This window comes from Columba livia, chromosome 7 (genome assembly GCF_036013475.1).
Source record: "Columba livia isolate bColLiv1 breed racing homer chromosome 7, bColLiv1.pat.W.v2, whole genome shotgun sequence".
Taxonomy (NCBI): domain Eukaryota; kingdom Metazoa; phylum Chordata; class Aves; order Columbiformes; family Columbidae; genus Columba; species Columba livia.
Window position 1 is genome coordinate 21,712,415 of NC_088608.1, and position 229,761 is coordinate 21,942,175.

General features: G+C 40.3%; 6 protein-coding genes and 2 long non-coding RNA genes across 27 annotated transcripts; 5 read left to right on the forward strand and 3 right to left on the reverse strand.

Moving 5' to 3' along the window:
• The first annotated feature begins 444 nt into the window (after positions 1-444).
• Positions 445-30,332, forward strand: DYNC1I2 (dynein cytoplasmic 1 intermediate chain 2). Of its 11 annotated transcripts, none has more exons than XM_065068728.1 (17): positions 458-824; positions 2,436-2,553; positions 4,476-4,590; positions 6,919-7,009; positions 11,316-11,375; positions 12,580-12,695; positions 21,216-21,305; positions 21,566-21,728; positions 21,821-21,920; positions 22,449-22,574; positions 23,533-23,679; positions 24,007-24,120; positions 24,496-24,629; positions 25,650-25,794; positions 26,619-26,759; positions 27,765-27,890; positions 28,590-30,332. In XM_065068728.1, exons 2-17 carry the CDS (start codon positions 2,446-2,448, stop codon positions 28,701-28,703), a joined length of 1,890 nt encoding a protein of 629 aa, XP_064924800.1. In that variant the 5' UTR covers positions 458-824; positions 2,436-2,445; the 3' UTR covers positions 28,704-30,332. The 11 variants fall into 11 exon arrangements, with proteins under 11 accessions (XP_064924804.1, XP_064924800.1, XP_021147319.1 ...); XM_021291644.2 differs by having other exon boundaries at positions 487-824; positions 6,865-7,009; XM_021291655.2 differs by having other exon boundaries at positions 622-896; positions 6,865-7,009.
• Positions 30,333-32,088: 1,756 nt separating this feature from the next.
• On the reverse strand, positions 32,089-82,227 carry SLC25A12 (solute carrier family 25 member 12). Of its 2 annotated transcripts, none has more exons than XM_065068727.1 (18): positions 82,023-82,227; positions 81,214-81,267; positions 75,379-75,521; positions 70,072-70,187; positions 61,987-62,126; positions 59,041-59,187; positions 57,882-58,020; positions 56,460-56,553; positions 55,739-55,823; positions 50,642-50,726; positions 50,023-50,181; positions 46,687-46,739; positions 46,416-46,496; positions 38,060-38,200; positions 35,945-36,083; positions 33,487-33,645; positions 33,206-33,296; positions 32,089-32,690 (listed from the first exon to the last, which is right to left on the reverse strand). In XM_065068727.1, the coding sequence occupies exons 3-18, from the start codon at positions 75,486-75,488 to the stop codon at positions 32,480-32,482; spliced, it is 1,950 nt and encodes a 649-aa protein (XP_064924799.1). In that variant the 5' UTR covers positions 75,489-75,521; positions 81,214-81,267; positions 82,023-82,227; the 3' UTR covers positions 32,089-32,479. The 2 variants fall into 2 exon arrangements, with proteins under 2 accessions (XP_064924799.1, XP_064924798.1); XM_065068726.1 differs by lacking the exon at positions 82,023-82,227 and adding an exon at positions 81,789-81,890.
• A 1,198-nt stretch (positions 82,228-83,425) lies between these two features.
• Positions 83,426-104,350, forward strand: HAT1 (histone acetyltransferase 1). 3 transcript variants are annotated; one of them, XM_065068742.1, is made up of 12 exons: positions 83,447-83,634; positions 84,755-84,826; positions 86,485-86,560; positions 88,304-88,424; positions 94,498-94,677; positions 94,900-95,021; positions 95,522-95,626; positions 96,005-96,111; positions 98,595-98,746; positions 100,060-100,176; positions 100,293-100,447; positions 103,949-104,350. In XM_065068742.1, exons 1-12 carry the CDS (start codon positions 83,628-83,630, stop codon positions 103,974-103,976), a joined length of 1,242 nt encoding a protein of 413 aa, XP_064924814.1. In that variant the 5' UTR covers positions 83,447-83,627; the 3' UTR covers positions 103,977-104,350. The 3 variants fall into 3 exon arrangements, with proteins under 3 accessions (XP_064924815.1, XP_064924814.1, XP_064924813.1); XM_065068741.1 differs by having other exon boundaries at positions 100,388-100,447; XM_065068743.1 differs by lacking the exon at positions 100,293-100,447 and having other exon boundaries at positions 83,426-83,634.
• A 5,167-nt stretch (positions 104,351-109,517) lies between these two features.
• Positions 109,518-156,503, forward strand: METAP1D (methionyl aminopeptidase type 1D, mitochondrial). 6 transcript variants are annotated; one of them, XM_065068752.1, is made up of 12 exons: positions 109,760-109,819; positions 114,303-114,390; positions 123,662-123,726; positions 134,861-135,027; positions 137,734-137,883; positions 141,310-141,458; positions 142,152-142,194; positions 145,906-146,069; positions 154,370-154,467; positions 155,005-155,052; positions 155,972-156,050; positions 156,209-156,503. In XM_065068752.1, the coding sequence occupies exons 2-12, from the start codon at positions 114,386-114,388 to the stop codon at positions 156,285-156,287; spliced, it is 1,047 nt and encodes a 348-aa protein (XP_064924824.1). In that variant the 5' UTR covers positions 109,760-109,819; positions 114,303-114,385; the 3' UTR covers positions 156,288-156,503. The 6 variants fall into 6 exon arrangements, with proteins under 6 accessions (XP_064924828.1, XP_064924826.1, XP_064924827.1 ...); XM_065068755.1 differs by lacking the exon at positions 114,303-114,390 and having other exon boundaries at positions 109,749-109,819; XM_065068756.1 differs by lacking the exons at positions 114,303-114,390; positions 123,662-123,726 and having other exon boundaries at positions 109,518-109,819.
• Positions 116,022-119,880, forward strand: LOC135579856 (uncharacterized). The gene is made up of 2 exons (XR_010473678.1): positions 116,022-117,618; positions 118,450-119,880. It is a non-coding gene; the product is annotated as an uncharacterized LOC135579856 (long non-coding RNA).
• LOC135579857 (uncharacterized) lies at positions 154,969-155,574 on the reverse strand. Its single transcript, XR_010473679.1, has 2 exons — positions 155,322-155,574; positions 154,969-155,199 (listed from the first exon to the last, which is right to left on the reverse strand). It is a non-coding gene; the product is annotated as an uncharacterized LOC135579857 (long non-coding RNA).
• Positions 156,504-160,198: 3,695 nt separating the features above from the next.
• Positions 160,199-162,112, forward strand: DLX1 (distal-less homeobox 1). Its single transcript, XM_013367591.3, has 3 exons — positions 160,199-160,699; positions 161,206-161,405; positions 161,692-162,112. The coding sequence occupies exons 1-3, from the start codon at positions 160,387-160,389 to the stop codon at positions 161,944-161,946; spliced, it is 768 nt and encodes a 255-aa protein (XP_013223045.2). The 5' UTR covers positions 160,199-160,386; the 3' UTR covers positions 161,947-162,112.
• Positions 162,113-169,376: 7,264 nt separating this feature from the next.
• On the reverse strand, positions 169,377-171,668 carry DLX2 (distal-less homeobox 2). 2 transcript variants are annotated; one of them, XM_065068799.1, is made up of 3 exons: positions 171,164-171,668; positions 170,749-170,933; positions 169,377-170,489 (listed from the first exon to the last, which is right to left on the reverse strand). In XM_065068799.1, exons 1-3 carry the CDS (start codon positions 171,486-171,488, stop codon positions 170,184-170,186), a joined length of 816 nt encoding a protein of 271 aa, XP_064924871.1. In that variant the 5' UTR covers positions 171,489-171,668; the 3' UTR covers positions 169,377-170,183. The 2 variants fall into 2 exon arrangements, with proteins under 2 accessions (XP_064924871.1, XP_064924870.1); XM_065068798.1 differs by having other exon boundaries at positions 170,749-170,936; positions 171,164-171,667.
• Between the last annotated feature and the right edge of the window lie 58,093 nt (positions 171,669-229,761).

Genomic DNA, 229,761 nt, shown 5'->3' on the forward strand with positions numbered 1-229,761 from the left:
GGACCCTGTGTCACCCCAGCACGGCTGGTGAGCACCTTCCTCGGAAGGACCCGCACAGTGGCATCAGGATTGTATCGCACTTTATCAGCACTAAACCACTTGGACAGAGTGGAGAAAGGAAAAAAAGACACTCAGTCTGAGCCTCCTGCAGGTGTGATTTGTGCCGAGGACGCCAACAAGAGGCACACGGGTTTGCTGTGTTACGTAGCGACACCCTGCGCTCCCGCCGCGCGAGCCGCTCAACGGCCCCTTCCAGCTAATCACTGCGGAACGCGCATGCGCGCGGAGCCGCTGGAAGCCTGGCACGCGGCGGCGCTCGCTTCCCAGATCCCGCGGCCGCGGGTCGCCGCCGATGCGCCTCCTTCGAAAAGACTACAGCTCCCATCATGCAACGCGCGGCCGCGCCCCACTCACTCCGTTGGGCGCTGAGGACGAGGCCCACCTAGTGGGGCGCGTTGCATGCTGGGCGTCGTTGTTCTCAACGCTGATTCAGCGGCGCTGCACAGGCGGGGTTCGCTGTCAGGGCTCTGGAGGCATCCCATCCCCGCGCCGCTTCGCGCCCGTTCTCCGCGAGAATTCTCTTGAGACCGCTCCCCTTGACGGCGCGAGCGAGTGTCTGAGCTCACTGCGCTTCCTCACCGGCCTCCGTGTCCTTCCGCAGTTCCTGGAAGTTCCTGCGCATCCCGCAACGCCTTCAGAGCTGGTTTGAGCCTCAGCGCCCGCCGTAGTCGGCTGCCTGTCAGCTGCCGGCGCCTTTGTGAAGCGGCGGAAGCGGCGCGCGGTGGCCGAGGGGCGGTTGGAGCAGCAGGAGTTCCCGCTGACAGGTGCGCGGGGTCCCGCACCGGCAGAGCTGTCCCCGGGGCCGCTGCTTCGCCGGCTCCGCACCGCTGCCTTCGGTGGGGACCCTCCTTTCGGCCTCGCCCTGTCGGCTGAGGGGCGCGGCAGCAGGGTGGGACCGGGGGCGGCCCGCGCCGAGGCTCGGCCCTCAATAAGTGGGAGAGGGTACGGGCGGGCCCGGTGTTCGGTGGTGCCGCCTCCTCCCGGGCTGTAGGGTGCGGCAGGGTCTTGTCAGGGCGGGTGTGCGCTGCCCGGCTCCCGGCCCGGTAGGCCCGGGGGGATCGGGGTGGGGAGCGGGCTCCTGGCGGCAGCTGGTTCGTGTCGCGGTCACCTGCCGGCGGAGCGGGCGGGCTCGGGCTGCGCCGCCCTGCGCTCCCGGATCGGTCTCAGGAAAGCGGATGGGGTGCTGTGGTGACAACGCGGCTTCCCAGAGCTGTTACAAAGCGACACGGGAATGCCACTTGAAAATGCCGACAATAGGGGGTTTATTTATTTGTGAGCACTTAAATGTTTGCAGACAACATGGAGGAACACATACGTTTGTCCCAATTTACATACTACTGAGTATGCTGGGGAAGATGTATGAGGCTTGTGTCATTTTGCGTTCTTTTCTGTGCTTAGATGTGCTATGCAGACACTTGCAGGTATACTTAATTTAGGATTAGTTAATAGTTATATTACTAATGCTTAATTGGTATTTTTGTTATCAAGCTTAGCGTATTTATATATCTATTTTCTGTTGTAGAACCATTTCTGCACTTGCTTTACTGACTTGGATTTGCTTACAAACAGTAAAATTAAGCTTTTATTCACTCAGTCCATTCACAAAGTTTTTCATATCTGTGTTCTAAATATTTCTTAAGATCTGAAGTTATTTTTTCACCTTTTGTTTATTGTTGACCTTATTATCTGCATTTAATTAAGTTAATTAAGTAGCATAACTTTTTGTAGAATTTTTGTGTACAAAATGTTTTGGGGAAAATTGATAATGGACATATTTTACAGGGTTTTTTTTCTGGCCATTGCATTTGTACTTACTTTTCCTTGCAATTTATAGTAATCCTACTAAATATTTTAATAAATCTGTTTTTATGTCTATATTATTTAAATATATTATTTTAATACAACTGTATATAGAAGGATATATGCTTACCTACTGCTATTTAATTTGTTGAAGTGAAAAGTACAGGGTATTGTGTTGGTAATGTTGTTGCTTTCAGTTTCATAGTTGGCTCTGTAGCTGTATAGAATTATATGGCAAGATCAGATGGCCCCATCTTTGGGCCTTAATGTTTCTTTCAAAGCATTTCCTTCAAACAGTGTCAGAACTACCTTAGGAATGGATGCTGTCACCATATCATAGTTCTGTCTGTTAAAAATCAGTTGCTTTAGTATTGAGAATGCATTAAATGAAGGAAATGTGGAAATAGGAATGTGTTGGTTTTTTTTTTTTAATATTTTAAGACTTTTCAAAGTTTCGGTTGTAGTAAACTAGTATATTTCCTTTAATCATTGCGTATTTAAAGTAAAGCTCCTATCTTAAAAAGACCAAAACAAAACCCCGAACTAAAAACAGTGGTATGATTTGTGTTGGTCAGTGTTTCAGCCATGTCTGACAAAAGTGAACTGAAGGCGGAGTTGGAGCGCAAGAAGCAACGATTAGCTCAAATCAGAGAGGAGAAGAAAAGAAAGGAGGAAGAAAGAAAAAAAAAAGAAGTAAGAAATAATTTTCTCTTTGAAATTTGACAGTTTGCATATGTAACTTGCCCAAAATTTGAAGGTATGTTCACTTAGTCATTTGCTACATGTTTTTCAGGGAGTGTTTGTTTAATGGTCGGTTGTTTGTGCAAATATAGCATTTTTGTTTTCTCATAAAAACAAATATCTACTGTTTTCTCTAGATTTAACCATATGCTAAGTTAGATTTTGATTTAAAAAAAAACCCTACACATGCATAAAATTTGGATTTCTAAAGCTGCTTGTGTGCACAGGACATAATTAATCAACTGACTGTGACATATTGCACAAAGGATCTGCCTAATGCATTGTGGTGGTGTTATTTAAAGAACTAATTTCTGAAGTGCAGTTCCAAGGATGTCCATAAGAGTTTTGTCAGTATTATTATTGTACAATGTGATACATTTGTCTGCTCTTTGACTGATCTTTAGCCTGAATTTCAAAGTCAGAGCAACACTCAGGATGTATATGTTACTGTGTGTTAGACTTGGTTTGTTAACAGTCTTCTGGATTTCTCTCTGCTAAAGTATGTGACAATCAGTGACTTATTAATGTGTTTCTCCTGAATGCAGATTATACCTCATAGATTAAATTTTTCATGGAATGTTTTGGTTTTCTGTGGTGCTTTTTCAAGACTCCTCTGTATTTTGGTGATGATCTTATAGGTGTTATAAATTAGCATATGACTGAATACTGGGCAGCTGACAGCTACATGATTTGAACGAAGAGAAAGAAATATGTCAAATTGTGTTCTGATGATCTTGTAACGATGTGTGGCATGTATCTGAGATTCCACATGTGATGCATTATCTTCATCAGTTGAGAACCTGCTTTTTTAAATGGAAATGTGCAGTAGATTAGAAGCATGATGTGTAGTCATGTCAGGAGCAACTAGCCTTTAATAATGGCATAGAGGTAGAATAGCTTAGTCTAGATTTTGCTGCTTCCATTAAAGACTTATATAACCAATTTCAATTTACAAAAATATTCACTTGCCAATGACTGATTTGTGAACACCTTTAACTATGAATTGTATTTTTGTAACCGAATGAGTAGCTGAGTGAGTGTGGAAAGATACGGAGTGTTGAGCATCTTGCACAGCAGAGCTTGCATTATTTCTGAATGATGGGAATAGGGGTGTAATTTTTGTTTTGTTTTTTTTTCTTGAAATCTAGTGGGTAATAATACAACTTAAAGAAAACTACTTAAATGCCCTGTAAATTTGAAGGTACTGCTAAGTTTTTTAAGAACATTTTTTTGGTGAAACCTAAGGTCTAAAAGAAATCTGTCTCACTGAACAGCTTGTTAATCTTTTTGTTTTAAAAAGAGCTTAAAATGCACACATAGACAATCACCACTTTTACATCTTACACATTTTTTCTTAATTGCTACATACTTTAACATGTGCTCTGTCTAGCCAAGTGTCCTAATGCTTTTTTGACCAAAGAGGGGTGTCTCTTACTGTCATTCTAACCCTATAGCGTTTTCTTTGATATGATTATTAACTCTTCAAAATTGGAACAATATGACTGTGTCCTTAAAATATGTTTATTCACAGGTACGTAATACTTTTTTACCCTCCAGTCTTTCACTTTTACAGTGGTTAGCATTAGTAAAAAAAAGGTATTCTTGATCTTACGGTCAGTTACTTTGGCAAACAAGAAGACATTTTTTGAATGTTATGTGTGTCTTGTAAAGACAGTACCAAAACTACAAGATTTTGTGATTCCTTTCTGGTTTTTACTTTAGTATTTCTGATGGTCCTTTCTATAAAGTCAAATATCTAATCTATGTGATACTAGGTGTCAGTAGCTTAAAGGAATCTATGAGATCTCAAACTAAATGAAGGAGTTTTTAATACCTGTTGAATGCTATAACTTAATTATTGGATTATTTTTTAGACTGATCAGAAGAAAGAAGTTCTTCCTGTACAAGAAGAATCTGATCTTGAAAAGAAGAGAAGAGAAGCTGAAGCATTGCTTCAGAGCATGGGGCTGACACCTGAGTCACCTGTTGGTAGGGATGTTAATATTCATTTGAAATAAGTGTTTGGGGTTGGTTGGTTTGTGATGGTGTGGTTTTTTAGTTTGGTTGGGTTTTTTTGTTTGGCTTTTTTGTTTTGTTTTGTTTGGGGGTAGATCTTTTGGGGAGTTTTGTGGTGGTAGTGTTTTTTGTTTGTTTTTGTTAGAATTGTAGTGTTTATATAAATAACATGAAAATTCTCTGGCCACTATGTTTGGGGTATATATGTCTGTTTTTTTACTACTTTGTCCTGCATGATCTCTGTTATAAATGTCAAGTGATGTGCTTCATTACACATTATTAGTTCTATTTTGTAAAATTTGTTTTACACTTAGTGAATTATTTTGAGTATTTACTTAAAATAGACAAATATCATGTATTTGCTGTTCTTTCCCCCTATTTTCCCTGCTCATTATTCTTCTATATTTTTTTCTCTCTTTTTCATAAAGCCAAATTTTAATTCTGATTATTTTGTACAGAGTTGGCTTGTTTCTTTTCTGCATCTTTAACAACCTAATGGTGGATAGCTTGAGATTAGATTCCGTCATAGAAAAAGTGTATTAAAAATGCTTAAAGGAATTACTGTCCTGTTAACTGCCAGAGGGAGGTAGCTCTCTTACAGAAGTATGCTTTTGATATCTACCATACTTGTTATATAAGAAGCCAGAAGTTAGTGAACGAAGTAACTTTCAAGAAGGTATTATAGTTGAACCCCCTGTTGGTGGAATTTTGTTTCATCTTTTCATGGCCTTTAGGTTTCACTGCGCTAACAGGAGGACTTTATTGAAACTGGTGTCTGCCACACGAGGGCACTGTAGCATCAGACCTAAGCTGCTGGATTCTTTTGGCCATGCTTACTGCTAGATAGAGCTGACTGACTTGGGTACATGATAACAAGATATGCTTCTAATGTCACCTTTTTGATTAAGAAAGGGTGACATTAAAATGTCATAATTTCTGATAATGTACAACAATAATATAGGAATATTAAGGCCTACGAGCATTTCTGTCAGTGGAAATAATTCAGTAGATGGCAATGAGTTGAAGAATATATATTTATATATTCTTATTTATATAAGTATAGCCATATTTAGTAGAAAGTCTAAGTGTGTGTATGAGTTTATGAAGTATAACTGTAGACTTTTACCGAAGTCTCTCCTGTAGGAGGGATGAATTTTTAATAAATTGAAGTATTCACTCTGGTTTTGTAAATTTAGGGTAGAATTTTTGTCAGCCAGAGTCATGTGTCTCATTTGGGATGGGATGGGATAGAAGCATTCTTCACAATTCACGATATACTTGTGATTTCAGGAAATTCTTTAGAAATGGTGCAAACCTAAATTCAGAATTCTCGCTTGCCTGACCCCTGATGGAGTGGATACCAATTTACATACATTGATTAAAGGTCCTTTCTAAGGGTTGCTAAGGAGTGAATATGTTCTATGAATGTTTTGCATATTGCTGAAACATGATACATGTAAAGACCTTCAATACACACCTTGATTCTTAAGCATAAAGTTAAGTTTCGTTAAATAATGAGTTTCATTATTTAGAAGAAAAGTTGAAAGAAATATCAAAATAGCTTTGTGTTTGTATCAGATTGCATGATATCATTCACTATTATGTGTCAGTTCCAAAAACATGTTGCTTTTGAAATAGTAATTGCAGTCTTCATCTGAAAATTAACTGACTTGTAAGAAAAAGTTCCATTATAACGTTACTAGACTGTTTGTCAAATAAAAAGAAAGCATGAAAATCACCCAAAACCCAACACTAAAAACTGTTGTAGTGCGCGGGTTTTATGTTGATTTGATTCAAACTAGAATATGCTGTATGCCAAAGCCACTTTTTTTTGGTCCATGCTTCAGTGATTATATATTTTGAAACAAGACCACCAGATATATACATTCAAAGTCTAATTTTTAAGGAAAAACTGTTGTGAAAGCTATATTAACAGCTATTTTCCTTTTATGTTTAAGCAACGTAATTTAGTGGAAGTTACCCTTTGAAAATTGATGCCATCATTTGTCAGAAGTTCAGTTTAAAAATATATTTTCAATTCATTTTCTCTCAAATGTCTTTCCCTCCATGCCTTTTTGTATGCTCCAGATGCATAAATGCCAAACAGTTGCATGAAAGTCCAGCATGAATTTTTAACATTGTCTTTTCCCCTCTCTTTCTACTGTTCATTTTCATTCATGTATTTTTTGTTTGCCATCACTTTTTTTTTTAATACTTCATGTTAAATTAATTTGAAAACATCCTAAGCTGTGCAACCTCTGCGAGTAGTAACAGCGGATACCTGTCTGTTTCACTATTTAGTCCCTCCTCCTACCTCTCCGTCTTCCAAATCTGTGAGTACGCCAAGTGAGGCTGGGAGCCAGGACTCTGGTGATGGCGCTGTTGGATCTAGGTATGTCATATTCCTTTGATTAATACTCACGTTCTGAATAATTAAGCTTTAGAAGAAATAAAGGTTAATTACTGGATTATAACATAATAGTATGAGGCTACAGTGTTAGTGAAATTGTGAATAGTGACTGTTTTATACAGAAGTACTTTACTTTAAAATTTGAAATGCAACTACTCTTCCAGATTTGAAATTTCCAACGTTAACCTGGAGTTGTTTAAACGTGCAAGTTTAAAGTAAAATGAGTGTGAGTGTCTTGTGGTAATGTTCTTGTAAGCATGGTTGTCTCAGAACAATAGAAAACTGGCAAAGTCCAACTTCTGGGGTCTTCTCAGCTTTTTCTAAAGGAGGCTGTATATGGATAGTTGGCTATTTCCTTTTTTCCTCTATTCTGTCTAGTTTAGTTGGTCTAATAAAATATACTGTCTACAAACTTCACCTTTCTTCTGTTTTTTTTTTTTTTTTTTTCTTCTCTCTCCCTACTCAGAACAGTATTTCTCATTATTTCACTTTACAGCCATCCCTTTAGTACAACTGTGCCACTCACAATCTCTCTCATTTGGCCAAAACATAGCGAACAGCACCATCTTAGTACAGCCACAGCTTTTTTTTCTTTTTTTTTTCAGTTCCAGTACTTGCCACATCAATTTGACCTTTTTTTTGTGCATGACTGTTTGAGAAATGCTGCTCTAAAGAGAGTCAGATGAACATTTCTGTTAAACTAAGAATTTGAAGTGGCGATATATGCGTGATGAGGTTGGAAATACTACTTCCAAAGGTTATTGCTACTGTTTCCCATGCACAGTCTGCGAATAAGAGCACTATTTGCCTAATTAATTTTGGTAACTTATATTTTCTCAGCAAATTAAGTTCATGTACTTAATTTACTGAGTATGCATTGTGAATGAGGTTTAGTTTTAGTGCAGTAACTAAAGCAGTTATCATCAGTTACTCTTGTGCTCATATGAGTATTTGTGTTAGAGAGAGTGAGTACTTATACCACTTTGAAACATCTTTTTAAAAGACTGCAGTAACATCTTGTATGTGTCTGGATTATGGATGTATAACAATATACAATCTTAATCTGAACATAGTCAGATTTTAGTGACCTGAATAAAGGTTACAATATGCCTATTTCTAAATAGCAACCATTAAACTAAAGCAGAGAGAATACATCACGCAGTAGATATGAACCCAGGCTTTTTTTTAACAGTGCTGAGCTGTGATCTTGTGCATGTCTTATTCAGTATGCAACTGAAGTTCACTTGTCATATTAATAAAGAACCAATATAATTGCTCCTTAACTGAGTAACAAGCAAATTTTCAATTATTTGAAATCTGTGATTATTGCTTATTAAATTGTAATTTTATATTTAAATTCACTGTCTAGAAGAAAAAACAAGAATTATTTGTTGGTGGCATTTAAAAAAAATATTCCTAGGTAATTTAAATTCAGTATGAAACACTATCGGTAACTGAACACTGCGTTGTGTACTGAATTTATCTCCACCTGATAGGTGTACTGTACTCTCTGATTGTATGTTCTTTGGATGTAGTAACATACAGTTGTATGCATTGATTTTCTTATGAAGCTTGAGAACTCGTATCCTAAGCCTCTATAGCTTCACACATTTAAAACTAATTCTTTCTTGATGATTTCCCAGATATGAAAGCATAAAAAGATTGTGGTCTTGAAGGTGTAGAGGTATGAATGTATAGCTAAATTGAAAGTTGCATAGAATCGCATTTAGAGTCTTGTTGCTTATTCTCTGGCCAGCAGATAACATTCTTCCCCTCCCCTGGAGAACAGATGTCTGTGTCCTGGTCTATTAGCACAAGTTTGTACAACGTTCCTAATGTAACGTACACATGAACGTGAAAGTTAATGGGAAAAGCTGGACTGCGTGATAACCCTTAGCGTTATACCTGGCATTTCACAGGTGACTTTTGTATCAATAGGACGTGTGTTAGAAAGCCCAAGTTGTTCCACTATGCTCTATAATCTTAAACCCTTTCATATTAGTGTATTATTTCAGTTCCTATTTATTTTGGTCTGTTGCCATTTGTTCTCTAGTTGTGCTGCAACTATATTTTACAAAGATAATATCTTTTGTTAATTGGGTCTTTTCTATGATGCTGAACCTTGCCAGTGACTTGACTTTAGTAATTAGTAGAGCAGTGTTCAGACTGTGTTCCTGCTGTTACTTCCATCTGTTTTGCTTTATTTTCATCAGTAAAGAGTTTTGGTTCCCTGTTTGATACTGTTCTCTCTTTTCCTCAGTTAAGAGTACAAGCTCAAGACTGCAAATTAATACAGTTGCTTACTTTTAGGTTAGTTGGATACCTCATTGAATTAGTTCAAATGCAGAAAATATTTTGTAGAGGTATAGGAAGCATTAGGAATATGCCTGGATACAGAGAAGTTGTGGAAGAATAGAAGTATGTGGAAGAATTGGAACTTCAGTTCACTGAAGCTTTAGATAAACTCATTTAACTTAAGGCATGACACATATATGGAAAGCAAAAGGAACAGTATTTTACATCATTTTGATACACATTTAATAGGTGAACTTTATCTCAGAATGTTATCTTTATTTTAAAATAATATATATGAGATTTAACTGCATATCCTGTACTGCTTGTTGACGTGAACTACTTTAAAAGGCAGACTGTCCCTGGTACCACTAAGCAACTGTTGAAAGTCAAAAGAATGCTTTGAGAGCAGGAAAGTAACTTTAGGAAGGGCGAGGTCTTAAGCAGGCACAAAAATTAGAGACTTAAATTTGTAGCCTTTTCCCCAAGTTCCTCTCAAGTAGGATTGAAAAAGTTGAGAAAATGTTTGACAAGTATTGTGATAACGCAGCATTTGGATCTGTAGATAAGTCATCCTTTGCAGAGCCACATGAATGTTGGGGATGGTGGTTTGGTTTTGCCTTTTTTTTTTTTTTTTTTAATAAATGCATGACTGAAGAACACATGGACAATCTTCACCCTGAAGTCCCAGGCACGGTAAAATGATGTGTCTTCTGATGCACAAAAGATAGGGAAATGTCTTAGAGATTTCAGTGTTAAGCTATTGCTGTGGATGCAACAGCAGTTATGTAGAGAGATAGCCTGAATATGAAGCCTTTGTAGTTCTTAATTAAACTATAATTAATTATTATTCTAACGTCTGCTTGGTACAAGAACAAGTGCGTGACACGCCCATATTTAGGTGTTATGGGATTGTCTGTTCATTTTTGAGATCAAATTTACCTTTAAGAATTCTGCACCTGGTTTATAAGAACATTACCATGTATGGGATGGAAATGGAAAATTACCCTTTATTGACTTACCATAGTAAAACATTACATAGTTTTTAATTTTTTAATTTATCACAAAACATAATTTTAAAAATGTATATATAATAACATCTAAGAACTTCAGAAAAACCATGTGTGTTCATCTGTTAATCTCTCTTAAAAGCTTGTTTTAAAATTCTGCCTAAACCTGATAGCAGGCAGTAGGCTAAAAGAAAACTCATGGAGAGGGGATGAAGGCTAAAAATGAAGGGAGAGGGAAGATTTATTTCCCCCTTCATATTTCTTCTGATATAAAAGTGACTTGAAATGAATTTATTCTGTTCATTATTCCACGTGACTTTGAAATGCGCTATTAATATAAAGCCCACTATTTCTAATAGATTTACATATCTTAAATGGAGTTGGCTCCAAATCAGATGACACTTACAAGCCCAAGGCAGTGCTTAACCCATAATTACTGCAATGTCACATCTGGGAAACTCTAGCAGTTCTCTATCCCAGTGGAAATGTGTTTTTGCCCTGCTACCAAAAGGATTATGTGTTGACTCATTTCCTTTACCAGTATGACAGTTTCCTCCACGTATTTACTGCTCTGGGCAAGATTGCATTACGTTAACAAATCTGTCTTCATATGACATGAACAAATCCAAACAGATTTTAAAAGGGGTTTTTGATGGTTCTTGTCAGTATTTTAAATATTTTTATTTGCCTCTCATAAAGGCTACATTTGTTTGCAGATCTTTAACTTTCAACCTTTAAAGTAACTTAATTCTTTCTAATAGCTCTGAATTCTGTGTTTGCTTTTTAACTTTTGTATTTACTGCATGTATTATTGCACTGAATGTTTGCTGAATTTCCCTTACCTGATGTTACATTGCTTTGTTTCTTGTGAACAATGAAATAACTATAAGCTTACTGTAACTCTAGCATTTCATAGTGTGTATTTGCTTCACTAATCTCTGGCCTTTTTTGCTAATGCTGCATGATTGTTCAACCTGGGGTGTCAGGACGCTGCATTGGGATACTGATCCATCAGTTCTTCAGCTCCACTCTGATTCCGATCTGGGGTATTGCATAGATTTCTTATATTCCCTCTTTTGTGTGCTTATGCATAATAAGTATAAGAGCTTATTGTTTCTTTAAGACTTCAAGTTATTATTAGGAGACTGTTCTGAAACAGGAATTCACTGTCTCTAGACTTAGTGCAGTTTGCTTGCAGTGGAAAAATTTTATATTAATATATATAAGATGCTAATTTCTAATAGCAAAACTTATTCATGTTGTTCCTTGAGCTGTTGGCAAATGTAAACTTAAGTCAATTCTTTAAAATAAAGAGCTTAGAATAACTGTATTTAAAAACAGTGACTCCAATCTTTTCTTATAAATATGTTTATAAAAGCTGTAGGTCATTATAAGTATTAACTAAAGCCCATATTGTGTTAAAAGAATTATGATTCTGCCCACCCAAACCTTTCAAAAGGGATTACTCTTTCTTTTGCTTTTATCTTAAGAAAGGGGTAGATAAAAAACTAAATTTGATACAGGTAAATTTTTGTTGGATCATTGCAGTATTACTACAATACATACTGAAATTAGCTTTTATAGGAAGCTACAATGTTTTGTGGTCTTTGGAAGTATATTATGCATTGTAGTTTGATACTGGGTATATCTGCATTTATGGCATCTCCCATAAGCTCAAGTTAGAACGCTCAGAGATTTTCAGTATCATATTGTGGAGCAATGTATTACGGATAAATAATGTGTCAGTGTGTGAGTTTCAGATTAGACTTCCAATTCTGCATTCGAAATAGTATCTTAGAGGTAGACAAAAAAGGGCAGCAAAGTTAAAGGGACTAGAAAATGCTTTTTCCTTCAGAATCACTAAGCTGTTTTTTAAGCTTTAAATTCTTAGAACCATTGCTGTACAAACACGACTCGTGCGAGCAGATCTTTTCCACTGAAAACAGGGATGTCATCTATATAACAGTACCCAAGTCAACCACACAGAACAAAACTTTCAAATTGTATCCTATAATTCGTATATATATTTGCACGTATTTTCTGTTGCAGATATATAAATAGCTGCTGACTTTAAACGGTAATTATAATATTATGTTAGTCATAATCATGTGACTTCTTCACAGTTAAGTTTTTACTGGGTTTGACTAAGCAGTGCTGTGACATGATGGCTTGGGTATTATTCTAGGCAAAATGTGATGTAATTCATAAAGTTAAATATTTTTTTCTGATTTCTCTATTAATTTTATTTAGACGTGGACCTGTTAAACTTGGAATGGCCAAAATTACTCAAGTTGACTTTCCTCCTCGAGAAATTGTTACTTATACGAAGGAGACACAAACACCTGTTATGACTCAGCCAAAGGAAGGTGAATGGTTAACTTGTTACTACTGAAGTTATTTTTATTTTTTTCTTAATATAATAATGATAACTGACTGAATTAGAACCAGCACTTGTGATCTTGAAACTTAATAAGGTAGAATGAAGGTTGATCTGTGAGATAATTGATACAAATTTTATTATTAAATTCACATAGCTCTTGCTTAAGAGTGTTACTGTCATTTTGCATGTTGTTTAAAATTGCTCGTATTACTAACACGTAGTATTTTCCCACTCCTAGTAAATGCTCAGATTAGACACCAAGTTGCTTAATTAGCTGACAACTGATAAATAAAAGTGGGATATATCTTGCATTTATGATATTTAAGAATCCACACACAACTTACTTGAAGGCTGTGTATCCTTACAACAAACCTAGCAACTAAATCCCCCAGCTTTTAAAGAATTTGGATTTTATACCCAGAGCTTATACACTGAGTTTTAAAAGAAGCAGCTAATTTTTTTATTACCCCATGCAGTTTCTGTTCTCAGCAATTGAATGTATGCTTTCTTTCAGTCATGACTCGTTTCCTTTTCAGAAAAGGAGTTTTTCAGGAGAAAACATAGTTGGCTAAAAAATTCGCTTTTCAATGTTGAAGCGTTGAGTTTAGCTGCAAATGAAAATACTAATCTTGACCTAGTTTGTAGGTAGTTCCATAATGAAATATCTTTAGTTGTTTAATATGTGTAAAGGGTAATACAAGTGATGCAAAATTGTTGTTGCTCCAGTCTACATCAATGTGCTACTCTTGTCTGGAGTGTGTCACTTAGTCAAGTTTCACTAGGTGCACATGACACTGTGAATGAGTTAAAGTGTGGTGGGGAGAGGAGGAAAAGAAAGTAAATTGCAACAATAGTTCATGTTGAGAAGTTTCTTCCCTTATCTCTGCGTATCCAGTGTAAGGGATCAATGTTTCTTCAGAACACAAACCGGATCTTTCAAACTTCATTATTCAGTGAACTAGAATAATGCTCTTCTCTAATTGCATTTCTTTTCCATTCTTCATTTTTACCTGCATCCCTGGCACAGATAGGCGATTGGTGTTTTCCTGCTTTCATTTCTCCCATGCCCTTACCTTTTCCGTTCTCCAATCCCTCAGGTTCTTTTTCCTCCTTTGTGTCAAATTAATGGAATCTGAAGACTTAGCTCATAGTTTGTGCTTGAAGAGTTTTACTTCTGCTGCCTGCTGTCAGTGGAAAATGCCTGGGGTTGTATGATCTTAGTTTCACACTCAGTAGATAGAGTGTAGTTGAGGTTTAATGTAGTGGAGTTGGAAAGATGGGTCATCTGTATTTCTGCATTTACCAGAAAGCTCTCTCAATGCAGATGTTGTCTCCTGATCCATCCCACCTTAAAAACAGCACTGTTTTCTTGAAGGCTATCAGCATTATTTTATATATATGTACTTCACAAAAGTCACTTACAGATGCTTTTCATCATTTCAGTATTGAGGATCTTTTTAAGGTCTGTCTTAAGATTGCCTAAATACATTCATAATTGAGCTCTACATTCAGAATTTATGATGACATCTGAAATAGGACATAAGTTTGAAAACAATAAATCTTGTTGCCTCCAAAATAAAGGAGTCACTAGGTGAGAGATTTTTATTATGGGGAGAAAACTTTGAAGCCTTTAAAACAATTGTCAGAAGAAATATGCTGAATTTTTAGAGTGCAATTATATACATTAGAATTAGATAGAATGGATCTCATTGATTCTTATTTCTTCTCACAATCTCAGTTCCTGTGTTTTTAATTTATTTATTTTAGAGGTTATACTGTAAACTAAAGATAATCTTAAAGCACACTGGAAAGTTGAGCTTGCAACTGAATTTACACATACAAGTAATCCTCAGTAGCTCCCTTGTACAGCAACAAGTTCTATGTCTGGTTAGATTCAGTGTTCACATTTCCTTATAAAATAAAGTGAACTAGACCTTTCTTAGTTATCATATCTTGAGATTTTTACAATGCTGTTGGAGCTGTGCTTTTAAACAAAGGAAAATAGAGGGAATTTTATTAGATACGCTATGTAGTTCTTCTGCAGGTTTAGGTCCACTTGTGCTGTAGGCTGAATTGTGCTAACGCTGATATGGGTGGGGGAAACAAAAAAAACCCACACACCATACACCAAAAAACTAAAATGCAATCTTCTTTGTTCTACTTCTGTGTGCCACAATGGTTATGTAGTTATATTGTAAGCTGAATTAGGAAACATTTAAACTACAACCAATCTGTCTGGTGGGACAGGTAGAAAGTAGGAGTAAACTTGTTTTAAACTAAAACAGTTCCTAATTGTCATAGAAATATTTGTGGCAACACAAACAAAATTATAGTTACGTGCTGGAGATTTCATGTCCTCAACTTAAAGTTGGCCTTTGGAGATGCCTTGTTTTGATTCCGTGTTAACAAACAGTTACATTTAAATAATAAGTACCTTTCACCTGAATGGTTCTGGATTTAAAATGTGAAGGTCACTTATCTTAGAAATTGACAAAAAAGACTCCATTTGGAAGTTGAGAAATACAAAACTCTGTAGTCAGAGAAGGTAGACTAAGTTCACATGTTCATGATTCTGTATAGTTCAGATGTTGCACCATCCTAGACAATATTAAAATGTTAAGTAACTCCCTTCCGCGGTCTTGCAAATAAGAAGCTTCTCTGTTTTGAGCCAGTGGGTCTCCAATTGTAATGAAAGAAGGATCAGTTTGCATGGAGCCCTAGATGGCAGATCTAGAAGATAGCCTCAGTGCTTGTGGCACTATAGCCTCTTTATGCTAAGACAAAAAGTATGACTGCTGGAATGATGACTTTTCCACATTTCTTTACCCCCACCACTTTGAAGTGTTGTCTCCAAAGTAGTAGATAGCCTTGTCTTTCTCTTACACAATGCCCAGCTCTTAATTTTGAAATGTGACAGCTTCCTGAGGCAGGGGAGGCATTTAGTGTGCTAGCAGTTCTCATAACTTCCATTATTTTATTGCAGTACTAGTATGTTTATTTATTATGACCTCAAAGTATTTGAGAAACTGCCTGTCTTAGGAAGATTGATTCTTTTTATAATATTGTAAAACAATAAAATCAGGATCTCTCCTTGAAGTCAGTTTCACTCTGTGGTTAGAGATGGAGTCATCTTCAGAGCATGAAGTCGTTCACTGTATTCTGAACAGTATGGATTATTAAATTTTCCCATTAGTTGAAGTTAGTAAACATGTTTCACAGTTCTTATAGGAAGATGCCCACATCCAAAGTAGACTTAGAAGATAAATCTGCAATACTAGATTTATGGTCTTTTTGTATGATGGGTGCAACCCACAGCTGCTCTTTCCTCAAGGTCTCATGTATACTAGTGAGTGAATAAGGATATAGAAGAAGGAAAAAGGAAAAAATGGTGTCAGGGGTGGTGGTCTTGGTGCTCTCAAACTTCTTAACTTCTTGCTTTGATGAAAATACTGACACGTGTATGTCTTTAGCACTTTTTCCCCCCACACACACTCCCCAGCCCCCTGGGATTTTCAGTAGTCATAGTCTTATAACTTCTTTATTATGTAAAAGAAATTAAATCGAGAAATGGTTCATTTTTCTGAGGAATATATCAGAAAATACTTTTTTTTTTCTCTTGTTCTCTTGGCATGTCCTGTTGCTGTTTTGCGGGGGTTTATCCTTCTGTGATACAGTAAAGATGGCCATATTTTTGTTTAGGGACCAAACAGATTTATTTTGGCTTGATAAGTGTTGTGCATACTCAATGCTGTTCTTCCTTATTTCATAACTAGTAAGCCTAGGCATCTACACCTCTACACCACTACTACACTTCAATAACTTCTGTCACAATCACAACATGAACATCCTGCGTTCAGGCTGCTCCATTCCCCAGTGTCCTTATTCTGCTGTCCCCTTCTCTACTCTCTGAGTCCATTTCTCACCTCCCGTGATGCTGTGTATAACACTGCTGCCTGTTTCCCTCATTGTCCAATTTTGGTGACATGCTTTTTAGTTGGTGTGGTCAAGTGGTTATTAGGACTGTTATTTAGCTTCTATTTGGCATGCTGTATCAGGAAGCAGATTTTCAGATCTCCTCTCTGAAAATACATTTGAAATTGTGTTCCCTTCATACACTCATTTCTTTCTAGCAGGCAGTAGAACCAGTTTCAGCAAGAGATAAAATTCAGATGTAAACTCTGGTATATGCCTTAATGTTCTGCAGGCTCCATGTTGGCTACCACACACAGCACTGTAATCATTGGTGCTTAATTGTTTTTCTTATCTGTATTTCTTGCTACACTGCACTGTTTTATAATATTTCTTCCTTTGATTTGCTAACTCATTCTTCAAATTTGCGTAGAATGAAGTTAGTCATCAGTATACCCAATAAAGATGTTTTATGAGTCCTCACAGTAGTTAATCCACAGAAAGATAGACATATAGTGGGATATGATTCTGCTCAGCTGTCACAGTTACGGCTTTTCTGGGGCTAACGGGATACTTGTTATTTAGTGCTGCTGTACAGTATTGTGCATGTGCAATCACAACTAACTGCAGACAGCGTTACTGTATTAGCTCTGTTCTTTGGTGAAATATTGTCTGGTGAAATCTCAAAGACACAGAATGAAAATATTAAGCATTTTTGTCTTTTTAAATCTGACCTAAGCAAAATAATAACAATTTGGTGTATAGGATTGGCTTCTTGGATGCTGTTACAGTGAATGAAGCATTTCTACATTTTAAAATTTAAAAAAAGAAATAATGGACCCTTATATATTCATGTGTTATCCTGTACATGCCTTAAATGTACAGTGAAATATAGATGGGAAAACTTGATATGAAGACATTCAGCTTAACAAAAGCCACCCATTTCACAGATGATTTAACTTTGATTAACCTGCTCTGCAGCAACAGATTACTCAGACAACTGGAACTTCACTCAGTAGTGTTATTGCAGGGTGCAGCCTAATTTACAGCACTGCTTTTCTTTCTGTCTTGGCAAAATACATCACAGTTTCAGTGTTAACTCAAAATAAAAATTCAGTGGTTCATTAAACCTGTTTTTAGCGTTCATTAACGAGAAATTTGTCACTATTAAAGTAGCTGCTATTTTTGTGCAATCTTTACTGCTCAGTTTGTAAACTTAGATCCTCTGTTCTCCTGTCAGAAATAACATGGAGTTAATCACTTAGCATACTATAATAAATATTTATCAATATGTTGATGTGACAGAGTCCCATTTCTTGTCTTCGTGGCCCTATGGCTTTTCTAAGTCTTAGCAGGCTATTTTTAAATGCAAAATTGTGTTTGGTATACTGACAATTGAAGTGGCATAACATGCCGGTAGCTGCAGTCAATAGTGAGTAAGGAGGACAAAATTAGACAGTGCCTTTAAGGTTTCCAAATTTATGTAGCTGACTTGAAATAAATGCAGTACACCACTGTATCATAGGTTCTTCACTTACTAGATGTGGAACTTTTTCAGAAATAGGAAGTCCAATCTTTCAGTGTTTGCTGGGTATAATATATTATTGTTATGCCAGTCCCTTGCCAATACCAGCACCTGGCTTGTTATTAAATCAATTCAAGATAAAGGAGAGACAGGAGAAGTAACTAAAACAAAAAATTCTTCTATGTTTTGTTGTTCAACAGCTTCACGCTGCCTTTTTAGGTTGTAAACTTCTGTGAGAAAGCATCCTAGTTTCAGATAAGAAAGCATCCTAGTTTTGGATAATGAGGTTAAGAACTTGAGTATGTGGGGGTTTTTTTGGGTGGTGGTGGTAGGGTTTTTTTGTTTTTTTTTCTCCAGATCCCTTAATGAGAAAGTTTGTATATGACTTTTTTTTTTTTTTTTTAGAGAGAAGATTTTAGATTTATGTAGTTACAGATAAATCACAGTGAGATGACATGTTCAATTTCAACTCTGATATTTTGAGAATATTAAAATAAGTGCTGTATCCTGCATTTAAATGGAGTAATATCAGCTAGTTGTATGCACTGAAAGTACTATGAAGGAATTTAGATCTCTGTATAATATATGCCATTTATGTTTCAAACATTAAAAGGCAGGAGCAATCAACTATATGATCTTTTGAATAAAATATGTAGATTAGAAGGTCACTTAGCACTAAGGGGTTGACCATCTGCATTTGACAAGAATCTGACTCCTGTCACTGAAAATGGTACTTAGAATCAGTGTAGTATGACTAATGGGGGGGTTGGGCTGAAATTTCTAATTTGGAACTTTCAAAGCTGGAATAATGTATGGGAGGTGACCCAAAACCAAATTTCAAAATTTGAAGGCATCATTTAAATCTGCAAAATTGATTGGCAGAGCAAACAAGAGGGAGATGTTTGTCCAGGCGGCTCTAATGTGAATATTTGGTCCTGTATGTGGTGTTCTCAAAACCATGTGTGTTAACTCCTATTACATTTTTTAATTAATCGGTGTTCACGCCTATAGTGGTTTGACATTAAGAATACCATTCTTTAGAATTGCTGCAAGTTGCACAGTTTTCAGATTACTAGTCCGCTGTACGAGCGAATCCATCTAAAAAGGAGCAGTATCTCTCTGTTTCTCTGTGTGATTATTTTGCCCAAAAAAGCTTTCATTTTTTTTAAGTAGCACAAAAGCTGTAATTGGCATGCTTTGTAAGGAAGTGTCAATGTGCAAGAGAGTGGAGATCACTAAGAATTCTTTTACGCGTTCTTTCCCCTTTGCACCACCGCCTCCTCAGCAGGGTCACTGAGATCACTAGCTTTTCTTGAAATGGCCATTTTCACTGGCAGGTGCATTATACCCTGTATTTTCAGATTGTTTTTCCATTCTGAATGTTTGGCAGGTTGATTGCTCTGGCTGCATTGACGGAGAAAGGGCTGACAAATGCGGTTGGGCTGGCTGAAAAGACAGTGATTACTGTTTTCCTTTGTGGCTGATTGAGGCCCTTGAAAGGAAAGATTTTAACCTTCACCATTTGGTTCAAAAGTATGAGCATATATTGAAATCATTCATGCCATTTATCCCAGTTCTGTAAACTTGTCAGAACGTAAAAATCGCTCAATTTCAAGTAATGTACGATTGGCATACGTCATTATCATTTTGATTAAGTTGGAGTTTGTATTATTGTGTGCATTATATAGTGTCATTTAAAGCTTTCTTTCCTGCAGGTACAGTTATATTTTTATTGCCTATACTATGGAGTTAGAAAGATTCAGACCTCTTTAAACCTATCACTATGTGTGTGGTTTGGCAGCTGGTATGGCCTACAAGCTGTATTTTGTTTGCAGGGTAAAGGCTTGTCTGCAGACCTCCTGGAGTGCTGGTAATTGCACAGGCTTGCCATTGGGGAAAGACATGATTGGAAGCAGTCAGGCAGAAAAATGTTGTGCCATCCCATTGCCACCTCGCAGCAGCGAGACAATCCCAGCAGTGCCATCTGGTTGTTGCTATCTAGTCAGCTGGCCGGGCTGCTGGGACCATGGCTTGGCAGCTGGTTCCCATCCCTTGACCACCCTTTTTTTTTCTTCCTCCTTTTTTGTGTGCGTGCATGTGGCTCCTTCTTTTTTGTTTTGTTAGATAACTTTGCACTTGGGTCAGGGAGATGGCTGCAACAAACAAGCCTGGTTCCTGTTGAATACTGCCTCATTACTCGTGATGAGGCATGCGGCAGACGACGCCTGCTGCCGTTCCCCTATAAACAGATGACATAGCTGTTTAACCAATAAAAATAGTCTTTTCAGAAGCTGATTCTAGAAAGTGGGTGAAAAAAGCCAGGAAATGCATATTCTGCAAAACTAAGTAATTTAAAGTTATTTTCTGGTTTACAGTATTCAAAGAATAAAATGTAGAAATGCAGAAAGTGCTGTAAACCTTGTCAGTATTCCTGAACATTAGCATTTTATGTTATTCATTGCAATTAGGGAAAACACATTTTACTGTAAAGTTCTCATTGCCAAACATGATACAGATGATGAGACTTGCATTTAGAATGACAGAAAAAATGTAATCTCTCTGCTATTATCTTTAGCAAAATTTGCCTCTCAGAATAGCAACCTGAAAGCTAATGTAAGCCATCTTCATGCCACGCGAAGACCCATTAGACTCTGATGGTTTCAGATCACAAGTAAGCAGCTGCTCTGTAGACTATTTTAGACATTTGGTTTTTCTTTATGCTGCAGCATTAATGTGTCAGTATGTTACACAGAACACACATCCACCACATGGTTTTGTGCGGAATCATAAATGCTTGTAAGAGAGATTTCCACTTTGGATTCTTCACAATTTCATGTGTGTCTTATTTCAGTTTACACAACTACATAATTTAGTGCAACTAAAATCCAGGTGTAGACGGTGTTCTAATGATCTATTGGTTTGAGATAATGTTATCCTGGGGACTGCATTTTGCAACTACAACCATTTTAAGCTAAATGATACCATTTTAAATCAGCTTATTTGTGATTTATATTGAATGTTACTGTTCCTCTTTAAAAACATTGGCAGACTCACCATAATGTTTCTCCTTAGATGAGGAAGATGAAGATGATGTGGTTGCACCAAAACCATTAGTTGAACCTGAGGAAGAAAAAACGTTAAAAAAAGAGGAGGAGGAGGAAGGTACAGTTCACTTCAAGGCATTCTGAATGTGATGTAAAGGAAGGCATTGATAAATTTTAAACTTATTTTCTTTCCATTAACTTGAAATTATTTTGATTTACATTTTAACTATCAACTAGCAAAATAGAAAATGTAAAAATGTGTTTAAAATCTATGAATGTTGGGAGATTTTCAGCATCATGGTAAATACTCTTTTTCTTTCTTGGAAAGACCTGATGAAAGTATGCAGTCCAGAGAATGTACATATAGTTCTTTTCCAGCTGCCCCTCATGAACTTACAGAAGAGGAAAAACAACAAATTTTGCATTCCGAAGAATTTTTAAGTTTCTTTGACCACTCCACAAGGATTGTCGAACGAGCCCTTTCTGAGCAAATCAACATTTTCTTTGACTACAGTGGAAGAGACTTAGAAGACAAGGAAGGGTAATGTGAATGTTGAATACTTTACTGTGAATGTGCAATATTGGTAACTGAAAAAGTGATCCAAGGCTAATATCTTCTAATTGCCTTAATAGAGAGATTCAAGCAGGAGCAAAGCTCTCCTTGAACAGGCAGTTTTTTGATGAACGTTGGTCGAAGCATCGTGTCGTCAGTTGTTTGGACTGGTCATCTCAGGTAAAAAGCAGTGCTTACATGAAACAGTTATCTTTGTAAATTCTTTGACTTCTATCAACTTGACCCTTCTATAAGTACAATTGATAGGGGCTCTATTTCTAAATGTGTTCCTTGCATGTTCCATAGTTTGCAAAAAACAGAGCTGTTAATCTTTTGTGAAAAATAGCAAAGGGTTTGTATTATGAAGAAAGTCATTGACCTATTTGTTTCTGTTTATGGACTACTTTGTAAGAGGTTAACTGTAGCTTCACTAAAAAAAGCTCACTTAAAAATACCTTTTTTTACATTTAAAAGCAAGTTATGAAGAACAAGACTCTAATGTGTATGTTAATAATGTTTTATGAGCAAAATTTGAAACAGTTACAGTTTTAACTGACAATTTCTCATTTATATATAATGTCAAGTGGCTTCTGTTGTTTGGGGTTTTTTTTAACCCTGTTTTGGCAAAAGTCAACGAAGATTCTAGGATTACCTGGACCATTAACTAGTCATCTTGCTTACTTGGAGTCTATTTCACTTATTTTCCAGTACCCAGAATTACTTGTAGCCTCTTACAACAACAATGAGGATGCACCTCATGAGCCTGATGGGGTGGCCCTTGTATGGAATATGAAGTACAAGAAAACTACCCCAGAGTATGTCTTTCACTGTCAGGTATGACTCTGTCTCAGGAGGGTAAAGGCTTTTTGTTTATGAACTTGGACATGTACCTTCCTTGGCTTGTCAACATAATGATTTCACTGGGCTGGCATTCACTTTAACCCCATGTATTTGCAAATGGATGTTGATAGCTAGAGATTTCTGTTTAGAAACATTATTCTATTTCAGAATTTCTGACATATTTCAGAATTCAGTCTTGCTTGAGAACTGATTTTAGTCTTTTAATTTATTTAAAAAACACAACAACCTTCTTGTGTAATGGTTGAACCACAAAGGAGGTTTGTGTGTAAGGGGGTTGAGTGGGACTGTATACTACTAGATCTTACTTTACTGAATAAAATGAAGATGGCCTGAGGAGATGGAGCAAGGATGAAAACTGGAAACATACGCGTCAAGAAAAAGGCAGATGGAGGTGTACTAATAGTTTTCTGAAAGATAAAAACGTGCAAATCTCTTCCATTATGCCAAACCTGGGATAGCCACTTTATTTTCAAAATGCCATAATGCTGAAAAATTACATAGTTGGATCAAAATTTAATCTTGAGTTGTCAGATTACTGTCAAATCCCAGATTGCAAAAGTAACTATTGTATCAAAATGGATCTGTACGTTCTCTAACAAAATGACCACAGAATGTGGCAAAACTTTATTAAATATTGTGCATTCCTGGGCCTTCCCTTGCTAACAGACTATGCTAGGAGGGATACAAATGTGTACATATGAAAAAAAAAGAACTTCATTTTATGAATACAAACAGAAACTAAAAGACTGGGCATTCACAAAGGGTTTGTGAATCCTTAAGTAATTAGACAGTGAAATAGTGTATCAAATAAATCCAGGCAAACAACTTACTCTGATAATTGGTTCCCTTTTCTTTTTTTTTGTAGTTTTAGACATAGCATCATTGAATGGTCATTTTTGTGTAGTTTGTTTGTTTGTTTTCTTCCTTTCAGTCAGCAGTGATGTCAGCTACATTTGCAAAATTTCATCCCAATCTGGTGGTTGGTGGCACGTACTCAGGCCAAATCGTGCTCTGGGATAATCGCAGCAATAAGAGAACCCCAGTGCAGAGAACTCCACTTTCGGCTGCTGCTCACACGGTAGGGGGTGAAAAGTCTTCAAGGGCTGTTCCCTGTTGAGATGTATTTAACCTCTAGGAAGCTCTGTCCAGTGTGCTTGATTGATGATGTTTAAATGTTCATGTCCATATTTTTCCAATGCTGTCACTGAAGAATCGGGCTATTCATAAAAATCAGTGTCAGAAAAACAAGTATCAGTTCTGTAGGGGAGTATTCTTTGTACTTACTATGATCAATTTGTTATGCTTTGTTAAATGGTGGAGTTGTATATTTTACTGTATATTAATTATACCAGAATTGGTTGTTACTTGGAAATTCCTTTTTCTGATAGTATTTTACATTTCTTAGCACCCGGTGTACTGTGTGAATGTTGTTGGGACCCAGAATGCTCATAATTTGATTAGTATCTCAACTGATGGGAAAATATGCTCTTGGAGTCTGGACATGCTTTCCCAGCCCCAGGTAAGGTAACTTTGGATATGTATAGTAGCTATTTCAGACGAATCTTTTGTAAAAAACTTAATGAATCTAAAAAGTATTAATGAACATTTTCCCAACACACAGAATTATACTTAAAGTAGCTTGACACATATTGGATAAAATATTTTCCCGCTCATGGAATCAAATATTGTCTCTTGGTCATTTTGTGTATATTTGTTGCACTCGTGTTAGTGGTAAACACAATTTTAATAAAAATAACTTTCTTATTCCTGCCCAATTATGTAGAAGTAAAATACAAAAAAAACCGCCTACTACTGAGATGTATAAGTTACTTTGTAGGTGTTAGTGGTTCTGTTTGGTTGGTTCTATAGTAAGTTGCTGTTATTTTCATTATAGGATAGCATGGAGCTGGTTCACAAACAGTCCAAGGCTGTGGCTGTTACTTGCATGTCCTTCCCCGTTGGAGATGTCAACAACTTTGTTGTTGGCAGTGAAGAAGGCTCAGTGTACACTGCGTGCCGTCACGGCAGGTGAATACACACTTTCGTTATTCAAAGGAGACAAAAATAGTGAAAGGATAAGTCCCTGCATGCTTTACACTCCTAAAATTATATATAAGGCATGTTTGCTCCTTTGTCTTGAAGGAGTTCAAAATAGCTGTATATAAATTCCAGTGCATGTTTTTTCCTGAGTAAGATCTTCATTAAAAATGGAAGAAGTTGGAATATTGAATTGGTTCTCTTCTGCCTTGTGTGCCTAGGAGTCGTTTGTGTTGATGAGGACAGTGTAGGTCACTGCAGTTTTATTCATTTGAATTGTAGCAGAACATTCCAAACTTCGTATCGGTTCTGTAGATAATTGTACAGTAACATCACGCACAAATCTTAAATTGGCCAGCCTTTCTCCTGCTGTTCAATCTATTTTGAAATTGTCTGACTGTATCTTATCAATTGCTTTCTTAAATATAATTGAGTGTCCAGGTTTCATCTCAAATACACATCACCCTTGCTGCACAGCTTTTTGGTTCCAAAATACCCAAAATTGTATCACTTTTGTGTAACATCTTTCCCATCTGTTCTCCCCCTTCTTTTTCATTGCTTCTGATAGGAGGCTATTAGGGATATGCTGTTACGGGTTTGTGTCTGTACCTTGTGTCCCTAAGGTACTTGCAACTTCTGTTAAGTCAGTGGGAGTTTCATGCTCATTCCTGAGGACTGGATTTTGTTCTTTGTATGAATGGAAGTTTTAGCTATTGCTTGGAGAACAGTGTAGCCAAATGTGGGGGCTGGTACCTGCTGAATTAGTCTCTTCTTCCCGTGGCACATCATGGCACTTAAGGTTAGCAGGAAATACATGTTGAAGTCATGGTCCGTATTCAAGCCTGATCTTCTGTGATCCGTTGTGATAAAGCCTTTTGCAGCAGGGTAATGTCCATACAATGCAGCAAAAAATCTTCTTGTGGCTATATTTAAACTGCATTTCAGTGCTATCTCTGTCTGTAGATGTATGGTTTCCAGATAAATTAACCTTGGTTATATATTCTAAAACAGCAAAGCTGGAATCAGTGAGATGTTTGAAGGACACCAGGGACCAATCACAGGTATCAACTGCCATGCGGCAGTTGGACCTGTAGACTTCTCACATCTTTTTGTCACCTCTTCTTTTGACTGGACAGTAAAGCTTTGGACAACTAAGGTAACTTAAATAGATAGTTCAGTGGTTTTCTTCGTAGTCCTTGACACAAGGTGGTGCTATAATGTAAGCTACCTCAACTTAAGTCAACTGAAGTCAAATGTGTGATGCTCTCCAGGTTCCTAGCAGCAGTCCTGCAACGAGGAGACAGCTGATGAACAAAACTATAGTTAACAACATAAAGCTTTGCTTTCAGATTGTACATCATTTGTATACTTCTGGTCCATTCTGTTCATCCTTTTGCCCTCTGTTATCAACAACGATTACAATGTAAAATCATGTTGTAAAATAAGCTACTTCATATTATGCTTAAGGCAAATGTTTTGCTACAATTTTGTGGAGGACTAAGAGCACCAAAATTTATGTCAGGTAAACTCAATGAGGCTCACAATTGAAATATCTGTCATTCCCATTGCCAGAATTACCTCTTTTGCTGTTTGTTTGATGTCCTGAGGAATGCAAAGCAGATGAAGCGGAGTTAGAATCTCCCAGTAACAGCCTGAAGTGCTGTCACTGAATTATCATTGCCTTGATTTACAATATTATTAACGCATTAAATTTACAATCTCTTACAGTATTGGCTTGCTACTGATTGTTTTATAGTAGCAGCCAACAAAAAGGTTGCATGCTTTGCAAAGCATCCCTTTAATAATGGCATTTTTTGCTGGTTTTGCTGAGACGTTTTTTAAAGTAAGTAAAAATGTGAATCACTTTTTGGTTATTGCTGATAATGCTGTTCAGAAGGTCTGTATTTTGCTTTACCCCTTAGCTTTGTAACTTTGAAGTGCAGAGTTTGGGTATTACATTGTTATGTTTGCTTTTTTCAGAATAACAAACCTCTCTACTCGTTTGAAGACAACTCAGATTACGTTTATGATGTGATGTGGTCTCCAACTCACCCTGCCCTGTTTGCCTGTGTGGATGGGATGGGCAGGCTTGACCTGTGGAATCTCAACAACGATACTGAGGTGAGGCAGTCGGCTTAATAGTCATATGGAGCTGCAAAAATGTTTGTACACTTCAAAAAATTGTCAGGGGTTTACCATAGTGGTTTAGTTTGGGTGGTGTTGTTGTTGTTTTTAAACATTCTGTAGTTTTAGTAGTTTCTGCATAATAGGTATCAGTCTTTTATTACGGGGTTTTAACTGAAACAAATAAAACTTATAACAAATAGCAGTGGTAATTAAATTGTTTTACCTGTAACAAGAGTGCAATCATCTTTTGGTGTAACACTGATCCGTGTTGTGATAGTGATTACAGATGTCCCCCAGTATGGTCTTGGCAGCCTGTAACCTAACAGTGTGAACAAAACTGTTACCCACACACCACCATTGCTCCTATTGCCATATTTCTATTGCCATAGTAATACTGCAGTGAAATGGTAATTTGTTTCTAAACTTAGATAATTTTGGGTTTTCTGGTGTGAGTTATAAACTTAATTATATTATAAACCTTTTCAAAGACTTACTGGAGGTAGGCAAGAGAACAAAACAGACAAATATTCAGTACTTAAATTTAATCTTTTTTAAAACTGCATATAGAATAACATGCAATTCTGTAGGAGCCTGTGCCAGCCCATGGCTTCAAATTGGAATCACCTGGTTCTCACTTTTGGACAGGATTTGACCTGCTAAAGCAGCGGATTTGATCCATGCCCTCTGTTGTAATCTTCTGTGAGATCCCAGAGCCCCCCTCCTTGCTGTCTGGCTGAACACGCATCTGTGCCTCCTGTCCCATGACCAGAGTGCTGATGTGCCTTTGATAGAGCACGTTTGTACTTTGGCCAAGGGACAGAAGATGTGTTGGTTTGGTCGCGTCACTGGTGATAGTTTAAGGCCACGGAAAGTCTTTGAGATCTGCATACTCTGCCACAGGTGAAATGCTGGGCGCTTCTTAGGGAGTAGGTGCATTCTGTAATCGATAGCTTATAGAATCCTCCTGCATTTTTAACATTGTGTTTTAAATGGATACAGGTGCCAACAGCAAGCATTACTGTGGAGGGCAACCCTGCTCTGAACCGTGTGAGATGGACACATTCTGGGAGAGAGATTGCTGTTGGGGATTCGGAGGGACAAATAGTTATCTATGATGTGGGAGAGGTGTGTATACCATGTATTGTGCAAAGTATATTACAAAACACTCAAGTTTCTTTAACTTTTACTTAGCAATGTGCTTTTAACTTTTTTCCCCTGTAATTAGAGGAATAAGATTTAATTTATATATTCAAATTAATGTTTCCCTTTGTGTCTATTTTAGGTATTCTAGCATAACTTTTTAGTATACTATCTGGCAGCCAATCAAAAAGTAAAAGCATTATTGTAAAACTGATGAAATAAGATGAAATAATCAATGCTTTTCTTTGTAGGTATTTTATCTTCTTTGCAACTGTGGTACATGTGAATTCTGACCATAGCTTGAGAAGTACCAAACAAAGATTGAGCAGTGAAGCAGTCTAGACTTCGTTCCTGTAGGGAAGCTGCTGCTATTGAAAGCGTGTGTACTCCAGTAGTATGTAACTGGATGAGGATGTGGCATTAGTATTCCTCTTTGGAGAGAGTCTCTCAGATGGCGATGTACAATGCAGCTTGTAACAGGATCATTACATACTTAAACACTGGCTTCTTTTATTCTTAGTGAGAGCTTTTGGTATTCAGACTATTTTCATTAAAAAAATTTTACATTAACTAAAGGCAAGTTTTTCTATTGGAACCTCTTGTGAACATTACTTGAGCAGTCACTCAAAATGAGCTCATTTTTTATTTATCAGTAGGTTTAAATAACATTCTCTGTGTCAACAGCAAATTGCCGTTCCTCGCAGTGATGAGTGGACTCGATTTGGTCGAACACTGGCAGAGATAAACGCTAACAGAGCTGACGCCGAAGAGGAAGCTGCAACCCGCATACCCGCGTAGATCTGTAAAAACAGGCAGCAGCATTGACTTTTGAATGATTTGCAAATCTTAAACGTGTAAGCATGTCTCAGTTCAAATAATAGCTTAAGGACGGAATATATGCATTCAGCTATGGACTTCGAAAATGTATTAAGATCACTGAAAATCTGATCTTGCGTTGTCACTTTTTATATATATATTACAAGCACATTCTTGGATTTCTGTAACTTTTAATACAGTTAACTTTGACTTTGCAAGCAACTTCTTTTGCTGAAACACTAACCTGATGTAAATTTGCTATTGGGCTTCTGAAATTTCCACTTTGTAACGGTATCTACTTCTGAAAAGTAAAAGTCCTGTTTCTAAACCAACCTTTCTATATTACACTGACTAACCTTCATTAGGTAATAAATCTCTGCAGCATTCTTTAATTTTGAACTCTTTAAATTACCCATGGATATGCATGCGTATGTTCCAAGTACGTTTCATTGTTTATACATAGATAAGCCCCAGGCTCCTGTAGTAAGTAATATATGTGAATAAAAATTTGTCTGTAGTTACAAACTTCTTCGATAACTGGACCTGAATTAATTAAATACATATTTAAAACCATGTTTAGATTGGTGCATTAAAAGGTGAGACTGCTTAATAAATAAATATTACATGAGCACTTGTCAGCTGCCCTGTCCCCTAATCCGTGTCCCCTCAGTGGTTTCAGAGTAGAAAGTTCCTGGGAGCTGCTGCTTTCATTTTACTGCACACACCACAGAGTTTTCTGCCCCAACCTCCACTTGCTACCATGGCAGTCAACCAAAAGGGAAACAAGCTACTGTTGTGAAATTTTTCTTTTCCAAAGGATAAGGAATTAGACTTTGATTTAATTTCCAAAGCATGATGATTTGCATTCTGTCAACTACAGACTTGCTACTAATTTTCCATTTCAAGTTAAAGAAAGATGTTTTCATTACTTTTTAACATTTTTATTGAAACAAAACCCATTAATGGCTTGAAACAGAATGGTTCCAATTTCTGTGAAAGCTTACATTTTTTGAGTACATCTTTCTTAAGACATTACAAAGTTTTGCATCAACACTGGTTTGGGGGGAGGGAATTGTTTAGGATTGTTTTTTAGTAAGTATTCTGACTTGTACTAATTAGGCACTAAACTAGTATTGATGCTTTAACTTAGGACTCTAGATTTGTTTCTGGTATTCTTAATCCACTACAAGCTTATAGTTGTGCCAGAAGAGCTGTTTTATGTGCTTAAAAGTAGGAAATAGGTTTATATTCCTTAATCAGCTTTATGTTGAGAAGTATTCTTATTGTTTCTTCATTGTTTAAACTGGGGTTTTTTTGTGTTTCTCCTTATCTCAGTTCTGTTACAAGCAACTCAGAGGCACAGGCAGTTCTGTCTTCAGGAGTTTCTCTTTTCCAGTGGGTTTGGAAGTAAAATGTGTTTAGGTCTCCATTGTTGTTGGCTTGTCAAAAGTCCACCTGTCTTTTCAATGCAAAGTCTTGCTGTTCAGTTTGGCATTTACCTTGTATGTTTTTCTCAACCTCACAACAGCGGCTGGCTGTTCAGTTGAGAAACACGTGAACCAAATAAAGAACAGGCACATCGTGATGATTTTCACCTTTCAGGCACAAGAATTGTTAATGAGCAGAATGTTCTGTTATCTGGGTTGTGGGTTTGTTTTCGGGGGCAGAGGGGGTGGTGTTGTCTTGTTTTTGTTGGTTGATTTGGGGGTTTGTGTGTGTTTTTTCTTTAGTTGTTAGCTTTTTTCCTGAGAATTGTTAATTCTCATTTAATAATGTATTTCCTTCAGACTTATATTTTCAGCAATCCCGTAAATAAGACTTTCTTTCAATGGATTGTGGCATGAACACATAGGTCATATGACATTAGTTTTAGGTAATTTCAACCTTTCAATAATTTTCAACAAAACTATGCTGTAGTCACTCCTGCTTGTGTTCCTCCCTCTCAAAATAGTTGAGTACAGGTTAAAAATGGTGTAAAACCCATACCTGCAACATTAGGAGACCAACAGTGATGCTAGATACTGTAAATGACCATCCTGGGAGCCAGACTGTCCAGTTTTGGACCTGTAAGAAATACAAATGCTGTCTTGCATTGTAAAGTCTCCTGAGGCCTTGATCACGTCAGTCAACAAGCTGTGACTATGATTAAATGCCAGTGGGTCCCAACTATTTTTGTCACTATTTAGAAAAGCACAGAACAAAATACATGGATATGGGAGAGATCTCCTGGGAAGCCTGTCTCTAGAAAACTGCACCCAACAGCTGATTCTTTAAACTGGAAGAGGGAAAAAAATATACAGGAGGCCTTCTAATAGGGTTATATATACGCATGTTGCAGAACAGTGATCAAATTCCCAAATACAATGTACTGTAACCTCTAGCTCACTAAATATTATACAGCACCAAAAGATTTTTGCATCTTGCCAAGAGGCCAGAACCGAAGGAGGGCTTGTCTGCATTTGTAGTGTTCAGTTTTTAAGAAGCCATTTCTTTGTAAGCTGACCAAAACTCTTCATATTGGCCTGCTGTCACCTGAGCAAGAAAACAATTAATCTGTTTATACTGCTGTGCTGCTCTGTACTCCGGGGCGTTTAGCCCTGAAAGAAACATGTAAAACTAAATATAAGAGGTTCTTATACCCACTCATCTCCTCTCTGGCTGTAGGGGTAGGACTATTTTTCTTCTAGGACTGTAGAAATCCAGACTCTCCTATTTCCTCTGAGATTTTTGCATTTAAAAATCACATCCGATAAACTTTTGGCAGACACTAAGTCAGAAGTAGTTCAAGCTTTTCCTTTCTCCTCTTACTTAGCAGTCCACTCAACTGGAAGTCTAAACAATCAGTTTTGTATTTAAAAAGAATATAAAAGTCTTTCCCCCTGCAGAATGACCTGATCTTTCAATAATAAAACAATCTAAAAATAAAGAGAATGTCTTCTTTTTTTTTGATAAAATGGTTTTCCATTCTGGAAAAAAAAAACACTGAGTAATAAATCCCGTAAAATTTCTTGAGTCAACTAATAACTGGCAGATATTTCTCTGTTTTTTAAATATGCTACCATAGAGGTAAGATCTATTACAGGTTTAGTATTACCATGTATTTTGAGGAAATTCCTTGTTACAAAGTAGTGCTGCAAAAAATAAAATCTTGCATATGCTTATCTAATCACTGTCTTCTCTTACACTTACTTGCATTTTAAAACCTTTGCTGTACCTAGCAGAGAACTGCATCCTTCAGAAGCTATGTCCTGTACTGGATGTTCATTAAATGGGTGCATCTAATCTTAAATTTTAATCTGTGATCCATAATCTGTGGAGGGAAGAAAAAAATCACACAGGACTTCTTCCATAAACACAAAGAAGTAACTTATGTTTTTAAATATTTTATTGTCACGATTTTTAACAAAACACCTTCAAAACATTCTGTACATGTCAACCATTTTGAACTGCAATGCCCCTTATAGAAATGTACGTGTATAGATGCCATGATGTCTCTGTACAAAGATGTACAATATGTACAGTAACATTGAACACAAGCTGTGCAAGGCAAAGTCTAGGTACAGATTCATGCCGCTGGTTAGAACAAGGCATAGAACCACCGCTCCAGTCAGTTCCTTATGTGCAAATAAACAACTGCAGGTATGTATTAATATTAGAAAGGAGTAAATAGAGTTGCAAGCTCAGTTCAGCTAGAACATGCAGCTGACTGCAAAAAATACAGTACTACTCTCCTGAACTTTTCCCGCTGCGTTACTTTGTTAGGTCGAAACATCTTTTCCGGGTTCAGCTGCTACTTTTTGCTTGAGCTGAGTGATGCCAGATCGAAACTTCGGAAGATATAAACCGAACTTATTTTCTATACCAGCAAACGTAGCTGTAGCAAGTCTGTATCCACCTATGTGATCAGGGTTAGCAGGAGGAAGATCTGAAATTCGAGATTTTGGGGTAGGTTCTGATCCAGAAGGTTTGCTGTTTGAAAAAAGAAAAAGAAAAAAAGCCTTTCCTTTATTTGAAGTGTTTTCTTAAGTCTGAATAACTCTATGAAATCTAGACTAAATACTTTAGGCTTTTGTGTGAGTATGGGAGACTGTCAAAGCTGACCTTAATTAATTCACTGCTACGGTCAAGTTCAGACTGCTACTTAATGGGAAATCAAGGGCAAGACTGAAGTTACATTTTTACTGATAGCTTTGTAAATTAACTTCCAGTGACACAGGGAAAATGAACAAAATACCTTGCTACAATGGAAATACAAATCTTATGTGATGTATTAAAATAAACATGAGATGGCTCTTTATCTCTTCATCTTAGAAGTAGCATGCAAGTTTCAATTATATAAGGATGGGATTTTTTGCATACTGTGATTTTAAGTACAGGTGCTCTTAAGTCACCAAGTTTAAGTGGTCCCATGCATGAAAAAACATACTTAAATTTTTAACTTGGCTTTTTTTTTGTGCAAGCTAAAAAGCAAGTATTTGACTTACAGGCCTCCAAAATCGACGTAAAACCATCTCTGCAGAAGTTCGTAAGTGACCAGAGTAACACCAAACTGGGGTGAAGATCTGAACACACGAGCTGTTAAATATTACAAATCATAGTGTCAAAGGAAGAAAAGAATTTCTCAGGAGCGAAGCTGAACATTTTTAACAAGATGTTATGTTCAGAATCAGACCTTGTAAATACTGCTGAAATTTGAGTCCATAACAACGCAAGTGCTAATTTGCAGATTGGGGGTCTGCCTTAATATTCAGAATGTGTTTCTCACCTCCAGCTCCCTTCCAAAAAGCCGACGGGCCTTCTTCCCTTAGGATCTTGCCAAAGCAGTCAATAACTCCGCTGTATGTTGTCTGACCAGCGCGAGCTGCCACTTGCAGTCTTGTCTTGATGACATCAGCAGGGGTTACCAAAGACGCAGCAGGCACACCTTTTACAAGAAAACCACATTTAATCTGCACAAAGTGTCTTGTAAAAGATGGAACACTTCTAACTGAAAAATACGACTGCAAACTTGAAGATTTTTTGCAAGGATCAGACATGACTAAAAGTGCAAGTTCTTACATTTGATATATAATATAAGCTTGCGTGTGGTATGATAGTTTCGAGTTTCTTCTAAATTTAAAGGCTATAACTGATAGTAAATAAAATAATAGACTATCAACAGCAATTTTCTCAACGTCTTCTAGAAGTCTGTCATTAACAGTAGTTTCAAAAAGATAAGAGGCGTTTTTAAATTCACACAAACGCTATACATGTAATAAGCAATACCCATGACTAAAATTGCTTGTGCAGCCTCACTGTATTTGCTAATACTCTACAACATATTTTGTAAATTACATAGATTATTGATTTGGGAACTCAAATCCTACACACCCATTCATAAGAAAACTACTACTTAGGACACTTGCTCTACAGACATCTGTCTGTACTGCTGTCTGGACTGTTCTGTAGGAGAATAGATGCTGCTTACTTCAGTAGGCAAAGCCACAAACAGACTGAGGACAAGGAAGGTGTTTTACAAGTCTGCTTGGTACCAGCAGCGTGAGATTAGCCAACAGTGATGGCAGAACAAATCTCCACTTCCAAGGCACCACTCTCAGCTTTCTAGTCAAAGGAAAGGAGAAAGTTTTCAGAAACGTACTCCACAGTCTGTGGCTGTGTTTACCTGAGAGATTTCTGAATACTTCTGAATACTGTAAAAATTTCATCCTGTTACAAAAATTTCATCCTGTTACATCTTCTGACTTAGAATTTTGAATTGATTTTGATTTCTGTTGAACCTTTGCAATTGGTTACTACTGAATTAAAAATATTAACAAGTCGCTGATTTGCCTACCTAAGTGATCATAAACTCTAAAGCGCTGCTGGCCACTTCAGGAGGTTTTAAAAGAAAACAGAAGCAATGTAGTTACACCTACAAGCACACACTAATAGCAGCCATAGGCAGATTTTCCTTTACAGGCAGATGCATTCAGACCAGATTCTTCCCTCCACTGTGTGTGCATAACCAGAATAGAGCAAGCAATCAGGAATTTGAAACTTGCAATTCAGAAAGGCAGATTCATGTACACACTATGAAACTAGGCCCACAAGATTTACACACATTTCTAATAGGTTCATCATTTAGTATGAGTGACCCAGAAACACATGAAGAGAAGCTGTGAAGTTTACAATCTAAAAATAAAGAAAGTTAAGTCTTTATATGAGATACAAGTTAAATAAGATTTAGATGTGCTTCTATGAGTGCAGTAAGCTAAATAATTTGCCATTTCTGGCAGCTTTGCATTACTTGAGAATAAGCTGGGCTACAAATCTGTTACTGGTTTCTTAGCGGGTCTCTCCCTTCCCTCTGGCATGAGGAACACAGCAAGTGGCAAAGAGCAGGTGTGGCCAAGCTCGGCATCAAGTCCGGTACGGGAAACTGTTCTTTACACACAGCCGGCTCATGACTGATGTACAGATCGTGATTCCCTACAGCTGCAACAAGTCACTGAAGGTCTGCTCAGCCCAACAATGTTTGTAAACTGCACAGATTCCAACACTGAATCATTCACCATTGAGAGGCTGAAGATACCTGGTTGTCATCCCAGTGATCTAATCCTCAGCAGTGCAGCATCTCTGTCTGCATTTTTAAATATCCACCACTACAGTTCTTACATCTGGTATTTTTATACTGCTTGCCAGATAGTAAAAAAGACCTTTTTATCACAACTGCCTGTTTTCTTTCTACTTAACATTTTTGAGACGCCTTAAAATATTTAAAATTTCAGAGTATAATACCTTAACTTCACCTTCTTTACAAACGAATGCCCTATTTTTAGCAAATACATTTAAACAAAGTTTTTTCTCAGTAATTCAGGAATCCAAAACTAGATAAGTCATTTTCTTCTTAGCTCTTATGATCTCTCATTTAATGTTCATCAAAGATTCAAATTAGCCTTCAACTCTGAGAGCACAGTAACAAGTAAAACCCCATTGAGACAGACAGATCAAATTTGACTACAAGTTGCTGAGCTGCATTACGCTGTTTATCCACATTATGCAAATGTAATTAGCTCTCATCAAAATTACATCGCCTCCCACTAAGGATAACAGTGATCAAATTTAGATTAAATCAGATACAATGGTACAGTACCCTTCCTTCAGTTGGGGCTACTGAATGAATATTAAATATTGCTCACTAAAAGAAAAAGAAGTTACTTCTGGAAAACGTTCTGCAAAATTACCTGCAATGGCTCCAGCTGCAAGGAGATTAAGCCCTCCCACATGGCCATTTTCATCAGCAAGCATCAGTTTACTATGAGCATAAACAGGAAAGTAGATTGCAGAAAAGGGAATGTCTCTGAGGAAACATGCTTTGGCACCCTGTCACACAGAAAAGAGACATAATACAAATAAATTTTGTAAATAAGGTTAAAATTGATGTCCAGCAAGCAGCCTGATCCCAGGAAGTACCAACTCCTTTGATCTACCAGGTAAATAACACAGAAAATAAAATGTCTTGGAAAACAAGAGATGTAGGTTTGAACTTGAAAAAGAATAAAGCACATCTAAATTCAGTTTCTAGAATGAAGACGATGCAAGGTTCCTGTCTAATTCCAGTAACCAGTACATAACACCAGTACCTAGGATAAATGCCTTTTATACAGCGTATGTCCAAATGTGATGAAGAGAGTGAGAAAGGTCTGTCCTTACGCCTGCCTGACAATAACGCACAAGCACCAAGCAACAAGACAAGTCCTTGCATGCCGTTTTTCCACCAAACACAAAAGCACTACCAAAATAGCAGTGAGGACTCTAAGACCTCACACTGATCTCCACTGATTGTCACCTGGTTGACTGAAGAGGCTGCACTGGACAGTCAGCAAAAAGAGGGAAACCACCACAAAATGGGAGCCGTTTAGTAAGGGGAAAATACGGGGAGACAAAGCAATGGCCTATGGTAATATTGCAAGGAGTAGCTCCTGGCCACAAACTGGTACTAGAGAGCTCCTTAACAGAACTTTGCATGCTGTAAAAACAGTGGAATACTCATAATTAAACATATCTAATATTCTCCTTATAGTAACTTCAGTCATCAGTCTGTTAACCAACTAAAATAACTCCCTCTGCACAAAGCTTGAATAAGCCCTTACATATCCAAACACCTCACGTGCATGCCCTGAAAGCATGTATGTTACAGACACACGGCTCCTTGCCCAAATACCCACCTGCGATACTCCAACCCAGATGTCTCCATGCAAGGGACCCACCTGAGGCCAGTCACCCAGCAGTTACATTAACAGACAGCACACATTACAAACCCAATCTTGCTTAAGCAGAAGACCTGATAAAGTCATTCCTTTCATTATTTTCAGTCAGATAGTTTATGCTCTAGAGTGAGTTCTTACAGTTATTCACAAGTGATATGGCGAGTCTAAGGAACAGCAGAATTTTTAGTAAGCTCAGTTGTTTAATTACTGCAAACTGAAATGCTAATCTTGTCTCATGTACCAGAACGCCTGTGATCTTCACGAAATATAACGGTCATGAATTTCATCTACTGAATTCAAACCAAACGCTTCAGGTCTAGGAGTAAATTTGCACATTTTTATAGTATTATTGCAGGTCTATGGACAAACCATGTAAAACTATGTTTTGTAAATACACAGCTCATATAACTGCTGAATTTACGTATTACCCCTTGCACTGGCAGAAGATACAGGAAGAAATACTCTTCGTGGTTTAAGAAAACTAACAGCTTCTGCTCCATTACACCCGATATGTAATGATGGTAGTCAGTGTACCTGCGGGGAAGGAATCTGTTGACTGGCACTCTGCTGCAGTACAGTATAGTGTGGGCTTTTCTTGTCAAGGAATTTGTTATTGACAAATCCCAGCACTTAGACTCTTAAAAAATCTGAATCCTACTAAACTCCACTACTGTTTCACTCTCATCAAATTATTAAGACAAAGAGAATATCCTACTGCAAAGACAACAATAGGGATAAGAGAGATTCAAAACAAACATAAGAAAAACACACAGGGAAAGCCAAAGAAACTTTTCACAAACCCCACCAAATGAAATGATCAGTGCCAGAAGCCAGCAGGTCTGCAATACAGGACTCCCTGCAGCTTGGCATAAAAGCCCAAAGGACAGAATGGGGGAGTATTTTTTGTATCCCACTGCCATTTATATAGAAGTGGGTTTTCTTCAGTTTTCCACTGTGGAGTTGCCCTGCAGGAAGAGATTGGTTTTAAATTCAAAAGATGTCTTTGTTTTTAACAGTCTTTGGTTCAACGGTGTAAAAGTTTAGCATAAAATGTAAAACAATGAAGCCATTCAAAGCAGAACTACATACCTTATAAAGACCAAGAAGGCCTAAATCTTTTATAACAGAGAGGGCACTGACTCTGGGTCCTGTAGTAATTTCTCCTGCTACCTGCAACCGAATCTTTACAATCTCCAGAGGATTAGTGAAGATGACCTGGGAAGCTCCTGCCTGCAAGCCAAAAGAAAAAGAAAGTAAATGGCATTACTAGAGCATGTGGTGACATGTTGACTTTTGCAAGGTGCTGAGTGTCTTCTCACTGCACTGGCTGATGCTCTCATGGAAAAATACAGGAGACATCTTTTAATAAAGCACCTGTCTGGAAGTTAAAAGCCCCAAATCAGAAATCATGGGTTTGTACGAAATAAATTTTCACATTTGTATCTTCATAGGCCACAGAGGTGGATTAATTCTGTCTGACTCTGCTTTTCTCCTTGACACCACTTTCTAGAATTTGTGGCTGTGTTTAAAAGTCTATCAGGTATCACATGAAATACTAAACTAAACTAATTATTAGATATGTGCTACTAGAGCATCAAACACATATAAACAAGACCTCACATTATTTCAATAATAATTAATCATCAATGTGTAGACATGTTATTTGCATTTAGTGGTGATGCTGTCTAAAAGGCAAATTTGCATTTAATGGTGTAATTTAGTAGAAAAGGTGTTTGGAGTTTTGTTTAGCAGCCTTTAATTGTCTTAAGTGGAAACAAAATATAAAATTTAAATAGGAAGAGTAACATTTCACAATATGATACTAGACAGAAACAGGACTCATATCTTTCACTGAGCCGAGCATTACAGATTTTACATGCAGGAAATATTCCATTAGCAGTGCTGAAGGACTATCTTGCAAACTTCCCAGCAAGAGCTGCTTCACATTCTACACTTTAACCAAAGACTTTCAAATATGTTTCAGATTTCTCCCTGGTTTGCTGTAGGTACTACCATTCACTTCTGGAGAAGTGTGTGGTTCATCACAAAACAGCTACATTTTACGAAGCTTTCTTTCTCCCCCTCTTCCTAAGCCACCTTTTTTCATTTCAAAATTAAAACCACTTCCTTAAAATTTATGGCATATAACCACTTGAATACAGACAAACTTAAAAAGCATTTCTCCCATAATCTAAAAGCTCCTCTTAATCCTGATGGTATTCTCCAAGGCATCAAACTTTAGTGAAGGAAAAAATGCAGAATATCTGCAATTAAAGCCTTTTTCCACTTCTAAATTGCCCAGGAAATAAACTCTCTGCGATGCTGGGGGTGTATGTGTATGAAGTAAAATCAATATATGCTACAGCATCTCCTGGACAGCACGCATGGTGTTCTCTGCTAATTGATTCAGAACTAATGAACACCAATCCTTTCTGCCCATAGCACAATCTTCCTCTCTCCAGCAGCCCGCAGAATAAACTTGAGACTAGTCCTGAAGCAAGCCTTAGAAGTCAGTAGCTTAAATTATTCTAGACTTGAAACAAATGAGCATTGCAAACCTCAGCAGCTCCCACTGAGAATGACCAAGCACTCGGGTAGCACCTACAAGACGGGGGGCATGAAGTATCAAGAGTCTTCACTGATCAACCATTCAAAACTTCACTGAACCTTTACTGAGCACACTGCCATCCTCCTGTTGCAAGCCCTATTCATTACTGCATTCAATATCGACATTTAAAATCATCATTGTTATGGCTTTACTAACACACCTTGACCCAAACAGTGGGAGACCAACCCCTGCATTTGATTAATTATCCCCACTGTAGTAGTTACTGTCTTCAACATTTCCCACTCAAATAATCAGTCCAGGTTGTTAATCTTCGTTTTATTCCCTCACTTCTTCATCCCTCTGACCGAAAATCAAAGCCTACATTTCTGTGGACATTTATTGCAACCACCAGGAAGATCACTAGAACTCCCAGCCCCTCCAAACTGATCCCATCTTCTCTGTTCTTGGACTTACTGCACTGTGTTTACTCAGCCACCTGACACCCCTCATGTCCAAAGCCATTTTCAGGCTCCCTTTACTTCTCATCTTGCCTTTTCCTTCCCAGTTCATACACATCTTGCGTGCAAGATGAAAGGGCTGTCCTGCTACGCAAAATTCCAATCTCAAGAAAATTTATAAAATTCACATCTGGCAAGTTCTGTTAAAGGATAACAGTTGTTTTTGTTCATAATCTATTAAACAGAAAACCAATTTCAAATACTTATCATCACCCTACGTCATTTTAAAAAATAATTTTGGTAGATAAAACATTAAGCAAAATGCTCTTACTATGTAACACAATGCACTACACAAAAAATAACTTCAAATTTAAAAGCTAAGCTAGAAATTCACTAAGCTAGAAAATCACCAGCAACCTGCCTATTCAATATGCATTCTTTGTTTACATACGTATGTGAAATTCCATTTTTTATTTTGAATGTTATAAATTAGCGCGTCCCGCAGAGCAGCCAAAATAAGTCTTCCTATTTGCCTAACATCCACCATAGAAACACAAATAGGCCATTTTGTAAACATTTCTATTTTCTACCCTGAAGTCAATCTTACTGCAATTAACATTCTCCTCTCCTAGCTGCACAACTGCCTACCTTTCTGTCAAAATCAGCAACAGAAATGAAAAGAGAAGACTCTAAACACATTTTCATAATTTAGTAGCAAGACTAATTAAATTTATACTGTTACAAACGGTATATGGTTAATACAGAATTATATATTATGACAATATTAATACTAAAATATGGCTTGATGATCGGGTTATTGAGCAAAATAAAAGGAAAACCCTAACATATGCTTATATTATCAGGAGAAAACCATTTGAAAAGCCCTTTAATTACATTATCACATTGAGTATTTTCAGTGTTGAAAAACTTCTCAACAGGCAGCTTTCCCAAAGAGAGCCATAACTGTCAAGATGCCCAGTTAAATACCCCTATTAACAACATGTACTTCTGTCCAAGTCCTGACTTTTCACACAGTTATGCCTGGAGCTCAGCAAAGTTTTCTGCTCAGCAGTGATCTGATTCCTGTGAAGAGGAGCACTGAATTCAGTGGAGTTGCACGAATGAGTGAGATCCTTAGACGTATCACAAGTACAGATAAGGCAAGCATTGATTTTAATACAGGACATGTTAACACAACAAAACTCACTTTTTCATTGAGTAAAAATAACGTGAGGGTTGTTTTTTGTTTGCTTGTGTTTTCTTTTGAAGACTTGCCTCTCTACGTGATGAAGCATGTGTGAGGCAGGGGACAGTGCTGCCTGGGGAGCAGAGGAAGAGCTCCCCAGAAGAGGAGGCAGAGGAATATGGCACAAAGGATCTCCAAATAAAAGTGTACCGGCAGCATGCAGGGTTGCAATACAGATCTCCATGCTCCTGTGCAAATCACTGGCAATCATCATCATTCTCTTTCAAAGTATCTTACTTCAGCTGTCAGCTATGTATGTTAAATACACATGCCTATGTATATACACTCAGAGGTATAAATTGCAGTCCTTGAATTTCTTTTGGAGAAGGTGCACTAAATCTAGATTTCCCCCCTATAAAAACCCCTCTTCACACATAAATTACAACAGACACTTTTAAAAAGGTTGACAAATTTGTTTCTGAATGGAGGTTATTCATACACATCAAAAATACCAGTAATAAAAGCTTCTACTTAACCTTAATGTCATGTAAAATAACTCTACAAGGAGCAAATAAAGGAACTAAATCTGACAGCAAAGGTTATGAGAGAAAAGATGTAGTTTGAGATCCCACAGCAAACGCCCCATGACATGCCAAAGGCTGAAGGAAATACACAAATGACCCTGCAACATGAGACCTGTTGCCCTTTCCAATTCCACCCGAGAGGCAAATGCTACAACGGGGGAGAGGCCTATTTCGAGCCCTTCCTTCCTTCCTTTCTGAAACCGCCACATCCTGGACCACAACTATGTCCCATCCAAGCAGCTAAAATAAGATGTTACTTAAAACAGTCTGGTTTAAAAACATCAAAAGAGCTTGTGCTTCTTTCTCAAGGCAAAGCTGTCATTCATGCACCTACAATAAGTTTCCCATCTCTTTTACTAAACAATCATTTTTTCCCTCCCTTTAAATGTCCACCGCAGAGATATAGAGAAAGCAGTAAAGTTTAATTCTGCTTCTAACTTTATCTGTTTAAAGTACATTAAAAGTATTTTCAACATTCTGAAGGAGAAGCAGTCTGACAGCTATAATTCTAAATTTCTGTGTTTGTTAAACAAAACCAGTGACATTTAAAATCATTTTTTCAAAAGGAAATATTTGACACATTCCATTTGCCTGATAAGCCTATATATATGTTTGTAAGTATGTATGTACATATGTATAAATACGTATGAGAACTATTTTTACAAGTATACCAGAATATTTAGCCTAAATGTTAAATTTAATGTTCAAATATATGAAAGTTTTTAAATCAGTGGGAAATTTGGACCTCTCTGTGTATATATGTGCAAACACACACACAGAGGCACATATCCCAACCCCTAATCATCAACAGATGCACTGCCTACACCTCCCAGAAGGGTTCTTAGACCCCTTCTTTCTGCCTGGCACCCCACACCCTCTTCCTCCCTGCAGCACAAATCAAAAGCCTCTTTCTGATGAAACAGGATTCACCCATTCAAAATGCCAAGCAACGTGCACAGTGCATTGATGGGAAGAATCCATTTCTCCCTGTGTAACTCATCGGGATTACAGCTCAGAATCACAGAATCTTTGTCTACTGTTAACAGTGCTTACAAATCATTTACATTGCACTAGATGTCTGCTTCAGCACCACTCTCCAGCTGAGGATGAACTGTTGCCCTACAGCACCTTGTCATGCACGACGTACTCACCTGCCTCATGTGTGAGCTCCTCTGAGCAGCACTGTCCACACTGGGTGTGCGCTCTCTGCTCCCCTGGCCGCTGTCGGGATGCAAGAAAGCATTGCCCAAGCCTCACCCAGTCTCCCGGCAACTCAAAGCTAATGGCACCTGAGAACGCCAAAGGCAGGAATGCAGGCTAATCACTGAATTACAATGAAACGTAATTCAATTAATTACAGTAACAGTAGGGAAAGAAACTGTTTGCTCTGAACATGTCTAAGTGTGGATAGTGCTGTTGATGATTAACAAACCAGCACACTGTCGGGAAGCAGGAGGCTGGGATATCAGTTTCATCCATCAGGGACCAGAGCCCTTCCATTGACAGGTATGACCTGACCGCTGGAGCTGAGCTGCCCCACGGAGCTGCTCTGCAGTTCTCAAATGCAACTCCAGCCTGGGAGCAGCTGGGAGCACTTGGGCTGTGACAGCGCAGACCCCCCGCTCCCCAGTGACAGGTACACTGCCCAGCGGCTGGCAGGCAGGGCTCAGGAGCACAGGGGCTGCCTGCGGGGGGTCCCTGCCCTGCAGCGAGGAAGGAAAGACAACAGATGGGCAGCTACCCCTATCAACAGGCCACCACGCAGGCACATGTCTTTGTTAACAGCTGCCCGAATGAAGACATTTCCTCTTACTGGGAAGGAGAGTTTATTCCATAACCTTACAGGAGCTGAGAATAATTGTAGCCTGAGACATAAGATTTTAGCTAAAGAGATCCAGTCTCTTGGAGTTACTGTTTCTGGAGGGGGCACGTGCCTGTGAATGGTACAGCACTTTTTGCAGACACTCCAGAGCTGAGGATACCAAACAGCCTACGTGCGTTCTCTGGAATCACTACTGTCTTAATGCCAAAGGTTTCACCTGTCCTCATGTGTGGGTCTCAGAAGCCTGTAACACCACAGGTGGGCTTTGGCACAGCACTGCCAGCCAGGGAGGAGGATTTGCCAGCTCTGCTGGAGCCTTTCCCAAGCTGCCTCCACTTCCTCACAAGAATTTTTTGGGTTCCCGGTTGCAGACTGTGGCATGCACAATGTGCTGTTGTATGGCTTGCGGGAGGGTGGGCCTTCAAAGGGCAGGAAGGCCTCTGCTGTCAACTCTGTAAAATGGCTGAAAATATGGCTTGGCCATCTTGCTCATCCACTACCAGTTCCATACCAGAAATGATGAAAAAGTGCATTATTCATGTTAATCAGGAGAAAGTTCAACACTAAACACAGACAAGTTATGGTCATAGATACTACAGTAATAAATACATTTCTGAAAACTACATATGGGCATAATGCTGTTTCTTCTAATGTTATGACAACGTAAACAGCATGTTTTGAATTTAGCCTATATTTATAGTGTACTACTAGGAAAATATTTAAGTGTCAAACAATAAAGAAAAGCCAAAAAAAACCCAAAAACCAACCAAATTACTCATATCCAGATGCTGAAAATGATTTTGGCATATATAGAACCCAAACAATCCCAAAGCAACCCCTCAATTTGTACTAAAGGTGGCATCACTCAAACAGAAAGTCTTGCGTGCTTCTGCACAGAGAAATGGGCTAAGCTTACTTGTAGCACTTCCTTGGATGCAATTGTTGGTTATGTTCCATAATATTTTGTAGAAAAACAGTATTCAATGAACATAGGAAGTGCAAAGATCCATACCATTTCCAAGCAAGTCAACATAGAAAAGAGCTGTCACAATGATGATGAAAAGGACTGAGGATAAGAAAAATAAAGATTAACATGTCAACTTGCTATCGCCTTAGTCAACTTATACTTTCAGACTTTATAATAAACTTTATAGGCTTGCTAATAAAGATTTTGATATTAGGAAGAAGTGAAATTGCTAAAATGGAACTAAGCAGCAGTACAAACACTGAAAAATCATCATCTGGTAAGAAATCAGATAATCCAGAGAAGGCTACAAAGAAAAGAATAACCCTGAGGTTGCCAAACTGTGGCCAACTCCTCTCCCACATAAGCCAACTTTGTTTAAAATTCTCCCAGACTGAGTGATAAAAGTATTATCTTGAAAAACGAGATGAGAATATCAGCTAAGACAGTCAGCTAGAAGAAAGGCAGGAAAGATAACAGATGGGTTGTGTTTGGACAGATTGTAAATTTGCTCACCTTCACAGAAACATCCAAATTTCCAAAAGCTTATCTGAAACCCAAATTTCTCCCCCATTTTTTTGCATGTTCACTACAATATGACAATAAAGTTGTTTTGAAAAAGGAGTACCTACCAGGAAGTTGAAAAGGCTCTAATGTAAATTGAATTTAATATTATACATTTCAGTACAAGGACGTTTGATTTTAATAATGAATTTAAGCACAACACAAAGAAAAACACTAAGGAATTACATTCACTTCTGTTATAAATGACCTGTATGTGCTTTCTGTGTTATTGAGCTTTCCAGAAAAAAGGGTTAGTCTTTTGCTGGCTATACCTCACAGCTGCTTTCTCACATTCCTCAGAAAATAAACTTTGTACACTGACAGGTGAAGACTCAAGCATGTACCAGGCTGCCAAATTCAATCAGGCAGAACTATAAGCAGCCTCCCTTCAGGGCTGCTTCTTTGAATTAAAAGTTTGCAGAGGTCAACAACCTTTCTGCCCCAGGTTTTGTTGTAAGCTGAGGAGGTTTTATACCAGCCTGTCAGCCTACTCAACTGGAAGTTATTAGTGTTCTCCACTATAAAAGGAACCTGACTTAAGCCTTAAACATTTTATAGGGTTAACAACTGCCGGGGAATCCCACAAATGAAATTAGCCAATGTGCAAAACCAAGATAAATCTATCATCAATATAAATTCAAACCACTTACAGATTGCTAAAACATTCACTGAATTACAGCCCCAGTCTCAACAAGAACACAATTTGTCTTTGTACTGTATTTAGATGATGGATCTGTTTAGCATTTGGAGTAATGTATCTACATTTTCTACTAAGTCACTTAACCAGAACATTCACCCACTTCTGTTACCTGAAAGGTAAGACTACATCATTCAGCTTTCCCACATATAGCAAGCTGAAGACTCCATCTCTTTTCCTTCTTAAAATCTTCAGCAAGAAATTTTTTAACTGTCCTAGCTCTCCCCCACGCTGAAGAAAACTCAAACGTGATCTCTATAATCCATTCTCATGGAGTACCTGTATCTTTCCAGACTAACCATGAACACCAACCTAAGCAAAAGTATGGAAAGGGAGAAAAGGGACCTTCTCTTTAGCCTTTTGTGAATAAAACCACTGCTGAAACTGAAAGTTAGAAACTGGGCCAAATGCAGTCGTTCAAGCATGTAATCCCAAGGGAACTCAACTCAGAAGTATGCAAAGCTTTCCAAACAGGAAAAAGTACTTTTTAAAATTCTTGTGACGAGGAGAAAAAACAACAGTTCTGTTCAAGTCGACAAAGCACACCCATTAACTGTCATTCCAACTATACTGCACATGACCAAGAATCAGTTTTTTCTAAGAATACAGGACAGATACTTACACAGCCTCCAGCAAGAACTTCTGCGGGGAGTGGAATGGAACCATCTTTCTTGGTAAATTTGTCTCTGACAAAGTCATTAACCTAATAAAGATACAATACATTACACACAATTTTAAGTCATTTTTCCTTCTTATTAACATCTACCAAGTACAATTGTAACCACATATATTAGAGTGCTTGTAAGTGGTCATCTTTCACACATTTTAGGAAATAAATCCTGTGCATGTTAACAAACAAAAAGATGCCGGGGAAAAAAAATAAAGATACGTACAGTTAGCTTAATAGCCTTTTCTGGAGCAACACCTATCAGCTGTGGTAACAAGCCTATAGAAACAAAGACATCGTAAGGCAACATTATCTTCCTAATAGAGAAACTAGTATATTATACAAGCTCTACAGAAATGCCTTTCTGCACATGGGGTATCCTTTGAGGTGGATGGAATTTAAGTACGTGATGCTGCTAGAGCACTGCATAATTCTTACCAGTACAATCCTACACTAAGATTTCTGTTGAAAATGATCATGAAAGGGGTGACCAGATCTGTCAAGTAACACCTGATGCTGTTGCCGTACAGAAGGAAAAAAAGGGTAAAGACTGAACATAGAATGTCCTGTTACACTAACTGGAAGCAGAACATATAACACAAAGACTGAACATGCATCTTGGATATGTCTGCTACATAAGTTTGTTCGACTTTTTTAGCTCCTTAATATCACTTTCCCATAAATCTTGCAATTACATTTTAAAATAGAAGAGTAATTGTGAGATACACACATGACTATGATAAATCATCGACTCACTTCTACTTGACTCGCTAACCTGAAGGCTGCAATCAACTAAGGATATAAAAGATTTTCTCTTGTTCAGTCCAACATGGTAGCATGCACTTCTTTAAAGCCTATTACTATAATATCAAGCATTTTTTATCTCACCAAGAGGAAGCATTAGTGGACAGAAACCGATTTTGAAAAGGCCCATGCTCCTGGAAAATAGCTGCTATCAAAATGAAATGCCATTTGACAAAAGCACATACACTTCTAGGAACTAATAGGATTAGAAAAAAATCAGTAGATGGCAGTCTTAACTTCCTAATATACAAGAATATAACAGCATCTGTTATTTTTAAATCCACCTTCTCCACAGTCATTTTGGCATATGTATAAATTATAAAACTTAAAAGGCTTCTTTTTATTAGAAGTGGTCACTACCTAATGTTATTCCATGGTTATGGAATACCAGTTTGCCCAAAGGGTTTGCCAGTGAACTGACAAAAAATCCCACATCAATTATATCAAGTATCAGATAACAGCAAGAAAACTGTATCGATGCAGCTTCCCACTACGTATTAAGTGAAAAGAGTAACAGCTAAAAATTCATTTAAAATGTTCAAAAATCTCCAAAGTACTCAGCCTGCAGAATTTTTATACTACCTCCTTAAAAGGGAGCTCAGAGTAAACGCACCTAAGTAGAAAGAGCAGCAGTTAATATATGCAGTATAATGTTTCCTTCAAACATATTACCTTCTGTGCGATTTACAGACTTGCTATGCTGAGGAAAGGTAGTTATTAAATACAAAGAAAGGTTGGCAATAACAAAAAAGAATGCTGCCCTCCCAGCCTGAATCGCTGATCTACCATGAAAAGAAAACACAGCTCTGCAGTGCCTACATTTTAAAAGCCCCAAACTACCAGACAAAACACCACAAGGCGATCCTCCCGCTCCATTCTGTGCGGCTGAACTGATTGGGCACAGACACTGGCTGTGCCAGAGACCCTGGGACCACACGCCGGCTGGTGAGGGCCCTGAGAAGGTACTTCATCACTTCTGAAGTTGGATGCCAGGATTCAAAAGTGTCATAATTTTCTTGATGAAAAATCACTAAGTTTTCATTTAAAAATATGATCTTTCCAGTAGGCATTCAGTTCTATTTTTTAAACTGCAGTACACGACTACATTGTACCATTATATCACAGTACAATTGGGACAATCCAGCTCAGGAATGCAAGAAACCAGTAATACACCCACAGGCCACTCCTACATGTTTCTGTTGTTCAGTTTAACATATTTCCACAGATCACCTAACTCTGAGTCCAAGACCTTAGGAACATGCTGACCATTAACTATAACATTTTCAAAACAACTACATTAACTTTTTATGCTAAACAATCTTAAAGACAATTATTAAACAGACTACTAAAAAGTTTAATAAACTGGCATTCTTTCAAACAAGCACATTTTTTCTGAAGTGTAAAACATTGCTTTTAACTCATCAATGGAATAATCTTTGATTTCAGGGTGTTTGAGAAAGGTTAGGAAACAAAAATAAAAATAACCAATGATCAGTTTTAGAAGCTGCTGTGCAAAACCATGGGCGGAGGGGAGAGAAGAAAAAGAAAACAGTACTGTAAAACGGCACTGTAGAAACAGTCTCCTAAATGTAACTCAAGGAGTATTTGCCTCTGTGAAAGATTCAGCAACAAAAAGAAAACGCTTTACCAGCAAGACGTAATTTATGGTGATTACAGCTATTGCATTAACATTTTCACTGATATATTCCTCTCTCTACTCACTTGCATAGCAAAATCCTGCAAGATTACAAAAAACTCTTTAGCCAGGATCCACAGACTTCCACATTCAAAACCTTCCCAGATACTGTCCTTAAAAGGCACTGTCCAGTGTCCTCAGGGACAGAACACTTTGCAAAGCAGAAAACAAGCTGTGGCCATCACATAAGTGAGCGACTTTGCTCCGACTAAAAAAAAAATGTGTGCCAATTAATAAATACCTTACTGATCCTTATAAAACTTGCGCACTCCATTAGGTTATGTGAAATAGCAATTAAAAATAGAGAATTCAACTAAATATCAATTTCAGAGGACTGGCTAGCATATACTCTCTATGTAAGTCACATTATAGATGTGATAAAAACCCTTTCAGAACCTTCTCTTAAGCTAAAACAAGATATAAGATGGCTTTCAGTCTAACTAATGAAACTGATAAAAAGTTGAATTCTTAACCTGTATTTTAGAGGAGCTTTTTTTCTTTTTTTAAATTACAACTTTTAGGAGTTCCACTGTTGCTATTTTAAAGTATAAAAGAGCAACATATTATAACAGCAGGATGCAAGTTCTTGTTCACAGGATAAAATCATAAAACAAGTCCCACTACCAACAAAAGTATAAGGCGTAAGATCTGGCATCCAGTTTAACAGGTATATTTCAAAATTACTGTCTTTCATCTTTTAACAAAAAATATTTGCAGTAAAATGAATCTTTATAGCTCAGATGCTAATCTGCTCCTGATGCTAGCCCCCAGCCAAAAGTTTGTGAAATAACAATCATGTCCACGCACTCGCACCCCAGAAATTAGGACTTTGAACAGCCTAAGCAGCAAGGAGCAAATCAGTAACAACAAAAAATGCCCAGTTTTCCCAGCAATTGTATATGATGAACAGTGCTCAAGGGAAGATAAATATTGAGCTCTGTGAAACAGAAGCAAAATTGTACATGATAGGAAGTTCCCTTGTTTTCCCATAAGAAACTAGCTGCTGAGGTATTAAAAAAAGGGCAGAAAATCACTGACTTGATATATTTTTTATTCACTTACCTCTGTAAAGACCAAAAAAGCCTTCAAAACGCAAAACCTTTTTAAAGCAGTCGAAGCTGTTTTTATACATCAACTCTCCTACGACTGAACCAGTGGAGCGCTGATTCTGCATACGAGTTTTCACCAGGTCTATGGGATATACTGCAGTAGCACCAACAGCTGTAAGAAAGCATTTGGAGTATTATTTCTGCAACAACATTGTTAGTGTAGCATATAATTATTATGATGATTTTCTACAACGTTTATTTAAACACAAAGAGTATATAAGCTGTTAACATCTCTGATGTGCTGCAGTTAAGACAATACTGAAGGTCTAGAAAAAAGTCTCAAGGAGAATGGATTACACTATTACATAAAACAAGATGTGTAGAACAAAGAAAACCAATCAGAATTACCAGCAAGAAAACTGGTTACTGGAGTAGAGTTTCAGAGGATTGTGGAGGGACACTAGAGCAGAAGCGATAAGGGAAGAAAAGGAATGACACAACCAAAATTGGTTCCACCCTCCAATTTTTTACGTGTATAACCAAGAAATGCAACTTCAATGAGATCAAGTAGTCTGGCAAGACAGTGTTAAACTAACCCAAGCTTGAAAACAGAAACCAGAAATATTACTCACCTCCAGCAATTGAGCCCAAAGTGAACCTGTAAGCAGATTCAGCTACCTGGAGCCAGATCGGTCTGCCTAACTCTCCATAAGATTGCTTGGTGAAGAAAAAAAAAATTTAAAAAGGAAAAAAATAAATTAAAAAAAAGAAGAAGAAAAAGTGTGAAATCTGCATGGGAAAACAAAGATGGCTGTGAACTGGCCTTTATAACATTAAGGAAAGAATCTGATAAAAATTGCTAGCTTTACGGCTTTATGTTAAGGAGGAAAAAAAATACTACATAACTTCCATTATGCCTAATGAACGAAGCACATTTTTCAAATATTCCTCTCAGAAAATATTCTTCCTTTCATTTTCCTGGTATAACTGAAAAAAACTATGGTCACAAAAAGGCAGACAGAAACTTATATCAACTTTCCTACTTTCCACTCTGTTGCCTTTGAATTCGTAAAGCATGGAACCCCCTTTTGGCTCAATTAAAATTCAATAATTCAAAAGGAATTCAGTATCTCACACACAGCATCCATCAGCACAGGATATATTTTAAGATTCCATATACATTAATATATAGCATAAACATGACATTTCATTATTTCAAAACAAGCAAAAAGTCAATTATTCCCCACAGTATTCTCCACAAGACTTTTTCAGGCAGTTGATAATTTACAGACACAACTATGACCTCACTCACTTCAATCACATACACTACTATAAATGCAGCAGTGTTCTAAATAAACACGAGTCTGCACAGAAAATATTTGGAGAGACTCATAATCATATTATTATGTGGTTATTAGAAACAAAGTAACTGAAACAAGACATAAGTGTCCACAAACTTGCACTAAGAAGTATGCAAGATGGGCCAAATTTTCTTCTGAACATAAATAATGGGATTAGAGAAGAATTTATATTATGCACCATAACCTGTCTGGGTTATATAAGTGGCCAAGATATTAACTGTTGAATTCCACATTAAAGCGGATACTAAGGCCCATCTCCCAAACACAAACCTGTTTTTCTTAAAAGCCCCCTGTAACATTAGCAGATGTGCTCCCAACAGCACAGCTGGATGGGCGCAGACCTCAGACCGCCGCTGCAGGGGCTTTGTTCCAATGCACACGGTGAGCTCTCCACAAAAATCACCACATGCACATCTCACAGTTAATTCACCAAAGCTACTCAGCCAAGTTATATTTGGCTTATTGAAGCTCTGGAAAGTGGAATGTCCACAGAAAACACAGCATGTACCCTAGTGTAAGCTACTCTGTTTGGACTGGTACTACACTGGCTATACAAAAACCCGCCTTTTATTTTATAATGTTACGCTCTATGTAGACTATGTAGGACACAAGCCTAGGAGATTAAGATGGGATCATTACCTGTAAAAAAACATGAATTATATTTTATACATTTTTTCCACAGAAGAAAAAGATATAACTACCCCCATTTACTTCCACAATATAGCTTAACAGAGAAGAACGGAAAAATTTTAGGTAGGACAATTATAAGCTGCACATGTGGACGGGCATAAAAATGTACAGATGAAATGTACTGCCTTTACAAGCAGGTAGAAGCAATAATAAATCTGAAGAATATGCTCAATATTTTCAAAATGCTAAATTTTCCTATCTAAAAACAAAACCATCACCCAAACCACAAAAATAAATTCTAAAATACAGAGATATTTCCAGAGTTATTTCTTTTTATTCATGTAAATAAAAGACTTGTAATAATACCCCAAAAGGCTTAGAAGCAGGACTGGTTCTTCATTCCACAAAAAATTTCTCCTGTTAATGGTTTAGCACACCTGCTTCCTTTTAGCTGTTCTAAGGTTATTCTTTTTCTTCTAAGCTCTACACAGTTCTCATCAAAATCCAGCCGTTACATTCAGACATTAATCTTAATGAATACGTCACTGAATGTTAAAAATCAAATTCTTTCTGAAGGAAATGTCACTTGTATATTATTAAATAAGCGTTCACAAAGTTTGCAGTTTACTTGTGTGTTCAGATGGATATGTAAATGAAAGTAATTAATGCTATAGCTTTCAAATCATGAATATTTATAAAGAGAAAATTACTGTAGCTGTCATGCCCATAGGATATTCAGCTGCTAGGCTTTAAGAAAATCTTGCACAATGAAAAAATTGACAATAAAGTAAACATGGTTGAAAGCAAGCCAATTTCCATTTTCACCACGTCTACATACAGTGAGTTTATGTAAAAATGTAGATTTTCCTCTAAGAAGTAATTTTTTAAATCAGATAAATGTGACTACAGACTTGTTTTCATTCTCCAGGGACAGCTGGACCTCAGTGGGATGATATTCTCTCTTCCACTAAGGGCTATCTTTCATTTTGTCAATACAGTTAAATAAAGAATTATAGGGTTCACTTAGAATGAGGTCAAGTAAAAGATTGTTCCATATAAATCAAAGAAAATGAAATTACTTTGCTTTCTGCTGTCCTCCCTTAGCAGAGAATGTAGAATAGGATGAAAATAAAATGTATTAGTCCAAAAATGTGAAAACAGTATATTCTGTTCTACTGATGAGTTAAGCTTCTATCAGTGAATTCATTTTATAGCAGCACCAAGCTACAAAGGTAATTCTGGAGCATCAAATAAAGCAAGTTGGTATTTTGCCTACTCAGAAATGTGAGTGCCATGAAGACACTGATGAAAACCAAGGTTGGCAGTTAGGAATGTGATTACAAAACTCGAGAAAAAATATTTCTCATTAGTCTGGATAAACACTGTATACACATTTCTGCATCAATCCATTCCACCATTCCCGTCAAGAACACACAGGAAGACTGTGATCACTAAATAGGTTTTGGACACTTATTTCGTTGGCTCAGATATGTCAAATCACCTGAGGACAACAGAGTGGTAACACTGAGAACAGATCAGACACCCCATTTCACACCGGTTTGTTTCTAAGAGAACTGAATGATCCAGTCCACCTGTAATAACAGTAACCAAAATACACTCAAAGTCCCACACATGGGAGACTTGCTAAGTTCCGTATAGGACAATTTTTCAACGATAGCAGTTGAACTAATTCAAGATTTTTCTGTCACTGATACATACACCAGATTCCATAGTGGCTATAACTGCTTAAAGCAACCTCGCTGCAACATGCATAAAAAGTGAGTTGAAACACAGAAGGCTTTATAAATGCAAGTTTTCATTTTCACACAGACTTCTGGGACCCCTCAGCCACCGGCAAATACAGGACATTCACACAGTGAACAAGACACAGCTGATTTTGCACTGTGCTGCCACTTTATCTCAGACCACCCTGCAGCAGTTCTATCTGTCACGGGTATCACCAGGTAGAGAATCTGAAATTCACTTTACAGGAGCCAGCATAGCCTGGGATGGCTGACAAAGGTATTGCTGCCAGCTGCACGTCCTCCTGCCACACAGCCCAGACAGCTGAGCTACCTCGGAATCAGTTGCTGAATCACTGCAATTCAGGAGCGGTGTTCTAACACAACTCATCAGTAGTGTCAGATTGCCGTCAATACTGAGCTGGGAGATGTGGCCGTTCAGCAGCTGATTCCTGAACTCAGCGGCCTGCATTCCACACAAGGTGTGGGCAGCTGGGAGCAGAACCAGCCCCAGCCAGGCTTTGCTCACTCGGGAATCAGCCTTCCAAGGTCCTGATAGGCACTTTATAAGCTCTTAACGCAGACTGAAAGAGAGAGAATTGGAATTGTTTAGCCATTGTAAGAAAAAGAGAACCTTCAGGATGAGAAACTGTATTTACCTACCACGTACACAAAGATGTATTTAGTCAGAACTATGGGTTCGGTTCACACAAGATCTTAAGAATTAGACATCCTACTTCCCTTTGTATATTAGAGTGAAAGGAGATGTGGAGACGTACTTGGAGCAAAATGCACTGGTTCAGATGAACACTGTTGTATTTTCATGTGTGTAATTCATGTCTCCTGCTTTCTGAATCTGCTGTGTAACTGTTTCAAGGATTTTCTTGACCGCATTATTATATTCACATTAGAAACAGTTAATACCCCCTGAGTGACTCTCGTGAGAGCATTCACCTCCAAAATGCTCCAGAAAAAGAATTTCCCTAGAATACATCTAGAATATAATGGAATAGAATATAACATTTCTATCAGTGGTATTTCAGATTCAACCTTAGGTGAAGGTTAAGGTAAAAAATAATTCACAACTTAACTAGCATTACACAGACCTGTTTGCAATAGAAAACTTTTTGGATTATATGTTGAACCAAAAGTCTAGTGAATATAAACCTCCAAAATCTAGATTTATTTTTAACATAAACATGAAAGCTATACCCCAAAAGCGAGCAGTATGGTACCCAGTAATGGTGGTGGAAACTCTAAACATAAACTAAAGACCTGCATAATGTTTGGTCCTAAATCTTCAGTTTTTACAGTTGTAAAAAAACAAAAATCCAAGCAAGAACAATTCATATTCAGAATCCTGCTGCACAGCCTGGGGCTCTTTCGCTGAACTGTACCCATATATGTTTAATAAGGAAACTATGATAAATGTAAAGTTCACAAACATTAATGTAAATGTCTGGTGAAACAAAGGATTAACATTCTACTCCAATATTTGTTCATCTTCTAAGTGTACCCTTTCCATCAGTCCAAATAAATTTGAATTCCCCTTCTACTGTTTAGGTTAGATAGCCAACAAGTACAGTAAAATTGCATTACCATTTTAGTTAAATGGTTAAGCAAATAATTTCACCCAATTTTTTTTAAAATAACACACTTGCATTTAATACTATTTTTTTTTCTTGTCTAAAATATTTTTATAATTACAAAGTTAGATTACTTAATGAGGTGAAAGGCCTTTTCAAGAGTAAACAAATGTATTCCCAGCAAGGCATCCAAGTATCTATGCATGCTCATATTTAAACAGGCCATCCTTCAATATGACATTTAGTATCTTGCTTAGACACATCCTCAATAGTCTGCCCCACTTCTACCCTTACAATGATATATACAGCATGCTTCACTTGTTAGGAATCTGTTTTAAGTGTACTATTCTTATTTTTCATATGCAAGTATTTGTAAACATTCACTTCCACAATTCTGTTCTTCTCCCTACCTGCCTCTGGAGTTCTGCCAAGTGGTAAGGTAATGCACCTTCAGCCAGCGGGGCTATTCTCTCAATATCTGCCAAAGTCAAGCGCCTTTACACAAGGCAGAGAAAAGCAAATTACTGTTAGATTTTAAAACATCAAACATATTCAATCCAGTATTCCTGGCCACACCCCACGGAATACATCCTGAGTTTAAAAAAAATCATCTGTCACATTTGGACACGCATCTAAGAAATCTGCTACGCTGCCACAAAGAATGCTTGGAGATCAAAGGGCATTCTCTTCTCGTAGCTCGCAAGAGGAGATAAAGGGGGCTTGGATTATTCAGAAGCAGAATCTTTATTATTAGTAATGAGGAACATAATACAGAAGTTAAACTACTTCTAGGTGTTCCTACTTACAATTTCATATGTGTTAAAGACCCATGCAAAACACCATCAATACCTAAAGTTAATAATACCATTGTATTGTGGCCTTTTGCAACCACTGTAAGGTATTTTGCTATTTTATAAATATATCTATAATATGACAAATAATAATTGTGCTCAATACACACAATTCACTTACAAAACCTGTGCATACACCAAAGACAGTTTACATTGAATAAATTACTGTCATGAAATACAATGGAACACAAAACTTTAAAAAATTAAGGGGAAATTTAGTATTTTTCACACAGAAAGCAGCAAAACGATTGTAAAATGATAAAATTAATTATTATATTACCCAGTAACACTGTATAAGTCTGCAAGTTGGTAGAGAATATCTATTTCCAGTGGTGTAACTTGTCCAAATCGGATTGCAGAGTGGGTGAATTCCTCTGGATTTAAAAGGGAAAGAAAAATAAAGCAATTGTGTTACTTGTCAAAGTTCTTCTTTAAATCCTCACAAATAACTTTAATATTATAAAAACAAAATCTGTCATGAAGAAGAAAAATCCATGATGCAAAAGGAAAAGATATCGTTAGGAGAACAACTATCTTGCAACTGGCCTTTGCAACACAGAACAAGTCTGACTCCACAACTTTCATTTACAGTAAGAATTCATTAAAGTCAACATAAACCCTCAGATTAGTAAGCTTAATAAAACCACAATTTCTGATTCTTGTTTTCAAAGTTCTGCAAAGCAGAACAGAATAATGCTCCATTATTGACAGCTTTAAGGGAAACTGACTCATCCATTGCCATCATGTCCAGATGTCTTTCTCTGCTATTACAGCTCTGAATGGCCCGAAGCACGACGTGTTCATGGCACAACTGCCAAGCTACAGTAAACAAGCCTTAGCAGTGAAAATGCAGTAGCTTTTTTTCAAGACACAAATCCAAGCAAGACATATTTATACATCTGCATCAAAACATTGCTAAGCAATCTGTTAGCACAATTTGGAGGGTGAAGACAGGTATTTTATGCTTTCATTTAGGGACAAAGGTAGGCAGAGCATATGAACATAAGCCAAACAAAGAAGGAAAGTTTTTTTAAAACAGGAATTTGGCATGCTTTTTACCACACATAAGTTTAGGCTTGGCTGGTCCCATCCATGCAGATAATAAAACAGGTGATAAAATCTGTCATAAAATGACTACAAAAGCAATCCACCCATGCCTGCAGGAAGACTGAAATATGGCAACCTTTCATATGCACAGGGATTAGCTACATCCTAATAGAAGCAGACTATATATAAAACCACTCAGGCAAGTAAGCACTGAGAAGTTATAAATTATTACCATTTTTCTAAAAAAGTTTTATTGATGGATTAAGTAACCAGAGCGAAAACAACATGGAGATTACCGATTACGGATTTTCAAACTTAACCCATTCTACCACATTCCCTAGGAACTTTCTATCTCTAAGCAACCACACATTCCTTTCAAGAAGTGGCAAAATCTTCAATATTACACCAACTTGCAGCTCTCCATTCAAATTAAAACACCAACACAGCTCCTGCCAGAATCCAAATTCTTCTCCTTAATGAGGTAGCTGAAATCATTACTAACCTGTGAGAATGAAAATCACCCTTTAAATACTTTCACAGTAGCCCTAACCTTGCATACTCTCGCAATTACTGACTTGCCTTAACCCACATACAACACCAGGTTACAAACTGGGCAGAACTAAAAAATTAATAAAATGTAGTAAATGTACTTTACCTTTCGTGACTTCAACATCTTTTCTTGCACCTGCTATGTTACTGTATATCTTCCTAACAAGATCCATGTTATTCAAAAGGGCATTAAATGCATTGAAATAGGAGAAGCTGACCTGATGTGAAACAGTTCCACCAGCTACCTTTAAAAATTAAATTAATGTAGTTAAGTGCCTTACGCTCTTTTACAACATCTTATTACAATTTACAGAAACATCTGTTTGGACAAATAAGGAAATAATTACATATATCTTTATAATCCTGTAATTTAAAGATTTTTAATAGAAACATGAGGGAAGAATTATTAGACAGGATACTATTTTTTAGTAAAAATTGAACATTAGGAAACAATCAGGAAATAATCATATAAGTAGATTACTAATCAATTTATCTCATAAACACACCAAATGTGCCACTGAGTATTTTTCTAATACTCTCTAATAGAGATATGCATGTAAATGCTACTTTAGATAAGGGCATTAACTGATATCTTGCATCACATAGTGCAGTGACCATTTATTTCAAAATCTGAAGTTAGTAGATACTATAAATTTTAAGGAAGATAGTATGCCTTATTAGCCAGACAAGGCAAGATTTATAGGTAAAATAGTAAGCTATTACTTTATGTTTTATACAACTATTTCTTATATACTTTTTTATACTGTATACTTTTAGTTTATAATTTTAATGTCATTACTTTACCTATAGACCTTGCCAGACTATCAGAGCCATAACCACTCTACCTCTAGATTCCAATCTGAAAAAAAAGGTAAGAGTATATAAAACAACAAATCTGTAAACAGTCTCCATTTTTTGAGATCTGTCATATATTCAAATACAAAAATGAGATGCTTTTCTCCTAACTGAATATGTTTTCTGTGCCAAGTACTGTTTGCCCTGCTTTAGTAGAAAGCACAGTAGACTGCCTCAAAGCGTTTCCAATGGCACTTCAAGCATGTAAACCAGATTACCAAACTATTTGACTACTCCAGCCAAGGAATGCTGCCATGTTTCACCTGCCCACTCTGTTATGAAGGTGATAATCTCTAGCACAAAGGCAAGAGTAAACAGGTAGGAGAAGACAGAGTGGAAGAGAAACAGTGATATCTTAAAACATTACAGATATTAGACACTGAATTCAAGGCACTTTTCTTTACACTTACTGAAACTAGATTTTCTTCCACAAATGGAGTTAGCATATGTGAGCGAAGGGTAACCATGATGTCACTGAAGTCCAGGCCGGTTATCATACCACTTTTATTTTTGTCCTTCAATGAAAAGGCTTGTCTTGCGTGTTCTGACTGCAGCTCCTAGAAATAACATTCAGAAATAGCAGATTAGAAGCAAATTCTGTAATTCTGTTCACAAAACTCTCACTAATTTCTTATTCTTACTGCATGCCTCAATACATCTGTGCATGTAGATCACAGCGCAACTGCCGTTTAAACTTAAAAGCCAGCTCAACTAAAACAAAAATTCTCCATACTAATTGTATCCATAAAGCCCTTCCTCTGTTAAAGAAATGCTTCAACTGAACTGTAAGGAAATACGCACTTTCACTAAGTGATTTGAGGAAAAAACTTTCACATACCCATGTCCTGTCTGCTATCTATTCCTTTATTAAATACTTAACTGCTGGAGAAACTTCTGATATTGATCTTAAAGACTCAAAGTGAGCTGATCTCTTACACATCCGAGAGAAAATATGACTGGGCTATTATAAACTAACTCATTGAAAAGTACTCGAAAATAAACAGGAGGACAGTGAAAATTACATAATATAGATTTAGATTGCCCCCAACAGCTACCTCCCATAATGTTAGAAATGGTCACTCATTTCAGGCAATTTAAAACTCCTATACAATCTGTAAAAACCTTCATACAAAGCACACTGCAGTAACCTAACCTCAAGATAATAATGATGGCTGTAAATTCTACGTCCAGAAAAAGTTGTTTCCTTCTATTCAAGCAAACAATAAAGCACATTCAGCTGTCATTCAGATGTCTAGAAGCAACTAAAATAATAACCACGTTCTGACAGACAATAAGAGGGCAAACTATCTAGCTTATATCACCTTTACAGTAATTTCTCAACTCCTACAACCTCAAGATCAAGGATTTCTAGATCAGGGTGCAACAAGCCTGCTTTGAACCAAGCCCCAAACCCCACTGCATGCTGTTAGACCAAATAAGAAAAACAACCCGATCTAAAAGGAAGGATAACAATATCAACTTGTGTACATATTGAAATTACCGCAGGCCATACTACCCTTCCCTACCAAGCGCTTTTATTGTATGATGACAGTAAGTGGTTACTGTATCTTACATGACCGTATCCTGGAACAATATACATAAAACCAGATACTCATCACTTTGTTCTAGATTCCCAGCAAAAATATTCTTCTCAATAGCCATCTGGTTCTTGTTTTTGTTTTGTTGTTGTTTTGTTTTGTTCGGTTTTTTGCAGTAGTGTCCTCAATTTGTGCCTGGAAGCACTTGAAATACATAGTATCAAATGCAGGACACACTTTATTCCTATGAAGTGACATCAAGTTATACCGCAGCCTTGAAAGTGTGTGCCAAACTCCAGTGTCTCAGTCTACAACAGAGACTTCAGATCCCACCTAGACATGTTTTTCTAGAATCTGCTCTAGACCTAGACACAGCTCAGCACGGGAAAGACATGGACCTGTTGCAGAGGGTCCAGAGGAGGCCACAGAAATGATCAGAGGGCTGGAACAGCTCTGCTGTGAGGACAGGCTGAGAGAGTTGGGGTTGCTCAGCCTGGAGAAGGTTCCAGGGAGACCTTACTGTGGCCTTTCAGTACATAAAGGGAGCTTATACGAAAGATGGGGACATAATTTTTACTAGAACCTGTTGCAATAGAACAAGGGGTAATGGTTTTAAACTAAAAGAGGAGAGATGCAAAAAAAGATTATTTTTTTTTATTATGAGGGTGGTGAAACACTGGCACAGGTTGCCCGGAGATGTGGTGGCTGCCCCATCCCTGGAGACATTCAAGGCCAGGCGGGACAGGGCTCTGAGCAACCTGATCTGGTTGAAGATGTCCCTGCTCATTGCAGGGGGGTTGGACTAGATGACCTTTGAAGGTCCCCTCCAACCCAAACTACTCTATGATTCCATGATCTATTTTTATCCTGGGCAATGATTACAAATTATTCCATCTATCACTCCATACTTTCAGGACAGTATGTTCAAAACTATTTTGTATCAAAAGCCACCTCTGAAAGTGCATCATCTATTTTCTTCAGGTCTACTAAACAGAAAACTATAAGTTATGTCATTAGGTGATCACTGCATGTTAATTTATGGAATTCAGTGCAATTACCTACAATTCTACGAACTCCTTTCTCATTACTTATAACGTACACTTCTTCTGCTTTACTCTTCCTCCATGCTTCATAACTGATGTCTTCCTTTACTTCCTTCTAATATAATGTTAAATTCATAATATGTTTTTACTGTAAATTTTTGGCTTAGCACGAAGTCTAGTTCTATGAGTAAAAATCTTTAAAGTCCAATCCCTAAAGGGTATTTCAGCAACATCTCAGGAAAGCAGATGTGCCTCCTGCAAAGCTGGCTGTATTTAAGACCGAACTCCCAATATATATGCGGTAGCATGCATGCCAGTGTTTCTCTCACAAGGGTAAGTATATAAGATAACACCTATAAAACTCAAAGAAAAACTCAGAAGCTAAAACCTTTCTATGGGTGGTTATATGGTTAATAACAACTGGTTATATTAAGGATGGTATCTTTCTCTGGTAGAGGTTAGTTTTGCTATTAAATTCCTATGAGAGAAAAAGCAGACCCTCAATCCAGTTTAACAACAATCAGTAAATGGTTCATTTCATAAACAGTATATTTAGTTTCATTTTTTTATAGAATGGTATTTAAGTTAAAGCACCATGAATACACACCGCTTACAGAACTGGTATGGGAAATAACAGTTCATCATAGCTTTCAGGATTAGTATCAGATAATGATTACCACTACCAGAGTAAGCTTGAAATTTATAATGGTATTAGTGTATAATTAGAAGTGAAAATGAATTTCAGTTCTACTTTGGAAGAAGGTTAATAACTGACCTGAAGAAACTGAGTGAACTCTGAATAGTTAAGATGCTTCTTCCTGTTATGTCCGAAATGCAGGCGAATGAACTCACAGTCCCAGTTGAAAGGGATTTGAAGATGAATAAGACTTTGTTCAAATATTTCTTTGACATTTGCTTTGGGGGAGGGAAAAACAGCAAGTGAGCTTTGGGGTACAGTCAAATCTACAAACATTCCAGGAAGGGTACAAACAAAGGATGTTTTAAGTGGCTGTTTAAGAAGTGTTCTAGTTTGTTAAGAATAATTGCTAACCAAACCTATCCAGATCTGTATAAGAACACATTTGCAACACAACATGATACTTTTTGTATTACTGCATAAAACCTTGGAGTGAGTGTTTTATTTAGTTTTAATTAAGAAGCAATTTCCCTCATACATGACAAATAAGAGCTATTTTGCATTCTGATATAAAAATCAATAGTGGTTCTCTGTCTCTGCCAGGAGTCAAATTAAGCCCTTTATCAAGAGCACAAATACCTGCATTACAATCTCACGCAATATTTTTCATACTAAATATGGTTTGACTGAAACTTGATTATTACAATCACACTGTCTGAATATGTCTATTAAAGATAGGTATAAGAAATGCCATCTAAAACATATCATTAACTCAGCAGAAAGCACCTTATTAGAAGCTTTTGATAAGGCCTTAGTACAAAACTCAAATCCTATAAAACATAATTGGTAGTCTCAGTTATTAAAATGTTTTAAGATAAGTGAAGATAGAGATGTCCTCTTTTAAAAGAGGTAAAGAAAAAAACCTGTCATTTCAGAATATGGAATTCTCTGTATGTGTACTGTACAACTGAAACCTCAATGCCAAACATATTATCTGAATTCAGTCAAAAAAACTCATCTAAAAAAAAGCATACATTATTCATACACAGCATCGCCGTGCTGCAAAACAAGCCTTTGGTGCAGATGATCCAACCACACAGACAGCATCACTGGACATTTATCCGTACCATGGAAAGACTTTCCAAGATCTACACCAAAGTACCTGAATTGATTTGCTTTTATCAGCTAACCTAGAACCTGCTAACAACCAAAATAAAATACGGTATATAGCTTACATTTAAAATAAAGTACAAAATACTGGGTGTTTCAAAAGAATGGACCCAATTTAAAAAATATAGTGATTTCCAGTTGTGTCCATCTTTCTGAAACACCCTGTATTTTAGCTGAAAATACACCTCTTCTATATGTTTAAACAGTTCTGCTAAAAGACAAAATATAATTAGAAGAACTTTAATATCATTTGATAATTCCATCATGAGCTATTTACTTGGAGCAAATGTGTTGCTTTCTCTATGCTAAAGGACTGGTTCAATCATTCTTTCACTTCTATAGCCATTCTACTAGTTCTAGATCAAATTGAGGCAAATCACTGTACAGTTTTATGTTCCCAGTAAGGAAAGGAAGGGAAAAGTTCAGAATAAATGTGTCTCAGAATGGGGACATACAAAGTAGGATTCCTTGGCCAGACCACCTGCTTCACAGGTAGTTTGAGACTACATAATCAAACGGCAGATTATGGCTAGTAAGTGATTTAAGTGTAATTTAGCCCTTACTAAAAAGTCAAACAAAGACTGTAGTCAAAAAACTCCAATTTAAACCATAGTTTCCACTGCAAGGTAGGCTAGCAGAGTTATTCGGACAAACAAGAAACTTAACACTACCTTGACTACCTGTACCTATCCACTCATATCTATTCACTTCTATCAATATGAAAGGTGAGGGTTCAGAAAATGAGAGACAAAGCACCCAATACACAGTGCTACACTACTTTATTTTGCCATACTGCCTTCAAAAGTTTTGTCTCTAGTAGATTTATTCATCATTGCTAGATATGAAGGAACCGGGAGATGTAAATTTAAATTCCCCACCTACCACTGATTCACTGCAGCTTCTGACAAAGCTCCCCAGAGTCTCCACGTAGCACAAACATGAACAGCTGAGTGCAGGTCACCAGTGAGCATGCAGACTGCACTGAACCGTGAATGGCCCAGAGGACAGGTCTGCTTCGTGGGGTCTGTTGGCTACTAATGAACTAACAGGGTGCCAAGTAGTGACTACCCACACACCTCTAAAACTGACTTCTCATACACACTGAGTTCTCCTCATGAAAACTTAGGATAGAACATGCTGAAGCAGCTAGAAAGTCTAAATTGTGTTTTCAATTGTTTCCAATGATCGTTTTAGACTTAAGAGAAAGGTTAAAAAAAATCTTTTTGTTCATATGATAAATTATTCATACACGCTCATATAGACAGATGTTCCAATTATTTTTAATAATCCTTAAGCCCCTGGTCTTTTCATAACTCTAATTCAAGCATTTAATTGTATACTACTAAAACAACCAAGAATGGGTTTTCTACGCTATTGATTTTTCCTTCCAAAAACGTTTGCAACTAGTTGTCAACACATCACAAGTAAAGATTCTTCAGCACATAATACTGGTAAATTAATTAATAAATTTATATTCAATAGTTGAGTGTTCTGATACTTGAAGAAGCCCAGTAGTGGCTAACCAGCTTTAAGAAATGGTATGCAGATTATTTAGCCTGTTGCTCCTCTGAAAAGTGAGGTTCCATCCATTTTCCTTCCACAGTCAATCACTCACAATCAGTAACATATACCACATGTGTTACGGTAGTCTGGGTTTAAGGATATGTTATTGTATCAAATGCTTAACTGATTCCATGTTGGCTTTATTTATTAAACATTTGGGGTACAGGAGCAAAACCATGTACCTGTTGTAAATAACTAACGCAGTAAAACCATTGAAAGTCTAAGTGCAATTTTCCAAAGCCATTTGGGATTCTCAGACATCTCTAGACAAGCACTAAAATTTACTACTTCTACTCAAGATTAGCAATGCTTTCTTCACAATATATCAAGAATACCTTTTAAATCCAATTTTGTTGGCTAGTCTCTTAAATTAAAGGAAATAGCCACCACCACAGCTAACAATTCACGTGATGAGAAGCAGCAAATGGACAATCTCATTTCAGAAATTATACATAATGTGATCATCACCTACATTTCACCACTCTGAATTATGATCAAATGTCTTATTTTTAATTTATGTTATGTTTTTCACAGCAGAAGCAAAGCACTCACGACAAAGAAAACACATAACATTAAGGTACAGATACTGGGGGGTTTTACCTTTTTTTTATCTCGCTCAGTCAAAACCCAGTAATGCTTCTAAATTAAGATAAACTACAAGTACTTCAAATGCCCAACAGAGCTATTCTGTAGGGGGCAAACAGCAAATTATTTTTAAACCCTTTCATTTTAGTATGACATTTTACAGAATGCATTCATTGTCCCTGTAAACACATGTTGCTCATTTACTAATGTCTTCTCCTACTCTTTGCTCACCTTTCCGCAATGGAATTCTCTCCTACTGAGCTGATAACTTTCTCTCCAGGCTTATAGCAACGCATTTTGTTCTCAGATAGGCATACAAGTCAGCAGCCTGATGACATACTCAACTTACCACCAGCCCCAGGAACAATAAACCTACTACTCTAGTGCACTAGCACATTACCTGCAAGGCGGCACACATTCTTTCAAGATTGCTTCAGAATTTCCCCACCCAATCATTTTAAACAAATTACAGATGCCTGGAGGAGCTATCTGCAGGCAGCGTACACAACTGGCTCAACCGCCCTCAAACACCATTACCTATAGGGCTCAGAAAAACGATATAAGAAAGACAAAGTTTTTAGGCAATATTGAATTTCACAGGAGGAAGAATAGTTTAAGTCATAAACACTATGATGTCTTGTTGATGGCCCATGGTGGGGATGAGCTCAGTACCCCAAGGAAGCCTTGAGGTAGTACCTGTTATTGTGACTTATCAGCTCCCCAAGAAGCAGAGAGGAATTTTCACACGATTCCAGTGCCATCAAGAGTTTGCCATTCCCTCACACCAGTGACGAGACATCAATCGTGCTTGTCAGAGACATAAAAATATAAATGTGATAGTTTTAAGTACTAGCATAAGTATGCTAGAGGTTTGTTGTTCAATAGTGCAGATTTGGTTTTGTTTTGTTTTTTAATCTATTTATTCAGTCATATACAGTCCCATTTGTACTTATTTCAGCTTTCATGTACGTAATGTATTTTAATGTTTTCTCTGTTGCTATTTTTTCTCTAATTCTGCCAACAGCAAGTTTTACATATTCTCACTTTCAAGCATGAATTAAAAAATCACCGTTACAGGCAGAAAGACTTTTTTTGTAGCACCTGATGCAACAGAGGCATATGAAGAGTGATCCAAATGTAAATAACACAATTACTTTGGCAGGAGAGCAAAATGATAAGTGGCAAGAAAAGTGAGTACGCTAAACTAGAAATAATTGAACCATATTTCTGCTCTTATTTTAAAAGGATTAGTGATTCTGTTTAAGGTTAAGGTTAGTGACAGCCATAACAACAAATTGTCAATATATATATAATTTTAATGTGGAGTTCTCCATTTCCGTTTTCTCTTGTTGAATTATGGTTTTGAACTTAATACCATTACTACTATTATTGTAAAAAATAAGGAGGTGTTCTCATCCTGCACTGCTCACAAGTGTTAAGAACTGTGGTTTAGACCCGAAAGAATCGTAAAACAGGAAATAAACAAACAAAATACATGAGGACAAAAGAAAGTCATGACATACAGTGATGTTTCCTACACTATCTGCATGTGTTAAGCAAAACACATCTTGAAAACAGACAACTAATACAGGGCTACCAGGAAGCCAAGAAAAATAGCAGTTCTAGCTTACAGCACACTTTATAAAAACATGGCGTTTTTCTTATATCCTCAGATCTGTAGCCATGTGATGATGAGATTTTTCTCTTTACATTTTAAAAGGTTTCCAGCTTTTATGGTTGCAAATAATATTTTATAAAGCAGAATACATAAGATTAAATCCAAATGTTAGCATTTTCAATCCAACCGCTCTTTTGGAAATGGGAAAGGAGTGAGTACTAGGAGTGATCTGTATTTCCTGAAAAATACTGTTCAAAAGCAAAGAACTATAACAACATATTTTCAACTCCTTTCCCTTGTTCTTCTCACTCACCTTCTTGCAGTGTTCTCAAACTCTGTGCCCTGATTAAGGGAAATCTGAACTTTCTCTCCCAGATAAAAATAAATGCTTTTTTCTATTTCTTCATGATTAAAAAGTCATTTAAACTACACTGTCACTTGTATCAATGTCTTATTAAAACAGCTAGTTTATTATTTTTTAATCACCAAGCTGACAGCAAGCCCAGTGCAATTGAAACATGTGAAGAGTCCTGAGCATGCTGTACAGTTTGCTCATACAAAGTAGGTCCAATTTCATATTCTTCTAATGGACCTTCTATACAAATACTGCAGCACACCATCTGCACATTTATGGCAGTCATTCATACAGGATTTCTGCATGTCCAAAACTCCTTGAAAAATGTTCCAAAGCAATAAGAAATGAGATGACATTACAGCGACAGAAGGCTTCCTGTTTCAACAGTGCCCATTAACATATGATATTGCACAGACAAGGAAAAAGACAGTGAGCAGCAAAGCATAGCTGACAAGTATTTCTATGAAATGGTTTCTAAAGAATCACAAACTCTTTGTCCTCTTCTATTTCTCAACTCGAAAGACAATGGTTCTTCTGTAATACAATTTAATTAATAGTTTCCTCATTGGAGAGTTGGAAGCTAAACTTCTGAAGAGACAAGTGGCAGATTGAGGCTCAAGAGAACTGCAAGAAGCAAAAGTGCTCAGGTATGGCCCAAGTCCATGTCAGTAAATAAATCCTAAAAGAGGGATATGAACCCAAGTGGAGTAACATGCTTTCAAATACAGAGCCAGCTCTAAAAAATCAACAAGTATATTTAATTTTCTCCAAATAACTGAAAATTGGATTAAATCAGGATATTTTTTAAAAATACCACACAGTCATACCCAAATTATTTGAGATATTATCTCACATCCAGCAAGGCCAGTGTTGGGTCCAACTTACTGACCTAACAGACTGAAGTTGATTCCATCTTCCACCCCTTGTTCCAGATGCACAGTGCAGAAAAACCTCAGTAAATCCATGCCACTTCTGGCAAGACTTGGAATTAACGCAATCACATCCACATAGCACTGCATCTGAGCTAGAAAATCCTGACTCATGTTTGCTCACATAACCAACATGGTTCATCTGCAGATACTAGATACATTAGACACTCATGAAGAAGAGCTGACTTGTCTGACAGCAATTCTCACACCAATTGGCTAAAGCTACTCCATTTCAGTAGATTCCTAATAATTTATTAAAACTTTTAAGACTTAATTTTATATATTCTCCGGATTTTACATAAAAGTAAACTCTACATTTCTGCTTATGTAGTGTGAAAATGAAAGAGTGCAGGACTCATAAAACAGCCTCTACAGGCCACAAGACTGACTTGGAAATTGACTGCAGAGGTACCAAATACTGAACATGTCATATGTCATCATTCACATTTTTCCCACATGCATAATTTGTATGATATGCCTATGAAGTAAAAATAAGTAGTCCATGTTAAGAAGAAAAAAGCAGCATTAAATGTGGGAACTGTAGCACAAAAATATGTACCATTGACATGTTACAACATACTATTAAATACAGTAATAAATGCAATACAATTAATTTTGCAGAAGCAAGAAACCAATAGTAAATTTGAAATTCCCTAAAGAATTTCTTATTCAAGCCTTATTAAAAAAAACAATCAGCAAGAAAGTTATGTGAAAATTGTGCAATTTTTTGTTTTACAGTCTCTTGTTTGTGTTGTTCTTTTAGCCTTTAATATAACGTTGTGCTCATAAAAATAACAATCCTCAGTCTGACTGAGTAATCTGTGTAAAGTCCGAAATTACTTTTTGTTCATTTACAGAACCAGCTATTTCAAGTGTGTTCATGAGAGCTACAAAGTGCAGATCCCCGTTTTGTGAGATTATTAAATACACCATCATTAACATGGTCACACTGATTGTAGTAGTTTGTCTACTTCCTAATGACTGCATTTACTGACTTCACCTCTACTTAAGGTCTAAAAGATTTTATTTTCAAGATGTTGTGTATCCAAATTGCTTAGTATTTGACCCTTCAGTTAACAATGTAATTTAACAGACATGGTAAGACAACCAGTTTGTTTCCATAAAAAGACACTTGCATTTTTTTTTCAACAAGTTGCAATAATTTTCATAAGAATGAAATAGTACAAACAGCAAGTGGTTACAAATCCAAGCATAGTTTGTATTTTCTTTATTGAGAGCTTTATTTTTTGGATAGAAATGACACTTAATTCTCATTCCATTTTATTAAAATTCTTAGCATTGATTTATCTATTTTTCATAAACGTATGAAGTTTTAAAAATAAAACCTAGGCCTACTTAAACTGCAATGTTAATAACAGTCATTTAGCAACATCATAAAGCAGCAGAGTTAACCTAAAGAATTTTGTCCAATTACTAATTTATGTGATTAGGTAAAAAAACAGAATCAACAAAATTCAAAGGCCGTATTTTCTTCTTTATATTTCAAATATATGATCTAGTTGGAAGTTACTCTCATAAAATTAAAGCAAGATTTGCTCCTCAAGAAAAGGAACACTAAAATAGGAATTCAAAAGATTAGACCTCCTTCATTTCTATATTGAGCTGTTAATGTATCTAATGACAATTCTTCAAAGATCTGTGGAGATCCAGAACATATTTTAAAAATCCTTCATCACTGAAGGAGTTCAAAGTCCATGACATAGAATTTTAGTTAGGATGACACCATACAAAACAGCACTGTATTAACTACTTCAGGAACATGAAAAAACCTTGATAAAAGAAGACAGAGCAAAATATGTTTTGTTTCTGTGTATTTTGTATTACTTGAAAGAAAAAAAATGCTTTACTCCTGCAAACTCTTAGGAAATTGGTCCAGTACTGCACAATATGCATTTGTATGCACCAATGGTGATGAACCATTATTACAATTTATACTACTATAACCACTTTCTCAAAGTGCTCTTTTCTTTAGATATTCTTACCAAATGTTACTTCTCCATTGCCACTCTTGTCAAATAACTGAAAAGCAACAATGAATATTGCATCTGGAGTACACAAAACAGATTCAAACGCCAAAAATTCTTGATAGGAAATCAACCTACAAAGGAAAACACAGATGTTAGAAAGATTTCAAAAAATTATTCACAACACCAATGATATTTTGTGTTTGATGCTCTAGAAAACGTTATGACACAATTATTTAAATAAAATTATAATAAAAAAAGTTAAGACTACACTACAAACTGAAAAAAGTGTTTGTTACATTTAAGTAGTTACTTAACCTTTATGCAATTCCATTTCTTCCTCTATAAAAGGACTAAATTCTTCGTATCTATCAATAACAAAATATAATCAATTGTCAGAGAACACCTACAGTTTATTACCTTGTAACTATAAATGTAAGCACACAGCACTTAAGATATAAAAACCCCACAGAAATTCTACCACCACGAAATTTACATGGCTGTCATGATATTGCTAATTTATACATGTATTTCTACTGAGAAAGAAAAGATAATTTAATGCAAGTGTAGGAATATACAATATATGTATTTTCTTAAAGTATAACATTCATAAAAACAAACAGGTGCAGAAAAAGTTATACTTTACCATGTATATAGGAAAAATACTACATTTCAAATATAATATGAACTAGAAAGTCATGTACATGAGAACAACAAAGAAAGAAACCATACCAATATCTGGACAAAAGGACAGTTGGACATGACCCGGACAGGGAAGGGTTTGAGTGAAACAGCAGATCACAAGATTCTGAGCTGTGTATGCATGACAGCCACCATACAGAAAAATGCACCTCAGAATGCACGAGGAAAGCTGTTTCTGTGCGAGACCAGGAAGCAGTAGGATCCCCACACAGGGTTCCCACAACATCTCTGGAATGCTGCACAGAAATCCAAGTCCTTGTGTTCAACACGTATAAAGTAAGACTTGAATGTATGCACAGGTAACTTACTAGGATAATCATAAATAACTTTTCTAGAGGAACTCAGCTTATTCTGACTAACAGAAAAAACATTCAGAAGGGATCCTAATGCTATATCCAAGTACAGCTGCAGAAAGACAAGCCCTAAGCCAGGAAAAGATAAAGGATAACATTGGCATAAGAGCAAGATCACGTGTCCATATTTAGAGCAGCCATACACTGTGGCCTCTCCAGAATACTGCAAGCAAAAACCTTCAGTTTTAACAGCAAACTTGGTTTATTAAAACTATTGTGTGTTTTCATTCTTGTAAAAATAGGGGACTTAGCTCGATGACTTAGAATATTGCATCCAATTACAAGTTCCTGAGCTCACTTTATAGAAATAAATGAGGTGATATCTATTTTAGCATCAAATAAATTATCAGTGGGAATTTTAATTGCATTTTTTAATTAAACAAAAAATACTATTTCAGTAGATTCTGTTAAAACATAGAGTATTGCTGTAGATGGTACATTTTCCTAGAAAATGTACATAATTTATGTGAATTTAGTACTCCTCGTAGGAGATCATTAGCTCATTGTGATTATCTCACACATATACTGCTTAATGCTAAAGACATAAGTATAACTTCTCTTCTCTACAGAAAAAAAAAAAGAAAACCAAGCCACACTGTTCATTAGCTTATCTAGTCTTTCTCTGTCAAAGTGCACATAAAGCAAATCAAGATACTTTAAATAAGGTTACATATGTTAACATTCTCACACGTATGCATTATGCAGAAAAAAAAAATGTAGTGATTTTAAAAGGAATTTAGATATGGCAAATACAGAATTATTATATTCATTTGTCACACTTTACCCACAAAAATCAGAGGTGTGAAAATGGTTCTTCGGATGCAAAGTCAGTTTCATCCAAGGGATGGCCTTGATAAATAATGGCTTAGTATCAGTGAAACAGAATATCCTTTAAAATAATTCTAAATACTATCATTTCAAAATATACCTCATATGCAAGCGTAAACCTGAGATATAAATTAATTTCTAACCAGGAAGATTTATAACTGACAGAAGCAAGTGACAATCTCTGTAGAATGCATTTGTAGAAGACTGAACCCGAAAGAAGCTGTCTTCAGAGGTCTCATTTTAACAGTGCCTACAGCAAAAGGAGACAGACACACTCAATTTCCTTCCCAGACATCCAAGGTGCAATGTCCAAGCACAGGGATGTCCCCTGTGATCCTCCATCATCCATTAGGGCAGAGATAACAGGAGGTAGATTAAACAGAATGATGGAGCTTCCCACCCAGGCACTACTCAAGTACCATTCGCTGAACCTGCTGCATTACAGACTCCGCAACAATATCAAATCACTCACCTTTCATTTTATCTGTAACATTTTTTTAAAATTCCTTTCCTCTTATTTCCTCTGTACCATTACCCTTCAAAAGCACACAAAGTAAGCTGTGTGTTTATAGCTCTTCTTTATCTTTCCTTTTTTCCTGCTACAACTCCTTGCTATTTTTCCCCACATGACATAGCTTGTAGATGTTACGCATAGCTCTGTTGTGACTCTCCGTTATGTGAAACACCATCACTTTCTTCAGGACTTAGCTTAAGAACACAATTACAAATTTTAAGAATGGTATGCTGATGAAAACATACGCAGAAACAAGCAATTAAAATGAAGAATTTTGCATTACTACTGTGAAATTTGGAAGGTTTGAAGGAAGAAGAAAATATTTTTATTTTAAAACTGTAACACCTACTAATGTTAATTGACTTATGTAATTGTGTAGCTGGTTTTGGCACACATACATCAGTGCTTTATTCAGGGAGAATTTTTATACTAATTTCAAAACTAGCGCCTGCAGTCTGAAGATATAAGAATGCTTACAGCATCAGTGAAATCCCACTGTATTAAACAGCAGACAAGGTAGTTCAGGCCAAATTCTAATTTAGAGCTCATCACAATAATTTTTCAGAACATGCATTTGTAACAATGAGAAATAAACACTTTGAAAGGGAAGAGTCATCTGTTTTAAGAACTACCTTATACAGTTTCACTAAAGCAAACCAATCTTGTACTGTAGTAATGGGAGAAGGCAATAGTGCTCTGGAACAGTTAAGTAATGATCAAGTTACCATCAGAAAAAAGTAAAAAAAAGCACATTTTTTTAAACATATTCCTATAGACAGTGTATTCCAAAATGTGCTCTTTTTTCTAAAGTGCCGAACTTAAACCTAAATAAAATTTAAAAATACCAACAAAGAAAAGTTACCAAGAACACTTTGAGTATTTATTTGAAGGGCAAGCAAGGCTAAGAGAATATGATAGCAGGTACAGGAATGAAATTTCATAACAGAACCCAGAGCTTCTCAATGACTTGCTGAGTGACATTGGGCTGTCATTTAATTTACTAACATATGTATGGAATAGGACTACTGATACTTCCCTGGACTTCATAAAGAAACTTTACGTCCTTGGAAAGATGTAATGCATTCTAGAATTCAGCTGAAGATTACAATAATTATTCATGCTACAAATTAAACTCTCTGTGCAGATGATATAATTATTAGAGTCTGGATTTTTATATATTACAGCTCACTACAAATGGAAGAATGTGAATCGAAAAGTAAATAAATAAACAGAAGATTATGATGCGGGTATGACAAATTCTTCACATGAAGCACAGATTAGAGATAAATATAGATTAAAATATTTACGAAAATAAATTTCAGACAAGTATTCAGACAAACATCTTGCATTGTAGATCACACAGTAATAATTCCCATTCCCACTGTATCCATACAGAAGTAGATAAAGCATACTTACCTATATTTGGTTATCCCACTTCAAATAATACCCAGATTTAAAAGAAATATATATATATATTCATAGGGAAAGCAACAAAAAAGTGATGCTTCAACCACTGTAGTGATGCTACGAAGTTCTACTGTAGCAACAAATTTTTTATTTCTTACTGTAAGAAAGATCCTTTTATGAGACATTTTCTGAAGAAATGGACACCGTAAAAGACAACAAACAGCTTTCAGAAAAACAAGGTACTCAACATGTTAGTTTACCAGTCATCAATTAGACTGTTATTTCAGCAGATACATACAAAATAGTCTTTTCAATCCATACCAATGCAACAAATTGAAGCCATGTATTGCAAACAGAGAAAGAGGTTATCTGGACTTACTAAATATATGTATATATCAAATATATTATCAAAAGGCTGCAGCTTTATAAAAAAACCCCAATCACATAACACTAGATCAAACAGGAGATTCCACACTTATTGTTTAGCATAAAATGTCTACAGCATATACAATTTCATTTGTAAAGCACAGATACTGTGCAAACTACTCAGGACACTACATATCATAAAATATTCTAGAGCACAACACAGGAAAGCAAAAACATTTAAGTGATGTCAAAGGTCAGATTTAGACTCACAAATCCAAGGTATTTAAGGGGCTTTCAATTTAAAATAAATTACATCTATATATTCACAAATATATTGTATACTGTTTTAACGGTACCTTTCTCACCTCCACAAAATACCCACTCCCTTTTGCATCCTTGACCTGTTCTCAGATTGATCTTAACCTTCTCACTTTACCTTAACGATGTCCATGCTCCCTACTACAATCCACAGCCAAAGCTAGAAGCCTGCACACTGCAGGAGAATAGGCCCCTTTGACGACAAGTGAGTTAGAGGGTATTGCCTCTGTGGAGGGGGTATTTTGTAAATCAGCTTCAGAGAACTGTCTAAAAGCAAGTGATATCACTTGTAAGCAGAGCTGGCAAAGCTTTATATGCTGTGACTTTATCTTGATTAGGCAAACACCACCTTTCTTCATAGAGTCGTTAGTGTCTGTCTCTCTTTACTAATAACCAGCACTTTAAAAAAGGCCTCAATGGTTTGATCTGAACAGCACACTACAAAAATAAGAAAGCTTTTCCATATTTCCATGTTTAATTACAAGTACTAAAGATTCTACATAGTGGCTAATCATGGACGTGAGTATACAGAAAACAACTTTTCCAAGGCAATCATACTACGTTAAACTTATTTGCAGTTCAACTTCCTCTGCATTTGTAGTAATTGTTAAAACTTTATTAAAACAAATCTTAAATTAAAAAATGCATGTTAAACACCTTACATTTTCCCAATTTCTACAAATTTATACTCTACTGTACTTGAGAAAAAAACTTATCATCTAAGTAAGCTTAAAGTGTAATAAAATTAATAATGTATTTTAGAAGACGAAATTACCAAACTCATTCATTCACGCATTCACCAAAGCATTACAAGCTAATGGAAAGCAAAATTCTCACCCATCCTTTGTTTGATCTGCCACTCCAGCCAACAGCTGTACTGTTTTAGGATTGTAACGTGGATCTGTATGAAGTCCCAGGTATTTTTGCACAAAATCTTCTGGGGTCATGTAATGCTCACCATCTTTCTCAACACTGGCATACTGGAGTGAAAATAAAAAGCAAAACCACAGAAACAAAGAGGAATCCATTTAGAAGCCAATTATCAGTGATCACTAAACAAGTATCTTTACTGAATCTCTTAGAATGGTACATGACTGTCTGCATGTAACTGCTCTGAAATTAAAGGGCTTGATTAAACTAATAGTGTTACTAGACTAGTTGTGTACCAACAATAACAGATTATGCCTGTAGAATAGATGTGTTCACATAATGAACAATATCTTCTAATAAAAAACCAATTACATACTTTCAAAAACTGTCAGGTAATTGCATAAATTTATAAAAATTACAGCCCTGCTGTAGTTTTGCATTTGCAGCTACACTGTGAAAACACAAGCACATGAATTTTCTTACTGTTTCTAGTAGCAGGTATCTTCTGAATAATTGTTCCTGATCATTATTATAATTAGTTTGGAAAATATTATTTCTTTTCTCTTTTTGTGAGAAATAAATTTTCAGATCAATTTTTACCCTAAAACTAATGGTTTTGACATTCTTCATTTAAGTAAAAGTGCATGGAGACAAAAACTATTTGAGTCAACTGAAATGTTTTAGAGTTTTTATGTGATTAACAATAAATTTTAAAATAAAAATCACAGGCAAATTTTAGAATTATAGAATGTAAGTATTAATAAAACTAACTAAAAATAAAATAACAAAGTTTATCTCTACTACTTGTACACCAAGACAACTATCACATGTCTGTATCAGTACTCCTAATGTTTACTTTTCTGTTTCAAATCCTTAATCACTGGTTCATATCTATAGGTCATGTTTAAATTAAAAATTAACTTTTTAGCATAAAGTAAATTCCATGCCCTCAGCTGTCCAGTTATGGCACGCAATACCAATCTTGAACTAAGAACATGAGAAGCCAGGAGTAGAAAACATCACAAGTGATTAAAAGAGAAATGTGTTATAGAAGTTCATACCCTTCAGACCTTCTTTCAAGATGCCAGTATAGTTGCAGGAAAAAAAAAAAAAATAGTTTATTTATGATATTGCAGCAATCTTAGAAATAAAACCTAAGCTTGAAGATTGCAAAGTTAAAATATCTTTGCATCCTTGAACACAGGAAAGTAGCTCACAAAAGATTTCTAGTTCACCGAACTACTGCAACTCCATTCAGTTTGATGACTGAGTTTGTTCCTCAGCATTTGCTTACAAAACCTGTAAGCGACCTTATTTAATAGTTTAAATGTCTCTCTTCTGTTTGTTCTCTACTGTAGAGTCTACTTGTACAGTCTACTTAGATGCAGACCTTCAAACATATATAAAAAGAACTGTGGTCTGAAAAAGTGAATTTACAAGACTACACAGTCGTTTCATTAGACTTTTGATTTGTAATAGAAGTAATGATTTTTAATTCATTCGGAATTTGACTAAATAAGCATTTGTTGCAGAAAAGGAAACAGCAAAGCCCCCTATGTGCAACATCTATGCTAGTGAATTCAAGCTTTAGTTAACGGTCTTATGAGTGCTTTATAACTTTTCCACTAAGTACTGCTGTATCTTGATTCAGTTGACACAGCTTTAGGTGAAAGAATAACAAAACAGGCCCTTACTCTGCCAGGGACCCACAGGAATCAGAATATTAACATTAAGACCTCCACGCGATACCTGTGAAGGTATAACACTCCGTTGCGATAATGGAGGTCATTCACATGTCTCACGCTCGTTCAGCTGTGTGCAACCCAGCCAGTTCAGTCAGGACACTATTTCAGCGTAAAGGAGCTCGCGTCAGCATCAACGCCTGTTTACATATCTCCTGTATCTCTTCCACAACATGAGCCCCTCACATCAGCTCACCACCTCTCCCTCTTCCACCCTGTAGCTGTGTGACAGCCAAATGGCAAGACTGCACCATGAACCAGATTATTGAACTAATCCAGAACTAAAATATATGATTTCCAAAAAACGGGAACATGAAGCAGTGGACAGGAATCCTTTAACTCAGCACTGCTGCTGATGTGACAATATAATCAAACTGTGGCTCCACTGAATCAACTCAGAAAGACGCTCTTCTCAGTCATACACAGAAGTGAGTAAAAAATGCATTATGAAGCACAATTCTGCTGCAAGAGATGCAATCCAAAGGAAGTTTCATACACGAAGGGCCATCCAACATGCAGAATGTTGAGCATATATTCAAGAATAATGGAACGGAATTCAACTGTATGACAGTTGAGGGCATATCAACGACAGTCAAAATTTAAATGTAATCATCGTTTTTTCTTCAGACACCAATTTAACTGAGTTTATTACAAATAGTGAATTGTTTTACAAAAAGGTGTGGGGGAAGTTTTGTTAAAAAAATTTTAGACAAAAATAATTAACTGACAGATACATGGAGCTCCATATGAGAAGGTCATGGTATTTTGAAAGAGCTTGGCAGCAACCCAATGAATTAAGGTCTGACAAAGTAGTGAGGCTATTGCCTTCTGGCATGCATTTACATTTGTCCTCAAGTTACCTTTTCACCATACAACTGAAGTCAAGAATCTTTTAGCACAAAACAGGCAATTGTAAATTATATTTTAATTTGCATGTAAAACATAACACATCAATTAAATCTGTATTTTCCTCAGTCTTGAGTTATATTACTTTAAAATACAAAATTCTTACTATACATTTATAGGCTGTCTCAAGAAAGCACTTGATGAATTTGCATGAGATGTTTTTTTAAACAGGAACACACAAAAAAATCTATTTGTACAATACAGGGTTAGGTATCACTACACTTCCAGAAACAATGGTTTCTTGGAAAAATTGGTTAGCTTTCAATTTAAAGGGATCTTCCATCCCAATGATTTTATCTGGACAGAGAAAGAAGTTCCAAAACAAAAGATACTCATGGATACGCTTAACATTTGTTATTTAAATTAAGCTAAGTTATGAGCAAGAGATTCAGGACAATTTTAAGGGCAAGCGGAAGTGAAGATTCCTGTACTAAAACTGGAAATTTGGTTTTGTTTCTTTCTCTGCCTTGCTGGAACAGGTTCCACTTGCATTCAGCAGGCAGGGAATAATTCAACCGTATTCCCTGAGGGCTGACTGTGTCTTGCCTAAGAAAAAAGAATGAAAGATCACTAAAATCTGATAATTGTTGTTCTACATAACCCTTTTATCCTTTGGTGAATTTCTGTTTTGTTCTTTTATGGTTGCTACTGAAGTCAGTGCTTAGCGAACACTTGAAAGGTACCTTATTTGATGGTGTACAAACATGACATTTCAATGCCTGCATTTCACAGTTACAGGATTACACAGAAATAATAGCACATTTTAAAAATACAAGTCAAACTTAAGATTTTTAATGGTTTAAATAATTTTTTAAAATATATAGTAAGTTTCAGAAATTCTAAGAGAAATGTATACATCAAGCATCCATTAAGGTACAACATAAACTGGATGGAGGATACGTATTACATTAGAGGACACGCATGAACAGACAGAAATCTAAGTCCACTCTCTATGAATAAGGTGGATGCCAAAGAGGCCTGGAGTCCACATCTTCCCTTGTGCCCATTTCCAAGGGAAGCCAAATTTAGGAAGGAATGCACGCCCTTTAGCTGAAGCTCACAGAACAGGCCGGCACCCTCTGCAAAAAGCACAACGTATCTGATGCCTGCTGTGTGCAACGCTGGTGGCATTTCAGAACAAACCCCTCTATAACGTAGTCTTGGAAAGAGTGGGTTCTCTTTTCATTTTTCAAAGTTTACAACTAAGTGTGCTTGTTACTTATCCAAAAAACCACACAATTTCAAATTCAATCAGAAACAAATATAATCCAAAAGAAATATATCTCTTTCTTTGCCAGAGGAGTTTGTGTTGTTCATCTCTTTTTACTGCAAATCTCAGATACTCAAGAGGAGACAGGAAAGCACAAACCAACCCACAACTTAATTTGCATGTTTCTTTGAAGAGTGTAAGACAGACATGAAGAAGACCAAAAAGCTGGTTTAAAACCAATAGACTGTCTGCTTTTTTAGGTAAATAAAACATGTATTGTCAGAGAGACAATTTCAAGAACCAGTTGTACAGTGTTCTTCCTCTCTACTTTTCCCTGTATGACCAAAATCAAGGACTTCAAACAATTTACTTATTTCCAAAAGCAAGGACTTGTACTGACTGAAAATCAAGAATCATTAAAAGTCCGCATTTCCAAGTTGAATAGCATATTTTGACACCACATTTCACTTTTTTGCAATGAAACATGCAAAAGTGTCTTGCAAAACAGTTGGAACAGTTGTGTGTTCTAGAGCCACACATTTTCATATGTATTTTTAAAATAATATTTCCGTGTTCCTTATTTTATCAACATAGTCTACTGTATTCCTTATCTACAAAAGCTTAACGTCATGTCAACAACAAATGAACCTGTGATGGAAGATCTTTTACTAGAAACTAAATGCTGGGCTTTCAGAGTTTGATTCCAACATTCTAAGTTTTAGCACTCCAGCAATGTTACCAGTGTAATTCAGTATGCAAAAGCAAAAATTTGCCAAAATTATGGTTGAGATATAACTTCTCCCTCTCAGGCAAGAAGGTATCCCCATCTACTTATCATATATGGAAACTGTTAGATAATACGGTAAAATGGGGAATTGGCAGAATGAGGGAAGGGCAGAAAGATGTGCCAGGAGAGGTTTAGGTTGGACATTAGGAAAAGGTTCTTCAGCCAGAGGGTGGTGGAGCACTGGAACAGGCTCCTCAGAGAGGTGTCATGGCCCCAAGCCTGACAGTGTTCAAAAAGATTGGACAATGCCCTCAGACACATGGTCTGAACTGTAGGGTTGTCCTATTGTGGGGTTGACTTATGCAGGGACAGGAGCTGGACTTTATGATCCTTGTGGGTGCCTTCCAACTCAGGACATTCTATGATCAAAAGATACATGTCAAAAATTAAATAATAGATATTATTATTTACAGTATTAGCTCCAATACTTAGTTTTATATTTTTTCCTTTTTCATACAGTAAAGCTTCTGGAATATATTGTACAATATTCAACATAAAGGAAAAAAAAAAAAAAGATATTTTAGTGATTTTTGAGATATCAGCAGTCCAACTATGGACCTAAAACACATCTGTTCGTATTCCATCGTCCTGATTCAAAACATATTATCAAAGTTTTAGGATTTACTGGATTGTTGCCTCATATCATGCTTCGCTGTTATTAAGGGGAACAGAGAAAGCTTCACGCTGTCATTTATGTATGTTAATTCTAATGCCCTGCAAGAGATGGTATTGTGAAATAGGTCAACCTTAAGAAACCAGTTTTAACTTCTAAAAACATTGCCAGTTATCCATCCATTTGTAAGAGAAACACATAAAAACTCCATGAACAAAACATACAGCCGTGGAAAAATTTTTTAGACTCTTGCAAAAGTGTATTAAAAAAATACAGTACCTAGTTATGGTTATAATTACTTGCTTAATGGAAAAATGGAAAAGACCTCATGAAATTATTTAAGATTATCATTTGGAAACAAGTAATCACAATTTGTGTCTGGAGCAGTTTTCTCCTCAGCGCTTGAAGACCCTTTCAATACACTGTGCCTGCAAAGAAAACTTTTAAGCATCCCACAAGCATGACACGTGTATGATGCTGTAGCAAACTGCGGGCAGAGCAAGGAATGAAAACCTGTCACTCAACATTAAACAGATCTTTTTACCTGCAAAAAAATATTTCGTAGCTCGGCAGGATCCGCTCTTTTGGTTGACTGCACCTATAAACACAAGTAAGTTAACGCTTCACTATCCGTGCTACTGCCAGCGCATAGATAAAAACCGCCGTGTGCCCGGACGGGGCAGCCCCGCCAGGCCCCGCACCGACCGACCGGGCCCTTCTCCACCGCGAGCCCCCTGCGCTGCCCGCGGGGCTGTGCCGGACTCCGGGGCGGTGACAGCTGTCAAACCCTGGCTGCCTGCAAGAGCCGCGGCGCCCCGGCCCCAGCCGCCACCGCCCGCCGGGCCCTGCCCGCCCCGCACCCGCCGGGCCCTCGGACCGCAGCCCCGCAACCTCCCCGCCGCACTTCAGGAGGCGGAGGCAGGGCAGTCTGCGCTGCCCCTTCCCCCGGCGCTGCCCCGCCATCACCGCCCCCGCCGCGGCTGCCCCGGGCCCCCCGCGGAGCTCCCGCAGCAGCGGCTGCCTCCGCCCGCCGCCCGCCCCCCGCCCGGCCGCCTCGCGCGGGCAGGCAGCGGGTCCGCCCGTCTCCTCCTGCCACAATCCCCGAAGGAGGAGAGTCACCTTGACCGCCATGCTGCGCCCGGCGAGAAGGAGGAGGAGCCGCCCGCCGCCACCCGCCCGCCGCGCCGCCGCAACAGCCGCCGCCTCAGCGCAGCGCTGTGGTAACGAGCGCCCTGCCCTGCCACGCCTGGCGCGGCCGCTCCCCGCGGCGGGCTCCCCTCAGCGGCCGCAGCAGGTCTCAAGGGACGAGGGGGGTCCGGTACCGGAGCCCACCGGTACCAGCCGTGGCCCTACCTCCTGCTGCGCCAGCTCCTGGCCCGGGCCCCTTGGCGGGCGCCCCGGGCAGAAGCGGTGTCGCTGCCCCGTGACCCCGCCACACGGCCCCACCGCGGGGGATGCGCGTGACCGCGGGTCGCGCGGTTGGGGCGCGTGTCACCCGCCCCGCCAACGGCAGCAGGAGCGCGGCTGTGGGTCCCGCGCGCGGGCTGCTGGTGCCCGCCCGGAGTGCGAAACCGAACTGTCGGAAGCGCTGCCGGGACTCGTTCTGGCTTTGCCCCGAGGGTCAGCACAGCTGCCACCGTTAATGGCAAGTGGTGAAACTTCACAGACCGACATCCTGGCATCACGGTGGCAAAGTGGTGGTAGCCCCATGTTTCGGACAAGGAAACAGAGTCACAAAGTCATCAGTTCTGACTGGAACAGAGCGGCTTCTGACAGCCTCACAATACTTGAGCAGTAGAGCACACCTGCTTTGTACCTCAAAATGAGAAGCATGCAGGACACAGCCTCAGGAAAGGAGAAATTTATACTTTGGACAATTCAATCTCAGTAAATGCTTATAGAAGCTGACTTAAGTAATAATGAACGTTTTGTCTTGCTATATAAGGGCCCAACAAGATCTCTTATTGCGTGTAACTGAAAAACATAAAAACGATGGCCTCTCTTACACCTCAGGTAACACAGATCTACAAGTACAATATAGTAGCTGGGGGGTTATAATGGCAGTTACAAAACAATGACTTGCATCTCTAAATTCAAAAGAGCAGATTTTCTCTAGAAAGCAGAACTTTTTTTGGCTATAGGTCAACAAAAAACTTCCTCAAGATACCTGGGAGTTCACACACTACCTGTGTGCCAGCTGACAGCAGAAAAGCTTTTCTATAAGTCTGCCTATTGGGGAAGTATTCGACCACTAAACTACGTTGTTCAGCAAGTCCAGGTATACATTAGTTGTACACTAACTGTGTATCAGAAAAGGCCCTTAAAATTGCAGAAATCTCAGGGTCCTTCCAGCAGCAGCTGTGACAGGTGGTTCAGCACCTGCCTTCCTTTTGTTCTACTGATAAAGCTCCTCTTTTTTCTCAGCTTAGGCGGTAACAGTGGCACTGACCGTGGGGCCCGTATGTGCGGGAGGTGGAAGTGAAGAGGTCGCTGTGCCCCGTCCAGAGTGGAAAGGGAAGGTGTTGTGTTTTCGGACCCGGCGCGGCCCGCGGGCTCGTTGCTCCGCGGGGGCGCTCCGCCCTCCTGCAGCACAGGCCGCAGCGGGGGCACGGGGCACGCGCGTGCCCAGCCCGCCTTCCCCGCGCGCGGCGCCCCTCGCGGTTGGGCAGGCCCGCGCTGGAGCGGGGGGGGCACTGCGCACGTGCGCCGGCCAGGCCGGGCTGCTTGGGGGCGGGGCTACGCAAACGACCAATCGCGCGGATGCGCTTCTTAAAGGCTCCCGCCCGGAGCTGCGCCGGGCATGCGCGCGTGGTACGCGCTTCGCATAGCGCTGCTATTGGCTCCCTGCCGCGTTTCGGCGGCCGGAAGCGGAAGGTTGTCCGTATGCGTTCATTTCCGGCGAGTGGGTGCGCGGGTTGATTCGTTCTGCCCGGGTGACTCGGCCGCCGCTCTTCGGAAATGGCGGGTGAGTCCCTCGGCCTGTCCCGCCCCGAGCCGGCCGCCTGCGCTACGAGCGCTGCAGGGCCCGCTCTGCCGCCCTAGCCGCTTGGGGCAATAGGTCTGCGCGCTGCCGGCGACCTGTGAGGGGGAGCGGGGTCCCGGGGCGGCTGGCGCCGCTCTGCCAGGCTCATGCAGGCTCATGCAGGGCCCCGGTGCCGCCCGCGCTGGGAGCGCTGTGCCCAGGGCATGGGGCAGGGCAGCGGAGCGGGAGCTCGGGGCGGCCGTGCGGGTGGCCCGCGGAAGCAGAGGGCTGGGTGGGGATTGCCGCTGGCTTCGGGCCCCCCTGTTGCTGTGGACGTGCTGCTGCTGGGCAGGCGTCTGCGGGCTGGTGGTCCCCACGCTGAGTGGTGACCCAGACTGTAGCTCCGTGTCCACTGCTTTAGTGGGAGTGGAGAGGGAATCAAAAACCTGAGATTGTTTTTAGTTAGAGCTGACTATCTGAAGTTAGAGGAGGAACTTTCTGATGAGACTTCTGGAAAGAAGGTGGGGTTGGATTTGTAAAGCACTTGAAAAATGATAAGTGGCACGTCTTCTGCCCTGGATTATGCTTTGAAAAACAGACTAGATGCAATTAATTTGTTATTTCCTTCTGTGTATGCTCTAGAAGACAAGTGGCAACTAGATAATTGCTGGTGGTGTACGTGCCACTGTAGTTCATGAATGCCTGTTTATGAAAATGACTACATGCAAACACTCGAAATACCCTGAAATGTTAGTAGTTTTTTAAGAGAAGCGTCTGTTAAATGGAATTATTAATTTTTACTTGCATGTTTCAAATATGTTTTATTGGTAAAACTTGGAGCATTTAAATATTTTTATTGTTGTGCCCTTCATACTCAGAAACTAAGAGAGAGATACTTGTGGTCTGTTTTCCAGTTCCAGAGAAGTGCTTGATATTAATCTCTTTATTCCTTTTACACGTGGTAGCATATTGTAGCTTTTTTGACCTATTTGTTCAGTATTTTGGGTGATTTTGTGTTGTGTATGTTTTCTGCTTTTGAGAACCTTTTTCTAAATATGGTCCTTGAATAATAGTGACACAAACTTTTACACCTTTGAACTCTTTAAAAAATATTTTTCTTCAGGGCTTACTGCTATGGAGAAGAAACTGGCTGAATACAAGTGTAATACAAATGAAGCAATTCAGCTGAAACTAGGTAATGTTACTTTATTGTGCATTTGACACTATCATATTTTAGTACCTTCTTAAGAAACATCCTTATAATTAAATCCACACAGGTTTAAGTATGTACTCATTAACGTAAATATACAAAACACAAGAGTAGGAATACATAGTCTAGTTTTGCTGAGGCTACTACAATTAAAGTACAACTATAGAAAAATCAGTCCCCTCTCTGAATAATAGCATCATCAACCATTTATTAGCATGTTACCAGAGTACACTGGAGTTACTACTTGTCTTATTTTCTTGAAGTATTCATTGTGTTCTTTTAGTTTCTCTTTTCTTCTCCAGCCCCTATGCAACCCTTAGGTTCAGTCCTAAGTCTGTGTCATCTTTGTGGTGACCATAGCGACAGAACTTATTTCTGTAGGGTTACAAATATCTAATTATATATTTTGAACTTCTTTCCTTTTCTTCTTTCTTTGCAAGGGGTGGGGGGGGGGGAGCGGAAATAGAAGCAAGAAACACAGAAGACTGTAAAGTGCTGTTGGGTTGGCTTTTTGCTGCCTTTTCCCCCTCACAACATCTGGATTACACAAGACATTTTTAACAAAAATTGTGTGAAATATGAGTACAAAAATTGTCAGTCTTTTGATAACTGTTTATTGTTCTCTGTAACTAATTTGCTTACTAGGACATGCAGGACACTAACAGAATTACTGGAATCTTGGTGGGTTTGCTTATATCTCACATGCAGCAGTAATAACTTGAAGAATAAAGCATGCCTATCTAATTTTTAATCTTTCTAGCCCTTCAGCAATTTGTTCTTGTGAGCATTACAAATGCCTTATTTTATTAAGAAAGTCAAAGTGATGAAACTGTTAAGCACTTTCCAGAATTACTACTAGCGATCGGTTCCATATAGTTTAGTGGCATTTTTAATACACAATCACCTTAGGCTTGTGAGCCAAAATACACTTAAGTCTTTAAGCCACTGTAATTGTGAAGTATTTCTGTTCTTAAACATTGTTTCAAATAATTATTTTATTATGAGAGTGACTTTTTTTTTTGTCCTCCACCTTTCTAAGATCTAAGAAAGAATGAGAGATGATAACATGTGAGTGATTTTTGTCTAGAAATCCAAGGAGCTACTATATCAGGTTTCGGGGAGACTGCTAGAATATTTTTAATTAAGGTACCCATTGCCCATCTCAGCTAATATTTTTAGCTTCCTTTTTGCTTTCAGAGGGTGTAGGTGTTCTACATATGAATTATATTAAGAGAAAAGATGAGAAGCTAAGAAATTGTACCATAAAAAAAACCCCACATGTATTTCCCACATGCATATAAAAGCAGTCATACACTTTCTTCTTTAGGGTGCTCGGTGTTCAAGATGAAGTTTAAGGCAGTAACATTCAGGAGATTATATATGTGAAATACATACCTGTGTACATCTGTGTCAATTTCTCAGTTTTATTCTGCTTAATTATTTGATCTCCTCAGATCAGATAGCATGCATCTAAATTGCATTACATGTCTTTACTTCATTTGTATGCCAGCATAACATAAATAGGTTCATAATTGAAGTTGTCTGACTCTGTAGTGGAAGAATGTGTGAACATCTAGTATGGCATCTGTGGATAAACAAACTGAAGCTGATGACTTGGTCATGTTCTTTTTTTTTCTCCTCAGTTCGCTTTCCTGAGGATTTGGAGGATGACAACACAACGTTTAATCCAGAGTATAGCCATCAAGTGTTTGGAGACGAGTAAGTTAAAGTATCTGGAGTCAAAGAAATGTGTCTGGAAGAAGAAAGCCGCTTCCAAATTGTTAGAAAACAAGAAATCCTGCCATAACAAGCTATTGTAAATTACTTGGCAATACTTCAGTTTTATGACCATATAGTTTAACAGTGTCCTTGGTCCCTAGCTCATAGGGTTTGAGCCTTTAGTCATTTTATATGATGTTTCTAAGGTAGATTGGCAGACAATTGAATACCTGATTTTGCAGTCAGAATTTCCTATTTAAATACGTATTGTGTTCATGGCATTTTTTGAAGATTTGGAAAGTATTATCGATTCTAGCTAATAACTTTCACAGTAACATGTGCCAAACCCCACTATTTAGCAACAGTATATCAATTTATTTTTTACTACTACATGGGATTTTTAGTGAATAAAATGTAGAAGTACTAGCGGAAACTCGCATTGTTGGCTGTTCTAGATCATTGAATGTTAACTATTGAATTCAGGGGCTTATTTGCTCTAATATGTACACTTCTAACCAGTTAGACATGCAGGGAATACAGAAAAATATTGTTTCTTGCTGACTTTCACTGATATTGTATGGAAGTTAGCAATGACATCCTAGTGCTGAAGTGTCATTTAATATTTTCATAGAGTGAAATTCAGCAATTTGGCCATAGTTTAAAAAAAAAAAGGACACTAAGGGAAATCCACATGCATGTGTCTGTGGACTTTTTGATGTAGTTAAGTTTCTTAATTTCCATTTCCTTTAAAAACCATTCTAAGTACTCCAAGTAGGATGAACTACCTATATTAATTGCAGTAAAATTAGTTGCACTACAGAGTGTTTCAAAAAGATGGACCAAATTTGAAATCACTATGTATCTGTCCATCTAGTGCAGCTATCTTTGACAATAATTATACTTTTAGTAATGGGAGAACTCTTCAACCTGGCAGGATAACTAACAAGCAAATTCTTGTTCTGGTACTTTTGTGTCACATTTTAAATTATGAATATGCTACCATAGAAGAAAAATCTTATTAAAACATGAATTTAACTATGCATTAAAATAACAAAAAAGGAACCTGTTTCTTTGTGAATGTTACTGTTTTCTGCAGTTCATTTTTTTGCCTGAAAATAAATTCTCTACACTTCACAACAGTATGGTGTTTATGTTCAGGCAGCTCATCTTTTCAAAGTGTGAGGAAGGCTTTTGTATTATATACTTTTTTTTTGCATTTACTCAGTTGTAGTTAGATTGGATAAGCATATAGCAGCTATCCACCAAAAACACACCTATTGCTATGACTGGTTATCTGTCTGTATTTTATACAATATAAGTTGCAGTTGTGTATCCCAAATATACTACACTGCAAAGTAAGTTTTAATGAATGTTACTGATCAATTAACATAAACATTAATAAGTTTAAGATACTGAGGTACATAAATTCAGTATTAGCTGTTTCAGGTATACTTTCTTCAGCTGTCACAATAATTGTACAGACACTGCCTTACTGAGTTCAGGAAGATGTTCCATTTCTCCACTAGAGGAGAAAAATATCTAATAGAAATAGTGTAAGGCATGATCTCTTGTCAAGGTAGTGCACATCCAGTTTGATTCCCTTTTCTTCTTAGGAAGCTTAGTATACTTCACTAGGAAAGATGGTGTGAACTTCAGACCTTATTAAATGAAAGCTTTATGATGTGAGTGTTTTGCTGTGATACTTTATATAAAGTTCCTGATTCCTCTTTTCTCCTTCCTCAGTGAAATCGCCTTTGGCTACAAGGGATTGAAGATCCTCTTGTACTATATTGCTGGTAACCTGTCAACGCTGTTCCGCATTGAATATACATCTAAAGTTAATGAAAAGTTTGACTGTGTGGAGGTAAAGACAGAACCAGACCTGCACTTAAAACATTACTAAGAAAATGTAGAGATATGGACAAGAATTGTAGGTATAGTAGTTTGCCACCCAAACATTATTTGTGTTAAAAGCAGACAAACAAAACTTCATTTGTTGCTAGCTGAAAAAAGTTTCTATTGCCCATACATTTTCCCATTTTTCCTCCTTTGACTGCAGTACCATCAACATTCTGTCAAATTAGCACCTTGTGTTTGTGCTATACCAAGGTCAGTTCCACCAAAAAATCACAACTTGGCAAGTCTGCGTTCCCAAGTGAACCGTCTCCAGGAAGAGGACTAGCATTGGTGGTTTTTATATTGGAGAGAATTCAATAAGCAGGAAAAGGAGGTTTCTGTAAACACTGCTTGAGTTGGGATGCTTGACATTATCTCTTCAAATGGCAAATACGGAGAGCAAGTAAGGCTGAAATGAGATTTATATGGAGAGCAAATAAGGCTGAAATGAGATTAGAGACTTTTGGTTGGATATTGTGTGCTTTATCTCTTACTTAAAGGAATTACAATAATGTAGTTGCCTGCAGGATGTTTGGATTTGGATTTTTTATTTTTTTCTCTTTTTGCCTACAGGTTTTCCAAGCTTATAGAACATTTGTAGACATATTTTTTTATTCCTCCTGCATATATGCTCTCAGAATAATTTTGAGATAATCCCACAAAAGCTAAGCTAATCAGTCTTTCAGCCATCTGGAGAAAGGTATATGGGACTTAAATAGGAATAAAGTACCTTCCTAACAGTGTTTTTAACTGTTAAATACTTGTGGAAGTATCTGTAAAATTATTTAGAAACACTTTTTCAGAGAAAAAATTAATGTCATCTGAGTTTTACTTAGTTATAAGAAAAAATTGAGTTGATTTCTTTGTGAAAGAGCTATTTACATGGTTATTGATAAATCTTCATAATACTATTTAGTGTGAAATTACTATATGTTTGCACTGACTTCAAAATACTCTGCATGAGAAAAGCATATTTAAAAAAAATAGACTTTTATATGACTTCAGGCTGTATTTGAAGTTCCTAATTTCAAATTCATTGGAGTATATTTAAATATTTTAAAGGAAGGGCTTATTCTAAATGCAAAAATACTGGAACGACTTTGTTAAATTAAAGATTTTCCCTCCCTTGTTCTGAAGTTCTATTACAATATGCTTAGTTCAACAAGCTAAGTGCCTGGACATGTCTGAAATGCTTTTGAGGCTAGGATGACATATCTTAGGAGTGAAAGGGCAAGGCTGTTAGTCTTTAGAAGGTTTTTAAAAATAAGGGAAAAAGGGAAGCCTGTTGATAAAACAGTAATCATTAAAATAAAACAGTCCTAACTTTTACCAATATAGTTTTAAAATCATGTCACAACAGGAATTCACACCACAGCACCTTTTTACTCACGGTCTCTATTTTCTGCACAAATAACAAAGCCAGTTTACTTTCCTGGAGGAAGGAACAATGTAAACAAGGTCTTATCTTGCCCTAAGCATACTGCAACATTTTTGATTGCTCGGAGTCCTTGCTTCTTTCAAGCAGTTTCTTCTACTGAATTATTCCTCCAGTTGCATAAGTGTTTGATATGGGGACCAAAAAAAAAGAGGATCTTTTTGAGCAAGGCTTCTGTATGCTTGACAGAGCATCTCTGAGCTTTGATGGAATTGAAATATTGTGGTTAACTTACCTTGTGGTTCCCTTGGTATTGTTAACACTGTGCATTCAAATAGGCTACACCTATGGCTATATCTAAACCTTAGTAGGAAAAAAGATAGGGGGCTCATTAATCTTCTGCGTTTGTATTTGCTGTTAGTTTAACCACCTTAAGATACAAATGTGTTTTCAGAGATGAGAACAAGCTGTAATTACAGCAGGTTGTTAATTTAAATGCATATTAACATTTACTTTTCTAAATTACCTGGTTGCTGATCTCAGCTTATTCAGGATGATCATACTAAGACACAGACTATCTGCCATACATGACAGGTAATCTTTGCTGTGAATAGATGGTGCTTAGGAAAGGGCAGCAGCCTCTCCCTTTAACATAACTGGTGAGAAGTGAGTTTTAATGTTTGGCAAAGTTATTCACAACTTAGGATTTTGTATCTAAATATCCACACAAGCCCATTCAACAGCAGGTGGTTTTATTCTGTGATATTAAGGGTGTTTTTTTTTTTTTTTAATTGCTAAAGCATCTGCTACAGTCTCTGTTAGGGACTGGCAGAAATACCCAATACCTGACTCCCAATACCACTTTTTTTTTCACCAAGATCTTTTCAAACATGAGGAAAAATACAAGATCCTGAAATATCAGGAGCCAGTCATATTTATGCATCTTAATATTGTCTCCATAACGATGTATCTAAACCACATTGGGGGAAGGCTCAGCAAAGTATGGTCATGTTTTGAACTAGAAGTTGGTGCTTCATTTAGTGAAAATGGACAGAATTTATCCCTTGGGTGGAGTTGATTCTTTCAAATATCTGAAGACAGCCTGCTTTTTTTTTCTAGTCTAAATACTAATAGCATTGACCCCCAAATTGCTTGCTGCTTTGAGATTTGCAGCTGTTCAAGTATCTTCCTTTTCATCTGGATTTTACAATGTGGTGGGGGAAAGTATTTCACTAAACTCTGAAACAGTCTTTACTATAAATGTATTTTGCTTTGCAGCTGATCTAGTACATTTGCTTTACATAAAAGTTAATGAAAATGTAATGTTAATATTGGGTGTCCTTTTTTAAGTAATACTGCTAATCACTGTATTGCTCCTCACTGAAATTAATACATATAATTTATAGAGAAATTCAGCTTTCAAATATGCTTCTATAATTATTTGAAATTAAACCACTTTGAAACAGCATCTACATGGTATAAAAATATCATAACTATATGTTCAATAATAATCTCTCTATTAAAATTATCTGGAGTCAAAAGCAGTGTACAAAGAGACACTGCACACTTAAGCAGACCTACGAAAATGAAGCTTGTTTACAAGCCTGTACCAGATTCCCCATCATCACCTCACATGATTCTGATTGTGAAGGTAAAGAATTACAGGCAATGCTTCCATGAACCATAAGCTCATTGCTCTTGGCTGGCTTGGTTGAGGTTTTTGCACACTTCTTTCTAAGTGGCTTTGTCTGTCTTTAGCACCACTGCAATAGTCACCTGGGTTGTTTTTCTGAACAGAAACTTGTGTGACATCATGTGCATGCATGCCACTTGGTAAGATACGAGTGTCTTGCTCTGAGAAAAGAAACTCTCACCAATATCAAAGAAATACACAAGGGAAAGGCAGTAAACAAATGTTGGTAACTCCTTGGATTATGAACACCTCAGAGAGAAGTGTTTAGAAAGTGCCTACTGTGTAACGGATGTTTCCATTAACAAGTACAAGTATTAATGAAACAAGTTATTTGTATGGTGTTGATATTTGAAGATTTCAGTATTTCAGGACTTACTGACCGAAAATTGGACTTAAACTTAAACTTATGCTGCCACTCATACTGAAGATTCTGGGATTTCCTTTGTAAGAAAGGGAAATCTTGTTAATGCTGGAAGTAACTGATTAATATAGTTTCTTAAATTACGTCAGGCGTCACATCAAGGGGAGAGAACTTCAGGAGGTGTTAGATCAAAATATTCCATGGTCATATAGAACTAGGAAGGATTATTTGCTGCTTTATCTGATAAGTTTCTGTTCACATGGTTTAATTCTTTCTATTTTATGGAAAACAAGATTGTTTTATGGTGGGAACCAGTGATGTATGCATTATCTTGCATGGAATTCAGCAGGTGAAAGTTTGTCTTCCTTATCACTTTCAAATATGCTTCTATAATTATTTGAAATTAAACCACTTTGAGACAGCATCTACATGGTATAAAAATGTCATAACTATATGTTCAATAATAATCTCTCTATTAAAAATATCTGGAGTCAAAAGCAGTGTACAAAGAGACACTGCACACTTAAGCAGACCTACGAAAATGGAGCTTATTTACAAGCCTGTACCAGATTCCCCGTCATCACCTCACATGATGGGGTGATGCAACTTAAACGTGAAGAGAGCCATATTACTTTAAATTTACAAATTACTCATATCATACTTCATACTGCATATTCACTGGTTTTAGGTATCTTCCACATAGTGTGAGTTATTGAACTGATACTTGGAAGTTTTGTTTGAATTGTAGATTATTTTTACATGCCTTTTTCAGACATATAAAATGAAAGTCACTACAGGTTCTTAGTTGCGGTTTCTTACAGTTTTGTCAGCAGTACGGACTGAAGATCTATGTAAACAATGCACTTGCACAGTTGGAAAAAAATAAGCATTTCTAAAATGTGTTCCGTACAAATACTACTTCTTTACGTAATTCATTGATTCTGAAAAATGGCTCATTTTGTGTCATGCAGTTAAATCAGTAAATGTAAAGAAAATATATTTAACTAGTATTGCTTTAAGAAGAATAGGGAAGGTTCCAATGAATGCATCTCCTTTGTTTTGAGAATGAAATGGATGTACAGATTGTATGTTTTAACTGGGTTCTTACACCAAGTATTGTAGAGCTATATTTTAACTGCTTAATAGCTCTCTCTACAAATATAAATATAAATGTTGGTAGTACCAAACCATTAAGAATAAAACTTGTTTGTGCTGAACTACATCCATCTCTCTCTACAGTAAAAATGTAACTGAATGATAAAGTGCTATTCATTTGCAGGTGCATTGCTTCTACTTAAGGGACTGTGGTTGAAAGGACAGGAATTAGTAGCATGTTGTATTAGCCTTTTGTAGTGTATTTTGTTCTAAGCATCTTAATTTCCCTGTTTTGAATGCTAAGTAGCAAGGGTCTTGGTTTTGAACTAATACCCATCATGCATGTAAACGGTGTGAAAGAGCTGCTTAGTAAGTTAACACAAAGTGTTCTTGTGTCAGTCCTTGTGGAAATAGATACAATACAAACATTACAGCTGAACTCACGGCAAACTCCATTAAGTAAAAACCTGGATTCATTGTCCAGAGAAAAGTTTGAATTGAATGTAAGCTCATTTTGTTGAATGTAATGTCAGGCTTTTAGGGCTTGTATTGAGGAGTACGGTTTTGTTAAGTTGAGACCAATTCATTAAGTTTTATTGCCTGGTGAGAAGCAGTAATACGTTATTGTGAAACTTCATCAAATATTCATGGTTAAAAAGAAGTAGTAAATGTATTCAATCAAGTGGTCTTCTGGGCTCTGAAAAGGATTATGAAGTCTGCTCAGCTGATGGTCTCTAACTTTCACTTTGGTTGTCTGAGAAGAATAATTTTAGTCTCTGAATTTAATTTTGTTGTCAGAACATTTCTTCTTCTCCGGTGTGTTAGACTGCAGGTCAGACTTGCTGACAGCATCCTTAAATAATAAAAATATAATTTTATGTCAAACTTTGTTTTCAAAATGTTCTTTGATTTGAATGTGGGATGTTGTCTTCTGAGTTTGTAATGTGTTTTGCAGCTGACCCTATAGGTGGGCATTTCAAGCAGGGAGACCTAAGAATTTGAGAGTGTGCTAGCTGTCACTTTCCTGTTTGGGAGCTACCATTTTTGGTGTTTGTCCCTTTTCCTCCACTTAGTTCAGCACCACCCAATACCTCTTGTAAGTTGTTTGTTTGGGAAACTGAGTTCTTCAAGACTGTGTAGCAGAGTCTCAAAGAATTGCTGGCTGGAAAGTCTTAGCTTCTGAATATGCTGCACTTTCAGAATAGCCATCAACACTCTCAGGTTTTACTTGAACAAATGTAACAATCTCTAAACAAAAGATGTTTATGAGCGTGTGCTGTAACTATGAGCTTTTTGATGCTTATAGTAGCTAGGTTGTGACCTTTGGATCTTGTCAGTGCAGCTCTTTTACTTGCTGAGCAACAGGAGTAGTTTTTCTTGTGTTTTTTTCTCCAATTTTTCTAGTTACAGTTAGGCCATAGCAACTCTTTTATATTAATTTCTTATAGCACAGTAGTGACATCAGTGCTGTCTTTTTCTAATCTTCTACTGATCCTGCCCGTTTTTATCATCTCCAGGCAGATGATGTTGAAAGTAAAATTAGAGAAATCATTCCTCCTGGTTTTTGCACAAACACAGATGACTTTGTGTCTCTGCTGGAGAAGGAGGTCAACTTCAAGCCCTTTGGAATGCTGCTACACACATATTCTGTCCATAATGAGGAAGCTGGTGAAGATATAACATATCAGATATACAAGGTATGAAAAAAAAGTGAAATTTCTGCTTTTTAGCCACCAAATTAAAGTGATGCACTTTCAATGTTGTTTCAACTATAGTATATAAATACTATAATTCCGTCAGTTTATTAATAACTATAAACATGCTTTTTTGTGTTGGATAATTTAATTAGGTTTTGCATAATTTTTTTCCTCTTACATCTGTGATAGGTTTCACCTGACTTCTCCTGGCTTTTTCCCTAGGCTGACATGACATGTCCAGGCTTTCGAGAATATCATGAAAGGCTTCAGACGTTCTTGATGTGGTTTATTGAAACTGCTAGCTTTATTGATGTAGATGATGAAAGATGGAACTACTTTCTAGTGTAAGTACAGTTCTAAAGCAACAGTGGACCTTATTACCTCCACAAAGCCTGCATTTTAATTATGGCTGGCCAATTATTGGAGCAGTATAATGATATTTTTCCCAGGAAAGAAAAACCATTGTTTGTGAGGCTTGAGTTTTTCTCCATTATGCTTTGGGAAACCTTGAGAATAGAGCTGAATTAAATGCTGTTGTCCGTTAGAGCCCTGAATGTAGGCTTAAACAGTAAAATGAGCTTTGCCTGTGTTTTCTTTTACTTGCCACCTATTCATCTTTATAATAGGCAAGTGCACTGAAGTGCTGTAAAGAGGCCTGATTTATCCAAGTTGCTGCACACCAATTAAGTGAATTGTACATTCAGAACATAGCAGGTGTACCCATTGGGCCCTCACAGAGTAGCTTGCTGACACTGAAAATTCAGTTGGAGAATGGAAAAGAAAATGGACACTGCATGGGAGCGCGACTGTAATTGACCTGCTTGGCTTTCTGTTTTATCTGCAGATTTGAGAAGTATAATAAGGATGGAGCTACGCTCTTTGCGACCGTAGGCTACATGACAGTCTATAATTACTATGTGTACCCAGACAAAACCCGGCCACGTGTAAGGTAATTGGCGGCGTAACTCGTGCCTTGCCTTTTATTTCAGAAGAGGGAACTGCTGAAGTTCCCAATACTTGTTTATAATGGTGTTGATTTGTTTAAAAAATTCCCCATTATTAGCTGGCTATGCACTGATTTATTTCATTGTTCCCTTCTGGAAGCGGAGGGAATCTCAAACAAATTCTGAATATTTAGCAATTGTAAGACTGTAAAAAAAAAAAAAAAAAAAAAAAAATTAAAAAAAAAAAATATATATATATATATTTTAACATGAAGATTGTTGCATGTACTTTATAATGGAATACCATTTTGGTTTTAAGCCATTACTTTATGATGTTACCAAATGCATGCATTTGAACTGAAAAGACATTCTTTTGTCTGCAGCCAAATGCTGATCTTGCCACCATTCCAAGGAGAAGGCCATGGTGCTCAGCTTCTTGAAACTGTTCATAGATACTATATGTCTTCTCCAACAGTACTTGATATAACAGGTTTGTTAAATTTTTTTACTCTGTTCACCTGTTTAATAAGAAACTTCCAGGATTTGCAGGTTGTTAGCCTGCAAACTAACTTTCATGTTCATTTGTCAGAATGAAATGGCCTTTTGAAGATTTAGCCTCAGCTCAGTTCAGGATTAATAGTGCCCTGGTTTACAGAAGAACTGTATATAATGTAGCTCCTTAAAACCTTTACTTGGAGAACAGCACACCAGGAAAATTCAGTCCCTAGCATGAACGGATTACCAGCTAATTAGCCATTTTATTGTGAGATGCACAGCTGAGTTTGCCAAGAGATCAAGCTTTGTCAAATTCCTTGTTCAACTTACTCCTATTAGCCAAAACTCAAAATTGGGGGATGGTTCAGGGAAACAAACTAAAATAGCATATTTGTGTAGTATGCAAGACAAAATTTTTCAGTCAGTAAAAATCTGTAGAGAATTTTGCTCCAGGAGTATGTATTGCTGGTTGAAGGCACTCATGATACTAAAGATGTGTGCATAAATACCTAAAAATAAATATTATTGAGGAAATGGTAGAAGTGAACAAGGGTGTATGTGCATACAATTGTAACATAAAAATGGCCATAAACATGACATCTGTCTTGTGGTTTCAAGTCCAATGTAGGAAGAAATGCAGTTCAAACATGACTATTCAATTCTAGGTGCTGTCTCAGACCTCATCTTTGTTAGAAATAACCCCACCATTCTAATTAAAATACAACAGAACAGTTGCTTTCATAATACATTGCTGCAGGATAATCCTAATGTAAGTTAATCCAGCTCATAATATTAAACTTGTTCTTAGGAATGTAACTGTAGTTATACTTTCTTAAGCAACAGGATATAATGTGCATTGTGCATTTACTTATTTCCTTTTAATAGTGCAAAGCTTTACATAGCTTTTATAGCTGAGGAGAAATAAGGTCTTAACTTGGTACTGCATAAATCATGTGACATGTTCATGGCTCAGTGCCTTAAACTCAAGGTCGTAGCAAACAGTAAATGTGTGCTAAAATAGGCTTTAATTTCTTTATGGAATAAAGTAGGAGAAAACTTCAATGCCATATAGAATATTGCAAGCTATGGAAATTAAAGCTTTTACAAAATTATTGTCCTTTTTGAGAGGAAAACCAGGCTGGGCAACTTGATATGGCCAAGATATTTAGTTAAGTAGCACCCAAAATTGTGATGTAAAGCCTTTAACCTTTCTGAAAAGAGAAAATTAAGATCTACTTGTGAAAGAGCTAATGCTTTAAAAAATACTTTAGAGTTTCATATTTATAACATATATCTTGTTCTGCTTAAAGCTTGTCATCTTAACTGACACAAGGCAAAATGTATGCTGATCGAGCTTACTGGTGCTGCCACATCTTTATTTTAACTAATCTGAGTGCAAAGGAATGGGATCAATTAATTTTAGTACAGTTTCTCCAGCCTTTTTTTGCAGAATAAATGCTGTAAGACTTGCCGTGCAAGATTAGGCCACTTAAGCACAAAGCATTTTAGCTGATACAATCATCATAAGCATTCTCCAACCTGAAAAAAATAAATTGCCATTTGTGCAGTGCTGCATATAACACAGCAAAGACTTCTATCCCAGTCCTGCTTGGTAACTTACTAACTTTTGATCATCCTTAAACTGCAAATTTCAAGTATTTACAGTGGCCCTCAAAGCTAAAAAAACCCCACAGCTGGGAAATAAGCTGTTTAGCAGTAAGTTCTACAATGAAAGAAATATGTTCACAACATTGTAAACATTTTCTTTCTGCATAGTTTTAAATTGGGAACAAAGTTGCATATTGGACCGTGCATATGCACTGAGGTTCATGTAAGCTAGTTCTCAGTTTTGGTGGGGTTTTTTTAGAGCAAGAGATTTGATAGTTACTTCCATTTTGCTTAAAATGGTAGCATAATTTAACTGTGATCAGCTTTTACTTAGGTCCTTTCAGCCTTTTTCTTTTGCGTAAGCTTGTACTTTGGTTCCTTGTAGATTTCCTTGTCTTCCTTGCTAACAAAGACTAACTCATTGTCAATACCTGTCTTCAGTTACTTTAGTTGTATACAGTAGGATAGCTTCACCAGAGTTTTTCCACATTATAACATTTTCTGTGTTCTGGTAGTCTTACTACTCTGGCAAATACAGAATAGATGGAACATACAGAGGAAAAGATTTATGTATAAATTTTCCCAATGAATTAAATTTGATTAAAAGTGTGTTGTCAGCCTCTGAGAAATGTTTGTATAGTACTGTTCAGTGCTGCATACACAAAACACTAGAAGATTTTTTTCTGCAGTCTCTAGCATCTACTGTCAAACATCTAGAACTTTGATAGCAGTAGTTATGATTAAGCACAGTTGTTTATATACTGACAAACAGTGTATCTGCTTTTGTTTTCTGTAGCTCTTTGTAATTACCAGATATGAGAAAACAAATAATGCTGATATTAACCATGTATTTTTTAAAATTCTTTCTAGCTGAAGATCCGTCTGAAAACTATGTGAAGCTAAGAGACTTCGTTCTCGTAAAGCTTTGTCAAGATTTGCTTTGCTTTTCACCAGGAAAGTTAATGCAAGGTTTCAGTCAGGAAATGGTGACCGAAGCTCAACAAAAACTGAAAATAAACAAGGTATTAAATCAGAATGGTTGCAGTTGGGCATATTCTTATCAAACCAGTAGAAAAACAGTTAAACATGGAGGTAGACTCTTGTAGTTTACACACTCTGGCTTATTTCAGCAGATTTTTAGGATGTATCTGAAAGGGAGATACCTAACTCATGGTTTTAGATAAATGCTTTTTTTGAACCTAATAATTCTGTTCATGTAATAGAATTTGACATTGTTTCCATTCCTCTGAAGTATATCTATACAAATAGCAAGTGGTGTTTTGGGAATGCAGAGCACCAAAGTAGCAAGCAACTACTACTAAGGCAGCTCTAAAAACTTGGAGAACTGAACAGTTAAATTGAACAACTAAATTTGCTGGTAATCTCTTCAGTGAATGATTAAACTTACTAGTGAGTATGGTAGTGAAAAGGCAGAGTCGTTTAATGTATTTGAGTGTTGTTTTATTAATTTTTTAAGACTTGAGAGCTGAGGGATATGAGGCCACATTCCAATGTGTTCATTAAAATGGTACAGCTTGTATAAGGAAGCTACATCTGGAGCCTTCTGTGTCTGATATCTGAAACATGAAAGGATAAATAAGCTGGATTGGTTTTTATAACAGTGCCTAAACATGTGCTAGTGTAGCAAACAAACCATCTTATTTTTGTTCTCTTGCTCAGCAAAAGAATACTTGGCCTTAAGTTCTGTCTTCCTACAGATGCAACATTTAATAGTAATGTATAATAGTACCAGCATGATTTTTTTTTTTCTTCCCAGATGTGATACTAGCTGATCCTCCTTCCAAAAGCATGTCAGTTTTTCTGTGTACTAAGCCTTTCATTTTCTTCCCCAGTAAACAGAAAACTTTTAAAATATTGTTGTTTCATTCTCATATTTAGAACTTCCAGGGGGCCTTGTGAAGGGCAGTAAAGGAGGAGGTTATTAAAATTAGCAAAATAGCTACTGTTTAGTAAAATATAGCTTGATATCAGTGTAGTTTCAATCGTTCAGTTCTTTGAAGTACTTTTGGACTCTGGCTTCTGGACTTTCTGCTGCTCATTTACAGCAGGTCCTTGAAGCACCTCTACAGCTGGTGCAACACTTAGAGATCGGGCTCTGGCTGCACAGAAGAGAATGGTTTTGAAGGAAAAACAAGAATGTGTATTCATTTAACCCACCAGATGGGAGGACAAGTTTGACAGAGGCTTTGTCCAAGCCTCTGACTGTTTTCTGTTAAGCTGAGGAACTACTCTAATATTTCAGTAGTTCTTTACTCTGAGTTCTATTGAGTGATCTCTTTATTCAGACATGGTTTTCTTTCTTTCTATTCATTAGCAACACACGAGACGCGTTTATGAAATTCTCCGATTGCGTGCAACAGATATGGGTGATGCAGAACAGTCCAGAAGTTATCGGTTGGACATTAAAAGACGACTGATTGGTCCCTATAAGGTATATATTACTTAAGTATCATTTAATGTTTATTTCAAGGCTAATTATACTTGATTTTACTTTCATTTCCATAAATGTAGTTGATGCCAATTATGTTGCCAGTCAACTGCTATTAGTTATGCAGTGTTCAACAGACGCATATACAGATGCAGAGATTGTTCATACACAGCAGTGCTGAAGATCCTGTGTTTGGCTTCTGTTTGCTGCCCAGTTCCTGCAGAAAGTTACTACTAAGCTTATGTCGTCTAACTACAAGTGGCATGATACCCAGGTAGGCTTAAGGGGAAAAAAATGTCAATTTCTTGAAAAGGTTAAAAGTATCTTAAATAGACGAGCCAAAAATTTGAAGAGGGAGAAATGCTGTAGTAAGTTTACACTGCAGACTATGTATAGTTTAGATTCCTGTTCTACTTGTTAACTAGGTCTTTACAAAAGAGCTTGCTAGAAGTAACCTAGCCATATCAATATAGGATGTGATGCAGATGGAATATAAAAAAAATTTGGCAGTGAAGTTTAAGCGAGTACTAAACTTAGTGAAAAGTAATTTTCTTAGTTCCTGTTAAGCATGCTTCTCACGATCTTCAGTATGGTTGGTCTGTGTGACATAAACTGATCTTTTTGAGATACAGATTTTAAAAAAATCCTAGTTGCTAATGGCATCAGTCTTTGTATTATGAGTCAAAAGCCCACAAATAAATCTAGGTTTGTTTGCTGTAACTAGGATGTTAGCTACTTTCTTCAATCAAGTGCTCACTAAGCAAACTGAAGCCCTTCTGGAAAAGTTTTGGAAAGTATGAGAAGCACCATGATTAGGAAGGCTTGCAAGCCTTCCTAAAGCAGCGCTTACCATCTTACACCAAAACAGCAAAACTTTGATTGTACTCATGTTGGGCTTGCCTGATCCGGAGATAATAATACCATGTCATGCTGAGTGGCAGGACCTTAATCAAACACTTTCTATTCTCCTTCATGAGTGTCTTCTCTCATTTGCTAAATTTCACTCAGTGTCCACTACAAATAAGGCTGTGTTTGTTTGGTTTGTGGGTTGTTTGTTTTTTTGTTTTGGTTTGGTTTGGTTTGGGTTTTTTTTGTTTTTGTTTGTTTGTTTGTTTGTTTGTTTTTCAGCTAACAGGGCTGTTAAATGGTTTCAGTTCATTCACTCAGCGCTGAAGCCATATGGGGGAAATCCAGAGTGCCATAAGCAGCTTCAATTCTGGTGCTTCTAGCAATAGTTTCCACTTCAGTCTTTGCATGCAATGAATTCACTAATAATGAATGGATATTTGTATTGCTAAATATGCAGCATTGCTACTTCAGAATATTGCCCTTTTAATTTTTCAGTTATTTCAATGAGGATTCAAAAGAATCCTTAAAGCAACCAACACCTTTTCCTTGATTTTTTTAAGTTTCATGTTCTGAAATACAACCATCTTTCTGTGTAGAAAGCAGCTCACTCATGCACTCGTTTTAGACAATGTTTCCAATAAGTTTTAGTCATGGTGCTGTTTTCAAAAACTTCAGAACTGCAATTAAACTATCTTCTAATGTGTGTAGTAATTTGGAGGGGAGGGGAACAGATTCTAATAAAGAATCAGGAATATTACTGCGTACTCTAATGCTGCTATCATTTTTTTATGTAAAGCACTTTACAGCTTCATTTGAACAGTGCTGTACAGATGTAGAATAATTATCAATTGCCACTACCTTGATTTAGTAAAAATGATATTGCATCTTACAGCTATTCCCTGGCTAACAGTAGCAGAAATAAAACTGTATCACAGGTGTTTTCAGCTGGGGTTTCTGCATACATCTGTTCCCCTTGAAGACTTGACATTAGCAAGGAGGCTGTTGCTAAAAATACTGAGATTTTTCTGTATACAGCACCATGAGATTGGAATGACTGATACAGCCAACTATGTCACTCTCTGTATAAGTGTGACTGATACAGGAGATAAAAGATTTGGTATCATAGTGGCCAGGGCATCACTCTAGGGTATTTCAGAGGGCGAGCACCTTATGAAATTTCAGTTTCACTGTGGGTTCTCCATTTCTGAAGAACTGTTTCTTATGCTCTTCAGTGGCCTGTGTTGCTAGATGTCTCCTTGATCATGTCTGTCCTTCATGTCATCCCTTTTGGAAGTGAACACCACTGCTGTGCTGCTTTTATTAACCACAGTGCTTTGTTTGGGTTTGCTACTTGAGCAGAATATACTTTTCTGCCCAACTCAATAACTCACTCCCAATAAGTCCTCTTGAAACTGCTCAGGTAAAATGTCACTGATGTACCTGGATATGCTGGTAGTATGTTTGGAGGGAAGTGGGTATTGAAACAACTGGTTATATAAAACACACAGGGAGTTTGCTTTTTACCTAGAATCTGGAGATTAAAGATGGCCTAATGCTACAGTATCACATGTAATGGGTATTTAAAAGCTGACACCTTTTTTTCAAAGCTAATATTTATAATCTTAACAAATACTCCTGTTAATTGTGCAGGCTTTGATTTATTCTAGAATAAGGAGGTTTTAGATTTTCTAGAGACAGAAGCTTGCTTGGAAGATACTCATCTCTATTTTCATCTGTGCAGCTCATCACATTTTGAGTATTTTACTAATTTTGACTAGATAGAGCTAACATGAATCAAACTTAAACTTTTTGTGCTGCTTTTGCCTTCCTTTCTACAAAGAAGTGCTGCTTGAATATTGACTAGAAATGTACCTGGAGGCCTCACAAGGATTCTGATAAACAACCTCCCTTTCTGAACTGAACTTTGCCTGTTTGTGGGATCTATGGGAGATTATCAAAGTTTTTCTGATCTTATTTGACTGTGTTCTGCAGTGCCTCCTCCTGACTCTCAGCATGAATCAGAGAAAGCAAACAAATTTTCCTTTGAGAGATAGCTGTAAAATTAGAGAAGGACTTTTATTTTGAGACTGATGGTAGAAATGGAATTGTTTGGGAAAATTTTGTTGTTTTTAACAAACTCTGATTCCATAGGCATTGCAAATACTTACTGATAAGATGCCAGGCATACATAATGCATATATTTCATTTTTATTGAAATGTTGCATAACATTCCACTTTTTTAAAGTGAGAGAAGGCTGAAGAATGGAAGGTTACTAAGGAACTGAGCAGTTCAGAAATAGATATCAACTGTATAAATAAATCTGGGAAAGGAAAAACACCTCAATGCTCTTGTATTTAAGAAACAGATTAAAACATCCTATGTGACACAGTGAGGGAAACTTCTCATCTCCTCACTGTACAAATATGTATGTTTGTAAATAATATTATTGCGTTTCAGTGCTGTTACTGCTGATCCCTGGTAACTTGAATGATTTGTAACAATTTGTGAAATGTTTTCTGTGTACCGGAGGCTTGAAACTAATTTTTTTTTTTGTAGTCAATTACAGGGAAATTAGTTGGCTGAACAGCCATATTAATGGGACCCAAGTGTGATTAATGTCAGCGTAGAACTAAGTACCCTGGTCAATTTTCTGCAGTCTTGTTTTGCATACCATACGTCTTCAGCAGAAGTACCATGAGTTTGGTTAAGGAAAGACTTTTAAACCATTTTTTACTTCACTGGTTTATTGGTAATACAAAAACTATGAGACTTCAACAGAAAAGATGTCCTAATAAAAGACTGTTACTGTTTTTCTTAGGGTTAGGGACAACTTACAGAACTAGATACTGAAATTGAATAAATGAAATGAAATGCCATAATATTATTACTGGTTGTGTTCAAACTACTGTTTGTTTGATTACTTAGAAAAAACAGAGAGAACTTGCCAAGATGAGGAGGTGTTTAAGACCAGAGGAGCTGACGAATCAGTTGAACCAGATAGACCTGAACATGCAACATGAACAATTAGAAGAGAGCTTCCAACAGCTTGTTTCAGATTATCGAAGAGTCCTAGAACGAATTGCACAAGCATGAGGATCCTGCCTGGACAGAAAACTTGCAAATTTATATACAGTGTTATAAAGCACATCCTTAATTGCCACTTAACTGCAAAAAATCTCAAGTGACGTTTTAATCACATTAAAAGTGACTTGTGTTTCTGTGCATTTTGAATATTTTCTATTTTTTTTTTTGTTGTAGATTTTTAAATGTTGTACTTCAGGTTTGGGGGCACTTATTGCTGAAATAAACAATGTAGATTCTCAGATACACTATCACTTTAATTGTATTAATTTTCTTTTACCTTTCTGTTTTCCTTCAAGACTTAATAGATATCTGACTAGTAAGTTAATACATAAATCTAACCAATACAAGTGTTGCATTTCTCATAAGTTTCTCCTAACTTGATCTTCCTCAGGTTGTTCTGCTTGGATTTATTGTACTGTGTAGGGCCAGTGTGCTCTTCAGTTTAATGTGATATGGGCAGGTTACAGGACTGGTTCTGTGGTCTGGCTGGATGCTTTGTGGGTATGGGCTCTTTACTGTCTCTTAGAAGTGGTTCCTGCTCCCATAAGCTATCAGACCCATTCTGCTTAAGCTTCTGAAGGGGCTTGAGCATATTCTTTTTCAAACCCCTAACTTTGCAGGTTCATGATTTTGGGAAAACTCAGTTGGGGAAACAGCCAAGACACTGTAAAGACTCCAGAAGCACTTATGCTTTAGCTAGCACAAGAAACATCCAAATCTGTCGGAAGCAAGTGCCTTTATATAATTTCTTGACTCCATCCTGCTATGCATTACTTTTCAGAGTTGAGGTTAGTTCTTAAATATCTTGTCTCTGGTCCCTCAAAGGAATAAATTCTGCTATATAATTATTAACCATATTTCATGGTCCTAATGGAATTCAGGTCTAGCTTTCTAAAGTGGAGTTTATAGACTGATAGTTCTCTACTAACATCTGATAAGACGTGGAGAAAGTGTGATGTTTTCCAAATGTTTAATACCTCTTGTGATTTTTATTTTGTATTTTCTATTAAATTCTTTTTAGGAGTTTTGATTCTTTTGGCTAGGATATCTGGTCTGTATATGTCATTCATCTACTGCAGTGTCCAAAGCTATTATACTCAATAATAACTTCTTTTAAAAGACTTCTGATTGTAGTGGTAAGCCTGAAGGTAAGTTCTGGGATTTGGGGAATTGGGGTGAGTTGTTTTTTGTTTGGTTACTTTTGGTTTCTTATTACATGTGCTTGGGTGGTGGCAGTAATAAGGTAGAAGAGGGAAAGATGAACTGTGCTTTCATTTGATTTCTGTGTGGAGGTCCAGGGTACTTGGGTGTCTGGGAAGTCTACACTAACACTGCCTGAGCTCTTTGTGTTACTAAGGCTGAAACCACTCCTGAAGAAGCTTATGCCTTTTAAGAAGCTGTAGGGCTAACAAGAAAATAACGCTGCCTGGTGGGCTGTTTGCCCACTTAAGAGAGGTTGGACATTGCTTCCCTCTTCATAAGTTATTTTTCTTTGGCTAGGGGCAGCATAGAAAAGCAAAAGAGTCTGGCATATCTGTTGCTTTCATCACCCTCAGGTTATGTGGATGTCCCAAAAGGGCTGAGAAGCAATCATGAATTGTAGGTTTGATGCTCGAGGTAGTGAAGGTTGCTGTAGTCAATTGATGGTGTGGGATGGATGTGAAAGGATTACTGAGCCAAAAGGACAACATTGCTTTCCTTGGACAAATACTGAAACTTCTCTCACACAGTGGCTAGGGCAGATTAATCTTTTCATGACCTGTTGGAATATTTTTTTCCTTTTATGTTAGCACTATTAAAAGAGGTGAGCTAGCACCTCCGGTTCCCTTAGTGGTGAAGGTGCAATCTTTGGCTGAGCATGGGTTCTCATTCCAGGACGGGCTGGGAACATTCTAAGCTGTTGGGATGTGCCTGTGGACAGTAAAACTTATGACCCAGTTTACAGCAACTATCTTGTTACTGATTCTTGGTACCAAAGCTATGAATAAGCAGCCTCTTAGAGATGTAGAAACTCTGAGTCCTGCCATCCTGCAGCAGATCACAGCTTCTGCAGCACTGCTGCCTGGAAAGACCAGGCAAGTACTCCCTAATCCATTACAGTTAATTAAGCCAATTATCTGAAACAGCTTTCATCAGTAAATTAAACTAGCCCTGTTGACTTTGCCTGATGTGATCTAAGAAGTGTCTGGACTATCCTTGCCCTTGGTAGAGAGAAAGGCAATACTGTATCTGACAGCTAGAGACCAGTGATCCTTCCACTGACACCTCTGCTTGGAGAGCATATGGCAGCTTAGTTTGGGCCTTTGGGGTGAGTCTGTTTGAACTAACACTTTAGAGACCGAGCATTCATGGTAAAGTTGACTAAGCACTTGTGTTTCAGTGGATGCTGCTAGACAAACTGAGCTTTTTGTCCTGCCAGCCTGGATACTTTGTTCCATGGTTTTCAACAGCATAACACAATTCACCTACAAGGGAGATGCAGGATTCTTGTCTCTGAAGTGCACACTCCAGCTATTCAGTGAGTCATATTTATGAAATAAAGAAGTTTAATACTGTTAATAAAACTTTAAGTTTTGTGTAACTCTTATATTTCTGTATGAACATAATGATGAACAGGGACCTCTAAACAAATACTTGTTAGTGTAGCACACTAAATAGCATAGCTGTCACTAGTGTTGTCTGACTTTTGCATGCTGAGAGAGGACCTGTGCACTAATAACAGCTGTCTATATAGAATTGCAATTATGTACTGGGGGGATCCCATTTTGTGTGTTTGTGAGCTGATGAATGGTGAGGCTTAGTTGCAAGTTTTAATCTCTAGATGTTAAGCAGTGTTGGAACTGGATAGCTGAAACTGAATGTTTAGAGCCCTCTCCTATTCTGGACACAATACAACACTAAAGTAATCCTAGATACAAACTGGTTTTGTTCAAATTTACCATCTGTTACCCTAGGTTTCTTATCTTAATCTGCTGTTCTTTTGATTTGTTATATACTAGCAGGAATTTAGAGCAAAAAATATGTTTATGTGATTTAATTTATAACTTTTTTCTGCATTTTTGTTAAATTCAGATTCTTTAGTCAGTTCACTAAAACTTCAAGCAGAACTTTGTGCAACATACTGATATAGCATTTAAAAAGTTGTGCATTTTAATATTTTCGGAATGTACATATAATCTGTAAGTATATTTAAAGTTTTTCATTGTAGATGCTACAGGCATCAGGATGCTGGTTTGGCCTTCTGTCACTTACCAATCCAGTCACAGCAGCAGGGGATCTACTTTAAGAATATTCAGTCAAGTATCTAAAATGATGAATTTCATTCAGCTGGTAGAGACAAATTTTCTTTCTGTGCAAACCTATTGTCAATGGTACTAATCCAAGATTTTGTCCTAAGAGGTAAGCTCTGAAAAGTGTTTGTTTAGAAACAGAGGTCAAACTGTTCCCTTTAATGTATTTTGAAACACAAAAGTTACCTACTGCAGATACTAGAAAGCAACTTCTAGCTCAATAACTAATAACCTGAAGAAATAAACAGAATACCTGTAGTTTCAGAATGGAGAAAGCAAGCATCCTGAAGCTGCAGAATTTGAAGGACACTTTAGCTGATGCAGTAAGAGGAATATAGGTCTATGTAGCTGAAGCAGTATCTTGGGCAGCAAATGCCCGTGCCTCCTAACACCCCACAAAGCTGCTATGTGGCTGTATAGGCAATTCAAGACTGACCTATTGTCTCTTTTTGCAATCTCAGCAGGAGGGTAAGCAGCCCATAATGTCTATACGAAGGATTTATGTCTGCTTATATAGATCACTTTTTCAATCCCCTTTTGTCTCTCACTGAGACTTTGTTGCTCTTTATGCTTTTCCTTTATCATATTGTATGACTGTCAGACACTAGAAGGCTTGAAAATCTTATGCTGCATGTTTTGCCATTTTTACCTTTTCTACCACTGTCAGTTCTGACCTGATTTCATCAGTATCAAACTGTTAGAACTAGAAATACCTATTATATTCATAAGCCTATCACCTAAAAGTATGGGATCTCAGCTTTCAAGCAAAAATATTTTTCTTATGCTACTGCTTTGTGAAACATTGCTTGCTAGGGTAATTTGGACTTGCAGTTGATAAAAAGACAGCATGGTAAAATATTAAAATCTCTATCTCATAAGCAAGTATCTGTCACATATATTTGTTTTCTCAAAAAAAAAAACCCACAAACACACCCGATTTTTCAGGTTTGCTGTGTTAGGATGTGGTCTGTCTCTCCTTTTCTGAGATACTCATACTTCCTTTACTGATATAAAGCTCCTAACAAGCCTGTATCTGTTATTTATATTTCTTAATAGAAGGAGTAAACCTCCATCTAAGCATAGAGATGACTGAATAATGACTTTTCACCATTGTTATCTTTGAATGTCATGTATTGTAATTTGATTGATTTCCCCCCTTGGTTTCTGATATGCAAAAGGAATTGGTCCAGTCTAACTGATAGCATGTACCTACAAGTATTTGTGAAATAACCTGATGCTTAAGGTGGTAGCAGCATAACTAGTATTGTCTCCAACTTCTGCATTTTGTTATGCCCTCAACCAGTTTCCAGTTACAAAATGGAATTTTGGTGGATTCAGATGAAAGCCAAATGTTCACTTTATTTTCTCTAATGGTGCCTCTTGTTCCACTAAGTAGGAAATACTTACTGACTCTCATAAGAAAGGAGAGACTGGGCTAACTTAGAGCACTTTGTTTTTCTCCTTCACTGACAATTCAAGAAAATACAGTGAGTTACTCATCACAGATGTGAGTGTGCTATTCTCTCTGGCACACTCACTCCAGAACCGATGTGTCATTGCTTTATGCAGTACATTGTTGTCATAGAACCTTGAGTTGGGTGTCTGCAGTAAGTGAGGAAACAGCATTGCTAAGACACCCAGGTACATCTTGTGGGCACTGTTAGCCACTGCTTGCTTGTGAGAGCTATGTACACATTTCATCTGTGGGGCAGAAGTGTCTACATCTTCAAGTCATTCCTAGTTCTGCAACACTGTATGGTCTTCCAGAAGCTTGAATCTCATCAGGTGTCATTTTACCTTACTTTCCATCTTGGCACGGCCTGCAACGGTGCAGTCTCCAGCTGTGCTAGGGGTACAGAGAAGGGCAGTTCCGCAGTACCGTAGGGGCACAGCCTGAAGCTCGCTGGGCATCCCAGCGCCCGGCAGCGCGGACCGGCAGTGACAGCTGAGGGCCCGCGGCACAGCCCGCCCTGCCAGGCACAGCCCGCCCTGCCCCACGCTGCCGCCCCACCGCCCCGCTGAAAGCCATCGTGGAAGGGCGGGAAGGGGGCGCTCCGGCCACAGCCGAGGAGCAGCCGCGCTCCGTGCCCGCCGGCTGACGAGCTGCGCCCTGCGGGGGCTACAGGGCGGCGAGCACGGGTGCGCGGGGTGACGCCGCCCGGCTCCCTGAGGGGCCGCGCACCCGCCCGAGCCCCGCGGGGGAGGGGCGGCACGGCACGCGCCGGGACTCGCACGGCGCCCCCGCTGCCTCAACAACCGCCGCGCGCGAGGCGGCCGCGCGCCCGCCCCGTCCCGCTCGCGCCTGGCGCGAGGCTCCCAGAGCTCTCCCGCTGCCGCCCGCCGTGCCTCCCGCCGCCACGTGACCTGCCGCGCAGGGGCAAGATGGCGGCGCCCAGAGCTGTCAGCGCGCTGCGGAGCGGAGGTGAGCGCGCGCCGCCGCGGGCCTGGGGCGCGGGAGGGAGGCGCGGGGCGGAGCGGGGAGAGGCGCGCGCGAGCCGGCGGGGCCGCGGCTGCCGCCTGTGCGGTGTCACCGCTCCTGCCCTGGCTGGCGCCGGCCAGAGCGGCACAGCGCCCGCCGGCTGGCGGGGGTGAGCAGCCCGGGGCACCGCGCGGGTGAGACACGGGAGCGTTCCGCACCAGTTTTGCTGGGATAATTCTTGCTGCGATAATTTCAGTGCTTGGCAACAAGTAATCTGTCAGAAGCGCGTGTGTTTCCTCTGCCAACCCACTCAGCCGCAGAACTTACTGCACGCTGGTGCCTCGGTGTATGTGATGGCTTTTCAGGGCCCTGGCTCTCCCATGCCCTCCCAAAAGCAGCTTTTCTGCCACGTCACCGGTCACAAGTGATTCACTCCCGTGTGTCTTAGTGACTTGTTAACACGTGAGAACAATTGTACAAGATGCTCTACTCCACTGAGAAATGTGTTACGTTATGGACGTAATGTTATTTGTCTCTCATTCCTTTCCCTCAGCGTTTCAGTGTCTTGTGTTAAATAAGATTGGAAGCTCGTGGGGCACCATTCTGTGTTTCTTTTTAACACTTATTGTAAAATCTTAAATGTGTGAACAGAAGGAAATACCTCACAATGCTCTTGACGAGAGACTTATATGATTACTTTTTTTTGAGACTGTCATACATTTAGTGTTGTAATATGGGGCAGAGTGATCCCAGACTAATCTTAACTTAAATATTAAGCTGCGCTGTGTTTTCAGCTAAAGCATAATATTGCCATGCTTTTCAGCTGGCATAACAAAATATCAATTCCTTTTTCTCATGTTGTTGATCCTGATCTTATACTGTACTTTTACTTTTCATTCTATCCAGCAGTCTTGAAAAACATTGGAGAATGTAAAGACCTTTTCTTCATAGTTAATCCTGGATTTACCAGGGCAGAAGTGCCATGTAATTTTTTTTTCGGTGGCTCATGTTCCCATAAAGAAATTTCAGTTTGACTGGACTTTTGGAATCTGAGCCTCAGCTGGACTCTGGGAAGAGCCCCAACATTTGGCCTTCAGAGTCTCCTATTTGTCTTATTTCTAACAGCTGTCAAAACCTTCACTCTTTCACATGTGTGCAAGTGTGTGGAACAGAATCACATTTTTTAGTATATAATACCACACAAACAATAGTTTATTAGTTTTAGTCTTAAATGGATTAAAATTTGGTGTGCAGCTTCATACTGTTCTTCATTATTTGCCTCAGCAGTTCTGTATCTGCCGTGTTTTTGCTGTGGATATTGTTCTGGTCATGTGTCTGTGCGCTGCCGGCTCCTCTGGCCCCCTCCACACCTAGAAACCCAACGTCTGTCATCCAGTTAAAAGAGCCAAACCGTTTAAATTTGTTAAGCCTTCACACCGTCCCTTCAGGCATCAAACCTTGTTCAGCTCCCTCAGTGGATATGCATTTCCAGAAGTTGAAAAAGCAAAACTGTCATAGTTCAGACAAGACTGATTAAACTAAATCCAATTTTCTCTGAATTGGACAGTTCAGTATAATTTAATTTGCAAATACTGAAAGACAGAAGTAATTTAAATTAGATTTCTGCTCACCTAAGGGAATCTATTCTACCTAAATGGAATAAAAATTGCTTTTTATAGCCTCTTTTGTGGGTTTTTTTCTTTATTTCTGCTGTTATGTTTTTATAAATTATGAAAGGAAAGTTTTCTTTATTATGGAACTGTTTCTAGATAAGTGCATTTGAACAGCAGAGATCTTGGAAGTTTTTATACTGGTTAAACACTTCCTCCACATATCAGAATGACTTAGGCTAGCAAAAAAAAATCTTTATTATATTTGAAAAAAGAAAATAAGTTGGACAAAAGATCACAGGAAGTTAAAAGGACAGTCTGTGTCTTTTCAGTAGGTATATTGAGAGTTCATTGGAATATTCTTTGCAGAATGTGTCAGAATTGCAGCACTGTCAACCCAAGGAGAAGGTACCTGACTTGGTAAGAGTGTGAGCGGTTTGCACAAACCTTTGTGAAACTCTGCACGCTCTGACTTCAGAGTGGCCTTGCAGTGGTTGAACTGAGTTTTAGCTGTCACTCCTTCTTGAACAGTATTTGAAAAGAATTTTACAGGTGATTCACGAATGTGTGAATTGCATTTACCATTTTGTAAAAGAAAAACAAGAAACATCCAGAACGTGGACACATCAAATCGGTGTGTCTTGTCATGGCTTGTACTTACAAATAGTGTGGATTTTATGGTGATCCATTGACTTGTACATGGTCTAATTACATATCATGACAGTTTCAGGTATTCCAATAATTGTATCTGTGATACTTCATTGAGTAATAAAATAAAGTAGAAGACATCAAAGAACTGCATGTCTACAAATACAGCTTAAATGGTTTGTGGCATAACAATCTCCTATTGATTTATTAATTTTTAGGCAAATAAATTACTAGAGGAGAAGCCCCTAATTTCTTGTAATGAAGTTTCAGGACTTTCAGCCACTGGAAAATAATTGTTGATAAGACATCCCTTGTAAAATGAGTTACTTACTGTGTTAATTGCTGATAAAATGATTTCTTATCTTGCTTCTGTATCTCTAACAATGAATAAGTATTGTGTAATAATCTGTGTGACATATTATTGGCCAGACTTTTAAAGTTAATCTACAGTAGGATGATGGTGTGTGATACGTCTCTTACATATGTGATACATCTCTTAGACATGTAGTCTGCATGCACAGGCTGTCCATTTGCTCATACATGCCTTGTTAAGCCACGTGCAGAACTGGGGGTACACATGCAGGTTCCTAAATGGGTGCCAGTAAACCTGGAAACTCCACACTTGTGTAAAAGCTGTAGCTGTTTCCAGCACCACAGTATGTGAGATGTTGAGAGATACTTTTCTGCGGATGCAGAGCCTTAGAAATGTTTGTTGTCAAGATTTTTCTGAGAATGTTACTCTTTTCCCCTCCCTTAGTAAACTGGAGATATTAATACATAAATGTGTTTTTAAAACCTCTTTCAAAAAAAAAGAGGGGGGCATAGCTGGAGTTCGGTTTTGTTGCAGTACAGCTTCATATCCTTGCGCTTCTGAGTCTGTCTGAAGTGCCAGCTCTCATTAGAAATCCGTTTGTTTGGGGTTTTTTTAAATATTAAAGAACATTCTTATTTGGGCTATATAGATCACCAGTTTGGTTCATGGGTCTTGTCAGTAATGCATGGTTCAGTGTTGTCTGTACTTCATAGTCTAGGCAAAATGGAGTATTTCAAAGGAATAATAAACACTTCTCCAGCAAGGTATTTATATGGAAATTGTCAAACTATTCTGAAGCATTACAGAAGTTAGAAACATTAGTTCAGACCCTGCACAGGGTGGACTAATAGAAGAAGGTGTAGCAAGTGACTGAGGCAATATGAGGTGATTTGGTTTACATCCTGTAGGTAAAGTGCCTATATTTAATTTTACCTAGTGTTTTTCTTTGTCATTAGACATGGCTTTGCCATTGACGATGGTAAAACTGGTAGTCAGCTTTTACATTACCATTTTATATTGAACTCTGCATGTTAGTGTACAGAGCGTGCCATGGAGTCTCCAGCTGGGAAGTGGTTAAATAAATCAAGTGCCTGCCGTAAATCTCTTCAAATCTCCATTTCCTTGGCTTTTTGATTTCCAGAAACATGATCAAGATGAAATCATTTACCTTACTGAATCGTATCTATCCAAAACCATTGCAGTTTCCACCACCTGCAAGGGGAGAGAACTGTCTTCACTCTCTGGGAATCTTTTTTGCAGCAGTTTCTGATATCCCATTGCTGCCACTACCCCACTTCTTCCATAGGCGGGAACCAGGACTGGCCAGAGAGTCACCTCCTCACCCACACAGCCTTCTGCAGAGAATCTGGCACCTTTCTGAACTGTTAGCAGAAGCAGCATGTGAGCTGAGATGAGGCATCCTTTGCCCAGTGTGCTTAGTTTCCTTTCCTTTTATATTTATTTTACTTATTAAATATTTACTCATGATCCAGAATTTATTAAATACCTGTGGTCAGCTTTCTTCCATGAACACAGCTGAGGGTGCCTACTGGTCCTTGTGGAAGCAGGGGACACCCCTGTGAAAAATAAGGTACCAAGCTGTATTTTAGGGGAATGTAATTTCCATTACCTTAACCTTAATTTGAAGTTGATACATATCATTATTGATATTTAGCTGGTTTGTGCATTCTGTCCAAATGGGAACCTGTTTTTTTTTTCCTCCTGCTTTGGAATTGGAGTTGACATAAAATATTTAACCAAACTTAAGAAATTGAGTGAATTTGAGTTAGAAGATGGAGCAGTAATGACTGCCTCATAAAAGACTCTTGTCTCTTGAGTTTTCCGTAAAAACTTTGCAGAATCTTTACTAAGCAGTAATTCTGATACACACAGTCCATACTTTGCGTTTTGTTAGTTTGCAGCCCTTGAGAACGTTCACAGTCTCATGAAATGAAAACTGTTCAATATTTTTAAGAGGAAGTGAAGAAAGGACTCAAAATGAGGTAATTTTCTTTTTTTTTTTTTTCTGAAATCAAAGCATGTATGCCACATTTTTAACTGCCATATACTAATGTATCAATGTTTCCATCTTTTTGTTGATGCATTTTGAAATAGGAGTTACATTTATTTTTTAAAATTGTTGTAGCTTACCCTTTGATAGGTGTATTTAGCCATAAACTTCAACATATACAAGATTATTCTCTTGTTGAGAATAGATCATAAAAATCTCCTTAGCACTATCAATACTCAAATTCTAAAAGTATTTCTTCATCCATATCTTCATCACAGTTGAAAAGAAACTTAAAAATTTACAATTCAAAAAATTAATCAATTATGACTTTAAATACTGTTAAGCTAATGCTTTTCAAAAAAATAACCATAGCAGATACAGATAACCGTTTTGGGGAGACTTGACTAAATGTCTACTAGTACTCCAGAATGGTAATGAAATATGTCCTGTAATTCTGACATCTTTTGGCAGATGAGAAAAAGTGATTTAAAACTTTTGCTAGAGTTTTCAAGATCAAATGATGTTTGGCTACACTGTGCAATATATGAGATGGGCAATTAGCTGAAAGAAAATATTAATTCACATTTTCCATTAATTTGTAGACAGACTCATGTCTCCAGAATTTAACATTAGCATTATCAGCTGTAAATGATGCACGGTGCAAGTTCAAACCACTTGATTGTAGTACAGTTTTAGCATTTTTCAAATGATCCTAAGGCAGTTTCATCCCTGCCTTGAAAATAATCAAGCAGACAAGGAATTATTCCCATTTCAACAGTGCAGCAATGAGTAACTCTGGGGGAGACATGCACTTTCATGGTTTGAGGCATGAGAGAAAAAATATTCCCCTTTCAATAAAGTGTTTAATTGTTCTCTTCTTTCAGTTGAGAGGTAATGTATTGTTGGCAGCACACAGTCCCTTTGTTCTGACAAGATCTATCACTTCTGGCTGTGGGTGGATTTGTAGGGTGTGGTTTCTCAATCAGCATTAGCTAAGATTGCCTTTAAACGAAGGGAAGTCATTCGCAGATATCCAGCCATGGCTGAGAGGGGTCAGCTTGTGGATCTAGGTGAAAACCAGCCGCCGCGGTGGGAGCTGTGTCCGGGTTGGCAACTCCCTGCTCCTGTTTGATGCAGGAGGGAGGAGGGTGGCTTATAAAGCAGCAGCTTTGCTGGCCCATGCCTGCTCAGGTAGCCGTTCATCACCATACATAAAAGGTCTTTTCTTTTTTGTAGGAAGGTGCCCATTGACCTGGTGCTGGAGCGCCACCATTGCAGTTACAACTAAAACACACATAGAGACAAAATTCGTGACAGGTTCTGAAGAATACTTAGTTTCAGCCTTTTGTGAATAGTTCCTCTGCTCTGTGTGCCTTGCGTCTTGGGTGGCCAGAGCCCAGGTAGTGCCCTACATCTGCCAGTACTGAGCTTGTGACAAATATATTGCACAGGTGCAAGAAGTTAAGTGAGACAAGCCTAGCTGTAATCCTGCAGGCAATTGAACTGTTTTGCAAATATGTATTTACATGTGTAATTTTCAATTTTGCAACATTTTCCTTAAAGTTCACTTGGACCTTTCCCTAACCAGAAAGGAACTGCTTTCTCTTTCCATTCCCATCACAGAACTCTGAAACTTTGCCACTGTCTGCAGCAGCTCACCGCCCTGGTGCAGTGATTCTCCATAAGGGCTGTTGTCCATCTGGCTACCGGCCCTGAAAGAAAATACCAGAAAGCTCTGGAAAAGCCTCTACCAAGAAACTGGGATGCCCCATCATAGGGACTTGACTTGCTGACATGTATCCAAAACAGGTTTTACAGTGTTCTCTGTCCTCAGAGTTAGACGTGGGGATGTCGCTGAACAAGGAGGACTCCCTGTTTGCATGAACAACTTCTGTGTCACCTGCCAGAGGCTGTTGTCCTTGTCTGACTTTTCCTTACCTGGCTTCAGCTATAGAAGCCAAGGCTCAACATAATACCATGTAATAGGGTGAAAAGTCACGTCTGTGATTTGTATTCCAGATGCGCAGTTCCATGCTGGCTTTGGACAGCACAAAAGGAAAACTTTGTCTTTTACCAAAGGGGTAGGTCTCTTCAGGCTCACAAATGTGGCATTAACAAGCACACAACTCTTGGTGTGGCTCTGCAGGGAAGCGAATGACGGATTTAACTTCTCTGTACTTATACAGCAAATCAATGGAATAAAGGATACTGCTTTGCAATCTCTAGAGGTTAAATCAAAGAGAAGAAAGATACAGACTCTTAAATTCTACACCAGATGACCCTGCCGAGCCTACATACAGGATCAAACTGCAAGTGAAGTCTCTGGCTTCTTGGTTCTTCCATGTTCTATTACTTAAAACGTCAGGAATAGCAGCAGAGTGTATCACAGGTCTCTGCTGGTCTCTAAGCTTGTTTACTGTAATATGTAGCCTTCGAAGAGAAAGAACGAAGAACTGAATCATCCCTAAAGAAACTCTGGGCTTCAAATTGTGAATTATATTATATTTTAGAGCAGATAACTCCTCTAACCAAAATCACAGGATCAGATGCCCTGTGAGTATATAATATAACATTTTTTTGCCTCCGAGAGCTGGCAGCACAGGAAGCTATGGCAGACAAAAGGGACTGAAATTGTGAGCACTGGCTGATGGATGGAGAAACTGTAGTGCCGAGGGAGTAATTTGTGGAGGGTCTGGTGGCAGCGCAGCATTGACAGAATGAAATGGGGCCTGGGGGCCGCCCTGACGCCTGTGCTCCCAAGCTACAAGGCTAACCTGCAGTTTAACCATGGACGTATGTGAAGGAGCTTTCTACATTTAGACAACGCATTCCTTTTACTCAGGCTCTTGCACTGGATTACCCTACCTAGACCAGGAGCTGGATTAAAGGCATACACAAAATCAACATACCATGTGTCTGTGAAGTTTAGCAATTGTGTGTTGTGGGTGTCCTCTAGTTGTGTAGGGGATAGTGAACTGAGCTGGTCTGACATGCTTCCCTGCGTTTCTTGTGTGGTTTTCTATGTAGACTTGGAGTTGGAGTGTAAGGTTGAGGCTACCAAAAAAAAAAAACAACTGTTTCAGTAGTTGAATGGCCATACCATCATGTCATGATGTTTTTATTTCTTACGCTGGAGAGAACCTGGGTTTCTGCTGAAGTCACGCTGAAGACTGGCTGCTTCTCGTTTTGAATCTCTTCTGGTGCTAAAGCTGCAGTGGAGGTCTGTGTCGTGAAACCTAAGTTATTTTTCCTTCCCATGGTATTCAGTCATATTAGATATAATGTTCTGGTTGTAATGGTTGTGAATCCTGAGGAAATTTAAGCGGAAGCTTAGGAATTTTTGAGCAGTCTTCGGTGATAGATCTGCTGGTCCATTGAAAACTATGATTTCAAAGCAGTACTTGTTTGTGCATGCTGTCTGTAAAAGGCCTTTTCCATGCTGACACCACCTGTGGGACCCCTGGTTACAGTGATCTTCTCCATTTGGGGTTGTGTAATTTTCCCCCTTGTTTTTGTTCCTCCTTCCTTCTCCCCCACTCTCAAACAAGCACATTCCTACAGCACGTGGAAAGGCACCACTGTCAAGACAGACTTGCTGCCTCTTTTTCTCTGTGACAGTTTGACGTGGTGATGTGCCAACCCTGGATAGCTTGCATTGCTTCTAGACACCACATCCCACTGCTGTCAATCTAGCAATATTTATTAGCATTAAAATTTAATTTGAAAATATTTTGAAGTAATGCGATGGGAGGGGGAGTAGGTTACAGGGCAATTGCCTTTTTTTTTTTTTCCTTTTTCTTTTTTTTTCTTTTTGACATTGTGCCTGTTCAAGCTGTGTGCATTTATCACCGTGGTTTCTTTCCTAAGTATTTCTATGTAAAATCAGTGTTTGTTAAATTATACTTGTGTGCCCAGTCTTTCATATTACGTATATGAAAAGAGAAGGTATAGAAGGAGCAGCCTGTACATTGTGCACTCTCTGCCTTACAGTTATTGCATCCTGTAGGAAGAGGCTCTTTGGCTAGAGCAGTGTTTTAATTTCATTTTTTAGTTTTCAGTTACACATTTCTGGAGTCTCCCTGACCACGACTGTTACCTGATGGCGCCTATATTTCATCGAGTTTAGACAAGCAGTCTACCTGGACTTAGGCCCAGAGGAGCTGCTGTAGCTGATGAACATGATCCTCTCTGTGCCGGAATCCAAGACCTGTAGTACCACAGTTCCCAAGGGAATTGAAAGAAAACTGTGTTCAGGCCTCGCCTCCTGCATTTTTAATTTTTTGTTGTTGTTGTTGTGTAGTATTGCCTTGTACTGATGGGTAGCGTACCTCGCCATGAGTAAAATCTGGTTTTAGTTCATTGGTAATTAGGAGAAAAGATTCTTTTTAACCCAGACTGAAAACAGAAGCAGGGAAGAGCAAGAACAGAGGCAGCAACAGAAGATACTCTGACATCTCTTGATTTCTGCTTACAAATAAAGTGACAAGTTATTAAACAAAATAACAAAAAATGTTGCAGCATTAGTGTTAGCATGAAGTGAAGTTTTTTTACTGCGTTATCATTTTCATACTTCCAGATTTTAGTGGAGGCAATTGCATATTTTGATTCTGTTCTTGTATGTTTCCCTTTAATCTGTTTGATTCTGTTATAAAAGCTGCGTTACATAAACATTATATATTATTTTAGCTGCAGAATGCTATCCTGGTGGATTTTTTCATTTAGAAAATGTTTGTAGAATTTTTTTATGATTCAACAGTGAGCGTTAATGTTTAGTCTAATTAAATTTAATTGCATTTCCTGTATTGTTTTATTTTTAGTTTGCTCTTATGCCTTTATTTTCTTCAGGATTTGTAAATCTGACATCTTTTGTTTTTTTAAAGCATGGAGTTGGCAGTCAGATACGAGCCCACTTTAAAGCAAATGAAATAATTATCTTAAAATTCTTCTACATGTGGGTAACGTGGTTTCTGCTTAATGATCAAGACCTGTATCTTTATGTTGTTTTGGATTGTGTGACCTTGTTAGTTTGTTTTCTTTTGTAAATTTAAAAAATTAAGATGAAGAAGAGGGATTAAAAGCTGCTTCTTGTTCTAGCTTTGATTTCCAGGTCAACTGGAGAGGCAGACAGAACACGTTCATTACTCTTTCAGCTACATACATTTTTGCCATTGGTCATTTTATCTTTTACTGCTCATATTTACCTTACTAACATGTTATACCATTACTTTCTTCCCTTATGTACTAGGAAAAAGTGTGGGAAAATTTGCCTTCAACTATTTTGGGGTTTTCTGTTGTTGTAACAGTTTATCTGACTGTTTTTCTAAACGTGAGTTGTTTACCCTGGGAGTAACTACAGTGGCTGGAGAACTTGTAAAGCTCTGCATTCATGAATGTGAAGACTGAACAGATAAGGATTCTCAGATTTACTTATTTAAATCTAGTGAGTAACAAACATCTGAAATAAAGATATCATTACTAAAAATTCATTATTCTTTGTCTCTGGGTAGGGGAATAGAGGGTCTGCTGTAGCACAGTCCAGGTATTGTATTACAGTTCATATCTTCCAGGCTTCTTGTCTGCACCATTGACATTTCTGATGTTTAAAAAGAAAAAAAAAAAAAAAAGCATGAAAAAAAAATCGTATCAGATCTTTTTAAACTTCAAAAAGGTAAAAGTACAATTGTGGTATAATCACATTAAGAATATTTTTCCGGTCACCAGCAAGGGAACGAGTCACTGTTCTTGCTGGACAAAGTTCATTTTCTTTTTGTTAGTTAGCAAATGCCTAAGGAGTGAAGTTGTTTTCTTGCATCAGAGGCCGGTGGCCTCGGGTTTCTGTTGTCTGAACTGTAGGAGTCTCCTGTTCTGGAGCCTGTGCAGCAGTTTATGAAATAAGTAGGTGAGGGAGGCAGAGGCTTTTGGCAGCACAGGGGCTCTGTCAGCTCACTGCTCAGTGGCAGATCAGTTTGAGAACCTAGGTCACAAATCTCACCTTTGTGTCTCATGAACTTCCCACTTGCTGGGATCTCATGAACTTCCCACTTGCTCCTGGTGGGACCTGGGTTTTGGGGCTGATGGTTTGGGTGGCCTCAGGTAAACCATTGAACTTTCGTTGTCTTTCTACACCTACAATGCAGATATTTATCTACCTTCCAGGTGTGTTGGTTGAGATTAATGAGTTGTTTGTAAAGCACTTTGAAGATGAAAAGCACTATAAAAATGCTAAGTAGTATTATGTATGAGCTCTTGAGTGCATAATGGCTGTTTGCCTGCCAGTATTTAAAGCAATTTGTTGCACACTTAGTATGAAAGGCACTGTATGAAGTCGAGTTCTAGTTTCCATTTAAGAAAAGTCACTCATATTTTGTGTTCAGCGATTCAGGTCACACCATTGTTCTTCGGTATTATCTAGAGTGAAAACAGACTCTAGAAGATTTTTTTAAGAGGAACTGTTTCAAAAGTTTTAAAACCAGGTTATTATATAAAAGGAGTTTCTTCTCTTTCAATCATTTCTTACCCTCTCAATATGTCTTTGGTTTCGTTTGCCAAATTCCCAGATCTTCTACCTTACCCCATTTTACCAAATTATTTTTCTGTCCCTTCTTATGCTTCTGTCTGAACTGCTGTAACTTTTCTGTCCCTGACCTTTCCGTCCATCTCCAGAGTTGTCACCAAAGCTCCTGTTGTTTGCACCACCTCTGCTCAGCAGCTCTTGCCACGTTGCACAGGTTTCTCAGCCCTTCATCTACCTGTCCCTCACTTTGGGCATTCCTGCACCCAGGCTTCCCTGGCGCTCCTGCCCCAGGGACTCTTCCACCCTGGGCACTCGCTGCCAGCCAGTGCTGCGCGGTAAGATGCTCTTCTTCAGGCGCTTCTCCGATAAACACCAGAGTGAACTGCCTGCCAGACTGACAGAAACATCCACAGATGGGGCAACATTGCTCTGTGTCTGAGAGCAGATCTGCCTGCCTGTGACCTCTTGGTTCATTGATCTTCAAGCTTTTTGAGCATGGGTTTTGCTAAGCATCCTCCAGCAGTGATGTTGACTCCCATGTCAGGAGCTGGAACAAATTGACGTGAACTTGCTTTCTAAAAAAATGTCTTTTCACAGTCTTTGGATGTGGCTGTCAAATTTCAAGGTTTCCTTGAAAAACAAGTTGAAAACAACTGCATCTTGTTTATTATGTATCAGCACCACATAGTCTATCTGGCTTGTATAATAAAATACTCACTTTGGCCCCAATCCTGGTTTATGCATTGGGTTAGAGATGTGAAAGAAACAAGTGCCACGTCTTAAAAAAATTCACACTCATATATAATTCCATAAGAGCAGTCCCCTTCACTTTTTAATACATGTCACATAACCAGAATAGTACATGTTTTAATTGTAAAATGTGAGAGAGTGAGCATGAAAATTCATATACCACAGGGTGGGGTCTTGTAGTTTATTAGATGCAATTCAGGCAGGAAAATATAGTATGTGGCTATGTTTAGTATGATAAGAAGTGTCAGAATTCTCTATTTTGTCTTAGTTATTGCATTATCTTGCTATGTTTTTAAAAGGGTCTAGGAGAAATCATTTCAGGTAACATTTACAAGCTGCACTCTTCATTGGCAAACGGCATTATCTGTATGATCACTGGCTGTTCCTAGGAGGTAGTTTCTGCAGACCTTCCTGGACAAGAGAAGCTTGACTCTTTTTTTGTTTCTTTTTAATTCCTTTAAGATAGTTCATATTAAAAACATTATTTTAGTGGAAAACAATCTGGAAATGTTTTATGACATAGAAACAAAGTATGGAAAGTTTGTTTGTTTATTTTGTTAAATGACCAATTCTGTGGGGAATTCTGTTTTTAGAGCTGTTGTCCTTTCCAAATCAGTAGATAGATGTCTTTCTCTTTTTAATTTCTGAACAAAGAGGAAAATGTTGAAAACGAAGTGTTCAACAGACTGCTCCACTGCATGGAAGCTTTAGAAAAGGGGAATAAAGGGCTCTTCAGAGCTCCTCAGAGGTCTTTGGCAGACGCACTCTGTAGCGTGCAGCCTGAGAAAACTTTCATGAGTGTTTTTGAAAGTTGTACTGTTCTCTTTTGGCTTTAGATAACAAATAACCAGGCACTCTAACCAGCTGTATAAAGCCTCCAACTTTCACATTTTAAAGGTGTTTACTTAGGAATTTCAACCATAAATACCTCTGTTTAAAGCTTTGTTTCAATTTTAAATCAAGTTCATTTTGAACCACGAAGGCCTATTGCAGTAATTAACGTGATCTAAATTTATACATTAACACTTATGGCATGTCCAGTGTTCTCTAAAGGAATGTGTACATTTCTCAGGTCATCTATTTCATGTTAAGTTGTACATAAACTTAATTAAGGTCCTGCCTTGTGTATTTTTTAAATTATGAAAGTTAACAGACATGGCAAAACATTGAAAGAAAATGGCAAAGAATTTGTTTGTTTCTCACATAAATTCCAGTTGTTCAGTCTCAGATTTTCTGATAGATACAGGTGAAGATTGAGTTGGAAAATGGCAACAATGAGCTCCTAACTTCCTTCAGCAAGTCATGAAAATGAGGTACTTTATGTCATAGATGGTGCGGTCACTGTAGATCTGCTTGTGTGCGGCTTGAGTTTAAATGTGCTTGTAAAATCCTCTGGAGTTGTTGAGGTCCTTCTCCACTGGACAAACTGATGAGTCGTCTTGCAAAGACATCTTGGTTTGATGCTGAGATGAGGTGTTGCCCACAGTGGTTTGTGGAGGTCTGAGAATCAAGTCACACTGTTGCATTGTGGATAAAATGGGAGGTGGTGATAAGGCTTAATTTCATTGCCGTGTGCTTTCTGAACTAACACCTGTGAGGTGACAAGGCAGGTCTCACCTCAGAGCTATTTCTGGTTCTTCTGCATGGATTATTATTAACATACTTCTTATGACTCATAACAGAGACTTAAAGGAAATGGGTATTCTTTAAATAAATAAATAAATAAAGCAGTGGGACTTGTCACAGTTTATGAAGATTTGTTCATGCTCTGGTAGACCCTACTACTTCAGCAGAAGGTCAGCTCATGAGAAGAATTCTCTTCCAGGAAAGCTTACATTGGTTCCTCTGAAAGATCAAGTTGTACCAGCACGAATTATTTTGCTGGTATAGCTCTGTCCCAGGGTTTTTTTGAGTCCTATCATTACATTGTTGAGGAGGTTTGGGTTGTAGAGTACTCTCCTTAACTAATACATGTTTTCTGGTAAAACTTTAATTGCAGAGCAACCCAAGGTCTGCAGGAGAAGACAGAAGACTTAAAGACAGTCCTGCATTTGTTCATTCGAGGTCTGTTGTGTCCAAATAACTCTTCTGTCAAAACTGTTTCACAAAATCAGGTATAGAATAAGGTAGCTGCTAGACAAACTTCGGCAGCTTTTGCTGTGACAGTATCCCCAGCTGTAGAACCAGGCTGGAGCTTGCAAAAGGGTTGGTGGGAGGTTGCCAGCTGGATGTTCAGCCAGCTGAAAATAATCTGCTGGGGTGGATGGAATAAAGGCACCAATTCTGTCACCTCTGGTGTGAGAAGATGCCTGGACTACCAGGCATCACACGGTGAATGGGCACAGTGGAGGCACAGGCACATCTCTTCTGCTGACTGTGCAGCTGCAGCGGCAGCAGCCAAGTCAGAGTCAACTTTGGTGTAGCTGTTTGCTCAGTGAATGTGGGTCAGGAGCCCTGATGTGTATAAAGTTGTGGCCAGGGTCATAAAATTTGAATTCACAGTTACATCACTTTGCAGTAGGCTGTGCAGGAGCATTGAAATGGACTTTACATTTTCCATTATTAAAATATGCAGCAGGAGTCTTAGCGCATAATTGACTGAATTTGTTGATTTGAGAATGACTTGAGAGTGAAAAGGAGGTGAGACAACCTCCTGTGCATGTCTCAGCTATGATTTTGTCAATACACATGACTTCTATTTTCACATCTTTCTTATACTTTAACACCAAAGGCTATGCAGCCTTCTGTTCCAGTCATGTTAGATTTTGCTTAGAAGTAAAAAGGCACTTTCTTTTTTGTATCAAATTGAATGGGAAGCCTTTGCAAAACTTTTTATCCTATTAATATCTTTACAAATTTTGTCTCTTGTTTCATTTCTGCCTCCAGAGCTCTTTCTATCTAACCAAAGCTCCAAATAAATAAATACATAAGTGAGCTGTGTTCTGGTTGAAACTTTTCCTCACTTGCAAGCAACAGGCACCTGTCAGAGCAACTGGGAGATCCAGGTGTGGGCTCTGGTTGCTGCCCACACAGGTCTGTCTCTCCAGTGGGCAACAGGATTGCAAATCTGTATCTTTAAACTACAGACCTGTAACAACAACAAAAAAAAGAGAGTTGAGGTGGATATTTGACAAATCACGCAAGATAATGTAAAAGTTCTGAGTTGAGTTTGCAAATTAGTAACTGGTTAAGTGGGATGCCCCTGTGGAGAATTCCATGGATTGCTGCCCAGCTTTGCAGACAGGGTAGCTAAGCTTTCACTGAAGAAATGCCTGTCACATTTAGCTGGCAAGTTAGATAATCTTCACCTTGTGGAAAGCAGAACATTCATTGCTTCTTATAGATTTACTATCTGTGCAGTAAATCCTTTTCAGTCTAGAAAAAGGAGTTGGAGACTTAATATCTTGTGAAGACCCTTTGCTTACTCTATTGTAAAAAATCAGATGGTGGAGTAGTCCAATAAACTGTACATAGTGAGTGAATAGCTTGGTGCGGATAATTTAGAAATGAAGTATTGTATTTTTTTTTAAGTCTGCACGTGTGGGGAGTGTCTGTTGTGGGCCTTGCCATACCCATCCTTGGAGCACCGTATGTGACAGGGAGGTGTTAGGTGCGTGGCTGACAGCTGTGAAGTGTGCGCTGGCAGAAGTGATGAGTAGCCAGGTCAGGATTTGAAGGTGAGCAGTTCTGCCTGCAGTGCAACTGGGCTGCATGATCCCCTCTCCAGGGATTAAGCTGCTGCTGTAACTTGGGGTTTATTGTCTTTGTTTCAACAAGACAAGTGCTGCTTGCAGTTCCACCAGGAAATCTTTTGCAGCCATATTATTGGGTTTTGTATCTCAGAATCAGAAATTTGGGGTTGTGTTGGCAGGTAAGTGGCCAGTGTATCTTCTGGAGAATAGATGTTATGTGTGCTATGTCACTGACACCTATTCAGCAAATAGCAGCTACTTTCAGCGGTAGCCGAAGCCAAAGGTTCAAGGGGTTAAGTTTTTGTTACTAGAAAATAAACTGAAATATTGATAGCTGTGCTGATATCAGTTTGTCTAAAGAAGGATGGATGTAGACAGTGGTTTCTGGTAAAGCCACTGTCCCGCAGCGGTAGGGAGGAGGTTGAGAGTCCCATGGCCTGCAGCCTCACATCCCGCCTCTGAGGAGCTTGGACATCCTGCATGTTGTCCAGCAGGATTTGCTGCGTGGTCTGGACACAGTGGGCTTTCCCAGGCAAGCTCTGCCAGCCCTGCTACACTGTAATGTGATCAAACGTGTCATCTCTGCCTTTAGAGAGATTTTATGCCATGGCAGTACTTTGTATTTGAGGGAATCTTGACTGCTGGTGCTTTTTTTAACCCTAATTTTATATTCATTGAATAAATGAGTCTAAATGTGTGGCGCTGAGTCCTCCTTTTACTTTCTGCCTGTTTTGTACTTACGTTCTTCTCCTTTAGCACTTAATAGAGCAGCTCCCCTTTCCATGGGAGTGCTATATTATTTATAAACTACCATTTTATTTGCAATATGCCATGTATGAAATGGGCCGTAGATGATGGTTACATGGGTTGAGAATCGAGCCCTTAATTTTGATGTGGTTTATAAACAATTGGCAATAAATGGCCTGATCCTGTGTCCTTTGACTCTAGTGTGGATTCTTTGACAAGTGTATTTACGCAAGAAGAGCCCGGCTGCCAGCGCAGCGTCAGCGGGCAGCACGCCTTTGCATTCACCGCAGTTGCATGTCCTGGTGCCAAGAATGAATTTTGCCGATTCAGATTTGCTCCGTTTGTCAACACACAGTTCCCATTGAGCTCCACGGGACAAGAATCATTCTTGGCAGGGGGCCATGAGCAGCGGCTGCGGCCAGAGCTGAGCACCAGCCAGGGCAGCAGCGCCCGGCCCGGGCTCCCTGCTCCGAAAGGCTCCCGCTCCAGCATCTGGTTGCTGTTGTTCGACTACTGGGAAGAGTCAGAGATAAAAAGAGATTTCCTAGGTTACTTTTCAAGGCACTTTTTTTTTTTTTTGGTGGCTGTCTGGATGATTAATGTGAATAGGAAAATACTGTTGACCCATTTAAATCATGTTAGACAACATCCATTGCTCATCTGCATAATGAAATACACACTGAACATTACAACCTAAGTATAAGAGCCAGTGAACTACAAAAATAATATTTTACTCATTTAGATTATGAAGTAAAATATAGGACATGAGTACTAATCGCAGTATTAAATTTTAAGCCATACAAATTGTAATTCTCAGTGAAAAAGAACTGTAAGTTGAAAAGGCTATTAGCATTTCAGCTTTAACAGTTAATTTGAGTTTTGTTTTTGTCTTTTTTTTTTTGCTAGTGTGAAGCACTATGTGCAAAACATTTAATAGTAAGTGCAGGAGTATTTGTTTTATTTCATTTTTTATTTCAATCACTAGTGTTAGAAATACTAATTTGCAGTATTAAAATATAGTAACATTTTCTATTACTAAGAGTAAACTGTAATTTTAACTTGGATAAAAACAATTGGAAAAGGCAAATTATTAGCAATGAAGAGATGAAATAATTTTAAGCATTTATTTAAGTACTGAAGCAAAACCTGAGGCCTTTAAAAATATGGATTTCATCAAATAGAAACATCATTTTCAGCATTTTAAACTAAATACAAATTTTAAAGTACTGAACTTAGGCTTTCAGGTTTCTATGGTTACCTGCCTTTCCAGCAGTTTGGTGAGATGTGTAAATAGGCCTATGAGTCACTTGCAATTATTTGTTTTTTGTTTGTGATAGTTGTAATTCTGTGTTCAGTTTGCATCTAATATAGTTCACACCACATGCTTTGGTTTATGTATATTTTAGTGCTTATGATTGACAGTGATTGAGCATTTCTTATGGAGTGCTTGGGTCTTTTTGTCGCAAGTGATGCATGTTGGTACTTCTGAAAATGTAAACAACTTCTTCCTGCATCGCTGTTTGATAAACAGGGACTTTTATGGTAAGAAAGAAGTCTTTGTAAATGTTAAGCACGGAGATAAGTAAAAGGTATTTAAAAAAATAAAATTAAAACAGCTCCCAAACATTGTACCTTACTTTTCCAATTTGATCCATAATCCTATCATTAGAATTAATTTTGTGACCCAAATGTTTATGAATAAGCTTTCAAGTTATGCATTAATAGCACATACTAATAACTGACAGATTTAAAAATAAATATTTTCATAAGGATGCTACAAGTTATCTACAGCAAGCTCTTGGTTGGAACATCATCCTTGAGTAGAGCATCTTATTGAAAAAAAAATATAAGAGCTTGCTTTCACCACCACTGCAGTAGTTTAGTAGTTTAGACCTCATGTATTTTGAGGTCGAGGCTATAGGATGTAATTCTCCAACCTTACGTTCTTCACTCTAGCAAAAGGCATGTACGTGTTTTCTCAGTAAAGACTCACTGGCGTAATGTAACTTGTGTTTTCATGTAAAATCAAGACAATAAAAGTAGTTAACAACATTTAATACAAGGCAAGAAACACTGCTGGCTGTCGTTTTTACCAAACAAGTAGTAATGTAGTCTTATTTTGTTAAGGGATTAATCCCAAAATTGCTAGCAGTGTACACATTTCTTAAAATTTTGAGGTAAGACTGGCTCATGATTCAGGAGTCATCTTGTAACTTTAGAGATTTGGCTGCAGGTGTATTGAAAATAATTATTGCAATGGGTCTTATATTTTGTGCAGGAAAAAGACTCCTAACTGCCCATTCTCTTCCCGTGTGTCAGGCTACGTGGTGAATCCTGATCCAGTATTCAGGACCACTCCTAAATTTTCTGTGCAAAGACTGCTCTGATTTCAGCAGCCTTGCTCACCCACTGAAAGGGTTTCTGTGGGAAACGTTTTGGTTAGTTGGTTGGTTTTTTGGTGGTGATTCAGACATATTTTTTCCTTTTCAGCTGGAAATTTAAGAGGTTAAAGTAGGGTTTATTTTTAACATTTAATACCTTATCAGGTGTGTATATAGGACACAAACATGCCAGTTGAAAAACAGTTGTTTTACAGAGCACCTGAAAATATTTTATCCCTGTAGCATTCAATGGATGTTAAAGCTGTGGGTGGGTGTATATTAACAACAAGATTTGGTGTTGTGTGTGTGTGCGTAAGGACTATCTGAAAAGCTTATTATTTTAACCTGAAACAACTGCTATTTTTTAAACTGAGTAACTTGTTCTAACAGTTGCTACTTCCCTGTAAAGTCTAAATAACTAATACAATGACCAATCTTTCAAGCGAAAGTCATTTCTCTGATCTTTTAAAAAAACTAAAGATAGATAGAAAGTGACTGAAATATGTATTTAAATATGCAAACCTGAGCAGATATGTTTCTCATTCTAATTTATTCATTTTATGATAAATTAATGTACGCAATATAGGAATGCGGTAACATAAGAGGAATGTTTCTCCTGCTAGTCACAGAAATTGAAACTTGCCAGATGGTGTGATCTGGAGCCTAAATTCCCCTCATATTAACTGTGTGTGAAAGTCTTAATATTGCTTTGTCCAGCTTCTGTACCTAACTTGTTTATTTTGCTGTGACACTTAATTAGGCAACAGTTTCTTTTTATTTTCTACTCTGTTACTCTATGAGAGAGGGAAAATGTGGTAGAAAAAACACTAGGGTAGAAAGCTCTGTTGGAGAACTGCAATGCCCTGTTCCCAAAGTTAAGCCTGCACAGCCCAGTCCCGTTTTCTGTAACAATTAATTTCCTTTGGTATATGAATGAATATCATTCAGATATAGTTAGATTGTACTCTCTATTTTTTAAGTCCTATAATAAAATGAGAAAGTGCTGTTTAATGATACCAGAATTTTACTCAATCAGTGACTTTATTTTTTTATACTGGTTTGGTGTGACTCTGTGTGTGTGTATATATGTATATATACATGTACACATATGCATATACACAACTGCTCAGTTGGTTTAAGAGGTTTTTGAGGATATAAAATTAATTTTTCCTTTTCTACTTGTTGTTAAAGTTGCACTGTCGGTTGCTGCTGATAAAAGGTGGCACCGAGGCAGCTTCCTGCAGGAGCTATGGGGAGGGTCATGGCTTGTCATGACCTGGGCACCATTGCTTGAATGTTGTTATTATTGGGATGAAGTACCCTTAGGCTGTCATCCTTCCTGTAAATAGAAGAGGTTCTGATTTTCTGTGCTTTCCCAGTTTACCAACTTGTAGAACAGCTATTTTGTTGGCCCTAAGTTTTACCGAATAATTAATTAGAAGAATGGCATTATTGCAGAAGACACCGATTCATCATTTTAGTATGCTGGTCTAGACTGAGTCATAATAAGGAAAGCCACACAAGAATGTATTTCCATGTAGTATATAAATTTACACCCACTTTTAAAACTCCTTTGTATTAGCATACAGCAAACAAATTACTGGGTTCCACCCTCCATGAAGTAAGAGCAAAACTATCATAAGAAGGGAGCGTAGCTGGTCCTGAGGGCCAAACATGACTTTTTCCCATGTCATGGAGGAACCGCAGCGGTGCCGGCAGAGGGACTGACTCTGCTCCTCTGGAGTCGCTCAGCGTTTGGCCATTGCCTTGCTTTATTGGTTTTTACGAGCATAATGAGACCAGCAATTCTGTTAATGTCTTTATTAACTAAACTACTTCTGTTGTTAATTTCCAGTTAATTTCAATAATTAAAGAAAGCAATGCCAATTAGAATATAGTGTTTGCAAGAGACTGGTCTGCATTTTGGTTTATCAGGGTACAGTCATAAGCATGCTGTTGAGGAGGGTTTCACAAATGTGTTGCTGTTGTAACTGAAGTCATATCTATCCTGATGAATATTTCATTTCTCCAATCATGCTATTAAAACCAGAGTGTTTTTACCCTTTCATTTCTGTTTTCTCTTTTCCAGTACCATCATGACAGCTGTGGCTGCGTCCTGTTTACAAATTGCTGCTAGTCACATTTTCAGTAGTCCTTGTGGGTTTTGCTTTCCCTTAATATGGGCAATTAGGAGGAAATATTTCTCACGAGCATGGACTTGCTCTTCTTGTAATGACATAGTCCTGCAATCCAGGAAACAGTGCTGCATGGTGTCCATGTCCCTGATTTCCTGATGTGGGAAAAAAGTGTGGAAAGCATCTGGAGAGGAGGAGACCCCCTTTACCAGCTTGTTTCCTGTAAGCGAAATTGGAAGACCTTGTCTGTGCAAATAGATTTCAAAATAGAGTCTGCCCTTTGACTGTCTCCATAATTACACAGCGCGCTCTGTATTTTATTTGGCTGCCAGAGCAGTTAACCCCTGGAAGTAAGGGGCTGGTGATGGCGTGACCAGCACGGGTATGCAGACATGACCATGTGAATGCACTTTTGTTTGGAGAAGCCTGTCGTTAAGACCTCTTTACAATATACTTTTACCCAATTTGAAAATTATTACATGTTGGGTTATGTTGATTAAGATATGTTATATCCTTAATGTACAGAAAACGTGGAGATATTAGTTGCAAAAAAGGGGGGAAAAAAAGTTCTTTCTTAGCTTTGATGTAATCAACATCTGTCAACAGAATGAATTTGCTTTTGTTTAATTTCAAGGGCTCTTGTCCTCCTGCTTTGCCCAATCCGTTTCTACTCCTGCCTCAGGCATTTCCCTATGTTGTTCTTTTTTCCCCCCCTTATTTTTTTCATAGCAAATGCACAGGTTATTGCTTGTGAAATGTGAGCTGCTCCTCTGCTACACAGGTTACACAGTTGGAGAGATTCTTTAATCTTTCCTATCCTGTTCTTGAAGCTTGGATGTACCTTTGCAATATGGGGATTACAAAGTCAGTGTTTTATTAGACAGAATTACAATTACAAGTAAAGATCTTTAAAACCACAACCATTATTTCAGATTGAAAAATAGGAACATTTGTTAATTAACAGTAAAAAACTGTATGTTCTTACCTAGTTGCATTGGTTGGATTCCACATATTGTTACCCCTAGTGATTTTTAATACCTCACTTTAAACTTTATTCCTCTGAAGTTTCAGCAAAATGAACACTTGCACAAGAAGCAAAATGATGATATATTATAAAAATGACCTGACAAGCCAAATTAAAGATCTCTAGCGTTTTACACTCAAATGCATATATACCAAGAAAATCTCCACAGTCATTTTTTTTTCAGTTTAAAGAAAAATATTCACATATTTTGAAAAGAGTTATCAGAACAAGGCTTTTGATGTTGTTAATTGTTCATATATATTCAGTAAGATTTACTTTGTCAAGAGCAAGTTGTTTTTATTTCCTAAATTGGTTGGATATTAATTCTTGTAATCCTAAATAATTTTGGTACTGTGCTTCTGTTGATACTATGACAAAATTATTTTAAAATATGTTCATTTTATTTCTTGGCTCTTTCAAGATGTACCATTGTATTTATTGTAGCTTAGATCTGCCATGAAGATTACGCTTTGGTAACATTTTTGCCGATTGCTTGGAAATTTGAATTCTTTCAAAAAGAAATACTAGAAAAATGGTTGCTTACAATCACATTTGATGAATTATGTAGATGAGCAGTTTTTTGCATGGCTACTCCATACCTCATTAATTGAAAACATAGCAGATAAATTGCTGTAACTGTTAAACAAGAAGCATTAGAAAAGGGCTTACGTGAGAGTTCATTTCCAACATCTCCCTTTAAAAATACTTCTTGACCAGAGGGAAATCACATTTAAATGACTAAAATCAACTTAATTAAGGGTCATTAATAGAGATACACATAAAAAACTCTCTACTCTGTGAGTGAAATGGGAGCATTTCATTATATAGTATAGCATGCATGAACAGATAACAATTAAAATAGACCTAGAGTAAAAGGCTAATAAATATAGGGCACATTGTGCTGCAAAATCAGTCACTTAAAATGCTCCCACCCATCATCTCACTTGAATTCTGTATTCAGCCCCTTTGGCTGACTCATTTAAAAGAAAAAGAAAACGTAATCTCCGCACAAGATAAATTCATCTGGTAATTCACAAAAGCTCGCAGTGTGTATTTATATTATTAGTACAAATTAAGGTCTGGAAGGTATGCTGCGGAATCCAGCGGCTCCGGCAGGACACGCGTGTGGCACATGGCGCGGGGTGAGTCACTGCGAGTCAGGGGAGCAGTTCTCTGTAATCTGTGCTTGTACGTCGTGTCTGCTGATGTGATTTCAGTTACGCTGCTGATAATTCTTCTTATTGCAGCTGATAGTAAACATTCTGCTGTTTGTGGCAAGTGACATAGCCACGCTGTTGGGGGAGAGAAGAAATGCATGACTTTGCGTCCCGGCTGTGCTGGTGTGTTACCAACTGCCCAGCCTCAAACCCAGGGCTCGCTCCGACGGCTGCAGGTTCCACTGGGACCTGCACAAACCCCACACTTATAAACTCTCTTGCAGTAATTAATACACACAGAAGGCTTAACAAAAATTATGTGCCTGAGCGCCAATGTTGCAGAAGTAACTAAGGCACTGAGAAAAGCTTTGGTAGGTGTAAGGCATGGGGAGGAGGGGATATCTGAGCCAGACGTGGAGAATACAGCCAGTTGTTCCTGTCTCCAGTGATTGATGATGTTGCTATATCGAATTAGCTGTGAATATGGGAGCTTAAAAAATAAAAGGAGCTGTGGAGACATTAGGAAGGCCTTCTTAAGGAAGGAAGTGTGTGGATGTAGTCCAGATTTTCATTATAAAACAGTAACTTCATTATGTTTTAATGCCACTTTATTTCATTTTATTTTTACTTTCTAGGAGAATGTTTTCTGTTGCAATTTTTTGTATTCCAAATAAAGGTTTGGTTGTCCAGTGTTTATAATTCTTGCGTTGTATTTTAGGAGTCTTATTATACTGTGGTGATATTTATTTGGTTGTCGCATTTCACCTGTTCAAGTAGTAGATATTTTTGTATGCATCTGGTTTGTAATGAATAGTTAGTAGAATAACAACAGACCTTATTATCCTGTAATCTTGTGACAACACTTACAGTGTATCTTTGGGAAAATAGAGGTAAAAATTTTATTCCAAATAAAAAGGTATCCCTTCTGAATGTGGGATAGTCAATAGGTATGCACCCATGAGTATAAACTGGTTTAATGTATTTAATAATGTGTATTGGGGACATTTGGAGTTTTATTGTTGATAATTGACAAGCACACTTGTACCTTCCCCAGTTAAACTTCAATGTGGTAGACTAGGTACTTGGGCAGCACGCTGTGTGTCACGGAGAGCATTTGAAATACACGTTCACACATTGATATCCACGTGGACTTTAGCTGACCACGTCAGTGAGTGTGGGTTTTCAATTTACTTATAATGCCTTCAGCTGCGATAAGAGCAAGGTACTTGCACTGCGCTCGGTAGAAGAGCTAACTCAGCTTACACTGGTGGACTGATTACTACTTCTGATGGCCCAAAAGTTGCTGCCCCAGCAAATTCTGTGCTTTCAGCTTTCAGAAAGGAGTGCAAACTGGCCAGGGAGTTTGTAGGATGCTTTGGAGTCTTTGGATGCACTTTTACATTGTGCAGGTTAGATGGCTCAGATTTTTTATTTTTTAAATGGACAATTATTATTTTTCTCGTGAAGGAGACCCTAGGGGAGCAGTAGATTATGAGCTTGTTGGTTAAATGATAATTAAAACATCACCAAACCAATCCACCCTCAGTTAACTGAGCAGCCCCACTTCCATGGAGACACTTGAAGGAGGCAGCATCCATTGGGATACCGGTTCAGCAAAAATGCAGGTACCTGAAATCAATATTAAATCATTTTTTTCTCACCTCCTTTCTTGCATTGTCCCTTATTCACCATTTCCCATTGCCGTGAACAGTGCAGCTTCTAGCCGTGCAAATTGCGGCAAGCAGGGGCCAGTGGGAGCATCACTGCTGGCTGTGAGCTTTGGAGAATGTCTCCACGCTACTTTTTAATGCACTGAACCAAAATAGAACTGGTATTTTATAAAGCTTCGATGTGTTGTTTGGGGAGGTTTTTTGTTCTCATTGCTTCTCAATGTTAATGCTTTGTCTTTAACAGCACAAGATTGGAACAATTCGAACTGCCCTTGGCTGCTACATGAGTTCTGTGGTTTGTTGTACATGATGCCTTTCTTTTTGCCTACTTTCCATTTTGTGATGTGGTAGCAGAAAAAAAGGTTTACCATTTTTAATTTCTCTGTTAACAGGTTCTGTGACTGGCTGCCACATAATCTTTTCTTCGTGCGATCATGTCTACCTGCACAGGCAGTCAAGCAATCAACAGCGAAGATGCTTCTTTTTTCAGAGACAAAGAAATACTGCTTATAGTATAGTTTGGCCAGCCATGGTTTCTCCAGCTCACCCAGTTCCTAAGGTATTGCAATTTCTATTATCTAATCTGTTCTTCAGTCAATATAAAGTTTGACTGTAGGCATGATCAAGTGTATTTGCTGTCCAGCAGCTGGAGGTTTCAATCACCATCCTGTGGCTTGGTCTGGTATTTGAAGTAGAAGCATTGGCGAGAGGCGTTTTCAGCTGCCTGCCATGCCTACACAGTGGCATATCTCATTATTAGGGAGTTTAAACCCAGGGCTCATTCAGTTATGGTAGTATAAATGTGGAATATTATAATCATCTGTCAGCACTTAGCACTTCTGGGCCCAGACTCTCATTTTGGACAATTACAGTCGGTCCTACCAAAAGTCAGTAGGAATCATTCATGATGGTCTGAGTCCTTTTGTGTATAAATCTCTAGCAAGCTAATTATAAAACTATTTACATTCTACTGAAAGTTTTGCTAATTGGTTTTGTCAGATTTAGGAAGAGAACACAGAATACCTGCTGGTAGCTGCCACGCAACCCCACTGCACGTTCTAAACTCAAAAGGACCTTTTTCGTGCAATTTTAGCCTGTGTTTCATTCCTAGGTTCCTTTCCTTTCCTTTCCTTTCCTTTCCTTTCCTTTCCTTTCCTTTCCTTTCCTTTCCTTTCCTTTCCTTTCCTTTCCTTTCCTTTCCTTTCCTTTCCTTTCCTTTCCTTTCCTTTCCTTTCCTTTCCTTTCCTTTCCTTTCCTTTCCTTTCCTTCCCTTTCCTTCCCTTCCCTTCCCTTCCCTTCCCTTCCCTTCCCTTCCCTTCCCTTCCCTTCCCTTCCCTTCCCTTCCCTTCCCTTCCCTTCCCTTCCCTTCCCTTCCCTTCCCTTCCCTTCCCTTCCCTTCCTTTTTTTTTTTTGTTTATTTACAGCATACAGATTTAACTGCTTAGTATGTTTCCTTTACCCAAAAGAAAACCAGGGTACCCTTTCTAAACAGTGCTTTTCAGGATGTGTATTAGTACTTCTTTAAATTTTATTTTTCATTTGATTATAAATTTCTTATGCAAAATATGGGGTATTTCCATGGGCCAGAAATAGTAAAAAGTTGTTAGATAGGAAAGCAAATAAGGGTGCCGTATGTAGGGCTTCTACACCTAAAAGGCTGTGAAAACTCTGTGTGCAGGGAGAACAAAGGGTTACATGCTTTATGTATTTTCGAAGGTTTAAAAATTAAAGAACTTAAAAGGTTTGGGGTTTTTTTTCTCTGTATTTAGCTGCTTCTTTAGGATGAAGATGGAGAAATACGTTGTCACACTGAAAAGTTGTCTTCACAGATCTCAGGGTTCTCAGACTGTGTAAAAATCAGTCCAATTCTTCAACTCTGAAAACTTGAGGGCAAAGTGATTACTTTATAGAGAGTATGCCCAAAATCACATTGGAATAACGTGTCTTTTTTTCCCAAGATGTTGGTGTGAAGCTGCATACACAGACTTGCATGTCTGCTGCTTTGGGCTTCTCCCTTAACAGATCTGACAGGTCAGCACAGTCAGGTCTCAGCAGGTACTAGATCAGGGGAAAGCCAGAGTTGCTAATACAGCAAATGTAATTTTTTTTCTTCTAAATTAAGTCCCAAACTATGCAATAGGATGTTGCTAGGGTTGATATGCCATGAATTTGAATGAAATGTAAATCTGAAAATCTGTTGACCTGAATCCACTGAAGATAGTTTCACTTTTCATCAGAGTAGAAATGAAATACCTGTAGGAAGAAAAAAATCTTCCTTTTTAAAGTCCCACTAGAGCTAATTGGTTGCACTGCTCTTCTTCACTCGTACAGTCTGATGTTGTATGGTCTTGCTGTGTACAGCCCAAGTACCCACTTTGGTTTTTGCCCACCAGCCTGATTCTGTATGTTGTGAAGTCAGTGCAAAACTTGCCCCATGGCCTGGCTGTGGTGGACGAAGGGACCCTGCCCAGCCAGTGAAGCAGCCCCTGGCTCTCCAAGAGAAAGTCCATTTCCATCTCCGTGCAAGATGTGACAGTTATTATTAGTTTGTTGTGTTCATACACTTGTCAAGAAATTATTGTGGATTTTAAAAAATCAGGAGTGAAATTTTACTTCTACGTGATTGCTGAGAACTTTCTGGGCAGAAAAAAAAAAAAAGAAAATTTATTACACTTTCCTTGACACAGTGAATTTGAACACCCTCGCATAGTATTGTAGATGGGCAGCATATGAACTAGATTAATAGGTAAAACCTCTAAATTAAAGTAAGTTAAATCCTAAGGTTCTCAGTCAAAAAACAATCTCGTGGAAGTTAACAGGAGTTTCATCTGAGTGAGAAACTGAGGATTTGATCAGTTTAATATTTGAACCTAATTCTGTACATTTGTCCCATCATTTCTAGTGTTTAGGTGCCTTTTTTAAAAAATGTGCCTATTTGCAAAATGAAATGCAAGAGTTTTCAAATCCCTTTCTCACTGTTCTAAAACTTGCGGCTGTCTGTGCTGGAAGTCGGGTGCAGTATCTGGGGTTTCAGCCCTGGAAGGTTAACAGACTGTACAAGTCAGTAGTAACAGGCAATGTTAAGTTCAAAAGGGCAGTGGAAGAAATACTGAGGCAGCCTTGAGGGTTTGCCCTGATGGCTTAGGAAGGTCGATACTACGACAGAAAGGGCAAGCTGCCATGAAGCAGGAGGCAGTATCTGAGAAAATGATCCCATTGTCATGCTCAGTTTTCTGATCTTCATTTTCAATCCTTTTTCTCTAAGCACATAAAGAAGCCAGACTATGTGACGACAGGCATTCTACCAGACTGGGGGGATGACATAGAAATTAAGAATGAAGATCAGATTCAAGGGCTTCGTCAAGCTTGTCAATTGGCCCGTCATGTCCTGCTTCTGGCTGGAAAGGACTTAAAGGTAACAATTACAGAAGTCCCATAGCAACTTGGATATCTTTTATGCCTTCACTTATTTGAGTTTTTCCTACTCTTTTTTTTTTATATTTTTTTGTTTACTTTCCCTTTAATGTGTATCCAGCTTTAAGTTAGATCCTGAATAAAGAAGGTTTTATTAACTTTTGATCCAGTCCATGTTATGCCTGTTTAGTTATTTCTATATTTTGGACCTATGTAGTACTTAGAGTGAGTCGCTGGCTCAGGTGTAATATCTCTGTCTGCAATTTCCCTCTGGTCAGATTGTGCCAAATCACATGAGTTGCTTATAAGGCCCATGCTACATTTTTCCCTTTCATTTCATGGCCCGTCCTCGTCCTGCTTTCCATCTCCACGTGTGTGCATGTCCGGAGGACTGGTTTCCCTCCTCCATTCCCGTCCATCCTTCAGCCCTTCGCTGTCCTGCAGGGTCTGGCACAACACAAGTCGTAGAACTGCAGTTGGCAAAAACAGCTGCCAAATTCCACAAAATTTTCCAAAATGCATCAATAATAAAGCCTCATGGTTTCCAGTAATGTGTCTACAGTATGTTTTTTGGGACACCTTCCAAGTTAAAACATACTGCTACAAGGTTTTGCAGATGAGGGAGTGCTTTTTTAGCCTTACCTTGGTATTTCATGTAATAGCATACTGGATAGGGTAAAATGGGTTGAGTGGCTATGAGATGCAGAAATAGATGTGGACTGTAGGTCAATGCTATTGACTGAAAAGGGGGAAAAAAATTATCAGTTGCATTTTTCTTTCAGCTATCATCACACTTTCCCAGAAGTCTAATTGTGGAGCTGGGGTGGTCAATAACAAAACTGCCTGAAGCTTTAATATTACATATGCTCATGCATGTTTAACTTCTTTATATGCAATTATTTCCCAGTACAGTAAAACTTACTCATGTGAAGTTAAGGGCATATACATGTTTCTGAAGGATCAGGATGCAATGTGAGTTCTGAACAAGAGCAATTTTTCACTAATTTGGTTATTGTCATATGTAAAATCCATATGTATGCAGCACAGTGTAGCTTATGATGCAGATCATAGTATGTGCCAAATCGTACATAATAGCAAAATGCTACGGACATGTAACTAATATTTTGAAGCAAGGTGTGTAAGATAAGCATTACGTGACCAGGAGCTGTGGACTGGGTGGGAGGTGGCACTTGGAGTTGCAGTGCCAAGACTGCTGCCCGGGTCAGCCAAGGGGTGAACTCCATTTTACACCAGTAAGTGTTTGGCCAAGACCCCCCTGATTGGGAGGAGGCTCCAAAACCCTCCTTCATCGACAAGGGAGAGTCTTCTGCTTTCCAGCCTGATGCTGCACGTGGCCAGTTTATACTCATTTGTTCTTGTGCCAACACCGCTATAATTTAAACAGCTTCCTGCCTTTCCTTCAGTCTGTCCCCTTGATGCAGTAATAGAGCTATTACAGCTTTCACTGTGCCAGACTAAACAAACTGAGCTCCTTTAGGCTATTCTCAGAAGGTAAACTCTGCATTCGTATTTTATATGAAGAGCCCCATCCCTCCACCTGTTCCCGTTGTCTTGCTGAACCCATCTTGCATCACAGCCCTCCAAACCAGCTCTCACTTGTGCTTCAGCTAATGGCAGCAACATGCCCCAGTATAACAAAGATGCATTATGATGCATGGATGCAGAGGGACAAAGTTTGGGCTGAGTGTAGTTTTGATATTACCGTTTAGTGCCCATGGGACTTAAAGATACAATATGGTATTATATATGATAGCATTTACTGGGCTTGAGGAAAAGATTTGGAAATAAAGCAGCAAATTCTATTACATGGAAGTATTTTGTTAGATACCATCACATTGCCCTGTCCAAAATAAAAGATGAGGTGCACAGCAGAGGCCTCCCTGATATTGCCCAGCTAGCAAAATCTCCTTTAAAAGTAACGCAGATACTGTTAAAAGCAGAACTTTTCACAGCGTGTGAGCCTCCCATGCAGAGAGCACAGATCTGTCTGCTGAGTGTCCAAAAGCCATGTTGAATTCCTTGAGCCGAGCAGCAGCAGACAGCACCCAGTCTGGTGCGTAGTGGTTCAGGCTGCCTGTAGGCGGGAGATGATAGATGGGCAAGTGAAGGCAGGAGCAGCAAACTTGTATTTATCCAGAACCGATGGCTGCAGTATCCCAATGGGCAGCACGTGGGGGTGCAGCTGCCGTCCCAGCACAGAGGCTGCAGCAGCTACTGCAAGGCAGGAGGGTTGCACAGTAACCCCAAATCCTGGCCTTGAGTGGGTTCATTCACTCCTCATCTGCCCAGCCACGTTTTTGTGCTGAACAACTTGCAAGCTGAGCAAATAGACCTGGTTTTATCCTCAGCACAGTACACAAGTGCATTTTGTGGTATTCACCGTGCGTGAGCACGGAATATTTCAATATATGGATAAGTAATGCCTCCTGTGCCACAGCCTACCTATATTCCACTTGTTCCTAAAAAGTCCTCCAAAATCACAGCCACTGTAGTGTATGTGTACAAAGTATGATTTTCAAAGACTCAAAACTCATTCAAATCAAAATCAATTTGCAGAGGAACCCTCCAAGGCACTTCTTCTCAATGAGGGAGGTTTCTCTACCAAATTTCAAATTTCAGCTCTAACCATTCCAGACAGAGGGCTGATCCAAAAGAAAGGTGAGAAGAATGTTATTTTAAATGTGTACGTTTTCCACTCCACAGATACTCAGAAATGGCTGAATGATTTATGAGAGGGGTTTTTTTAATATGTAAAATCATGAGAAAAAAAATGAATATAGAAACCGTCAAGCATAAAAATGAGGATTTCTAAAAATTATGGATAAGCGCTTGTAGATTCACTGTGATCATCCAGGCTATGGTAACTTTAAGTAAAATATCCTCAAGATACAAAGCCGAATATTTAAATCTTTTATAAAATTAAAGAATACTTTGAAAACCGTTTCATAAAATACACAAGTACATTAGGATAAATGTACTGGGCAATTACATGAATGAAGATCCTTTCTTTTACAAATAAAAAGGGAAAGTGATGTGTTTTAAAGGACTGAAGGCATTGAAATCAGACATTCCTATAGCAGCTACTGAAACAAAATGCCATGGAAAATTGGTGTCTTTGAGAAAGCAAATGTGGAAAGAAGAACGGGAAAGAAGCAGACAGTATTTTAGGTTTTCTAGGAACCTTTGAGTGCTCATTTCTACTGCATGCTTTATTTAAAACCTTTTTCTCTTTAAAAAGAAAGGTCCAATATATCAATAAAGTGTATCATACAGTTTAGTGCTTTGTATCAAAGCAGCATATTTGAAACATCCAATATTTCATTGAAATGCTTGGCTGCGATCACATTCAGTAAATATGAGGAACTCTCTTTGCTTTTTTAACAGGATGTTATGTTTGATATTTTAGGTTGGCATGACAACTGAAGAAATAGATTCCATTGTTCATCATGAAATAATCAGACAGAATGCCTATCCTTCACCTCTGGGCTATGGAGGTTTTCCAAAATCTGTTTGTACTTCTGTAAACAACGTGGTATGTCATGGTATTCCTGACAGGTATTTCCTCAATAATATACATTTTACCATCAAGAATGGAAATGTTAAACTGAAATTAATAAATTGCGTTAAATATTGAATATAGTTCAACTTAACTGAATGTCATATGGAAACCTATTGCAGACGCTTATCATGTTACCACATGGTGCTGATAGATATTATATGAAGTAGGAAAAAAATGTTACCCTGTTTGCCCAAATACTTTTAAAAAATACCATAATGCCTTTAGAGTTGAGTGTGTGGGGAAAAAAAATCAGTACAGTCTGATATTTTTTTCCTCTAGCAAAATAAGTATAGGATAAGGAATAAATAGATTTGAATTTGCGTGGTGTTTTGGTTTTTTGTTACATATTTATTTATTTATTTATTTGCAATACATTCAGCTACTCACAAAGAAAATATGAACCCTAGTGAGAGAGAAAGAATAAATACAACGGTAGGTTTTTCAGGTGTTGATATGTTTTTCTGGTAGTTGTTTCTCATTATTTTATATTCAGCTATACTTGTTCTCTAAGTAGTTAGAGCTGAACATTAAAAATAGTTATTCTGTTTGCCTCTGCCTTGCTCCGTCACAGAATATCTACCCTCTGATTTTTTATGTATGTGTCATTAGGTGTTTATTCTTATTTTCCCTTTGTTGGGAACTGTCTGTCACCATTATTCCCCTTTTTTCTTTTTCTGTTTATGTTTCAGTCGACCTCTTCAGGATGGAGATATTATCAACATTGATGTCACGGTGAGTAATTCATATAAAAAAATAGTCTTTGATCAACTTTAGAATCACTAGTAGCAACAGGAAGAATAGTGGATTGGAGATGGGGGATGCACAGATGGATGTGCTGTTTACTTCTGAGCCAAGGCACAAGCAGCTGGTTTCCTTTTTTGTTTTTAACTGTGTGTTTATTCCAGCTAGACCCAAGCCTGACTTGAATTTAGGACTGGAATCAGATGCACTGAGATCAATGTTGGCCTAAGTGAAATGTCAACCCAATCCTGCTATGTGTCATGTTTTTGAGAAGGTGTAATTGTTATTGATCCACTGTGTAGTTAATGCAGAGCACCACAGTACTGGGCAGCAGCTGAAGATAGATATGTATGAGATGAGCTAACATGAAGAAAGCCAGCATTTTTCCTTCACTCTGCCAAGATTGATCTTCCTCTTCCTGCTGATTTTGAGTGGGGCCTGTCATTATCTTACTCTGTCATTAGAGGCTACATTGGCCTGTGTATGTCAGTCTATTTGGACAGCAACACTTTTGCTAGCAGTGTTCCCTACATTTATTAAAATCCCCGAAGGTAGTGTTGTGTTCCATTTCTGGTAAAAAGCCCTGAACCTTTTGCGCAGAAACAGAAATAGTGTGATATAACCATGACTTAATATTTCCAGGGAATGGTCAATTATAGCTATTTAAATAAACACTGGCTGGATTTTCTTAGGAGCAAGAAAGTACAGAAACTGGAAACCTAATTTGTGTTTCATTTATGGGGAAAAAAAAATCTCTTGCAGAAGCTTTTTTTTTCTTTTTACTGTGTATGTTTTTATTTTTCCAAAGTGCAGCTTATTTCTAATATGAACACAGATGTCTTTTTAAGTCCACCATTATTTTGCAATACTAAGTCACACACAAGGGAGTAACATCTTATAAGAAACGACTTTTTTAATTGTTAAAGAAACTCCTGGTAACTTGATACTGTTTTGCATGGGCCCAAATTTCATACTGGCAGAAGCAAAGAAATGTCCAGCAGACCCACCTCTGAGCACGAGGCTCAAGCTTTCTAAAATATTTTTTCTATGAAAATCAGGGTCTGTGACCTTTTTCCAATGGTATACTTATGTGTGATCCAGAACTGGGTTTGTTGCGTTTTTTCAATCTTACTACATTCTTCCCTGTCTCCATACTTTCCGATTATAGAATTCTGAATATCAGGTTTACACAGTGCAATGTATTCTTTTTAAAGTATGTTTTTGGCCTCAATTTTTACTTTGGTAAACCGCTGTATCTTTGCTCATTATATTAGACTAAATCTGTTTGCAATAGCGAAGGATTTAACATCTGATTTCTTTGTATTTTTCATTTGATTTTTTTTGTTTTATCTGTCAGGATAATAGTGACTCCTTAGATTAAAAAAAAGCTGTAGGTTCCTGTCACAGATACTTTCCATGATAAACCAAACCAAACATTTTTATATTAATAGAGTGTACATATTTTGTCTGCTCTACTTCACAAATAATGTCTGACTAAAAATTAGTCATCTTTTTTAATATTTATTTTTATTTGTTTTCTGTTTACCCTCGTAAAATAAAATAAATCTTGAAGTTTCTGTGAATGTGAAGATTCCTGCAAGGATGGGAATTGCTGATTATCGTTGTAAAGATTTTTCGTATCATTTAAAACGGAACGTTGCTGTGTTTGACTATCACTCAGTTCCAAAATACCTGAGGAAAAATATTACGTTACAACGTTGCTAATTACATTTTAGCTTATCTTTAATGAGCAAAACTGGAATGTTTCACAGGTGGACAAAATAAAACTCAAAGTAAATATTCCCCAACAAATTGTTTATAATTGCATTCAGGTTCTATAAAATTATTAAATAATATTCTGGTTATTAACTCTAAATGCTTCATACTATGTACAAATTATTTGAAGAAAAAATCAATTTTTGCACAATTAAGATGGTAGAATTTCATAGATGAAATACAGATTTTATTGGCCTGAATCATAGAGCCTTTAAAATGTATTTTAGCATAGAAACAAAAGCATTATCCATCACTGAATCCTTAGCATAATGCAATTTTCAGCCTGCCATTACCAGGTTAACATTTTTTACAACTTGGTTCTTTCCTTGACTTTTAAGGAATTAGTGTGTTACAGTTGCTGTGGTTGTAGCTTATTAACATCAAAAATATGTAATTGCACTTGATGGGCTGCAATAAATATTATTATTCTTTTTAAGCTCTTCTGTGTTTTAAATCCATATTTGCTTTTCCAGGATGATGATGTTTAATGCTGGGGGGGTTGCGTATTGTGCTTCCTAGAGCAGAAAATGAACTAGTTCAGTTTAAATATGAACTAGCTAGGTTAAAACCCGTCCAACAGACATTGAATTATAATTTAAAACAAACCAAAATAAATGAGTGGCAGTCTGGAGGGGCAGAGCAAGGTGCAGAGCCCGGGACCACTGCTGGTCTCTGCCCGAGTGCGGGCAAATACAGCAGGGCCCTTGCTGGCACTCAGCTTTCTTTTAAACAGCCCTCTCTCCGAACTGCCTGCATTTTCTTTGTATCTCGGCCCAAACACAAACCTGGCCTTGCGTTAAGCTGTCTGTAGACAGGTTGTTGGGTTTTTTTTTAGTCTGGAATCAACCAAAAAGAAATGAGTCTGTCTTTCAAAATAGCTCACCGGTGGCAAAAGTTCAGTGCTTCGAGCTTGGTGGGTTGTTAGTCCTAGATTCTAGGACTACTTGTTCACTGTTCGGGGGGAAAAAAGTGTGTTTTAGAATACCAAAACTGTGCACCATTATGATTTGTCATTCCATAGGGAAATGTGGCTTGGTCTTACAAGTATGTGCCTGCCTGCCACGCTGCAGAGCAGCAAACCCCATTTTAATGGGGTGCTGCAGAGCCAGGGTTTCCTGTGACCAGCAGAGAATTTCTGGAGAACTGAGGTTTAAAACCTGTGAAATGTCAAAAAAAAAAAAGTACATAATTAATTCACCAGAGTGCCACGTTTTCAGCACGGGAAACTTTGCAGTGCCAGAACAGTATGTTTATTCTCTTTCAAAATTCGCCTCTGGAAATCAGAAATAAAATTGGATGTTAATGCCACGTTGTAGTTTAAAAGTGAGATGAAAGAAAATGTGCAGCAGCAGGTGGTGGATTTGACCCCTGCTTTCCGTGGGGCTCCCTCTGAGTGTTGGCAGCACACGCACCCCTTACCCCGCTGCGCACAGCATCACCTCACACCCCGCCGGGGATGCTGGCGGGGGGGGACAGGTCTCCCACCCCGCTGGCCCTGCGGGGTGCGAGTGGGTCCCTGCCGCCGGGGTGGGCAGCCAGCACAGGGGGCACCCAGTGGCCCCCAAAGCCCCTCCAGCCTCTGCACGTCCCCAGCCCGTCCCCTCGCACGCAGCCCAGCTGCCCTCAGGTCCTGCCGCTGAGCAGTGTCACCGTCTGGTGCGCTGCTGGGCAGAGGTGCACAACCTTTGCATTTCCTGAATTTTTAATTGGCAACCCTTGCACACCTCGCAGTCTTTCCTGCTATTTTTTTTGTTTTTCCGTCTGCAATGTTTCGCTTTTCCAGTCTCACTCTTGCAAATGCAGCTCACCTGTGGTCTGTGTGTTGCAATATATAACTTGTTCCTAGGAAGAATGGATTAATTAAGGAGTCTATCTGTTTCTGGATGCAAAACAAGAAAATGTCTTTACATTTCTGCGTATGTTTAGGTGTATTACAACGGCTACCATGGTGACACTTCTGAAACCTTTTTGGTGGGCAATGTGGATAAATCTGGTCAAAAGTTAGTGGAGGTTGCCAGGAAATGTAGAGATGAAGCAATTGCAGCTTGCAGACCAGGGGCTCCCTTCTCTGTAATTGGAAACACAATCAGGTAAGCCTTATATTGACAAGTAAAGGGAGGGCTGGCAAGTGGGACAAAGGTTATTGGTGGTTTGGTATAAAGCTGATGACATGTTTTATGATTCAAAACCATCATTTCAGTCTGATATCAGTATGTGAACTGCCAAGCTATAATGTTGTTCCTTGGGTAAGAGAGATTTTTTTTTTAACGTGAATTACACTAGGGTCAGCAAAGATAGCTGTAGAAAGAGCCTAAGATATTCATAAGGTAGATTTAAATTAACAGATATAATTTGCAGTAGGTTTTTGTTTATTTTTTATTTGTCTGTGAAACTACACCACATCTGTCTAGTGATGTAAGAAGGTTACAAAGCATTGTTTTCGTTGTGTAGCAATAAGGACTGTTACAAAGGAATTAGTCAACATAAATAAGACTCTTTGTTTAAAAAGTACAAAAATATTTAACTCAAGAGCTTCTGATCTTACAAAGAGCAATGCATGCTAATGTCACAGGGAAAAAAGAGCTCACATTCAGAGATTTTTCCCTATTTTGCATGTCTTCAAGGCTTCACATAAATGCAGTCATGACTCTTCTGCTGGCGGTTTTGAATAAAAAAGAGGCTTAGTTTTTTGAAGGTACCTATGGATTATTTTAAAATGTTTGCTGAGAAAATAGACATAAATCATATACATTTCATTAAGCAATACTTCTCTGGACTATTAATGGTCCCAACATGCTTTTGAATACATTCTGATTACTTAAAAGCTGCAAGGCTTAGTCACCTTGAAAGGATGCTGCTTTTTTTCTCTTTGTAAATCTTCAAATACTTTGAGGAAAAAAGAGAACGGCAAAATATCAGTTAGATGTATTTATAGCTTTAAAAATATTGTAACAGGGTCTGAATCAAACTTTAGTAAAACCTCTTTGGGTTATATCTGAGGAGCTTTTATTGAAGACTTTGTATAAAATTGTGTTTTTGACAGTTTTAAATTATAGGCTAACTAGCCTGGAGAAAAAGGATAGTGTCTTTCTGTTCTTTCATAGGAAATGTTGAATCAGACCCCTACTGGGAAAAGAAATTTAATGCATATCTCACTATCTTACTGTCCATGAATATAATAGAAGTGAATTCAAAATGTAGTTTTATTTTTGCAAATGGGATGAGTCGATAGATGCACCTCGTATTTTTGAACACCTAGGGTTCAACAAATTTACTGGTGGTGCTCTTGCATTTTAACAAAATTTATTCTTGAGTAGAAGGGGGCACAGAACACTGGATTCTTATTCAAGCATTCTATCGAGCTCTGCATTCATGGCTGTGTCTAAAGGGCATGTCAGCCTTTGATTCTCTCTGAGAGGTAATTATCCTTTTCCTGTCACGGAACAACAAATGATAGCTAACTACAGAGGCACATTTGCAGTAGTCACATTCATCAACTGCAGAAAAAAAATTCAATTTAATTGTGCAACACAGCTGCACATAGGCTTTTTGAGCATTTCTGTTGTTCTCCCTGTCTTGCTATTCCTCCCTCCAGATCTATTTTTTAAACTTTTTTTCTAGTTATTTTTTTCCCCCTTTTTGTCTCTTCTTCCATTTTTACTCTCTGTACTTTCTTGTTAAAGTAATTTTCCTTTGTGGCTCTCATTCTTTTTTCCCCATTGAAGGCTATGAATGTAGAAAATTATCACAATTACTCATATAATTGAGCCTCTTTGTAGCAAGTGCAACTCCAGTAGCCTTTCTCCATCATGAAAATGGTTTCATTATAGGGTTTTTCATATTCTCTGACACCATCTACACAGAGGAACAGGCGTGCAGATGAGATGTACTAGGAACAGGGTAGATCAGTAAGGTCACAGTAGGAATAATTAGCTCTGCTATGGAAAGAGCATCTAGGCCTTTTACTGCTACATAAATGTACTGTCCGTGGCTTTTAGTCACAAAAAAACTTACTAACAAATGGAGCTCCCGCCTACTACTTTGAAAAAAAGATTTGTATCAACACTACAATTTTCCATCATTAAGACTAATAACACAGAGCCTAGTATACATCAAGGGGAATAAAAAGAAAAATCTCACATTCAAGTGGCGGCTGGGTGCTGACCTTTGTTCCCTTTTTTTGTGTTCAACTTAACTCTTTACAAAAAAGAGCCACACGCCACACCAACATGCAGGTGAACTCCAGCTAGTGCTAGCAAAGCACGGCATTCAATTGGAAAATCTGATAAATCTCCATGCAGGATAATGCATTTCATTACAGATTCACTACATTAATTCTAGCTGTATTAAAAAAAAAAAAGGGGAGACGAAAAAGAACAGAAATGAATGTGACATTGGATTTTTGCCGAGTTGGTGCGGAGGTCAGTTTACTTGCAAAGTGTAAATATATATTCAGCGCCCCCTTTGAAAAGCAGATTAATCAAAGCTAGTGGCTGTTCAAAACTATATATGAAATAGCAGGTCATTAACTTTATTTCTCGAGATTTTATTGTGTCGACGATTTAAATGTGCTGATTTATTTAGAACTACTTTAACACTGCCTCTGCTGAAAGATCGCCTTGGTTTGCTGAAGCTTGGTGTTTCTGGTTATTCAGCGTTTGATATTTGCATGCAGGCAGGCATATATAATACAAACAGACATCAAAATCTTGTGTTTCAGGAGAGTTAGACATAAATACCTGAGAACAAGCACCTACAAGCTAAAAACATTTAGGCCTGTCAGAATGGAAACATGTCTATGTTTCTTCCATCAGTATTTCTGTAAAGGTGCTTGAGTGATATGCAGAACCTATGTTAGGCACAGATAGTCAGAATATTTCGTTTCTACAATAGTTTCGGGAACGATTGTATGACAGAGGTAAGTTCGCATTCAGTGTTCCAACATAGTGTTTGTTGTGGAAGCTCGATAGCCGACACTGAGTATTTCACGGACAACAGTTCCTTCTCTCGACAGCTGCAAGTTGGAAATACAAGACTGCATGGATTCGTGAGTTTCTTAGCTTAGAAAAATCTGAACCTTTGCTAACCCGTTCTTATTGAAGGTAGTGGCAAAACTGTCGGTCAGCTCCGGTGGAGACAGAATTGGGCCCTGTGCTCCATTTTCTTCTGCCATTTCTGACACTTCTCTCTCAGACAGAAACAGATCTAGTTTGAAGTCTACTTTTTAGACAGTGAGTTTAGGGATGTAGAAATGTTGTGAGTGTAGAGAGCTAAAAAATGTACATGTGATGTAATTAAATAAACCAATTTCCAGCTCCTAGGGAAAAATAGTAGTGATGAAAGTATTAATAAATGGTTTAAAATGTTTAACTCATAAGTATATGTTTTGATATTAATTTAGAACAATATAAAGCAGATTTTTTAAAAATCTGTTTCTATCAGATTATGCACATTTAAACAATAAGTGGCTCAGGCAAAATAAGTCATTTTAATGTCATCTGTGATAGATTTTCCTTGACAGCTACTGTAAATTACAATTACACTGCTTCTCTCTGCACTTGAAAGTAAGCATTGCAATAAATTATCTTTTATTTCAATCCATCATGTCTGCTTTCAGAAACAGAGAACCTCAAATAAAAGTTCAGCACTATTGTAAGAAAAATACAGTAATTTGTGTTCCAGTTTGAAACTAAAATGTACCTTTCTTTCAAAAAACAATTGTTGGCTTTCAAAAATATTACTAATTATACCTCAGCATTTATTGTCATTATAGGGAATCCCTGAACTTGTGCATTCCCTTAGTCTAGGATTGCTATTGAAGAAAAAAATACTTTAATATTTTCCCAGTAGAATTTTGTAATTTCTCAAATTAGACAATATGCTACTATTCAAAATATTTTTACCACGAGCAAATCTAGTTTAGGCTGATGCTGTTTTCAAGAATTAAAAAGGAAAGAAAAAAAAAGACAAATATGCCATTCAATGTGATTTTGCTAACAATGTATCTAAGAAAAACATTATTAGTTCTAATTTTAAAAAAAAAAAAAAAGGTATTCATACAGATCCCCAAGTAACAGAACAATTATCATAGATCTGTTATGGCTTTCAGTGCTTCCTGAGCTTGTTCACTGCCCAGAAGTGTGAGACAGATTTGTTTAGCAACGTCAGCCGTTCACGTCATGCTGCTGTGTGATAAAGGTTCATCCCTGGGGAGAGAAGCTGGCGCTGGGGGAAAGTGTCCCCAGCTGGGAATCAGTTCACAGGGCTGTTGAGTGATCAGTGGTCTGTGCCATCTTCACTCATCAGCCAAATTCTTCCCATTTACCACCACAAGCCCAGAGAGACAGTTGCTACCAATGCTGAAAATGGGATTTGTTTCTTCAGTAAGGGCTTAGAATACTGGACCAGACATGCTTTGAGGAAAAAGCGACAAAATTTGGTAAAAATAAAATGCAGGTTGTGGGTTTGGGTTTTTTAAAAAAGAGTTCCAGTCTAAGACTGAGTGGGTGCTTTTTCCTCTGGAGCCGGGATGCCTGTTAGCCCGTAGGCTTTCCTAGAGGCTGCCTGCACAGGGCCAGCCCCTGATGGAAATTCTTTTAACCTGCTTCTCAGCTCCTTAGCAGCAGGAGTTTATCCCATTCACCCAAGAACTCCTTTCAGGGGAGTCTTCAGAGTATCAGGGAGAGTTTTGTAGAAAGTTGGTTGTGCCTGTTGCTGCTTTGTTGTGGTTTCCCTGTTGGGCTGCTGGTGGGACAGCAATGCGTGACTCCACGCTCATCCCTCCTGTCACAGAATGGGCTGTTGTCTGGCAACACGGTAAGAGGATGCTCAGGAGGGAACTGACACCCAACTCTCCCGTCTCTGTCCACTGTCAGAAGCATGATGCCACCACAGGAGAGGTTCTGCCTATGGGTTTAGGTGGACAGCCTGGCCCTCAGTGATGGTCCTTTACTAGCTAGTCTGCTGCTGGTCCATCCTGATGCCAGATGCTTTGCCTGGTTTTGCCATCCATAAAAGAGAAGAAACGCTGCAGGTACTCTTGACTCCACAGCCACTGGGCTGGAACATGTGGCAACAAAACATAAAATCCAGTACTGGGCTCATTAAATGATTATGCTTTTAATCCTGCCCAATTCACCTCTGCCCGAGCATGCAACATGACTCAAAGAATAAAATGTGTGGTGATAAATGTTGTCAATGGATATTTTTGACAATGATGATTCTGAAGAATCTTTCTTTTCTTTTTTGGTGCTGTTGATGCAGTTTGGTGCTGTTCTGCTGCCCCAGCCTTTGCTCTGGAAGTGATTCGGCTGGGGGCGGCCCTGCGGGCGAGGGGAGCTGGCAGACCGGCACATGCCCCTAGTGGTGCAGCTCTCCTTTCCCATGGCAGATGCCAGGCAGCCCAGCTCAACTGTGCCAGCTCCTGCCTCCCACCTTCACTGCTTTCCCACTTGCAGTCAGGGCTCCTCCAGCTGCCTGATCTTAAGCTGCCTGTCTGCAAGGAGCAGTGCATGGAGCTGGGGCTGCGATCTTGTCAGATTGCCTTCCAGGGAAAGGTGGAGAGAAAGGCCACTGCTGACAGATCCTGGGCTGGGCAATGAGACAGCCAGACCAAAATGTTGAGCTGTTGTCAGCAGAAAATGTCAAACTTGTGCAAAAATGCTCCTCTCCATGGCATCCCAATTTTTAAATCAGATTCCACAGCCTCGGAATCCTGGAGGCTGGAGAGGCTAAGCAAGATCAACACTTTAACTCACTCTTCTCAGAGCTGCTTCAAAGTCCTCCATGCCAGCATTTACAGCCAACGTGCAGATGAACATTTACAGGATTAGCTTTGCAAGTTTTAGCTGGGGTTAGTAGCTTTCTTTTTTTATGAAAGCTGGGTGTTTTACCATAACTACACAAGGATGTAAGAACTCACTAGGATTTTTTAAATACTCCAAAGTAAAGCTAGTAGTTGTGGAGTGCAGTTCCTCGTAAGGTGCTTCCAAATAGTAAAACCAGATTGGACATGGCTGAGTTTCATACCTGCAGCTTATTTTCTCCACAGGTTTTCTCTGTGTCACTTCAGGTTTGTTGACCACATTACATTTTATGTAAAGAATACCCAAGCTCTCTACATGGACATTATTAAGTGGGAGACCGGGGGGAATGGGCACCTGTCAAAGCAGGTGTCAAAGCCCTGTGAGCTCCAAGATCCCCTGTTTTGATCACAGACAGTAACCACTGAAGTACTGATGCCAACAGAGTTGTTTTCAAGCTGTTTGGCAAGAAAGTGACAGAATTCACCACTGAAATGCAGGAGAAGCACTTCTTTCACTGCCTGAGGATGGGATGCTGTCTTAACACTCCCTCCTATGTGCCCAGCGCCCAGCACGCAGCTGCTGCCGCTGCCACCGTCCTTGTCACCAGCTGGGTGCTGTGGCGAGAGCTTCCCCTGCCCACGGGAGAGTGTGGAGCCGTTGTGCTCAGAATAGCTGCACAGAGAAAAAGTTTTCTGACTTGCTACAGAGGATGGATTGGTGGGTGGGGGGAAAATGCTGTAATAATACAAAACATCTCAAAAAATGACCCTGCTGTTTCAATGGTCAGGGATACCATGAATAGTCAGTGCAATTGTTTATGCTTTTACAAAAAGACTTGCAGAAGAAGGTGAAAGAAGAGCTTATCACATGTTGCATGGATGACTTCTCCCATCTCTCTTCAGAGAATTGCTTCACCCATATGAGAATAATTATCTGCATTGCTGTGGGCTTGGTCACCAGAGATCTTCCGTTTTGTTCTGTGTTTCTGAGTAATCTGGCTTTCCAACTCCTCACTGTTTCCCATGCTTCTTCCTTGGTTTTCAGCATTGCCATAACCAGTGGGCTGACTCTCTAACCCAGACGTGGGTGACATGATAGAAAGGCAGGTCTTTTCCGTTGCTAGTAAGACTTTTCACTGCATAAACCTTCATGATATTTTTCCGCATAAATGATGTATAAGGTAGAAACCTGGACTTTGAATACAACAAAACGAAGCACAACTTCTAGCCCTGTCAGTAACCCTCTTTGCCAGTACTTAGGAGTTTGGGAGCAGCTAAACTTGAAGTTTCCATTCTTCTCTAGAGTTAATGAAAGAAATGTCATGAGTCTTGTATCAGGGAGATGTGTGGGTAAAAGTTAATATACGAATCCTGTTAAAACGTGCTCTTAAGGTCTGAATACTACAGCGTTATTAACCATTGACCCAACTCTACTCTCTCATTGCTGTTTCGCTGTGGTGGAGCACCATGTCTCTCAATTGCAGTGGCATCACATTCTGGGACAGTGACCCATGGGCACTGGAGCAGCCCCCACAGGGTCTGTGCAAACGAGTTACTGCCTACAGCAAGCTGACACCGCTTTGCACCTCAATAAGAGCCTTCCCATGGGGTTTAACATGCTTTCATTTCTGTGAGAACTTGCAGCTCTATTTGAGTTTCTTAACTTTCCTGCTTTTCTGCCTGCAGTTAGACTCTGATAAAGTATTTGTTAGGGTGTAAATATAGGCAAACCTGAAGTTTTTAAGTGCCTACCTTGATTCAAAACAAACAAATCTTTTAATGTTGTAGGCGTAATAATTTTTTAGGGTTTGGGATAGGGCTTTGCTTTCCCAACACAGGTAGGGATCAGTGCTGGGTTGTGTTCCTTCAGGCAGCTGTCGGAGATGCTTCTCCCTGAGGCAGGCCATGAAGGACAGGACAGGTCTCCCAGGCAGAACTGAAATGCCATAATGCTTATAAATTGGTTTTGCCACTGTGGTGATACATTCATTAGAAATACATTGTTAATTAGCATGAACAGATTTGCTGGAGTTGCACTACATTTTGATGTTGAATGTTTGTAGTTTTTCAAAAGGGAAGCTTCTTAACTCTCATCAGCAGCAGGACCCTCTTCTCCTGCAGAAAGCCTGATGCAGGCAGTGGGTACATGGCCCAGCATGACCTCTGCGCTTAGGGAGGGCTCAGCAAAGGCTGCAGGCTGGTGATGTGCTGGGGCTTCGGCTACGCAACTTGGCTGTCAGTGTTACAATGAGTTCCCAGTGAGCTCATGGAAAGATTACTGGACAGGGAGACAACATGCTGCCATCTCGCCTAGACATCGAGGCTGGTAGAGGAGCTACCAGCCTCTGATGGCAGGTGTGTTAACTCTGAAACCTAACGATGGCTCACCAGTGCTAGGTCTGATGGCTGTGGTCATTCGGAGCAAAAGCAAAGCAGTGACCCAGCGCTGGAGTGGAGACGAGAGCTTGCGGGATTCGGGTGATGTGGCTGCCAGCAGCAGTGTGGTGGCAGGGGCCAGGACAGGTGCCAGCTAGCAGCGGCAGTGGTCATGACATGCTGCCTCACAGTGTCCTCTTTACCCCACAGCTCCGTGGCACGGCGGGGAGGCTTCCAGGTCTGCCCGTCCTTCGTTGGCCACGGCATTGGGTCGTACTTTCACGGGCACCCCGAGGTGTGGCACCACGGTAAGCAGGACCCGCCCTCCCCCCGCGCTGGCTCCGTCGCCGGCGAGAAAAGGACGCTGCGAAGCTGGCGGGCAGCCCTGGCCTCGCTTTCTGAGCGTCGCTTGTGTATTTTTGAGGACGAATCGCTCGTTTAACGGAGTCGTTGGGGCAGCTGGGCCCCGCGGGCCTCTTTCCCCGCCCCGCTCCGGGAGGCAGCCGCTGTGTGCCGCGTCCCCGAACCCCGATACCCCCGCATCCCGCCCGAACCAGGCCGGCAAAGCTTGTCAGGGGGCAAAGAAGAGCCGCTGCTGAAACGTTAAAGCCCTCGGACCCAGCCAGGAAGGAGCCGCCGTCGGGGCGGTCCCGCTGCGGCCGGGGTGGGATCACTTTCCGCGGGTGCTCCAGTTCATAGCGGGAACCGGCGGGCATGGTACCTGCGAGCCAAAAAGGGGCTTAAACCGAGTGCTGGTTGCGTTTACTCGAAAGAAAAAAAAAAAAAAAAGAAAAAGAAAAAAAAGCCTCAACAGCCATAAACGCGGTTTTTATTTTCTTTTGTAGCCAATGACAGTGATTTGTTAATGGAAGAAGGAATGGCGTTCACAATAGGTTAGTAACTCTCTGCTATGGTTTTCTTTCAAAATGCACACACAGAGTAGCACAGATCCGTACCATTTCTATATTGGGATATAGAAATATGCATGCAGATACGGGGATATCGGCGACACTGACCCCTTGGGAAGCAGATTAAAATATCTTTGAAAAAAAAGAAAAAAAAACGCATTTAGGGACCAATGGGGTGAAATAGCTTCCAAATTATAAGATTTGGAAAGTGAAATGTTTATTATAAATCTTATTAAATGACATATTTTATGCACCTTTTTGCAAGGCGGGGACTCAGCCGACATACTTGGGCTGTGGAGGATGAGCACGGTGCGATGGTGTCCCCAAAACCGCGGTTCACCAACGAGCTGCCTGGTGGCTCTGATGTCATTCGCTGCTGCCAGAGCTGCTGTTGGGGCTCAGGGACTGCGGTGCTGGGAACCAGTGAGAGCCTCGCCCCGCAGCCGGGATGTGCCACATACCAATCATGGAGATGCAGGGGGAAAAGCCCTCTGTCTCACTGTGGGACTAAATGGCGCAGCAATTAGAGGGAAACAAGAAAATTGGTGTTTTGCTGATTTAATGAACATTTTAAGCGTGTTTAAAAAAAAAAAATCAAATATTTAAAACTATCTGCTGTTTGTAAGCGTGGTTCGTGCTTTAGTTATTATCCACGGGGTCTTAATTAATGCTTGATTAAAATTCCCTGCTTTTACAAAAGAGGAATGGGCAACTTCCTACCTTGGTATTTCATCTTCCTCGTTAGTTCACATTTTAGTGTTGCAAGAGAGTGCGAGTCCAGGGAGGACAGGACCTGTGTGGAAGGGGAGCTACCGGCTGGGACACCCCCCCCTTTCTTGCTTGCTTCACAGTGCATACAGGAGTGCAGCTAACTGTAGAAAACATTTTGGTTTTCTTGTTGCAGAGCCAATAATAATGGAAGGATCCCCTGAATTTAAAATTCTGAAGGATAAATGGACTGCAATTTCTGTAGACAATAAAAGGTGCCTGATTTTATTTTGGGTTTTGTTTTGTTTTGTTTTGTTTTGTTTTCCAATGCCATAGAACTGAGCCCTGACAGGAAAGAAAAAAAAGGGTGAGTTTTACGGGTGTGGTGGATGCGTTTGCCCCCTAATAACTGCTAAATGTGCATTTATTTCAGATCAGCACAGTTTGAACATACCATTGTGATTACCTCAGAGGGAGCAGAAATCCTCTCTAAACTGGTGGAAGAAGCCTAAAGATGGAGCAAGGAGTGGAGGAAAGCACTGTGCTTCTGTGATTTCCAGTTTCACTCGGGACAGAGAAAAGGTTTCTGTAATTTCTGTGGGGAATAGGTGCTGCATAAGTCGCTTCAGGGGACAGAAAAAGCAGCTTGAGAGGTCAGCTCTGGACATAGTCTTTTGTATGTGTTACCTGGTGAGTATTTAATAAAAATCCCTTGGCTTGTTTGTGAACATGGAAGCAGCCATGCACGGCACACAAGTGCAAAGGGGGTTATTTGGGGTGAGGAGCAGAAAGCCGGTCCCATCTCTTTCAAATCCTCTATGGGACAAACTCATATGGGATGACGCAGTCTCGGTGCAGCTGAGAGGACAGAGGAACATCACCTTTTCCCTTTATAGCTGAGCTATGGAGTCAATTCGTCTTCAGTGCGATTAGCACAGGCTGTAACTTCTGCTAGGATGGAAAAAAGTTTCCCGAGGCTGGAAGGCAGAGGCAGCCCCCTCTTCCCTCACAGGCATGCCAGCAGCTCTCCCCCTTCCTGCCTCGGCTAATTTCTCTTTGCACAGCACAAAAAGTTATTAAAGATGAGATGCAAAGCGCGCTTCTCTGGAGATCAATAATTGCCCTGCTTGAAGAATTAGCCGGCTTGGGGTAATCACTGCTCTGCGGTGCCCACGGTAGTTAAGGGAGAGGCACTCCGCAGTTTAAGCATTTAACAGAAACGGGGGAGTTTGCCGTCAAGGGGATGAGCCCGCCTCCTGCCCGGACTTTGGGGCTGATGGTCCTCAGGAGCTGTGCATCTCGTTCGGCCCCGCGCTGGCAGCCGTCCCGTCCCGGGCCAGACGGGCTGGCAAGTTTCATTTGCAATTAGCCCGTTGCTGACTGCCCCGGCGGGCCGGCCGAGTCTGGCCTAGGTACTTGAAAGCTACCGGAGCAGGACTGGTCCTGTGAAACGCGGGGTAGCCTTGAAGATACGCAAGTGACATCCAGAAGTGCCCCAGAACCGCGGCAACAGCGGTGCGGTTTTGGTACAAATAATTTGCCCCTAATTGTAGGCAGATGCGGTCCTGTGCTGAGGGCTGGCTGCGCTTGCTGGCAGCCGGGCCTGCCCAGCACCGGCTCCCTCAGCGGTTCAGCGTAGAAGTAAGCCGCCTTCTTACAGCTTTACTCTGCTGTTTGTTTTCACTTGAGTACATCGAGCTGTCAGCTCTAATAGTTTCTAACAGCATCTTTTCAAAAAGCAGGACCCCCCCCCAGAAGAGGGCTAACACCGCGGGGCAGCCGCTCAGCTCCATCCTCCCCGAGAGGAGCTTGGAAGGCCTTAAAACCTGTAAAAACAAGTGAGGCAGCCGACAGGTTTACAAATACAGAGAGGTTAAATAGGGCGCTGCGGCCGCGGGAGGCGAGGGACGCCCAGCACTGCCCGGGGCGGGGGGATATATTTTATTGCCTGACATCCCCCGCCCGGCCGCGCTGCCCCATCCGAGGGCCGCTGGGGCAGCCGGGGTCCCTCGCGTCCCGGGGACATACCAGGAACGCGTCCCGGCGAGTTCGGCCTCGCCGGGAGCCCCTGGGTGGCACAGCTGGTGCTAAACTGCTCCCGTCCCCTGCCCCTCCGCCGGGCCGCCTCCGCCTCCCGTCCCGCGATTACCGCGGCGCGGGGTGAGGCAGCCAGGGACAGGGAACCCTCCCGCAGCCCGGTGAAAGGGAGCTGCTGACTCCCGGTAGACGCTGTTTGCTCTGAAGTCCCCCCGGTAACTCTGATGGGGTTGCAGGTTTTATCGGCCGCTGCGGAGCGGTGGTGGCCAGGCGCAGGCGTTGATGGCTCACGTTTGTAATCCTAATTACGACCGAGGTGAAAGAGATACCTCGGCTGTGAGGGGTCAGCCAACACCTCGCACAAGCCCATCGCACAGGACGTGTTGCGGAGCAAGCAGGATGAGAGCATCGACGGGGCGCTCGCCCCCACGGTGTCTGGGTGTCCCGTGGCCGCGGCCCCTCCGCGCCCGCCGAAGGCGCGCTGCCCGGGACCGGCGTTGCATGGAGCGGCCGCGGCGTGTCCGCTCCGCAGGAAGGCTGTGAGCAGAGCCGCGCCGTCCGGTCTGCGGGGTTTTGGCGGGGTCGACGGGACTGTGGTTCGCCCCGGGGTTGCCTGCGCCCGGCCAACCCGAGGAGGTGTCGGAAGACCCGGCGAGCACGGAGCAGCCTCCCCTCCCCGCAGCCGCCGGGCTCGAGTCCAGCGAAGGTGCTGGAGCTGCCGGTGCGCCCCGACCCATCCTCGGACCCGCTTCGGGTGGTCACTTACATCGCCAGGGGGGCAGAGCCGGCTGCCGGAGGAGTTCTTGCGGGGGCACACCGCCACTGCCCCTTCCCGCGCCAAGACGCGGCGATTTTGTGAAAATGAACTTTGCGCATCAGGAGAAAAAAAAAAAAAAGAGTGTGGAGGAAGAGGAAGTAAAAGAGGCGTTAGGAAATGGACAATTAAAACCGACAGAGCCACTAATGAAATAATTGAAAAAATGAAAAAAACAAAACAAAACAAAACAGGCCAAGAGCAGAGAGGCTCGCTCTTGTCAGCTGGCACCGGTTGCTTCAGGGACCGTCGCTGCCCGGCGGGGCCGAGCACCGTGCGGACGCTGCCCGGTGCTCCAGACCCGATGCCAGGGGTGCCAGCGGGAAAGACGAGTCGGCTCTAATACCTCTAGCGACAGCAGCGCTGCGATTTGTTTTGAATGTTCACTTTTACTAGTGTTCTCTCTTTGCCAAAATCCGCTTGATTACATAGATGTGGTGCCGCGATAACTGCGCACCCTAGACAGCCTAGGTGTAACCGGGAAAGTTCAGCCCAGGCCAGATCAAATCCCAGGCTGTTTAATGCTGAAAGGCTGCATGTTGCTATTAGTGTTAAATATATGGCTAATTATGCGTATGAAAATTAAACATCAGTGTTATGCTAATGGGGCCGCCTTCAGCTGTGGATCAGAGCACTTGAGACTAGCATTTAATCAAATGAATCAGTAACTAATACATCTGCACGTGTGAACTTTCACAAGATCATTTTCCTGTTACAGTCACACCGCTGAATTATGAAAGAAATAATTATCAACACTTTCTAATTATCTAACAAAGTAATTTGGGATTCATCGTGGGCTTTCTGGGGAGGATCTCCTAAGTCCCACCTCATTTACCGATCACGCACGCGGAAGTTTTCATTTTAGGCTCAAGTGCGCTGTTTGGCCCGTTCAGGGGGATTGTTGTTTCGCTGGCTTTCGGGTGTTTGTTTTTTTTTTTTTTTTTTTAGCTTTTAAGAACAATAACGTCAATAACGAGGCGACGCGCTCCGGAGGTGCGGGCGGCACGGGGACCCTCGCGCCACAGCGGAGAGCCCCTGCGCGCCCGCGGAGTGTTCGCCGCCGGCGGGCGGGGGACGCCCGCTTTGTCTGCGGGTCCCGCCGCCGTCTGCCGGAGCGAGGTGCGGAGCAGGACACCCCAGCAGCCGCCCGGGCCCGCGGAACGCGGCTGCCGTCCCCTCCGCGCCGCCGCACGGCGAGGGGCGGAAGAGAAGGGAAAAGGAGGCACGCTGCCTCCTGCCGTGCCGCGGCTCGGCGACCTCCGTGGCCGGCGGCGGGAGCAGACGGCCCGGGGTGGGAGCGGGGGCTCCAGGCAGCTCCTCGCCCGGGACTGGCCGGGGAGTGGTGCCGGAGAGCCGGCGGAGCGGAGGCCCTGAGAGGTGCCGCCGGTGCCGTCGGGGCGTGCGGCCGGCGCTCGGGGACGCGCGGCGCTGCCGGTCCGGCTCTCCGCGCTCACCGGGGTCCGGGCGAGCCCCGAGCTCCTTGGACCAATCCAAAGCGATTATGCAAGACGGCGAACCAATCAGCTCCGCCAGCTTATGAATATTCATAGACTTGGCTGAGTCAAAGCTTTTAGGCGAGTTTGTGTAGATCTACAGCATCATGCTTAGACTTTTCAAAGAGACAAACTCCATTTTCTTATGAATGGAAAGTGAAAAACCCTGTTCCGCTTAAATTGGGTTCTTTCCTGTCCTGAGAAACACAACAGACCCCAAAAAGGCAAGCTGAAGAGAGAACACACACACAGACCAAGCGACAAGAAATGACCATGACTACCATGCCAGAGAGTCTAAATAGCCCCGTCTCAGGGAAGGCTGTCTTTATGGAGTTTGGGCCGCCCAGCCAGCAAATGTCTCCTTCTCCCATGTCCCACGGACACTATTCCATGCACTGTTTACACTCCGCGGGCCACTCTCAGCCTGACAGCTCGTACAGCACAGCTTCGTCCTTCTCCCGACCGCTGGGCTACCCCTATGTGAACTCGGTCAGCAGCCACTCGACCAACCCCTACATCAGTTCAGTGCAGTCCTACCCCAACAGCTCCAGCCTGACTCAGACCCGGTTAGAGGAGACAGGTAGGTGCACTCGGCTTTGGGGTGGGAGGGGGAGGGAAGGCAAGAAGGGAGGGAGGGTGCTTGTATTAAAAAAAAAATAATCTATTGGGGGGTGAAAATTAAATTAAATTACAAAATATTAGTCAGGAGAGGCTGAGTATCACAGGGGAGCAGTCCACAGAGCACACAATGCCCGGCTGGAAGAGAAATCAACCCAGATGTGCACGTATTAGTCTTCGTAATTATTTATTGCGTAGCGCTATAAACAATGTATGCAATTAAGGGTAATTAAACCTAAACTGCAGCCTGTAAAAATAGCAAACTTTCTCTGGGAAGAAGCCTGGGCTGCCATAATCGCCCGGAGCCTTTGTTAGCGTTACTCGAGCTTCACTTTTCTTCCTTCTCATTATTGTTATTGTTGTTGTTGCTGCTGTTATTTTTACTAGTGCTGCTGCTGTTGCTGTTACTGTTATTATTACTATCGCTGCTATTATTATTATTTATTCTGCATCGTTTGTGGTTTGTAGGGGCCGAATCGGAGAAAAGCACTGTGGTAGAAGGAGGGGAAGTTCGCTTTAATGGGAAAGGGAAAAAAATCCGCAAACCCAGGACTATTTATTCCAGTTTGCAGCTGCAGGCTTTGAACAGGAGGTTTCAGCAAACTCAATACCTGGCTCTCCCCGAAAGAGCCGAGCTCGCAGCGTCTCTGGGACTCACCCAGACTCAGGTACAGCTCTGACTGGGCCGGCCCCTCTCCCGTGTCCTTTCCCTGTCCCCACCGTCGGCGTGGGAGACCCCACGCGTGATGCAGATGGGTCACGGTCGCGGGCAACGAGGCGGGCGGGGGGGTGGTTCGCCGGGTGCTTTGGCAGAATAAAATGGCAATGGGCACAGCAGCCACGGACGGATAAGGGGAAGAAGCTAGAGGGGCGCTGGGCGCGGGGGTGCGTCATACCACGAGGGTACCTTAGCCCGTACCGGGATGCTGAGCCCTGCCCCGTTCTCGTTTGCAGGTGAAGATTTGGTTTCAGAATAAGCGCTCCAAGTTCAAGAAGCTGATGAAGCAAGGAGGGGCCGCCTTGGAGAGCAGCGCCTTGACCAACGGTAGGGCTCTCTCGGGCAGCTCGCCACCGGTGCCCCCGGTGTGGAATACCACCTCTGCCTCCGGTAAGGCCTCGTCGGGGACCCCGGGCACCTACATCCCCAGCTACACGTCATGGTATCCTTCGGCCCACCAAGAAGCTATGCAGCAGCCGCAGCTGATGTGATTATAAACCCGTTTTCCCCTGCCGCAAGCACTACCGGTCCCGAAAATAATTTAAATTATTGCGGAAAAAAAAAAAAAAAAGAAAAATAAAAGGAAAGGGGGGTGGGGGAAGAAAGAAAGCAAGAAAGAAAGAAAGAAAGGAGGAAAAAAAAACCCAAACAACAAAAGACAAAATATGGGGAAGAGAGAGAGGCAAAACCACAAAAGAAACCCAAACAAACAAACAGGAGGTCTCTTGCCCACCCAGCCATTAGGACGCTGCACTGCAGCGCGGTGCAGGAGAGCACAGATGTGATGCGGGCCGGTTCCCAGCGCTGACAGCTGACGGAGTGGCCCCGAGCACCGCACAACAGCCTGGGAGCAGAGCGAGCGCCGGCCGCGGCTTTGTGGGACAATCAGAAAAAGATGTTGGGGGGAGGGAAGCCCTCTCCTCTGTCCTGTCTGTCTGTCTGTGTCTGTTGAAATGTAGGTCATTTATTTACTACCCCGATCTGACGGTCTCTTCAATTGCAAGGGGGAAGGAAGCCGTACCATTTCCAGAGCTTCTTTCCCTCGACATTTTCTGTACCTTTCACTTTCCATCTGTACATTTTTTTTGTTGTTGTTAAAAGGGGAAGACAGGGGTTTTATTTATTAACTTAAATTACCACTATGAGAATACTAGAAAGAAACGGACAATCCGGCTTGCTGAGTGCACTGCTCGGACGCACAGATTACTTTAAACAAAACCACACACGATGTGTGTGTGTGTCCCCCGCCCCGCCCCAGCTCCCAAATAAATCACCACAAGAGAAGGATGCGATTTTTAACTTTTACAATAACTTTTATACTTCACTGGTGTGGAGAGGTTTGGTCCGAACGATTTGCATTTCTCGTGTATTTAACAATTGAAATAAATGCACATTGTTCGGTACTCTGAAGTGGAATCGCAGCAGCTGCCGCGCGCTTTGCCGAGGTGAAGCAAAGCGCAGAGGATGGATCGAGAGTCCCGAGGGCGGCGGAGGCGGCGGGGGGGAACCCGCCGGGCGGGCGGATGCACCCGCGCAGCGCCGCGGAGCCCCGACGAGGCTTCCTTGCGGAAAGCCGGCCCGAAGTCCAAATGCACAAACCGACGTGCAGGAGCTACTCGCTGTACATATTTTATTCTTTATTATTATTATTATTGTTCTGTAAACATGTTGCACAAATTTAGCTTTTTTTAATTATAATTATAATTATAATTATTATTATTATTATTTCCGTTCTGTTTCGTGTGGCTGTAAAACATGATGCTTTGTGTACTGAGATCTTGACATTTTACTTGTGAAACTCGGAAGATGTGATAAACTGAGCTCGGCTGTGTTTAGTGTTCTATATGTCAAAATTTAGTTTTATATTGAGAATGTTAACTTATTGCTTTGTATCTGGGGAAGGAGGAAAAAAAACAAAACCAACCAACCAAACAAAACACCACCACCACACAAATCTTTGTACATAAGTTATAAAGTTTCTTTGAGACAGTAAAATTATGGTTTGGAAAAGAAACACGCGTGTTCCCTGTATCGCAGCGCGGCCGGGAGCGGGGCTCGGGCCGTGCTTCGTGCTACGCGGCGGGATGGCTGCGGCCGTAAGCGGGAGGCGAGGCGGGGAGCAGGGGAGCGGTGTTTCCCGGGGCGTGTAGCCGGTCCCCGGGTGCGCCCGGGGGGGACCTGGCCAGGCGGCGGCGGACGCCGAGATGGACCGCGGGACGGTCCGCGGAGGGATGCCCCGGGGGCACTCGGGACCAGCTCCTGGGTCGGGAGGGGGATCGAGCGGCCCGGGACAGCCCCGTTCCCCGACCCGACAGCCAGTCCAGAGCCCTGGGACGCGCATCCCCTCGGCGCTGAGCCTTCCTGGTGCCGCCCCGGCTTTCCCGGTAGCAGGTCTGGCTGTGCCCGCTCCCCGGGGTGGCTCTGCGCCGACCACAGCCCGCAGCAGCTCCCGCAGAGCGGAGGGGAGCCCGAAGCGGCCGGGTTCGGTTGGCTGACCGTGCGCGGCTCTGCGCGCAGGTTCCCCGGGGGGAGCGGGTGTCCCGCCCCGCTGGGTCAGTGCTCACGCTCCCGGACATACGCACCCCCTCCCCAGTGCGAGGGGCCGGCGCGCAGCCGGTGGGCGGCAGCGCAGCATCCGTCCGGGCGCACGACGCGGGTGTCTGCGGCGGCGCACCCAGGGCGGCCCGCCGGGGTGCTGGATCCGGCCTGGAAAATACTTCCCAGCTCTATATTTCCCTCGATGCCACGGCCCGAGCCCGGTCCCGAGCAGCCTGAACCCCCGAGCGGAGCGGGACCGGCGCAGCTCCGGCGGCGGCTGCAGCCGGAGGCCAAACGCTTTTGACCGGACAGGAATGGGGTGGTCAAGCAGCTTGGAGCGCTTTAAAGACGTATTAGCTTCTCCTAATTCAATAACGTCTTGCTAACCGTTCAAATAGAGAAATTATTAGTTTTATCTCAGCGAGGCGGTCTTGAGTTAGAGTCTATTATAATGCTACATTTGAAAATGTTAATCTCAATACAGGCCTAATTAATTCTGCCTTGTTGCTGACAAGTAGTTCATCAAATATCTGATTCGAAGATTTTCATAATGAGGATATTAATTAAACTATGAATAATCCAAAGGTGCTTATATTGAAACAATACCTCATTACAATGATTAAGTCCTGATTTCGAATATTATACCTTTAACAATTGTCACCCCGCAAAACACAACCTTATGGATGAGTCTGTAAATGGCAAAATGTAATTTTGGGATATATTTTTTCCTTGTTGGGGAAAAAAAAAAAAAGTGCCCCTCATTTTCAAACACTTCTGAAATAGGTTACACACAGCTTAATGATGATCAAAATGACTCTTTTCTGCAAAAAAAGACCCCAAAGTGCGCGTACAGCTGCAAACCCAAGAGGGTCAGCATCATTTCACTGTATTCTCTTCTTGATTACAAGCCGAGCCCATCAAACACAACATAATTACAGTAATTTCAGGTTTATTTATTCTAATGCAGTTTCCCCATCTCTCTGGTAATTATGAGCAATTTTTTCGCCCAGGGAATCTTTTTGCATTAACAAAAGAGATAACGCACTGAAAGCCAAATTTGCTGTGCATTGAGAAAAGCGAAGAAAAAAAAAATAAAATAGGTGCGAGCTGCCATCTCTGCAATTCTCCTATATTGGAGCTCTGCAAATTGCTTGCAGGTGTATGGAGCAGAGCTGTCAATAGGAAGGGGCTTCCAAATTAGCAAATGCACAATGTTGAAGTAATGAAGACAGACTTAGCAAAATTGCCAAACAACAGATACCTCTTTAATATCTTCCACCCAAAAAGAAAAATGAAAAAAAAATCCCTTTGGAGTGTCCCTGCGAACCCCCTTGAATGACTGGGGATGTTGTACATGTGTCAATCTAATTGCGGAGCACAGAGCGGCCCCTGAAACTAGAAAAATAATCAAATATCAGAGCCCAAGCCCCTTTGCATTCGGAATTTGCTCCCTTCGTTTGACAGAGCGGGATAAGAAATCATCGCCGCCCGCTCCGTTCGCCCTGCCGCCGGCCGCCGGACCAGCTCCCGCTCCCGCCACCGCCGCCGTTCTCACGCCGGTGACAAAGTGCCATGTCCGCCCCCCCGCGCCGGTGCCCTGCCCTCCCGGCTCCCGGCTGGGAACCGGGCAGTAACGCTCCCCTTCACAAGGAACCGAAAACACACACCGCGAAAACAACCTCCAAAAAGGAGCGCTCCCCGGCGCCGAGAGTCCCCGGCCCCGCGGAAGCCCCGGGCGGCGAGTGCCCTCGCTCCGCCCCGGCGCCGCTCTGCCCGCGCACCGCTCCGCGGCTCGGCTGCTCGCCGCATCCCCGCCGCCCGGCCCGGCGCCCCGCTCCCTTCCCTCGCCCTGGCGCCGGCGGCGGGAAGTTTTGCGGGGAGATGGAGCCGGCGGAGCCGCTGCCGGCGCTTCCCCTCCCGCGGCCCGCCCGGGGAGTCCGTCCACATCGCGCCCCGTGCACTCACCTACCCCCGCGAAAAGGAGCCTGTGCCGCCACCCTTACCTTCCACCTCAGTCCCTCAGGCTCTGGACACAAGTATTTGCTTTACAACAAACCAAAGGACCGAACGCGGCTTTTTGCTGCGAAAGTTACAGGAGCGAAGGAGTGTGGAAGAGAGGGAGAGGATCGGGGAGGGAGAAGGAAAAAAAAAAAAAAAAGAGCCGAGCACAATAATAATATCCTGAGAGTGCAAATGTGGATTGAGATCCCCCAGAGATGCACATGCCTCTGAGCGCAGCAGCCTTTTTGCAGCTCTGCTCTTGCAGAATATGACTGAAATTTTCTGCTATATAGCCTCTGTCTTTATAGCTGATGAAAAAAATTGCAGATTATTAGCATAAATGTTTACTCTTCATTACGCTGATGACATTGTGCACTCGAGATCTTGGTAATCTTTGGGAAAATTATGAGTAATTTTTAAAAATTTTAAAGCAGCAGCAGTTACCATGCAATTCAGGCTAATTCTGCGTAGGCTCCGAACGGATATAATTATCGAGGAGTCAAGATGTTATGCTAAAAACTATGCATTGATATTCCCATTTATTATGTACATACAACTTTGACAATGTTGATGCTTGAAATAGCAGGAAATTGTCTTGCGCAAAAATTACAGTCCATATTAGGACATGTGAAATTGCGAAGAATTATATAGTAATTGCAGGCTTTCAGATGGGAGAGCCAGAATGCTCAAACTAGTGCAAATGTGGATAAAATTACAGATCAGAGCAAAAATTAGGGAAAAAAGGGGCCTGGGATTTTTCAAGTTGGCTATAGGATTCCGGAAGTGTCTAATGCCACATGATTGCTGCAGCTTTAGGGGAGACATTCATGCCTCAAATAACTCCTTTTGCCAGAGCCGCTTTAATTGAATTTCTCGTGCTTTTTCTTTTCACCGGGGCAAATGAGTAAATTGCCTACCCACGGCACAAGCCTGGCCGGCCCCGCCCGTGCGCTGGGCAGGCAGAGGGTGCCACTCGCCCGGAGCGGCTGCCAGGCCGGCCCCCCCGGACCGGGCTGGCTGCGGAGCCGTCACTTACCCCGGCCGCCCCCCGCCCGGGCCGGGCCCGACGGGGGAGCCGTCGGCGCTGGGGCGCGGAGCGAAATCAGCTAAGCCATGTCCCCCCTCCAAGCCCTTCCGGAGTGCTGGGGGAGCAGGGGCAGTTCTCGCCTCGGGACTGCCCCCCTCCTCGAGGCTTTCCCGGCCCCGGGCGGTGAGCCCCGCGTGGCTGCCGCCTTGTCCGGGGGCACATGGTTCACAGCGGTGTCTGCCCCGTCCTACCGGACAGGAAAAGAGCATGAGGAAACAGATTACAAACATATGTATACGTGTGCATCTACGGTGCGGGCGGCGGTGCAGCGAGCCTATGCATCCGCTAGCCTTCGCGTTCTCCAGCACAGTGTGAACAGCATCCAACCCGTACGAGCAGCTGCGGCGATGCTGCAGGGGTGAATCACGAACACCCCCCCCCCCCCCCCCCAGGTGCGAGTAGCCCAGGGAGAGCTGCTGCTAGCAGGCAACAAATAAGTACGAATAAATAAATAATAAAATAATAAATAACTATATAGGAGAAGGAAGGCGCGGAGGGCGGAGGGCCAGCCTGATATCTCCCCGTCCTGGGGCATTGTGCTCTGCTCCCAGACCGTTGACAAGTGGCCCGCAGGTGGGCAGAGCCCCGCCCCGGGGACCCCACATCCTGCCCGACCCCACCGGGTCGAGCCGCGCTGCGCACTGCACCGGCGCACCGGGCTGGAGACGCGCTGCTGGGCGAGGGGGGGTAGGCGGGAAGGGGACAGAACTCAGGTGTTTGGGGGGAACTTTATTTGAAGGGCCTGCAAAAACGACGCGGGGCTCTACCCTAACTCTGTTCCCGTCCTGGCCATGTCCCGCGCCCACGGTTTCCTCTTGCATCCTGGACGAGCGGTTTAGCAAAACTTGTCACCTTGCGGAGGAGTGTCCTTATGCCCCCTACCCCGTCGGGGTTTGCGAAGGCACCGCGCACTGCCGGGAGCACAGCCTCTGCCAGATCACGGGAGCCGCGGTGCTACTCGCTACGCGTGCCCTTGCCTCTGGGGGCGGCCCCGTTGTTTTCCTCTCCTCGCTCCGTGCCCGCCGCCCCAGCCTTTCACCGCCTGCCAGCGGGGAAACTCCTTCCCCCGACACGAGCGAGTGGCCGAGGCTCCTGCCGCCGGGTCTGCCCTCGGACGCGGGGAGGATGAGGGAGGGGAGAGATGAGGGACGGGACGGCCCCGCTGTTCCCGGGACGGATCTGGACTCTCCTTCCCGTCCGCGCCGCTGGGGCAGGGCCGGACCGGAGGGCAGCTGCCGCTTCCCCCTTTGTCTCTCCCGCTACTTCTTTTCGCCTCATATACCGCTGCCTCTCTTGTCTTCCAACATCCCTCCCTTCTCTTTTCCTCACTCCTCCTTCGCACCTTTCCCCACGCCCTCCCCTCACCCCCAAGCTTTCCCCAAGTTCTCAGGAACAATCCGCCCTCCCGGGCCCCCACACTCCGGCGAGTCCCTGTGGGGCCAGCTTCCCCCTTGCTTTCCCCGGCCCCGCCCGGGCTCCTCAAGCCAAGGCCTGTCGGGAGAGTCCCGCCCGGGCTGCACATTCCCTGCCCCGGGCGAGCTGACCTGGGCCTCTCAATCATTTTGCCTGCAGCGGGATCCTCCGCACCGGTCCCTCTCCCCCCGCACCCTCCCACATTGGCAGGGCCCTCGAGGCGACAAGGGGTAGAAACTCCACTCTTAGCTCCCTTCTTCCAGCCGCCAGGATCTCCAGGGATGCAGCCCCGATGGGTACTACACCCCTCAGAGTTACAGCTTGGAGTGGCACAGTGGGGAGGAGTACGTCCCGAGGGGCACAGCCTAGAAGAGGGTTCAGTTCGGAGGGGTGTAGAGTACATCCTGGAGTGCTCCAGCCCTCCATGGGTACATCCCAGAGGCGTTCAGCTATGAGGGATGTAGCTCTTCAGAGGGGTACCATCCTGAGGGGTCTAGCCTTCCAGGGGTACATCCCGGAGAGGTCCAGCTGCTGCCTCCAGCCTCGAAGGGCCACAGAGGGGCTCGGAGACAGCCACCAGCTCCAGCGCAAGCAAAGCTCCCACGCAGGAGCCAGTCCCATGCGAAATGTCGCTGGCGCCAGCAGCCGGGGGGGTGGGAGGCTCTGGGCTGCTGCAGGCAGCGCTGATTCATGGCCTTGCCGAGAAGACTGGCAGGGGCGAGATTTTATTGTAGACGAAGAGAGGGGGGAAGAAGTGGGGAGGTTGCCCGCTTGCGGCAGCAGTTGAAATGGGGAGGAGGTGGAAGGGACACAGCTCTCCCTCCGGTGAACGCCAGGGAGACACCTCAAGCCTCTCCCATCCCTGAAGAAACTCAGTGCGGACACAGTGGAAACAATAATTTATTTAAATAATCTCTGCTTATTGTAAAAGAAACATAAAAGAGTGTTTAAGTTTTCTATAATAAATAACCGAAAATACCTTTTTAACTTTTGTTTTGTTTTCTTTCACCACGGCAGACATCAAACGGCGCAGGGGCAGGACCAGCGGCTGGGTTGCTGGCGGGGCGGCGGATGGGAGGGCTCGCCACGGCTCGGTGCTCGCCCCGGGGAGGCCCCGTCGGGGCACCAAACCTTCCCGGAGGCACCGTGCAGGCGGGAGCTCCCCCGCCGGAGGGGCAGAGCCGCCCCGGCTCCGGCCGCCGGCAACCGGCCTTCGTCGCTGGACGGTTTCGTACACGACTAAAAAGGATAACTAAACACGGCAGGCTCTTGTTTTAAATCTACATATAAAAATTATTTATCTTTTTTTTTCTTATCATTTTATTTTTTTTTATTCCCCAACATCAAAATGAGGTCATCCGCAAAGGCACCTATCAACTTTAAAAAAATAAAAATAAAGTTAACAAAAGTTCGGCACCGGTGGTTCGATGAAGAAGCCAGGGATGAGGAAGAGGGACAGAAGGAGAGGATGTGGGTGTTCTGCAACGCAGTTATTTTGGCCGGCGGGCGGGCGGACCCTGCAGGGCTGAGCGCACACGGGGTCCGCCGCCGGCAGCGTGACGGGATGGAGCGTGGAGCGATTCATCTCCGCTGGGACGGCCGGAGCCAGGCTTCATCTAAACACCAGTGCTGCACCTCGGTACCCGCGGCCGCCGGCCGCAGGCCCTCGGGTTCAAGTCTCTGCGGCGCCTAGAAGAGGCCGCCGCCGTGGTGGTGCGGCGCTTGCGCCGGCTGCGGGACGGGGGCGGCCGCCGGCAGGTGCGGGGGGCCGCCGGGTGCCGGCGGGTACCACGAGTAGCTGCCGAGGAAGGCGGCGGCGGGGCTGGGGCTGGCGGTGCCGGCCGCCGTGCGCGGGTGCGGCGCGAAGTCCCAGGCCGGGGGCGAGGCGGGGGGCGGCGGCGAAGCGCTGCGGCGGGGGGGCGGCTCCGCCGGGATCTCGCTGCTCTTCCACATCTTCTTGAACTTGGAGCGGCGGTTCTGAAACCAGATTTTCACCTGAGGGGAGAGAGGTGTCAGGCGGCCGCAATCTCTGCCGGGCAGACCCGGCGCCCAGGCCGCCCACAGCGGGGCAGGGACGAGCCCTGAGCAGCCCCGGCGCTTCTTCGGTGTTGCGGCCGCTTCTCCCGCCTCCCACCCTGGGGCCGTCGAGGCACCGCGGACCAGGCTCTTTCCCACGCCCGCACCCGAGCCCGTCGAGGGTGAGCGGCCCCGCGCGGGGACACGCGCTCAGGGCGCCGCGGCGGGAGAGCCCTACCTGTGTCTGAGTGAGGCCCAGGGAGGCCGCCAGCTCCGCTCTCTCGGGCAGGGCGAGGTACTGGGTTTTCTGGAAGCGCCTCTGCAGAGCTGCCAGCTGGAAACTGGAGTAGATGGTCCGGGGCTTCCGCACTTTCTTCGGCTTCCCGTTCACGATCCTGATCTCCGGCTCGCAGTCTTCCTTCTCTGCTGTGGCAGAAAAACGGCGGCCCCGGTGAAGAGTGGGGGCCCCACCGCCCCGGGCCCTGCCCGCAGGGCCGAATCACCGCCCGCCCCGTCGGGACGGCGCCGCGGAGATGAGCGCCCTCTCGGCCCACCCCGGGTCCCCAGCTCCGACTGCTTCCTTGCCAGGCCTGGGGGGGCTGCTCGGCTCCCGGCGGCTCCCCCGAGCTGCGCCCCCCAGGGCTCAGACGTACCGGAGTCGTTGTTGGCCGGAGAGGCCCTGCTGCCGTAGGGCCCGTAGGAACCGTAGACGCCAGCGTAGCCCAGGTCGTAGCCGGCCTTGGCGGAGTAGGGGGCGGTGCCACCGCCCGCATAGGGGTAGGAGCCCACCGGGCCATAGGGCGTCCCGCCCGCAGCCCCGTGCTGCTGGTTGGTGTAGTAGCTGCTGTCGGTGGCCGTAGAGACGGGCAGTGTAGGAGACTCCTGCGGTTTGTGCAGGCCGCTGTGCTGGTGGTAGCTGCCGGCGGAGATCTGGCTGGCGTGCATGTCCGGCACCAGGCTCTCCAGCACCCCGGTCATCCTGCGCCCCCGCCCGCCGGGGCACGGGCTGCCGCCGCCCCTCGGCCGTCCCCACCAGGGAGAGGTGGTCAGGGCCGCGCCACCATGCTCGCTGCGCTCCACTCCGCGCCCGCGGGGCCGGGCCGGGCCGGGCAGCCGCGCTCCCGCCGCCGTCAGCGGGACGGGCTCTGCGGCGCCGCGCGCCGCCGGGACGGCATTTAACACCGGTCACGTGGCGCGGCGCACGTCACCTAGCAACGGCCAATGGGCTGCCCGGGCGCGCCGTATCCCCGCGGGTTCGCGGGATGGGAAGGGCGCCGGGCGCGGGTGCGAGCGGCCGCGGGGTTGCGCCCTGCTGGGGGCCGCGCGGCGCCACGAATCGCCCCGGCATCGGTGCCAGGGTCTTCTCCGAACCCGCCGTGCGGCTCATGCCGTCGACCCTCTTTGCCGCCGCCGGCCCAGTCCGACGGGGCGGCCCGACTGCCACCAGCGAGCGCACGGGTCTGCGGCTCGGGCCCGTCGCTATGCCGCGCTGTGCCCGGTGTGTGCCCCCGCCCGGCCGGCGACCCCAGGGAAAGGCCCGCGGCGCCCGTCCTCCCTGAGCAGCATCCTCGCGCGGGCGCGGCTGGCGGCGAGGGCTGTTAGGAAGGCAAGCGGCGCACGAGGATGTGGGAGCCGGGTCGGAGGTGCCTCTCGGGTGTCCGGGCCCTGGGGAATTAGCTGTGTCGGGGAACCGCTGCCCGTCCCCTTTTAGTGCCAGGGTGGCAGCGCTTTTCAGCGAAACCTCTGCAACGTTACAGGCGGGGGGGTGACACTCCGTCTGGTACACACTCACGTGTATTTGACACAGCAGTAGCTGGCGGCACCTACGCGACCTCCCTTCACGTGGCGGCCGGTGGCCAGGCGTTGCTGCTGCTCTGGAACCACTGCGGTACCGGCGGTGCCGGGCACCCCCGCGCGGCCGCCCGTGTCCTTGCCCCGGCCCGGGCGGCTGCACAGAGGTCGGCGCCGGCCGTCGAGAAGGGTGGGGGACGGCTGCGGCGCTGCCCTCGACTGCCCCCTTCCGGGGACAGCGCCACGGGGCAGCAGCAACCGGCGTGGCGTCCGTGGGCAGCCGGAGCGGTGTTTCAGAGGCGCAGGGAAATGTTTTCAGAACTGCTTTTTATTTTCATATTTTATTTTAATTTTTCTCTCTCGACTGTCCCGCCGCGGAGCGGAGCCGATTGTCAGGAAACGCGTTTCTTTCACAGGGGAATGTTAAACGCGGACGGTCCCCGCGCCGCCCGGGGTGGCCACGTCCATGCACGAGGGGGGTTGGCGGGAATCTCACGGGTGTTCACCGTGGGCTCCCGCGCAGCGCGCAGGGAAGGAAGCGACACTTGAGTGAGAGTGGCTGCGAACGGACAAAAAAGGGCTGAAGGGAACAAGAGACCGGCCGCCGTGGCGGAACTTGCATGCCCCCACGAGCCCCGCGCGCTGATGGCGTGCCCCCGCGAGCCCCGCGCGTGCCCTGTGTCACGAGCCCCAGCGCGTGCCCCCTCACGACCCCCCTCGCGCCCGCCCCCTCACGGCGCAGGTGCCGGTGCCGGGCGGCCCCGCCGCACGTCCCGCCCTCGCCGCGGGCGGCCTCATCCCGGCTGCGGCCCTTCTGCGGTCGCTTTGAAGCGGAGAGCGGCTGGAGCCCGTCCGTCTGTACCCGGAGGGGGCGGTGGCGGCGGCTCTGCGGCGGGCGCCGAGCGAAGGTGAGCGGGGCCGGGCCGGGCCGCCGCCTCTTTGCGCTGGCGGCGACAGGTGGCCCTGGGCGCGGGGCCGCGGGAGGCGGGGTGCTCGGCCAGGCCGGCGTTAAAGCCCTACGGCCTTCGAAAGAAACGAAGTGCCGAGAATCCGGGGTGACGCCGCTGGTACCTGGCGCCCGGCCCTGCGGGGCGAGCGGAGCCCGCGGGGTACCGCGGACGGGCCGGGAAATGCAGCAGCGGCTACAGGGGGGACACGGCGCCTGTACAAGTGCGATTACGTACTGTTGTCTCTCTTAAACACGGTTAGTTTTTAATGGAAAAAAGGAAAAAAAAATCCTCAGTCTGAGGTTACCACTGTCCCAAGTTACATCTTTGTACGACTATTTCTCACTGTTTCTGTCCACTGCAGCCTGAAACGGCTGTTGACCAGCACGGGAGAGAACGGGAGGGGCAGACAGCATTTGGTGATCAGGGAAATCAGCTACTCTTCATTAGTCGCGTTTTGAAGCATGTGGGGATATTAAAAAAAAGCCAACACAACTATTAAAGGTAAAGGACATATCACCTTACATTACCTTATTTTGAGAACTTAACAATGCTAAAGACTTCATTGGAAATTTGTCGTGTTATGTAGCAAATATTTTTTAGTTAAAATTAAATATTTTAGTTCTTATATAGCCCCATGGACGTGTATTTACACAAAAAGTAAAAGGCACGGGTTTGTTTACTTCAGCTTACATGAATAGTCGTTCTCATGCAAGTTGTTCCTCATAAGTTAGTGCAGGGCTCACAAATTTAAGTGAATTGTCACGTGGTAGCTGCTCCAGAGTCTTATGTCTTTGTTCCTGTTTGTTGTTTGTTTGTTTGTTTGTTTTCCTGTGTGGAGGCACAGAAGCACAGGCTCTGCTGGAATGACCACTGGAGACCTGCTTATGTCTATATTCGTATGGCCGATCTTGTAGATCTAATTTTATTATTTCTCATTTACCTGAACTTTGCTAATGTGTAAGATCGTTGTTTTAAACACCAACTTGTCTAAATAAGGGCATGACTCCAGGCTGTGAAGGTGAACAGGTTATGATGCAGGGAGGGAAGACATCAGGAAGGAAAGACATGAGGAAGGGTTCTACTAGGTTCAACTAGGTTCTACTAGGTTCAACTCTGTTACCATGACTGTTTTAAAGCACACTCCTCTGAATCAGTGTTGCTATTAGCAAGGAGTTTAAAAAAATAACGGCATTCGGCTGGCCCTTGTTTATGTGTTTTTGTTTTCTCATGTTGAGTTAATAATTTTAATTTTCCTTTTTTTGGTCTCTGCTTTGGGAATTGTGATTGCTGTCCAAACAGGCAACTGTAAAGGACTCGGGGAGACAGGGGTGTGAGGTAGAACTGAGAGAGGAGTGTTTTGTGTACCTGCTATTACTACTTGGCAGTCTTGCTTGTTCTTGGTGTAATAGATCATGGAATTGTTTATGTCCTGTGCGAAGGAATGTTTGGGTGATCCAAAATAGATATTGTGTGGAGGTTAGTCATTCAGTTGCACATGGGAGAAAGATGCTTGAACTTCAGTACTCAGAAGTTTTGGTCATGAGATTTATATAAATGTACAGCGCTTATTGCCAGAGGCTGCAAAACAATTGAACTGGCTTTGTTGTTGACTTTTTTGTTTTAGAAGCATCCTTGTGCTGCTAGGACTGTGGACATATTTTGTTTATCAAACATACTAAACACTGTGTGCAAACACAAGAAAGGACCATCAGTCTTCAAAATCATCACCTCTCCAGTGGATCAGTTTGTATTAACTTTTTTTTTTTTTTTTGGTTAAACAAGGCAAATGTATATGACTCATAGAAATGGCTACAATAACTTCTACCTGGAATATTTTGTTTTATTTTTTATTAACTGTTATTTCTATGATTGTCTTCCTAAAACAGACTTCATGTAAAAAAATGTGAAAGCACTAAAAGGCTGGCATCCTCAGTCTTTACATATAGTATAGATTTAACTTTGGGATCAACAGAACAAATTTTTCCACGTTGTTTAATCTCAAGTTTCACTGAAGAGAACCATACTTGGTGTTAAGAAAGAGATTAATTTTTAATTCACCATAGTTGTTAATATTATTTTATCTGTTATGATACACATCTGCCTGAACCATTCAACTTATTTCAGTGGGCATGTGGTGGATCTTGGGAAAAAGGCCTATTATGTCTGATAACATTACATAACAGTAATTGGACAGTAGTCTTTACTGCAGTAGCATGTTAACAACTACAGGTTTCTTTTAATGGCTGTGGGAAATACTTTTACGGTGATAAAATTTATGGTATATTTCTGAGTATTTGTCTTCATAATAGAAAGTAATTTAAATCATGTGCCACATGAAGACATGAGGATGGTATATGCTTGCATTGTATCTATGAGATCTGGTATTACATTCTGGAGTAATGATAACAGTTACATCTTCTTTTCAGGAGGGATTAAGCATATCAGCTTTTAGGAAATTGTATGAATCTTTTCAACACCCATCCAAAAGCTTGGTACCTGCTGTGCTTAGTTTCAGAATCCAGTGTTGTTTTACTCTGTAAAAACTGTTCATTCTCTCATCCATCTGTGCGTCATATTACTTCCTTCCAAAAATCACAAAACTGTTCTGGGAAGAATATGCCCCCTTGCATGGTTTCCCGAGGTTTCCTTTTTTTAGCCTCTTGTTGTAAGCAGCTTACACAAGCATGATAAGGGACATAGGCTCTGTAAAATCCTTTCAGAGTTGTTTATTAAGCTATCTTTGCCTCAGTTTATCTTTCTCAGTCAAGATTCACTGGCAGCTCAGTACTTTCCTTCAGTAGAAACCTTTGCAGACTGAACCACAAACTGTGGCTTTTAATAGTGGATTAGTCCAGTGTTACTTAGCACAGGTGTTTCTCGTTTGTTTCCTTGTACTACATTGAGGAAGTGCACAGACCGATGCATTGGGGGTGAGTGTCTAATATCAGCGCATTCTTGGGTTTAATTATTGCTACAGTTGCAGAGGAGGGGGAAGGAAGGTCTGTGTGAATGTGAAGGCTGTAGAGCAGCAATCCACCATGTGTGGCACGTGGGTTTGGGGAATAAAACAGAGCATACCTGAGCACTCCTTCTCGCCTCTTCTATGGCTGTGAAATCCCACTCAGTGCTTAAGTAGGGCCCTTCTTGTGTTTACAGCTTCTTTTGTTTGTTTGTTTTTTTACCAGCTGTATTGTAAATAACAGCACTGACAAAAGCTACATACTTTTTTTTTTTTTTTTTTCTTTTCCCCTCCCTTCCCCCCACGAAGGGAACAGGTAGAACAGCTAGAAGGTAATCTTTTTAATAGTGTTATATGGGAATGTTAACCAGCCACAGACTGAGCAACTGTGACTGCAGGTACACATACACTCTGGAACAGGTGGTTCTGAGCCCACTCTGTAGTGGATTAGAGTAAACTCAGGATCAGCCCACAAGTAAATCTTTCTTGAAACTGTTCAGTGTGTGAATATTTAGATAGAAAAATCCTTTAGTAAGAACATGCAGGAAAAATATTTGCAAGATGAATCATTGGATAATTTCTAATATTGCTGTAGATGACAAGTGTGAGAGAAGCTGAGAGGTGTGTTTTGTGGGAGCAGATTTACGCTGAGTTGATAATTTGTGTTACTGTGAACTCTTGTTTTGCACAGGTAGTGGAGAACATATTTTTTTTGCCTTGATGATAACATCCATACAACCTTTGCCTGTGCAGTCTAAGCACAGTTTAAGCAAACTGTTCAGCACAGAGAATAACCTAGACTGCTTTGGTTTAAGTGTGATGAGTTTAAGAGTTCAATTTAGTGGACAGTGGTATTTGGAGCTGAAAAATGCTGTATCCACCTCAGTGTGCTTGGATGAGTTTTGATTTGTAGTACCAGTGAACTGCCTGAGGCATGTAGTGCAGTTTCTCCTTGCAGCATGTTGCCTGAGCTGACACCTCTTCTGACTGGCAAACAACAAGGTCTGTTCCTGCTGGAAAACATAAATGTCTTGCTTGGAAGGATGGTACGTTTGTTTTGCTTCAAAGATATGCTCAAGAACAGACTGCCAACGTACTTGGGGCAAGCCCTAGGTGGCTGTATTTCCATCCAGAATGCCACACTAAATGGACTCAAAATATAGGCCATGCAGACTGCAGAGCCTCTTTCCAGGAACACTTAATGCTCTGGGATTTGGCACTGGCTAGCCCCAGCCTTCATAGGCAACTTAAGCAGAGATGGTGAATTGCTTGAAGATGCAAATTTAAAAGAAAATCTTCTTATTTCCTGTAAGGAGAAAATATGCACATACAAACCACAAAAAATAATTGTCCTTGAAGTTAATTTGCTTTTTGTTTTTAAGAGTGTCGAAGTCAACATGATCAGAAGTGAATTGAGACGATCTTGACTTACGAAGCCATAGCTGTCCCTTAAACTGCCTAGGGGACCTTTTCCTCGAACTTTAATAGCTGAAGTCCTTCTTATAAGTAGGGAAACAGAGGGAGTTTTGGGCAGTGAGGAGTACTCAACCTCAGGCTCTGCACACATATCTATTCTGTTCCTCTTTTGGAGGGAAGGGTATTAAAGGAACTGTGTTCACAGTTACAGGAGTTACTGCCCTTTTGTTTTCTTCTGGTTGCTTAGCTTATAGTATTGGCAGGTGCTTTACACATGTAGTTCATCTGATAGTATTTTTGCTGTTGGCAGAGTGCCGAGATCTGAGAATTACTTGCCTTTTGTGAAGACTGCTATAAATCTAAATAAATTAAATTAGAACGTTGCTTTTGACTTGTGTGCATAGCTGTCAGGGGTTAGTGTTGCCACCGAGACCAGCTCAAGCTCCTTAAAATATATATATATTTTTTTTTTTTTTTTAAACTTCGAAACTATATAACCAAGAAGAAGAGAGATAACAAGATACTGGAAATGGAAGCAGAGCACAGCAGCTACTAAGAAAAGATTACATAAAGTGATAAGTGGGAAGTTAGCTAAGCAAATTCTATTGCCTTCAGGCCCTCTTACATTATTAACTGACTTTGCATCTAATTTGCAAAAGCGGTTGAACAAATGTATTAAAATTAATAATGGGAACATTCACGTGTAAAGAGTCTAAGTGGCCACAGGATGTCCCCACTGATCCATGCTGATGCATCCTGATAGGCTATTTATCCTGTAGTATAAAGCTTGACAAATTTCTTCAGTGTGATAGTTTATATGTTGGAGGTTTAACGTGCATTTTCATACTCCCAATGCTTATTAATTGACAAGGCAACCAAGTAACATCTTGTCTGATAGAGGAGGGAAAAAAGGGAATGCTTTACTTGGCTTCCTTGCTTTAGGTCTGTGTTCTCTTTTAATTTCCAAAGATTAGTAATGGATAAGACTTGATTTTTTTTTTTTTTTTTGATGTAACAAATGTTAACTCTGTGTGAATGCAGTTTAGCCATTCAAATTAGAATGAGTGTCTATTCCAAAAGGTAATTTTCTGCTTACTTTTAAAAGCTTGCTACAGTTGGTTTGCATGTTGACTAAGAAAGCAAAGGGGTGTATTTATTTCAGGGCTTGTCTGAACAAGGCTGGCAGCATCAAATAAACTAAGGTGTGAAAGTAGAAGTAATGTTTTCTGGGTGTTAGGGTAACCTACTGTGGAAGTGGTTTAGTTTAAACAGAAGTGAGGCATTTTGCAAAATAAATGTATTAATTCAGGAAGATGGTACGGAGAATAGCTACAATAATAAAATGTAAACCCTGGCTTCTGAAGAACATGTATCCCAAATCTATGTATATACTATATATGGTGGATCAGACTGGCTGATGCTGCACAAGGATATATGCAGAGAAAACTATAGAGCATAAGAAGCTCTGCGTTAGAGCTGGAACTTTATGTGACAACAGACTCCCATGTCTAAGACCATGCTGTTATATGTAGGCTATGGCTGTGATGTTTTCCTTATGAATTCTTTATAGCTATGGCAATTATATCCAGTTGCTTCAGATTTTCAGTACCTCTGAAAATCACAGCCTGTGTTTTGAAAAGTCAGATAGTATTTGAGATAAGGAAAAATAACATTTTGAGTAACCTGTTGTGCCTGGAAATCCATGCACTGAGGCTTTGTATGCTGGGTACAGACAGGCGTATGTCTACATTCATACTTTTTTTACATGTGTGTGGTGACTCAGTGTTCTGAGAATGCCTGAAAAGGAAACTCTTCTTCCCCGAGCAACTTGTTGCAGTGCAGGAGCTGTGAATTATATTTTTATATCAGTGGCACACTTGTCTTTTCTTACTGAACTGAATGCTGCAATATCAGCAGCATTCTGCAGTCTTGTTTGTCCAGTAGCTTCCAGGCTTGGATTGTCTATCCTATTTTAAATAGCTCTGTAGACCAGACTTGTCTAAATAACTACAGTAATTATGCTGCAAGCAACAGATGACTGGTGTTTCACCTAGATGTGTTTCCTTGGGAGTTGATGAATGTGAACTTAGGTTCTTAAGAACTACTCTAAAAGTAAGCTTGGAGTGCAGCACTGAGTTAACATATGAACTAAGTGTATTATTGTCCATGAAGACATGCTATTCAAATCTATATGAATGTAAATGCTTTTTTTTATTGAAAGGGAGGAGGAGACAAATGTTTTCTCTTTTCCAGCAAGCTACGCCTTCTGGGTGTTTTATGTGGAAATACAAGTTAGCTTTTTTGTATCTATGGTTTTCATGACCAGTGTGAAAGGAGTTTAGAAAGGAGGCTTATGCTGTCATCCACTTAACTATATAGAAGTTTTCCACCAGACCAGATTCATACTACTGCCACCAGTGCCTGCTTAGTCAGTTGCCTCATTGACATCAGAGGTACCCTTGCATGAAAGACAAAACTGATGGAGTTGTCAGTGAGGCTAGCACTGTTCAAAACAATGGGACTCTTATGTATCCAGAGACTGCCAATCTTGACTTGGACAGAGTCTTTCAGCTCTTGCGTTGACTGATGTGAAATGATCCAATGCTGAAAGCTGATCACTGAGTAGATAAAACTTTTACAGTGCTTCTGGAACGGAAAGGCTGGAATTGCAGTAGTGTGTGCAGGCTACTTGTAGGCTGGGAAGGTGATGCATGGGCAGCTGGGCTGCTGGACTCGGAGTGGTCGGGTTTTGTAAGGGGCCTGCACTGCTGCTAATCAAGAATCCTGTCGTATGGATCTTAGTGCTGAAAGAGTAAGTGCATTACTAACTGCACCGCAGCTAAGAAAAGCGCTACCTCAAAGGCAGGGGACTTTTGTGCTCTAATTGAAGGACTGTGAACAATGTTCTTGAACAACATGAGGCAGCCCATATTGGAGGCATAATTGCCCTTCAGACATAAACTATACAGTATATGGGTTGCATGCGTGCTTTATAATATTTTTAATGTCCCATTGACTGCTGCCTTCCTTTTTTCTTCCTGCATACGCTTACCCTTCTGGAATTGGTAATAATTAATGCAATCTTTCAGTGAGAGAGACAGCTGCCTAGAGTTTATAAATGCCCTGCTTTCCTCATTCCCTGCTAGGAATGAGGCAGGAGATTGAGTTCCTGCCTGATTGGGTCCAGGTCACTTACTACATCTCATTCTGTGTATCTGGCCCTGTAAATAGTTAGAAGAAGGCAGCAATAAGAAATGTAGTCTCAGGCCCTCTACTTACAGTATGGCATCACTGGCATGGCTCTTTCTGCTCTGTGTGTGTCTCTGTGACACAGGAATGCAGCATTGCTGTGGTTGGAGTATAGCAGCCATCAGCTTGCTGTGGGAATGGAGATTTTGACATTGCTGTTTCTGACCAGAAGAGATGTGTGCCATGTCATCAGCCAGCTTGACTTGGTGAAAGAAAAACAAAGTGGGGAACACTGGCTGTCTAGGTTATTGGCATTTATGGTAGCTGGTCCAGTGTTGGTGTTGGCAAAACCCAGAAGCAGAGACAGATAGGAAGGTGTCTTCATAACCATATTGTCAGGAAAAAAAAGCTTTTTTTCAGGAGATGGCACATTTCCACCAGGTTTGTGCCAGCACAGTTGTGTTGGCAGGGAGACTCCAGCCCCCTGGCCATGAAGGAATTTCTGTGTTTCACCTTTCATTCATCCAGTGATGAAGCCAGACCTTTCCTGGCAAACTCTGGAAAGATACAATAGGTATGACAGAAAGCATTCCTCTAACTGGTAACTAGCTGTGGCTGCCAGGTGAGTAGCATATGTGTAAGTGTTAAATTCTGTTCTTATATCAATGGTTGGGGAGATGGGGAGGGGAGAAGAGTACTGTTGAATGTAAAACTTATCTGGCTCTGTAGGGGGAATGTGAAGGAGAGAGCACTGTCATTACTCAAGCGGGGTGGAGGAACAATGAGTTTTGCAGTCCAGAGATTTGCTTTTAATGATATCAATTCTAAAGCATAAACACTGTTAAGTTGAACAAGAACTTGCTTTACTGTTACTGAACTGTATTTTTGTTAAGTATGAAGAGGACACTAAATACTTTTGAATTCTAAAATTGTCCTCACTGTTTTGGAGGATCGGATAGGGATAATTTAGCAGTTTGTGAGAGCATCTGTCTTTAAGATGAAAATGTGTTTTTGTTGGTTGCTGATTTGCATGACCTAGTTAACTAGTTAAGTTTTTGAGCTCTGCACAGACTTAATAACCTTGTGTTGTAATTAGCAGTTGTTCAAAGAAATACCAAGCTTCAATAAATGTCTTGCCATTGGTGATTTGCCCAGTGAACTGATAGCAAAGGTAAATAAATATGCTGCTGTGCAAGCTTCTGTCCTGTATGCCTGATGTGCTGCCCGTCAGTTACTTAAGCATATTATAGGGAGGTAAATAAATTGGACCTTGATTTTTTTTTTTTCAAGCGACATGTCTGACAACTAGCTGTTTTCTTGTTGCCTCTTGTGCATTTTGTTTTTTGACAGCAGCTCACCTGACGGAGCTGATATACTGTCTTTAACACAAGTCTAGTGTCTGTTGTTAAGCCAGGAAGTCAGTGATGCATGATCTCTTGAAATTCTGTTAATCTTAAATTCTCATTGCTGTATCCATTCTTTCTTATACTGTTATTTCCTTTACTGTAAGGGTGGACCACATTCTCATGAGAGTTGTTAAGGAAGAAGTTATATATAACATGACATTTTAAAAGCAAATGTACATCATATCTGTTGCTTAATTGTGCAGTGATATATAGCAATACTCAGTTCATTCACATACACAAATGTGGGTTTTGCATTGACAGTTTTAACTGGAGGTTCTGGAAAGTTTTACTTTCTCCCTGGTGGTGGTATTTGAAGGTGAATACTTATGAAGCTGTATATAAAGCTGGCAGAAAAATCTCTTTTGCAGTAACATTGATATACTCTCATGTCCTTACTCCCTGCCATTATGCACTATTGAAAACGGACGACTGAAATTTGAATCGGTGTAAACCACAGCAGTCTTCATGAAAAATGTGAGAAATAGTTTTAACAGTTTTACCAAGCAGCTTTAAATTGTGCTTAAAGTTAATATCAGAAAATCTCAGTCAATCATCTGCAGAACTTGCAGAGAGAATAGGAAGGATTTTGCAGACTTAATACAGTTCCTTCAGGAGGTTGCCTGAAGGTAGTGTTAGGACTGAATCTGCACACAACACTCATGAAGAGAAACATCCCTGGCTGATTCCCTATTTGCATTAGGTATTTGCACTCTTCTTACAAGAAGAAGAGCAATGCCTGAACTTTCTTCTGCATGAAACTGAAACTTCAAAACCACATTGTTATCAAATGTGTCTGGTGTGTTTTTATCTTCTCTCTTACTGGAGCACAGCAGCATCTCTTGCACCAACAGGAAAGCTGATTAATGGCTAAGTGCTTTCTACGTGTGTCCACTTGGCTGCACTGTAGACTTATAAATGCTACCTTAAAAATCTTCCCTCCTGGCTTGTTTCCTAAATTAGCACTTCACCTGAGCTTGAAAAAACTTCTATTTATTGTTTCCAAAATTCCAGCATCAGGTCTTCGGTGAGAACAAGACTTTGGAAAATCATCGTGAATGTAGTGCAAAGGTCTACAAATTAAATCCTCTGCCAGATTTTAATATCTGGTCTTATATAATGCTGAATACAGAAACTGTGAAGTTAAATGGTTTTGTTGGTCTGTCTGTGTGTCATGTTCAGCATAGTTTTTAGGCAAAAACATTATTTCTCTGCCAAACCATCTCTGGAGTTAGGGTAGGGGGCATATGAACTGGGTAAAGTCACAGGGACTGGCACTTCATCCCACTTGTGCTCACTTCCCTGGGGTGCTGCCTCTGGCTCTGGGTGCATGCATCGACTGGGCAGGAGTCACAGGAGAGCCTCCCACCCAGCCAAAACAGCTGAAGAGGAGTGCTCAGCACCATGCTCCTTGCTCCACGTGGGGCAGACTGCTCCAGTGTCCATCCTGGCAGGGCACTGGCCTTATGGAGACAAGTGGGCAAAGCCAGTGGGACTTGTCCACTATGGGAACATTCAGCTTGGGTGAAAGGAGGTGAAGAAACCTCTTTGCTTTATGGCGGTTGTGCAGGCTTTCCTTAGTCTCGATTCTTTTCCTCCCCTGTGGTGGTTTTCTGTATAATTTACTGTGTTGTGTGAGATGTGACTGATCTCCAGTAGCCTCCTAATGCTACAGCCTCTTCTGAGGTGAGGAAAATTAAAACAAGAGTTAGCACTGTTACGGAACTCTAGTGTGATCTCTACCGACGGGTTCCCAAGGAAAGATCTGGATCCCACATGATTTGAAAATTGTTTTGATTTGATAGGTGCTAGCTATCTCTAGGACTGAGTACTGTAAATTGGGATTTACGTTTTAGTAGAATCCCTTCGTAGGATAGCAGACCATAGCTATCCATTTATGGATTACTTAATTGAAATATTATCTATTATTACTACATATTGCTCCATCAAACACAGTATTAACTTTAAAGATCATGCATAGAGGAACAGTGTTTAGTCATGCATAGCATTAACAAACAGCATTACTTGGCAGCCTGACCAGCCAGCTTATAATAAAGGCTTTGGCTTTCACATCAGTGAGATCTTTGTATTGCTGCCAGCATGCTTTCCACAACACTGCTTCATGGTTGTGTAAAACTTCTGAGAGGAGAAGACTTATAGAAATAACAGGCTACACCATTGTGCAACAAGATTATACACTGCTTATCATAGATGAAGTGCTAAGTACTGGCTGAGTCATCAAAGAGATTGAGATTGATGTGGGTGTGAGTGGATGGTTGGATGTTTAACTTCTTCCTTGTGTTCCTTGGTGTAATATTGTCTCAGCTGTTGAGCCTGAGTACTTTCACTAGTACTTGCTGTGTTTAGCTAATGCCAATTTTGACTAAGCACCAGTCACAACAAGGAGCAGAAACTTTCTAAACTTGTTCTTCCTTAGCTAACTGGGATACATCTGCCAGATTCCTTAAAAGAAGTATTATCCTTCTTACCTGATGTTTCCGTCTGTCTAGTACACATAGATTACCTGGATTTATTCCTCCAAAATTTGCTTGATCAGGATTTGAGAGTGACGGTTTTCACAAATATTTTAACTCAAAAAAGTTCCATTTACAAAATTAAATGGCTTATTTATTATGTATATGTAGAGCACTTTCCCTTTTTCGTGCATGCCGATGGTGTTTACTTCAAATACGTCTTAGTTATTGCAGTGGAATCAGACCTTACATCACGTGTCCATATATCTAGGCAAAACAGTGGCTGGACCTAAAGCCAACAATAAAATAATTGATGACTTCAGCTGTAAGAACTTAGAGCAGTAATTTCTTCAAAACATTATCCTCTGTCTGGAAAATCAGGAGTCTGTTTTACAAAATAGTCTGGAGCGTTCAGGAAACGTAAGAGGTTGAGGTCATTCAAACACTCTAGCACTGCCCTGAGAACAACCAGACTCTATGAGAACTTCATCTTTCACCTCACAATTCTTGTTATCAGTGAGTATTTATACCTTTTCTATTGGACAGAGAACATTAACATTCCAATATTACAGAGGAAGCTATGCAGCAGAAAATAACAGCTTGCTCTTCCCTGTACAGCTTAGATAGCGGTAGCATGTATATTTAGTTAAGTGCTATATGAGCACTCCAGTTTAACTTTACAGGAGACTTTTTTTGGCATTTGTTTATTTGTTTAGCTGCTAAGACTTTGGTGGGTTTTTTGTTGCTGATAGTGTTCTAACTGACAAGCAATACCTGTGGTCAGTAAGCTTGCTTCTAAGGCTGACTGAGGTGCTGGTAGTAGTACCAGGCAACCACAGCTGCTGTGGGCTGAAACACCACAGTTTCACATTGTCTTTTGGAAGGCTTCTGGAAGCCTCAGATGAGGTCACTGTGTAACTGCAAAAGAGCAATGAGTGAGAAGCAATGAAGTTCTAGGATCCTGATTTTTACACTTTAAAGAAGTGAGAGAATCTATAGATCTCCTACAAAAATATGGAATGAGAACCAAAAAGAAACAAAGATGCAGCAGTAATCTGAAAACAACAACAAGTGAACTAAGAACTGTCTTCCAGGGGTAGGGGGTTTGCTGACTTTTAGACCTCTGCCTGTTAGGTCATTAGTGCCTGGCTTCAACCTTTGATCTTTCTGCAATTCTGGAAGCTCTCTTCAATTTTTTTCCAACACAAGGCCAGAGTTGTGTGATTACAATGAGGCCATTGTACTAAACATCCCACATATGGATGCAGCACAGAAGAGAAGTGGCTTATGTTGCAAGAATGCAACAATCTGCATTCTACAATGTATATTAATCTCAAAACAGCCTTTGTTATGTGAATAAGGCCTGATTGTTTTTTGTTTAAACTGAGCTTTTTTGCAGGAGGGAAGATGCATCTCAAGAAAAGGTATGGATAATCTAAGCCCCCCTGTGACACATTAGGCAGAGAGAAGGAGGTTCTTTGTCAAGTCAGAACTGTTGGAGAGCAAAGCTCTTGAGAGAGAATGAGGAACAGCAACAAGAAATTACAAGAACTCGTGGCCAGCAATGCTGAACTGTGTTAGAAGTGTCAGGAAACTTGGACACCTTTGCTGTAACTCCCAATAATGTTATTCCTGGAAAAACACCAGAGTTGATAAATTCTGCACAATGAATTAATTAGAGACTTTACTAACTTGACATTACTGCTATCGTAGGGAGAAGTGTGTGCTCTGGGTCAGGATGGGAGATGCTGGATGTATGTATTCCTTGAGAAGTGCTCCCCATTAAATTTTTAGGAAACACTTGCTTTTCCCTTGGTATTTGGGTGAGTTATGTAGCAATGTCTTTAGTGGTTTCCTGTGATTGCCATGCATGACTGCCTTCCCTGTTGATTATTATGGGCCAGATTCTTGGCCATTTGAAGATATCACTGACCATTCAGGAGCATCACTATAGGTTCGGGAGTATGATGTACAGACTGAAAATACCATGGCTCCCCAGGTGTCTTTGGGGTTGTTCTGGTTGGTGGAGTAGGGCCAACCTGGGAGCTCTAACCTGTTTCCCTAGGCTGTGAAAGAAAAGGACTTGGAAATACCTCTACCACCTGATTACCCAAGGCTGCTCTCTTACGTATTTGCTAACATGTTGCCTGCTTCCTACTTCTAATGAAATGCCTGGTTTTTCTTAGCTTTGCTTTTATTGTACTCCACCACCACGGATCATCTGGACTATGGGTCTAGTAAGCTACTGGTTCCCAGGAGCACAGCTTTCAAACTGCTTACAGCAGTTTCTTTCTTATTTGTTACAGCAGCAGTTACTTTTGGTTACCTGTGTTAGTGCTTACCAGCTCTGACTGAAGCACAGACATCTTGTTGGTGTTACAGCACCTCTTTGTCTTCCATCTCATCTGTATTGGGTTTAAATGGGCCCTCTCCATGTTGCTCAGGGAGCCTGCCCAGGAGTAGTGGGTGAAGCACTGAGTCATGGAAACAGAGGCTGTGTGTGCTGTGCTGGCAGGGCCTTAAAGCACATTGGTACTGACTCCAGGAGAGACTCATTCAAGCTCACTCTTGCCTTTCAGCCTTAACCACTGGCAGGCTCTGTCTTGTCCTACATACCAGTGCTTGGACTCACATGGGGCTACAGAGGAGAGTCCCAGGATGTCTGTGCTGTAAACAAAGATGTAACTGTGGAACCAAATATTGAAATCAGAGGTCTCAGAGGTTGAAAGGTCTGTGTCATGAAATCCATTTCAGACAGTCCAATTCAGTGACCTTACATCTCCTTTTTTTTTTTTTTTCAACTTTTTAATGGTGAAAACAAAGGGAACCGTTAGATCATCTGTCTTGGTCACTATCTGACACTTAGCCTAGCTATCAACTTACTTAGCAAACAAAGCTACAAAATGTGTAATAAACTATAATTTGAAGGAATCCTAGGAGTAGTGTAGGCATTAACAATAGGAAAGTTAAGGAGTCACATTGTTACCATTTAAATACCATGTTACCATTTAAAATAATAACAAAAAAAATAGAAAAATATTTTTTCTTTTCTCTGAGATCACTGCCAAAGATTTCTGTATTTGGAAATTATGTGCTTTTCCATTATTAAAAAAAGAAGCATGATGGCACAGCTAGGCTTCCTGTTAAGATTTGATATATTCCTACACAGTCAGTAAGCAGAGAGTATTTACCAGGAAATGACTGAAAATCTTTCTGGAATACTGCAAATAATCTGACCAGAGACAGCTGTCTCTGGCAGTCCTGGTAGTGGTAGACCTTTAACAGAGTCCAGTAACTGGGGATTTATTTCATTTAGTGGCAGCCCTCCTTTTGGGTTCAAAGAGCTGGATCAGTAACTTAGTACTGTCAGTCAGAGCACTTAATTTTATATCCTGTATCTTGCTTTGTTCGGTCTGAAGAGTGAAACTATTAATTTCATGTTGTTGTTGTTATTTAAGCACTATTACTTAAGCAGCACATCACAGTGCCTGACAATGTGGCATTGAAAAGTTAAGGTTCTTTAATAACATAAGGAAGCTGCAGCCCTGTGAATTTGGCTTGTCTTGCTGCAGCGGTACCGCACAGCTGTGGGTGCTTATCCTTGGCTACACTAGGTTTGATCTGTGTAGGTTTGTGGAAATGAATATCCAGCTCAGGGGGATCAAACTTCTTGTGGAAATTGGCTGCTCTGTTGCAGTGACTGCCAGTTTTGTTTGTGAATACAGGAGGCTGGTGGAGCTGAGTAGGGTACGAGTCTGGTTTGTTTACTAGTTGGAAATAGTTTTTCATATGCATATTGTTAAGAGTTGGTTGTGGTATACAGAGTCTTCATTAGAGCCCGATATGTGAAAACTGCAGTCAGCATGCCTTGCCTGTGCTATTCAGAACAGGTAAAGTGAAGTGGGACGCTGGAAACAAGAGGAGGCAGAATGTTCCCTCTGCAGGAAGAAGCATGCCCAATGCTCTTAAAAGCCAGTAACCTGCGACACTGAGCCTAGCTAGTCTGCTGTGCGAGTGGGGAGTTAGAACGATGGAGACACTGGAGCTGGCATTTCTCTTCCTTTTTAATTTTCCACTGCTTAGTGGTGCAAAGGTATGTCCTCATGTCCCGAAGCTGGCTGGGATCCCACAAATGTGACAGCCTTGTGTTTGTGCTACAAAGGGCAAACCTGCCCAAGCAACCGTAAAGTCATCCTGATCATTTGAATCAGTAATGAACCAGTTCTGAGACATTCCTGCTTAGGGTGGGGATAGGCAGGTAGACCTCTGGACATGGCCTGGCTGCTCAGCCTGGGCTCTCTGTAGTGAGCCAAGCCCCTCAGCTATTTTCTGTTTCTCTCCTGGTCGAGTTTGTCCTTGTACACTAACACCTCAGGTTTGTGGTCACATTAGCTTGGCAGAGGCTGGCACTGTGGCCCAGAGAGGTTGTCTTGCTGCCCTGGTTGCTCTCTCCTCTGCTGTACTGACTCCTTGTGTGCTGGAGTTGGTGTACTAGTGGTAAACTGCGTGGCTTAATACTGAAATGACAGCCTAGGTGCCCTTAAGTAGTACATTTTCATGTGCGGTTGGCACACATGGTGTTACATAAACCTTAAGGTGTGTCCAAGAAGCAGTGTGAGGCAATTGTGTGGCCTGAGGCATAGGACCTAGGTGAGAAATGTATTCCAAATTTTTGGAGAGGAGGCAGGGAAAAAGGGAGAATTGTCTTCCTCCTCCCATGGTTTTTCCCTTTGACTTGAGAACACAGGTTTGAGCTGTAAGGATTGTTTTGAAGATTTCAACAGTAAGCTCTTTAAACCCGCCTCTTTATGCACTTTTATGGACTCCCTGGAGAGCGTGTATTTTTCTTTCAGTAAGGAAAGTACAAACACATTCTATACAGTGAAGACATTTTAATACACAGAAGCGATTTTCTATTACTGAAATGCTGCATCTCTTGCATCTCTGGTATTTGTATCCTTCCCTGGGTTACTTCCAGGGGTGTGCAGGAAAGAAGTATTTAAGAGCAAGGAGCTGTTAAATGGGCTCAGGAAGGTCTGGAAACAAAACCAGCCATCTAAAAATTTAATCAGTCTATTTCTCTTCCCTGTTTTTTGTTTTTACAAGATGATGGGAGGCAGTGGCTTGCTGAATTTCTGTTTCAGCTGCATGTAATATATTCCAGAGTAGCAGAAGACACAAAAGCCATTATGCTGAAGGTGTAAATTAGCTTGTACTCAGGACTGTTGCCAGATCAGAGGGCAGTGTGTAAAGCATACCAAATGATAGAGCTGGGTGTGTGGCAATGATAATCAGTTCAGAGAGAGGCTGCCACCTTTTTGCTCCAGCTGTAAAGGAATTGGCAAGGAGAGAAAATGCCCCATATTGGACCTATTCATGAAGAGGAGAGAAAAGGGCATGAAATTAGCATTTAGTGTCTCTAGCTGCCAAAATGTCTCACTTGGTCTGAATGTGACTGCAAGGCTGTGTATTCCCAGCAGCATATTTCTGGAGTGCAAGGAGGCTGGGGAGGAGTTGGGAAGCACCTACCATGGTGCACTCCCAGACCACGGCAGCGTGTGGAGGCAAGAGGCGGCTGCCACGCAGTAACTTCTGTTGAATGGTTGAAGCGTCCGACCCATCTGTGGAAAGCTGCTTGGGGTGTGTATGGAGCTAAAATGAGTGACAGAGTTCTAGTTTAAACTTTATCTTCCAGCTTTGTATCAAGATTAAAGGAAAGACAAGAAGTGCGGCTTGGGCATGCTTAAATGTAGGAAAGAAAATTGCTGTTCAGCTGAGCAATGTCTTCATCTTATCCCAGACAGAGCAACCTGCAAGCTGTTGGCACAAAAATTGACCACCTGTGGACATTTAAGACCAGCAGGTTAAATTGCTTTGTCTAGAGTTTGAGAGCTTTTATCCACAGTCTTGACATTTAAAAAAAAGGAAATAAGAAACAGCAGAATGGTGTTCACACAGCACCATGGGAGCTGCAGCTACAACAGGGCTGATGACTACTGCATTGTCTGTGATTGACTGGCAGATGAAATTCGGGTACTCCCAGGAAGATTTTACCGTGTTTGTTTTGAAAACAGCGATATAAAATCTCCATGACCAGAAGAGTCTGCTTCCATTTGTAATAATTTATTTTTTAAAAGTTGCATTATCCAGACATGTAGGAGTCAGTTAGGGACCCCAGTCACATTATCCTTGTGCTGGACAGATGCAAGGAGATGTAGGCCATCAGTAAATAGGTATTGATGCATAGAGTTACTTTAACAGATTTGCAAAACAGGATTGCCCTTTTTTTTTTTCTTTTGCGATAGGTGATCAGAGGTTTCATATTAAATAGCCAGCTACATTTATGCTGTTTTCAAGAGCTGCTTGGTGCATCTTGTTTTGGTGCAGACTGGTCTAATTTAGAATCTATGTCGATGGATGTGTGTAGCAATAAGCTGCCCTTAAGATGCTGGAGCGTATATTAGCAGATTATTAGCCTTAGAGTTGTTATGTGGATTTTTAGGTATGCTTTAATCTTTTGCTGCCTCTTCATGGGAAAATGGATTTTTAAGTAGCAAAGCTGATTAAAGCTTTTTAAGTTTTGGGTTTTGTTCCTTTTTTTTTTTAAATTTTTTAAAAGGACTGTACACACTTTTATCTCTTGACCAGTGTTCACCTAAGCTGTGAGTAACTGTTTGCTCTTACAGTTTAAAATAAAGCCTTTGTGATAGTGACTTTTTCCACAATGTTCAGATGTGACTCTGGTGCTAATTTACTGAGTTAATCATTAAACGAACAGTATTGCTGACCAGTGACAAAGCGGAGTTTGAAACTGAAAGAAAACTGCTGCACAGGCTTAAGGTGGAAACCGATGTCAGAATAATAGCGATAGACCACCAGCTGGGTAAGAGCTGGCTTTTATGTCTGTTTACTTTTGGATGTAGAGAGAGAGAGTAGTTTGGAAAGAGGCAGAAAAGTACTTCCTAGATCTCTACATGGTATGAACTCAGTCCAACCTATTTACTATGGTAAATAACAGAATCCGTTTAATGTAATGCATTCTTATTTACCTGCACTTGCTTAAAAATGAAGGTGTTTCTAACACAAGCACATTGTTCTGACCTTCAATGTTAACATTAATTGCATTTCCCAGTATCCATACTCTGAATCACAACTGAAGGACCTTTGATTTATAATGATGTTAAGAATCTCTTTCTCTTTTCTGTTTTGTTTTTTTTTTCTTTTGAAAACTAAAAAGTTCATAATAGTTAACAAAGCTACGTTACATTTAGAAGTGATAGCATAGGATTCATCCTACTGAACAACAGCAAATACTGGAAGAAGCCTCCATCGTATAAGAAATGTGATTTTGTGACTAAGGCCATAGTGGGATCTGGGTAGATGGACTGCGATTGTACATTTTGCAGCTGAGTTAGGTGACCATTTAGTATGGTGTGAAAAAAGCCACTTCCTTTTTCTTTACCTCAAATCTCCAAAAACTAAATGTAGTGGATCTTCTGCTTGACAACTTGTGTGTTCAGACTGAGAGTGTTCCAGTCTGGTATCAGTTGGAATATCATCATGGTCTGCAGTACAATTAAGAGTGTTTAGCTTAATGATGGGAATCAGAAACCATTTTGGTTTGGACACTAAGGTCATTCAGAAATAGCCCACACAATGTGACAGATGGGCCTTTGCAGCCACTTACTCTGATTTAATCTAAAAGATGAATTAGGGACAGTGACTAGAGGAGAGCATTGGGGACCAGACTGGATGAATTATCAAATGTTCTCTTTTCCTGGGAATCTCAGCTTTTGTTCCTTATAGTTTATATTTAATGCAGATTCCATGATTCAGCAAGCTCAGCATCCAGAAAAATGCCAGACTGTTGTCTATAGGCTGCCCTGTTTTCTGTGTCACTTCACTTCTGTCTGCTATCTGTAAATATGACTTCCAGCACATGCCATCTTTGGATCCTTTTTCGCTGGTTCATTTTGTGTTGTATGTTTATAATGTGTGGCCTGGTGCTACTTGTGAACTTGCTGCATGGTGCCCTGTCTAGAGGTCCCAGCTGATGCAGTGTGCCCAGTCCACTGTCAGCCAGCTCCATCTCACTGCCTGAATTGGAGTCTGGGTTCATAATTCCCAACTGACCCACGTCCCAGGCAGTCCAGGCAGTTTCTCATTTAGCGTTTTGTGGTTGAAGAGTGCAGGTGCTGCGCTTAGCTTCGATGGGGAAGGCGGCCAGGGGTGCCATGCCTTTTTTCTTTTTTTTATGTGGATGGAGGAGTTATTGCAGAAGTGCCAAATGCAAATTAAATGCAAGCAATGAAATATGGCCTTGTTTCTTGTTACAGCTGTTAATAATGAAGAACTGACTATCTCAGTCAATAATTTCATATCTGTATTCTTTATACTAAAGGCACTGAAGACTTAAAATTGTTCTCAAAGGCTACTTCTCATATATGGTGTGTGGATATGGGATAATGAGATTTAGAAAACCTCTAGGTAGCCTCTAGAAATAGAGGCATGAACAGCTGTAAGTTTCTATGGATGCTGAAAAGTAAACGTGCTGAAAGGATGGCTGGACACTAATATGGTAATGGCCATGGAATTAAAAGGCTTACATGGGTGCTTTCTCCAGCAATTGCCAGTGACAGACTGGGGGAGACATGTAAAAACAAAGTAAAGGAACTACAGGTTGCCTCTTCTGTGTTCTCCAGTGTGAAGCAGTCAGCAGCTGAGAGAGATCCTGGAGTGAGATGTTGCATGTGAACTGATGTTTTACTATCCACTGATAGACTTACCCTCCGACAAAGTGCCTAATAACTTTTTGAAAGCATTTATATTTTTGACACAGGATACCATGGAAGCTTAAAAGCTTAGACATTTAAGTATTTTTTACATGAAAAAAGCCTTTTTGTTTATTTAAATTCTGTCACCTGATGAGAATTCATACTAGTGAGTGAAACCATTTATGAGAGACCAAATAGTCATTTTCTACACAGCTTCTTTTATACAGACTGCTATCATGTCCCTTGGTCATCTTTGGAAGAAGAGAGACAAGTGATGGCAATAACTGAGGAAAGACAGCCCTCAGCTCTGTATGTCACCAAAAAATTAGCCTTCTGTGCACAACATAGCAATGGTAAGTAATTGTTGAAGCATACCAACAATTTCACTTGACTCCAGAAGGTCATATGTATGCAAGAGATGAAGAGTCAAGGGATAGCTGACACAAGGTTGTCATAAAGCAGCTATCTATTGGTGAGCATAAGCATTATTAGGGATAACACTGTATCCTGTGTGTAGGATGTATCCTACGTTAGTGATACTGTATATTTTCTCATCTGTAAGAATGCTAGCTGTTACTGTCTCTGTTTCACAGTCGTAGGCTGATGGGACAATCATAGTTTGTCCCATTAAGGTGAAGAACCGTAAAGGAACCACAATGTCTGCATACTAACCATTACAGCCCCTTCATCAATAAGCTCGTGGCAACAGAATATTCCTTCAGGTATCCACTCTTACAGGGATGTTTGCATGTATTTTAGACTATGTGTACAACAATGTTCTAGATACAGGGACATTTGATTTTACTTTTGAAAAAATTTAATGCCTGACTTTGATACCAGGAGCTCCTAATAACAGTTCCAAAAGAACACTCTCATCTAATAAGCGATTAAAAAAAAATTAAGGTTAAATTAAACTTGGACTTCTTTTGTGGTCCAGAGAAGGAAGTGGTGGTCATATTCTGAGAGAAATTCTTAAAGCACAGGTTGTCTTGCTGCCCTGTATTTTGATTTAGAAGGGAACGAGAGGGTTCTGAAGGAAGGGAAGCAGTTATTGAGAAGTTCATAGGGAAAAGTCTTAATTGCTTCAGTGTTTTTCCATCGTTCATAAATGACACAAGCCTGTCTGTATTGAACGAAATATGCCATTGCAACCTTATCAAAAGAAAAGCTGGAAGTGAAGTCATGTGAATGTTTGCCTTCTGGAGGCTGCTTCATATGAAGCAGGACAATTTGCCTCCCTTAATTACACAATTTGTTTGAAGAAAGCAGTGGGTTTCTTGCTGAGCAACTTGTTACTCACAGTAAGCTGCCTCAGTCCTGCAGCATCAGGGGGCTGGTGCCCACTCTCTGCAGGCTGGGATGCAGAACACTTGACTTGCTACAAGCTGTACCTTGCACCCTAACAATTTACATGAAGAAGCCCATCCGTAATTATTTTGTGAAGCTCTTATTTAGCAACTGCCAGTTGCTGCTTCCCCTCTGGGAATGTCTTTTGGCTGGTTCTGCAGAGGAGAGAGACAACTGCTGCTATCTCCTGGCATGGTAAGCCCAAGTGGGAATGGCTTGAAGAAGGAGCAGGCACACTGTAAGGAAATGTGATGCCCTTGGCAAAACAAAATCTGGCATTAGTATGTGGCTTTAAAAATAGTTCTACAGGGAGGAGAACAATACTATTACAAAGTAGTTGTTGCAGCATTTCTGCCAAATTTAGCTTTCAAGCAGCAAAATTAGTTGAAGGGATCCTTTCCTTAAACTGCCTTTTTTTTTTTTTTTTTTCTGATTAACACTTCTGCCACATTAAGACTTCTCTGTGGTTTTATTTAGTTTCTGAGTCAGACTTCTTCTTTCTCTTTTTAAATAACCCTCTTAGTCTGGGAATAGCAGTACTAATCTACCCACCAGTTCCCCTCTGCATGAACTCTTGTTGCCCTACCTTGCATAGTGCTGCTGTCTTGCAGTGAGGGGTCCAGGTGCAGCTACAGCCTGTGAAGCAGTAGCCTGCTGTCACACCTGTCTAAACACAGCTGATTCCTATTTGCTCTGGTAACACCTCCAAGTCCTGGATCACCTTGAGGTAGTTACTGAAGAGACTGTTGGGGATGCCTGTGCAAAGCTGACTTCCTTGTTTGGGAGGGGAGAACAGTCCTAGGGGCTTATAAGGTCTTTTGCTGGTCTGGGTTGTTCCTCTGAAACACTGTGAGTAAGAGCTGTGCTTTTCCTTTTTGTTCTGGCTGTGGCACATTCAGGAAGTCTACAAGCACAGCATCTGCACTTCAGCTTTGGGCTCTGTATCAGGACTCCATCTCATCCCATCATTAGGCATGCAGGTTGGGAGAACACTGCAAGATGAGAAGCTGTTGTGCTGGGTGAATGTTCTAGAAATTTAGGATAGCCTGAGTGTGCCTTGGAATGAAATGAGTTTGTTTTTTACTAAAGATGGTAGTTTTGTTTGTTGCATTTTTGTCATCTGAACCTGGAACACTAACAATAGTTCCTTCAGACCCTTGCTATTCATTGCTGGTTAGCATAGCCAAATTATCTTAATATTTTATGAGACAACTATATGACAGAATGGACCTTAGGACAGGATATAATATATGAAAATGCTGAATCCCTTCTATAGATGTCAGCATTATAAAATTTGGGAGTACTTGATATAAGGCTTTGAGTTTTGCATGTTAATGGTATAGTATATTGATGGAATATTAGTATCTATTTATTTTACCTTCTTGCAGCCAGGAAGTGCTGCTGTCATATTTGAATGAATCCTGTAGAAACAGAAAATGTTATAGTATGCCCTTTGGAGAAGAGTGTCCATAGCACTGCTTGGCTGGGACTGTGGTCTCATTTGAACAAAGGCTGAAGTCACCAAGCCAGCACAGTTAGGTTTATTGGGTAACCAGCCAGCTTGCAGGGAAGCTACTTTTGTTTTTAATGAGAAATATCACATTATTATCAGTATTTTTATGAAATCAGAATTGTCAAACTAGTTTGAAATTTTCCCTTGGTTCTCTTATCTTTTTTTTTTTTTTTTTTGTAAATAAAATTTTGATAGTGACTGCATGCTGAAAGAGCTTATCTTACTCATGGCATAAGAATGCTTTTCCTGTGCTGTGTGTGCCTTTTGAATATGATTCAGAATACAGAAGTAATTAATGATGCCTTCGTAACAGGCATCTGACTCACGTATATCATGATGAATCAGCTTCCTAGGCCTGGTGGATGCTGTTCTGGGAAAGAAATGTTCTTTGGGCATGGTACACCGTGCAAGCACATGTTCCTAGTCTGTTTCATTCTGCATCCATCCCATCAGTTATTAAGACTGTAAATCCATGTCTAAATTGCTTTACTGTTGATGCAAATCAGTATTTCAGAAAATCAGTATTTTGCCGTTGGTCCAACTTGTTGTATGAATAGAAATTTTGGGTTGCTTTTACAGAGCCTCAGGGTGTTTTATTCTTTCCCTTGTGACACGTTACTAGTAGCCGCCTCAGTGGTAGCTTTGTCCTTGCATCAGAATGGCTCTACAAAAGACAGATTAGCAAGCGGAAAAGTGTTGCAATATAAATAAGATTTTCCAAAGCTTCAGCTTGAATATAGTAGGATGAAGAGGAAATGAAACAGGAGGGTTTAGTTTAGGAGAAGCTACCCATATTTTGGAGGATTTCTTAAGATTAGGCTGACTTGACTCTTAAAATATTTTAATTCATTGACCTCAGTGTGTTTGGAAGATTGGGAATGATTTCTCCTCTTTCTCCGTTGCCACAAGGAGAATTTGTGTCTGTTTGCCTTGAGCTATATGCCAGACGTTGCCATAATGTCATTATTATAAGAATGAAATATGTGACAAAAGCTACTTATGAAAAATGGCCATTGGCAGATGACCTCTTGTGAAATGTGGACTAGGCATGATTTTCTGTTTGCAGATGCACCTATGGAAACTGATAATTATTATTACGGGACATGTCTTCTTAGCAATGAATTGTATAACAAATAAAATGGCATGTGTTTTTTGAAAGTAAAGTCAAGCATACCTACCTTTTGTGGTCAAGAACAAGTAAATTTTTAGCTGTCAATAAATTCATAGGTGCTTTGTTCATAGCAACAAATATGGTACAGGCATATGATAACTAATGTTCATTATGTCATATGCTTTGATTTTGAGTGTCTGTTTTTGGTTGTCAAGCATGAGAACTGCAGTCTTAGTGTTCAAAGTGTGCGAAATACAGTACTATATCCAGCGTATATACTTAAGTGTTAACAACAGAGCTGATTGCATTGCTTGAAATTAAAGATGTTTGGCACTTCCCTGTAAAAAGTCACTTTTCAGATGCTTATAACTTTACCAAATTTTAATATTTTGGGCCTATATTTTCTATATTTGATCTGTGCTTGAGGGTGAAGACTTGTATGCATACATTTCAGGGAAATTATTTTTCTGAATGGGGCTTTTATTGGTTCCATATAATGGAGTTCAGTTTTATTTTTTTTTAGGAGTTAGGAAATCACATTTGAAGAAATTATGTTAAAAGAACATATGTTAAATGCAGAGTGAAGCATTTTTAGGACATACCAGAATGAAATTTTCCTCTGTAACTTGGGTTCAGTAGTTTAGAGGGAGTGAGTGACAGGAGCATCAGCTATGTACTTACTATAGAGGTTAAAAATAAATACTGAATGCTCAAATACTAAATGAAGGAGTGCAACAGAGAAAGCAATGCTCCAGTCATGTAATTAGAGAATTATAGCCTAACGAGCATGCAAAGAGAGTCACCTGAGGTTGCACTTTTCTTTGGGTGTGTCTGTAGTCTAAGCAACTTTTTTCAATGAGTCATTTTATTAGAAATAATAAACCTAAATGAATGTAGATGATTATTCTTTGCTTCAACTTCTGGGGTTCTGTAGAAATATGAATAACGAACAGCTTTCATTGTCACTTTGTACTATACAATACAATTAGCCCTTTCTGGTATGTAAACCTGAAACAACTGCTTTGATATAGTGAAATGCTTTCTATTTCTCTCTTTGTTGTAATGCATACTGAACTTTTAAAAGTTGTTATATTAATATATAATTACCATTTAGGTGTCCTCTACTGGATTTCCTATTATACTTCTGTAATGAAAGTAGCTTTTGTATACTTCACTGCTGTTATACTTGTGACAAAAGATGAAAGTGATTGATTCATAGTTAAAAGACTGCATTTACATTGAAGTATAACCTGGAATGTTCTGTAGACTTAACAAATGGGAAACTATGAGTGGTTTGTATACATTTATCAAGTGTATAATAACTCAGAATTATTGAATATTATGGTATGATTTCTATACCATGAACATGGAATAAAGGGTTGTCTTAAACCTGCCAAAGATCTGAACACAGATGCTGTATTTATAACTAGGTACTAATACTATAGTAGTGGTTCAGAAAATACTACAACTCTGCAACTTCTCTTCATCGGCCACCAGTTTGGAGACACTAAATGGTAGAGGAGGCTGGTGCTATGGTGGCGGATCTGCCTGCAGCAGACTGGCTGGGGTATGTGCCTAAGCCTCTGAGCACTGGGAGCCGGAGTAGTACCTGTCTCACTGCTTTTGCCTTTTTTTCTTTCCTGAGCCCACATTTTTTTACAGAACTGAAATGAGAGAATGTCCGGGCTTTTGGTGAACTTGGTGGTTCTAAATCTGTGTGAATTTTTAATATTTGTTTATGAAGTTGTTTAATTATGAATAAAGAAAAAGTATTGCTTACAATCATCTGTAGCTGTGCCTGCTCGCATGGAAGAAACTGGCCATAAGCAAGGTCAGACTCCCAGCAAGAAAATAAGATTCAGCAAAAGACAGCATGAAGTAAGTGGGATCAGCTTCTGTGACTGCCAGAAGCAGAAGTTCCTTAAACAAAATTTAAAGTTCATGTGTCTGTGAGTGGAGTAAGAGGAGGAGTCAGATCCCCAGTTCTCAATATCTAAAATGTCCCTCTAGCACATCAGTTTTGTTGAGGTGAGAACATAACAGAGCAGAATATTGGATGGAGCTGGAATAATTGTTTTAAGCCGCTTTTATGGTTTCCCTCTAGCAACTTCCTTGATGCAGTGAAATGCAGCAGGAGGATCCACATGAGCGTGTAGGGAACTTACTGCCCTACTTGAAACAGCAGGGATAGGAGTATTGTAGATATCCTGTTAATACTGTCCACAGGGCATGCAGTTCTCTCTTCAAACCTTGCAGCTAGTTCAGGAACATTTCCAGTGTTGACAGGTGGTGGAGACAGCATAGCACTAATGGCACTGCAAACATGCAGGACATCTGTGCCACCCCTAAACTTTAACCATATCTGGACAGGTGGCTAGCACATCTCTGACAGTATGGGCTGTTGGTTGTCACAGGGTTGCTGAGCCATTATCAGTCCTCTTCTGATCATTGCTAACATATGTGAGGTAAACCTCTTGAAACCTCATGAAAATGTATTTTCTTATTTGAAAGTTCTGAGCACAGTGCATGTTGCTGTGTGTCCATTTGTAGTGTGGTTGTACGAGCACAGCTTGTTTCTGTGTCCTCTTTAAGTTGCTCTGAACACAAGGTATCTCTCTGTCCTCAGACTAGCATTTGAGGCTTATCAACCTTACTAGTTGCTTGTTCAGAAGCAGGGAAAAGAAATATTGGTTTCATGAAAAGTAGCAGTGTGTGGTTCTGGTAATTAGGGAGGGTAGGATTGATTTCCCTAACACATAGAAGCTTATGCCATGCAGCTGTAGCCTGTTGCTGGGAAATAGATTTTGCAGGCCTGAACCCTTTCTTCCTATGATTGCAAGGCAAAATGGACAAGTTTTACTGTAATGTCCTGTGAGTGTGCTTAGGAGGTAGTACAGTGTCTTGTGGGGCTACAAAATGGGATATGAATAGAGTGAGCTGCAGAGCTTGTAATGTCTTGTGCCTGTAGTTTAGGCCAGTAAGATCAAATGATACTGTACTGGCAAGGGGAAATGCAGGTGCTTATCTCATGGCTAGCATGCAGTACTGATGCTGTTAGAAATGTTTTAGGAATTGGAAATGCTTTTTGTGGGTTTAGGAGCTATTAAAAATAAGACAAAAAGCTTTTCTTCTTCTCTCCAGCCAATGTGAATTTTCATTCTATCTGGAGTGGAGTCTGAAATCCAACATCCTACTGTATTGTGTTTCCCTCTAGACAAACAACTTCCTTATCAGTCTTGATAAGAGTCAAATAACCTCCTGTATGCAATGTTCACAGCTGCCTTCTAATTTCAAAGCCAGGGTCGTATTTCTTACAAAGACTATCATGCTGCATCAGCTGAAATTATTATTGGAAGATACAGCAGTAATCTGCTTCCACTGGAGATTAAATGTTCCAGTGTGAAATTTTACTTTATGTTCCAAAGATGTCAGCTGCATAACAGGCATTGTAACTTGCAGGAGGAGTTTGAGTTTAACAGCTGATACATTTTTGAGAGTCATATACATCCTTTAAAGTTGATAGAATTATCATTCTAATGACTTATTGCCGTAATATTTTTTTTTTTTTTTTTCCCCTGGATATTGCACAGACATCACAGCTGCTGTGATAGTCATCACCCAGTGAGTAATGAATGTGGTGCAACAGAAGTGGGCCTTGCCCAGATGGTGGCACAGAAAGCTGGAAATTCTCCCATGCAAGCACTGACCGCACCTGGCCCCCTCTGCCTTTCCAAAAAGGATCTCTGTAGATTTTCAAGGCTTATGACACAGGTTTGTTGGCTCGTGTTTTTTCTGGGTCTGCCTGCTGTGTCTGGTAACATTTTTGTTTCACAAGTGTGGGAAGTGTGTATCAAATATATATAGAATAGTTATGCATTGGGTTTAGGATAGTGACAAGATTTCTTAATACAGCTATATGCTTTTGTCTAAAAGAAACTGCCTGTGCAATATTATAATAGAAAACAAACAACCTACAGGTGGAAGGATGAAACAGCTGCACTCTCTTTATGCAGTAGGTCATGGAGGGAGGGTTGTACAAAACTTGTGTAAAGCAGTAAAATTATTTTGATGAATTTGAGTTGTATTGTAGAGAGTTGTTGTGATAATCCAGTCCACATCAGCCTGGCTTTGTGCAAAGCGGATGATAGTGCTGGACCAGAAGGGAGTGTGGCTGAGTGGTGCTATGATGGTTTTTGGCCGGAAATTGTTGGGGCAGGAGATCTGCTGATGTGCCTGTGGGCAGTATAAGTATTTTGCTTTCAGTTTTATCAGTTACAAATGGAAATGCTCTAGTACCTCCTGGACTTTTTTTTCTTCTCTGCATCTTCAAAATAAGAGTTGCTAGGACTGCTTCTCTGCTTTACTACTTTTACACTTTCTGAGACTATGGCAGAGTTGCTCTGATTTTGGTCTGCAACAGCAGTCTGGCAAATCTGTCCTGATCCGTAAGTGGATGGTATCTGAGTGTGGAGTTGTATCATTATGACATTCTGAAAACTGAAATGGCGAAATATTTTTTCAAGGTTGGGTAGCCCATTTTAGCTGACAGCACATTGGAAAATGTTATTACTTTATCTGGCTTGGCTTATTCAGAACTGTGAGTGGTTTGGTAGTTTGTTTCTGTGTCCCACCTCCCTCACCCCCTGCCTCCTGTGGCCTCAGCTTTTTGCAGGCACTGAGAACACAGCCAGGACAGGCCTTGGTAACTATGTTTTAGGGCAACATTTTCTATTCATGGCAATTTCTAGCTACTTCAGCAAAACCAATAGGGCTGAGCCTGAGTTAGAAAGCATCAGTAGTGAGCTTACTGCTGTGCTGCAAGCCAGCTTGTGAGTACAAACCCAGGGAAGCAGCAGCAGCTATCACAGCCTGTCTGGGCCAACGATGACTGTAACTCATAGGCAAAGTGTCAAATGTACATAGCACTGCCTTTTCCCCACACCTCTCCTCCCCTGGTAGCTTGCCCTACTCTGTTTTGAGCCCAGGATGGTTTCCTGAGCTTGATGTGCTTTGTCTATCTAGCAGCACAAGGCAGGCTCCCTTCCAAGTGTGTGTTTGCTCCTCCACACCACCCCAGATCTATTTAAATGTCTGCAGGGCACAGCTTGGCTCAGATCACTGCAGTTTGGTCAGCTGTGTGAGGAAGTGCTTTGCATCTTTGTTTGGCTTTATTTGCTGGACCCTATCTCCAGTATCAGAAGAGACCGTGAACAATGTTCTTCAGCTTCTTCCTCCTTTCCGCTTTTTTGCCACCTGCTCCTGAAGCCATCACTTTCCCAGGCTGAAGAACCATAACCTGCCCAGCCCTCTGTTCTTCCCTGTTGTTTCCTCTGAACCTTTCACTTGCCGAGATAAGGGGACTAGGCTGAACTGCGCTCAAGGTCTGGAAAAAGTATGGATTTATTCGGCAATATAATGTTGTCTTTTGCTCACTGTTCTCTTGTTAATAACTCAGTTGGTTTTTGGTGGTGGCCAAGCACTGAGCTGATGTTTTCATGGAAGTATCATAACCCCAGGCCAGCCTTTAGAGAGGTACTGGCTGGGAATACTCTCTTCCTTCTCTGAAGTCAGAGAATCTGGTCTCTTATACAGTGGCAACATCAGGGTCATACCCATTCTGAAGAGAGTTTGGACCTAGTAACTTTAAAACAATCATCTGGACAGTCTGCAGTCTTCTTAAAGTGGCTTGCTCATAATATTCTTATAAACAGTATCATGCAAATCTGCCATTGCTACATCTTGGATGTATCTTCATATGGATTTGTTTATAAAATTGCACTTTTATTGCAGTTGACTTGGTTGTCAGAGATGGTCTAGCAATTGCATTCAGTTATGCTATACATTTGAATAACAAAACTTACTGTTATAAATGTCAGCAGATATGAGCCCTATGAGCTTCGTGAGCCATCTTTTTGCTTATTAGCTCTGGAGAATCACCCTTATTCACACAATTCTGGAAATGCATGCTTGACTGCATTTGCTGGAAATATTATAAACATTTTATATGATGGAAACGCCTACTGTGTAGCAGGCATGAACCTGGCAATGTGTTTTCTATGGCCTTACATGATGGGCCTAAACTCCAGAGTGTTTATTTCTAAAAGGATATGTAAACTACACCATGATTGATGGGGGCCAGCAAGAAGCTTGCGGTACTGGCAGACTGCGCACAGGCTGTCCTGTGTCACGTTGGGGAAGATTTGGAGTTTGAAATGCTGACAACTGTTTCCTGAAACACTCAGCAACTGGGCACAAGGTTGTTCCTGCATTACTGCTGTTCAGTGGAGGTAATACAATAGTGCCAAAGAGCTGTAGCTGTATGAGTGCTCAACATGGCAGGATAGTGAACAAACAATTAGATGCAGAATTTGTGGTTAAACAATGGCATGATTAACAGGTATTTTCTCTTCTTCTATCTAAAATACATACATATAGATCTCATATAGATCTTATCTATAAAAATCCCTCAATCTGAAACACATAAGGCAAATGTGAAGTATATTACTATACTTCTATTAATTTTATACTTTTAATGTGTTTCCACTGTCTGATTGCTACTTGCCTATTAAGCCTAGTTGAAAGGGAAACAGAAATATTTTCTAAACAGAAGGAGGAGGGTTTCAAGACAGGGAAAAATAGTAGGGCAAGATTTAGTAAGGATGGGTAGCATTTGTGATAATGAAATCAAAAGTATACAAGTGGGAAAAAAAGTGAAAATTAGCTAGAGGTATGTGGTGGGCGCTGATGGCATATGGGCAGCCAGGTTTGCAATGGCAAAGAAACGTGTATGTTAGCACTGTGTGTCTGCCAGATTCTTTCTCTTTTGAACCTATTTGCTTTAACAGAGAATGAGATGTTTCAGATATACCTAAGTTCCTACAAATTTAACAAAAACAGCAGCTGGGTGAAAGAGAACAGCCTGATTAGTGCTTCCTGCTGAGGAAAAGGCAGCTATATCTTGGCTCCCCAGTCACCTCTGCCAGGCATCCGCCAGCTGGTCAATGAGCACGTGTGTCCTGCACTGGCCAGTCAGCTGGCATGCATGTGGCTGTGAAACACCATGGCCCATATGTCACTCGTCTGGCTGAACAGAGTGCTTTGGCTAAGTGGGTTAAGAAATCTGGGACATGTCTATAGGAAACCAGGCATCGCATTTCCAGTGGCTCATGGAACATCATCTTGTTTTAGTAGTAACTAGGATGTGATGCTTTACCTCTTGTCAACGAATGTGCACTTAGGAGGCTTCTAGATGTGTAATCTTGAGAACCTCATGGTCAAGTCCCACGTGATGGGAGAGCTTCTGAAAGTACTGCTGGAGCTCCCACTCTGCTTTAATGGAGGAGGAACAGTCACTGTGTCGTCATTTCAGTTATGTCAGCCAATTTATGCATGATGCATGTGCTTTTCACTTTTCATAAAAGAAAATTAAACTTATCTAGACATGAAGTGATATGAAATATTGCCAAATTTTCTCAGCCTCTTTGTGGAGATGCTGCCAAAGGAAAGTTGGAGAAATGGAGGAAAATGCAGTAAATATTGCCATCAGCACTTTTTTTTGATCAAGAGTGTATTTTCTTCAAACATTTTTGGTGGATTCTTCTATTAAAATCTTATTTTTATAACTCTTAATGTATGCAAATTCATTTTACTCAAAAGAAGGAATAAGAAGTTTGGCCAGCATATTTTTGAGGAAATGCACTTTCCATTTTAATTACACTGATGCAGCTTTTCCGTGTAGCCACTCTTTCTGGTATCAAGGCACTTACTTATTCTTTATTCAGTTTACCCAGGTAAACCTGCCTTAATAGAGCAGTATATTGGTGATGGTGAGATGATTTTAATGAAGGGAATGGTGGGGGGAACACCCCTAATAAACCTATAAATTATTTGAAGAACTAGAAGGGAACCAGCATCTGTGAGGAATTCCAAAGTGATGGCCTCTCTGTCGCTGCCACTCTGGTTCAGGGGCGCATTGACTGCTTTAACACAACAAGCATCTTCATTCTGTGATGTTCCCACATTTTTGCTAAAATGTCAGTTTCTAGAATTGGTGTAGTGTATGTTCCAGACCCTAATGCATGGGTTGAATCTGGGAATTTTTTGTCTTGTGCTGGAAAGAGGGAGCAAACCTGGTGGTCACTGCAGAGGCTGTGGGAACTCCTGCCACCATACCAGCCCCCTGCTAGGGGAACAGTGCTCCTCTTTGCTCTCACCTAGGGCTTCATAACAATCACATGGCTGATGGTCATCCTTATTGTCATCGTCGTAGGGGTGGTGATGTGATCTGTGAAATTATGCCATTGATGTCAGCTTTTCTCGGAAGTGTTAGGAGATTATTACCAAGCACTGTGAGAGAGATTATTACACAAGATCTGTGTAAATACATGGGAAAAGTTTCCTCGAATACGTTTGAAGCTAGTGTGATTACGAACAAGAGATTACTCTGGCTTGCAGATTTATTCCTGATAGTTCAATTGAAATATATGTGTTTAAGTATTACATGAAATATAAATACAGTTGGTTTTATGATAATTTGTCTTATGTTGGGGGTTGGAAGGCTTGCTTTATTTTAATCACATATATATGTGTGAACAGGACTAAACATATTGATGATTAACATACTTAACTTGTTTGAGAGGTGGTTTGCTCTCAAACATGTGATATGAAGTGATGTATTTCAAACTACAAAGGATTGTAAAATAAAAATATAAATTTCTGCAGAATGTTGGCAGCCATAGGATATACTGGTTAATGACAGGGCTCAAATATTTTTACAGTGGAAGGAGCGCATCTTTGATACCTATAGCACTTCTATAAATATGGCTGTGTCTTTCACAGTCAAGCTTGGGAAGTGTTTGAAAAATGTCATATGATGAAAAACATAAGTCTGAATTTACAAGTGCTGTAGTTGCCTATGTTTACCCATTATTTTGTTGGAGAAAAGAGCATGTAGCAAAAAAAAAAAAAGTTTGTTTAGCAAAATGTTTACATTGTAGTTTTAAAAATTCATTTAGCAAAGAGATGAAATCAACAGAAACTGATAGACTGTAGTAGAGTAAAAGGAAACAGGAAATGTCCTCCCTTTATTTGGTGATGAACTACTCTATACTTATATCCACCATGAGTGAGTGTCTGGTCTTTCCTTAAGACAAGTGAACAAAAGACAAACAGTATGTGTGTCATCTCTGCACTTCAGGAAGTTCTGGAGATTCACTTGGTAGTACTGTTTTCCATGTTAATGATAAATAAAGGTACTGAGGCATTGAAGATAGGTTTTGGGGGAAGGTGTTAAGAAGAAACCATAACTGGGAGTTTAAGACAAGATGGTGCTTTTTTCATTAATGGAAAAGATTACTTTATGTTCATAATCATGCTTACATTTGGCTGTCAGTGTTGTAGAGTCAAATACTTGTTAATCTCATTCAGTTAGATCCTCTGTGTTTGCTTTTTAAATATTTTTGAGGTTTTACACTGTTGTTTTTGATCACCACCATAAATTAGATAACAAATTTCTCATTCAATAAGCCATGATCCCCCAAAGCAGACTTCTGTGATATTGTGCTACTTAATAGGTTTTAAAATTCTTAAAACAGAGAGTTATAGTAATGAGTGGAGGTAAAGTAATATGAATAAAGGTATTCTGGATGGAAGCTGATCTAGGCTGACAGAAGTCATACTATGTAATTATCCTAATTGGAAGCAGTAACAGAAAAACAGCTAGGCAAAGGGCATTGCTAGATAGGGATGTAGAAATAATTTTTTTTTGTGTTAGGCCAGCTGGAACAAGGTTTAACTGAAAGCAACAGAAAATCCATATGAGACTGGCAATATGTTTGTGATGAGATACTGAAAGGAGGGCTGTGCTCTGAAATGATGTTCTCTTTGCTCTGACTCCTGTCTTGACTTACAAGTTTGTCTTTTGGTAAAGTACAGTATTTCTTTGTGCATAGTGGGGAATGGAGTATAAATGTACTGGTATTAAAATCTCTAGCAGTCAAGCAGACCATAACAAAATTAACTACAAACTATTTAAAATCTGCTTTGTCTTTGAAGAATTGTTATTAAAGAGTAAAGAACAAACACTTTCAATGAGAAATTTGAAATTGGTACTCAAATTACTGTCAAGTGAAACGGTTAGGAAAACAGTGGGACCTCACTTTGTTTTCCTATTAGAGGTGGCTGGAAGAAACATGTTACCAACCTCCAATACTTCACTCATGTAAAACTGATAGGGATGAACAAAGCAGATACAAACTTTCTAGGCTTTCCTGTGTGGGAAGGCAAAGGTCAGTAAACTGATGCTCTGTGACCTGATGCCCTGAGTTACTCTACGGCAACTTTCTTGCTTAAGTTCTTTGATTTTTCTCTGGCACAAATTTGCAAATTAGTTTTTCCTAAAGTGTTGTAACTACAACACTGATGGCAAGATAGAGGGACATTATATGGCCTGAGACACTGTGAATTTAAAAGATCAATGCTTTTCTGAACCTCTGAGAGGTTTACCTTAACACAAGAGCAACAGAGGAAGAGTTAGCTATGCAGAAAGAGAGATAAATGATAAATGTCAGGAAACTAAAACCAAACCAAAATAAACCCAGTCAGCCATCCCAAACAAAAAACCCACCCCACTCTAACCCAAACAACCCCTCTATGAAGGGAAGGAAAAAACTTCAAACTGCCCTATGTCTTAAACCTACATTTCCTCCGTTTAAAATATATTTTACAAATTAAGTTTTAGATATATATTTTTTTCTCTTCTTTCAACTTTTCTTGACTTGGAAGAAATAAATGTTAGTTGGGTATTGCAGTTTGGACAGACATACTGTAAATTGTATTGGCAAGAGTTTATCTTCCAAGAGAATGTAATTTTAAATGAACCTAAGGAATGACAGTCAACCATTTAATTGGCATTGTGTGCAAGGCAGAATGTGCGCACTAAAGGTTACCTTGAGGTCTGCAGCTATAATTACCATTGACCAAAACAGACTTTTCATTTAATCAGGCCCCTGAGAAATGATGTTGCAAGGTTAAAGGATTACCATTTTTCAAGAAAGATGTCAATAAGGAATGAAGACTGCCTACAATTTTACAGTCTATCTTGTCTCTGCTGTGCTTTAAATCTGATAGAGTTGGACCCTTTAAGCTGGAAAAAAACCTGTATTCTATACTCATTGGTACTAACCCCCCCCCCCCCCCCCCCCGAAATAATTTTAGAGGTGGGAAGAGAAGACATTCAAGTATCTTTTAAATACTTTTAAGACTTGTTCACATTCTAGTGAGTGCTGTTGTTTTTGTTTGTTTGGTTTTTAATGTAAACTTCTAAATAACTGAAGAGGACAAAAAATGCTAGAAATGCAGGAGTGTCCTTTGCAAAACTGGGTAAAGTGGCAGCTGAGATAATTTGAGGTGCTGAACTCACAGCTGTATAAATTTAGGAAGAGAGAGGTCATGGCAACTGTTATGTCTTTAACAAAGGCTTCTTAGCTCTAAAACATGCTTCTCTCCTTTTAATGGGGGTTCACATTTGGTTAGGATGAGAAAATTCCAGTAAGCTGTTTACTAGCTGTTTACTTTCTAGTGTTGAGGTAAAGGGTTAATTGATAACTTGAGGCTAGGATACATAGGCTTGAGAAAATATATTACGTGGGAAGTGTCCTGTGCAGCCTGTGCATAGAAATACAGTTAAAATTGTGTACATAAAGACAGTTACTTCTAGCTTTGGGTGGAGGGCATTAGGAGGAAAAGTTTTGGAGATCCTTTCACCTTTATGAAACTGTATCCATAGGCCCTGTGCAAATGGGATCTCTGACGACTTTTGTTAATGAGCTGAAAACCTTTTATGTGACTCCTAGATAATTATGTGGCATGGCTTGATTCACATAAAATGGAAAAATCTAAGCATCATCTAAAATGAGACTGCATCTTGTGTCCGAGGGTTTTTTGTTTGTTTGTTTGTTTTCATACCTTGGGATGAGTGTGATAGTTTTCTGCAAGTGGAAAACACAGCAAAGAGGAGGCAAATCAACACTGCTCTTTCCAGGGAAGCTGTGTCATCAGGATGCTGGAGTGACAGAGTAATTTTTAGGCTGTAGTGTCCCCCCTGCAGTATCCAGACACACATCCCCCAGCAGGCTGGGGTCGTGCCATGTCACCACGTGAAAAGTGCAGGGCACCTCCTGCAACATACACCCCTCTTCTTTTGCTGCTGGTCAGGAAACCAGCATCTGCCCTTTTGTTGTTACTGTCACCCTTCTTTTTATGTCACCTCCTTCCATCTGCAAATGATGTGTGTGGTTTTGTCAGCTTTTCACAGCAGGATAATCTAACAGCTAGAGACTGTGGGGCAGGAGTTGCCTCTACCATGACTTGTTCATGCAGCAATTAGCACAGGGAGGCCTAAGATTAGTGTAACAAACTAAAATGCATTACTGCTATCCTGGGGAAGACCGGATGCTTTGCTGTGGATCTCTGGAGGCAAAAGCACAACCTCTGTGTGGAACCCAGGAGTTAAGTATAGTAGCTGTCAGGCTTGCATCCTCGTCACATGGAGGGACAGAGCAGCAGAGTGATGGGCTGTATTCCTGCAGCACACACAACAGCAGCACTGACACCTAAGGGGCTGCTACAAGGGGTTGACGCAGGAAAGCACAATTTATTTATCTGAAGTGTGGGAAAAAGTGTGGTTCTTTGCGCTTTCACCCCTGAGTATTTCTACATAGGCGATAATCAACCCGTCTCTATCGAATTTGATTAGCATCTCATTGATTCTCAAGTTATTTTCCTTTACCCCCATCTGATTTTTAAATCAACTGCAAGGTTCAGGATGTGATAGGGAAGGATCTTAAATGTTCACAATGAGGTCAGCTTTCCAACTTTCAGCAAGCTAGAAATAAGCATTTAAGACAAAACATGGAAGTCCTACAAATCATCAGTGAATGCCCATGTTCTCTTTTTCAGGAAGTACGCTTTGGCTTACACATCCCTCTCTGTACAGAGTTCCCCAGCAGTCTTGCTGGACAGTTTGAAAGTGATTACCTTGGAAACACCACTTCCCACAGCCAAAAAAGCTTCAGGCAGCTTGTCTTAGTATTGCTTTTGTGCTCATTGCTCTTAACAATTACAGTATAAGTCCCTAATTATCCTGCTTCACAACAACTTTCCTTCTCTCCTGCTGGAGCGCTTGAAAGGGTGAAGTAAGTAGAGTAAAACAGGGATTTACACCTCTGAAACTTGCTCAAAATTAAGTCCTGATGACAAACTAAAATGCATTACAAAATAAAAGTGTTTTGATTATCAATTTCCTGCTGCTGCTACATCCTCCTGTTTAACACTGGTGTATACACACACACTCTTCCTTTAAACCTCAGATGGGAATGAGTATGATGCCAATTAGGGGTATAATGCTAGAACAACTAGACCCAAAAAGGGTGTAGCTAAGTGAAAGACAAAGCGGTTGTCTGGTTTTGTTTTCTGACTTCCTCTCATGGCCTGGTTTTCAGGTGTTGAACATCCAAAACTGTGCAGAGGTCAAAGAAACTGTACCTGCTTGATGTTTCCAAAAATCAGGTATTAGTTACTCTTCTGGATCCTATTCCAAATACTGTCCTGCCTGTGCCATGGCAATGAATGTCTTGCAGTGAGTCTGACAAATATCTGTTTGTCCCAGGGCTGTAAAGCTACAGTTCTGTAACGAAAGCTGCAAAGGTGAGGAGATGCAGAGTTTGTGATCTTTAGCTCAGAGGCAGCAGTGGGATGCAATATGCTCTTCTCAGTACTATTTTGCCATGGCATCGTACACTTCCTTAACTGAGACTGTTGTAATTGCTTTGTAGTTGAATTCAAGGACTTGCTGTATTAAAATAAACAAACAAATTCCACATTGAAGTAGCTCTTGCAACTGAGGAAAATGCTTCTGCACGTTATAGACCTTTATGTCCCCTTACGCTTAAATTATTGTAGTAGAACACAGATTTGTGTTTCAGGATCTACTGGAGATACTCTGTGTGGAGAGAAAGCAGAAACCTACTGTTAGCATGGGATTGTACTGTTTACATCGGTAATGTCTAGTATTATGACAAAAATCTGTTAGTATTTGTTAGAAAAAATCCTGCTTGTCTTTACATTATTAGGAAGGCATACGTCTCTGTTAGGGAAGCAAAGTGACTATTAAATGCTTCTTTTGTTGTTGATGGAAATTCTATGTTCAATTGTGATGTGTCAAGTATGAATGTAAAAGATCTGCTATTCCACAATAGCTGCCTACAATATATCCTGATGACAGTGAAGCCAAATTAATCTGCTGCATGTCGGTCAATATTTGCAATTGTTTAGAGAGTTTCCTTGATGGACATTTATATAAATAGTGGTTCATTGTCCCTTAAGTGGATGTCACCTCCTGAGAGACATAATCTCCCAGGGGGAAAAAACAATCATGGCAAACCTATCATCAGTCCATAGACAGAGGGGCATTAATTTTCTTTTTATTTCACTGTGAATAACTCTTCTGTGTGCCCGACACTGATTTTTTTTTTTTCCTCCACTTTCTGTAATGTGTAATTGCAATTGTCTAGTTTGTGCTATTTCTTAGCAGAGCTTGGGATGGTGACATTTCACACATCAAATCCTTCATACAAAACAGAAAGAGACATGTACAGAGATTTTTTTTGGGTGCACAATTATTATTGGAAATTAACAATTCTTTTTTATCCATGCGAAATTCAAAGTCAAATTTTAGAAACAAGAGTATACAGTTAAAGTGGTAAGATACTAAATGTTTCTGTGAAATTCAAGAACTTATATGGACTTGGACTAATTCACAATTGTAGTTCATAATTCAGATATGGTATGAAAGGGCCACCAAGTATGTTCAGTTCACCCTTAACAGCTTCCCTGTCTTTTCAGGTCTTCTGCCAAACCCTTCTATAGTGGTGACAAGAGCCATCTGTGCGTTTTCTTTTCTATAACACAGGCCTCTGTAAATCTCTGGGATGTTCAGTATTGAAATCTGCTTGCCTAGCACAGCAATAGGTGATATGTTTCTGTATGTGAGCATTTATTCAGGAAAGAACAATATTTGGTTAACAGTGTCTCACCATGCACTTGAGTAAATTTATCTTTAGTCTGCTTCACTAGGTTACTGATAAGTTTAACCCTATGCTTGTCAACTACTGTGTTTCACATAAAGTAGTGGCTTCATATTACCTAAATGTTCCTTTGAAAACTTACCAAAATAAATGTCCTTGCTTCTCAATACCTTTGTGAGACAAAATATTTTTGCTTCTGGTTCTTCTGGTCTTCCATTTTTAAAATTAGTTGTGTTAGGAAACCTCTTAAAGGAACTTCTATCTACACAAGTGGATTTTATTTATGGAAGAGCAGAGTTGGTTCTCCTGCAGGAAGAACGTATTTCTTCTGTCAGAAACAAAGAAATAAGCAAATTAAAAACAAGGAAAAGGTCTCTCTTGGCTGTGCTTACTGATTTAAAAAAAATTAAAGGCAAAAGATGGGCAGGGAAAGGGAGATCAGAGTTTGATTTGCTGTTTGGCTTTGGTTTGTAACTGTTTTTTCTGGCTCATTGTTAGGAAATAGTCTTCCTGTGCCCCTAGTGTCACGAAAGAGCAAGGGGAGAAATCTTGGGGTCACAGATGTCTATGGAAATGTTATTAACTTCAGCCAGCAAAGAGCGAGTTACTTAGAGTGCTCAAGAGAGGGACTGCCTTGTTGGCCCAAAAAACACACAGAGAAGAACTGTTACAGCAGTGGGATGCTTGAAAATACTGTCCTGTGACCATCCTTTGTTGTGAATGATTCAAGCTTTAGGACAATTAATTATGTCCTGACAAGCTTGCCTGTCAGTCTGTGACACCAGAAACATCCAGCCCTAAGGCAGCTTGTTCTCCACCTTGTGTCCTTGCCACGCTGGGCTGCGGACCCTCCTTGACAGCTTCGGGGTGTGGGATGTGGGCAAGGCTCTTGGGAAGTGGGACTTGGTTGTTGTCTGTCCTGCCTGACTCACAGCATAACACATCACGGATTTGTGGGTCACTTCTTTCACTCTAGCTTGTCCTTCCCACTAGACTTCTAGAACTTCCAGACACCTGAGGATTTCACAAATAGTCTGTGCAAGGGAAAAATGCATTGCTTGAACACTCCTGGTGGTAGGAAATTTAGTTCAAAGGTAGGAGTCTTCTGTGCCAGAGTGGCATGATTTCTGCATTTCTGTGCCTTGTGATGGCTGGGTTTCTTTTAAAATTATTTTAATTACAAGACGTAATAACTGAACAGTCTTCTTTAAAAAAATCAGAGTTAACAGTGGTTTCTTTTTGTATACATGTCTATGTGTATGTGACATTAGTTTTGTTTAAAGCTAGTGAGGAAACAGTTATTAAACAAAATTTAAACCAAAGCAAAACATGTTTGTGGCTTGATTATATACAGAAGCCTCTGAAGCACAGCAGAAAGTGACAGAATAAATAGGCAAAAATGAGACTGGATTGATAAATAATTATGGCAGTATTTGAAAGAAAGGTAGTTTACAAATAAGTGTTGTGTTGTGCACACAGGATTAGGGTATTCTGCGATGCTCCCATTATGCTGGCACTTGGCCACATTGGGCTGTCAGTATCTCAGTATCAGGAGTACTAATACCTCTCGGCACCCCCACAAGTAGAGGGTAACAGTTGAGGGACAGGAGAATGTAGTTTATTTAAGGTTACCCAGGAAATCCAGCTGTTGAATTCCTGCAGCAAAAGCACTGGAATGAATTTCCTATTGCAGTGCTGGTGGATTTCTTTATATGCCAACTCCTAGACAACTGATACATAGCAGAATAGCTTTGCAGGTTTCCAGATTTTGGAGGGTGGGAGGGGTCATTTAGAATGACCCCTGCAGAGGGTGCTTATTCCAGTTCACAGGAGCAGATAGGGCTAGAGGAGGAATTAATCTGCAATGCACAGCTGTAGGACTCTCTGGAGTCAAGTTAATAGCTTCAGTCCCTGGATGCCCATTTCCTGAACCTGCTCTTAGCTCATCTGCAAGAAATCTTGTTGCCACTGCAGCACTGAGGACTGGACAGTCCTGATTGGTGATGCAGTTACCAACATCACTTTGGAGTTTTATATACAAAGACTTTGTGGGCCTTCTTTCAGAAACCTCTCTTGTACAGCAGGTGAAATTTTACCATTTTTAGAACAGTCACAGATGAAGAAAAGTCACTAAAATGCTTTATAGACTGCAATAGTAATTTTTTTCCCCTCCTGCTATTACTGTTTTATTGCACTCTCTATTAAGACTGAAAAATTCATATTGCAACCTCTTGATCCATGACTCATCCTAGGATATGTTACCTATTGGATTGTGGCCCTAGATGAGGCAGAGGTGTGTCTCAAAAGTGGCTTTTATGAAGATATTAACTCAAAGGTAATATTCCTATACTTCATCAGTGCTTTTTTTTCATTTGTTTGTTCCATTTGCCCTTCACCTTTAATATTAATGGAGATACCAATGGCAAATATTTTTGGGCAAAACTCTGTTTCTGGTATTGGCTGGATGTTGATAATATTTCTCTGCAGTGCAGCCTCAGGCATTGTTATATCCCTCACCCAGTGCCTTGCAAGGAATGCATTGGATAATGGCAAACTGCAGTGCACTGTGCTTGGAGAACTAATGAGGTGCTTTGTTCTTCAGCATCAGTACATATTTCATGTACAGAAGTGGAGTTTTAACTGACATTATATGCATCTAAAAGGAAATTAATTTCTGATGCAAGTGTAGGTACTAATATTATAACCATAATTATATCATTATGTCCTCCAAACTCAGCATCAGACTGTCCTTGGGGGAAATGGATGTTTTGAATGTAAGGTAGGAAATTACCTAAGTGAATTGAGGATGCCCTTCTGAAAGGGTGTCATAAAGATGCTATGACTTATTAGAAGGAACAAGGGTGTGTGTGATACATGCTCAGACATGGCTTTATAAGCCTTTCCTTTACACTAAGCACTTCTGTTGAATGGCAATGCTACATTTCTACAAGGTGAAGGTAACCATATGATGAATGTGCAGAAAATATTATTTCAATCTTGTCCTTCTTTGCTTTATAAATGCATTTTAAAAAATAATCTTATTGTGCTGCTTAAAAAGCTAGTATTTTCAGACCACAACTCTGGGTAGGAATGAATGGGGGAAATATGCATTTTGACTCTTAATAAAATGATGTGTCTCACAGTACTATCAAAGTGGAAGATCAGGTGTTGGAAAAGTTGAACATTGCTATTTGTGTAAAAAACTTGCTTAAGTTGTCTCTTCTATTGTATAGATTCTTAATCTATGTTCATCATTGCTGTGTCTGATCATCCTGCAGTAGTAAATGAAGTGATATGGCTAATATCTACTGTGCTCTCCTTCACTGTTCTGTTGCAGAAAGAGAAGTGTATGTAGTGAAATGTTTTATTTGGGATTTTTTTTCAACTGTGTGTATATACAGGCTTGCACATGTTGCTATGCACTTTTGCTCAGAGGTCATGATCTAAGAAACCGTGTGGTTTGTGACATTTCACAATCCAGCTGATTCTCAAGATAATTTTGTCTTCTGCACAGCTCAGCCTATTTCATTGTGTTGCTTTTGCCAGAAGAGCAAAACTGTCTGCAGAGTTCTTGAGCACTGGAGCAATGTCAGGTGGTAGGTAGTGGCTCAGTCTGAGGTTATTTTGACAGTGATCTGCAACCCCAAAGAAAAATCTCAACAATGTAAAACTTTCTTTGCATGCCAGAGACAAACTGCAGCTCTGCTTCCCTCCAGATTGGTACACATTTTGTGGATTTGTTTATTTGCACTAGTGTATGTCCTCATTGCCCCATCATTTCCATGTGTGAGTAACATGGTGGAAATTAAGGATGCTGACTGAAGTACAGATGCTCTGAAGGAATAGTTGTTGATTGCGTATGCTACAACTGCAGGAAGAGTTTTAGTGTTTCTTTTTACACCTTACATTGTCCATCTCCTCCTGCTTCACTGTTGCACTGGGACAGACAGCTCTCTCTTACCAGAAAGTAACTCGAATGCAGTGTTAGTAACAAGAGTAGTACCAGTGCTTGGGCGTGAGTGAGAGATGGGATAAGGGATGGGGGCTCTGGGGCCTTCTGGTAAATCTCTGCACTGAAACCGAGCTGCAAAATTTGTTACTCGTTTGGAAAATGTCTCCTGTGTCTGTTTGCGGCTGCCTGCCTGTATTACCAAGATTTTCCTTCGGAAATCAATGTTAAAGCTTTCAGCGCAGTATTTCAAGGTGATGTAGAATTCACATGTAGTCTGTGATTTTGCTTCAGCTATGTTGCAGGCACCTTAGTGCAGCTTGAATAGAAGATGTTGATGCAATCTCCTTTGCAGAACAACAGAAGTGAGAGTGATCAAAGGCACGCACACTGGGTCACTTTGCTGAGTACTCCTGACACATAGCTCTCTTCACTTGAGCTGCTTCTAGCAGTTTTCCAGGCTCTTTGGAGCAGGAGTTGGAAGGATGCCCAATGAAGGTGTTTCGCCATTATATGTTTTTTATTTGTTTGTTTGGTTTTGTTTTTTACTGCTCAACAGCTGAGAACCAAAGAGTAGAGCCTGTTCTTTGATACATGGCTGGCTTATTACCCACCTCTTCAGAGTCCTCTCATCGGCAGAAGTTATACTTCAGCCAGTCCCAAGGTCTGAGATGTTGAATGTCTCTTTGTTATGTGACAGATCTTTTGAAGCTGCTAAAGCTGGAAGCACTATCAAGCTGCCAAATTGTTTGTAGAGCATATAATGGCCCATTAGAGAAAATAAGAAAGTTAGACAATAACAGAGAAATGTCCAAGACCTACAACTGGCCCTTGTTGAACAAATGGTGTTACATGGCAGCACCTCTGTTTTCTTCCTGCAAAATAGCGGGTAATCTGTAGAATAATGTGAGACTAGGAGCTGAAGGGGACTGTGGAAGTGTTTATCTTATTTACTGTTTATCATGGTGTTACTGTTACAGCTACCACTACTATAATTTGATGTAGGATCATTTATAGAATTAAACAATTCTAATGTCAACAGAGATTTGAGTTGCATCTTAAATGTGCTGGTATATTGAGACAACATAGAAAATTTCTTTTGACTTGCTGTGGCACAAACCCATTGCTGTCCTGATTTTCAGTGAGGGTTACTTAGCAAAGCACTGCACTCTAAATCTGAAATAGCTGATCTGTTTGTTTTTTGAGAAGCACTCTCCTCTGAAAGTCTGGATATACATATTCTTAAATGTTTTTGTAACAGCTAAAATGAGTCTGGCTTAATGATGTGTTCCTGTAATCAAGACCAGACCAGCAGGTATAGAATAGGTATTGGAAAAAATACTTGAAAGATGAAGTGCTAAATGTTATAACTCAAGAGGTTCAAGAGAGACCTTGGGGCTAAGAAGGAACTTGCTGTTTACTCACATGTTGCCTTACTGAAATGGTGGAAGTCAGTAGCTTTTGTGAGAAAGAAAGGATTGCTGGGCAGAGGTGAAATGGCACTGGTGAAAGCTGAAGTACTGCTTGATTTTTGGCAGCCACCCACAGCACGCTGAGCACCAAGGGCTGCTGCGGTCTTGTGCTGCTGCCATTAGCCAGGGAAGAGGGTGGATTTTGAGCCAGACATCTTCTAGGTTTTCTAAGTATGAACCACAATGCTGTCATATTGCTCTGTCCAGGATGAGAATTTGCTTCAGGGGAAGTTTTGTACTGTTTTGGCTAAACATTTCAATGCCCAAAGAAAGAAGGATGGCCATCTTCTCATCCAAGATGTATATCTTGTAGTAGATTGATTTTTCGACAGTTTGAGAATGGGAGTTCCCCCCCCCCCCTTTTTTTTTCTTCGTCGTGTTTGTTTTGTTTTGTTTTGTTTTTAATTATTATTACTCTCCCTAGCTATTTTGTATGTTGTTTGGAGGTGTCCATTAATCATGGCAGTGTTGTCATTTCAGTTGGGTTTTGTGATACATCCAGCATGTTAGTGCCTGTGAGCTGGCTGCCTCCTGCTCCAGTCAGCCACAATCACACCAGCCTGGCACAGGAATAAATAGCTTTACCATCCCCCATTTTACAAATCTGCTGAGAGGGTCAGTCTGACTTCTTTCTTTCCTTGGCTTCCTTCCTTCCACCTTTCACTCTGCTGTGCATTTGAAATGCACAAAAGATGGTATAATATCAGTTTTACTGAACAAAAAGAGAAGAGAAAGAGAAATTACTTGTTTGCATTCAGGAAATAAGTAAGGCAAGAGACAGAAAACAAAATCCTGAATTCCCAGAGCCTGTCTGGTAGAGCTAGCACAATCCCCACTCTGACAGCTCCTCTCTCTGCCCCTTACAATTTATTTCCCATACACACTGGAAGAAAGTTTCAGGACTGTGTACTTCCTTCTGTACTGCTTGATTGCAGTTTTCTCCTGTAGTAACCAAAGTGGTTTGAGATTCCCAGGTCCTTTTAGCTATAACTGCTTTCTTTTCTTTGTTCAGCTACAATTTAAATACCAGCTAAACCACGTCAGAATTGTTACTTGCCATAACTACTTCTGACTACCCTCAGTATAGTATAAAGTGCCTGATCAACCCTGGGTATGTGCTGATGCATAAATGGGTCTCTAAATGTTGCAGTGCAGCATTTTCCAGCCACTCTTTTTGGCAATTTCTGGTTGTCTGAACTTGTTCATTAATTTTTGAAGTTGGATGTTGGCTACACAGTGGGGTAATACACTTAAAAAAAAAAAAAAAATTGGCTCAGTTAAATGTTCTCTTCTGCTTCAGAGTGTACATGTATGAATTTGTCTACCTTTAAAATACATAAAAATGGCTTAATAGTTAAATATTTTTCCTTCCATTCCAGTCTACTGTTTCACTTGTCTTCCTTAGTGGGTCTTGTTCTAGGGACAGGAAAGAAAGGGATGAATGACGTCTCTCCATTTTATACTCAGTTATCCAAAACCACTTTGCTTTGTCTAACAGCTTCATGATTTTCACTAGCAAGATCCCTCAGTCATAATTTGAACTTTAGAGATTATTTCCAAGAACTGCTTTACAATAGTTTTTACATGTCATTTAAGAGATTTCCCCACAAATCTTAACTGACGTTCATAATCTGGGTAAGAAAACTGTGCAACTAAAGAACCTCCCTTAAACTTCTATGATATAAATGTGAAGTCACTCATTCTTTTAGTGTTTGGGGGGGGTTGTTTTGTGGTGTTTTGTTTTTTTTTTTTTTTTTTTTTTTTTTTTTTTTTTAATCCTTTGCTGAAGTTTAGCATAAGCAAGGTTTCTAGGTAATTCAGTTAAGTTCAGTGTTTTACTGCAGTGATTAAGATAGTGCTCTATCATGCCTGTTGCTCAGTGATTTCCTTCCCAGATGTGAATTCTTACCACCCTCTTTGTCTCTTCTACCTACTGCAATTAGCTCAGCTAAAGTAAAGATAAAGTTTCTAGTATCAGCCATATTCCATTTCATGATTATTCTAAAGAAAAATCAGAGTCTCTTTCATTGCATGTTTGGGGCACCTCAAATAAATAGCGGGTCAAATTACTAATCTATTAGTTCTTTGTCTGCCATGGTATGCACAGTTAGTCATGAAATATTCATGCAATTCAGAAAAAAGCTTGGGGGGAGGAGAAGGCAGCTCCTGAAACGAAACCACAGTATCATAAGGTCAATCAGCTTGCTGCTCTTGAATACAAGTGCAGGTGAAGCCTTTCATCCCAGAAACTTTGCCCAAGAATTATTTACTTTTGGCTGTCAAGCTTGTTAAATGATTACCTCAGTTAATCGTGTGCATTTTCTTTATTCAATGGAAGATTTTTATTACTTTTTTTTTTTTTTTCCCTAAAGGATTACATTTTTACAGTACATGGTTCTCTATATGTAAGCTTTCCAGGGAAGTCCTAATCCGGCTTCAAATTAAATCGATTGGCAACTCCTGCTGACTTCAGTCAGAACAGCATAGTGCCTGTCTGCCTTTGTGCATTTGAAGAAGGTCCATTCAGCAGTAGAGAGCACATTGAGTGGCACGTAGTTATAAACTTACTGGGATTAAAAGAATGTGAAGTTGCATATGCACATAAATACAAAGCTAGATGCATGCTTGTCGGGGTTCCTACCCCATCTCCTCATGCACCCCTAGACAATCAACAAACATATAAAAGATAATCTAAATGTTAAATATAAAGACAAAAAGAACCTGTGTTAAACCTATACTAAACCTATGCTAATATTGTGTTCATTATTATAAAATCAAAGTACCTCTTCTGTGTACTAGTGACATATATATTCTGTCCTTTTGCTTCCTCATCAATGCGAAAAATGTGTAAGGGAAGGTTTCAGTTTGAGGGTGATTTTTCCTCTTTAAATGCATGTATGTATTAGGGAGGATGAGAAGAATCCAACTTGTAATCTGGAGAAAAAGGTGACAAAGTTGGCTCCAAGGTTGGTTGAAGGAAATTAATTTCACGGATTCAGGCTGATGCTTGTAGAAGCTTGCGTGTTTCTCCATTATGTCTGGTGAACACAGTGTTCTTCAGCACTTCATTTGTTTTGATTAATCTGGTTCAAAGTTTTGGAAACTTTGCAGACTAACATCTGAGATCCTGATCTTATATTTATTGGCCAGTATGTTGTACTCTGAGGATGCACACTGCAGTATCTTGCAGCACTTGCAGGTGTCTAAACATGTCTGTCTTTTCAACACAGTGCAAGGCAAGAATGACTTTCTGATTCAGGCTGGAGAGTCAGGAACATTGACTAAGGATGCATAAAATTGTGGAGTCATAGGGATGTTGCCTGGAAAGGACATGCAGTCCAGCATCTCTCTTGAGGCAGAACAATTGCCATTGGGCCAGCTGTGGTTTTGTCTAGCTGAATCACTGAATCCTGAGAACCTCAAAGGATGACAGTTTAACCTCTTCCAGGTTTTCCACCTCTTCCACCCTGGAAGAGGTGGCCTCCTGCTGGAGGTATTTCTTCCCCCCTTCCTCTCCCCATATCCAGCTTAAATCTCCCAAGCCTCAATTTCCAGTTGCAATTTGTTGTCCCACATTATTAAGGGAAGAGTTTAGCTCCATCGTCTTAATAACTGCCCTTGAAATAGCTGTAGGCTGCTGTTAGATCCTCCTATTGCCTCTAGCTAAGCCTAGACTGAACACATTAGAAAGGACACAATATATCATAGGCAAGTATTACTGTAGTAGAAAATATATCCTGTGGCACCCTGTGGCACATGCCACATATACACATCACCAGTGGCTGCTGAAGCTGATGAATCATGGTAGAATACGTGTGATCCATAAAACATGAAATTTCCATTGGCTGCCAGCCAGTGTTTTTCTTGAACAATTTAATGCTCCACCCTGTAGCAGGATACCCTGCCCAGCAGCAGGGTCAGGATGTGATACATGGCATGAAAAGAAAATGTGTCTAAATCCAACTGCCTTTGTGCATCCTCCAGCGGAACTGACACATCCCCGTAACCTGTTCCTTTTTGGTTAATGGTATAGGCGATCCTTTGGTCTAACACGCTACCATCAGAGATGGAGGAGTCATGGGGAAATGGAGCTGGTAGTGGGTCCAGCTACAGTCTGGTATTTCTAAAGAATCATGTGGAGGTAAACACCTTCACATTACCCATTTCCAGATAGCACCTGCAGTGTTGTTGCTGTGATGTTTAAGGCAAAGTATAAAGTAGTACAACAAAGTTTCCAAGACTGGCTAAAAAAAGATTTGCTGCACAACTTTTATCAAATCACTAGACCAGTGGACATTTTTTGGCCCAGCATAAATCCTGAGGTAAATACAATGCAGATTTAGATAGTCTGAAGTGTTACATTTATCTCAAATTATTGCATTGTATTAAAATGCTAAAATGAACCCATCTGCGGTGTGTGCTGCTCTCGGGAAACTGATGCTGGCTGAAGAAACTTTTTCTGGGATATTTAGATGCTGCTTTTTTCTTGGGAAGGGAATTGTCCATTTCTTTTGCTATCCCATTGACTATGCATTGTAAAGCGTTCATGATTTTGTAATACGGAAGTTAGGATTTTTAATGAGAAATACCCTTTTTGTTGCCAGGATGTGGAAAAAATACATGGTACACTTTGAAAAGATGATTTAGTAAGTAGTTTATACGATCAGGATTTCCTTCAAGAAAACACAGGTTTTGGCAGATTGTAAAAGACCCTGTTTTATATTTTTATTGACCCATAAAGGGAGGTGCTATCAACTTTAAAAATGCTGTGCATGCTGTTTATCTGCATGGTCTTCTGCCATGACTATGAAATAAAGATCAGGTGTTATGTAGCCCATTGAGGTCAAAATGCCAAATGCTGTTCTCAGTTGCACATGGTACTGGATAATGGCTGCATCAGTCCTGGCTTTGGGGAGGTTCGTGGGGACCTGCAGGACAGTCCCCATGGCAGCCTGTGACACTCACCTCATTGCAGTGTGGGACACTCCCTCCCTGGGTGCTGCTGCTGGCACATGGAGCCCCAGGCCTGTGTGTGCCATGCCATGCAGGGCTGGATAGATCCCTGTAGTAAGAAATTGCAGATTGAAAAACTAATTATGTGGTTATGTCACACAATGAGCTCTGAAACAAGGATTGTTTTGGATATTGTCTGACAAGCATATCCTGCAAAGCCAAAATGAGGTGCAGCTATCTTTCCTATGCTAGCTTTTATTCCACCTATACGGGATGGCATCTCCACTTGTATTTCAAGCTCTGTTTAAATAATTTGGAGATATGCTGCTGTGGGATGCAGACTCCTAACTGCTGTCAGTTACACTGGGAGAATTGCTGGTGCACCTACATAGAAAATCTCTCCCTTTATTACCATAAAGCAATAGAAACCCACCATGTATTGTCAGGGATTTGTGTGTTAATTATCACATTTCTCAGATGAATCTGGTCCATGGTGACATATCTGTAAGGAAGTATTAAATCTACAGATGAAGAGGGGAGCACACCTGATAAATGATTGTCATGATTCTTCTCATCTGCGATTGGAATCTGGAATCTACCTTGCACACTGGTAGAAAATTTATTTAATATTCCTACATTTCCCTTGTCTTGGGTAATTTTTCTCTGTGTGTCTGATTTTTAAGCGGTGAGAATAGTAAAATCTTGGCAATAAAAAGGTCTATATTCAATGTTTGATGTTAGTACAGAATATTTAGAAATTGGTCTTTGATCTGTTCGGTATTGTTGCAAAGGTGAGGTCTAAAATCAAAACTGCACTGAATATATGATTTGCTTTCCCAGCTTTTCTACTAATCTGCAGATTTCTGATTTTGCTGAGATCTTTCAGTTTTACTATCTCTAAAGTAAAAATAATTATACTGATTTCCTTGGCAAGGTGTTTTCACAATAATGAACATATAGAGGTATTAAGAGCTGGATTTTTATTTTCAGGGGAGTATTACATTCAGATGATTTTTATTTCTTGCTGAATTATACTGTATTTGTAAATTTTGCAACTTTTCTTTCTCCTCTGATGGAATAATTTTTATTGACAGTTTTTGAAAGCTATTTTATTTGTTACAAGAATACTTTTCAATGTGCTCCTGGTAGATTCTAGTCAGTACATGTTTTCTTGTACTCACATTTTTATTTAAGGAATAACAATGGAGACAGCAGATGTGGTGGTTGATTGACTAGTTAAGTGTTGATGTCTATAGGAGGAGTTAAGGCCATTTTTATAAAATTGAAAATGAAAGAAAATTATAAGGGGGTGGATTTTTGTTTAGTGATTGAGGCAGCTTTTGCTGTGTATTGTTAGAAAATGAATTTCCTGCACAGTAGCAATTAGATTTCTTGAATTATATTATCGTTCTATTCAGTTTAATATTATAGTTGTCACTTCTATAATGAGCCTTCTGTGTGCAGCTCTGATACACCGAGCCTTGCTATTTCACAGTAGGAACATGAAAGAAATAAGTATTTACATCTGGATTTCCCTTCGTGTCCAATAGTCTGCACAGTAAGTTTTCAGATCCAAATGATGGAACTGGCGTGAACTCTAAACGGTAAAAGGTGTCCTTTCTATTGACTACCAGTGAGCAACACCAGCTCTCAGGAGGCATGTTTTGATTTGTACTGCTTTGTTTCTATTTAGAAATTCCCATGCCACACTGACTCATACTGGGAAATAACAGTAGTTTTATGGTTTTATTTGCTCCGATATGTTTGTGCATTAGTGTTTAATTTTTTATTTAGATTGTACACAAAATGTAAAACCATATATTTCTCTAGCGTGAAGACAGAAAAGGAAAAAAAGGGCGATAAGACCGGGTGTTATGATGTAAATAATAGGGGAGGTTTAGCAAGTCTGTAGTTAGTGCTTTGCTATCCATACCTTCTCTTAAACACATTTAACAACCTTTCCTTCAGGGGACGCCTCAGATTTGTTGCAGTGGGGAATTTTGTAACCTCTGAGCCATGTCATGCCAGTGAAGGGAAATAGGTCAGTTCCAAGGAGCCAGAGGGAAGAGGAACTGGTGTGGGCAGGTTGCCCAGAGGTTTAAGCTCAAAGGCAGATGGAGCTGTGTGCTGCAACACACGAGTTTCCAGGATGGTTGGGATCAGGAAACTGAAACTACATTAGCAGGAATGGAAATGTTTTGTAAAGTGCTTTCCTAGAACAGAGCATGTCCCGTGCAGATGAAAAATGCCAGTGCCCCTTGGAAAATTACGAAGAATGAATCCATTTAATTTGATCTGTAGACAGGAGCAACCCAAGTCCAGTACCATTCATAAATTGTAGCTGAGTAGACAAACTAGCAATAAAATGATCCCCAGTTCCATTCTCTAGACTTAAAAAAAAAGGAAAAAACAATACAAAACAAAAGTAAAAAAAAAAACCAAACAAAAACAATAACAACAACAAAAATTCCCCATGAATGTAAAAGCAAATTTGTTGTCTTTTTGCAATGTAATAGTTTGACAGAAGACCATAAAAGAAGTGAAAATTAAGATAAGGATGTACCCTGTGTGAATTAAGTCACAATGCCTTCAGTGAGGTATGCATATCCCTGGTCAGATTTAAAACAGGTGTATGTAGAGAGATGTGTGTGTTTATGTTTAATTGTAAATGAAGCCATCCTTTAACTTGACATGTTACTATTTCTGTCCACTTCAGTGGAACAGCAGCATGTTGTAGGATGTGCACGTTTAGGATTCAGACAGTTTTTGAGCTAATTCCCTTGAAATAATGAACCCAATCTCCTTGTTTGTCTTTTGCCAATACACCATGCTTGCTCAAGGCAGTTGGTAATATCAGAGTTTCTGAAATGCTTGGCTTCTGACAATAGCTCACTTCCCAGCCAGCTCAAGTTTAGGCAGCACTCTGATGTGTTTCCTGTTACACAGTGCCTGGTTATTTCCTTTTTGTGCTTATTAGGTTTTGCATGCTTAATGAAATTATGTTCATTAGAGACTCCAAAATGCACACCAGTCTCTGTCCGGTATTGTTGTGGGTGATCCATGAACTTTCTCTTGGCTTTGCACCCAAATCAAATTGTGTCTATTTCCACATCTGCAGTCATGTGTCATCCTGCTGCCCTGTGGGGAGAGAGCAACCGAAAGACTGGTATGACCCTCCTTTGTGACAGGGACTCTGCAGGGAAAACAGCAGCAAGGATACCCAGTAGATGAGGGGACTTGCTGACTGACAAATGCCCAGGGGTCTTTCCCCACTGGCCCTACAGTGGGAAGTTGGAGGGGCACCTCAACCCCTTGAAGAGAAGCCACGTCTGTGAATGGGCTGTGCATAGCCACTGGCATGTGCCCTGGCAAGCAAGGCTGGTCTCTCAGGGAGAGACGCCTTTCCCTCAAGCTGTGCCAGGCTGGAGGCACCCCCTTGCCCTCTACACACTTAGCCTGTTTGGTTGCCTCCTCATGCACAAGCCAGATGGCTGGTGCTTGGAGGTAAAGATGATGTATGGGTTCAACTGCAGCTTGAGGGATTTCAGGAAAATCAGGCACTTAGTTTGAGGCTTGGCTTGGACATTAAAAGTAGCACTGTTTGTGCTTCAGGAAATAGGCTTGTTGGCTTCAAAGGCAGCTACTGAGTCACATTATCTGCAAAACGTTTTCTGTGTTTGTCTGAGGAGCACGTGACTGCTTGGAAAGGGGGAAGTAGTGTTATTTTTAATAGAGAGAGTGTATAAATAAAAGGAATAATTGAAAAATCCATGGCTTCCCTGCCAAATCAAATCAGATTTTTTTTCAGCTGTTGTCTAGGAATTACTGGTAGATGTGGTATGCCTGATAGAGGGATGCTATCCTCATGGACATAAGGACCAGTGACTACAAATGAAAACAAGAGCAAAATGTCCCTCCATAAATGTGGTGCAGAAATGGTTTTCAAATCAAAGGGCCATTTTGTTAAACTAGCTAGTCTGGACTTCATGTTCCACAGTAACTCCTTGTTTAGCAGCAAATGCTTTTTATGGTAAAACCATTGCTTCATTCATGACTCCTAATCTTATATGAATAAACCCTTTCCATTTCACCTACTTGCCTTGCAGCAAAATCACTTCATTTTAGGCTTTTAAATAAATGTGGGTTGCAATGAGTGTTTAATTAAACAATAAGGACCTCTGTTGCTCAACTGTTAAATAAAGATCAAGCTCCATTTGGCTGCAGAAACTTTTCAGACATTGCCTAGCAAAACATACCTTATTTTTATAAAGGCATCTGGTGTTTTTTGGACACAGTATTCTCTGCTAACTCTAACTGCCAGTTTCTTTTGGTGGTGTTTTTATTGTCTTTCAAGATTTGCTAAGCTGATGCCTTGCCTTGATTTATGTCAGTCATGAAATCCAGAGGTTTGGAACAAGGTTTAATCAGTTTTTTATGCATCCCATGACTAGCCATTATCTATCTTAACTTATTCCCATAATATATTTCTGAAGAAGTAAATCTCCCCGAGAGACTTTTTGAGCAGGTGTTGCCTTTTCAATTTTGTTATTGTTAACAATTAATCCCTTTTCACAGTTCTTTCTATAGGTAACAATAGAGTACATGTTTCTCCTCCTCACAGTTTTGTATATGTATGTCCAAGGAAGGAAAAAGGACACATTTAAATTTTTAAGAATGTTTTATGTTCTACTTTAGCTCATTGTAAACAAGGACTGATCTCTAAATTCTGTTCCTTGTGTGCAAGGAGCAATGAAATGAAAGCAACGAAAACAAAAAGATTAAAATAACTTGTTCTATATGATGGAGTTTAGTGACAGATCTTTGCAAATAGGAGCATATTTCTTTTGGTAGTAAGACTGGAGTCTCTATTCTCCTTCGAGTTTCACAAAAAATTAAGAATGCAATGATGAATCAGTGTTGCATAAATGAAATTATAGGATGGTAAGCAGCATTAAGCAAATTATATATCAATGTTTTTTCTACATGCTTGTGAAAATTAGACTCTAGCTCAGGTCCTTTTTAATTATTTTAGATGTTTATATAATTAATATCTGGGAAGTATGGAAGTCCCACACGACTTGCGTGTTTGTTTAGTTGCCTACACATGAAACATTGCCAACTCTTGGCATTTGGAGTACGTGACTCAGGCTTTCAAATCATAAGGCTGGCTTAAAACCTGTACATTTTAAGAGGCTTTTTTTTGGTCACAGCCCTCATAAAGCATGTCTTGAGAGATTTATACCGAATCAGTGCATTGCTGGGTCTGTTGTATGCTCCTAGACTTCCCAAGGCTGCTCTTGTTCATTTTCCTATGTTTGAAGAGTGGCCTTTCACAGGAGCTTTCCTAATCCTGCTCCACTTCATTTGTCCTTAAGGGAGTGGATCTTCATGGTCTGGCTGCATGTTCCAGGATCGCCCAACGCCTTCCTCTTTGGCTCTATGCCTCCTTGTGCCCTTCCCCTCCCAGAAGTCCTGTCTTACTGTGCAACCCTCTGTGGACTTGTGTTGGCTAAAGCACTTAGCATGGAGCTGGTCTGTGTTCTCCAGTTATTACAAGAAACTATGACAGACAGAAGCACTCTTGTGCAGTTCTCCATTTCAGTATCCTCAGTGCTCCTGAGCTTTCTCACGGCTACAGTCAGAGTCTGCTTCTGTGACTTGGATTTTTTTTTTTCCCTGTTGTTGCAGTCTGAGTCATGAAGCAAACCTGTGGACCTTACCTACCTTCTTGTTTAAACTTTCTTTAAATTAGCCTATGAGACTAACAGACTAAACTTCATGTGATAGCATTGTACCCAGGATGCTTATTGAATGCCTGAGATCATCAGGATGCTGCTTAACTATCCCTTACCTGGAATTCACACCAGAAAACTTGACTGGCTCTGGATGTCAGTGGATTTGCTAATAGTTCAGGGGTGTCAAAACTCATTTTCATTGGGGGCCACATCAGCCTGGCAGTTGCCTTCAAAAGGCTAAGTACAATTTTAGGACTTCCCTTTAAAGGCAACAGCCAGGTTGATGTGGCCTCCAATGAAAATGAGTTTGACTCTGCTGTAATACATGATCTGTTTCAAGTGACTGACAAATCTTGGGATACCCTTGTATGAACAGCTTCAGTCAGACTTAAGCCTGTATCATGCCTTATGTATCATGCCTCTATACACGTCCACTACTCCTGAATGCTGCGAGTTAGACATCACTTGCAGGTAAGGAAATAAGTAAATTTAAACACCTTCTAAAGGTACTGTAATCTGAGTTCACTTTCTGACTTCTCACTGGAAGTACACAGAAGCATTTGCTTGGTACAATGTCAATGGAGAAGTAGTTTGGGAAGCTTGATGGGCTGTCTGCTGAGTCCAGGGATGTTGGGCTGCACATCTTCAGTGGGGTCATTAAATGCATTAGCAGGCAAATCATGAATAACTGGGAGAGTAAAATTGCCCAACATGAAAGCTGCATCCCAGTGCTGTCACGTACCAACTGGAGGAAGTTCTGTTATTAACACTGTGTTGCATGTTATCGGCTACAAAAGCAAACTTAAATATGAGGTTAAAAATCCATAGAAAATAAAAAGCATTAACAATTTTAATGACCTTCCCCAAGACTTAGTTTTCTTCTGTGTAATTCTCCTTTCTTTCTTGGAACTTTAAGTCCATGTTTGTTGTGTTTGGTTTTTTTTTTTTTTTTTTTTCCCTCCTCTTCTTTGAATAGGTGAAAACTGCCTTCAAATTCTTTTCTTGTTTGTGGAAGTATTTTTTCTTGAGAGTATTTACAAATTCATGATCACCAAATTGCCAGGGTTTTCAATCAAGGACAGCCCTTTTCTGATAAAGAACTTTATCTGCACTTGAGCTTCCTCTTTTCCTG

Coding starts and splice junctions, on each gene's coding strand:
- DYNC1I2 (XM_021291644.2), top strand. CDS start 2,446: ATGTCTGACAAAAGTGAACTGAAGGCGGAGTTGGAGCGCAAGAAGCAA. Junction 21,729..21,820: donor GACTTAGAAGACAAGGAAGG/GTAATGTGAATG, acceptor TTGCCTTAATAG/AGAGATTCAAGCAGGAGCAA. Junction 24,630..25,649: donor ACTGCGTGCCGTCACGGCAG/GTGAATACACAC, acceptor ATTCTAAAACAG/CAAAGCTGGAATCAGTGAGA.
- SLC25A12 (XM_065068726.1), bottom strand. Junction 46,497..46,686: donor AAAAGGCTATTAAGCTAACT/GTACGTATCTTT, acceptor TATCTTTATTAG/GTTAATGACTTTGTCAGAGA. Junction 33,297..33,486: donor TTTTTGGAAGGGAGCTGGAG/GTGAGAAACACA, acceptor AATATTTAACAG/CTCGTGTGTTCAGATCTTCA.
- HAT1 (XM_065068741.1), top strand. Junction 84,827..86,484: donor AGCAATTCAGCTGAAACTAG/GTAATGTTACTT, acceptor TTTTCTCCTCAG/TTCGCTTTCCTGAGGATTTG. Junction 88,425..94,497: donor AAAAGTTTGACTGTGTGGAG/GTAAAGACAGAA, acceptor TATCATCTCCAG/GCAGATGATGTTGAAAGTAA.
- METAP1D (XM_065068752.1), top strand. Junction 137,884..141,309: donor TGGCTGGAAAGGACTTAAAG/GTAACAATTACA, acceptor TTGATATTTTAG/GTTGGCATGACAACTGAAGA. Junction 141,459..142,151: donor TGTCATGGTATTCCTGACAG/GTATTTCCTCAA, acceptor TTTATGTTTCAG/TCGACCTCTTCAGGATGGAG.
- DLX1 (XM_013367591.3), top strand. CDS start 160,387: ATGACCATGACTACCATGCCAGAGAGTCTAAATAGCCCCGTCTCAGGG. Junction 160,700..161,205: donor GACCCGGTTAGAGGAGACAG/GTAGGTGCACTC, acceptor TGTGGTTTGTAG/GGGCCGAATCGGAGAAAAGC. Junction 161,406..161,691: donor TGGGACTCACCCAGACTCAG/GTACAGCTCTGA, acceptor TCTCGTTTGCAG/GTGAAGATTTGGTTTCAGAA.
- DLX2 (XM_065068798.1), bottom strand. CDS start 171,488: ATGACCGGGGTGCTGGAGAGCCTGGTGCCGGACATGCACGCCAGCCAG. Junction 170,937..171,163: donor TCCGGCCAACAACGACTCCG/GTACGTCTGAGC, acceptor TTTCTGCCACAG/CAGAGAAGGAAGACTGCGAG. Junction 170,490..170,748: donor TGGGCCTCACTCAGACACAG/GTAGGGCTCTCC, acceptor CTCTCCCCTCAG/GTGAAAATCTGGTTTCAGAA.